Consider the following 288358-nt stretch of genomic DNA (forward strand, 5'->3'; position numbering starts at 1 on the left):
GGTTCGGGGTTGCGCAGGCCTGGCGATGGAGGTGCTGCGCCACCAGCCGCGGGGTGTGGCGCTCCGGGAGCCGCTGCGTTAGCAGCGGGCAGCTTCCCACCGGACGGAAGACGCCCTGCCGCCCAGGTCCGACCGTGCAGCTCCGGGACCAGGCGGGGCCCGAACGCCATGTGAGCCCAGCACAGCCCGGGTGCCGAAGGCAGAGTGGAAGGCCTGAGGCAGCAGCGCGGAGCCTCGCTCGAGGCCAGGCAGGGCGCCCCGCCCGTGAGCGCCCCGGTGCCTCCTCGGAGGGCGCGAGGGGCACAGGCCTGAACATCCCGTGACCCCGGAGAGACAACCATTGCCCAGAGGGGCTGCCCTCCCCTGGGGCTGTGTGTCTTACAACCCGGAGGAAAGGGGTGACCTTAACTGACGGGCTTACTTCCTCACTCCTCGGCAAGCGGGTGCTTGAGCGCCACATTGTATCAATTAGACGGAAAGGAAAGGAGCCACATTTTCACGAAATACGTGAGTGTAGTGTGTACTTCTTCCTAAAATCACGAGGCACAATTTATGTTAACAATATAGAAAAGTCCAGCGGAAAAGTTATAAGAAAGCTTTAGGGGAAGTAAAGCCTCAGTATTTGGTATATTTTCTTAAAAAGAATACATAACTATATCACAGAACAGGAATCATGCTGTGTATACGTTTTCTTTCCCCAACGTTTATACTTCACGGTTTAATTGAGCGTTTTCTCAATCCCTGAAGCAGTTGCTGTAATGTGACTGCACTCTTCGCCTTCCTCCTCCCTTTTCTCAAATGTTTCTCCCGGCCCTTTTACTGCCACAACTGTCTCCTTTATACCTCTCCTGGGTGCGTCAGGCTTCCTCTTTTTCAGTCATGCATGTATTTTGGGAAGCTTTTCAAATAATGCAGCACTTCAAGTACTCAGAAGACTGTTGTCCTGTACCTGTTCTGCTCCATGTATGAATCAATGCCTCATCCATAAATTAAATCGGAATTAGGAAGCAATGGGTATAGGCTGGCCTGTAATTCTACATATTGATATATTTTTGAGAACTAAGTAATGTGAGCAGTCTTAGAGAAACTAGCTGGAACCATCACAAACTGTTCTTCAATCAAGCCAAGTCATAAGGAAATTTCTTGATAGAATGAAGAGGGAGGGTGGTTTAGCTGGGATTAAAACAACATGATTATGGAAAATGCCCACAACTATAGGAACGTGTTCCTGTGAGAATTGCCCTTTTCACACCCACATACAGAAGGCAGTTCTCTTTATAAGTAAAAAGTTTATTTTTGCTATATTTTTGGAAAATTTGAATTTTCATTTTTTCTTTTTAACTTAGACATTGCAGTTTTCCTCTCTTTAGCTTTATTGGTGTGTGTGTGAGTGTAAGTAATTGGTATTTTCTACTCTTGGGATGATTTTTACCAAGGTAACTTTATTTTCTACCTTGACCTCAGTGTACATGAGGAAATGAGTCTGAAATGAATGAATGACTAGCCAGTTTTAGTGGTAATTATTTTAAAAAGGCCCAATTAATTATTTTTATATTTTAAAGGAAAGATGCCATCTTTTAGGTGTGATTTGATTACTTAAATAATTAGTTTATAAGAAGATTTTGAAATTGCTTTTGGAAGAATACAATAGGCACTTAAGACCAGCCTTTCCCCTTCCTCCCAGCTCAAACTACATCCTTCCCACAAGAAACCCGGCAAAATGCAAATTTGTTAATTTCTCCAAAATTAGAGGGAAATAATTTTGGGTTTGAAATGTTGAACAATGATTACTCATTGGGGATATATGAAGCTGGAATGATAACTTTAAAGTAAGTAGAAGCAGAGTTTTATTTTCAAAACATCATTTTGAGTTTAAGCATATTATTACTGCCTTTTTAACTTTTCTGGCAAAATTAGAAATACTATTGTGCTTTCTATTAGGTTCAATTAAAATGTGTAAAATTATCCTCAGATAGGGACCCTTACACATTACAAATTATATTCTAGAGGTCATCTGTTAGAGCCATTATACCAGGCTTAGCTCAAGAGGGAAGAACGTTATTTTATAGCAAATTGTAATTTAGAGCCATGGTACCAAGGGTGAGAATACTGGATTAAAAGAACTGGCAGAGAATTAATTCAGTTTAAGCTGAGAAGATTCTTAGGATAAACAGCCTCTGGTTATGCCAATTGAAGTTTTATACATTAGGGGAAAAGCACATGTATTTTACCTGAATCCACTACTACACGTGATTACTTAAAGAGTAGCTACACTGCCACATCTGTCAAACATGGAATAAAAGTATGCTTGGTTTGGTGGCTCTCCCATACAAAGATACGGCCTTAACTTTATGATGCTAGCTAGGTTATGAGAAGAAATTGGAAAAAAAGAGGCTGTTCTATAAATAATATTGATCAGGATTAAATGGAAAAACATTTTACAATATATTATAAATATAAAGAACCATATGTAGGAAAAAACTCAACAGAAAATTATAGCGGTGTGAGAAGGGGAAGTTAATAGTAACTTTCACCCTGGGGCAACACAATCCCGTTTCTTCTATACCATTGGATTTCTGTGCATGCATTTTGAGAGAGGTATTTGTATCTGGGTTACACAATCCATCGTTCTTTGCTCCAGACGAACATTGTGCTGCATCTTTGGAGATTTCCTGTCAGTTATTCAGTAAAAAAATTGTTCTTAAAACCCCTGCTTCCCTGAGCCAGGCTTCAGCTAGCACAGTTTTCCTTATTAGCCTTGCTAATAGGCAGAGCCTACATTTAAACTTATGTTTAAATGTAAATTGTGAGGAAAATGAAATAATAATGAGGGTTATTCAGTCTTGTGCAAATTTTGCCTAAGGAAAAATGATGCAAATTTTTATTATTATTTAATAATTTTTTAGGCTCACCCTCACTTTCTGAAGGACATTTACCCAACAGCATACTGCAAGTCTGTTCTACAGACTAAGGGCTAGTCAATCTACAACATTTATCTTTAATATTTATACTGTTAAGATTGTAGAATAAATTGAATGAAATGAATCATATTTGTGGGATATAGCACTTGGAGGGCATATGGCTATTAAGGATTAATAGATGAACCATGCAAATAGAAAATACTTAGAAGCTATTGAAATTTCTGTTTGGTAATTAGCATTTGCATTAGTCAATCTCTCTTCTAAACCATTTTTTCTGGCTAACCAGTCATCTTCCGGGGCCATACAGGGAAATGTAAAGTTGGTAAGTGAGAGAGAAGCCATATTGTTTGCAAAGGTTAGCTTTTTACTTCTTTGCAGATTTATGCCCTGTGGCTTCTATGCCCAGCACTTGTCTCGAGGTATCTTTACCACCTGGAGGAATTATGATACTCGGTAAATTCGATATGAGGCACGAATTCTATTTAAGGTTTGTAATTAGGAAGGAAGAAGAAAAGCTATAGATGTAGCATATGAAGGAAACTTGGGAGGATTGATTATTTCTTTGACATATCTTCTTGTAGAGTACCTTAAGTATGTATAGGTTTTAAACTACTAACTAATTTGCACACACATATTAACATAATAGGAATACGGTGACATAAACAAAGCGAATCTATAATTACCAGCCATCTCCAGTGAAGCCAAGAAAACCATTTAGGCACCCTAGGCATTTGTGAAAATTTATCTATGATATGATGGATATTGTCCAACTGTACTTGAACCATCAGACAAATTAAAGCAGCCCATTTCTGGGGTCTGTTCACATCCCATATGTTCTTTTAACCATAGATAGTCTATAGTCATGAGATTTTGGGGTGCTACAACTTGCACCCCTCCCAACTCCTGGTTGAGTTCCAACAGTACAGATCCAGTCAAATTCGTTGTCTCACTGTATGCACATGCCAGCCTAGACATCTCCCTCCTCCTTCTTATGGCAAGTCCAGGAGACGGTGGGCTGGATGCAGCCACAACCGCAGCATCGTCCGGATCCCTGTGGAGGCTTTTTGATGATCATCCCCTGGCACGAGTCCTCCAGAGAGTGCTGATGCCAGAAGCTCCTCCTCATATAATATCTTAGTTCATTTTCTGGGTATCCAAGCTAGGCCTTGATCTTCTGCGTAGAAACAAACAGACCCTTTGCCCACACTTTGACATGCCCTCTATACCACTGTGCAGAACTCATTGGAGGTCAGCACACAGTAACTGCTTTCTTTTTTTTTTTTTTAATTAAGAGAAAGGAATATTATCAGAAAAGAGTACCTCCATAGCTGATCATCTGACACCCTTTAAGTGATTAACATTAAGGATATTTAAAGCATGCGTTGATCTTTGATTTACCAATAGTTTTATCCTGTTAAGGAGTAATCCCCCTTTTCTTTCTTTCTTTTTTTTTTTAAATTTTTAATCTACACTTACCTGAAGAATACTATGTTTACTATGCTCTCCCCTATATCAGGTCCCCCCTAACAACCACATTACGGTTACTGTCCATCAGCTTAGCAAAATGTGGTAGAGTCACTACTTGTCCTCTCTGTGTTGTGCAGCCCACCCTCCCCTTTCTCCCTCCCCCCCATGCATGCTAATCTTAATACCCCCCTTCTTCTTCCCCCCCCTTATCCCTCCCTGCCCACCCATCCTCCCCAGTTCCTTTCCCTTTGGTACCTGTTAGTCCATTTTTGGGTTCTGTAATTCTGCTGCTGTTTTGTTCCTTCAGTTTTTCCTTTGTTCCTATACTCCTCAGATGAGTGAAATCATTTGGTATTTCTCTTTCTCCGCTTGGCTTATTTCACTGAGCATAATACTCTCCAGCTCCATCCATGTTGCTGCAAATGGTTGGATTTTTCCACTTCTTATGGCTGAGTAGTATTCCATTGTGTATATGTACCACATCTTCTTTATCCATTCATCTACAGATGGACATTTAGGTTGCTTCCAATTCTTGGCTATTGTAAATAGTGCTGCGATAAACATAGGAGTGCATCTGTCTTTCTCAAACTTGATTGCTGCGTTCTTAGGGTAAATTCCTAGGAGTGGAATTCCTGGGTCAAATGGTAGGTCTGTTTTGAGCATTTTGATGCACCTCCATACTGCTTTCCACAATGGTTGAACTAATTTACATTCCCACCAGCAGTGTAGGAGGGTTCCCCTTTCTCCACAGCCTCGCCAACATTTGTTGTTGTTTGTCTTTTGGATGGCAGCTATCCTTACTGGTGTGAGGTGATACCTCATTGTAGTTTTAATTTGCATTTCTCTGATAATTAGCGATGTGGAGCATCTTTTCATGTGTCTCTTGGCCATCTGTATTTCTTTTTTGGAGAACTGTCTGTTCAGTTCCTCTGCCCATTTTTTAATTGGGTTATTTGTTTTTTGTTTGTTGAGGCGTGTGAGCTCTTTATATATTCTGGACGTCAAGCCTTTATCAGATCTGTCATTTTCAAATATATTCTCCCATACTGTAGGGTTCCTTTTTGTTCTATTGATGGTGTCTTTCGCTGTACAGAAGCTTTTCAGCTTAATGTAGTCCCACTTGCTCATTTTTGCTGTTGTTTTCCTTGCCCGGGGAGATATGTTCAAGAAGAGATCACTCATGTTTATATCTAAGAGGTTTTTGCCTATGTTTTTTTCCAAGAGTTTAATGGTTTCGTGACTTACATTCAGGTCTTTGATCCATTTTGAGTTTACCTTTGTATATGGGGTTAGACAATGGTCCAGTAATTTGAGAGGGATTCATCAAATTTGTATATTGCTTTCGGCAGGATGGCCATTTTGACGATATTAATTCTTCCTAGCCATGAGCATGGGATGAGTTTCCAACTTCACATTTGAGTAACTGTTCCTTCCACCCAGCAATCAGTACTTCAGTTCTCTGACATCAACTGGATATTCAACAATTCAATTCAAATCTGACACTACCCAGGTTTGGCACACACTCCACAGATTAAGGGTTCAGTTCCAAAAGACTGCTCCCACTTCAGATGCCAGTTACAAGTCCTAGGTTGCCACCTATACTTCTGACCAGCTAGCAGTAGTTGGGGGTTCCCAGGACTCCCTCCTTAGGTTAGATAATTTGCCAGCATGGCTCACAGAAGTCAGGAAATACTTTACTTAACTGTTATTGGTTTATTATCAAGTATACAATTCAGGAACAGCCACATGGAAGAGATGCATAGTGCAACATATGGGGGAGTGGCACATGGAGATCATGTATCTTCTTTGGGCATGTCACTCACTCTGCACCTTGATGTGTTCCCCAACCCAGAAGCTCTCTGAACCCTATTATGAGTTTTTTTTGAGGTTTCATTGATTGTGTAAATCATTGGCCTTGTGAATAACTCTATCTCTAGCCCCTTTACTCTCCAGAGATGATGGGGTGGGGCTGAAGTTTTTAATCCTATAATCATGCGTTGGTCTTTCTGATGACCAGCACTAGTCCTGAAGCCATTTAGGGGCCCACCATGAGTGGCCTCATTAGAACAAAAGATGCTCCTGTTACCCAGGAAATTCCAAGGGACATCAAGCTCTGTGTCAGGAACTGGGGTAAAGACCAAATATTAGAACATGAGATGCTCCTGTCACCATTATTATTCAGGAAATTGAAAAGGTTTTGGGAGCTCTGTTTAAAGCACTGTTGGCAAAGAACAAATATACATATACATACATACATTTAAAAATTATAATCTTTTTTTTCCTAATTTTTAATCATGGGAGAAATATTGCCTCCTTTCTCCTTCACCTGCACATATGTCAATTATATTTAACTAAGTATCTGGCATATATCCTCTCAGAGCTTATTCACTAAGAAATATATTCATGAAAATTCCAACACAGGGATTGGAAAAGAGAGACTTCCTCATATTTTGTAGGTTATGTTGTATTTTTTTCCCTTACTATCTTGGTACATATTATTATATAAAGGGTGTGATAATGTTCACAAAAGTCTTATGATAAATCTTATGAGATAGATATCATAAGTTACAAATAAGTTTCCTTTGCCAAACAATAAATATGGCAAATGGAAAGCATAATCTGTATCTTCAGGATGCTTTTTTTGGTCTAATTTCCTATCTGGTCTTAAAAATGTTGCTATTTCTTGTTCTGCCTTTATTCCTCATACATTTTCCATAGTATATACTTGGAATGAAGTGTCACTTGAATGAAGTCAGTCATACATGGTTTCAAAGAATACCTATACACTAATTACTCCTAGATCTCTAAATGTCTAGGGCTAATACATACAGGCAGAAATCTTCCAGTTTTCCTATAGGTATTTCAAGTATTCATTTATTCATTCATTCAATGCATTATTATAGAGGGCCTATTATGTGGTAGGTACTAAATATGTCCAAAACTAGTCATTTCTATTTTCTCTTCATAAGTTAATTCTTATTTCTAGATAACAAACAGAAACTTGGGAGACTAATGTTCCCCTCTTTCTTTTGATGAAGATGATAAAGTAACTATTCTAACATAGGCATTTAACATATTTCCTTAACTCATTGAATTCTCCTAACTTTGTGAGCTGGGAACTATTATTTTAAAGTCAAGGAGAAGTTTTAATTGAGAATTACATAAATTATTTAAGGTCATATAGCCAGAAGGTGGGAGAGCCAGGTCTGAACTAAGGTCATATGTCATAACAAAGACCAACTGACTTTCCTTTGTTAACATCACTGATCTAACTCTTCTTCTCCCTTCTCACTGTTCCAAGTGTAGCTCAGCTCATCATCACTTGGCATGATTTCCCTTGTCTTGGTTCACGTGTCTCCATTCATCCTCAATATTGCTTCCAGATAAATCTTTATAAGATCTGATCATGTTACTTCTCAGTGAAAATCTATATGCTAACAAGCTGGAAACCTAGAAGAAACGGACAACTTCCTAGAAAAATACAACCTTCCAAGACTGACCAAGGAAGAAACAGAAAATCTAAACAGACCAATTACCAGCAATGAAATTGAATCGGTAATCAAAAAACTACACAAGAACAAAACCCCTGGACCAGATGGATTCACTGCTGAATTTTATCAGCCATATAGAGAAGACATAATACCCATTCTCCTTAAAGTTTGCCAAAAAATAGAAGAGGAGGGAATACTTCCAAACTCATTCTATGAAGCCAGCATCACTCTAATACCAAAACCAGGCAAAGACCCCACAAAAAAAGAAAATTACAGACCAATATCCCTGATGAACATAGATGCAAAAATACTCAATAAAATATTAGCAAACTGAATTAAAAAATACATCATGAAGATCATACACAATGATCAAGTGGGATTCATCTCAGGGATGCAAGGATGGTACAACTTTCGAAAATCCAACAACGTTATCCACCACATCAACAAAAAGAAGGAAAAAAGTACATGATCATCTCTATAGATGCTGAAAAAGCATTTGACAAAATTCAACATACATTCATGATAAAAACTCTCAACAAAATGGGTATAGAGGGCAAGTACCTCAACATAATAAAGCCCATATATGACAAACCCAGAGCCAACATCATACTTAACAGCAAGAAGCTGAAAGTTTTTCACCTAAGATCGGGAACAAGACAAGGAAGCCCACTCTCCCCACTGTTATTCAACACAGTACTGGAGGTTGTAGCCATGGCAATCAGACAAAACAAAGAAATACAAGGAATCCAAATTGGTAAAGAAGTCAAACTGTCACTATTTGCAGATGACATGATATTGTACATAAAAAATTATACGGACTCCATTCCAAAACTACTAGAACTAATATCTGAATTCAGCAAAGTTGCAGGATACAAAATTAATACACAAAAATCTGTTGCTTTCCTATAGACTAATGATGAGCTGGCAGAAAGAGAAATCAGGAAAACAATTCTATTCACAATTGTATCAAAAAGAATAAAATACCTAGGAATTAACCTAACCAAGGAAGTGGAAGACCTATACCCTGAAAACTACAAGACACTCCTAAGAGAAATTAAAGAGGACACTAACAAATGGAAACTCATCCCATGCTCTTGGGTAGGAAGAATTAATATTGTTATAACGGCCATCCTGCCTAAAGTAATCTAGAGATTCATTGCAATCCCTATCAAAATACCAACAGTATTCTTCAATGAACTGGAACAAATAGTTCAAAAATTCATATGGAATCACAAAAGACCTTGAATAGGCAAAGCAATCCTGAGAAGGAAGAATAAAGTGGGAAGGATTATGCTCCCCAACTTCAAGCTCTACTACAAAGCCACAGTAATCAAGGCAATTTGGTGCTGGCACAAGAACAGAGCCACAGACCAGTGTAACAGAATAGAGAGTCCAGATATTAACCCAAACATACATGATCAACTAATATACTATAAAGGAGCCATGGATATACAATGGGGAAATGACAGCCTCTTCAACAGCTTGTGTTGGCAAAACTGGACAGCTATATGTAAGAGAATGAAACTGGATCTTTGTCTAACCCCATACACAAAAGTAAATTCAAAATGGATCAAATACCTGAATATAAGTTGTAAAACCATAAAACTCTTAGAAAAAAACATTGGCAAAAATCTCTTGGACATAAACACGAGCAACTTCTTCATGAACATATCTCCCCTGGCAAGGAAAACAAAAACAAAAATGAACAAGTGGGACTGTATCAAGCTGAAAAGCTTCTGTAAAGCAAAGGAAACCATCAATAGAACAAAAAGGCATCCTACAGTATGGGAGAATATATTCATAAATGACAGATCTGATAAAGGGTTGACATCCAAAATATATAAAGAGCTCACACACCTCAACAAACAAAAAGCAAATAATCCAATTAAAAAATGGGCAGAGGATCTGAACAGACACTTCTCCAGAGAAGAAATTCAGATGGCCAACAGGCACATGTAAAGATGCTCCACATTGCTAATCATCAGAGAAATGCAAATTAAAACCATGTTGAGTTATCACTTCACACTAGTAAGGATGGCCACCATCCAAAAGACAAACAACAACAAATGTTGGTGAGGATATGGAGAAAGGGGAACCCTCCTACACTGCTAGTGGGAATGTAAATTAGTTCAACCATTGTGGAAAGCAGTATGGAGGTTCCTCAAAAAACTAAAAATAGAAATTCCATTTGACTCAGGAATTTCACTCCTAGGCATTTACCCTAAGAATTCAGGGGCCTGGTTTGTAAAAGACATATGCACCCCTATGTTTATCGCAGCAGTATTTGCAATAGCCAAGATATGGAAGCAACCTAAGTGTCCATCAGTAGATGAATGGATAAAGAAGATGTGGTCAGTATACACAATGGAATATTATTCAGCCATAAGAAGAAAACAAATCCTACCATTTGCAACAAGATGCATGGAGCTATAGGGTATTATGCTCAGTGAATAAGCCAGGCGGTAAAAGACAAGTATCAAATGATTTCATTCATCTGTGGAACATAAGAGCAAAGGAAAAACTGAAGGAACAAAACAGCAACAGACTCACAGCACCCGAGAATGGACTAACAGCTACCAAAGGGAAAGGACTGGGGAGGATGGGTGGGAAGGGAGGGACAAGGGGGAAAAAGGGGCATTATGATTAGCAGCCATAATGTAGGGGATGGGGCATGAGGAGGATTGTACAACACAGAGAAGACAAGTAGTGATTCTATAGCATCTTACTATGCTGATGGACAGTGACTGTAATGGGGTATGTGGGGGGGACTTGACGATGAGGGGAGTCTAGTAATCATAATGTTCTTCATGTAATTGTAGAGTAATGATACTAAAATAAAAAAAAAGAAAAAATGTCCTTTAATGGTTTCTCATTAAATACATGGTATATCAGTGTGGCCCTCCATGAGAGGCCCTCCTGTCTCTCTCTTGTATTATCTCTCATAATCTTCCTTGTATTCTATGCTTTAGTCATATCGAATTATTTGAAGATCCAGTAAAGTATAATGTTATATCGTATTTCTTTCTTTTATTTCGTCTCTACTGTGCTTGGAATGCCATTTTCCCCTGGCCCACTTGTTGAATAATTATTCTCCATTTAATACTTATTTCCTCTAAGAAAGTCTTCCTTTGTGTCTGGGTATACTTGATCCTTTTTATACTTCCATTATTCAACTATAAAAATTTAATCACTTAATTGTTTACATGTTGGTCTTCTCCTTTTGAGTCTGAATTCCTTGAGGCAGGAAGCCATCTTCACTCAGTTGTATCTTGTACAGTATATGGTATACTGTGAATGATTGATGAATGAGCCTTATATGTAGTCCAGATAGACTGTACAATTTGCAGTAGTTTGCTCAGAGTCATAAGTTATTTCATAACTATGAGTTATTTTATTTATAATTTCAAGATTAAGGATATGATATGTAAGAAGTTCATGAATGACCTAGAATTAATCTTGATTGACAAGGTAATGGTATTTGAGTAGGTAACTACCCCTGAATATATATTCAGAAAATACAATCTTAATTTTTATACTTGGTTCCCACTAAATCTCTAACCATGCCCTTTCTTTATCTCTGCTCATACATATTACTTAATTCATGATTTCTCTATAAGAATGGCTTTTTACCTCATGTTTTTTTCTTTATTGCATGGATAGAAACATCAGGATTCTGTGACATTGTGGGTCTTAAAAATGCTCCTAAAACAAAAAGTGGATATGATTATTTTGTTTTAGGAGCAAGTTAATACTTAGAACTGCTGAAAAAAGAAAGCAAAACAAAAACACCAAAAAATAGAGTTCGATTTTTCTTGTGGTGTCCTTGAACACTCCATCAGTTCTAAAGACAGTTCTTTAAGGGACTAGTCTCTACCCTTGATATTAATTTAGAAATGCATATTCAATAATATAAAAAAACCCCTTTCTGCATTGCAGTAGATAAATTTCAAACAAGGAGAAATTTAAAAAATTTTAAACATGGATATCAATTCCTCTTAATTGTATGAATGGAACACTACTGTCCTGTTAGATATCCCTTTTCACAGGTTATAAACTATATGTATTAACATTCTTCCATGTTTGATAAACATTAAAAAATATATTTGCATAGAAAAAAATCAATGAAATGCTTATATGATTCATTACTAGGAGTAGTGTTGAGAAGTAACATAATCTATGTTAAATATATATATGTTTTATTATATATTATTTGTGTGATATCAATAATGAGTGATGATAAACAGAAAAACAAGATATACTTTAAAAAGATCCTCTAGCACATGTAAATATAATTTCAATGTGATAGTATCTTTCTGGGAATTCTATTTTAAAGCAGGGCTCAGCACTGCAAAGCCTCCCCAAAATATATCCCTTCCCCAGTGATTAATGCAAAATAGATTTTCTGAAGATTTCATGGGGAGAGGAGAACAATTTACATTACATTCCATATGCAAAACTTAATAAAAATCCCCTTGTTAATTTTCCAGAATTCTTCTGGTATAACCCACATCCCATTTCCTTTCTATCCTCTAACTTCTTCCCAATAGTTTCTCAGCCATAATGCATCTTAGCTTCTCTCTCTTAGACTCTTCTTCTTCTGCTTTAAAAGAGGATTGTAATTATAGCTCTTTTAGATTTTTTGGTTTTTCATTTTCCCATTCAACAGCCTAATCAGCTGACAAAGGAGCTTCTTTATGACTCTCCTCTTCTTAGAAGTCAGTGACATTGTTAATAACTAAGGCATTTTCCCTTTCATATACAGTTGGATTTACCAGATATTTTTATTTATGATTTATTATTTATTTATGGTTTCTTTTATTTATTTATTTTAATTTTTTTATTTTGGTATCATTACCAGATATTTTTAACCTGAATTTTATATACCTCTAACTGAAGCAATTCCTTTAATTAAATTTACTTTGCTAGTAGTAGAGCTTGTAGAAATGATTAGATTTAAATTAGATATGTACAATATAGCGACAGTCTCTCTCCCAGTTATCCAGCAATGCTTTCTTTGGCATTTTTATTTACTCAGAAAAATTGTCAGGGCAAAAACTAAACTAAAAAATAATAGATTAAAAAAACTAACTGAGAAAGATATCAATAGTTTATAACTGTTGAAGCTGGGTGGTAGGTACATGGGAATTCATGACACTGTTGTTTTTATGTTGTATATGTTTGAGATTTTCCATAATGAGAAATAAAAACAAAAATAATTGCAAACACTTGAAGGCTCAGGGGAGGCACTGCAGACACTGTCAATTCTACTCAATATCCACCTCACTTTCTTTACTGCCCCTCCCACCCCCCTTTTTTTGATAAAAGAGTCTCCTCTCTTCTCACTGCCCTGAATGTGGGACTAGGGGAGTGATGGAGGTAGGTGCCATACCCTGGACTTTAACATAATCTAATTCTTCTTCCTCAGAAATAACAAGTTAAACCATCCTGCAATTTCCTAACCTTCATTACTTCATAGCCTTGCATTAGTCCTGTTTCGTAAGTTTTCTTTCTTCTTTCTCCTCCTTCTTTTTCTTCTGTGCTCATGTGGGCCTGCTCTTGTGTCATCTGCATTCTCTCTACTGGTCACTTCCTGTCTTTACTTTCTATCTTACCCATTTTGATTTCTATGGTTCATTATTTCAACCACTCTTAAGCTTCCTTCCATGACTTGGCAATATGTACGTTGTTTCTTTAGTTCTACACAGAGGTTCTTTAAACACTTTTTCATTCTCCTTGGACTCTAGCCACTTAGACCCTTCCCCAAGCACTCCTCTCTTAACAGATAAACATGTATTATAAAGAAAATCTACCTACTCTACTCATTCCCCATTGTTATAATTCAGAAAGTACCCTTTTTTTGTTCAAATGTAATTTTTCTGCTTAAGCTCTGGATCTCATCCCTTACCATCTTATCAGGGAACTTGCTCAATGAATTGTTCTCTTTTTCCTTCTGATTCATTCTAATGGAATTTAAATATAGCGTATGTTTCTCCCATTTTGTAAATAAACCATACTTATATCTCTCACCCCTTTTGGATACTTTTGATCTCTTTCCACTCCTTGCAGTCAGACATCTTTAAAGACTTCCTTATACCTGCCTCTACTCTGACGTTCTATTCCTTCCTTAACCCTGAGATCAGCCATGTACCTCCATCACTCCTCTGGTTCCTTGGCTTGGCTGAAATTCTTCTTCGAAGTCACTGGTGATCTTGCTAAAGGTAATAGACATATCTCAGTCCTTATTTTATTTGGCCTCTTTCTAGTATTTGACACTTTTGATCTAGACACACTCTTTCTCTTACCTCTATGATATCATAGGTAAAAGGTTTCCTTTTATCTTCTGATTGTTCTTTCTTACTCATCTTTGCAGGATTTTTACCCTGTGGAGTTTCTCCTTAGTCTTCTGTTCATTCTATAATTCTTTTACTAGATCATATATTCCCATGACTTAAAATACAAACAGTAATGCTGATGATTTCCAAGTAGTTGATTCCTTCTCAACAATCAGCTTTACACTCCAAAGCAATACATCCAATTGCTTATTAGATGTTTTCACTTGGCTGACTTCTAGGTATTTCTAAACACATTTTACCATCTCTTCCCATAAGCTTGTTTCATGTTTAATTAAATGGCATCACCCAGTTATTCAAAGGAGAAAGTTGAACACCATCTTTGTCTTATCATTCCCCCTTTTCTGTTCTATATCTAAAGATAACCGGATCCTACTTGTTCCATCTTCTCAATGTTTCTCTGACTTGCCAGCTTTTCTGTATCCCTACTGTTATTTTCCTAGTTCAGACTGACATCTAGCTGTTACCTGGATTAGTCCAAGGCCCTTCTATTTCATCTCCATGCCTTAATCTTTCCCTCTTTCAATATATTCAGATGTATGTTGTTATATTACTCATCTGTTTAAAATCCCTCAGTGATTTGTAGTTGCTCTTATAGCCTAGACTTTGAAGCTTGGCTTTAAAGGTCCTGTCCACTTCTTTCCATTCACCACTTAACCTTTTTTTTTATTCTAAGCATTAGACGTACTAAAGTTCTTCCCTTTCTTTTTTCAGTGTTATATTCTCTTGCTTTCATGCCTTTGCACATGCTCTTTTCTTCCAACTTGTCTAATTCTTACCCATTTTCTAGATTTCATCTTAGATATCACTTTCTTTAAGAAGCCTTCTTTTTGTTCCCAACACCCACCTCAAGTCTGGGTCAGCCCTAGGGCACCCTGTATCTGTATCATCATGGTATTTATAACAGTGTATTGTATTTACCTGTTTATTTGTATCATGGATTACACTGTGATCTCTGTCAGGGAGTGATTAGGTCCGTATGGCATCCTACTGTCCAGCACACTATATGGCACTAAGTAGACACTTAACATGTGACTGAATGAGTAAGTGAATTAATGTAGTGACTGAATTGATTAAATACATAGAGTGAGTAAAAGTTACAGACAAAGAAAAAGCTAATACATGAATGTGAGGTCCAAATTGACTTATCACTAGGGAAGGGAATCCGGAAAGTCGAGCCATTTTAAGAAAGAGGTATCTAAAGCATCCATGTGGAGATACCTGGTAAGAGCTGAACATGTGGGACTGGTCTCATGAGGGGGAAATGAACTGGAAACATTGATTGGGAGTTATCAGCCTATGATTATGAGAGATCTCAGGGAGAGGCTGTAAGCTGTTAATTGTGGGAGAAGAGACAAACTAGGCTGATTACTGAGGAACACTGGAGTTTATGAGAGCAGAACAGCAAGCAACCTACAAAGACATCTGAAGGAAAGCTGACAGACAGATAACAGGAGAAAGCACCCCATTTGGTGTCATGTAAGCAAATGGAAGAGAGGTTTCAAGGAGGGATGATTGGCATTGTCAGAATAACTAGATTTTAGTCATTCAACAGTTTGAGTTTCTACAAAGAATAGTGTCAGATGCCATTTGTCTTCCTTGCTTCACTACAAGTTTCTTGAATGCAGAGATATTGTCTAATTTGTACCTTTAATCCCAGAATTTATCCCAGTATTTGGCATATAGTAGAATTCGTCAAACAGGTGTTAAATGAACATAATACATTTGCTTTTGTTAAGTAATTTACTCCAAATGTATGATAACATGGGCACAAATAGCTGATTTTTCTTCATTCTATAAGAACTTTCTTCTAAATTATTTAGATTTCAAAGACACCTGAAAAGTAGAGAATGTGGTTATGTACTCATATAATTTTAAAATGGGCCAACCCTAATTTCAATTTTTAGCATCCTCGATTTTTCTGTACTTTTTACCACAAATTCTCTTTGCCTTTTTTATCTTGTAGACATTGCCCATTCTGTCTGTCTTATTTGGGAAATAAAAAAAGATCTTATAAAAATAGGTAATTCATGGTAATAATATTAACATGAAATATTAAAAACTCCCAGGAATGCTTTCATTTAAAAAATAAGACTTAGTAGTAGAGACCTATATATCATTTGGGTAGAAGTGGTGGTATGAGAAATGGTAGGAATTTTTAGGGAGATAGGGAGGAAGCCCTTCTTTTGTTTTTCTGATTATATGGGAGTGAGGGGGGTAGGGTGAAGGTTGGGGGAACACCACAGAAAAAGACATTACCTTCCATTCTCACATGTAGAACCTGCCCTACAAGGCATAAATGGAGAGAGTGCTGGTTCTCAAATAAGAATAACTGGTTTGAATCCCTACTCCTTACTTTCTAGCTAGATACCTTTGATTATATCCCAACCTTTCTGAGCTTTAATTTCCTCATCTGTAAAAAGGTCATGATAACTACCCTCTTGAGTTATTCATAGGATCAAATGACACTGAGTATGTGCAGCTGGTTCTCACATGAAAGACTGTCATTATCCTTTGTATGTACTACATGGAAGTGTCTGGTATTGTTGCATTTGTGTTTCCAGTCTTATGTTTCTGATGTTTGGTTTGCTCCTTGAATACTTCAGAGTTGCAAAAAAGTTTATGATACAACATAATTGCAGCATTATACAACATAATATAATTACTTAAATTACTTAAATTATATTATGTTGTCCACACAATTATTGAGAGGTAGAAATACTACAGATGTGCATATACTTTAAGCCTCCTCCCCACTTAAAAAACAACAACAATAGCTTAGGACACAAAAACAGTCTTCTCAATTTGTTCTTCCTAGAGACACCCAAGCTCTTCAGAGAGCTGACTGGTATCCATACTTCCCACGCAGCTGTGGTTGAACCTGTGCAGTTACCTCAGGGGGATTGTATTGGCTCCAGTCTGTTGGATAACTGCCTATTTGAACAACTTTGCCTTGGATAATTTCCCTTTGTCTGATCGTGGGACTCATAAATTCATGCACAGGGGGGACAGATTTCAGACAATGATATTTGGCCATAGAGAGTTGAAATTTCAAGACCTTTCAAAGGGTGATAATGACATATTTTTTACTGGACAATGTGAGTTTTCAAACTTCGAAGATATATTCTGGCATCCAGATCATTTATGCATCAGTATAGAACATGCATTGCTTATCCATCAACCTGTTCTAACATGTTAAGGTCATGAATAGGAATGTTCCACAGCCCATAAAATATTTCTCTTGGAGTCTAACTTAAGTAGGAGGGAATATTGTTAAATATGTAGGAGTTCTACTTTGGTATTCAACTGAGATATATAAAATGAGAGAGAAAAAGACCCATTTCCTTCAAAGTATGTTTTTTCTTTTAATATTGTTTCAAAAAAATATGTAGAGAAAGATCTGCTGTCTTTTCTATTCCTTTTCATCTCTGAATTTTGTTATTTTAATTCATAATGGCAATCTGGCTGAATGGCCCAAGTGGTTATCTCATCTGTAAAATCTGTAGGGCATAGTTATGGTTACATTTTTCAGAAAATACTATGTGCTAAATGTGGATCAGATACATTTAGAAAGGAGGATATAGCTGTATACTATTCTTAGTAAAAAAAGAAACAATGTCAAAAGTCATCAGAGAGACTTAGAGATGCTTTCTGCAGGATTTCCAGATTTCAACAAAATTGTTTTACCTTGAATAATGGTAGGTTTAATCTTAGCCAAAATGCAACTGGGCAATCTGTTACTTCCCATATGGAAAGCAACTGTTCAAGTAAATTTTATAATTGTGCATTACAACTTTGCTTCTGTCGTACATTATAAATTCAATTCTATCCCAAACTGAGACCATTGCATGACTAAACCAAGTTTAGTGTTGCTGTAACCAGCCTTTTTTGTCATTGTAGTTACATCCAGGAAAAAAGTGATTTCTCCTCTATATTTTTACCTGACTTCTTGGATATAGGAATTTTTTTGGATTTGTTAAGGGATGTCATTTTTATGCTGATTTGGAGAATCAGTCTAGAAGACTTTCTAGAGTGGCTTGTTGTGAACTGAAAAGCCTAATAGGAAAAGGTAATTAATTATTCCTTTGGATTAATTTTTATTCTTCTAATGAGTTTCTTAGTATTAAAATTCATGGAGAATCTGTAAACCTACAAATTATTACATGGGCCTTTTTATTTTCTCATGAGAGAGCTGAGCTCATGGTCTCATTGGGCTGGTGCTCATGAGACAGTGCAGAATGTTCCCTGTTTTGTCATGTTGGCAAAGGAAATTACAGCAGTGCCATGATTGTCAGAATGATGCAGCACCTCTGAGGAAAGGGATAACTGCCTTATTAAAGATAGGTTGGGGTAAGCTATGCCAAATGTTGAGTGGGATTGATTGAATACCCTACAAGCACAATGCAAGAATTTCATGCATTAGATTGTGAGAAAACAAAATGTTGATAAGAAAAGAACAAAAATGCAAATGGAAAAAGAATCAGCATTTTCTGGGTCCTTTCATAAAACAAAGGGGTGAAGTCTAAAAGGCATGGAAAACTTAAAAAAAATCATACAATTTACTGTCACTGTCAGAAAAATGTTAATTTAAGTAAGGCAGGTAGGTAATACTATTCATGCTTTATAGTAAATAGAATAGCTGAGACATGACACTTCATATCATCTGTCTGGCTTTTTACTATTGGTTTTGTTTCCTTTTACTTATTTTTATTTTTATTTTTTAAATATATTTTTTATTTTTGCTCTCATGAATCTACAATTACATGAAGAACACCATGTTTACCAGGCTCCCTCCCTCACCAAGGCTCCCCCATGCCCCATAATACAGTCACTGTCCATCAGCGTAGCAAGATGCTGTATAATCACCACTTGTCTTCTCTGTGTTTTACAGCCCTCCCTGTACCCGCCCCGCCACACTATACATGCTAATCATAATGTCCCCTTTCTTTTTCCCAGCCCTTATCCCTCCTTTCCCATCCATCATCCCCAGTCCCTTTTCCTTTGGTAACTGCTAGTCCATTCTTGGGTTCTGTGATTCTACTGCTGTTCTGTTCCTTCAGTTTTTCTTTGTTCTTATACTCCACATATGAGTGAAATCATTTCGTACTTGTCTTTCTCTGCCTGGCTTATTTCACTGAGCATAATACCCTATAGCTCCATCCATGTTGTTGAAAATGGTAGGATTTGTTTTCTTCTTATCACTGAATAATATTCCATTTTGTATATATATCACATCTTCTTTATCCATTCATCTACTGATGGACACTTAGGTTGCTCCCATTTCCTGGCTATTGTAAATAGTGCTACGATAAACATAGGGTTGCATCTTTCTTCTTCAAACTGGGCTGCTGCATTCTTAGGGTAAATTCCTAGGAGTGGAATTCCTGGGTCAAATGGTATGTCTATTTTGAGCATTTTGAGGAACCTCCATACTGCTTTCCACAATGGTTGAACTAATTTACATTCCCACCAGCAGTGTAGGAGGGTTCCCCTTTCTCCACAACCTCGCCAACATTTGTTGTTGTTTGTCTTTTGGATGGCAGCCATCCTTACTGGTGTGAGGTGATACCTCATTGTGGTTTTCATTTGCATTTCTCTGATGACTAGCAATGTGGAGCATCTTTTCATGTGTCTGTTGGCCATCTGAATTTCTTCTTTGGAGAACTGTCTATTCAGCACCTTTGTCCATTTTTTGATTGGATTATTTGCTTTTTGTTTGTTGAGGTGTGTGAGCTCTTTATATATTTTGGATGTCCACCCTTTATCAGATCTGTCATTTATGAATATATTCTCCCATACTGTAGGATGCCTTTTTGTTCTATTGAGGGTGTCCTTTGCTGTACAGAAGCTTTTAAGCTTGATATAGTCCCACTTGTTCATTTTTGCTTTTGTTTCCCTTGCCCAGGGAGATACGTTCAAGAAGAGGTCACTCATGTTTATGTCTAAGAGGTTTTTGCCTATGTTTTTTTCTAAGGGTTTTATGGTTTCATGACTTACATTCAAGCCTTTTATCCATTTTTTTTTGAGAGGGCATCTCATATTTATTGATCAAATGGTTGTTAACAACAATAAAATTCTATATAGGGGACTCAATGCACAATCATTAATCAACCCCAAGCCTAGTTCTCAACAGTCTCCAATCTTCTGAAGAATAACGAACAAGTTCTTACATGGTGAACAAATTCTTACATAGTGAATAAGTTCTTACATGGTGAACAGTGCAAGGGCAGTCATCACAGAAACTTTCGGTTTTGATCACACATTATGAACTATAAACAATCAGGTCAAATATGAATATTTGTTTGATTTTTATACTTGATTTATATGTGAATCCCACATTTCTCATGTATTATTATTGTTATTATTATTATTATTATTATTATTTTTAATAAAATGCTGAAGTGGTAGGTAGATGCAAGATAAAGGCAGAAAACATAGTTTAGTGCTGTAAGAGGGCAAATGTAGATGATCAGGTGTGTGCCTATAGAATAAGTGTTAATCCAAGCTAGACAAGGGCAACAAAACATCCACGGATGCAGAAGATTTCTCTCAAAACAGGGGGGGTGGGGTTCTAAGCCTCACCTCTGTTGATCTCCAATTTCTCACCTGATGGCCGCCCTGCGACTGTGCCTGTCTTAGGTTGTTCCTCCCTTGAGGAATCTTACCAATCTCTGGCTAACCAGTCATCTTCCGAGGCCATACAGGGAAATGTAAAGTTGGTAAGTGAGAGAGAAGCAATATTCTTTGAAAAGGTTAGCTTTTTACTTCTTTGCAGATTTATGCCCTGTGGCTTTTGTGTCCAGCATTTGTCTTGAGGTATCTTGTGATACTCGGTATTATGATACTTGGTAATTTCGTTATGAGGCATGAATTCTACTAAGGGTTGTAATTAGGAAGGAAGAAGAAAAGCTATAGAAGTAGCAGAAGGAAGAAAATATGGGAAGATTGATTCTTTGACATATCTTCTTGTAGAGTAACATAAGCATGTACAGGTTTTAAACTACTAATTAAATTGCATACACACATCAACATAATAGGAATACAGCTACATAACCAAAGCAGACCTACAATTACCAGCCCTCTCCAGTGAAACCAAAAAAAACAGTTAGGCACCCTGGGCATTTGTGAAAACTTATCAATGATATGATGGATATTGTCTTACTGAATTTGAATAGTTTGGGAAAAATTAAAACAACACATTTCTGGGAACTGTTCACATCCCATATGTTCTTTTAACAGTAGACAGTCTGTAGTTGTAATATTTTGGAGCGCTACAACTTGCACTTCTCCTAATTCTTGGTTGAGTTCCAACAGTATAGATCCAGTCAGATTTGTTGTTTTACTGTATGCACAGGCCAGCTTAGATATCTCCTTCTTCATTCCAATGGCAAGTCCAGGAACTGGTGGGATGAATGCAGCTACAACTGCAACAGTGCCAGGATCTTTGTTGAAGTTTTTTGATGTTCATCTTCTGGAATGACTCTTCCAGAGAATGTTGATGTTGGGAGTACTTCTTCATATTTATCTTATTTCGTTTTCTGAGTAGCCAAATTAGGCTTTGATACTCTGTATAAACACAAACAAACCCTTTGCCCACACTTTGATAGGCCCTTTATATGATTGTGAAGAACTTATTGGAGATTACCACACAGGAACTGCTTTTTTTTCTTTTAAGAGAAAGGAATATTATCAGAAAAATGCACTTCCATAGCTGATCATCTGACACCCTTTGAAAGATCAAAATTAAGGATATGTAAAGCATGCTTTAATCGTTGATTTACAGTTAGTTTTATTCTATCAGGGAGTAATCCCCCTTTTCTTTTCTTTCCTTTTTTTTCATTAATCTACAATTACATGAAGAATATTATATTTACTAGGCTCTCCCCTATACCAGGTCACCCCCACAAATCCTGTTACAGTCACTGTCCATCCGCCTAGCAAAATGTTGTAGAATCACTACTTGTCTTCTCTGTGTTGTACAGCCCTCCCCTTTCTCCCACACCCCCCATTATGCATGCTAATCATAATACCCCCTTTCTTCTTCCCCCCCTTATCCCTTCCTACCCACCCATCCTCCCCAGTCCCTCTCCCTTTGGTACCTGTTAGTCCATTCTTGGGTTCTGTGATTCTGCTGCTGTTTTGTTCCTTCAGTTTTTCCTTTGTTCTTATACTCCACAGATGATTGAAATCATTTGGTATTTCTCTTTCTCCTTGGCTTATTTCACTGATCATAATACCCTCTAGCTCCATCCATGTTGCTGCAAATGGTAGGATTTGTTTTCTTCTTATGGCTGAGTAATATTCCATTGTGTATATGTACCACATCTTCTTTATCCATTCATCTACTGATGGACACTTAGGTTGCTTCCAATTCTTGGCTACTGTAAATAGTGCTGTGATAAACATAGGGGTGAATCTGTCTTTTTCAAACTTGAGTGCTGCATTCTTAGGGTAAATTCCTAGGAGTGGTATTCCTGGGTCAAATGGTAAGTCTATTTTGAGCATTTTGAGGAACCTCCATACTGCTTTCTACAATGGCTGAACTTATTTACATTCCCACCAGCAGTGTAGGAGGGTTCCCCTTTCTCCACAACCTCGCCAACATTTGTTGTTGTTTGTGTTTTGGATGGCAGCCATCCTTACTGGTGTGAGGTGATACCTCATTGTGGTTTTCATTTGCATTTCTCTTATAATTAGCAATGTGGAGCATCTTTTCATGTGTCTGTTGACCATCTGTATTTCTTTTTTGGAGAACTGTCTGTTCAGTTACTCTGCCCATTTTTTAATTGGATTATTTGTTTTTTATTTGTTGAGGTGTGTGAGCTCTTTATACATTTTGGACGTCAAGCCTTTATCGGATCTGTCATTTACAAATATATTCTCCCATACTGTAGGGTACCTTTTTGTTCTATTTATGGTGTCCTTTGATGTACAGAAGCTTTTCAGCTTGATATAGTCCCACTTGTTCATTTTTGCTTTTGTTTCCCTTGCCCAGGGAGATACGTTCAAGAAGAGGTCACTCATGTTTATGTCTAAGAGGTTTTTGCCTATGTTTTTTTCTAAGAGTTTTATGGTTTCATGACTTACATTCAAGTCTTTGATCCATTTTGAACTTACTTTTGTGTATGGGGTTAGACAATGATCCAGTTTCATTCTCTTACATGTAGCTGTCCGGTTTTGGCAGTACCATCTGTTGAAGAGACTGTCATTTCCCCATTGTATGTCCATGACTCCTTTATCGAATATTAATTGACCATATATGTTTGGATTAATATCTTGGGTCTCTATTCTGTTCCATTGGTCTGTGGTTCTGTTCTTGTGCTAGTACCAAATTGTCGTGATTATTGTGGCTTTGTAGTAGAGCTTGAAGTTGTGGAGTGAGATTCCACCCACTTTATTCTTCCTTCTCAGGATTTCTTTAGCTATTTGGGGTCTTTTGTGTTTCCATATGAATTTTTGAACTGTTTTTTCCAGTTCATTGAAGAATGCTGTTGGTAATTTGATAGGGATTGCATCGAATCTGTATATTGTTTTGGGCAGGATGGCCATTTTGACGATATTAATTCTTCCTAGCCAGGAGTACGGGATGAGTTTCCATTTGTTAGTGTCCCCTTTAATTTCTCTTAAGAGTGTCTTACAGTTTTCAGGGTATAGGTCTTTCACTTCTTTGCTTAGGTTTATTCCTAGGTATTTTATTCTTTTTGATGCAATTGTGAATGAAGTTGTTTTCCTTATTTCTCTTTCTATTGTTCATTGTTAGTGTGTAGGAAAGCCACAGATTTCTATGTGTTAATTTTGCATCTTGCAACTTTGCTAAATTCAGATATTAGTTCTAATAGTTTTGGAGTGGAATCTTTAGGGTTTTTCATGCACAATATCATGTCATCTGCAAATAGTGATAGTTTAACTTCTTCTTTACCAATGTGGTTTCCTTGTGTTTCTTTGTTTTGTCTAATTGCCGTGGCTAGGACCTCTAGTACTATGTTGAATAACAGTGGGGAGAGTGGGCATCCCTGTCTTGTTCTCAGAGGAAAAGCTTTCAGCTTCTCGCTGTTCAGTATGATGTTGACTGTGGGTTTATTATATATGGCCTTTATTATGTTGAGGTACTTGCCCTCTATACCCATTTTGTTGAGAATTTTTATCATGAATGGATGCTGAATTTTGTCAAGTGCTTTTTCAGTGTCTATGGAGATGATCATGTGGTTTTTGTCCTTCTTATTGTTGATGTGGTAGATGATGTTGATGGATTTTCAGATGTTGTACCATCCTTGCATCCCTGGGATGAATCCCACTTGGTCATGGTGTATGATCTTTTTGATGTATTTTTGAATTGGTTTGCTAGTATTTTGTTGAATATTTTTGCATCTATGTTCATCAGGGATATTGGTCTGTAGTTTTCTGTTTTGGTGGGGTCTTTGCCTGGTTTTGGTATTAGGGTGATGTTGGCTTCATAGAATGAGTTTGGGAATATTCCCTCCTCTTCTATTTTTTGGCAAACTTTAAGGAGAATGGGTATTATGTTTTCTCTATATGTCTGATAAAATTTTCGGGGAAATCCATCTGGCCGGGGTTTTGTTCTTTGGTAGTTTTTTGATTACTGCTTCAATTTCTTTGCTGGTAACTGGTTTGTTTAGATTTTCTGTTTCTTTCTGGGTCAGTCTTGGAAGGTTGTATTTTTCTAGGAAGTTGTCCATTTCTCCTAGGTTTTTCAGCTTGTTAGCATATAGGTTTTCATAGTATTCTGTAATAATTCTTTGTATTCTGTGGGGTCCGTCGTGATTTTTCCTTTCTCATTTCTGATTCTGTTAATGTGTGTTTATTCTGCTTTTCTCTTAATAAGTCTGGCTAGAGGCTTATCTATTTTGTTTATTCTCTCAAAGAACCAGCTCTTGGTTTCATTGATTTTTTCTATTGTTTTATTCTTCTCAATTTTATTTATTTCTTCTCTGATCTTAATTGTATCCCTCTGTCTGCTGACCTTAGGCCTCATTTGTTCTTCCATTTCCAATTTCGATAGTTGTGACGTTAGACTATTCATTTGGGATTGTTATTCCTTCTTTAAATATGCCTGGATTGCTATGTACTTTCCTCTTAAGACTGTTCACTGCATCCCACAGTAGTTGGGGCTTTGTGTTGTTGTTGTCATTTGTTTCCATATATTGCTGGATCTCCATTTTAATTTGGTTGTTGATCCATTGATTATTTAGGAGCATGTTGTTAAGCCTCCATGTGTTTGTGAGCCTTTTTGCTTTCTTTGTACAATTTATTTCTAGTTTTATACCTTTGTGGTCTGAAAAGTTGGTTGGTAGGATTTCAATCTTGAATTTACTGAGGCTCTTTTTGTGGCCTAGTATGTGGTCTATTCGGGAGAATATTCCATGTGCACTTCTGAAGAATGTGTATCCTGTTGCTTTTGGATGTAGAGTTCTATAGATGTCTATTAGGTCCATCTGTTCCAGTGTGTTGTTCAGTGCCTCTGTGTCCTTACTTATTTTTTGTTTGGTGGATCTATCCTTTGTGGAGTGAGTGGTGTGTTGAAGTCTCCCAAAAAGAATGCATTCATTCTATTTCCTCCTTTAGGTCTGTTAATATTTGTTTCACATATGCTGATGTTCCTGTGTTGGGTGCATATATATTAATAATGGTTATATCCTCTTGTTCGACTGACCCCTTTATCATTATGTAATGTCCTTCTTTATCTCTTGTTAGTTTGTTTTGAAGTCTATTTTGTCTGATGGTAGTATTGCTGCACCTGCTTTTTTCTCCCTGTTGTTTGCCTGAATATCTTTTTCCATCCTTTGACTTTTAATCTGTGCATGTCTTTTGGTTTGAGGTGAGTCTGTTGTAAGCAGCATATAGATGGGTCTTGTGTTTTTATCCATTCTATTACTCTGTGTGTTTTGATTGGTGCATTCAGTCCTGATACATTTAGGGTGATTATTGAAATATATGTACTTATTGCCATTCCAGGCTTTAAGTTTGTTGTTACCAAAGGTTCAAGGTTACCTTCTTTACTATCTTACTGTCTAACTTAACTCACTTATTGAGCTATTATAAATACTGTCTGATGATTCTTTATTTCTCTCCCTTCTTATTCCTCCTCCTCCATTCTTCATATGTTGGGTGTTTTTTTCTGTGCTCTTTTTAGGAGTGCTCCCATCTATAGCTGTCCCTCTAAGATACCCTGTAGAGGTGGTTTGTGGGAGTCAAATTCTCTCAACTTTTGCTTCTCCGGGAATTATTTAATCCCTCCTTCATATTTAAATGATAATCGTGCTGGTACAGTATTCTTGGTTCAAGGCCCTTCTGTTTCATTGCATTAAATATATCATGCCATTCTCTTCTGGTCTGTAAGGTTTCTGTTGGGAAGTCTGATGATAGCCTGATGGGTTTTCCTTTGTAGGTCACCTTTTTTTTCTCTCTGGCTGCCTTTCATACTGTGTCCTTGTCTTTGTCTTTGTCATTTTAATTATTATGTTTCTTGGTGTTGCCCTCCTTGGGTCCCTTGTCATGGGAGTTCTGTGTGCTTCTGTGGTCTGAGAGGCCATTTCCTATCCCAGTTTGGGGAAGTTTTCAGCATTTATTTCTTCAAAGACATTTTCTATCCCTTTTTCTCTTCTTCTTCTGGCACTCCTATAATGTAAATATTTTTCTGTTTCGATTGGTCACACAGTTCTCTTAATATTCTATCATTACTGGAGATCCTTTTGTCTCTTTCTGTGTCAGCTTCTCTGCGTTCCTGTTCTCTGATTTCTAGTCCATTAATGGTCTCTTGCATCTTGTTCATTCTGCTTTGAAGTCTTTCCAGAGATTGTTTTATTTCTATATTCTCCCTCCTTAGCTCTTGCGTATTTCTCTGCACGTCCATCAGCATGGTTATGACTTTTGTTTTGAATTCTTTTTCAGGAATATTGGTTAAATCTATTTCCCCAGATTCCTTCTCAGGGGAGGATGTGGAGGATGTCTGGGTTAGTCTTGTCTGGATCAAATTTTTCTGCCTTTTCATGTTGATAGATTCAGGGGTTTATTGTTGGCTCATCTGTCAGCTGGGAGAACCAAGACCCTTTCCACTTGCTCCTGGCCTTTTTTTCCTGGGACAATGGTGACCCCTAGCAGCTTGTGTTGGGTAGTTGTGCATAGACTGGGTCTCTGTTTCTTGCCTGGCCACTATGGAGGAAGCTTCCTTGCTGTGGATGTGGCCAGCCTCAGGCTGCTGCTCTGCTATTGTGGGGCCACACCGGAGGTGGAACGGGCTGGGGGGATGTTTATCGCCATAAGGGGTCTCAGAGCTGTGCTGCTGCCCAGGGGGTTAGGACGCCGGGAGTTCCCCAGGATTCTCAGCTTCTGAGCTAAGTGTCCCGGGACGCTTCTGTCCAGCTGTGGGGTCCCTGTCCCTTCAAGACTTTCAAAAAGCACTTGCTTTTCTTTGTTCCAGGGGCACCAACTGCAGGGACTAGCTCGCAGGTTTTACTGTCCATTTTGCTATTTTCTCACACTCCTCACACTGTGTGTCTGAGCTCTGGTGCAGATGGCAAGGGCTGGGTATTTAGCAGTCCTGGGCTCCCTCTCCTTCCTGTCTCCGACTCCTCTCCTCCCACTGGGAGCTGGGGTGAACGGCATTTGGGTCCCACTGGGCCGGGGCTTGTATCTTACCCCCTTCGCGAGGTGCTGGGTTCTCACGGGTGTGGATATAGTCTGGCTCTTGTTCTGTATCTTCTGGTCTCTCTTTTAGGGATAGTTGTATTTGTTGTATTTTCAAAAATATGTATGTTTTTGGGAGGAGATTCCCACTGTCCTACTCACACTGCCATCTTGGCTCCACTTCTGGTTTTGTTTCCTGTGAGTCAATATGTGAGGATGTGTTATGAATGTAAAATTATATTCACCCCTTCTAAAATTCCAATGTTTGAACAATTCTTGGATTTTTCCAGATTAAAATGATACCTTTCAAAAGCTGGGCCATGATATTAAAATATAAACCTTGCAAATTTGTTGTTCTTTGTAAGAGTGGTGTCTAAAGTAGTTTGTCTTATTTTTTTATGTGATTTATTTTTGCAGAATATACAATGACCCTTGTTTGGAATTGTCAGATCATCTGCCTTGTAGCAGATTCACAAAGTAAATTCATTAATGTAGTCTGCCTAGCTTTGAAAGTGGCTCATACAAAAGGAGAAAAATCTTACTGATTCTTTATTGAACAATATGTTGTCTTTGTACAGATGCCAACAATTAGATTATGTAAACAGGTTAATAATTACTTAAGGAATCCTGACAGTGATCACTGTAAGATAAATTCTAGCCGAAATAAGCAGGCAAAGAGAGGCAACAAAGGGCCAGGTAATTTATTTGAATACCCCCGGGCGAGGTTCCATGGCCTTCCTGTCACAGGCCAGGGAAGTCATGTGAAAGTAGACAGGCAGCGAGTTTTTAAAGAAGGTAGGGGGAGGCAGAGCTTAGATTTACAGCGGCATGAGGATTGGCTAGCCCAAGGCACATTTTTCAGGTTGGGAGGGGGCAGCAGCTGGGGACTTTGGCACGTCATCAGTGTCTGACGTGCTCACCCCTCCCCCCAGTGCCTTCAACCTTACAATCACTTTTTGCTATTATTAATCTGTAATTATTTTTCTATATCTGTGTCATTGATATTTAAGATTATAGACTCTTGAATGGAGAAGTAAAGGGAAATAATAAGGGATAAATTTAAAAGCACAAATTGGAGTAGTAAGGGTAACTTAACTTTAAAACTTAAGAATAAAAAATTATGAAAATTTCAAAATGAAGCTACTGTAGAAGTCTCAATTAGGCAAGTATGTACGTCTTTTTATATTTGGTGCCACCACTGACTATAATTCAGTATGATATCATTATAGATAAACATCCAGTGAATAATTGATAATATAAATTACCATTTGATAAATAATGGTTTATAGGTTGGCAGTTTAATGCATTGATTTAGTTCTATTATAAGGTACTACAAAGTGATAGAGAATTGTTTGGTGACTTTTGGAATATTAGTTCCCTAAGGAAATAGGTAGATAAGTGTGCATAATAGTCATATAAGTGCACTCAAATATATTTTGACATATTTTAAATTGGGAACCTGGAACTAAATTTCTTAAATGCTAATCATGAAAACTAAATGTATTCTTTAATCCTTCTTACTTATTTCACCAAACCCAGCATTCTGAAAACTGGCAATATGTCCCTTAGTCAGGCTCTATCTGAAGTCTGAACTTGTGGACTTCCTTCTCCTTCTGTCATTTCTTTGAACTGTCTCTTCCAATTTTCTCTGTTAACCCAAGAAAACACCCTTGAAACCTTTAAAAATTGTTGTTTTTTTCTGTAATTTTGAAAGTTCATAGAAGTATATTCCAGATTTTGTGTTTTAAAGAAGAAGGTAGAGAAATGTGAATTATACATCTTTCTAATAAAAAAAGTCAGTTATAAGTAAGTTAGTAAAAGCCCATTCCTTTTCCTAGGAAGACCAAGAAACTTGTGCAGAGACGAAGTTAAACTTTTATTTTTTTTCTAACCAGTGAGCAAAGCAGAAAACTTCCCCGAGTGTCTTTTACCTCCCTCAGTTTTATATGGAAGTTTGGTAACTCATTTTATATTTGGAAGTATGTACTTTATGATGCAGCCACAGAAGTGTACAAAAATCTACCATCATAGGTAATGGTAATTTTGAGGAGAAAGAATTTTTGCTATTGGATAGTAGGAGGTAAAATGACCTCAAATAATGGTGTTACTCAAGGGGGACACCTTCTTCTTTAATTGAAGGCATTCTCTTAATTTTGAAGACATGAAAAGAGTGAACATAAATAAAATGAGTTAATGTATCTCATTATTTTATGAATTAAAATTATCTGAAAGCATTTCCCCCCTGAAACAATGTAGAGGAGAAAACACATGAGATTATCACAAACATAAGACAATTAAGACCATAAATTAGAATTTCAGAAGCTCTGACTGACTACTGAATGCAGGATTTATTTTGAAGACCTTTTGGTAACCTCAGCTGTTATATTTACTTCCACAGAAGGCTCAGTGAGTCGGGGAGGCATTCACATGGTCTATTCATGTCATAGCTGGCATTTAAAACTGATTTCCAACATGGGGCTCACACTTTTGTTCCAGACCTGAACTTTCTGGCATCAGAGCTCATGTTCTTACGGCCAATTTGGATTTTTAAGCAAAGAAGCTGATTTAAAAAGTCTTTTGGATAACAAATATCTTTAAAAAAATAACATTTTAATGATTTAAAGGGAAGAAAACCAGAAGAAGCTGGATTAAATTTCTCGTAAAGTATACTTGTTTAGTGATTAGGAGGAAAAACTGGCTAAAAAAATGCTGTGTGTTGTTTTCCTTCAAAACCCCAAATAGTTGAACAATCGAGTAGTTCAAAAGACTTGAATTGGGATATCTTTGTGGAAAATATTTCTGGCAGTGAGAAGCACTGCCATAAAAAAATAAGAAGCAATAAACTTCTTTTTAACAGTGAATTTTTAATTTGTATGGTTTCTAAAGATTAGTGTTAGTGTAAAACTATTTTTTGAAGATTCTTTAGAAGAAGGTTGACCTAATTCAGGAATTTTAGAGACAGAAAAAAAATAAACATTTGGGGAAAAATGGTTGTGAACTAAGATTATCCTAGATGGCACTTGCTGTTATTTTGCTTCTGGAAGCTTTTAATACCAAACTGTTCCTAGATGTTTACATTTTCTGAGCACCATAGACTGCATGTAAGTGGGAAAAGGTGAGAACACTAGGCTTTTCAAAAATGTGGGCTCAATTTATATGGCAAAAAGTTTTGTTAAAGAAGGATGTGTGTGAAGGGGAGAGAAATCAAGTAGAAAATTTAAAAAGGCAAAAGTCTAATAGTTTGGGGGAGTTCAGTAAATATTGTCCCTCTTTTTAATGTTTTCTAATGAACTGAGAAATGAAATGGGAGAACAGGGAGATCAAAATGTCACCTTTATGTTTCATAAAGCTGTTATGTTATGTTATGTTAGTGATTGTGGTTTATCTGTAGGAATAATGGTCTTCCTCAAAACAGACTCCTGAGCTAGGCAACTGTCTCCACCCAGTCCCAAATAGCCCAGGAGTAGGCAGGCACTACCCTGCAGGGTCAGAGCTGCCCCATAACCTTAAGCTTAGGCAAATAGCACCGAATGTTTGCTCTCTGCAGTCAGCTTATTTCAAAGAGGAAGGGAAGGGGAAATGAGTTGAACATGCCATTTATTTTAGAAAAATATTTCATAACTCTGCCTCTCTTGGGGAGGGGGAGTAAGGTTTTGGCAAGAGCCCAAGAATGTTACTTTAATGGGGCTCCTTTCACATTTGAAAGAAACATCAAGAGCAGGAAAGAAGTATTTTTTTTCTGAGATTTTTGTTCTTTTAACCTAGTGGTTCTAAACCAGGATTTTTATCTTCCCCTAGGAAATTTTTTTGTTGTAACTATGATTGCAGAGTACTGATGGTATTTAAGTGGGTGGTAGTCAAGGATGCTAAATATTCTTTGTACAGAACAGTCTGTAATAATGAAGAATTGTCCCAATAAAGCCCCCTGGAAACATCCTGAACTGAACCTGTTGGATTATGTTGTTTCGTGGGCTGAGGAAGAGATCCGAGCTCTGTCGAGAGCATCCTGCTACACCTTCTGAGACCACTACAATGCAACTCACAGCTTCTTTGTGGATCTTCTTCGAGCTTTTGCTGGCAACATAGATTTTGTTCCTAGCAGATGCTCTGAAATTGGTCAGAACAGCACATTATATAAATGGACTCCAAATCTGTACATAAGTCAGAATTTCACACCCTTTTCTAAATACCCTCTGAACTGTATATTGTCCAACATAGCTTAGAAATTATAAAATGAAATCAAATTATAAAATAAAATGAAAACTATATTAAGAAGTTCCAAAAATGAAATGTCAAAAAAGATGCCCTAAATTTGAAGATGAACCTTCTCCCATTATAAATTCCTTAGGAAAAAAGTGGATGTTCAAAGATCTACCCCTTTTCAAGTTAAGAATCAGAGGAGTGAAAAATCAAATACCATATTCTTTTGATCTTGTGAATTAAAATTCAAAGAAATTGAAGTTTTATATTAACCTCAAATTCTTATGCTCAGTCTTAGCTAGAAGTTTCTTGATGTCTGAGTATAGTTTTTTTTCCAGCTATTGTAGCCTGTACCATTTGTCACTGAAATTGGTGGTTTCTTTAAGGGCTTGGAGGTTTTATTGATTTTTGAATCATACCTCTGATAAATCTTATTTTAAAAAAAGATTCTAGAGGGCCAAAAGTCCACCTGACCTTATCACAGCACTCAGGTAGATTCTAAGTACTAAAAAGAGCTATCCCAGGCAAAAATTATTTTCTCTAAAACTTTGTTCTTAGTGTTTTTGAAGTTCTATGTCAGAAACTCCGTGGTATGTTTATCAGCCAGAGCCACTGAAGGAAATAGGCAGCATACTTCAACTTGGCTAATTTGAAGGAAAATTAATAAGGCTGTGGGCAGTGAGAAGCCACAGGGAATAGTGTACCTCCCTGTGGTTGCCACTGGGTGGCTGTTACCAACCCTAGACCTGAAGGAGGAAGGGGGAGGTGAGTTGGAATCCTGAAAGGGACAGGGCTATGGGTGAGAGTCTCCTGACGCCGGCAGGGTGAATCTGGGGAGCATATATTCCAACCTCACTCTCCTGTCTTTGGCTGTTGCTTCCTAATGATTGAACCAAGAAGCTAGAGGGCACAAGATTTCATTAATAGGAGTGCAAAGTTGAAGATAACTGGCACAGTAACTGAATGACAGAATGAAGGGAAGAAAGAGAAAACTTGTTTCACTTTCCCCTGGCTGCCAGATACCCAGTATCCATGACCAATGAATTTAAACTTGATTGGGAGAAACCCCTTGCTTTAGGAGGTTAATTTTGGGAACATGGAGTTACTGTATCTGGAGGAAGAAAAATATCCATGCATACTTTCTCACCCTCAGAAAGTGGTGTAGAGACTTTTTCTGTCTTCTTACTAAATTTAAAAATGGCAATGCTGGCTGCCCTAATCACCAAGTCCCACTTGAGGTATTTTGTTTTCCCACCTCATTGAAAACTTGTTAACACACTAACAAAATCTCTTTATTTCCGTATCTTCCTTGAACTCCATGTTCTGACATCCTGTGGTGAATCTTCTGTAGGTCTGTCCAGTGTCATAGATTCCAAGGTGCCTGAAAGGGGGCATTTTCAGTATTGTGCTACAGTCATGTTCTGTGGAATTGTTTAGGGCTGTGAAGCCTGACTTTTAGAGAGGGTCTACTGGTCAGGCCTGTGTTGGTATTGGTTGGCTATCTGGACTAAATATTTGTTTTTATAACAGTTTTTCTAATAATGTAAAGTAGTACTTCACTAGTATTCTGAAATGGAACTCTTGCAGTTGAAAGAAGAAAAGACTGTTTTGCCTCCTAATTTCCAAGAAGTTTTTATCTCACCTCCTCCAACATATTTAAGTTATACCTGTGTAATTCAAGGCAAGCTGGCATCACTTTGTTCTTGGAGTCTCCACTATTGCTCTAAGGCCTGTTTGACTGAAGGCACTCATCTGTAAAGTTCTGACTTGATCAGCAGCCATGCAGGATGGGCAGGGTGTAGTGGGCTGCCGTGGGAATCCGTGCAATAGAATGTGAGACCACAGATACCCTTCTTCTGTAACAACAGTCATAGTAGTTAAAGGCCAGGTGTATAACTAACTGATAAAAACAAAGAAATACAAGTCAGTAGGCAGATATATGCTGCTATATGCTACCAAATTCAGAAATCTGTCACTTACTAAAGAGCCCTGATGCTACCAAAAGCCTATTGAAATATTATTTGTTTTTATTTTCTAAGTAAATAGACTTTGTTTATTTAGAATAGTTTTAAGTTTACAGAAAGGTTAAGCAGAAAGTACAGAGGTCCCTCAATCAGTTTCTCTTAGTATTAACATCTTGCTTTAGTGTGGTTCATTTGTAACAATTGATGAATCACTATTGATAGATAAAGTTCCATAGTTTACATTAGGGTTCAGTCTTTGTGTTGTGCATTCTGTGGGTTTTGACAGATGTCTGATGACATAGATCCACTATTTCAGTATCATACAGAGTGGTTTCACTGCTTTCAGAATCCCCTATGTGCCACCTGTTCATCCTTTTCTCCTTTGCCCTGAACCCTTGGCAACCAGGAATATTTTTATCATCTCCATAGTTTTACCTTCTTCAGAGTGTTACATAGTTGGAACCACATAGTATGCAGCCTTTTCAGGTTGGCTTCTCTGTTACGTTAGTCTGTAATTTTTACCTCCTAGTTGTTTCTCAAGTATAGTCCACTTAAAGAAGATATACTAGTTTGGTGATGTAACACTAATTTTACATTTTAAACATGATTGCAGAATGAATCTACTTTATTGTTAGATAAAAGCTATATATTTAATTTACCCTGTCTCCTCCCTTCTTGTTCACATTACTACTGGGAGGTCATTTATGTAAATCACATGTTGTGGTGGCACTAGAAGTCTTCACTACCTCTGAATAAAGATAATATATTTATGTGGAGACTCTTAAAGTTTTGGACAGATGTAATGGCACCCACCCTTCTCTAAGAACCTCAGCACTATTCCAAGGAACTCAATATTAAATCTTTCATAGATTAGTTGCAAGACTTGGAGGCTATATTAGGGTTCTCTGGAGAAGTAGAGCCAATAGGATATGTATGTGTGTGTGTGTATGAAGAGATTTATTATAAGGAATTGGTTTGCATGACTATGGAGGCAGACAAGTTACAAGTTATGTAGCTGTTAAGCTGGAGACCCAGAAGAGCTACTTTGTACTTCCAGTGTAAGTCCAGAGGCCTGAGAACCCAGAGAACCAATGTATTCTAGTCTGAAAGACAGCAGGCTTGACACCCTCTGAAGAGCAGATGTTTCAGTTTGAGCCTGAAAGCAGGAAAGAAACTGATGTTCCAGCTCAAGCAGTGAGGTTGGAGGAAATTCTATTTTACTTAAACTTTTTGTTCTCTTTAGACCTTTAATGGATTGGAGGAGGCCCATGCACAATAGGGCAGTCTGCTTTATTGAGTCCAGTGTTAATATTATCCAGAGACATCCAAAAAGATACATCCAGAATAATGTTTGACCAAATATCTGGGCACCTTGTGGCTCAGTCAAGTTGACACATAAAATTAACTATGCCAGAGGCTAAAAGGGGCAAACTACCATCAAGAGACAGTGAGTGAGTGAGAGAGCAGTGGGCTCCTTTTTCATTTCCCAATAGACATAAATACTATCTAACATTCACTGGGTTGTGAGCTGCATGAGAGTGGGGTCATCTTAACTGTCTTTCCATTCTCCTGTCACTAAGAATGCTGCAGAGTATGAATATTTTCTTGAATAAATCAACAAATGGATAAATATATATAAGTAGCCCCTGCATTGCAGCATATAAAAGGAGGAGGATCTTTTTTGAAATAATTTACATGATGATTCAGAATTTGGGTTTTTGATTTTGTATTGGTGGTTTGGTTTTGGGAATGTAAAGTCTTAAGAAACTTAATGAATCTGTAAGTTCTATATTTTCAGTGCTCTGAAAATATTAAAAATGACTGTTACTGTATATCTTTATTGTTGGTATATAAAATTAGGGAATTGGTTGAATGTGCTAGAGTGGCAGTGATGGTACATTGGAGGTTAAAGTCATAATAATGGACTTCAAAGCATCCCAGAATAAAAGAGTATGTGATTTGAAGCCAGACAAAGAGTATGCATTAAATTGTTTCCAAATTTAGGTGTCATATAAGCCTTTGCTCCTTCTCTGAAACTTTCCTCATCTGTGAAATGGAATGATAAGGCCTTCTGAACAAGGTTAGGATTAATTGATCCTAATTAATTAATAATGCCTTCTAAATAGGGTTAAGATTAATCTGTAAGGATTAAATGAGATAATTTATTTTTAGTGCCTAAGTGTATATAATACATGGAAACCAAATACATGGGTTTTAACCCAAGTTTAACTGGGCTCAAAGACATGTCTGGTTAGCTGCTTTGAAAGAATTGACAGAAATTTATTTGCAGAGACACCAAGAAGCCTCCTGGTAAACATTTATTTGATCATTTGAGTAAAATGGAAATCCTAATTTTTGAATGGTGTCTTTCACTTGAATTTTTCTTCTGGCCTAATATTTCATATCTGCATATAATGGAGAGTATAGGTGGAGATGGATGAAGCAGATGTTAAATGAGAGAGAGCAGTTTCATAGAAAACTGTATAAAGCATGGATATCCACAGGTCTTAGATCCCTTTTTCTTTTATTTTTTTAACTTTAAATATAACTTTATATAACTACATATGATAGCCACAAAATACAAATTAAAAAATAACTTTCAGCTATCATGTTAATGCAAAACATACATGTAGGGCAAAGTTAATTACAAAAAATAATGGATAAAAATCCATATTTCAAATAGTCTTCTTGAAAATACCCATTTTTTGACTGACATCAGGTCTTATTAGATCATCATCATTTAATTTTTAAATTTTTTAAATTTTGGTATCATTAATGAACAATTACTTAAACAATATTATGGTTATTATACTCCCCCTATTATCAAGTCCCCCCCACATACCCCATTACAGTCACTGTCCATCAGCAGATCATCATCATTTTTATACTGTAATGTAGGTAGGTGATGAAGAGCTTGTACCATAAGTCAGAAATGTGAGGAATTCTGTCCTTTTTTTTTCTTGTGTTTGTAGTTTTAATAAGAGCTTCAGTCCAGTTCTTTGCAGAAATCTTTCTTGTGAGAATTAGTTTTCTCTAAATCTACTTAACCAAGCATGAATAAATTGCAGTAAATCACAAGACAGAGGAAGTGCATAAATGAGGGCTGGATCCCTTTTTATTACAAACTAAGAGAGGATAAATATTTTCTACTTTACCACAGACTATTATGCAGTACTGACACCCTAAAGTGATGCTTTCCAACATTTTTTGTATTATGGCAAACATAAACACTGATATTTTACAGCACCTAGGGGTACTGGAATAAAGTCATTGCCATGGTGCTTGTTAAAAAGTAAGATGTGGGGCGGAGCCAAGATGGTGTGTGAGTAGAGCAGCGGAAATCTCCTCGCAAAAACACATATATCGATGAAAATATAACAAGGGCAACTCTTTCTACAATAGAGACCAGAGGACACAGGACAACATCCTGCCTGCGATGACTCGCAGTCACACCTGCGAGAACCCAGTGCCTGGTGAAGCGGGTAAGATACAAGCCCCAGCTCCACGGGAACCAAGTACCTCTACCCCCAGGTCCCAGCAGGAGGAGAGGAGTGGGAGCGAGGAAGGAGAGGGAGCCCAGGACTGCTGAACACCCAGCCCCAGCCATCCGGACCAGAGCGCAGACACAGTGCATGCGTGGGGTCCTGGATACTAGGGAAACAGGGCAGCAAGACCGGTGAGCGGGTACTGGAGGCTGGCACTAGAGAACAAAGAAAAACAAGCAGCCATTTTTTTTTTTTGCAAGTGCTTCTTGGAAGTCTTAAAGGGACAGGGACCCCAATACTAAGGAAATAGGGCAGCAAGATCGGTGAGCGGGTGCTGGAGGCCGGCGCCTGCACACAAAGAAAAGTGAGATTTTTTTTCTTTTTTTAAAAATTATTTATTAAATTTTTTTGTTGTTGTTGTTTTGGTGAGTGCTTTTTGGAAGTCTTAAAGGGGCAGCGCGGGACACTTAGTCCACACGTAGGGAATCTGGGGATCTCTGGGAACTCTAAAACCCTGGGCAGCAGGGAGCACGGAGGCACCGTAAGGAGATAAATAGACTCCTGGCCGCTCCCCCTCCAACATGGCTCCACCATTTTGGAGCAGCAGCTCAAGCCAGGCCACACCTACAGCAACAGTGGAGATAAACTCCATTGCAGCCGGGCAGGAAACAGAAACCCTGTCTGCGCACAGCTGCCCAGCACAAGCCACTAAAGGTCGCTGTTCTCCCAGGAGGGGAAGGCCACAAACCAACAAGAAGGGAAGTTCTTCCAGCCGTCACTCCTCCCAGCTCTGCAAACTGTTTTTATCACCATGAAAAGGCAAAATTACAGGCAAACCAAGATCACAGAGGCAACACCAAAGAAGGAGACAGACTTAACCAGTCTTCTTGAAAAAGAATTCAAAATAAAAATCATAAACATGCTGACGGAGATGCAGAGAAATATGCAAGAGCAATGGGATGAAGTCCGGAGGGAGATCACAGATGCCAGGAAAGGGATTACAGAAGTGAAACAAACTCTGGAAGGATTTATAAGCAGAATGGATAAAAATGCAAGAGGCCATTGATGGAATAAAAACCAGAGAACAGGAATGCATAGAAGCTGACATAGAGAGAGACAAAAGGATCTCCAGGAATGAAACAATATTAAGAGAACTGGGTGACCAATCCAAAAGGAACAATATCCGTGTTATAGGGGTACCACAAGTAGAAGAGAGAGGAAAAGGGATAGAAAGTGTCTTTGAAGAAATAATTGCAGAAAACTTCCCCAAACTGGGGTAGGAAATAATTGAACTGACCATGGAAATACACAGAACCCCCAACAGAAAGGATCCAAGGAAGACAACACCAAGACACATAATAACTAAAATGGCAAGAATCAAGGACAAGGAAAGAGTTTTAAAGGCAGCTAGAGAGAAAAAGGTCACTTATAAAGGAAAACCCATCAGGCTATCATCAGACTTCTCAACAGAAACCTTACAGGCCAGAAGAGAATGGCATGATATATTTAATGCAATGAAACAGAAGGGCCTTGAACCAAGGATACTGTATCCAGCACGATTATCATTTAAATATGATGGAGGGATTAAACAATTCCCAGACAAGCAAAAGCTGAGGGAATTTGCTTCCCACAAACCACTCCTACATGGCATCTTACAGGGACTGCTCTAGATGGGAGCACCCCTAAAGAGAGCACAGAACAAAACACCCAACATATGAAGAATGGAGGAGGAGGAATAAGAAGCGAGAGAAGAAAAGAATCTCTAGACAGTGTATATATAACAACTCAATAAGTGAGCTAAGTTAGGCAGTAAGATACTAAAGAGGCTAACCTTGAACCTTTGGTAACCACGAATTTAAAGCCTGCAATGCCAATAAGTACATATCTCCCAATAGTCACCGTAAATGTAAATGGAGTTAATGCACCAATCAAAAGACACAGAGAAATAGAATGGATAAAAAAGCAAGACCCATCTATATGCTGCTTACACGAAACTCACCTCAAACCCAAAGACATGCACAGACTAAAAGTCAAGGGATGGAAAAACATATTTCAGGCAAACAACAGCAAGAAGAAAGCAGGGGTTGCAGTACTAATATCAGACAAAATAGACTTCAAAACAAAGAAAGAAACAAGAGATAAAAAAGGACACTACATAATGATAAAGGGCTCAGTCCAACAAGAGGATATAACCATTCTAAATATATATGCACCCAACACAGGAGCACCAGCATATGTGAAACAAATACTAAGAGAACTAAAGGGGGAAATAGACTGCAATGCATTCATTTTAGGAGACTTCAACACACCACTCACCCCAAAGGATAGATCCACCAGGCAGAAAATAAGTAAGGACACGGAGGCACTGAACAACACAGTAGAACAGATGGACCTAATAGACATCTATAGAACTCTATATCCAAAAGCAACAGGATATACATTCTTCTCAAGTGCACATGGAACATTCTCCAGAATAGACCACATACTAGCTCACAAAAAGGGCCTCAGTAAATTCCAAAATAATGAAATTCTACCAACCAATTTTTCAGACCACAAAGGTATAAAACTAGAAATAAATTCTACAAAGAAAACAAAAAGGCTCACAAACACATGGAGGCTTAACAACATGCTCCTAAATAATCAATGGATCAACGAACAAATTAAAATAGAGATCAAGGAATATATGGAAAGAAATGACAACAACAACACAAAGCCCCAACTTCTGTGGGACGCAGTGAAAGCAGTCTTAAGAGGAAAGTATATAGTGATCCAGGCACACTTGAAGAAGGAAGAACAATCCCAAATGAATAGTCTAACATCACAATTATCGAAACTGGAAAAAGAAGAACAAAAGAGGCCTAAAGTCAGCAGAAGGAGGTACATAATAAAGATCATAGAAGAAATAAAAAAAATTGAAAAGAATAAAACAATAGCAAAAATCAATGAAACAAAGAGCTGGTTCTTTGAGAAAATCAACAAAATAGATAAGCCTCTAGCCAAACTTATTAAGAGAAAAAGAGAATCAACACAAATCAACAGAATCAGAAATGAGAATGGAAAAATCACAACAGACTCCACAGAAATACAAAGAATTATTAAAGACTACTATGAAAACCTATATGCTAACAAGCTGCAAAACCTAGGAGAAGTGGACAACTTTCTAGAAAAATACAACCTTTCAAGACTGACCAAGGAAGAAACACAAAAGTTAAACAAACCAATTACGAGCAAAGAAATTGAAACGGTAATCGAAAAACTACCCAAGAACAAAACCTCCTGGCTGGATGGATTTACCTCGGAATTTTATCAGACACACAGAGAAGACATAATACCCATTCTCCTTAAAGTTTTCCAAAAAATAGAAGGGGAGGGAATACCCTCAAACTCATTTTATGAAGCCAACATCACCCTAATACCAAAACCAGGCAAAGACCCCACCAAAAAAGAAAATTACAGACCAATATCCCTGATGAATGTAGATGCAAAAATACTCAATAAAATATTAGCAAACCGAATTCAAAAGTATATCAAAAGGATTATACACCATGACCAAGTGGGATTCATCCCAGGGATGCAAGGATGGTACAACATTCGAAAATCCATCAACATCATCCACCACATCAACAAAAAGAAAGAGAAAAACCACATGATCATCTCCGTAGATTCTGAAAGAGCATTTGACAAAATTCAACATCCATTCATAATAAAAACTCTCAGCAAAATGGGAATAGAAGGCAACTACCACAACATAATAAAGGCCATATATGATAAACCCACAGCCAACATTATACTGAAAAGTGAGAAGCTGAAAGCTTTTCCTCTGAGATCGGGAACAAGACATGGATGCCCACTCTCTGCACTGTTATTTAACATAGTACTGGAGGTCCTAGCCACAACAATCAGACAAAACAAAGAATACAAGGAATCTAGATTGGCAAAGAAGAAGTTACTGTCACTATTTGCAGATGACATGATATTGTACATAAAAAACCCTAAAGACTCCACTCCAAAACTACTAGAACTAATAACGGAATACAGCAAAGTTGCAGGATATAAAATTAACACACAGAAATCTGTAGCTTTCCTATACACTAAAAATGAACCAATAGAAAGAGAAATCAGGAAAGCAATTCCATTCACAATTGCATCAAAAAGAATAAACCTAACCAAAGAAGTGAAAGACCTATACCCTGAAAACTACATCACTCTTGAGAGAAATTAAAGGGGACACTAACAAATGGAAACTCATCCCATGCTTGTGGCTAGGAAGAATTAATATCGTCAAAATGGCCATCCTGCCCAAAGCAATGTACAGATTTGATGCAACCCCTATCAAATTACCAGCAACATTCCTCAATGAACTGGAACAAATAATTCAAAAATTCATATGGAAACACCAAAGACCCCGAACAGCCAAAGCAATCCTGAGAAATAAGAATAAAGTGGGAGAGATCTCACTCCCCAACTTCAAACTCTACTACAAAGCCATAGTAATCAGGACAGTCTGATACTGACTCAAGAACAGAGCCACAGACCAGTGGAACAGATTAGAGACTCCAGACATTAACCCAAACATATATGGTCAATTAATATTTGATAAAGGAGCCATGGACATACAATGGCAAGATGACAGTCTCCTCAACAGATGGTGGTGGCAAAACTGTACAGCTACATGTAAGAGAATGAAACTGGATGATTGTTTAACCCTCTACACAAAAGTAAATTCAAAATGGATCAAAGACCTGAATGTAAGTCATGAAACCATTAAACTCTTGGAAAAAAACATAGGCAAAAACCTTTTAGACATAAACATGAGTGACCTCTTCTTGAACATATCTCTCCGGGCAAGGAAAATAACAGCAAAAATGAGCAAGTGGGACTATATTAAGCTGAAAAGCTTCTGTACAGCAAAAGACACCACCAACAGAACAAAAAGGAATCCTACAATATGGGAGAATATATTTGAAAATGACAGATCTGATAAAGGCTTGACGTCCAAAATATATAAAGAGCTCACACACCTCAACAAACAAAAAACAAACAATCCAATTAAAAAATGGGCAGAGGAACTGAACACACAGTTTTCCAAAAAAGAAATACAGATGGCTAACAGACACATGAAAAGATGCTCCACATCGCTAATTATCAGAGAAATGCAAATTAAAACTACAAGGAAGTATCACCTCACACCATTAAGGATGGCTACCATCCAAAAGACAAAGGACAACAAATGTTGGCGAGGCTGTGGAGAAAAGGGAACCCTCCTACACTGCTGGTGGGAATGTAAATTAGTTCAACCATTGTGGAAAGCAGTATGGAGGTTCCTCATAATGCTCAAAATAGACTTACCGTTTGACCCAGGAATTCCACTCCTATGAATTTACCCTAAGAACTCAGCACTCCAGTTTGAAAAAGACAGATGCACCCCTATGTTTATCACAGAACTATTTACAATAGCCAAGAATTGGAAACAATGTAAGTGTCCATCAGTAAATGATTGGATAAAGAAGATGTGGTACATATACACAATGGAATATTACTCAGCCATAAGAAGAAAACAAATCCTACCATTTGCAACAACATGGATGGAGCTAGAGGGTATTATGCTCAGTGAAATAAGCCAAGTGGAGAAAGAGGAATACCAAATGATTTCACTCATCTTTGGAGTATAAGAACAAAGGAAAAACTGAAGGAACAAAACAGCAGCAGAATCACAGATCCGAAGAATGGACTAACAGGTACCAAAAGGAAAGGGACTGGGGAGGATGGGTAGGTAGGAAGGTGTAAGGTTGGGGAAGATGAAGTGGTGTATTAAGATTAGCATGCATGATGGGGGGGGTGGGAGAAAGGGTAGGGCTGTACAACACAGAGAAGACAAGTAGTCATTCTACAGCATTTTGCTATGCTGATGGACAGTGACTGTAAATGGGTTTATAGGGGGGACCTGGTATAGGGGAGAGCCTAGTAAACATAATATTCTTCATGTAATTGTAGATTAATGATGACTGTAAATCAACAATTAATGCATGCTTTAAATATCCTTAATTTTGGTCATTTAAAGGGTGTCAGATGATCATCTATGGAAGTACATTTTTCTGATAATATTCCTTACTCTTAAAAAAAAAAAAAGCAGTTACTGTGTGGTGACCTCCAATAAGTTTTTCACAATGGTATAAAGGGCATATCAAAGTGTGGGCAATGGGTCTGTTTGTGTTTATACAGAAGATCAAAGCCTAATTTGGTTACCCAGAAAATGAACTAAGATACAATATGAAGAAGTTCCAACATCAACATACTCTGAAAGGTCATTCCAGAAGATGATCATCAAAAAACTTCAACAAAGATCCTGGCGCTGTTGCAGTTGTAGCTGCATTCATCCCACTGGTTCCTGGAATTGCCATTGGAATGAAGAAGGAGATATCCAGGCTGGCCTGTGCATACAGTAAAACAACAAATTTGACTAGATCTGTACTGTTGGAACTCAACCAAGAATTAGGAGAAGTGCAAGTTGCAGCGCTCCAAAATCTTGAGACTTCAGACTATCTACTGTTAAAAGAACATATGGGATGTGAACAATCCCCAGGAATGGGTTGTTTTAATTTGTCTGATTTCTCTCAGACTGTTGAAGTTCAGTTGGACAATATCCACCATATCAAAGATAAGGTTTCACAAATGCTTAGGGTGCCTAACTGGTTTTCTTGGTTTCACTGGAGATGGCTGGTAATTGTAGGTCTGCTTTGGTTATGTAACTGTATTCCTATTATGTTAATGTGTGTGCACAATTTAATTAGTAGTTTAAAACCTATACATGCTGAAGTTATTCTACAAGAAGATATGTCAAAGAAATAATCAATCTTCCCATGTTGTCTTCTGTCTGCTACTTCTATAGCTTTTCTTCTTCTTTCCTAATTACAACCCTTAAATAGAATTTGTGCCTCATATCGAATTTACCGAGTATCATAATTCTTCCAAGTGGTAAAGATACCTCAAGACAAATGATGGGCATAAAAGCCAAGGGGCATAAATCTGCAAAGAAGTAAAAACTAACCTTTTCAAACAATATTGCTTCTCTCTCACTTACCAACTTTACATTTCCCTGTATGGTCCCAGAAGATGACTGGTTAGCCAGAGACGGGTAAGATTCCTCAAGAGAGGAACAATCTAAGACAGGCACAGTCACAGGGGGCCATCAGGTGAGAAATTGGGGATCAACAGAGGTGAGGCTTAGAACCTCACCCCCCCTGTTTTGAGAGAAACCTTCTGCATCCGTGGATGTTTTGTTGCCCTTGTCTAGCTTGGATTAATACTTAGTCTATAGGCACACACCTGGTCATCTACAATTGCTTTGTTACAGCACTAAACTATGTTTTCTACCTTTATCTTGCATCTACCTACCACTTCAGCATTTTATTAAAAAAAAAATAACAATAATAATAAGGGAGAAATGTGGGTTTCACATATAAATTAAGTATGAAAATCAAATGAATATTCATATTTGAGCTGATTGTTTATAGTTCATAATGTGTGGTCAAATCCAAAATTTTCTGTGATGACTGCCCTTGTACTGTTCACCATGTAAGAACTTATTCACTATGTAAGAATTTGTTCACCATGTAAGAACTTGTTCGTTATGCTTCAGAAGATCAGAGACTGATGAGAATTAGGCTTGGGGTGGATTAATGATTGTGCATTGAGTCCCCTATACAGAATTTTATTGTTGTTAACAATCATTTGATCAATAAATATTAGTGATGCCCTCTCAAAAAGAAAAAAATAAAGTACTAATAAATGCTACAACATGAATGAACCACAAAAACATGGTAAGAAGCCAATCACAAAGGACCACATGTTGTATGATTCCACTTATATAAAATACAATCTGTAAATTAGACAAAGTTATAGAAAGAGAAAATATATTAGTGGTTAACTAGTGCTAGGGTTGTTACAGGATGGTGGGAGTCAGGTATGGGATGGGAAGTGACTGCTTATGGGTATAGATTTTCTTTTTGGGGTGATACAATGTTCTAAAATGAGATTGTAGTGATACTTGCATAACTCTGTAAACATATTAATGTCAGTTGATTTGTGTAGTTTAAGTGGTTGAATTTTATTGTACGTAAGTTGTATCTCAATAAAACAGTTTGTAAAAATGAAAAAAAAGTAAGATGTGGTCAGTAGTAAGATTACTACACAAAGCTTATGCTGGGGGTTCTTGTGCTTTTACTAGGGATGGAACCAAATTTTAGCTCTAAGCTGTGAAAAATACGTAACCCAAAGTAGAAAAAGGTTACATGATTCACAATATTCATGACATGACAATAGCTCAGAAGAGTCTTTTTTTTTTCTTTTTGTTAGTAAGATCTGAGTAAAACATCTCCCATGAGACTTCATAGGGAGGACACTATGAGATATGGAAAAAATAAATGTCTTAGTATACATATGATAAATACAGTGAGAAACCTCATAGAGATTTAAATAAAATCCACCAGTACAGGCTACCATTAATTCAAATCACTATTCAAGAAAAAATTCTGTGATGTATGGTAGATAGTAATGCATTTCGATACTTAGTTTTATGATTGTTTGATTTAATCCAAGGGTAACTTTTAGAATAGAGTATTTCTAAATCTTTACTACAAATAATCACTTTACATGCTTTTGAGAAGCATAATGCCTGGGCCCACCCCCATCCAAACTGATTCCTTTGGTCTTGGGTAGGGTCTAGACATAGACAAGAATAATAGATGAATGACATTTCTTCAGATAATCTCTCTGAGTTTGTTATAGGATGACAAAATTTTAAACTTCAGAATATATTCCTGAAAAATGCTTAATTCCTAAGTATTTTATAATTTTAATTAAGGACAGAGCTTTAACAATCAGCTGACTTGCAGATAGGAGGGGCAGTGTAATATCTTCACCAACACTTGCTGTCTGTCTTGATTTTAGTCACCCTAATGCCTGTGAAGTGGTATCTAAAAGTCATTCAAAACACTAGTTTTGATTTCCATTTCCCTGTTGGTTAATCATGGTTATTAATGGCCATTTCTACATGTTCTTTGGAGAAATGTTTATTCAGATTCTTTGCACATTTTAAAATTGAGTTATTTGCCTTTTTATTTTAAGTCATAAATAATTTATAATTCTAGATACAAGTCCCTTATCAGATAAATGATTTGCAGATAAATTTCCCAGTCTGAATTGTCTTTTCACTATCTGGATGGTATCTTTTAAAGCACAGAGTTTTTAATTTTGAGGAAGTTTAATTTATTTATTCTTTTTTTCATTGTTTACTCTTTTGGTTTCATATCTAAGAAGTCATTGCTAAATCCAAGGTCCCTAAATTTACTCATATTTTCTTTTATTAGTTTTACAGTTTTAGCTCTTATAGTTTAGGTCTATGATCTATTTTCAGTTAATTTTTGTGTATTATGTAAACCTGTTCAACTTAATTTTTTTGCATTTGCATATCTAGTTATCCCATCAACATTTGTTGAAAAAGACTGTTCTTTCCTCATATAATTGGCACACTTATTAAAAATCAGTTGACTATAAACATAAGGGTATATTTCTGGACTTTCCATTCTGTTTGTAACTCAGGGAAGGGAAATCCCAGGGCAAAATACCTTTGAAACCAAAATCAGTCAAAGGGAGAAATGAAGTTTAAAACCTGTTTATTGCTTACAAGCAGTCATCCCAGGTCTCTCTTTTTCTCCTGCTGCTGCAGAAGCAAGCAAATACTCCCCACCAACCTCTCTGGTCCTCTTTTTTGACTAAATTTGTCCCTAAGTGTTCTCTTCATTTTGATGCATACCCTGAAACACTGCTGAACTGGTTTATTTGTTTTTTTAGTGGATTATTCCGGATTTCCTATGTATAGAAAGATATCACATGCAGAGAGAAATCGGGTTACTTTCTCCTTTATTTCCTGGATGTCTTTTATTTCATCTTCTGGCCTAATTTCCCCAGATAGATCCTCCAATGAAATTTTAAATAGAAGCAGAGAGAGAGAGAGGATATTCTTGTCTTTTCTTGATCTTAGAAGAAAAGTATTGAATCTTTCACCACTAAGTATGGTATTAGCTGTGGAGTTTCCTCAGATGCCCTTTATCAGGTTGAAGAAGTTCTCTTTAGTTCCTAGTTTTACTGTTTTTATAATGAAGGGATGTTGAATGTTGTCACATCCACTTTCTGCATTTATTGAGATAATTGTGTGGTTTTGTCCTTTTCTGTTCATATAGTTTATTACGTTAATTGGTCATGGTGTGTAATTCTTTTTATATGTTGATGACTTTGGTTTCCTAGTCTTTTGTTGAGAACTTTTGCATTTGTATTCATCAGAGATACTGATCTGTAGTTTTATTCTGATGCCCTTTGTCTGGTTTTGGAATCACAGTAATACTGGCCTCATGGAATGAGTTGGGAGCTGTTCCCTCCTCTTCTATTTTTTTGAAGATTGTGTGAAAAATTTGTATTAAATCTTCTTAAATGTTTGGTAGAATTTATCAGTGAAGTCAACTGGTGCTGGACTTTAATTTGTGAGAAGTTTTAAAATTATTAATTCAATTTGTTATATGGTACGGGTTTATTCTGACTTCTATTTCTTCTTTATTCAGTTTCAGTAGTTTTTGTCTTTCTAGGAATTTGTTCATTTCATCTAAACTATTATTTTGTTGGCATACAGTTGCTCATAGCATTTCGTTATAATTCTTTTTCATTTCTGTAAGGGAGTAGTAATTTCTTCTCAGAAGGCTGATTTAGAAGACAGAAACATCCAAAAAAAAACTTAAATAAGAAGATGTTAAGTAGTGATAAGTGTTACAATGATACTAAAGCAGGATTAAGTGAAGAAAGTGGGTATGTGGCTATTTTAGATTGGGTGTCAGGGAAAGACATTGCTGAGAAGTAACATTTTATTTGAAATCTGCTTGACAATAGTGAGTCAGCCACTCAAATATCCATAATGTTTTAGGCAGAGGAAAACCACTAGGGCAAAAAAGTGTAAGAGGGAACAAGCTAGTATACTTGAAGAATGGAAAGAAGGCTGGTGTGACTGAAGGGTACTGTGTGAGAGGGAGACTAGAAGGAGAGTAGGCTAGAGATACAGGCAGGTCCACATTATATAGAACCTGGTAGGTAGCCATGGTAAGGAAATTGGATTTTATTCTAAATAGAAAGCCTTGGAAGGGTTTAATCTGGGAACTGACATGATCTATTTCATGTTTTAAAATATTACTCTGTCTCGTGTGGAAAACAGATTGTAGGGAGTCAAGAGAGGAAGACCAATTGTGGGAGACTATTCTCACAGCAGCAATCCAGCTGACTGAAGGTAGTATCTGGGATCAGGGGAATAGTAAAAATGGAGAGAAATGCATACAGTCAAGATATGTTTGTTGATTGAGTCAACTCACCAAAGGCCTAGGTGTCAGTGGTGAAAACAGAAGAATCAAGAGGAATCTGGTTTTTGATTTGAACAGCTTGGTGAATGGCATGGTAGTAGTTGATTGACTGAATTATTTCTTTGCAGAGGTGTCTCCATTACCAGGCTAGTAGTTTGTTAATGGTATGGCAAGTATCTTTATTAATTTTTGTGTCTCAGGCACATAGCAAATGCTGGATCAGTGTGGACAAAAAAGAAATCAGTGATTATGCCGTGGGATAAATAAGAGAACATGGAGAGACCTCTAATTCAGCTTAGGGCAATCGGGATGCTTTTAAGAAAGAATATTTGAACTAACTCATGGAGGAAAGGGGTTGAGAAGAGGACAAATTTTTAATTTAACATAAAGTACTCTGTTAGAATGTCTAAGCTAGTCTTATAAACAGAAGTGAATTTCTTCCCTTACCAAATCAAGTCTCTCCTTAATGGCTACTCTCACTTCTTGAAAGAAAGGATACCACTGCCTGAACTTTCTTTCTATATCCTTTGAGGCCAAATGAAGTGGTAGAATGTATATTGAACTTAAAGTTTGGAATGAGCTTTGCCAAATCTGGGTAGCTTTTCCTGTGTGGTTGGAAAAGTAATGGTGATTAGGACATACTTACTTTATTGTTTAGATTTATATAAGTGTTCTTTTTCAATTTAACTGTTCTTTATGTTATCAACAGTGTTGGCCTTAAATTATATGTTTTTAAAATCCAGAATCTATATTAGCTTTTGGCTAGAATACACACTATGTACCATGTATGTTTAGATGCTAAACATATTTATTTTTATGGTGATACTTCCCTATCTGGTTCTGATTTGTCTGTCTGTAGAGATTCTATTTTCTAAATATATTGCATTGTGTATCTTGTTGCCTCTCTCCTCTCCAGTGCTTTGTTTATAAAAATTAAAAACCTACAGAAAAATTGCAATAATAGTACAGTGAATGTCCATATACACTACATCTAGATTTCTGAAGTTTTAATATTTTGAGACATCTGTTTTACTTCTGCATACACAGATGCTTAATAAATATATATGGAAAAGTAAGCTGCAGACATTTCACCCCCAAATACTTCAGCATGAATCTTTAAGGAACAAGGATATTCTCCTATGTAAATCTAAAGTGTTATTAAACTCAAGAAATTTAGCTTTAAGTCAGTAATACTAATTTAATATAGATTCTATATTAAAATTAATTCAATTATCACAAAAATGTTTTTTATAACATTTTGTTTATTTGTATTTTTGGATCTAGGAGCCAGTCAATAATCATACATTGCATCTGGTTGAGAGGTATCTTTTAATATGATAGGCATTGTGTAACTGTTGTATATCTTGTCTGCTCTTATAGAGTTATTTGTAGTCTTTGAGGGTAACATATTTTGACTCTTTCAAGAATAGTGCTTGACATTTATTAACTATATAATAAAATAAGCTGCTTTTCCAGCTGCTGCATAGCCCTGAATGTTAACTATGAAAATGACTTTTCCAGTAACTGAGTGAATGTGAACTGTTGCTTTTAAGACTTGTTTTAGTCCTGTTTTTCCAGTTTTTGAATTTTTCACTAAGCATTAGTCATTTTTAATAAAAATACGTTTTGTTTGTAGGTCTTCATAGCATTTTGTCTTCATAAAAATAGGGAAAACTTCATCAGATTTAATCCCTCTAGCTCTTAAAAAAAAAAGGTAAATTTGAAATGAAATACTAAACTACCTGCCTCGGAGTTAATATATTACATAATTATGAAATTCTCCCTGACTATGGAATTTCCTAGTTTTAAAAACTGATGTCAGAGAGGAAATGTTGAAGTACTATTAAAAACATCAGAGTTGCTGAAAAGTACCTCCTGCCCAATTATGCTACTTTAAATATCATGGTAACATTTATCAAACATTTTCTTGTCCATGTAGTGAGGAGTTATTTATTCTTTTGAGTGGCTTAGTTTCATTCACTCATGCATTTTTTTGTGGATGAAGCAGTATTATCCAATGTTACCTCCTGAAAGGGTACTTTTAATTTCATTATTTGTTGGTCCCCAAATGTGTAGTTCATTGTTTATGGTTACAGTGTGAATGGAGAAGGGAGGATTAGGTCACTGGTAGCTACAAAGTATTTATATCTTGATGGTATTTATTATTTTAAAAAGCTCTTGACATCATTATTTGAGCCAAATTGGATATGGTTATTAGCTCTTTTGTGTCTACTCTCCTGCATATTTTTTTTAAAGGTTTTCCAATGCTCTTTGAAGCCGTATCTTTTTCTTTTTTTACATTTTCCTGACTTTTTTCCCCTAAAATACATTTTTTGTAAGTCATACACTTAGCTTTTACAGGTTTTAATTTTTCATCCCTTTCAGCTCTTCTCCAGGCCACTTTATCGTTTATAGTATTTGTGGGAATCTAACACCCCTCAGGTCTCTTAAGGCATGCCATCCTTCTTTAAGCTTTCATTCTCTTTCAGAACAGTTATCTGTGAAGATACCGTTAAAAATTTATCCCATGCTCTCTTGTGTTGGTTTAAATTGCTCAAATGTTGAAAAATACTTGGCCAATTAAAATGATCTTCTTCCATTCCTCCAGCTTAATTGGCCTGGCTCTCCCTGAGGCCTCAGATTCCTGTTTCCACTTCACCCTTAACCCTGATCTAGTGACTATACTGTAGACCTCACGATTCACCACAAGTATACTTCCACTTCTGAGGTCTCCAAACTTTGTGGAACTGACGTCCTGCTTATTGCTCATTCCCCCAAGCATTGTATTCTCAGTGAAACATTTAATTACTCAATCTCTTTAAATCCTCTCTATTCAGTTTCTATCTGCCTAGCATCCCAAACTAACCCTGTGGAGAGTCTTGCCTGCACTTTTTTTGAAAAATATGTTTCTATCTACCTACAAGCTTACCCATTAGGTTGTCCTGAAAATAACAGAAATGCAGTGTGTCCAAAATAGAACTCATCATTATTGCCTCAAATGAGAATGAGAACTGTGTTTATTTTGTTTACTGCTGTGTTCTCCATGTCTGGTGCATACTGTTCACGAAGTGCATTTTGTTGGATGAATGAACAGATGAATTATTTTTCCCTCGACTAAGCTGCATCCCCTTCCTAACTTCTCTGTCTCCTTCTCAACATTATCCCTTATCAACTGGTAGAGAGAGGATGTCAAAATCTTTTGTTTCAGGTTCAGTGAAGAGGATGAGGCTTGGAATTATGCTTCCAAAAGGGAAACCAGACTTGAGTTGAGATAGGTATAAGTGTTCTAATCCTGAAAGGATATGGGTTATTTTGGGGAATTTCTTTAAGGTCAGGGAAGGAGTTGATATTTTGAGAAGTGTTTTCATGTGACAAATACATATGTCCACTCCTATGCTGAGCTCCAAGGAGGTGAGAGGACCTTTGATGACACAGCAGAAGGGTGTGTGTGTATGTGACTGAACATTAGGAGTCTTGGCCTTTAGCTTTTTTCTCTCCATTATCTTAAAGCTGCAGCAGTTACCACAAATATGGAACAGAAACATATTTTTGATGATGGAATATATGCAATTTCATATTAAAGTTTCATTAGATAACAATTTCCATATTCTTCCAGTTTTTTTGATGAACATTCATGGTAATGATTGAGGGGATGTTCTGTGACTTTCAACAGTTCCTGAGCTATTTCCATTTTTTCCCATTTTAAATAATACTACAATGAATGTCTTAATATATAAGGTTTTTCTTCTCATGGATTATTGTTTAATGCTTACATAACCATATTCTCCTAAAGTTTGTTGTAAATTCGAATAATTCTCTTTTCCCCTGAGGAATTTCTGTTTGTGTAACCATGTCAATACTCAAAAAGCTTAATGTTCCTTCTTACGAGCCTTTTATATTTTGAAATACTTTTTTATCAGTCAATAACTGTGGACTAACTAATTTTAACTTCTTAGATATCTATCTGAATCCATACTTACTGAGGATTTACTAACATTGAATAAAGAGTGTGAGATGTTTAAACGAACTGTAACCCACTGACATCAGCATTATTTTTTGTTTTGGGTAGCTACTTGTTTTTTCTCTGGAGATTCTAATATTTCTTGGACAATTTAATCATTGTAAGATTTAAACAAGTAATTTTCATATTTAGTCTCTAAACTTTTGACTAAATATGAAATTCCCATGTATGAAGTAAATGGCAAACCCCACTGCCTTATGTTTACTATGTGTTTTCTAAATATTTTACTCTTCTAAAAATTTTAATTTAATATGTATTTGTATTTTTTGATAAAGCAATGCATTCAGGTGATGAAAAATTCAAACACTGTGAAAGAGTATATAGTAAAATCCTCTATTCTTCTTCCCTAGAGCAACAGTTGTTATTCAGTTTCTGTGTATCCTTTCGGAGTTCTATAGATAGCCTAGCTTTTCTCTGTTATACTTACTTGAGCTAAAACTGTAGTGTTCCTGAAAAGGTGGAACATCCTGATTAAATTCACATTTTTTTGACATTTCAATAATGTATATAATCATTACTAACAGAGGTTCAATGTAGTTTTCGTTAATCATATTTGGTTTTTGTCTATAAATAAAAATCTGAGTAAAATTGATTGAGATACTCATGAACTTTTTTGGAGAACTAAAATTAGGAAAATAGAAAGGAATTATCAAAAAGGCAGAGTAACTGAATAGACTGGGTGGGGGAGGGGAAAAGTAGGAATCGGGACTTGTGAGTATAGTATTTGAGGAACATATTCAAATCTGTAAATACCATTCTTCCCTTCCTTAGCATATGTATGTGCTGCTGTGATTCATGCTGTTGGATAGAAAATTGTTAAATTCTGTGTATCTGATTTCTAAGCTATGCTCTGGAAATGCCAGTGTCTGACAAGATATTAATAGGTATGTGATAAAATAATTTACACATAAAAATGGGCAAAGTGCTGTGGCATGGATAGTAAACTTTCTTAGTGAAATTTATAATTGCTTTTAAGGTATAAGGTGCTAAATGCATCCATCTGAACTGCTTATAACATTTAGAATGAAAAGGAAATCTGTTACAGAGCTCTATCTTCTTAACTCATATTGATAGATACCATCTTTGTATTTGGCAGAAGTGTTCTTGTTCTTTTTTAGTGTTTGCAGACTGCAATTTTGGCAGTTCCTGGGGGAATAGAATTTCCTGAGGCAGTTTATATTCTTAAAATGTAATAACTGTTATGTCAGAAGCTGCTTTGAAATGCCAGAAGACAATATTTCCTCTTTCTCTGCCTTTCTTCCTTCATAATTGCCATAAACAATGCAAGTTGTATATATAAACTGCACAATTATTTACTTTTAATGTTTGATGGAATGGCTTTTAATAAGTCAGACATACTGCCAAAAAAATGAAGTGTTTATTTATTTATTTTTCTTTGAATCAATGGAACGTGGGAGGGCAGCGCTGATGTGAAGGAGTCTGGTCTAGGGAGGGAAGGAAAGCTACAGCCCTGTGACGGCTTCCACTGCTGCCATCTTTTACTAGAAGAGTCTGACAGCTGAGAAGGGAATTCTGCCTCAAATCACTGTTTGAAATTAGTTGAGTGGGAAGTAAATAAATAAAAAACAAATGAATTAGAACTTTACACTTAAAGGTTCCTCTATACAATTTCTTTTTGAGTTAGATAAACACATATACATTTCTGAAACTGCTGAACAGTTCTTTTTCAAGGATTGAGACTATATGATTTCATGATGGTCATCTGTGTATCTGGGAGTAAATATTATCATGTCTTAGCTTTATTTAAATATTTTTTCCCTCCAGTTTTAGACTTGACTTAGGATTGATTGTATTGATCTATGAAATCTATAAAAAATAGTTATGTTAGTCAGTGTTTAGGAGTGAAACTTTTATTTATAAATCCCCTTACCTTCCTCTTGAAAATGAGAGTTCTTTTTAAACAGTGAGGATATCTCAAGATTGTAACACTCTTGATGTATTTTTTAATTTTTATTAAGGTATCATTGATATACACTTTTATGAAGGTTCACAAGAAAAACAGTGTGGTTATTACATTCACCCTTATTATTGAGTCCCCCCCATACACCATTGCAGTCACTGTCCATCAGTGTAGTAAGACGCCACGGAGTCCCTATTTGTCTTCTCTGAGCTACACTGTCTTCCCCATGACCCCCCACACACCATGTGCACCAATCATGATGCTCCACAATGCCCTTCTCCCTCCCTTCCCACCAGCCTTTCCCCACCCCTCCCCTTTGGTAACCACTAGTCCCTTCTTGGAGTCTGTGAGTCTGCTGCTATTTTTTTTCTTCAGTATTGCTTTGTTGTTAGAATCCACAAATGAGGGAAATCATTTGGTATTTGTCTTTCTCTGCCTGACTTATTTGGCTGAGCATAATACCCTCTAACTCCATCCATGTTTTTGCAAATAGTAGGATTTTTTTCTTTCTTGTGGTTGAATAGTATTCCATTGTGTATATGTACCACATCTTTATCCATTCATCTACTGATGGACACTTAAGTTGCTTCCTATTGGCTATTGTAAATAGTGCTGCAATAAACGTAGGGGTGCATATACGCTTGATGTCTTTATTTGATCTGATAGCAGAGTCAGACTTCATTAGATGTCATTCTGTAGTTGTCATTCTCTCCCCATTCATAACATAAGCAAGCACAAAAAATAAAATAAGGAGTGGAAGAAATTTCACTGTGGACTTGAAGGACTCTTATAAGGTCTCATTCAGGGTGAGGGTATATATATTTATTTTTTAGGAAGCGTTTATATTTATATATAGGTTTTGTGTAAATATTTTATTTGAAATATTTGTGTTACTTTTACCTATATTAAAATGTCTAAAATATTTACATACATAAAATACATAATATATATAGTATAATATATTCATACATAAGTATATAAATATAAATGTATAAATTCATAAAATACTGTATATAATACATTTATGCATAAGTATATAAATATATAAAATTCAATATGTAGCTCTATAGAAATATATATATATCCTTCTAAATATTTGTGGTTATATATTTGTATGCAACATCATATGTTATATAAATGTACTTTGGGGATGTTTCATCTGATAGTCCTTAAAACAAACAAGCAAACAAAAGTGATTCCTTTGGGAAAAAAACCAAAGAAAATACATTTTGGCTCATATGATATTATATGTAAGTGTGTCTGGAGAGTTTAGAAGGTAATAATACTTTACTAATTTTTTTAGGGGTATTTAGGCCAGTTATTAAGTGGAAGGGTGATTTAGTTAACAGATTTCTCCTTTCTTTTGCTGGCCCAACCGTTTTGTTACATTAATATTCTCCACAAGCCAGGGTGTTGTGGGTGAGTGTCACAGTGGTATTCGTTGTTTTGGTGACTAAAGATGGTACAAAGCTGAGGGAGATCCCTTGGCATAAGAGTGGGAAGGAGAGTAGACAGGATCAGAAGCCAGTGATTTGGGCTGTTTATTAACCTGTTCTTTCTATGGAAAAAATCCTTCACCTGTCACTGGGCATGGAACTGGCATCTGGAGTGCTATTTCTGACCCCTGAAAAACAGGCAAATGAAGCTGTTGAAGGATTGGGTCTTCTGTGCTCCAGCTCCCTCACACGCTAAACGAAAGTCTCAGAGAGACTCACACACCAATGAACCTAGTCTGCTGTGAGGAGCTAGGGGCCTTTAACTACTGGTTTGTTCACTGTTTCCAAAGGACTGTAGTGATTAAAAATCACTAAGGACTGTAGTGATGGAAATGATTACTATTTGAAGATTACCAAGGAGACTGCTTGAAAAGGTGTGGAATACTAGTTTTCTTTTAGAGGTATGGCCATTTGCTATAGGGTAAGGTTGAAACCCACTGCTCTCAAACGTTGCTTTCACTCATAGCTCTGTGACTGTGGGCTTATTGGATATTAGCTCTAGCCCCTGGGCACCGTGGCAGGATTTGATGTTCTGTAATACATTTGCAGTGCCTGGTATGGGAGAAACATGAGACAGCAACTTAGGGAATTTGGCTGGATATTCTCTGGTGGTACCAGAGTAAGGCTGGGTGAGTGGTTGCTAAGACATTTCCAGGCATTGCTTCACCTCCTTTCCATTTGGATCGAGGCCTTGGGACAGAGGATAAAGATTTACATCACAATTTACTTGGTGGTAAACAACCCATTTTAGTTGTCTTTCTAAACTGCCTCAGATGACATGGACCTCCAGGGTCTAAAGAAAAGGAAATGCTTTGGAACATCAAAGTGACAGAATGGAACACCCTATTTATCTTTTCCACTTCTAAAGACATAAACTCTTTGGAAGTTAAATGTTTGCATGCTTAACATTTTGCAGGACAATTCTCATCTTCCTCTGACACTTCTAGTTCATTTTGTCAGAGGTCCAATTCCTCAAGAGTTTCTTCTCAGCATCATTTTTGAACATCCATTGAGCGTTTCTCTATCATGGTGCTTTCCTAAAGCTTTTATTGGATTGTCTGAAGCATCTGGTAGTTCACAGTCCTTTTAGGAAATTTTGAGATAATTTAATATTTAAAGAGTAACCCTTTTATGGGAACTTCATACCACTTTTGAGGCCTCCCTTTGTCTGTAAATTCTCATCAGCAGTATTAACTAATTAAGCACTTATGATGTACCTTGGGCAAGACCTGAGGAACTTTAGGGTAGCACATGGATTTCACATACATTAAGCAATTAGAGAAAATTATAACAAAATATAAATTTAAGGACTTACCTGTGTGGTACAAGCTCCTATGTGCAGGATGGATCAGCATAACTGAGTTCAAATCCATCCTGGGGATAAAGCAAAATCTCTCTAATTCTCATGTGTCTCATAGAGATACTCTTAACTATCTTTAGAATTGTTGAAAGGATTAAGTAACATACAAAAGTGCCAAACACATCTTAAGTACTTTGTACATTTTAGTCAGATCCGTGTAGGATGTGGAAAACTTACAAGGAGATAGGAAAATGTGAACTGGAAGATGAAGGATGGGGAAGGCGTGGTTAGCAGACAGGAGTGATGAGTGTATTTTTAAGGAAGTGGGAAGGGACTATGAGTTAAGATGGGCAGCTGAGAATGATTTAGGTGTGAACCTAGGTCCAACTGGGATTGATAGTTGTACAGACAAGTAGTGAGATAAAAAAGAGTGACTCATATGGCCAGGAAAGAACTTTGATTAAATCCAATAAGCAATTGAATATTGTATGAATATGAGTGATATTTTGGAAAAATTTTTGCAGTATGTAAAACTAATGCAGTAGCCATATATGGAAGGTACTATTATTATCCCTAATTCCAGGTGGGCAATAGGGCTTGGAAGAGATTTAAAAAACAACTTTCCATTTGTATTTTCTATGTAAATGTAATAATAATAATATAAGAGAGGCAATCAAGATGAAAGAAAACTTAATTCATGATTCCAACAATCCAAACAAATCAGACGATTTCATTTTATCATATTCTCAATTGGTTTTAGTTTTTCCTCCAAGGGATGGAAAAATTTTTCTGTTAATATACAGACCAATAATTTATAAAGTAGATAAGACAGTCCATGTTAACAGAGTTAAAGGGCATTTTGGCAGATAAATTTTGTTGACCTTCCTATTTTCACTCACAGCTTCATAATGGTTCCACATGCAAGCTAAACCCAAAGAGAAGTCTCAGTCTTTTCCAGAACAGAGTGAGATATGATCAGTGTGCAAGTTATCTGTTATTTAAAGCTAAATAGTGGTGGACTGTCAAAGATTTGTTCTCATTAGCCTGCAAATGGTGGGGGAGAAAGAATAAATAAATATATTACAGAAATTTATGTTCTACTCAATGGTTGGAATATGTTGTTGGCTTAAAATATAGGCCTAATTATACTTTTCCTAGAAAAGAGATGAATTTATTTTTTGATTGTTACATTCTTGGCAGTTTTATAGGATGAATACTCAAGATCTGAATGTGTTCTAAGAGTAACTCAGGCAGTTTGTGTCAAACATCTCCATTCTTAAACTTTCCTGGTAGGTTTAGCAGAACATGTTATTATCAGTTACTCTGTAATAATTTATTTCCAGACTGGTGAAACTGTGAACTCTTCTCTGTCTATTTTTCTAAAGACTTTCAGTTTATGTTTCTAAAATCTTAGCTGTTGATACCACTCAGATTGACTCATTTTTCAAGTGCTGAGGTGTATGTAAGCTGTTAAGTAAGTAAAACTAACTTTTGACATGAAAGAAGGTTTACAGGAAAAAGGGATTTCATTTGTTTTTCATTTTCAAGGCCATGTTTTGTAGCATGAATTTATCAAGAACACGAGTCACATTTTTCACACCCCTCTGTCCTTTGGGACATAAATGTTTAGGGAGATCCTGCACATAGGGTTTCTTTTTTTATGGCTGAATAATATTCCATTGTGTATATGTACCACATCTTCTTTATCCATTCATTCATCTATTGATGAACACTTAGGTTGCTTCCATATCTTGGCTATTGTAAAAAATGTGGTGACAAACCTAGGGGTGCGTACATCTTTTTGAATCAGGATTTTGTTTTCTTCAGATAAATTCGTAGAAATGGAATTCCTGGGTCAAATGGAATTTCTACTTTTAGTTTTTGAGGAACCTCCATACTGCTTTCCACAGTGGCTCCACCAATTGACATTTCCACCAACAGTGAGGAGGGTTCCCATTTCTCCACATTCTTATCAATAGTTTTTATTTCTTGTCTTTTGGATAGTGACCATTCTAACTGGTGAGGGTGATATCTCATTGTGGTTTTGATTTGCGTTTCCCTGATGATTAGCGATGTGGAGCATCTCTTCATATGCCTATTGGCCATCTGTTTGTCTTCGTTAGAGGAATGTCTGTTCAGATCCTCCACCCACTTTTTTAATCAGGTTTTTTTTTTTGGTGTTGATTTGTATGAGTCCTTTGTATGTTTTGGATGTTAACCCCTTATTGGATGAGTCTTTTATGAATATATTATTCTTAATGTAGGATGCCTTTTTGATCAGCTGATGGGGTCTTTTGTTGTACAGAGCTTAGTTTGATGTAGTCCCACTTGTTCAGTTTTAATTTTGTTTCCTTTGCCCAAGGAGATGTGTCCAGGAGAAAATTGCTCATATTTATGTTCAAGAGATTTTTTGCCTATATTTTCTTATTTATGGTTTCATGTCTTACATTCAGATCTTTGATCCATTTCGAGTTTCCTTTTGTGTATGGAGTTAGACGGTAATCCAGTTTCATTCTCTTGCATGTGGCTGTTCAATTATTGAAGAACCTGTCTTTTCTCCATTGTATTTTGATGGCTTCTTTATTGTTATTGATTGAACATATATATATATATATATATATATATATATATATATATGTTCATAGCTGGGCTCTCTACTTTGTTCCATTGATCTATGGGTCTATTCTTGTGTCATATTGTTTTGATTACTGTGGTATAATATATAACTGCTAGCTTTGTGGTATAGTTTGAAGTCAGGGAGTGTAATACTTCCAGCTTTGTTCTTTCTCAGGATTGCTTTGGCTATTTGGAGTCTTGTGTGGTTCTGTATGTATTTTAGAACTAATTGTTCTAGTTGATTGAAAAGTGCCATTGGTATTTTAATAGGGATTGCACTGAATCTGTATATTGCTTTGAGCTGGTTGGCCATTTTGACAATATTAATCCAGTCCACAAGCATGGATAGACTTCCACTTATTTGTGTCTTCTTTAATTTTTCTCTTGAGTGTCTTCTAGTTTTCAGAGTACAGGTCTTTCACTTCCTTGGTTAGGTGTATTCCTAGGTATTTTAATTCTTTTTAATGCAATTGTAAATGTAATTGTTTTACTGATTTCTTTAACCACTAGTTTGTTGTTAGTATATATGTAGCTCCTGGAGGAGGGGGTCCCTGCCTGGTGCAAATTCTCTGTGAATTCACTGAGACCGAATAAAGGCAAGGGCAAAAAGTTGGGGTTAAAAGGGGTTACCATGTTTATTCCCATGGTGGTCACAGACAGCTTGGTACAGGCTGCTGGCTTGAATGCACTCCCCAGGCTGGCTATAGGTTCTGATCTCCAGCATGAGTTTAATCTTCTAGGCAGTAGGTCTCAGTCTTTCCTTGCTCCCTGCCCTCCAAGCTCCCTGCACCTATACTCAGGCTTAATTCTCCAGGAACCAGGTCTCCAGGGCTCTCTCCCTGCTTTCCTGGTGGCATGCCCATCTCCCTGCTCCCACGCTTCGGGAGGAACTCTGTGGGTGGGTCTCTGGTGACCAGAGGATGCCTGACCAATTACGTACCAGGAACTGAGGGGAAGAGAGAGTGGGTGTGTTCTCTTCACCCCTCACCTGGGCTGGTGCTCCTGTGACTGAGCAGTAGCTCTGTCACCAGCAGCATTCCATAAATGTTCAAAGAGGTGCCTATTATATACACAATGGGCACTGTTAAGGTCAGGTGGGAATCCTGGCAGAAAGTTCCACTGTCCCCACACTAGCAGCACAATAGATTTCTGTGTATTGGTTTTGTATCCTGCAACTCTGCTGAATCCAGTTATTCTAATAGTTTTTTGGTGTAGTCTTTAGTGTTGTCTATGTATAATATCATGTCATCTGCAAATAGAGATAGTTATACTTCTTCCTTAGAAATTGGATGCCTTTTATCTCTGTTTTGTCGTATTTTGTGGCTGGGACCTCCAGTACTATGTTTAATAAATGTGGTGATAGTGGACATCCTTGTCTTGTACCTGATCTTAGAGGAAAAGCTTTTAGCTTTTCTCCATTTAGTATGATACTGGTTGTGGGTTAGTCATATATGGCCTTTATTATGTTGAGGTACCTTCTCTCTATACACATTTTATTGAGAGTTTTTATTATGAATGGATGCTGAATTTTGTTAAATGCTTTTTCAGCATCTATTGAGATGATCATGTGTTTTTTATCTTTTTGTTAATGTGGTGTATCACATTGATTGATTTACAAATATTGTACCATCCTTGCATCCCTGGAATAAATCCCACTTGGTCATGATGGATGATTATTTTGATGTTTTTTTTGAATTCAGTTTGCTAATATTTTGCTGAGGATTTTTGCTCTATGCTCATCAGGGATATTGATCTATAATTTTCTTTTTTTGTAGTGTCTTTGCCTATTTTTGGTATTAGAGTGATGCTGGTCTTGTAGAATAAGTTTGGAATTATTCCCTCCTCTTCTCCTTTTTGGAATACTTTAAGAAGAATGAGTATTAGCTCTTCCTTAAATGTTTGGTAGAATTCAGCTGTGAAGCTGTCTGGTTCTGGTTTTATGTTTGTTGGGAGTTTTTTTATTACAGTTTCATAGCTGGTAATTGGTGTGTTCAGATTTTCTTCTTGGGTCAGTCTTGGAAGGTTGCATTTTCCTAGGAAGTTGTCCATTTCTTCTAGGTTGTACATTTATTGGCATACAGTTTTTCATAGAATTCTTTAATAATTCTTTGTATTTCTATGGTATCCCTTGTGACTTTTCCTCTTTGTTTCTGATTTTATTTGTGTACTTTCTATTTTTTTCTTGGTTAAGTCTGGCTAGCTAGGGTTTATCTATTTTGTTTATTTTCTCAGAGTCAGCTCTTGTTTTCATTGATTTTTTTCCTGTTGTTTAGTTCTTCTCTATTTTAGTTATTTCTACTTTGATCTTTATTACATCTTTCTACTAATTTTGCATTTCATTTGTTCTTCTTTTTCTAGTTTCTTTAATTGTGAGTTTAGACTGTTTATTTAGGATTGTTATTGTTTTTGATGTAGGCCTCTATTGCTGTGTACTTCCCTCTTAGAACTGCCTTTGCAGTGTCCCACAGATTTTGGGCTCTGGTATTTTTGTTTTCACTTGTCTCTGTGTATTGCCTGATTTCTGTTTTAATTTGTCCATTGATCCTTTGTTTATTTAGAAACATATTGTTTTGCTTGTATGTGGTTGTAGGCGTTTTTGTTTTCTTTGTGTAATTAATTTCTAGTTTCAGGCTATTGTGGTCTTAGAAGCTTCTTGATATAATTTCAGTGATTTTGAATTTATTGAGGCTTTTTATTTTGGTGTAGTACATGTGATCTACTATGGAACATGTTCCATGTACACTTAAGAAGAATGTGTATCCTGCTGCTTTTGGGTGAAATGTTCTGTATATGTGTGTAAGGTCCATCTGTTCTAGTGTACTGTTCAGTTTCCTTACTTATTTTCTGTCTGGTTGATCTGCCTATTGGTGTGAGTGGTGTGTAAAGTCTTCTAAAATGAATGTGTTGCAGTCTATTTCGCCCCTTAATTCTGTTAGTACTTGTTTTACATATTTAGGTGCTCCTATGTTGGGTGTGTAGATATTTGAAATAGTTATATCCTCTTGTTGGACTGCCCTGTTTATCATTAGGTAATGTCCTTCTTTGTCTCTTGTTACTTCCTTTTTTTTTGTGATCTATTTGTCTGATACAAGTTCTGCTACTTCTGCTTTTTTCTCCCTGTTATTTGCATGAAATATCTTTTTCCATCCCTTTACTTTTCATCTGTATATGTCTTTAGGGTTGAAATGAGTCTCTTTTAGGCAGCATATTGATGCATCTTGTTTCCTTATCCATTCTTCCACTATATGTCTTTTGATTGGTGCTTTCATCCCATTTACATTTAAGGTAATTATTGATAGGCATGTACTTATTGCCATTTTGTTAATTGTTTTCTGTTTTTTTAAATTGCTCCTTTCTTCCTCTCTTATGCTCTATTTGATGGTTTTCTTTAGTTTTGTGATTGGATTTCTTTTTTAATATTTTGTGATCTGTTATAGGCTTTAGGTTGGTGGTTATATAAGGTTCAAGGATAGCTTCCTGAGTTTATAACCATCTATATTAAGTTTATGATTGCTCTATTTCATCATATTCCAAAAGTACTTCTTTTTTCTTCTTCTTTCTCCTCCACAATTTATGTTTTAGGTGTCATAATCTGCACTTTTTGTATATCCCTTGATTGATTTTTTTTTTTTTACTACTTTTGTCCTAATTTCATACTTCTTTGGTAAGTAATTGGTCTACTATCTTTACCATGGGTTTATTTTCACTGGTGAGAACTATTTAGCTCTAGGAACATTTCCTTCTACAGCAGTCCCTTTAACATATCCTGTAATGCTGGCTTAGTGGTTATAAAATCTTTGATCTTTCATTTATCTGGAAATTGTTTAATATCTGCTTCAAATTCAAATGATAATCTGTTGGGTAGAGGATTCTTGGTTTGATGGTCCTTCTGTTTTCTAAAGACCTTCTGTTTTGTAACATTTCTGCTGAGAAGTCTGCTGATAGCTTGATAGGCTTTCCTTTATAAGTAATCTTTTTTCTCTAGATTCTTTCAATACTTTCTCTTATCATTAATTTTTGTCATTTTAATTAAATAATGTTGTGGTGCTGTCTTCCTGGGTTTCCTTTCATTAGGAGCTCTCTGCAGTTCCATGACCTGAGTGTCTATTTCCTTCAGATCGGGGAAGTTTTCAACTATTATTTCCCAAAGAGACTTTCTATTCCTTTGTCTCACTCTTCTCCTTCTCATACCCGTTATGCAGATATTGTTTCATTTGGATTGGTCACACTGTTCTCTTACCATTCTTTCATTCCTAGAGATCCTTTTTTTCTGTTCCTCAGCTTCGTTATTTACCTGTTCTGTAATTTCCATCTTACTAATTGTCTCTTCTACTTGCAGCAATCCATTATTCATTTTCGCTCTTGTATATTGAATTTCAGTTACTGTGTTCTTCAGCTCTGAGTGGCTCTTTTTCAGCTCTTGCATCTCTTTGTTGAAGTCTTCCCTGGGATCTTCAATACTCTTCTGCAGATCAGAGAGCATACTTATGACTTTTACTTTGAAATATTTATCAAGAAGATTAGTAATCTCTATTTCATTTAGCCCTCTTTCTGGTGTCTTATCCTATGGTTTTGTTTAGAACATATTTTTGTCTCCTCATTTGGTCAGGTTTTCTGTGTTTCTTCCTTTGTATTAGATATATCTCCTATGCATCATGGTCTAAAGAGTAATAACTTTATGAAAAAGGCATCCCTGGTGCCCAGAAGCTCAAGAATCTTTACTCTTCAGTGTCTGGTTCTCCTTTGTCACTGAGTCCCAGTTGCTGTTGGTGGGCAATGGGTGGGACCATCTTTCTGTCTGTCTGCTGGCAGTGGTCTCAATCAGCTGAGGCTGGCCTTTTGCCCCAGCTGGCCCTTTGTGATCAGAGTAGTGTCTTCTCTTGGGATTTTTGTGGGCAGGGCTTCCTTGCTCTGCAGTGATGTTGGGGCTATAGTGTTAATGGGATGGGCCAGTCATTGTGAGTAGCTCTGGGGCAGGGTAAGGCATGCAACACTGGGCTTGTCCTGGAAGGTAGAAGGAGCTCTTCTAGCTGGATTTTGCAGGTGCCTTCCCCATTCAACTGAAACTGGGCCAAGAAAGCTGGGAGAGCCTCCCTCTGCCTGCAAGGCAGCAAAATCTGACACTGCTATGCTGAGTGGGCTGGTGCACTGGTGGTGTGCAGGGAAGCACCTCTGGGCTGAACCACCAAAGTGGAGGGATGGAACATTTGTCACTCCCATGACTGCCTGGCCTATTTGACCAAGGGAGGGCTGGTGAAGGGTTATCCACCTGCCCTTTCTCTTGCAGAGAGAGCTCTGTCCAACCCCCACCCCTTTGGCAAACTTCCTGCTGCTGGTGAATATTTTAAACTGCCGCCCTCTGCTTTGTGTCTCAGGGGTACTGCAGAGTGTGCTTGTCCTCTGTAAGTGGCTGAAGTCTCAGCCTCTCACAGTGTACCAAGTGTCCTCGGTGTCCAGTCCCACTACTCATCAGAACCCAGTGCGTCGTGGACTCGCGCTCCCAAAGTAGATCTTCAAGGCCAGCTGTGCAGAGTCCTTGAACACCTATCCCCTCCCCACTCTTGCCTGGGGCTGGGGTGGGGGAGGGGCTTGGGTCCCCCTAGATCATGGCTCTGCCACTTTACCTTTTTGCTATGGTCTTCTCTTCTTCACCAGGTATAAGTAGTCTGTTCTGCAGTCTTCAGGCCATTTTCAGGGTTATTTCTATTTGCTATAGTTTTTTCCTTCCTGTGTGTGTGTGTGGGAAGAGGTTCCCACCTTGCCTTCCTACTACACCATCTTTTTCCTCCCATTTCCTCATTGATTCATTTTTAATAGCATTTTGTAAGATTTCATAAATGGGTAATTTTACTTGCTGCATAAAGAGCTTTAAAGTTCTTCTGGAGAAGTGACTCAAACTAGGAGGATAGGTAAAGGCAAAGCTTTAATTTTGTTGTTGCTCTAAATTCACTAGGGATGTAGAGAAATGATTTCTGAAGCATTACTTATTTGAATGATCTGGCAGTATCATCAGCTTTTATTTCGCTCATAACTTGTTGGGGAAATTATTTTACCAGAGTTATATTCAACACAAGTCCTTTTTGTTGCTTTCTTTCCACTTCCTTTTTTTTCTTTTCCTCTATCCATCCCTCTTCACCTTCTTTCTTCTCTCCCTCCCTCCCTTCCTTCCTTCTTCTATGTGTTTTCCTTTTTCTTTAATCACCTTAATATCCAGAGTAGTAAACAGAGTACAAACTTCGGGTCAGTTTATTTGGAATATTATGATTAGCTACCTGGGAGCAGTTATACTGTCTCACCTCTTTCCATTTCACTGTGTACTACCATTGGCATAATTGATCTTACAGGATTGGCTTGCAGAGCTCCAGTCACTCTCATTATACTCAGAAGTGCAATGAAAATACAGCATTGCTATTTTTTCTGTTGCTGACAAGAGAAAATAAATTTTATGCTTTGTAACTTATAATTGTTTATTCTCTTCGGGTTTAGTCTCTTTTGATGACTTTGTGTCTTGTAGATTAAACTCATGATCTTTCAGATTTCTATCCATGCCCTTCTTTAAGAAGGAATCTGAGAGTGATTTCATGGTGGCAGGGGGAAATTGGAAACCTCTGTTCACATAGTGTCCTCCGGATCCTTGCTGTGGTGTGAAGTTGTAAAATCCATGATAAAGTTATGATATTCATTATAGAGGTATCTGATTGCTAAGCATGAAGTTTGTCCTCTTCTTTTGTCTTGGTTACCATACACTTAAGGGCATAGCCAGAGAAGACTACATAGGTCTTTTCAGTTGATTGCTCTGGTCATTTCTTAGGATAGCCTAGAGATTATTGTGAAATGGCTATGTAGAAGTTTTGTCAAGTCACTCTGAAAGCAAGTATTCATAGTCTATTTTTTAGAAGCTATATTTTCCTTCTTCATTCTACACTTACGTGGCCCAAGTCTCAGTACCTCAAATACAGAAATTTAGCTTGGTGCAAATTATGTCATGAGGAAAATTTTGACAGTGACAAGTGTGTTTTAATTTATAGTAATCCTTTTTCTTTTAAATGGCCTATATCTCCATTTCAGGCAGCCTGAGCTCACTATTGCAGAGGAGTAAGGCATGGCAGAACAACTGAAAACAAACCATTTGATATCAGCTTGAGTTTAAAGCCCCTTGTACAGAGACAGTAGTTGAAAGGAAGGATTAGAAGATTGGTAAGAACTCATGATAATGTAGGAGTTTTTTTTTCCTTCCTAGACTTGATAAAGATTCCTTGGATTGTGGAGAAAGAGTTGGAAAAGAATGGCATCAGACACTGGTGGAGGCCCTTCTGGCAAAGGGCCCTGTGCTTTTTCCTATACATGGCCCAGGGACAGTCTTGTCCCAAAGCTTGGTGAACTTAGTAGAGAGGGGGCATGCATTCTACTTCCTGCCTGCTTGCTTGGGATGCCTCAGTCTTTATTCTTGGAGTAGCAGAGACATTGGAGACTATACAGGGTTGCTAGGAGAAGGGTCTTTTTGGGAATTACCTATGCTCATACATAGTAAAAGGAGTAACCAAATCTCTTCCTATACAACCAGTGGTGTGAATCTGGCTCTTATAGTTACAGAGGGATTAGTTATAAGTCCTTGATTTTTGCAACAAGGGACCACCACTGGAGAGCACCACATATAGGTGGACATCCTCAGCAGATGCCAGCACAGAGATATGATGCCTTCCATGAGTCAGATAGAATGAGGTGCATATCAGCAGAAACCAACATGGACCAAGGAGCAGGTAGGTACCTTTGCCTGATGCCACAACACTAAGCCAACTATAACTTACAAATGGGGAGATCAGGTAGGGGAAAGAAACCTAAATTGAGTTTAATCTGATTTGACTGAGAAAGTGCCAAATTAACTGAGTTTTACCTGAAACAATGAGTTTAAGTTTTCTGTTACCAAGGGAAAAAAGAGTAAGTTAAGTTTCAGAAAAAAGCACACTTCTTATATTGGACCCATTGCATAGAGTTCTTAGCAAATATATTAACAATCAAGGTGAGAAAAAATTAAATAACATGTATATTAAACAGTTTCCCAAATATCCAATTTATCTTTGATAACTTCCATTAAATTGGAGCAGACTGGTTCAGAAAAGGATTGAGATGCCTTATTAATTATTCAGCAAGAATGATTCTTGCGAGCCAAGATGGCAGAAATCTCCTCCCAAAACCACATATATTTATGAAAATATAACAAAGACAACTCTTCCTAGAATAGAGACCAGAGGATACAGGACAACATCCAGACCACATCCACACCTGCGAGAACCCAGCGCCTTGCAAAGGGGATAAGATACAAGCCCCGGCCCGGTGGGACCTGAGCGCCCCTCCCCCCAGCACCCAGCGGGAGGAGAGGAGTCAGAGGGAGAGGGAGAGGGAGCCCAGGACTGCTGAATACCCAGGCCCAGCCATCCAGACCAGAGTGCAGACACAGTGCATGTGTTGAATCCTGGATACTAGGGAAACAGGGCAGCAAGACCCGTGAGCAGGTCCCTGAGGCTGGCGCCTGAGGACAAAGAAAAGCAAGTGGCTTTTTAAAAAAAAATTATTTATTTAATTTTTTTTGTTGTTGGTTTGTTTTGGCAAGTGCTTTTTGGAAGTCTTAAAGGGACAGGGCGGGACACTTAGTCCAGAGGCAGGGAATCTGGGGATCTCTGGGCATGCTAACCCCCTGGGCAGCAGGGAGCACCAAGGCCCCTCACGGAGATAAATAGCCTCCTGGCCACTCCCCTCCAATGCCACTCCACCATTTTGGAGCACAAGCCCTAACCAGGCCCCGCCCACAGCAACAGTGGAGATAAACTTCATAGCAGCCAGGCAGGAATCAGAAGCTCTGTCTGCCCAGCTGCCCAGCACAAGCCACTAGAGGTCGCTGTTCTCCCAGGAGGGGAAGGCCACAAACCAATAAGAAGGGAAGTTCTTCCAGCTGTCACTCCTCCCAGCTCTGCAAACTATTTCTATCACCATGAAAAGGCAAAATTACAGGTAAACCAAGATCACAGAGACAACACCAGAGAAGGAGACAGACCTAACCATTCTTCCTGAAAAGGAATTCAAAATAAAAATCATAAACATGCTGACGGAGATGCAGAGAAATATGCAAGAGCAATGGGATGAAGTCCGGAGGGAGATCACAGATGCCAGGAAGGGGATTACAGAAGTGAAACAAACTCTGGAAGGATTTATAAGCAGAATGGATAAGATGCAAGAGGCCATTGATGGAATAGAAACCGGAGAACAGGAACGCATAGAAGCTGACATAGAGAGAGACAAAAGGATCTCCAGGAATGAAACAATATTAAGAGAACTGGGTGACCAATCCAAAAGGAACAATATCCGTGTTATAGGGGTACCAGAAGAAGAAGAGAGAGGAAAAGGGATAGAAAGTGTCTTTGAAGAAATAATTGCCAAAAACTTCCCCAAACTGGGGTAGGAAATAATTGAACAGACCATGGAAATACACAGAACCCTCAACAGAAAGGATCCAAGGAAGACAACACCAAGACACATAATAACTAAAATGGCAAGGATCAAGGACAAGGAAAGAGTTTTAAAGGCAGCTAGAGAGAAAAAGGTCACCTACAAAGGAAAACCCATCAGGCTATCATCAGACTTCTCAACAGAAACCTTACAGGCCAGAAGAGAATGGCATGATATATTTAATGCAACAAAACAGAAGGGCCTTGAACCAAGGATACTGTATCCAGCACGATTATCATTTAAATATGATGGAGGGATTAAACAATTCCCAGACAAGCAAAAGCTGAGGGAATTTGCTTCCCACAAACCACTCCTACATGGCATCTTACAGGGACTGCTCTAGATGGGAGCACCCCTAAAGAGAGCACAGAACAAAACACCCAACATATGAAGAATGGAGGAGGAGGAATAAGAAGCGAGAGAAGAAAAGAATCTCTAGACAGTGTATATAACAACTCAATAAGTGAGCTAAGTTAGGCAGTAAGATACTAAAGAGGCTAACCTTGAACCTTTGGTAACCACGAATTTAAAGCCTGCAATGCCAATAAGTACATATCTCCCAATAGTCACCGTAAATGTAAATGGAGTTAATGCACCAATCAAAAGACACAGAGAAATAGAATGGATAAAAAAGCAAGACCCATCTATATGCTGCTTACAGGAAACTCACCTCAAACCCAAAGACATGCACAGACTAAAAGTCAAGGGATGGAAAAACATATTTCAGGCAAACAACAGTGAGAAGAAAGCAGGGGTGGCAGTACTAATATCAGACAAAATAGACCTCAAAACAAAGAAAGAAACAAGAGGTAAAGAAGGACACTACATAATGATAAAGGGCTCAGTCCAACAAGAGGATATAACCATTCTAAATATATATGCACCCAACACAGGAGCACCAGCATATGTGAAACAAATACTAAGAGAACTAAAGGGGGAAATAGACTGCAATGCATTCATTTTAGGAGACTTCAACACACCACTCACCCCAAAGGATAGATCCACCAGGCAGAAAATAAGTAAGGACACGGAGGCACTGAACAACACAGTAGAGCAGATGGACCTAATAGACATCTATAGAACTCTATATCCAAAAGCAACAGTATATACATTCTTCTCAAGTGCACATGCAACATTCTCCAGAATAGACCACATACTAGCTCACAAAAAGAGCCTCAGTAAATTCCAAAATATTGAAATTCTACCAACCAATTTTTTAGACCACAAAGGTATAAAACTAGAAATAAATTCTACAAAGAAAACAAAAAGGTTCACAAACACATGGAGGCTTAACAACATGCTCCTAAATAATCAATGGATCAACGAACAAATTAAAATAGAAATCAAGGAATATATGGAAACAAATGATAACAACAACACAAAGCCCCAACTTCTGTGGGACGCAGTGAAAGCAGTCTTAAGTGGAAAGTATATAGCCATCCAGGCACACTTGAAGAAGGAAGAACAATCCCAAATGAGGCCTAGAGTCAGCAGAAGGAGGGACATAATAAAGATCAGGGAAGAAATAAAAAAAATTGAGAAGAATAAAACAATAGAAAAAAATCAATGAAACCAAGAGCTGGTTCTTTGAGAAAATCAAAAAAATAGATAAGCCTCTAGCCAAATTTATTAAGAGAAAAAGAGGATCAACACAAATCAACAGAATCAGAAATGAGAATGGAAAAATCACGACAGACTCCACAGAACTACAAAGAATTATTAAAGACTACTATGAAAACCTATATGCCAACAAGCTGGAAAACCTAGGAGAAATGGACAACTTCCTAGAAAAATACAACCTCCCAAGACTGACCAAGGAAGAAACACAAAAGTTAAACAAACCAATTACGAGCAAAGAAATTGAAACGGTAATCAAAAAACTACCCAAGAACAAAACCCCTGGGCCAGACGGATTTATCTTGGTATTTTATCAGACACACAGAGACGACATAATACCCATTCTCCTTAAAGTGTTCCACAAAATAGGAGAAGAGGGAATATTCCCAAACTCATTCTATGAAGCCAACATCACCCTAATACCAAAACCAGGCAAAGACCCCACCAAAAAAAGAAATTACAGACCAATATCCCTGATGAATGTAGATGCAAAAATACTCAATAAAATATTAGCAAACCGAATTCAAAAGTATATCAAAGGATCATACACCATGAGGAAGTGGGATTCATCCCAGGGATGCAAGGATGGTACAACATTTGAAAATCCATCAACATCATCCACCACATCAACAAAAAGAAAGACAAAAACCACAAGATCATCTCCAGAAATGCTGAAAAAGCATTTGACAAAATTTAACATCCATTCATGATAAAAACTCTCAGCAAAATGGGAATAGAGGGCAAGTACCTCAACATAATAAAGGCCATATATGATAAACCCAAAGCCAACATTATACTGAACAGCGAGAAGCTGAAAGCTTTTCCTCTGAGATTGGGAACAAGACAGGGATGCCCACTCTCTCCACTGTTATTTAACATAGTACTGGAGGTCCTAGCCATGGCAATCAGACAAAACAAAGAAATACATAGAATCCAGATTGGTAAAGAAGAAGTTAAACTGTCACTATTTGCATATGACATGATATTGTACATATAAAACTAAAGACTCCACACCAAAACTACTAGAACAGATATTGGAATACAGCAAAGTTGCAGGATACAAAATTAGCATACAGAAATCTGTGGCTTTCCTATATACTAACAATGTACCCACAGAAAGAGAAATCAGGAAAACAATTCCATTCACAATTGCATCAAAAAGAATAAAATACCTAGGAATAAACCTAACCAAGTAAGTGAAAGACCTATACCATGAAAACTACAAGTCACTCTTAAGAGAAATTAAAGGGGATACTAACAAATGGAAACTCTTACCATGCTTGTGGCTAGGAAGAATTAATATCATCAAAATGGCCATCCTGCCCAAAGCAATATACAGATTTGATGCAATCCCTATCATATTACCAGCAACATTCTTCAATGAACTGGAACAAATAATTCAAAAATTCATATGGAAACATCAAAGACCCCGAATAGCCAAAGCAATGCTGAGAAGGAAGAATAAAGTAGGGGGGATCTCACTCCCCAACGTCAAGCTCTACTACAAAGCCATAGTAATCAAGACAATTTGGTACTGGCACAAGAACAGAGCCACAGACCAGTGGAACAGATTAGAGACTCCAGACATTAACCCAAACATATATGGTCAATTAATATTTGATAAAGGAGCCATGGACATACAATGGTGAAATGACAGTCTCTTCAACAGATGGTGCTGGCAAAACTGGACGTCTACATGTAGAAGAATGAAACTGGACCATTGTCTAACCCCATACACAAAAGTAAATTCAAAATGGATCTAAGACCTCAATGTAAGTCATGAAACCATAAAACTCTTAGAAAAATACATAGGCAAAAACCTCTTAGACATAAACATGAGTGACTTCTTCTTGAACACATCTCCCCGGGCAAGGAAAACAACAGAAAAAATGAACAAGTGGGACTGTATAAAGCTGAAAAGCTTCTGTACAGCAAAGGACAGCATAAATAGAACAAAAAGGTACCCTACAGTATGGGAGAATATTTGTAAATGACAGATCCGATAAAGGCTTGACATCCAAAATATATAAAGAGCTCACTCACCTCCACAAACAAAAGCAAATAATCCAATTAAAAAATGGGCAGAGTAACTGAACAGTTCTCCAAAAAAGAAATACAGATGGCCGACAGACACATGAAAAGATGCTCTTCATCGCTAATTATCAGAGAAATGCAAATTAAAACCACAATGAGGTATCACCTCACACCAGTAAGGATGGCTGCCATCCAAAACACAAACAACAACAAATGTTGGTGAGGTTGTGGAGAAAGGGGAACCCTCCTACACTGCTGGTGGGAATGTAAATTAGTTCAACCATTGTGGAAAGCAGTATGGAGGTTCCTCAAAATGCTCAAAATAGACTTACCATTTGACCCAGGAATACCACTCCTAGGAATTTATCCTAGGAATGCAGCACTCCAGTTTGAAAAAGGCAGATGCACCCCTATGTTTATCGCCTAGAATTGGAAGCAACGTAAGTGTCCATCAGTAGATGATTGGATAAAGAAGATGTGGTACATATACACAATGGAATATTACTCAGTCATAAGAAGAAAACAAATCCTACCATTTGCAGCAACATGGATGGAGCTAGAGGGTATTATGCTCATTGAAATAAGCCAAGTGGAGAAAGAGAAATACCAAATGATTTCACTCATCTGTGGAGTATAAGAACAAAGGAAAAACTGAAGCAACAAAACAGCAGCAGAATCACAGAACCCAGGAATGGACTAACAGGTACCAAAGGGAAAGGTAGTGGGGAGGATGGGTGGATACGGAGGGATAAGTGAGGGGAAGAAGAAAGGGGGTATTATAATTAGCATGCATAATGGGGGGGTTGGGAGAAAGGGGAGGGCTGTACAACACAGAGAAGACAAGAAGTGATTCTACAACATTTTGCTAGGTGGATGGACAGTGACTGTAAAGGGGTTTTTGGGGGAACCTGGTATAGGGGAGAGCCTAGTAAACATAATATTCTTCATGTAATTGTAGTTTAATGATAACAAAAAAAAAAAGGAAAGAAAAGGGGGATTACTCCCTGATAGGATAAAACTAACTGTAAAGCAACGATTAAAGCATGCTTTAAATATCCTTAATTTTGATCATTTAAAGGGTGTCAGATGATCAGCTATGGAAATACATTTTTCTGATAATATTCCTTTCTCTTAAAGGAAAAAAAAAGCAGTTCCTGTGTGGTGATCTCCAATAAGTTCTTCACAATGATATAAAGTGTCTATCAAAGTGTGGGCAAGGGGTTTGTTTGTGTTTATACAGAGTATCAAAGGCTAATTTGGCTACCCAGAAAACGAATTAAGGTAGATATGAAGAAGAACTTCCAACATCAACATTCTCTGGAAGAGTCATTCCAGAAGATGAACCTCAAAAATTTCAACAAAAATCCTGGCGCTGTTGCAGTTGTAGCTGCATTCATCCCACCGGTTCCTGGACTTGTCATTGGAATGAAGAAGGAGATACCTAGGCTGGCCTGTGCATACAGTAAAACAACAAATCTGACTGAATCTATACTGTTGGAACTCAACCAAGAATTAGGAGAAGTGCAAGTTGTAGCGCTCCAAAATCTTGCAACTACAGACTATCTACTGTTAAAAGAACATATGGGATGTGAACAGTTCCCAGAAATGTGTTGTTTTAATTTGTCTGATTTTTCTCAAACTATTCAAATTCAGTAAGACAATATCCATCATATCATTGATAAGTTTTCACAAATGCCCAAGGTGCCTAACTGTTTTTTTTTGGTTTCACTGGAGAGGGCTGGTAATTGTAGGTCTGCTTTGGTTATGTAACTGTACTCCTATTATGTTAATGTGTGTGCACAATTTAATTAGTAGTTTAAAACCTATTCATGCTTATGTTACACTACAAGAAGATATGTCAAAGAAATAATCAATCTTCCCATGTTTTCTTCCATCTGCTACTTCTATAGCTTTTCTTCTTCCTTCCTAATTACAACCCTTAGTAGAATTCGTGCCTCATAATGAAATCACCGAGTATCATAATTCTTCCAAGTGGTAAAGATACCTCAAGACAAATGCTGGACACAAAAGCCACAGGGCATAAATCTGCAAAGAAGTAAAAAGCTAACCTTTTCAAAGAATATTGCTTCTCTCTCACTTACCAACTTTACATTTCCCTGTATGGCCCTGGAAGATGACTGGTCAGCCAGAGATGGGTAAGATTCCTCAAGGGAGGAACAACCTAAGACAGGCACAGTCGCAGGTGGGCCATCAGGTGAGAAATTGGGAATCAACAGAGGTGAGGCTTAGAACCCCACCCCCCTGTTTTGAGAGAAATTTTCTGCATCTGTGGATGTTTTGTTGCCCTTGTCTAGCTTGGATTAATACTTAGTCTATAGGCACAGACCTGATCATCTACATTTGCCCTCTTACAGCACTAAACTATGTTTTCTACCTTTATCTTGCGTCTACCTACCACTTCAGCATTTTATTTAAAAAAAATAATAATAATAACAATAATAATAAGGGAGAAATGTGGGATTCACATATAAATCAAGTATAAAAATCAAATGAATATTCATATTTGACCTGATTGTTTATAGTTCATAATGCGTGATCAAAACCAAAAGTTTCTGTGATGACTGCCCTTGCACTGTTCACCATGTAGGAACTTATTCACTATGTAAGAATATGTTCACCATGTAAGAACTTGTTCATTATGCTTCAGAAGATTGGAGACTGTTGAGAACTAGGCTTGGGGTTGATTAATGATTGTGCATTGTGTCCCCTATACAGAATTTTATTGTTGTTAATAACCATTTGATCAATAAATATGAGAGATGCCCTCTCAAAAAAAAAAAAAAGAAGGATCTATGTACAGGGTAGACAGAATTGGATGTGGTGGTTATGATTCATTGCCCCATGTGCAGCCCCTTCTTCAGAGCTTACCCCTCCCACCATCTCTAGAAAGGAAAAGTCTGCATATTTCATGACTTGGTGTCCATTGCTGATTAAATCAAGGATATGTATTTGACTAGACTAAGGATTGGAAAAATACTCTTTGCCTGCCAAGGATTTTCAGAACCATAGAGCTATTGTTGGTCAATGGTAGTCACTGGTGCTGGAAGATCACGTGCAGTAACTGTGTGAGGCTCTGCCAAGAAGAGCAGGCAGAGGAGCTAGTCTGCAGAGAGAAGTGGCAGAATGGACACATGTGCTGGGAAAAGCAGAAACAGGAGCCAAATGAAAAACAGAATAAAACGTGCTTCCTGAGGGCTGTATTGTCGTCTTCTATCTCACCCGAATCTATTCAGATCTACTGAAACTCCAAAAACACATTCTTGGCCCTATTCTTCCATGTCAGTATTGCTACCTACTCCAGCAAAGGAAGGAAAGAGACAGTGGGGATAGGTAGACAAAAAGGTGAGGCTTTTTCAAGTACTCTGGCATAATCAACATCATCCTGTCCTTCCATATCTGTTCATCACTAGACACAACTCAAGGTTTCTGCTGCTTGTAGTAAAGGAGACACTAGCAAGTCCAGAGGAAGCAGATGTCTCACATAGCAAGGTCTGAGACAAGGATTTACAAATACAGATGGAAGATTGGTCTTGGACAGGTAGAGCAATGGTTCTTCTTAAGGAAAAAAAAATTCCCACAACCTTAAAAAAAAATGTCTGGTTTGATTATTCTGTAGCTATGGTAACAAGTAGCCATGAGCTAAAATGTCCTTTCCTTGGACAAACACCTACTAATTTTTTCAAGAGACTCAGCTCAGAAATTATCTCTGTGACTATACCAGGTAAAATTAAACATTTTCTCCTTTGTGCCCCTGAATTCTCTATTAAATCTTCAGCGTCCTTCACACTTACAGGTATTGTTTATATTTCTGTTGCCCCTGCTAAGAGTGAGCTACTTGAGGGCAGGAACTATGTCTTAATCATCTTTGTGTATCCCTGCCTGCATGGTGTCTGTTGCTTGCCAGATGCCTGAAGTGACTTTTGGATGAATGTATAAATAATCAAGCTGATAAGGGACATGTAAAAGGATTGCCAGGCATTATGGAACCCCCATCTGAAACAGGAAGCTGTGAATTGTAGTACAGATACCAAAGTTTGTATAGAGTATAGCAAGGTGATCCACTGAGGACTTAACTAGCAGTGTCAACTACCAAAGACTTAAAATTCTGGTTTTAGAAGAGTGATCCCAGGAAGAGCTATTGCTCATTTACATGTATAGGGAGGCATCTGCCCCACTTCCTTTCTCTAGAACGTGAACACCTGACATCTGAAATGAAACCTACTCAGTGTATATGACTTGCAGGTAGGGGACGTTAGAGGACAGTAAGGCTAGGGTACTTGGGAGCCACAGCCTGAGAACCTCGGGGGGCACTCTTGAGTCAACCTGGTCCAAAGCAAATGGAGTCAGTTATGTGGCTGTCCTGTTTAAGAGGAGCACACTGCTAGGACTGGAGGTGGGGACAGGCAGGACTTGGCTGCCGTGTGGATGACCAGTGATGCTGAGCAGATGGATGAGGAACAGGTGCTTCAGTGAGGGGACAGCAGCCACTGGCTGGCAGCCACCAGGGCTCATCCCTCCTTGCTTGCTGTTGTATATAGCAGTAGTTCCTTCCTTTCCATTGTTGAATAGCATTCCATTGTGTGACCTTTCTGCAATCCATTGATCTGTTCACTTGTTGGTATGTGACTGAGTTACCCTTTTGAGTTGTTTCCCATTTTAAGCTACTAAAAATTAGCTGCTGTGAGCAAGTCTTTATGTGAACATATACTTTCATTTCCTTTGAGTAAATGACATGTGAAGTGTATGCTTAATTTAAAAAAAAAACTGCAGATTGTTTAACAAAGTGATTATATCATTTTACATTCCCACCAGCAATATATGAAGTTTTGGTACCCTACATCCTTACCAATGCTTGGTATGGTCAGTTTTTTTTCACTTTATTTAAAAAATTTTTTAATTGTAGTTGACAGAATATTATATTAGTTTCAGGTGGACAGTATAGTGATTCAACATTTATATACATTATGAAATAAATGTTCACCACCATAAATGTAAAAAAAAAGAATGATTCTTGCTGCAGAGCACAGAGAGGCATATGGTAAATGATGAGAAATCCAGTAAGTTCTCTTCCAATAACACAATCTAGGATCTTCTGAAGAGTTTCTATCACTTCTACAGCTAGATCATTTGTAAGGGTGATGAGATTTGTCAGTGGGAGCTTAAGGAGGCATCTTCATGTAAAGGAAAGCACATAGGCTTGGGGTCAAACACGTGTAATTTGAGATTCCATATCTGTCCTGCACAAGCTGGTTGCCCTCCATTTACTTTTCTGCAAAAGGGAGTTAGTCATAGGTGTGGTAGACTTCTGTTCTTTTTGATTTGACCTCTCCCCCTTATTCTGGTAATAGCATTACTACCCCCTACTTTTACATACATGCAGTTCAGAAGGTACTGACCACTCTGGCTCCATGTGATGAGGCCTGGCTGATCAGTGCTTTCTGACCCCTGGTAACAGTGATTGGCCCGGGGACAGACACAGGACCTAAGTCATTTGAAGCAGAATAAATTTCAGGACTTCTATTGAACAAATTGGGAAGGAGCAGCTTACTTTTCCTAGTTGCTACTCTTGAGGAGTTACAAGCCTGAAACAAGCAGGTGAAGCCCACTTAAGAGAAAAGACAATGCAGAGAAGAGCAGGTGGAGAATTGGAATTCTTCTGGCATGATCTGAGCTTCTGAATTCAGTAATACCTGAAACCAAGTACTACTGTAGTTTCTGGTGGAACTTTAGGGGATAATGAACAGCTTCCCATTTATTTTTCTTTCCAAGCTTGGAAGCAATTGAATGATAGCAACAGGAGTTAGACTGATAGAGATCAAAATACCAACTGTACTACCAATAAAAGCTGGATTAGTGAACATAGTTTAGAAGTGCAAGTACAATGGACTGAATAGTATTCTCCCCTGAACTGGATTTGGAGGCAAATCCTGCGTGGTAAGCATAGCACATGGTAGAAACTAGGCCTGAATACTCTCCCTATAATAAGATATGGGAGCAAATACCTATTCCCTAAACTAGGGAAGAGAGGACACTGAACCAAGTAGGAACCCCTTAAATATACAATCATCTGATTCCCTCCTCCTTTCACAGGATGAGTGAGTGGATATGGGGAGTGATTAGAATTGTTCAGGCAGAAGAAAGTCCCTGGAAGCCAGAATACCAGAAGTTCCCCTTAGCCATTTTAAGTCCGTGAGCTGATTATCTTTTGCTTTAGTTTTCTATCACTTGCAACTGAAAGAGTGTTGACTAACTCTCAACCATTCACTTCTCCAATTATGGACAGATAATGTGTTTGCTGTGCTGGAGGCACAACAATAAACAAGTCTTTGTCCTAAAGGACTTGACAGGCTAGCTAGGGGTTTGGACAGCATATCAACTATTGCTCTACTGGTAAGCACCAGAATAGGGATAAGGACTGTATGTTATGGGGACAAATGCCTTACCTTGGGCAATAATGGAAGATTTTCCAGAACTTTTCTGTGAGGATTAAATGAGGTAGTGCAGGTAGAGTTCTTTCAATAAACACTAGTTCATTTTCCTTTCTCTTTGATAGGTTCACTCCTTAGGGCTACAAGCTCAGCTCACTTTTTTGAGCCGTTGTGTTCTCAGTACTTAAGAGTACCTGGCATATATTGATGGGTACTAAACAAATGACTTGTAGGATGATTCAGAAACTATTGAATAATTTCTGAGATTTATCTGATAAATAGAAGCACTTTCAGAAGTTATATATCTGAAAATTTTTGATTTTGAAAAATTGAAATCTTGAATATTGCAGTAGAAATTTGAGCCAAGGAAAATCCTTTGTGAATATTTCACTAATCCAGTTTCCAGCTGCTGCCAGATTGTCACCAAAACACAGCTCTTAATCATTACTACCATCATCACCCCAATAACCTACCATGGTTTATAAAAAACCTTGTATTCATTTCCTTACTTCATTTTTAAAAATAAACTTTATTTTTAGAATAGTTTTATAGTTACAGAAAAACTGTGAAGAATACAGTTTCCCATATATTCCACACCCACTTCCACCTGTTACTAGCATCTTCTATTAGTTTGACACATTTGTTACAATTAATGAGCCAATATTGATATATTATTATTAATATTAAAATCATCTTGACTTTATTATTTTTCACCTAATGTCTTTTTCACTATTCCAGGATTCCATCCAGGTCACAACATTACATTTAGTTATCTCATGTCAATTCCTCTTGGCTGTGAGTTTTTCAGACTTTCCTGTTTTTGATGACCTTGACAGTCTTGAGGAGTAGTGGTCAGGAATTTTGTAGACTGTCCCACTTGGGATTTGTCTGATTATGTTTTTCATGATTAGACTGGGATTATGAGTTTTGGGAAGGAAAACCACAGAGATAAAGTGCTGTTTTAAAAAATCAGTATACAATTAACATGTCTCATTACTCTTGATGTTAGCCTTTCTAGCCTGGCTGCAGTAGGGTTTGTCAGGTTTCTCTGCAGTAGTTACTCTTCTCTCTTTCCACACTGTACTGTTTGTCTTGTTTAATTTTCAAATTGTTAGAGGCCCCACATTACTAGTACCCATTCAAAAATGGTGGTGACATGACTAGAGATAAAGCAAGTTGGATAAATTATAGGTTTATTATGAAGATGAAATGGGTAATATTTCTAATATGCTTTGAAATGTGTTAAACATACACATTTAAGCTAATATTTTCACTGATAGTTCAAAGTTATAAATATTTAAGAAATTTGGGATGTTGGTCCATGACAGTAGGAGAGAAAGTCTGGACAAGAGTGTAAGAATAGAAATAGGTTAGCATAAGCATAGCCATCTTAAAGGCCTAGAAGCCATTTTCTGAGTATGTGACTTAGAAAGAAAAACTGGAACTGGGTAAGGCCTTGAAAAACAAGTTAATCATGAGCACCGGGTGGTGGGCAGCTGTGACCCTTGGTCAGCTAACCTTGGTCAGTAAATCTTACATACCAAGCTTATCGTGCAGAACCTCCCTAACCATTGAGGAGTAGTCTTACCCTGCCCTTGCTTAACCCCAGGATATATGTCTTGCAAGAATAATGTATAGTTATAGAAAATTGCTATGAGTTAAGTGCTTTGAAATTGCTATATAAACCCTTGGCTCTGAGTGCTCGGGGTCCTTGTTGAGACCCGCTGCATCGGGCTGACTTGGACCCCAACTAGTTGGCTGAATAAAGACTTTGCTTGAATTTACATCTCTATGCCTGTGTAGTTTGTTCTCTGGGGAAGCCTCGGAAGCCTGCACCCTAACAAGAGAGTGTTCTGATCCATCTTAAAAATTGCATCTTTTTAAGTTAATTGCTAACTTTTTAAGTTAGCATCTTTAAGTTTAAAGCCATAATGATATTCTCTTCTGGTGGATACTTGTCGACTATGATTTCTGATGCAGAAATTTAGGCATACTCTTACTTTCTTATATATTTAGAGGAACAACAGGGGCAAAAATAGTCCACTTTTACTCCCATTCTCTTCTTATTCCCTTTAACTGAGACTAAAAATTTGAGAGAAGAAAAGTATGAAGGAAAAAAAGGGGAGAGGTAAGGAGTAGACCAGAAGATTTAGCCTGGGAATGGCAGCTCCTGAGTGATATATTATGGGCCAGGGAAAGCTTAGTGTTTCTTCTATATTTTTCAGGAAGGATGTGATGAGTTGCAGCAACAATCTGGTGACTATTGCAGACTTGTTTGAATAAGTCTTTCTTTATGCCTGCTTCCTTTTAAACTTGAGCAGTGTACCTACCTCAGGTTAAATGGCTAATCAGTTTTCTTCTGCCTCTGAGAAGAAAGGTCTCTGAGGAGCTTTACACTTTTACTGCTTCAAGAACATCAACATTTCTCCAACTTCAGCTTGTACCAGAGGCAAAGCAATGGCAGTAGTTGCTTTTTGTGAAAATAACTTCTCTCTTTGGGCTTTAAATCATGTCCTTCTCCTTTTCCACCACTGATTTTCTCCTTTGCAATGGAGTGTTTTGTGATTATTTTCCCACTACCCCTCCAGGAATTCCTCCATCTATGGGAATTTAAGGCAAAATCAAAATGATACTTAATTTTCCTTCCCTGTATGGTAAAAGGGTGTACATCTCAAACACTTACTCACCATATTTGTTAACAAGAAATACTTGGTGAAATCTTGAGGTATCAAGTTTGATTTTACTTTGGTCATTTCATATCCTGAGATGCTGCTCTGGGGTGTTACTTGTGGAGAGAGAATTTTTAGGCTTAGGATAGGCAGTGGAACATAACGTTGCAGGCCGTGTGCTTTGGACCCAGATCACCTAGGTTCCAGTCTGGCCTTTACCACTTACTAGCTCTGTGACCTTGGGCAAGTTACTTTATGTCCCTGTGCCTGGGTTTCTTTATCTGTAAATAGGATAATAACAGTCCTAACTCATAAGGTCATGGTGAGGATTAAATTATTTAACATATGTAAAATGCTTAGTCCAGTGTCTGGCATAGTAAATATTTTTATGTTTCCTAGTTATTAATATGTATCATAATAATGAAAATTCATTGACATATATATTAATATTCTGTATTTTTCCTGCTTGTTCCCTTACTTTGTGTCCTGAAAGTTGACTGCTGACTGCGGACTGCATTACCTGGGTCCCCTTTCCAGCTGACTTCCATTTGGCTTCAGCCAGAGCAGGCACTGGGAAGACATGGATAGGTAGAAGGAAAGAGAGGTGTGGATATAATTTCTTTGCTTCCTCCCTGCTTCCATGTAGCGGTTTCTTCTATAGGTATCCCCCTCCATGATTCATCTCCTGTTGAGCAGCCCCTCCTGCAGCTTCAGCTCTTCCAGTTCTCCTTTAATACTGTTTCCTCTTCTTGCCCCTTTAGCCTTAGGAGTGATAACACCTATCCATTGTTAGATCTCTGGATGCCTCATCATCCCGTTTTTGTTAGCTCAATGCTTCCCACACCTCTGTTATTGATTGCTCCATTAGCATATCTTCATTTGAACCATCTGGGGAGAATTCTCTTTTTTGATGGGACCTTGATGCATACTAAATTCTGTAACTTCATGTTTGGATTTTACAATTTTAGAATGTTCCAACTATGAATCTATTCTTGTTAGAATGCTGAGAAAGTTTCACTGAAAATTGTGATTATTACCTGTAAAAAATTTGTCTCTTCATTGTTATATTACATTTCTTGAGGCAAGTGTTGTTTGGGTGTGCATGTGTGTGTGTGTGTGCATGTATGTGTGTAGTCCTTGAAGTTTCTAACACAGTGCCAGATGTCCAAGAGGTGGTAAAACAACCTCTGTAGTATTGAAGGACATTTCTGTTCAGAACAGTGAACATGATGGTTTACTCCAGTGACACATTAAAAGCTTTGCAACTAAAGCAGCTTTAGCTTCAATCCCTCTACAATTACTTGTTAGGCTTTAAAGGATTTATTGGTTGTGAAAGGTGCCAAAGTAATAGCACTGGGGAAGAAAATCCCAGAGTCTCACAACAGACTGTGACGGTCCAAGCTTCCTCTGCCTCCTGCCAAAGAGCCCAATGGAGCTGATTGAAAGATTAGCTCATTTTCAATTGAAGTTTTGATGTTCTGGGAGACTGGGCGATTTACCTCCCCCTCAGGAAATTCTATGAAAGAACTCAATTAAGTATTTTCTCTTTTGGAGAAGTCCCTCATACGGCCCTCCTGCTACATTCTTGAATGGATTCAGCCTTTTTAAGAAGGAGCAGTTAATTAATTTCATGTCTTTGGTGATCTAGCAAATTGTAAACAAGATCCTAGATATAACTTGTTAGTACTAGCATACAGAGTACTTAAATGCAACTATAGACATAAATATTTAATCTTTCTGGGGGCAAAAAAAATGGAAATGGAAGTGTCTCTTTGTTAGTTGCTTGGATAAGTAACTCTTGGAGCCTCATTTTTTTCATAAGTAAAGCAAATGATAACATCAACTATCTTGTAGGTTTATTGTGAGAATTAGAGATGTTTATAAAGCACTTGGAATGTAGTAGATGCTCAGTAAATGATAGCAAGGAATACTAATAAATGTTAGATTGGAATGTTTTTCTATAATTTAAATGGAAAATGAATAGAAATATTTACTATGTTTACTTGGTCAAAAGTGTTTTTGTGTTGTATCCTGCTTATTTGCAATTAGGCCAAAGGGTAGGAAGTCTGAGAAACAAAAGAGAATGTCTCATGGGTTTTACCACGTCAGTGTTTGGGTAGAATTCTTGTTTTTTAAATAGTTTCAGAAATATTTTTAGGCTTTGTTAGAGTTTTGACATTTTATCTTACACATTATTCTTATTTTTCACTTCTGGAGACTGTTTTAGTAAAGTTTGGAAATATTTGTCAATATTCCAGTATTGTTAGCTTGACAGAGGTATTTTTATCAGTTGAGGTAATTGGATGCCACCCACTAATTTATGCACAATGAGATTGTACTCTATTCTTCTCTCTTATGTAGGATGTCATTGTAAGATAAATTCTAACCGAAATGAGCAGGCGATGAAAGGCAACAAAAGGCCAGGCAGTTTATTTCAGCGCAATCCTGGGCGAGGTTCACCAGGCTGCACAGACACAGGTTGGAGAAGTCACGCCCAACCAGACAGGCTGGGAGTTTTATAAGCACAGGGAAGGAAGGGGGAAGTGGGCCATGCCAGGGGTATGTGGGGAATTTTTATTGGCTCAGGGTTAGGTGATGGACAGCCAGAGGTCTCCGCCTTCCGGTTGGAGGGGGTCTGCATCTGGGCTTTGTCCACACCTCACAGGACTGGAATCCAGGAAGAGCTGTCTGTTCCTTCCTTATATGGCACAGAGCTATTTGGTGCTGTCTTTGTTCTGCTTGCACTGTCCTTGCTTTCCTCCCTCTGGTACCTCCAGCCTTACATTCCAGCCTTTTGGTCATAATGGGCGATGACTTGATCTGGCTACTTCCAGCTGACAAGGGGCATTGTGGGAGGGTTTTAAGGCTGGTTGATGGCTGGAGGAGGCTCAGTCAGGAGCGGCGAGTACTTGTGCAGCAACAGTTGATTGACCTTTATGTGTGATATTTCTGCTATGCGCTGTTGAAGGAACCTAAAGCATATGGGCCAATAAGGCGTATAAAACAGATCGCTGCAACAGGGCCCAGGAGAGGCACCAACCAGGCCATAATAGGGGATTGAAACCAGCTGTACTGATTACTATCTGATACGTTGGTTCCCTGGAGTTTCTTTCTAGGTTTTGAACATTTTTCTCCACGAGGAATAGACAGGTCCCTCCCTTCTCTGCAGTAAGGAGGTCTAAAGCCCTGTGGTTTTGGAGAGTTACCTGGGCCAAGGAGGTTACTTGCTTCTGGAGGGATGCCAGAGAGGCCGCAGATGCCTGGACAGCTGCCTCAAGCCGCCGTTCCAGTTTTTCTAGGGCCATAATACTGTAACCCAGGGCACCAGCGCTCACTCCCATGGCCAGAATGGAGGATGTGAGGGAGATCCCTGCCACTAAAGGCAGGAGGACTGTTCTCTTGTGATGGGGATCTAAGGCCCAAGAGTTGGTGAACTTAGCTCCCCCATACAGAGTCAGCCTAGGGACCAGGGTGATGAGCAGGCAAGAAGTGTTTGCAAAGTTCGTTTTGTGTAAGGTCCCATTGCACCACAGGAAGGTGCCTGGTGGGGAGCAGAGAAGGGAAGGCTGCTTATAGTGATGTCTCAAGGTCACATTTGCTTCAGGTGTCTCAAATAATGGTACCTCCCCGATAAGTTTGGGCTTTGAGGGAGGGCCTGGAGGGCAAGGTAGGTTCTCTTTTGGCGGTGCCTGAACTGCTACCACAGGGGATTCTATAAGGGAAGTGCAGAGGAAGCATTGAGTCAAGGAAATATTGGGGAGGGTGTGCCTGAATAAATCCAGCCCTTCCTGTAGGAGACTTAACCAAGAAAAGGGAAGGGTCGTAGTGTTTTGTTATATGTGAGACTATAGGTGGGCTTCCTGGGTTTTAATGGCCTGTTGTACTTCTTTAAGATGTTTGGGGGCGGTTACCTCCAGGTATTGGTGAATCATGATGGTCTGGCAGGCGTATGCTTGAAAATTATTTAAGTAGACACCCCCTGTAATGCCCTCATTCCAGCGATTATGTGAGAGGTCTTTGATGTTTAAATACCTCTTTGCCCGGGGTGCCCAGCATTGAAAAGTAAGCATATGGTGGCTATTGCCCAGGTGGCCTTCTACCATCCAGTTCATGATACAGGAGGCCCAGGGGCACCCAAAATTTTCCTTGACCCACTGTGTTTTGCACTTTCCTGTTTGTTGAAAGGTGAAGCAGAGGGCCATGTGGGTAGGTGTCTCCCCATCAGGGCACCAAACTTGGTTAAGAGGGAGGGCAATTACGGACTGACAATTGTTAACCTCACAGAGGCTGTCCTGATCATCTCTTTTATTTGTCCATTTTTTATGGTGTATCTTTGGGTGGCTTTAAATTGATACTTGATGGGAGGAGGTTAGGCTACTCCACTATGTAGGAAGGAGTAGATGAGGAGCCCATTAGAGTTGGATCCATAGAGGTCCAACTTGTTTCATTTTCCAAACATCATTTGGGGGAGGAACTCTTTTTAGTTTGGTACCACATAGGGTGTCCCGATAGTTTGGCAGCAGTGGGGGTGGTGAGGATTACAGTGTATGGTCTGGTCCAGCAAGGCTGGAGTGATCGAGGCTGGAATTCTCTTTAAAGTACCTTGTCTCCTGGTTTGAAGGATCGCTGCATTTTCTGGGTTGTTGGATGATGTAGGTTGGGGTAGGAGCTGGTCTGCATGTTCCCTGAGAAGATGTCTCAACAATGAAAAGTAAGGAAGGTAGGAGGCCAAAGGAGGAGAGGTAGTGGGCAGGCCTGGGTTCAGTAAGAAGGGCCTGCCATGCATTAGCTCAAATATGCTTAGTCTAGCCAGTCCCCAGGGGGCAGCACACAGTCGAGTGAGAGCGGTGGGGAGAAGATCAGGCCATGAGAGCTTTACCTCTAGAGACAGCTTGGTTAGTTGGTCCTTTAAGAGACCGTTAGCCCTTTCGACTTTACCTGATGATTGGAGGTGATAGGGTATATGGAGGTTCCAGGTGATATTGAGAGCCTTGGTTGTTAGCTGAGTGACCCGGGAGATGAAGGCAGGTCCGTTATTGGATTGGAGTGAAGTGGGGAGCCTGAAACATGGAATGATGTGTTCTACCAGCACCTGCACCACCACTGATGCAGTCTCTTGGTAGGTGGGGAAGGCCTCGATCCACTCCGCCACCCACATCTTGGCCCTGGGCTAGGCGAGGGTGATCAGGGTGTCCAAGTCCAGGCATGTTCAATCTTCAAGGATGCCCAGCAGGTCTGAAGGGTAGTCTTTCAAGGGTGTCCGCCCCCCATGGGGCTCTGCCACTGGAGGAGGACCACCCCCTAGTGGACAGTCTACTTTCCAATGACCTCACTTACCACAGCTGGGGCATGGTTTGGTCGGTCTGCATGGTTGGTTGGGGCACTTCCATGCCCAGTGCCCTTCTTTGCCACACCAAAAGCAAGGGCCCGGAGGTTCGAGTCGATCTTCAGGGACACCCTGATGATCTCCATGAGCTGGTCACAGAGCAGCTGTTATGGCACGAGTCTGTTCTGCCATTCAGACAGCTGACCTCCTCTTGCTCTCATCCTTTCAGGCATGAAAAACTTTAAATGCCATATCTACCAGGTCTCCTAGAGGGGTCTGGGGACTATCCTCAGCCTTTTTAAGCTTGCGCTTGATGTCAGGAGCTGACTGAGTTATAAAATGTATGGCCAGGAGAGAGGAACCTAATGCTGAGGCTGGGTCAATCTTGGTAAAAGCCCCTAGGGTTTCCTTTAGGCACTTAAGGAATTCTGATGGGTTTCATCAGGCTTCTGGGTAATTTCTCTAAGCTTATCATAACTGATGGCCTTTTGGGTGGTTGAGTTCATACCCACCAACAAGTAGAGAACTGTGCAATCCTGGCATGCCTCACCTTCAGGAGAATTATAATCCCACAGGGGTTCCTGTAGAGGAATAGTCTCTCTGTCCATAGGTTCCCATTCATCTGTAGCATGGGCCTCATTGGTACAGTGCTGTGCTGCTGCCGGGACACGATCATATTCCTCCAGAGTTAGAGTGGATTGGAGGGCTACATGTACATCATGCCAGGTGAGCTTGTAAGCTCGAGTGAGATATTTAAACTGTTTAGTGAACATTATGGGCTTGGAGGAGAAGGGCCCCAATCACTATTCCACTTTGGACAAGTCTGCCAGGGAAAAGGGAACATGAACCTCCACCACCGTTTCAGCCCCACCACCTCCCTCAGAGGAGCCATCACATGAGCTTGAGACCACTGTGACTTAGAGTGGGTTACGGGAGGGCTAGACCATTTGGGCCCTAGCTGCAGTGAGTAGGACGGTGGCGGGTTTGAAGGAGGGGATGGAGGAGGCGACACTGGCAGTGGGGGATACAACCTGGGAATTGATGTGGAACTTGAAGGCTGGGGACCAGGATATGGGGGAGTTTTATCCGTTTTTTTCTGAAGTGGAGTCAGCACCTGTGAAGATGGCGGCATGACCAGAAGAGAAGGGGAACAAGATGGTGGAGACACCAGAAGAGAAGGGGAGCAAGATGAACATTGAGGAAGGGAGCTGGCCCCCATGGTGGGCCTGGAGGAGCCGGAAGGTGGGTAGCCGAGATCTTCCACCGAGTCCATCAGAGAAGAGCCTCCCAGTAATCGGAATGGTAGAGATTGGCGGTCTTTGGCAGAGGCCTGGGCTAACAAAACCTGGGAAGGAGTACACTTAACACACAGATCTGGGTGGGCACGCAAAGTCCAAAAAGCTTGCACATATGGGATTTCACCCCACTTTCTGCTCTAGTGGCAATAGTTAGTCAAGTCGGTGAGGAGGCCAAAATTGAAAGTTCCCTCAGGGGGCCAGCGAGATTAGTTGTCCAAGGGATACTGAGGCCATGCCTGAGAGCAAAGGAAGACTAGCTTCTGTTTGCAAACTTCCCGGGACAAATATAGAGTAGCCAGATTAGAAATGAGACACCGCAGTGGGGTCTGAGCCTCTACTTTTGAAGGCTGGTTCCCCATGTCTGTGTCACCTCCCTGACTAATCCTGCTGAGAGGAGTGCCCAGCATCCCAAGCACACCAAGTCAGGGAAGACATCCTGGAAGCCTGGGTGAGGGATGTCTCCCCCACCACAGGGCCAGGGGTGGGCCAGATGCCCCCAGAGGGTGAGCTGGATGCCCAGGGGCCGAATGCCCCAACCTGGATGTAGTTATGATTTTGAACAGACCAGGTGAAAAGGAGTTAGGAAGGGAAACAGACCGAGGGAAACTGAGGGATTCACTGGAAAATAGTCCATGCAGCGGAGAGCAGGCTGAGGTCCCGGGTCAGGCAAGGAGGGGGCAGGGCTGCCAATGGCCGGTTGGGGCCCTGGGCTCACATTCCTTCCTGGGTTTCAGCACCAAATGTAAGATAAATTCTAACCAAAATGAGCAGGCGATGAGAGGCAACAAAAGGTCAGGCAGTTTATTTGAGCATAATCCTGGGCGAGGTTCACCAGTCTGCACAAACACAGGCCAGAGAAGTCGGCCCAACCAGACAGGAAGGGAATTTTATAAGCATGGGGAAAGGAGGGGAGAGTAGGCCATGCCAGAGGTATGTGGGGAATTTTTATTGGCTCAGGGTCAGGTGATGGACAGCCAGAGGTCTCCTCCTTCTGGATGGAGAGGGTCTGCATCTGGGCTTTGTGGGCGTGACACGGGACTGGAATCCAGGAAGAGCTGTCCTTTTCTTCCTTATAAGGCACAGAGCTATTTGGTGCTGTCTTTGTTCTGCTTCTCTTCTACTACTGTCCTCGTTTTCCTCTCTCTGGTACCTCCAGCCTTACAGTCATCACAGAAAACACTGATTGTTCCTAGTCTTATTATTCCTCTTCCTTACACAAATACCTGGCTTTAAATTTTTGTTCATAGGGGAAATCATAGAAAGTGTGAGGGAAAGAAATATTATAAAAAATCCAACCAGAGAGAAGGTTGGAGGAGAGGCAGCATGATACAGTGGCATAAGTACAGAGACAAAGCTAGGATTCTGCCAGTGACTAATTGTGTTGTTATATTAGGGTTTTCCAGAGAAACAGAAGCAATAGGAAATTATCTATCTATTTATCTATCTATCTATCTATCTATCTATCTATCTATCTATCTATCATCTATCTATCTATCTATCTATCTATCTATCTATCTATAATCTATCAATTTATGTATCTATCTACTGTCTATCCATCCATTCATATGTACATAGAGATATTTAGAAATATAGGTATTATTAGGTATTGGTGCATATAATTATGGAGGCTGAAAAGTCCCACAATGTGCTGTCTGCAAGCTGCAGACTCAGGGTATAGTTTCAAGGCCTGAGGTAAAGAGCTGATGCTGCAGATTTTAGTCTGGGTCTGAAAACCTGAGAACCAGGAACACTGAGGACAGAAGAAGATTCATGTCCCAATTCAAGCAGTCAGGCAGAGGGTGAATTCAACCCTCCTCTGCCTTTTTGCTCAATGCAGACCCTCAATGGATTGGATGATGATAACCAATATTGGAGAGGGCCATCTATAGTCCACAAATTCAAATGCCAATCTGTTATAGAAACACCCTCACAGACACATTCAAAAATAATGTTTAACCAACTGTCTGGGTATCCTGTGGTTCAGTCAAGTTGACACATAAAATTAACCATTATAATTACCTTAGAGAAGTCACTTATATTCTCTGAGCCTTGGCTTATTTATCTATAATAAAAGGATATTGCTTCTTGCCAGCTTGAAAGCTTGGTTCCTGATTCATTCTGTGTGGCTAGTATATAAACAAACATTAACATTTATTTGTCTAATTTCAAAGTACTTGCTCAATGCAGAAAATCTGAAAAACCAAGAAAAATACCGCAACTTGCTCCCTTTACTTTCATCTATACCCTTTAGAGGTAATCACTGTCAATATTTTGGTGACAGGTTATATTCTGAGTGTATCTATACTTTTATGTTTAAATGGCTTCTGAATTGACAATTACATTAAAAAATCTGTTAATTTTAGAAAATTGTGGGTATTACAGTTTCCTTCTTAGGTATTAGGTATGGTGGTACAGTCTTTGATGCTTTCTAAAAAGTGAATATTGTTAGTTGAAATTTCTGAACAGATTGAAGGTTTTCCATTGCCATAGGAAGGAATATTTTTGGGAGGGAGGCTCTTCAGAGAAGGCCACTTACCCAACCACAGGTGGTGACTTTCTTGGTAGGGTTAGATTGCAACATGCACTACCAAAGGATAGGCAAGCCCCACTAGGTGGTAGCATTGCCATGTAGGCCAACAAGGCAAGCTGCAAGAAACTGGCTGGAGGTTATGTGACTATTAAAGACAGAAGTTGGACGTGAATACCAAACTTGCTGAGGGCCAAACAGTATGATTTTTGACTTGTCCTATTTGAGAGCCATCTGAGACCTTATCTGGCGGACTGTCACATCTATCACATATATGCCTTAATATTTATTTATAAACACATACATGTGCAAGTGTAGACACACACAACCTAGGGAATTATGCCATGTGGGAACCAAACCAGAAGAGCAAATTTCCCTCAATGAGGTAAAAAATATAACATATAATATGATGATTACATAGCACACACAAGATGTGTTTTGAGCTTTACGGAAATAAACCTTTCAGGCTCAAGTTCTGTTGCCAAATAATAATAGCCAGAAGAGAACTATGTCTTGTGGTTTCCTTATAATCCCTTCCAATTCCTTTCGTACACCAAATTATGCTCAAGAAAGTGGGAACAACACATTCTTTTCAGAGGAAGTTCAGTAAATTGAACTCTTTGGATCAAAACATTAATTAGCACAACATTGAAAAATCACATTATTTAACTTCCCTTTTGGAGTACACACAAACATTAGGAAAGAATGCAGATATCTTCATTTAAAGATTATTTGAAAAGTTCCATGTTTGAAATAACAACTAGAGCTTGAATTTTCCAGGCTTTGTGGATTTCCTTTCAGACAAGTCATCTTTAGGGATGGTTCAAAGCTTTAGTGCCTTCTTTATTCTTTATGTATGAAAGAAATTTTGTTTTCTTTTTCTTTATCATTATTCCTTTCCTCATAATATTTATTTTCTCCATTGTACTGAAAATAGGTGGAAAGGGATGAAACTTTGTATAATTTCATTTAACTATATTTCTCCACGAAATGACAATAACATTGGAATCCATTCATCACATAGCTCAAAAATGGAATTAAAACTTGTAATATATGTCCAACTGACATTGTATGTTGACTTAGAAACTGTGCTTGTAGGCAGTGTTTAGTGTTAGAAGAGAATAAGGACCTTTAATTTTCCTCTACCAACCTTTTTCCTTGGCTTTTCTTGATGGAATATGCCCCTGAGGTGGATTCTTCATGGAATTTGCCCTAACATTTGTGACTCTTCAGATGCATTCAGATTTGAAAGCAGGAGATTTTTTTACTTCGGTGGGCCTTGGCTGACTACTCTGACCCTGGGACATTCCCAGGTCAAAGGGTGCCCTGGAATTCAGCTGGTGGCAGTACTGACTCCAGAATTTTAGAATTACCTTGAGGAAAAAATTGGCAATAATAATTTGTCAAAAAGTATTGTGATCAAGATCAAAGAGTATTGGAAGCAAGCTGCCCAGAGCTTAACTATTACCTCTTCCAGATTAAGGCCAGAGCAGTCATACATTGGCCAGCCATGGCTTCATGTGATCTGTTTTGGATATGGGAATGGAGTTTTCTAAGAGTGAGCTAGTGTCCCAACTCTCAGTAAATTGTATGTATATATGTGAGAGGGGAGCCTTAATCAAGAAGCTGGAATCATTGCAATAATTTGGATTTTAAATGCCATAGCTTTTGAGGTAAGGAAGGAAGAAAGGGAGTAAAAGGCCAATTGCTTGGAATAGACACATAAAAAGATGGTTCTGTTATAGGACACTTGAGAGTCAAATTTGGATCCAGTTGAGATATCCAGGTGAAGTCGCTTCTTGGCCATTTTCCTTCATGAAATGAGAACCTTTGTAAATTATAGTCTGAATCTTGCTTTAGTAGAAGTTTGAAAAAAATTCCCAACTCTCATTAACCTCACCAAGGTGTTTGAAGCCTACCTGAGATATCATACAGTTTTCTGTGCTTATTCCTCTTAAATGTTTGGAACAAAACCAAATATAAATAAGTAAAGGTATAATATATTTCTGGTTATATTTAACTTATTTGATTCTTTGGGTAAGGAAAAAAATTTTAAGACTGACAAATATTGTTTTACTCTGCCATAGGTTAAGAAGAGTAATTATGGTACACCATCCACTTCTTTGTCTGCATTTTTACATTTTTAAGAGACAAGTGCACTGTAATATTTTTTGCAGTCATGGTGGTCTTTTTTTCTTTCAATTCTGAATGCTGCCATAGCTGCCAATGGGTAAAATTTCTCCTGGGAGTAGAGATAGACTTCCATATCGGATTACTTTGCAGTAAAGTCAGAAATCTAAAGCACATGAATAAAATGGTTAAGCAGTGCTTGCAAGCCATAATATCAGAGGAAATAACTGCTATTAAGTGAAAGCTGAACAGCAGTGTACAGGGGAAAAAAATTTCCTAATTTTCACCAGCTAGTAATCAAAACAGTTTGACATTAGCCACAGAGAGCCAAAAAATATGGAAACAATTATTGAGTTAAATTAAATATCACAAAATGATATGTTATTTTGCATTTTGGGTTTTTAAGGTAAAAGCATTTTGTGAACATTCTATTATGTATTGACCAAATTAAAGAAAAAGGTTGGAAGTGGATTTAAAGGCAAAAGTAAGAAATGTGGTATCTTAAGATATCAGTGAAAAAATGTATGGATTATTCTTAACTTCCTCATGTATTGTTCTACTTTAAATCTCACTGCTGACTGCCTTTATTATTGGGTTGGTGTAATCAGTTCTATGATGGAGTAAAAATGGTTTGACTGACAAGAAAAAGGTGCCTTACAACTCTGGTTGGGGGTTTGGTCAAATGCATATGATTACTTTATCTTAAACAAAAAAGTGATGATGATTATCATTAAATCTCAAGTGCTGTCTTTACTTTTGTGAGACTATTAAACACCCTAACTGCATTAACAGTATGATAACAAAATCACATTTTCTGCTATTTCAGGAAATCTAGAATGGTGATGAAAGACATTTCCTACCAGTGATGTCAGTGGTTATTTAATTGCTGTTAAGATGGTAATGAAACTCTTTCTTGCCACTTACCCATGATGAAGTTTACCGGATCAGAACATGTCAAACAAAATGGCTACCATTGTATTAGCTGTTCTTTCTGAAACCTAGGCTTTTGTTACTGGAATAATGTTAGCAGAGCAGCCTGAATTATGTTTGGCATCAGATCTTGAGTTATTGCCTCCAAAAAGTATTTAAAAAAATTAGATTACCCTAGTTTATTTTTTCCTTATAGAAGATAACATATTTTTTTGTGATATTAAGGAAAAAAACTCTTTTCATTTTTGAGATAAAAATAAATTTCCTACCCTGGATCCCAAATTTGTTATGTTTTGCTAATTTCAACTGCTAGTGTCATTTTTTTTTTGTCCCTGAACTATGAGCCTGTACTTAGCTCACATCCATGGGACATAAAGCAAATCAGAAACTTCTGGATGGTTTTTCCTTTTGGCTGGAGATATAAATAAAGGGATACATAATGGCCCTGTCTTTTCTTACATTTAATCTTGATATTTCTCATTACCTGGTTAGTTGTTCTCTTCACTTCCCAAAATGAACCTACATTGTGGAGAAAGTTGAGAGGGAAAGAAAAGAAGACCATAAAGCAAAAATAAAGGTTACAGCATCAATTCAGAAGTGGAGACATTAACACTGGAATAAAAAACATTTATATCTCAAACCTTAAAGAAGACTATTGATATTTAAAGTTGAAGATATTGTGGTTAATTGAAAAAAGTAACAAATATATCAGTGATGGAGTCTGCTTTCTTTACCCAAATCTGGGCTTCATAATGTGACTTAGTTATCAGAACACTGGGAAATTTGATTCAAGCATAGTTTTAAGGAGTGTACATTGGGCCTGTTGGAGCACACGTTGCCTTATTGTTCTTTGAAGCCTTGAAATTGCTGTGTAATGAAATCCATTCTACTGGAGGATGAAATACTACATGCAGCAGAGACAAAAAGCTGTCCTAGCTCTGGTTTTCCTAGAACAACAAGCCTGCCAACCCTCCAACATGTGAGTGAACCATTAGTGCTAACCAGGCTTGTGTAGACCAGAAGATTTGCTCAGCCAACACACAGAATCATAAGAAATGAAAATGTTATTTCAAGTCATTAAGTGTTGAGGGTTCTTTTGTGTGCAAGCAAAAGCTAATTGATAAAATTATAAAAGCTGGAATTTTTGTTTTTAGATGTAAAATACTATCCTAAACATTTTTTGTTGCAATTGCTTTTACATTTATTTTTGAAAAGGTGCTTCATGGAAAGCTTAGTTTTAAGTTTCATGAACTCACTGTAGTTTGGATAGACCACTCTACAAAGACTCAGTGACTTGAGTTATTCTGGTTGAAAATTATACATTTCTCTTGGATTTCTGGATACTTTAGTTAGCTTTATAAGAATTGGTTGCAATAAACTGTCAAAATATCACATTTAGTCTTTTTGTTTCAATTTTGCCATTATTTTTTTTATGCCATTTTTTAAATGTACACTTGAGAACTTTTGGGAATGAAATACAGGAGACACTGCTAACTTAATGTTACATCATAGATGTACCATTAGCACTAACATATTTTTCACATTCCCATTGGAATTTGTACCAAACCCTCAAGACTTTGCTGTATTTACTGTCAGTAGGAATTATATCTCAGGTGTGTATATAGAGTATATCTTCCATCTGTTGGGGAATATACGTATGACAAAAAATCTTTTAGATTTAAATATATGCTCCTTATATTTTATGGTTGATTAACATAGGTTGTTGACTGAATATGAGACTATTGGAAAACTCAAGAAATTGCAGTGCTTAGAAATTGTGAGTATTCATCTTATTCTAGGGCCTTCTTGCCTGTTGTTGGAAATTTTCTTGACATTTTGATCAAGTACATGAACTGGGTGTCTTTTGAATAGGTTGATTTGAAAGCTCAAAATTTCAGGGATGTCCAGATGACTTTTTTTTGGTCCAGGATGTTCAGAATTGCAAACTGTTCCTTTGGACAAAAGTTTTCCCAGATGATCCAGATCTCTGTAACCAGTTGGCTTTATAATACCTTTCATAAAGAATAAATTGTGAAAATGCTGTAAAATTTGGAAGAGTTACCTATTCAGATTAGTAACAACTTTGCATTTTCAAAGACTAAGTATAATTATGCTGAAAGTCATTATTTTGGGGAAACTTATATGGAATGAGAAATATTTCTCAGAAATGAGAAATAAGAAAACATAAAATTTCATATGTCTAAAATGGCTCCAGGTTTTACTGATAGTAATTTCAAATTAAATCTGTTAGTTGTATATTAAGGAGAATGGGAGGGCCAAACAGCCATATTTTAATGAAGCTAATGGACTCAAACATAGGAACTCTGTTGGCATGGAAGGAATATCACAAGGTGATATTTACTCTAGAGTAAGTTTAAACTAATTCTGATGCCTTTTTGCTGAAAAGAAAACTTTTTGTTTTTGGTGGAGGGGGTGAGATTGTGTATTGACATTCTTTTAATAAGAATGGGTAAGAATGAATCATTGAGCAATGAGTACATCATACAGTTCCTCCAGTGCTAATATAACAGACCTCAGAGAATTGTGTTTTGAAAAAAAAGTGAAATTTAAAGCAAAGTAATGTGGACCTAATCTGCTGATTTGTTGGGTAGCCTTCAGCAGATCATTTAATCTCAGTTATAACATGATTTGAAAACCTTAAATTAAAGTCCCTGTGTTTAAAATAGAGTATCAGACTAGATTCTTACTTTATATAATACTCAAGGGAAGTTTTGAGAGCATTACATAGAATGAGAATTTGGCACAATGGTATTATTGTGAATTTGGGAACTAAGTAAGCATGCTTAGTATTTATGGTTAACAATTCAGCGGCTCTGAATGATGGAAAAACATTAATTTTTGTAGAAACTTTTGAGTGCTGGAGAGACCAGTTTCCATGGAAAGAAATGAACAAGGATCCTTAGCAGTCTTGCTAAGTAGTAAAACAGAATCATGTACATGATTTATTAGCTTGTATCCCCAGTGAGGGATGCAGAGATAGTAAAATAAATGAAACTATCATTTAGAGTATCTCCTTTCATGGACATCCTGTTTTGGATGTGTCTGATTCTGGGAGAAGTGCTGTGATGACATGAGATGGCACTGAGATGTCAGACACATCTGGCCTGGATGCCTGGAATTAGATGCAGAGGTGCCTCAGAGTTTTACATAACCCTTTGTAAAGAGGGTCATTTTTGAGAGATGTAAAGTCCATTTTTGCCTATAATACACGTCTCAGATTCTCCAACCAAGAGGTAATGATAGGATAGTATTGTGTCAACGTTAGATTGGATATTCAGGTAGGGCTGTGATCAGAAATGATAATATGAATGTCAATCCTGAACCTCAGGCTTGACACTCTTCTGCTCGTGGAATTAGCCTGGTGGTTGTTCTGGAAGCCTGGGTATAATTTCATTTCAGTCATGTGGAGGAAGCTCAGTGAAGGAGATTGAAAATACTTCCTGGTTCTTTGAGTCATTCTACAAATCTTTACTGCGCACCTGCTGTGCACCTGGTTTTGGGAATATGGTGGTTCTGTAGACAGATGCTTAATAATACTGCTGCTATAGTAGACAGTTGCCCTTCTAAGTGCTGTTACTTTAATAAATGCATTTCATGTGAAATGTAAATATTCTATATATTGTGCTTCATTTTAGAATGTTGTGCTTCAACAAGTATTGCTATCTGAAGTAAGCCTAAAAAAACGTTCTTAGATCAACTTATTTCATTCATTCAGTAAGTGTTCATTCGGTTAACCTTTATTTTGAGCCCATTTTCAAGTGCTAGGCACTTTCCCACTGAGTTCAAACTGAATTTGTCTTTGGCTTGGCATCTGTAACTGCTCTCTGGAAAGGTTATTGCTATAGTGAGGCTTGGACCAGGCTAAATTTGTTTGTTCTTGCTGGTTGTCAACATTTATGTCATCCCTGGCATTTGATAACTGGTTTCATACCATGTATTGTTCATTATTTTCCCATACTTCATCTGGCAGAGTCACCTTGTAGACAACAGATTCATCAGGCATTTATTGTGCACCTGAAATGCTTTGCTCTGGTAGACCCAGTGCCTACCTTCAAAGTGCAAACTAGAGAGGTAAAAATTTACAATAGAGGATGATAAATGATCAAAGATAAAAATGTGGCACATTGCATAAGCACAATGAGAACCACTTAACTTAGACTAGTATCATCAAGATGGGGAAGATAAAATGGGATGGATAAAATTTACTTGTGTTAATTATCTATTACTGTGTAACAAGGTACCATAAAATAAATGGCTTAAAACAATAAAACCCATCTCTTATCCTCTCTTACAGTTTCTCTGGTCAGGAGTTTGGGAGCATTTAGATGGGCAGTTACAGCTCAGGTGACTCTCCTGATGTGGTAGTTGATTCCAGCCCAGACTGCTATAGTTTGAAGACTTGACTAGAGCTGGAGGATCTGTTTTGAAGTTGGTTCACTCATATGGCTTAGAAGTCTGAGCTGTTTGTTGGTGGGAGACCTCAATTTCTTCCTGTGGAGGCCTTACATAGGAGCACTTGAGTGTTAAAATGTCATGGAGACTGAGAAGAGACCAAAGCAGAAACCCTAATGTCTTTTATGACCTGCCTTATGAAGTATTACACCTGCGCTTCTCTAGTATTGTACGGGTGTCATAGGCAAGTCATGATATAGTGTGGGAGAGGACTAGACACAGTGTGAATACCAAGAGGTGAAGATCACTGGGGACTCGCTACTGCACCAATCTTCAGGGATCCTTAGCATCCATGATTTAATGTTGGCACTTGGATCATTAACTCATTTGGGTCTTGGCAACCACCAGCGACAATGTGAATTTCATGTTATATGGTTTCTGTTACTCTTTCTTGACTCATATAATGAGTGACAACAAAATGTTAGCTGAACACTGGATACAAATGCTTCTTAGTTCAATGCCACTGATGAATTACTCCTAGTGGTGTCACTGACAGTTAATAGTTTTCAGACATCACAGAAAAAAATTTCTATTAAACATGGGGAATACAAAACAATCATTTGTTCTAATAGTGTTGCTGTGACATTATCATGGGTCTCCAAGTGTGAATCTTTTCCCCTGGAGGCTTGCCAATTAGCCATTTGCATAGATGGGCCCATATTTATTGAAACTAATGTAAGTTTCAAGCATATGCAGTGGACCATTTAATTCTCAATAATGTAAGCATCTTCCAGATCCCATCTAAGAAGACTGATAAGCCAGTAAGTATTTGGGACTTGAGACCTGAAACCTTTTCTTTTGTTGAATGGGGAAAGTGGATGTTGATGCTCATTATATTTACTAGATAATTGTATTTTGCTAACTTTTTCCAGCTCTGTGGTTGTTTCAAAAGGTGGTTTAGAAAGGGGTTTCAACTTTTCTTAATTCCAGTCCACCCCACATAAACATATCATCTAAGTATAATGTGCTTGCTATGTAAACTCCACTTGAAGATTCTGGATTCTGGGTTCAGTCATCTAAGTCCCTTGTATTTATAAATCTTGGGTCTGCCATTATTCAAGTCTAGTCACTTTCCTATCTCTATTAACATAGTTCCAAACTAACATAGCTTAGACTTTGTAGCTTGTTGGGTTTTGGCATCTGCATATATCCATGTAGGATCTGGCCCCTTTCTTCCAATTGTTATTGTGGGCAAGCACTTTATTGATTGTGATTACAGAGCATTTTCTGCCCATGTGTTGCTTGTAGCACAAATTGGTTATTAGTCTTCTCATTTAGAGCAAGACTTCCTGCTTTAGAGTCTGACATGCTGAGAGTCCATGATTTCAGTACCAAGCTTTGTTAGAGTCTAATGCACTTATTTTCCATAGTTTGTCATTTGATGAAAGCAGAGCTGCATTCAAGCACAAAAGTCTAAACTTCAGAGATTGCTTAGTATATATATTTAATCTTCTTATAACTCATCTCTTCATCTGTGTAGGCACCCCATCACTTACAAACCCTTTGTAGATAGCCATAATGGTCTCTTCTTCATCCTATTTTTAACATAGGTGGGATACATGTTCATCAACTTAAATTTGTTGAGTCATATAGACACATGCTCTTTCATCTCCTCATAGTCCTCCTAATATTTTTCATTCTTTCCTATCAAAGACTTCGGAAGATACTTCTTTTTCTGTTTCATTTCTTGACTGCTATCATATCTGTTAGAGTTCTGTCTTAAGTTGGGCATGAAAGGGAAAACTGAGTTAATTTTTCAAAATTGGATATCTGAAGACCCTGGTGGAGGGGATGGTGGGCACTCTGAAAAAGTAAGAAAAATATATTAAGAAATTCAAAAAGCTTTTAGGAAAATTTGGAACTTTGATAAAGAACTATACCTATAAACTTCACCTCTCTCATACCCTTATGACATGTATTCTCTGTTTTCCAACTCCTCTGAATTGCTAGCACCTCATCCTCCTTTTATCCATTATTCGTTTGTACCTCCCCATGTACACTCTGAGATGCTTCAACCTTGAAGCTGTCTGATTCTATTAAGTGTTTCCCTCAGTCTGTATCAGCCTAGCAATTTAAGTCAGGAGGTCAAACTCTAATAGGTAGGTTACTTAGATCCCCTGGCCATATCCAGGTTCCTTCTGTTAGTGTAAAAGGGGAACCACTAGGAGTATCTCACACAAATTATTCTCTATTCCTCACTGGGCTATTCACTCTCAGGTAACTCTATTCTTTCAGATGCTCCTGAATTACCTAGCCAAATCTCTGATTTACCCACTGAAAGTTGCTCAAATAGTATTTCATGACCAGGTAACCAACGCTTCATTTGCCTAAAGCAGTCGCCTGTCAAGCATTACCTATTTCCAGTAACAACCTCATTTTCAAATTTTATTGAGGTTTCTTATATATGACATTCCACCTTTTTCACCTCCACATCTTTAATTTCTTAATGCTAGAGGAAAATAATCTTGAAACAATAAGATTCAGAATCACTACAAATTCCCTATTTCTCATCTTAGCTACATTTCAAACTGCCATGTCCCTGGTCTGAACTCAGAAAGCTGAAGGTACTATCCCAGCTTTCACAAGTCCCCTAAAGGTCCCATTCTATCACCACTCCAACCCCTGTGAGTAATTTTCTGAAAAAATTGTGGTAATCAGAGGTTTATACCCTCATATTCTCCACTCATCCTTTCTTCTTATAATGACAGTTTCACAAGCATCAGTATGGATGCTTGTCTCCTTTTTTAAGAGAAAGGGACAGTGCGTTGTAGATCATATGTTTTGGTACCATGCAGACAAAATTTGAAACATGGCCTTCAGCTTACTATCTGAGGAACCATGGGTGAACTATTTATATTATAAAAATGTCTTTATGTTCAAACTAAGGATAGTACAATTTGATGTGGATGATTAAGTAATACACTTACTTACCTGAGTGCTTGGAATCCAGCAGAAAATAAACATATGTCAGTTTCATTCCTCATTCCTCATATCTTCCCAGCTGAGACTCCTTTCTCTTCTGGGGTCTTGTTCCATCAGTCCTAGAGCTTAGGGTCCCACCTTCAACAGTACATGCATTTTTTTTTCATATTAGAACTTCTCTCTCTATCCTGGCTTTCTGTTTAGCTATTGCTCTAATTCCCTCTTTTTCATATCCTAGCTTATTGAAGAAGTTATGTAAACTTTATCATTCCCCATTCACTATTACATAGATCAGTGATTGTTTGGCTTTTACCTTCATCTTATCTTTGCACTTGCTAATATCAAGGTTTCTAGTAATTGCTGAATTGCCAAATATAATCGACACTTTTCAGTCCTTATCTTCCTCTATCTTTTAATAGCATATTATAATGTTGATCACTTTTTAAAATTCTGTTTTAGATTCTTCTCCACCTCTCTGAATGCTGCTGTATTCTCCTTATGAACTTTATCCTCCTGTCTACCACTAACATTAGTATGCCCTTCCCTTCTTTTCTTTCTCTCTCCATCTCCCTCTCCATTTCTCTTTCTCTTCAATTCACTTCTCCCTGGATGTTTTCTTTCTACTCAATAACAGAATACCAAGTATATAGCCACCAAAATAGACAAAAAGAGAATAAACTATGATAAAATAAACAGAATGGGTGACTCTCAAAAACATTGTTTTGAACAGATGAAGCTAGACATATGAAAGACTAAATACTGTATGATTCTATTTATGTGAAGTTCATGAACAGGCACAATTAATGTACAGTGTTAAACATCAGAACAGTAATTGCCTATGAGGGCACGGGGATTGACTGGAATGGTTTCTTGGGAACTTTCTGGGGTTGATGGACATGTTCTATATTTTGATTTGAGTGTTGGTTAAATGGATCTGTATATTTTTCAAATTATTTGAATTGTGTACTTCAGACCTGAGCATTTCATTGTATGTAACATTACCTCAGAAAAGAAAAGGTTAGAGAGAGATGGTGATAGAAAGCCAGTGCTATCCTCTGTCCTCATATTCTCCCCCACCTTCCATAGGAGTTTCAAGGTTCTATATTAAGGTGGGTTGGCTTCATCTGAGGCTGCTTTTAACTAAGACATAGATTTTTGTAGTTTAGAAGGTTGACCAGAGTGGAAGAAGAATGAAGGAAAGACAACTCCATATACTCGTCCTAAATCGGGACAGATATGATGTTAGATATTGCATAAAGGGAAACACACTTTCCAGTTTTATATACAGTGCAAACACTGAATTAGTGGAGCTGTGTTCTTGGAGTGCTTGGTTTTTGTATTTCAGATCTTTTCAGCACGCTATGGGTTGAACAGGTCTGGAAAGGGAACTATACAACTGCCAAATTCCATACACAGTTATTTGAGGAAATTCTAGTAAAAATGCATTAAAAGTATGAGTACATTTACTGACATTTATAATTATGATGCCAGTAAGCTCTGATCTAAACCAGGGAAAGTAAATACATCCTTACCCAAGTGGGAAAAATTCATTTGCATCTTAAAGTAATCAAAACATAATTTCCAGAGCTCAAGCTATCTTGAAATGTACACATTGATTCAGTGAACTTAGTTCAAGTCTGAGTAATGAGATAAAACATCTTGACTGGCTGGCTCTGATGGATTCTCTCCCCTGTAAGGATGCAAAGACTCACAGATCTCCAAGTGGCCTGGCATACTGTCCAGATACATTCCTTTTTTTTTTCTTGAGAGAGGAGCCTTTGGTCAATAATACCTTCCTTCATACTCAAAATCAACAAATGGTTACATGTAAGAAATTGTTACATTTTAAAGAGATAAAACTCTACATTATGATTGTGAAAAATTCAGCACATTCAGTTTGTGATAAAAGATATTTCATTTTCTTTGCATTTTATAGAGTAGTTTGATTCATTTATATTTCCTGAAGCCACTCTTGGTTATTTCATTAGCACGAATTGGAACCAGTTTTTTTCTGACAAGGTACAATAAAGATAGTTTCAGGAAAAACAAGAAGAATGAGAAATAGTTTTCTGGTTTAGTCCTTTTTTCCCCTTTATTCTAGTTGTCTTTTTGAAAGATTTGTATCCTGGTTGAACTTTCTTATTTGCTATGCTGTTTTTGTCTCATTATAATATTACCTCATTATGCTCTATTTAAGGCAACATGTTCTATTGCCATGGAAATAAATTCAGTCACAGATTTGGCATACTGGCACCATTGTTTTACCAAGCAGGGAAGGTGTATGAGCTGAGAAGCTAAATCTCTGTTTAAGCATAAATATACAATCTCTAAAACTAGGAGAGGTATAGATATCTCAAATAGACATTTAACTACCTAGTTTATTCCATGATAAACCTTGGTAATATACAGGGTTTCTCTTATCACTAACACCAAGTAAATCAATTAAATAGTACTAGGACTGTTACGTGTTATGAATTAGATTTATAAAGCCATTTTTATTCCAAATAACATCACCTAGCATACTTAGTGGTGACCTCCAAATAAATTCCATATGTCTCTCCTTTTCTCTGATTAGTCATAACTGTTGATGTGTATACATGAAAATTAATGTTTCATATGCAGTTATTGTGATGGGTCTCTTTTTTGTGTTTTCTCTTGTCTCTGTCTCTTTCTGTACACACACACACACACACACACACATTTTTATGTGCTTATATAAATGTGATCTGAAAAAATAGATTATATAACATCCTCAGTATTTTATTGTTTCCTCCCCTCCTTTCTTCCTCTCTCTCTTCCTCTTTCCTCTCCTCCCTGCTTCTCTCTTACATCCATTTTTCTAGAAGAAATTTAGTGAGTAAATATGAGGAATTGATGTGATCATCACCATCATTAGGCTTCATGAGCTTTTGGCTTTGTCCTCTATACTGCTGTTCTGCACTTCTACAAAGCTGGTGCTGTGCATACAGATGGGCACTTGGTTAGCAGAAATGCACTTTATGTGCTTTATTTCACATATCCATGTATACACATAGCACACAGAGACATAGTTCATGATTCCCTGTCACAGGAAATGTCATGCAACATATTAACCATAAACATCCTAAAAATTGGATTTGATTTCTTTTAATATCCTATTTGCTGTTGTAATGGAAATATTTCCTAATAAAAATATTCAAGTCTGCCAAACCAATGTAGTGATCTCCAGTGTAACATACTGCCTTCTGCCTTCCAAATACTCTACAATTTTATGATATTAATGTTATGTTGCCAAACTTGGCCACCAAGCTTGCTCCAACATGTTAACTTTTTGAAAAAATGCTTTTATAATAATTCCCATTCCCTTGCACACTCTCAAATCTATGAAGATGTCCAAATTCATTATTAATTTTTTTATTGCTTCTCATTGAGTACTGTATTGTAGAACTAAACACTTGAAAGCTCCCATCTTTTTACTCTATTTTGTTTTGATTTATTATCTATTGTTTATTCTGTGAAAATTATTTTGAGACAAGGGGGAGGACAAAAATAAGGATTCATATTTACAGTTTTCCTTCTTATCACTGTTTATATTTTCTTAGGGTAGTGAGTCAGTGTTTATGGGGATAACATGTTTTTACTTTGTTCAGCGGATTTTTTGGTCATGCATATGTAAGACATTGATTTGTGGTACAGAAACCCATTATTCTTCTGTTTTTAATACTCTGAATCCTAATTTAAATATAATTTTCTCCAGGTTATTATGAATACGGTTGTAAGTTAAAGCAACTAGAACCACACAAAATCCCTGGAAGCAAAATGGTCATGTATGTAGGGAGAAGATGTGTGAATTTCTAAATGGCTTGGGGACTGAGGTGAGAGAAGATTAAAGAATGGAGGGAAGGTGAAAGCAAGAATTAGATTTTTTATTAGAGTTAAAGTTTTATCATTTTGCTTCACTATTGGAGCTTATGATAAATATGGACAGAGATATATATTAAAATGTGCTATTTGACCGCTCAAAAAGTGGAGGTGTTGCCATCTACTTTTTGAGCAGTCAAATAGCACAATTACAGTTCTACTGCAGAACTGAAAATTCTGGCGATCAGCATTATACCATCTAATCTTAGAAAGACTGTAATCTTGAGAAAGACTAAGAACAGTTCTTTGGGTCTCAAACCACTTTGGAGTTTTGCACTGTCTCCATAAGAATGGATGTTTGCTACGTTTACATGGAATTATTCACTGGACTAGTTCAAGGACAAAAAGTTTGATGAGAAAAGAGATGGTTGGCTGATGCAGGTGGAATGTCTAGAGTTGGGGATTGGCGGAGGCAACGATGACAGTTGGAGTCACCAAAGATGAGGGATATAGAAAATAATGACAGACTGCTTCTGAATTTGGACTCAGGACATTTATTCATTAATTGTTACTCTTTTATATATCTTGTATAGGGTTGGGTCACTATTCTATGTTAGGCAGTGTGGCGCTGAGTTTTTCTGACATTTTTCAAACAGTAGAGATACATTGCGAGCATCTATAAAATTTTAGGTTTTAAAATTGTCATTCATTTATTGATGTAAAACTTCCTATATTTTTGGACTTTACCAACTCCTCTGATGTTTACTACTTACCAAATGAAATTTTCTCATATTTATCCCTAAATTACTTAATTCTGCGCCAAAGGAACACTTCTTGGTTCAACATAGAGGGTCTACATTCAACTTGCTATACTTGTTTGTAATGTTTACAAGTTGATATATTATGCTTATTGATATGTGAGCAACAAAGGAAAATGGAATCCCCCAGTTTAAGAGGCTGCCATTGCAATTAGGGAGACATCTAGGAATGAAATGTATTGTACATTGAGAGTAAATGAGTGCTACAGAAAAGTACTGTAGTGAACTCAGGAAGGGTGAAATCATGGTTAATAGATAGAAAAGAAAGGAATAATAGGAAAGTCAGACCTGGATTTGCCTAAAATGCCTTCCTGACAGTGTCAGAATAAATGCATTTATCTCAGCATATTATAGTATCTCTTCCCTCAAGCTGTTGTTGAGTTACACCCCTTCCTTTAGCCCAGATAACTTTCTTCATCCTGAGAACCCATTTAACTTAAATCTCTTTCCAGATTTTATCTTTTCTGACTGGAATTCAGTTTTCAGGTGTTTCATCAGCCTCTTCATCTCTTCAGTCATTTCAGTTACCTTTAGCTGGACCTTTCTTCCTGTTGCTGTTCCTTGAAGTGCGGTGTCAGCAGAGGTGCACAGTCAGTGTTAACATGGGCTTTTGTGCCAGAGAGCATAGTGTGTTCTGTTTTATTTCAAGTGTTTCTCCGTGATTATATCTTGAATTTAGATGTTCTTTTTCATAAGGAAAAATACTGGGTTTGCTCTCAGATTCTTTCCTGGGACAGGAACTTTTAGTGTGCCATCTTTTAAGTATATTTTAGATTTGGCTGCTTATTTTTTTCAGTTTCAAAGCTCAGTGTCAGCTGAAATCTTTGAGATTCCTTTGTGTACTCTCTTGAGGTTATTATAAAATAAGGTCCATTTCAGGATTTATTCTTGCAGACCTTATTTATTTATTTATTTATTTATTTATTTATTTATTTATTTATTTATTTATTTTCCTATCCCAAGAAGTTTTCATGTGTTTAGCCAAAGCGAGAAAGGTGACCCTTTAATCTTCTTGTTAACTTGTCTCTAAGCCAGTCCCTACCTATGACAAATCAGTTCTCCCTACCACTTTGTAGGCAAAACTGAATTAAAAGTATCTTTTGGTGTGGAGCTTTGTCAAAGCCATTTTGAAAATCAGCATCCCACATAGCACCTTGTTTCTGATAGTTAAGTTATGATTAATATGAATAGTACTTACGCCTGACTAAAGAGAGATCTTTTAGAAGTTCTCCAGCTAAGGAATACTTTTCATTAGGATAAGAGCTTGGAAAATGCCAAATAAGTCAATGTTCTATTCTTATAGTTCATATAAAAGTTGACTGATTAAGGCAACTGTATCCCATACTTGAAATTGGGATAGAAGAAAGGAATGCTGAAAGGAAAGGTAAGAGCCAAGAAAGGTGGAAAGGAGAGGGATTGATGAGTATTACACAGCTAGTATAAGACTAAAGGTACAGTAAAAGAAAAGCAAAATTTGTAAATATGTATTTATCTAGTTTCTTAAAAACTAATATATAGTTATCTTTATTTCTGTTGATTATTTAACCTATTAATTTTGAGGACTGTAACATGGGTCCGTTTTTTAAAGGAATTGGAAAGACAGTTGAAAATTCAAGTCACAAACGAATATATTCTAAATGAATCCATTTGGCATCTGAATCCAATAGCAGTAAGACCATTAAGAAAATGAGGGTTAAGAAGGACTAACCAGTGGCGAGTGGTGTACTGTAGTACGTGTTGAGCAGGCTTGCCTATGATTGTCATCCCGACATGCTTACCGTGGAACTGGTGGCTCTGTCTTCACCACTTTTTAAAAAATGCTCTTGCTATTGTGATCTCTCTGAACCTAACTGGTGTCTCTTCTCATTCCTATCCTACTTGCCCTCTTTCTAACATGTGTCAAACCAGTCCAGTTTGGCCTGAGAGCATGTAGTTTTGGGGTTAAAATAATGTCAAAGAGACAGTCACAAATGAGTATTTCTGCTCACTCTTATGGAAGCCAAGAATATCTAAAATTTCACCAAAACCATTTTGGAAGCAATGCTTCCTATGCATTCTGTTGAATAATTTTTGACTGCTTTTTGTATCTGCCATTTTCCTCCTTTCCTGCTATATCTATATCTCACAAACAGGAGTTATGTCCCAGGTACTGGAGGTGGATGTAATACCTTTGCTGCCTGCCAAACAAGCCACTGCTTCAGCCGGCTGATGTTTCCTGATGTTGAATGCCATTGGCACTGTAGGTACTCAATGCTGGTAACTGTTTTTGCCGAAGAGCTTGTTCTTGTTTTTTGGTCCCTATGGAGGTTTAATTTCCTCCATGAGTGACATTAGTGTTGTTTAATTATTTAGACTTTCAATTATTTATGAAAAGTATTGTGAAACTGGGCATGATCCTTGGGGACTAAATCTGGGAACAATTCTGAATAATTCATTAAAAATAATAGCTTTCTCATGCACCTCAACAAACAAAAAGCAAATAATCCAATTAAAAAATGGGCAGAGGAGATGAACAGACAGTTCTCCAAAGAAGAAATTCAGATGGCCAACAGACACCAAAAGATGCTCCACATCGCTAGTTATCAGAGAAATGCAAATTAAAACCACAATGAGATATAACCTCACACCAGTAAGGATTGCCACCATCCAAAAGACAAACAACAACAAATGTTGGTGAGGTTGTGGAGAAAGGGGAACCCTCCTACATTGCTGGTGGAAATGTAAATTAGTTCAGCCATTGTGGAAAGCAATATGGAGGTTCCTCAAAAAGCTCAAAATAGAAATACCATTTGACCCAGGAATTCCACTTCTAGGAATTTACCTTAAGGATACAGCAGCCCAGTTTGAAAAAGACAGATGCACCCCTATGTTTATTGCAGCAGTATTTACAATAGCCAAGAAATGAAAGCAACCTAAGTGTCCATCAGTAGATGAATGGATAAAGAAGATGTGGTCCATATACACAATGGAATATTATTCAGCCATAAGAAGAAAACAAATCCTACCATTTGCAACAATATGCGTGGAGCTAGAGGGTATTACACTCAGTGAAATAAGCCAGGCAGACTAAGACAAGTACCAAATGATTTCACTCATATGTGGAGTATAAGAACAAAGAAAAAACTGAAGGAACAAAACAGCAGCAGACTCACAGAACCCAAGAATGGACTGACAGTTACCAAAGGGAAAGGGAATGGGGAGGATGGGTGGGAAGGGAGGGATAAGGGGTAGAGAAAAAGAAAGGGGGCATTACAGTTAGCATGTGTAATCTGGGGGAGGCACGGGGAGGGCTGTGCAACACAGCAAAGACAAGTAGTGGCTCTACAGTATCCTACTATGCTGATGGGCAGTGACTGCAATGGGGATTGTTGGGGGGATTTGGTGAAGGGGGGAGCCTAGTAAACATAATGTTTCTCATGTAATTATAGATTAATGATATCAAAATAAAAAAAATAAAAAAATAACAGCTTTATTAAGGAGAGATAGTTCACATACCACATATTTATCCCATTTAAAGTGTGTCATTTGTTATTTTTAGTATATTTGCAGTTGTACAACCACCACCACAATTGATGTTAGATCATTTCAGTATGAAATGAAGTCCTGGACCTGTTACTCACCACATCCCATTTCTTCTGAACCCCTAGTCCTAAGCAACTACTAATTTACTTTTTAAAAATGAATGCATCTCAGTGAAATAAGCCAGGTGGAGAATTTATTAAACTCCTATATTACTGAGGGAACCGGTAAGATGGTACATAATTTTATACAACATTTTTATAATATAGTACTTACATTCCACCTAGACAGGGCCAGTGAAGCAAATTTTCTATGTTGCCAATAAACTGGTTAATGTTTGAAAAGGTAATAAATTTACAAGCTTGGGATATATTTGCTCCTGTAACAAAAATCTACAAATTAACATAATTCCATTCTTATGAAACATGCAAAGAAGGACATCTAAACTGCAGATTGCCCCATCTTCCCCTCCCCATTCCCTCTTCCCTAAAGGTGAATCTCTCTTCCTCTATTAACCCTCTCCTTATGCTCACTTCTCACCTTTTTATTTTCTTTTGAGGTACATAACAATTAAAATGTGCAAATCTTAGTGTACAGCTTGATGAATTTTGACATGTATACACTCATGTAACTGTCACGCATATCAAGATAACAAACATTCTCACTAATATTTTCCCTTCTTCACCTATTCCCCCATTCCCCCATCCACTTTCCTTATAGCAACCACTAGTCTGCTCTCTGTGTTAGTGAGTCTATTTCAGTTTTATTAAATTTTACATATAAAGTAAATCATACATTATTTGTCTTTCTGTGTCTGACTTACTACACTTAGATTAATACCCTCTAGGTCCATCAAGTTTTTGCAAATTGCATGTGGCTGAGTAATATTCCATTGTGTATATACCTCATCTTTTTTACCCATTCATTTATCAGTGGACATTTGTTTCCATATCTTGACTATTGTAAGTAAAGCTGCAGTAAACATAGGAGTGCATTTATCTTTTTGGATTGGTGATTTTGTTTCCTCTGGGTAGGTTCTACAAAGTAGAATTGCTGGCTTATATGGTATTGCTATTTTTAATTTTTTCAAGAAACCTCCATACTATTTTCCATAGTGGCTGTACCAATTTGAAGTTCTACTAGCAGTGTGTGAGGGTTCCCTTTTCTTCACATCCTTGTGAACACTTGTTATTTCTTGTCATGTTGATATTAGGCATTCTGACTTGTGTGAGGTGTTACCTCATTGTGGTTTTGATTTGCATTTCTCTGATGATTAGTGAGTTGAGCATCTTTTCATGTATCTTTTGGCTATCTGTGTTTGTTTGGAAAACTGTTCATCTCCTCTGCCCATTTTTTAATTGGATTATTATTATTTTTTGGTGTTGAGTTGTATGAGCTTTTTATATATGTTGGATATTGAATCCTTGTCATATGTATCATTTGCAAATATGTTCTCCCATACTGTAGGTTGTGGTGTCTCTCTGTTTTGTTGATGGTTTTCTTTACTATATAGAAGCTTTTTAGTTTGATGTAGTTCCACTTGTTTATTTTTGCTTTTGTTTGTCTTGCCTGGGTAACATATCCAGAAAAAAGGTACTCATGCTGATGTTCAGGAGTTTACTATCTATGTTTTCTAGGAGGTTTATGATTTCAGGTCTTATATTTAGGTTATTTAATCCATTTTGAGTTTATTTTTGTGTATTTTTGTAAGACAGTGATCCAGTTTCATTTTTTTACATGTTGCTGTCTAAATTTTCCAACACTGTTTATTGAAGAGATTGTTGTTTTTCCCATCGTATATTGTTGCCTTCTTTGTCAATATTAGTTGACTCTACAGGTGTGAGTTTATTTCTGGTCACTCTGTTCTTTTATATTGGTCTATGTATTTGTTATTTTGCCAGGACCACATTTTTTTGATTGCTCTGGATTTGTAGTTTAGTTTGAAATTAGGGAGTGTGATAACTCCAGCTTTGTTTTTCTTTCTCAGGATTGCTTTGGCTATTCAGGGTCTTTTGAGGTTTCATTCAAATTTTCAGATTATTTGCTCTAGTTCATTGAAAAATACCATTGGTATTTTGATAGAGATTGCACTGAACCTGTAGATTGCCTTGGGCAGTATGTACACTTTAACAATATTAATTCTTATGCATGAACACAGGATAGCTTTCCATTCATTTGTGTCTTCAGTTTCTTTCATCACTGTGTTATGTAGTTTTCAGAGTATAGCTCTTTCATCTCATTGCTTAAATTTATTTTAAAGTATTTTATTCTTTTTGATGCAATTGTAAATAGGCTTGATTTTTTAATTTCTCTTTGTTAATTCATTATTTGCATATAGAAATGCAACAGATTTTTGTATATTGATTTTGTATCCTGTGACTTTACTGAATTTATTTATTCTAGCAGTTTTTTTGTGGTGTCTTTAGGGTTTCCTATATATATATATATATATATATTATCATGCTATCTGGATGAAAGTTTTACTTTGTCCTTACCAATTCTGATGCCTTTACTTCTTTTTCTTGTCTGATTGCTATGGCTAGGACTTCTAAGACTATGTTGAATTAATGTGGAAGAGTGGGCATCCTTGTCTTGTTACTGATTTTAGAGGAAAGCTTTGAGCTTTTCACTACTGAATATGATGTTAGCTCTGGGTTTGTCAATATGTCATATTATGTTGAAGTGTATTCCCTCTATACCAATTTTGTTGAGGGTTTTTATCATGAATGTATGCTGAATTTTGCCCAATGACTTTTCACTATCTATTGAGAGGATCATATGGTTTTTATCCTTCCTTTTGTTAATGGATGTATATCACATTAATCAATTTGCAGATATTGAACCATCCTTGCATGCCTGCAATAAATCCCACTTGGTTATGGTGAATGATCCTTTTACTGTATTTTTAAATTCAATTTGCTAGTATTTTGTGGGGATTTTTGCATCTATGTTTATCAGGGATGTTGGTCTGTCGTTTTCTTTGTTCTGGTGTCATGGTGATACTGTCCTCTTTGAAATAATTTGTAAACTTTTCTTCCTCTTAAATTTTTAGAATAGTTTTAGAAGGATGGCTATTAACTCTTTAAATGTTTGGTTGAATTTTCCTATGAAGCCATTTGTTCTGGACTTTTGTTTGTTGAGAGTTTTTTGATTAGCAATTCAATTTCATTACTAGTAAGTGGTCTTTTCAGATTTTCTATATTTCCTGGTTCGGTATTGGGAGATTGAATGTTTCTAGGAATTTGTCCATTTATTTTAGGTTGTCCAGTTTATTGGCATATAATTTTTCATTGTAATCTTTTATAGTTGTATTTCTGTGGTATCAGTTGTAACTTCTCCTCTTTCATTTCTTACTTTATTTGTGTCTTCTCTTTCTTGATTCTGTGAATTATTCAAAAGAGCCACTTTTCCCAGTTTTGAAGGATTTGCCTTGTGTAGGAAGGTCCCCTGGGTAGATTGCATATGCTTGGTGGATATGGCTGGCTGGAGGCTGAATGGGCATCAGGTGAGTATGTCCCTGTGTTGGCACTCCCAGGGCATGGTCTGGCAGTCTCCTAAGTGGTTGCCATCCAGGGCTGCACTGGCAGGAGAGCTGGTATCAAACCAGTGCAGTCTGGGGAGCTCTTAGGTGGACCCTGGGCTGTGTCCCCAGCAGGAGAAATTGGGGCAAGTCTTGGAGTCTTCTGGGTGGGCACCAGCTGGGGTCATTTTAATGGGGTGGCTTGGGATGGATGGATGCAGTGCAGGGTTTTCCTGGGTTGGGACATGACTGGGGTCATGTAAATGGGGTGGCTTGGGACAAATGAGGGGTGTGGGCAGGGTGAGTTCATCTAAACATTGTGTTTGTACCACGTTGGAAGAACTCCTGGATCTGACAGGTGTGTTTGGGTGTGGGCAGGGGCTGGGAGGTTGCCTCTGTCATGTCTGGAGCTGGCATTTTCACTCTGACCCTGCTCCTGTCTGCACTATCACTTTGCATGGGAAATGTAAACAATGGTGCTCACCCTGTTCCTGTCCACATTAGCAATATGCAGAGATAATGTAAATCATGTAGCTCACCCTGTTCCAGTCTGCACTAACAGTGTATGTGGTGAATGTAAACAATGTTGCTCACCCTGATCTTATCTGTGCTAGCAGTGTCTTGGGGGAATGCAACTAGTGGCACTTACCTGCTTCCCTTTGCATCAGCAATGTTTTTGTAGAGGATCATAAATTATGTTATTTACCCTGCTTCTGTCTATGCTAGCAGTGTGGGGCAGAGGGGAATTCAAACAGTGGTGCTGATCCTGCTCTCACTGGTGCTAGTAATGTCTGGGGGGAGAATGTAAACAATGGCACTTATTCTGCTTCTGTCCATGCTAGTAGTGTCAGGGTGAACACAAACAATGACAATCACCAATACCTGCAGTCTCCAGACAGAGTTCCAGCAGTTCTCTGCCATTTGGCAGTTAGGTTTAGATCCTCAAACTGGTGGCTTTTTTTACTGTGCTCCATGGCAGGCAGGTCTGCACTTGAGGAGCTTAGTGATATCCCACCCTACTGTGTGCCTGAGCTGAGGGTGGGGTTTCCTCCTTGACCGTCTCTCTGTCTTTCCTGCCATTTTCTATGTGGTCTTTTTATCACTTGTTGTGTATAATCTGTTCACTCAGGCCTCTATTCTTCCTTGGGATGAATTACTCTGTGTGTAGGTATAGATTTGGTGTGTAACATGGGGGGAGATGGGCCCAGGCTCTTTTTATGTCATCTTGGATCTGCTCCCACCAATTTACTTCTTGTCTTTTTTTTGCTGTTTTAAGTTTTTGGTTATTATTGTAAATAGTGTTGTAATAACATTTGTGTACAAGTCTGTGTGGACATATATTTTACATTCTCTTTATATATACCTAGGAATGGAATTGTCTGAGTCATGTGGTAGATCTATGTTTTATATTTTGAGGAGCTGCCAGATGATTTAACAAAGTGGCTGCATGATTTTACATTCCCATTAAGCAACATATGAAAGTTTCCCTTTCTCTACATCCTTGTCAGCACTTGATATTGTCTGTCTTTTTTATTATAGCCATCTGAGTTGATATGAAATGGTATCTCATTGTGATTTTGATTTGCATTTCACTGATGGCTAATGATGTTGAGCATCTTTTCATGTGTGTTTTGGCCAGTTCTAGATCTTTTTTGGAAAATATCTATTCAAAACCTTGGTTCAGTTCTCAGTTGGGTTATTTATCTGTTAGTTATTGAGTTGTAAGTGTTCTTTTTATATTCTAAATGCAAGTCTCTTATCAGACAGACGGTTTGCAGATATTTTCTCCTGTCTGTGTCTTGCCTTTTCACTTTCTTGATGGTGTCCTTTGAAGTACAGAAGTGCTCCATTTTTTATGAAGTCCTGCTTCCATATGTCTTCCTTTGTTGTTTGTGCTTTTGGTGTCATATCCAAGAAGACTTTGCCTAATCCAAGGTCACAAAGATTTACTTCTAAGAGTTTTATAGTTCTAGTTTTTACATTTAGATTTATGCTACATTTGGAGTTAATTTTTGTGTAAGGTGTGAGGAAAGAGTTCAATTTCATTCTTTTACATGTATGTATCCAGTTGTTCCAGGACTGTTTTTTGAAAAAACTATTCTCTCCTCATTGAAATGTCTTGGCAGCCTTGTTAAAAATTGCCAACCCATTATTCTTGAACCAAACTTCTTTGCCTCTTGTCTCTTTATTAAGGATTACAAAAGAGTATATTCCTCCCACTTCCTTTCCAGAGGCTTCTCGATCCATCTCTAAATCGATCCTAATCAATCTACCCTATAAGTTCTCCAAATACTCATATTTCCATATTTCCTTGAAGCAAACACATCCAGAAAACTTTTTGGTTAAAAACATTGCTCCTTGGCCCCTAGCACACTGATCACCTTTTTTTCCTGGTTCTCTAGTCTTTCCTTCTCAGTTTACCTTGGCTTCTTTCTCATTTTACACACAATTTAATTTTGCTTCTTGATTTATATGCTGGCTTCCAAATCTGTGATTTCAGTCCAAACATTTATTCTGAGCTCCAGACCTATGTTTCCTGGATGCCCGGGTTTGAAATCAGAGCCAACACAAACAAAACTGAATTCATTGTTATCTCTCCTCCCCAAAACCTGTTCTGTCTCTTGAATTCTCTATTATAACTGATGTCACCACTATTCACGTAGTCCTTAAATTGAAATCTGTAGTTATTGTAGCCTCCTCTCTGTCTCACCCCTAGTCGCCAAGTTCTGTGAATTCTACCATGGAACTCTAATATCTGTTCCCTACTGTCAGTCTTCTGCCTTAGTTATATGTTGATTCTCACCTTCATTTTTCATTGGCCTACCTAACCTTCCAGCTTCTAGTTTTACTCTTTTCCACCTATTCTTCATGTTGAGTGCAGGGTTATTTTTCCTAATATAAATCTTATGATGTTATCCTTCCCCACAAATACTCCATACCTTCATGGCTTCTTAACTGCCCAGAAGATAAAGTTCAAATTTCTTTGCAAAGTGTACAAAGCCCTAAGCAGGCAGGCTTCTTCTTACCTTTCTAGCCCCTTTCCTGCCACTACCCTCTCTAATCCATAGGCTGTAGCCACACTGAGCCATTACTATTTGCAGAATAGATCATTCTTGTTTGTGCTTCCATCTTGTTTTGTTTTTTTTTTTTGCCCATGCTAGTCCTGCTTTCCGAACTGCTTTGAATTCTTCAGGATAAACTATCATTCTCTCTAATGCTTTTTCCAACTTTCCCAGGCAGTTTTTGTTTTTATTTTTTATTTTTGTGCATTTGCCCTGAGTACTTACTGATTTTATACCACATACTCCATAATAATTGTTTGGTGTTATGAATAATAATTGTTTAATCATTCCTAAAGGACAGTGCATAAATCAGTTTTAAATCAATATTTCTTGCTTTAAGTATGTGATTAATAATGATTTATATAATGAATGAATAATGAATGCTTTGTCAGATTTTCCTACTTTTTAGTTTATGAGAAGAGTGTTACTTTTAATTAAATGTTTTATGGAAACTTAGTGAAAATACAAATAAAAGGGAATGAATTTAACAGACAGATTTCTACCCAAAGAAACAGTTTTCTAGTGGGATTTTCTTTCCCTTAACAATGTGGGGTTTGGGCTTTTTCTTTCTTTTTTCTCAATGTGATAAAATCTACAGAGTTTAAAATAAGACACAAGCTGACCAAAGAAAATTCTTTTACTTAAGTTTTCAGAAGCTTAAAATGAGCTGAAATTCTACCTCAGACATTATATATGGATTGTTTCATGACTTTTCCCTTTGTGCTGTTTAAAAGCATCATATAAAGTGGTTCTTTACTTTTTTTCTTGATTTAGCACTGACCATGATTTGTAAATGAGTCCCCCATGGTCTGATATGCCTGAAGCTAAATGAGGCTTGTGGGCCTATGGAAATCTTGAGTCTTCCTCACACTTGGCATTGAAATGAAACTAGATTATAAAGATGGGGCATGGTACTCACAGTAATAACTGTAGCTTAACTCTTCATGGCAAGTCAAGATGAAAATAACTGAATTTGTAGTAAGTATACCTAGAATTAGTTCTAAGATGCTGATTTCCACACTTTGATTAAGTCCAGTTTATACTTTTTCTTGTGTTTGCATTCAGAGATTTTATGCCTAATGGAGAAAGAATGCAACTGATAATTTTCTTGCTTGTGTCATGGATTTTTTAGCAAATGCTGGGCTCATAATGAGTAGTAAATTTCCCTTGAGGAAGGAGACACTTATTTAGCATCTGATTGTTTTGAGGGTCGTTTTATTTATCTTGCATTTTGCATAAAATTTGGGTATCAGTTCTGAGCATAGAAGAGAATATGACAAACTTGATCCTTAATTTGACATGTATTAATCATAAATTTTACTGTGTCCGATCTGTGCCAGGCATTGTGGTAGGAATAAGAAAGAGTACATGACCTTAAACGATTCATTTACCAGAGAGTAAGAAGAAAGCATTAAGCAAATGAATTATAACATAAAATGGCAAATGCTATAAAAGTATTGTAAAGAAGTACTTCTAGATTGATTGATAGGATCTGGGGTTAAAGAAGCCATTACAGAGAAGGTAACTTTGAGTTGACTCTTGAAGGATGAATAGGATTTTTTTCAGGGCAAAAGAAAAAACCATTTCATGCAGAGCTAACAGTATGCTCGTTAAGCTTGGAGAGATTGTGATGGAAGAGGCGGCAGAATTTTAAATTGCTGCAGTGGCTCCTTGTTTATTAGAGGAAATCTAAATACTTCAACTAGGCAATCAACAATCTTCTGCTTAATAGCCCCAGCAAATGGATATCCACCATTATTTCTGCCTATTTCCTACTGTAGTTCCTTAGTTTTAATGACATTGTACCCTTAACATATTCCACATGTGCTTGAATACTTTCTTGACAAATCTAACACTATTCTGACTCTTTCCTTACTTTGACCCACCCAGCCCTTTATCCCCTGTGCATTGTAGTTCTCTAATTGCTTAAAATACATGTACTTTACAGTATGAACTTCTGTGGAGCATAGACCGTGTACCTTCTAGTCCTATCATTTATAATGCTCAACAAAGAGCAGTTAACCATAGGAAATGTATAAATATGTAAATGTATAATATAAATGTAAAAATTGTGGCTCTAAATAAGTTTGTATACATTTTACCTTTATATTCATTTTGTTTAGTTTGATTTTTCAAGGGCATTTGTGTTTTGTGAAAACAGAGAAGAATCATGATGCCTGCATTTGAGACTTAAATCTGTGCTGTTCATTTATTGTATGATGTATACAATTAAGTGTCATAGCATGGACAAAGACATATATAAAATCCCTCCTCAATTGAAAATATTCTTCTGGAATAGGGGAGGGAGAACTCTGGATGATTTTGACATGGGGACATATTTATATTTATATTCCCTGTCTCCAGGCATGATGATTTCTATATTCACTTTTGTAACTGATTTTTCCAATATCTCTAATGATTTCAAAGAGTACTGTAAAATTCTCAATTAATTTATTTAGATGTTTTAAAAAATATACCCTATATTACATCCTATATATGTAAAATCCAGGAAGAGACATCTGGTAGACAAAGTTATAAGAAGAGTCGGAAAATCAGTATTCTAGGTGTTAGAAACAAAATATGCTTAAAGAGGAAAGAAAACTGCAAAGTGAGATGCATGTGGCCAGTTTTGGTTTTGATTCTGGTTATCCGTTGTTGCATAACAATCCACCCACAAACTTAGGTACTTGAAAAAGAACAACTATTTTTTATTTAATCTTGAAAATTTCAGGCGTCAGTGGGAAGGGCCCATGCACTCGACAGTCAGCTGCGGTGGCTTGACCAGAGGCTGGAAGATCATTTCCAAGATGACTCATTTACATGGCTTTGACTCGAGTTGGAGGGAAGCTCAGCTGGGGCCAAGGGCCAAGCACCTTGTTTCCTTTCCATGTTGGCCTCTTGGTTGGGTACATGAACTTCCTCACAGAATGGTGGCTGAGTTCCAAGTGAGAGTGTCCCAAGAGTCAGGAAGTGGAAGCTGCCAATTTTCTTAAAGCCTGGGTGTGGAAACAGGCCCTGCAAGTCTTCTGAAGTATTCATTGGTCCATCAGTTACAGAGCCCAGATCTGAGGAGAGGAGAATTGACCCCACCTCTGGATGGAAGAGTATTTCAAATAATTTTAAGTAATGTTTTAAAACTGCCATGTGTATCTTCAGTGAACACAGTTTCATTGTTTTTATTCTGATATTTATTTTCATTATTAAAAAGGGCCAAACAATACAGAGCATTTCAAGGGGTCATTTGATGTAAAATTTAGAAAAGACTCTGCTTTAGTAACACTATCCTGTGTCTAGTCATCTGTTGAGTCATGTCTACCTTAATGTAACCTTGATTTAGCTAACCACACATTTGTGTTTTATAAACAAAATATTTACTTTTGAAATTTAGTATGTTAATTCTTTATGCTTCTGTTAGGGCTTTCTTTAGTTTCAGTTTTAAGTTTGGAAGTGACTTTGTGTACATGTATGTGTGTGTGTGATCGAGCATTTGCACTTTTTCATTTTTCAATTTTTCATGAACTTTCATTGTCTTTAAGTCAAATCCTCTTTTCTACCAGGTTTGCAATAGATACTCTAAAACAGTGGGAATCTCCTGTTAGGGAGATGAAACCACTGAAAGTATATGGTATTTCTGTTTTAAAATTCAGAATCTTAATATTGGACAGGTACTTTGAAACTCATACAGTTCAGGTATTCATCACTCAACTCCTTGAATTCCCTCTTTAATAATTTCTGCTAAGTAATTCTCCATGCTACACCAGAATAACTCCAACCAAAGGTCTACCAGTCTCATATATTTGCCAGTTTCATCTTCAAATACTTCTGCATTTTAAAATCTGTTCCTCTTAATGAACTAAATTTGCATCCCTGTAACTTCTTAACATACCAAAAATTATAAACTCTCTTATCCATGAAAAGCCTTTAGAATTGAAAATATTATAGCTCTTTCTTCCTCTGCTGGAAACTTAACATTCTTATTTTCTTTTACTCCAAACTTAACAGTCTTATTTCCTTCAGCTATTCCTCTTGGCATAATTCCAAGTGAGTTTCTACCTAACCACTCACCTTTCAGTATAATCTGGTTTGTTGATGTTCTTAAATATTGTTTAGTATTTAATAAGAATATAGCACTATTGTTAAAAAACTAAACAGTATTTAAGAACTGAACACAACACTCCAGAAGCAGTCTGAGAGGGAACCCATCCATGATATTCTTAGCTACTTATTTGCAATTTAGAACAGGTTGCAAGAAGCCTGTTTGGAGTTCCAGTAGTTTCAGCAAGGTCTGCTCAATCGCTCTCTAACATTCTTGTCTCCTTCAAGACTGGGCTGTGGATTTTAAATCTGGAAGAGGAAAATAAGTCTGTGTCATTTATTTCTAATGCAATAGATGCCTATCTTTTTCTTCTATTGAGAATTTATTAATCTTAAAAGGTAGTGAATCATTTAGTAGGCTAAATGACTTTCCAGCTTCATCATACTTTTCTTTGCCAAGTTGGTTGAAACTAATTGTTTTAAGGTATATGCACAACACAGTAGACATATTTTAAAAACATAAATATAAATTAATAAAAGATTTCTTAGTAAACATATATTTTATATATTTTCAGCTGACCAGGTAACAAATAAAAATACTGCATGAAGACAAAGGCTAGAAATGATACTGCATATTGGTTTCTATGTTTAATTGTGTAAATAGTTGTTAAATGACTTGTTGGTCCCATGCTGGAATTTTGAGTATTAAATTTGAAATTCCTTGATGTAAGACAGGATGCCTAAAGTTATTCATTCAGGCTTCCTTCAATTCCCCACGTCAATTAATTTCTAATTGTTTAAGCTAATGAGTTAAATTCCCTAAGTCAGTTAGGGATACGACCCTTCATGGAGACATATGGAGGCAAATTGCATATTTGTAGTAAAATCATTCCAATTTGTTTCTTCGTAAAGCTTGACAAATCAATGCATATGATAAAAAAGTATTTATTTGTAGGTACAATGCTGAAGCTTGTTTCTTTTTTTTATTATTAAGGTATCATTGATATACAATCTTACTTCACATGAGCAACATTGTGGTTGCTACATTCACCCATATTATTAAGTCCCACCCACACACCTATTGCAGTCACTGTCCATCAGCATAGAAAGATTCTGTACAGTCACTACTTGTCTTCTTTGCACTATACTGCCTTCCCCATGAACCCCCTACATTATGTGTGCCAATCATAATACCCCTTAATCCCCTTCTCCCTCCCTCCCCACCCATCCTCCCCTTCTCACCTCCCTTTGGTAACCAGCAGTCCCTTCTTGGAGTCTGTGAGTCTGCTGCTGTTTTGTTCCTTCAATTTTTCTTTGTTGTTGTACTCCATATATGAGTGAAATAATTTCGTACTTGTCTTTCTCTGCCTGGCTAATTTCACTGAGCATAATACCCTCAAGCTCCATCCATGTTGTTGCAAATGGTAGGATTTGTTTTCTTCTTATGGCTGAATAATATTCCATTGTGTATATGTACCACATCTTTATCCATTCATCTACTGATGGACACTTAAGATGCTGAAGCTTCTTTCTTAATGATTGGTTGATTTTGAGGGCTGTTTTTAGTTATGAAAATGTTCAAATTGGTAAGAAGAGGCAAGGAAACAGAATGGTTAGTTTAGGACTGACATATTCAGTATGGCTGCTTTCAGTTGCCAATTCATTTCTCCTTTGCTATGGTAATATACTCTACAGGATTATCACCACTGTGGCATTTGTAGTATAGATGGAAGAATATTACTACACTGTAACATGTTAAGCTGTTGTCATAAAACAATTTTTTACTGTGCCTGTACTGCCCATGAAAGAGACTTATATTTATTACTTCATCAAACACTGATCTGGAAGCCTCTTCTTAGAAAACCTGCACAAAGCATGTGCCTACCACCCTTCTTAAATACTACAAATGCAGAACTAAAATCTTACATAAAGCTAATGATGGTACAAAAATTTGGTTCAGATTAATATGAAACTTTAGCCAATAAACTGTTCCTATTTCTTTGATATGAGGCCATCTTGGATTTGCCAACCCAAAGTATAAATTAGTACATCTGCTACTGGTTTGTCTTAGATGGTTTCTTCCTGTTTGAAAATGGTGACTTATTTTGTATATCAAATATAAAAAGATAATTATATTTAACATACAAGGCATGAATCCAAGGAGTAAAATTCTAGAAATTAAATAAAAATGTGAACTATACAACATTTGGGAGTCACTTTCAGGAGTCCCATTGTTTCTTTTTTTTTTTTACTATTTTTTAAAAATTTTGGTATCATTAATCTACAATCATTGTTTCTTTTTATACATGATTACCCTCTGCATGAAAAATACTTTAGTTGTAATAGATATTAGGTAGCCCTATTCTGTGAATATGAAGCAAAGCAACTGAAATTTTAGTTTGGGGTAGATAGAAATATAGACTCTGAGAGCTGAATTCTCTAGCTTTCCATACAAATGTCATTTGTGCCTTTTCTTTTTATTTATTTTCTTTTTCTTTTTCTTTTGCTATCATTAATGTACAATTACATGAACAACATTATGGTTACTAGACTCCCCCTATTATCAAGTCCCCACCACAACCCCATTACAGTCACTGTCCATCAGGGTAGTAAGATGCTATAGAATCACTACTTGTCTTCTCTGTGTTACACTGCCTTCCCCATGTCCCCCCCTCCCACATTATATGTGCTAATCATAATGCCCCCTTTTCCCCCTTATCCCTCCCTTCCCATCCATCCTCCCCAATTCCTTTCCCTTTGGTAACTGTTAGTCCATTCTTGGGTTCTGTGAGTCTGCTGCTGTTTTGTTCCTTTAGTTTTTGCTTTGTTCTTATGCTCCACATATGAGTGAAATCATTTGGTACTTGTCTTTCTCTGCCTGGCTTATTTCACTGAGCATAATACCCTCTAGCTCCATCCATGTTGTTACAAATGGTAGGATTTGTTTTCTTCTTATGGCTGAATAATATTCCATTGGTATATGGACCGCATCTTATTTATCCATTCATCTTCTGATAGACACTTAGGTTGCTTCCATTTCTTGGCTATTGTAAATAGTGCTGCGATAAACATGAGGGTGCATATGTCTTTTTTTCAAACTGGGCTACTGCATTCTTTGGGTAAATTCCTACGTGTGGAATTCCTGGGTCAAATGGTGTTTCTATTTTGAGTTTTTTGAGGAACCTCCATACTGCTTTCCACAGTGGTTGAACTATTTTACAATCCCACATGCCTTTTCTTAAACATTTCCAGAGAAGAACTTCTGTTTAACACTGTGGCTAGTTCCCTGTTCAGGAAATTGTGGTTGAAAGGCATTTCTCATATTGAACTAAATATGTCCTCTATAACATTTACTTTTACTCTAAGTTTTAAACTTTCTACATGATGGTTGTTTATGTATATTGGAAGATAACCATCACACATTCATAAATTTATTTTTTCTTAAAATAAATTTCCTTCATCTCTTTTCTAATGACAGTTTTGATTTCTGTTTTACCTCTTTTAGTCACTGTCCTTCTTAAAGTATGTATTAGTATATTGCTGTTGGACCTTTGGGATAGTATCATGAAGAGTCAGTGATTACCCTAACTCTCATTGCAATTAAAATGGAAAAAAAAATCTAATTAATTTTGTGTAGTTCAGTGTCTGTGTTGTTAAAGTCAGAGATTGGAAATAAATGAACACCAAGGAGAATTCAGGCTATGTATAAAGGAGAATTTTAGCTGGAAATGAAATACAAGATCCCTGGTAGTTTTTTCTCCAAAATATGAAGTAGAAATCAGCCTGCTACAAAGATGGCACAGGCAGTTGTCCACACAGAGTGATTTTAGGCAGTACATAATGGCTATTGTGCATCCAAATTTCCTCCTTCTATAAGTTTAAATGCTTCAGTTGCCATAGAAAGAGTCTCTGGCAAACAGTAAGAATTAAATTTATTGGATGATTGTGGTTTTAGAATTGGACACTGAAGCATAGCAGCAACCAGAGAAGCCCTGGAGATATAGGGCAAGAAGGAAAGCACGTCCATTTTAGGGTGCTTCTCCTAGCCTTAGGATGGAAACCAAAAATTGTCATCCTTTGAGACACTCTGCTGAGGACTTAAGAACTAGGGGAGCCGAGGTGGTTGTGTTGGATGCTCCACCTACCTTTGTTCAAAGGGCAAAGGCAGCATCCCGCTGCAAAATCTGAGTACTGCTCAGGGAAAAACAAAATATGACCATTATACTTCCCTAGCTTACTTCAAGGTACTCTTAATTTTCCTAATAGGCACAAAGCTTTTAATCTTGTACAGCTGTGTTGTATTTGAAAAGAAATTTCACATAAGAAAGGTAAGAGCAACACATTTAGTCTAAGTTTTAAATACGTTGAAAGATCCTCTCTGATGAATTTCATTATTAAGAGGGAGGAGAAACAAGTGCATTGATTGCTTTGCATGAGGTTCTGTGGCCTTTCTGGAAGGGCAGCACAGGGGAGGTTTGGATGCTGCAGAAAAAAGCCCAATTGTTCTAAAGTTTTGCCATTGCCAGCCCTCCAACCCTTCCCACAGCAAGTCTTTACTGTGCTCATGTTGAAGTCAGCTCTATATTCTACTTCTGTTGGGACCTTTTGCCTCTTTTGGGCTTGTGACCATGAGGTGGCCACATGCTGGAGGTTTCCACCCTCTCACTACTTCCGCATTCATGGCCCAACTGAGTTCCCGCTCGTGTGCGCTCTTAGCCCTAACTCCACCTCCCCACTTAACCTGAAACCTGCCTAAGACCCTAGTGACAGATGAGATAATCAATTCCCATTGGTTTCTGTTACTTCCTTATCTTCCCCTATATAATTAAGCCTCTGATGCAATAAAGCCGAGTTTTGCTGCGCCTCCAAGGCTGACACATCTCCCGGCTTGGTGTGGTTTTGTTTTCCCCGGATCTCTGGGGAGGGTGACCGAGCCGTTGACACTTGCCCTCTCGCTCAGCCCCCGGGGATAACAGGCTGGTCCTGCTTGTCCCCTGACCGCCTTCTTGTTGCTGAGGAGCAACATACTTCTGCTTGCCAATTTGTGTTACTCAGAAGTCTGGGTTCACTTTACTCTGCAATGAGAATTGTGGTTGATTTGGAACAGAGAGATCATGGACCTCTTGATGTGCCTTGGACTTCTTCCTGGGTAATAACCATAGGAAGTAGATTTAAGAGACTATGTAGATCACGAGGAAGGGCTGGGAGAATATTTCCAATGAATATTGGTTAAAATAATTACCAGATATTGATGTCATGGTATAAAGAAGCTAGTGGGCAGAAAGATAGGAGTTTATTTTAGTTTGAAAAGGGCCACTGTCTCTAAGACAAGAAGCAAAGCTATGGATAAAGAATAATGCAGTATTTCAAGTAGATTGAAGGTAAAAAGTAATTTTATTTTAGCAACTAGTTTTGAAAATAAGGTTAAGCAAGAATTATGAAAATAATGATGAATAAATCATAAAAAGTAATCATTATATACTTTTTGAATCTAGTTTAAATTTTTACAGAACATGAAATTCTACTATGGGAGTTTAAGGAACTGCAAATTAGCCACACACAGGAAGCTTATAGGTAGACCTGGTAAAGACACAAAGGTAGATTTTCTTTTAATGGTGATAAGAAACTGGACAAGTGTAGTGATTTTGTACTTGCCTAATAGCATATGATTGACATGGGAACAAATGGTTGTGTTCTGTGTTACATTTGTTACACTGATTTGGACCCCAGTGGGTCATTTTACTTAAGATATCTTCATTTGCAGGAAGGAATTGGCTTCATTTTGAGGGAATATTTGCGTATTGTCTCTCACTGTGTTCTCTTGAAATAAAAAAGAAAAACTTATTCATGAAAATTTCTGACAAAAAAACAAAACAAAACCAAGAACCCCCTTCCCTAAAAAAAACAAAATGAAAGAAAATTTCTGAGAACCAGTATTCAATCACAAGTCACTGTTAAATGTCACTCCTATGCTTTGCCAGGACTTTGATACATGATGTTCATAGTGTTGATCAGAGCCAATATATCCCCAAATGTCTTCATAATAATCAAGAATGATTGAATTGTGTGCCTCATAGTATTATAGTTAAATCTAATTAAATAGCTATTATGTTCTAATTCCTTGATTATTGCTATGTCATGTGAAAGACAGATTATAACTGTACATTAAACAGATCAACTAATAGAAATTTCCAAATTCCTCACCTATTTTTGGTAACAGAGCTTACTGGAAGTACAAGAAACCTAAGTGAGTATGTAACTCAAGTCTTAGGAGCTGGACTTATCTGAGGTTGTCATGAATTGTATCTAATATGCATTTACATGTACTCTCCCATGATATTAACTAGCACATGATCTTATAGGGTGTCCACTTTTGGAAGAATGGATGCTTTATATATGTTTATAAGGAGAGTTATAATTCCAATCAGTATCACCTCTTGTGTGAAGTTTCACTGCCTGATCCACCTTGGCTTAAATAGTAAGATGAGTATTTTGCTTAATGGTATTTATACCCCATTGGTTCCTTTTCCTCTTTGAACTGATGTCCAGAGCTTTACCTTGTCATATGGGCCTGGCCTCATTCTCTATACGAAATAGAAATTTACCCCCAAAAGATGGCCACGTGAGATGTAAGACAGAGGCTTCCTTCTAAAACCACATATAATATGAAAATATAATTAATACAACTAATTCTGAAAGAGCAACAGGAAAGAGGGCTGCACCAGACTGCATAAACCTGGAGAAAATAATAAATCTCACGGAACAGAGTAACGTAGCAGGGTCATGACCTGGTGGGACCTGAGTTCTTCTCCCACCCCTGCTCATCTGCAGGAGGAAGAGAAATGGAGTGGTGAGGGAGTGGAGGCCTGGGACTGCTGAACACCTAATTCTGGAGATCTGCTCTGGGACCACAAACCTACATTTCATGGTGCTCTCATGATTAGGGGTATTGGGAAGCTAAGATGGGCAGAATACCTGGAGAGACTGAGATTCCAGCTGCTTGTGGAAAACAGGGATCCATATCTGGCTGCCTCTGGGACAAAAGAAAGGCAGACAGACTGAGAGACTTCCTAATACTGAGAGGGTGGCTAAAGGGGAAAAGATTGCACAGAGCTTACTGTTCAGGAGAAAGGACAGGTAGACAAAATTGTCCAGGTGCACTCTGCCTAGCAGGTTAGAAACTTTCACAATCTTCAGGTGCTCCAGCCCCCTGACTGGCTATGCAGCGCTAAGGCTCAGCTCCATGATATGCAGCTGGCTGTGCCTTCCTCCTAGACAGCTGTACCTGGCTCACAAACTGGCAAATGCTGCCCTTGTGTTAGGCCAGCCAGAGGGAAACCCCGCCTACAGCAGCCACAAATGCAGAGCATAGGGGCTTATACCTTTGTGCTTGGCCCACTGGTTCAGGAAGTGGAGGCAGGCATAGCAGCTGGAAAGCAGGAAACAGCTCTTTCCTCCCACTGGGCACCAATGCCACTCCCCTGCAACCCCTGACACTGCTCCAGGGCCTAAGCAGCTCCAGAGAGCAGACCTTCTGGGTAGTAGAAGGCACCACAGACAAATATGAAATGTCAAAGGAACATGGTTCAGAGCAAAATTATGAACACACCAGAGAAAGATTCAAATTAAATTGACCTCATGAATCTTCCTGAAAGAGATTTCAAAATAAAATCCTTAACATGCTCATGGAGGTACAGAAAAATATTCAAGAACTCAGGAATGAATTCTGGTTGGAGATCTAATCATTATGGAACACAGTATCAGAAATGAAACATACCATGGAAGGTTTTAAAGGCCGATTAGATGCAGTGGAGAGGATAAATGAAATAAAAATTAGAGAAGAGGAATACAAAGAAGCTGAGGCACAGAGAGAAAAAGGGATCTCTAAGAATGAAAGAATATTGAGAGAGTTGTGTGACCAATCCAAATGGAACAATATTCACATTATAGGGGTACCAGAAGAAGAAGAGAGAGAAAAAGGGATAGAAAGTGTCTTTGAGGAGGTAATTGATGAAAACTTTCCTAATCTGTGGATCAAGGATAAGGACAGACTATTAAAAGCAACCAGAGAAAGAAAGAAGATCACATGCAGAGGAAAGCCCATCAGGCTATAATCAGACTTCTAGGCAGAAACCTTACAGGCCAGAGGGAGTGGCATGATGTATTTAATGCAATAAAGCAGAAGGGCCTTGAAACAAGAATACTTTATCTAGCAAGATTATCATTTAAATTTAAAGGAGGGATTAAACAATTTCCAGATAAACAAAAGCTGAGAGAATTTAGCTCCCACAAATGGTCTCTACAGTGTCTTTTTGAGGGACTGCTATAGATGGAAGTGTTCCTAAGGTTTAATTGCTGTCACCAGAGGTAATAAAACCACAGTAAAGAAAGTAGAACAGTTAATTACTAAGCAAATGCAAAATTAAATCAACTAGCCACAAATTCAATCAAGGGACAGACAAAGAGTACAGAATATGATACCTAATATATTAAGAATGGAGGAAGAAGAAAAAGGAGGAGAAAAAAAGAACATTTAGATTGTGTTTGTAATAGCATACTAATTGAGTTAAGCTAGACTCTTAGATAGTAAGGAAGTTAACCTTGAACCTTTGGTAACCACGAATCTAAAGCCCGCAATGGCAATAAGTATATACCTATCGATAATCACCCTAAATGTAAATGGTCTGAATGCACCAATCAAAAGATGTAGAGTCACTGAATGGATAAAAAAACAAGACCCATCTACATGCTGCCTACAAGAGACTCACTTCAAACCCAAAGATATACACAGACTAAAAGTGAAGGGATGGAAAAATATATTTCATGCAACTAATAGGCAGAAAAAAGCAGGAGTTGCAGTACTTGTAACAGACAAAATAGACTTCAAAACAAAGAAAGTCACAAGAGATAAAGAGGGACATTACATAATGATAAAGGGGTCAATGCAACAATAGGATATAACCATTATGAATATCTATGCACCCAACACAGGAGCACCTACATAAGTGAAACAAATACTAACAGAATTGAAGGGGGAAATAGAATGCAATACATTCAGTTTAGGAGACTTCTACACAGCACTTACTCCAAAGGACAGATCAATCACACAGAAAAGAAGTAAGGAGACAGAGGCACTGAAGAACACATTAGAACAGATGGACCTAACAGACATCTACAGAACTGTACACCCAAAAGCAGCAGGATACACATTCTTCTCAAGTGCACATGGGATATTTTAAAGAATAGATCATATACTAGGCCACAAAAAGAGCCTTGGTAAATTCAAAAAGACTGAAATTTTATCAACCAGTTTCTCAGACCACAAAGTTATGAAACTAGCAATAAATTATGCAATGAAAATGAAAAATCCCACAAACACATGGAGGCTTCACAACATGCTCCTAAATAACCAGTGGATCAAGGACCAAATAAAAACAGAGATCAAGCAATATATGGAGATAAAAATGACAATAATTCAACACCACAAGAATCTGTGGGACACAGTGAAAGCAGTGCTAAAGAAGAAAGCATATTGCAATACAGGCCTACCTGAAGAAAGAAGAACAATTCCATATGAACAGTCTAAACTCACAATTAAGAAAACTAAAAAAAGAAGAACAAATAAGGCCCAAAGTCAGTAGAAGGAGGGACATAATAAAGCTCTGAAAGCTTTTTCTTTAAGATCAGGAACAAGACAAGGATGCCCACTCTCCCCACTTCTATTCAACATAGTTCTGTAGGATGCCCACTCTCCCCACTTCTATTCAACATAGTTCTGTAGGTCCTAATCATGACAATCAGACAACACAAAGAAATAAAAGGCATCCAGATTGGCAAAGAAGAAGTTAAACTGTCCCTGTTTGCATCTGACATGATATTGTACATAAAAAACCCCAAAGAATCCACTCCAAATCTACTAGATCTAATGCCTGAATTCAGCAAAGTTGCAGTATACAAAATTAATACACAGAAATCTAATGCATTCCTATACACTAATGGTAAACTAGCAGAAAGAGAAATCATGAAAACAATTCCATTCACAGTTGCATCAAAAAGAATAAAATACCTAGGAATAAACCTAACCAGTAAGTGAAAGACCTATACACTGAAAACTATAAGACACCCATGAGAGAAATTAATGAAAATACCAATAAATGGAAACACATTCCGTGCTCATGGATAGGAAGAATTAATATTGTCAAAATGACCATCCTGCATAAAGCAATCTACAGATTCAGTGCAATTCCTATCAAAATACCAACAGCATTCTTCAATGAACTAGAGAAAATTGTTCTAAAATTCATATAGAACCACAAAAGACCCCAAATAGCCAAAGCAATCTTGAGAAGGAAGAATAAAACTGGGGGAATTATGCTCCCTAACTTCAAGCTCTACTACAAAACCACAGTAATCAAGACAATTTGGTACTGGCAGAAGAACAGAACCATCGAACAATGGAACAGAATAGAGAGCCCCAACATATTTGGTCAATTAATATATGATAAAGGAGCCTTGGGGATGCAATAGGGAAATGACAGCCTCTTCAACAGCTGGTGTGCACAAAACTGGACACGTACAGGCAAGAGAATTGAACTGTATTATTGTTTAACCCCATACACAAAAGTAAACCTAAAATGGATCAAAGACCTGAATGTATGCCATGAAACCTTAAAATTCTTGGAAGACGACATAGGCAAAAATCTCCTGAATATAAAGATGAGCAATTCTTCCTGAATGCATGTCCTCAAGCAAGGAAAACAAAAACAAAAATGAACACATGGGACTACATCAAAGTAAAAGCCTCTGTATGGCAAAGGACACCATCAGTAGAACAAAAAGGCATCCTACAGTATGGAGGAATGTTTTTGTAAATGACATATCTGACAATGAGTTAACATCCAAAATATATAAAGAACTCACACACCTCAACAACCAAAAAGCAAATAACCCAATTAAAAAATGGGCAGAGGATGTGAAGAGACAGTTCTCCAAAGAAGAAATTCAGATGGCCAACAGGCACAAGAAAAGATGCTCCACATCACTAATCATCAGTGAAATGGTAATTAAAACCACCATGAGATATCATCTCATGGCAGTAAGGATGGCCAGCATCGAAAAAACTAAGAACAACAAGTGCTGGTGAGGATGTGGAGGAAGGGAAACCCTCCTACACTGCTGGTGGGAATGTAAGCTAGTTCTACCTTTGTGGTAAGCAATATGGAGGTTCCTCAAAAAACTAAAAATAGAAATACCATTTGACCCAGGAGTCCCACTCCTTGGAATTTACCCAAAGAATACTACTTCTCAGATTCAAAAAGACATATGCACCCCTATGTTTATTGCAGCACTATTTACAATAGCCAAGAAATGGAAGCAACCTAAGTGTCCATCAGGAAATGAATGGATAAAGAAGAGGTGGTACATATACACAATGGAATACTATTTAGCCATAAGGAAGAAACAAATCCTACCATTTGCAACAACATGGTTGGAGCTGGAGGATATTATGCTCAGTGACATAAACCAGGTGGAGAAAGACAAATGCCAAATGATTTCCCTCACTTGTGGAGTATAACAATGAAGCAAAACTGAAGGAACAAAACAGCAGCAGACTCACAGACTCCAAGAAGGGACTAGCAGTTACCAAAGGGGAGGGGTGTGGGAGAGCGGGTCGGGAGGCAGGGAGATGGGTATTGAGGGATATTATGTTTAGTACACATGGTGTGAGGGATCACGGGGAAAATAGTGTAGCACAGAGAAGGCAAATAGTGAATCTATGGCATCTTACTACAGTGATGGACAGTGACTGCAATGCTATATGGGCAGGAACTTTATAATATGGGTAAATGTAGTAACCACATTGTTTTTTCATGTGAAACCTTTATAAGTGTATATTAATAATTCCTTAAAAAAAAAAAAAAGAAAGGTACCCCCAAAGGCTAGCCTTAGCATTTTCTTGCATCTCCAACAAGTTAATCAAAACAAATCAAATCCAACAAGCAACATTTTCTTCAAGCCCCACCACAAAGCCAACTGTGAAAATATTGTGTCATGGCATTTACTGAAATTCTGAGAAGACAGAAAAGCATTTCAATGGCATACCACCATGCAAAACCTAAAATACTCTAATAATCTTTGTTTTGTCTTCCTTGTTTCTCTTGCTATCTGTCTCACCCCTTTCTTTCTCCTCAGGCTATGGCCTTAATGTCCCTCAGGTGGGGGTCCCTCTATTCCCTGGGCATTGTAACTCTTCCCCCTGGAGTAATTCATCAGTCAAACATGAACCAGCCACATAAAACTTTTCTAGCATGTTCCTTGGGAACCTTGGTATGTCTTACTCTGAGAAAGACCCAAATAAAACCATAGAGATGCCTGAGATATAGAGGTCGATGACTTTTGTAAAAGTGTATATTATTCAGTCTTTATAGTGCATATCTACATGTTTTGGTATGAATGCATATGTATGTATGTTTTACATAATCGAGATCATACCACATACACTATTTTATAACCTACATTTTTACTTAACTAAAAGTCACAGAAATTTTCTCCTTGCTCAGTAGTCTTCTGTTACATGGTTTCCAGAATTGCACTGTATAGATATTGCATAATTTAATTAATATTTCATCTTCTTGGTTGGTTTAGTCTGTATACAGTGTTTTCTTTTATAAATTATTTGCAGTGAATCTTTATTATTTCCTTAAGATAAACTAATATAAGTAGAGTTTCTAGGTGGAAGCATGTGAGCATGTAGAGTTTGATCCATAATGTAAAATTGACTCCCAGAATGATTATTCCAAGGAGTGCTCTCACTTACTGTATGTGAGGGTGTCCATCCTCTGCACCTTCATTCACACTTATTTCTTTTTTCATCACTGCGTTACTTGGGGAAGAAAGTATATAATTATTGTTTATATGTTCATTAATTCAATTACTGCTGAGTCAAATATATCTCAGGGTGTGTCGAGCACTCTGGTCACATGGAGCTCTCCCATGGGTGCCTTTGCTCCTTTGCCAGGGTTCAGCCATCACTGGAACTTTCTTCTTGCTCTTGCTTCTTTTCTTCTTTTAGGTCTTATTGGTGACTTCGGATCTGATTCTATACCAATCTGCTTTTGCTTTCCTGTTTCATAGGCCTTTTTCCACACTCAGCTTATTTCTCTTTCCAGCTTCACTTAAAGCTGAAAGACCATCCCAAAGATAATGTGAGAAATAAGGAGTTGTTTCTGTTCTCAGTCTAAACTCACACCAAAACCATCCTTTTAGGGTTAAGAGTCAATGGGTAGACTGAGGAAAAATGGGCTTTACTGGAAAGCTAGAGCAGAGATATTGATCAAGGACCCCTGTTCACTGACTCTGCTTTCTTCTCTAGATGTGAATGTGGCTGTTTAATGCAAGAGATAAAAGATCCTATTATTATTATTATTTTTGGAAACTGATGGGAGTAAAGAGATGGTTAATATAAGCCCTTTTGGAGTGGTAAAACGGTGATGGCATTGCATGCACTCAGTTTCCCAGAATCGATGCACATACTATTGCTGACAGCTACTGCAGCTGTTCCTGAGCCCACCACAGGAATGTGAACTTTGAACTCTGTTATGCAGAGTAGGTCCTACTCTCTGTGGCCATCTTGCTTCCAGTAAGATCTTATATGCTTGGTTTATTAGTCAGGAATGTAATAGAACCTCATGTGATAATGTATGCTGCTTTTTCTACCAATCCATGGCTTATCAGGGGTCACCATTGCATAGCAGGAAATTAATTTTAATAAAAATTTGAGTAACTGAGAAAATGGTAACATTTGGGTAACATTTAATATAAAATGTGCTTATTTCTTTGCTTTCCATTTTATAGATGGATTCGTATTTGTTTCACATAAAAGGCTATATTTTCTTTTACATTTTAATTTCAATTAATAATTTACTTACCCACATTGTTTGTCTTTCCCTCCAAATAAGTCAGATAAAGAATAAACAAAGGATGCATAAGTGGCATGGTTTAACACAATATTTATTTTTCATGCTGCGTGTTCAGAATAGTTCTCTTTTTAAAGAAATGAAGTATTTATACATACAAAGTGTTGCTCTTCAGCAACAAGAAGGCGGGGGAACAAGCAGGACCAGCCTGTTATCCCCGGGGCTGAGTGAGAGGGCAGGTGTCAGCAGCTTGGACACCCTCCCCTGAGATCCGGGGAAAAACAAAACCACACCAAGCTGGGAGATGTGTCAGCCTCAAGGGTGCAGCAAAACTCAGCTTTATTCCATCAGAGGCTTAGCTATATAGGGGAAGATAAGGAAGTAACAGAAACCAATGGGAATTGATTATCTCATCTGTCACTAGGGTCTTTAGGCAGGTTTGGGGTTAGGTGGGGAGGCGGAGTTAGGACCAAGAGCACGTGTGCGGGAAGCTAGTTAGGGCACGAACACAGAAGTAACGAGGGAGGATGGAAACCTCCAGTCTGCAGCCATCACAGGCCTAAAAGAGGCAACAGGTCCCAAAAATTCCCCCTTTTTGTTTTATAAATGCTCTGGGATGTCCTGGCAGGCAGACCTGTCTTAGGTTGTCCCCCTCTGGGGATCTTACCTGTCACTGGGTACCTTGCAGCTCTTCAGTTGTCCCAAGCTTACTCATCCTCCGTGGCCTGTCTTAGGTTGTCTCCACCTTGGAGATCTTACCCATCATGGGCGCGCGGGGAGATAGTTAGGGGGAATTAACGGACATGGCCTCATCATAAGGTTCACAGTGATCGTAGGGGTCACTGGCTTTCATAGCAACTCTCTGGTAATGTACCTGCATGCACATCAACTTAACTGATTCAATTATTTTTTGGACAAACTAGATAATCTTGTTAATAATGCAGGGCCCAAAAGTGAAAAGTAGGAGCAAAAGAAGGATGGGACCAAGGAAGGGCAGAGTATAGGGCAACCACCCATGTAACTCCAAAGAAAATTGGCTTGTAATTCTTTTCGGCGTCTCTCGAGGTCTTCTTGAAGTTGCTTGACGTTATTTTGGACTCTGCTGGAGCGGTTTGCATAAAAGCAACACTCTTCCTGTAAAAAGAGACATAAGCCTCCCTTTCAGCTGTGAGGAGGTCAAGCCCCCTATGGTTCTGTAGGACTACTGTCGCGAGGGAATCCAATTGTGCTTGGAGGTCAAGAATTGTGCTGGCTACAGCTTGTATATCATTGATCATCTGTTGAGAAAGGGCTTTATAATAATGCAGAGAGGTCCCCAATCCTGCTGCCCCAGTGGCAGCTCCAGTGGCCACCTCAAGGCCTATAAGCAGGGGGATAACTTGGATGGCCCTTTTTGATCTACTTCCAATGCGGTCTAAAGCAGGAATAGGGAGGCTCTGATTATTAGGGACCACTCCAATGTCAGGGAAAATTACAGCTGGAGCACAAAGCCCCGTCCAGTCTGTTGGGAGAAAGCCAAATGCGTCTTCCCCACAAATGAAGACTATTCCATTATGGGGACAGAGAAAGGTATTGTTCGCAGTAATATTTTGTTGGCAAAAAGAATAGTGGATTCAGCCTACATCTATCCTACTATTGTTATCAGTATGGGGGTCAGCTTTGAAGCATGGGACTTTAGGGGAAAGAGGGTCTAGATAGACTCTAGAACTTGGGGGTAACAGCTGGCACTGGAGCTCAGTCTGTGACAGGTTAACAAGAAGAGCATTGGCTTGTAATGGTCCCGGCCTCAAGCACTGCCAGCAACCCTTAGCTAAATTGGGACTGGTTCTATTGAGTAAGGTAAAAGCAGCCTGTATGATTCATTGTGTCTCAGGATCAAGAAGCAATTCTCCCCTGATCTCCAGGAGGCTAAGAGGGTAGTAAATTGGGGGATTTTGGTCTTCAATCAGCCAGTCTACCAGTTTTTTAATTTTGTGCTGTCCAGCCTGATCTTGGATTCCACCCCCATCAGAGATGCCTATAGGGGCATATGTATTCCAACAGACTTGCTGTCCCCTATTCTTTCAACAGTCAGCATATTCAGCCTTACCTTTTGTCAGAATCACATACTAGTATGTTTTGTTCTGGTGAGTGCAGGGGCTAACCTCCTGATAGCATGTATCATGAATGGAGGCTTGAAAAGTAGTGCAAGGACAATTAGAGGGGGATTTCCCTGGGGTGGGTGAGGATACTTTGGGGCCTTGCCAACATTTGTAATCGAGAACCCTTCCAGGGCATCCATTTCCTCTCCCTTTTGTAAGAGTAGCTGCCCATTGCCCATTAGGGCAGGTTTTGGTAGAAGTATAACAGGTTATGGAGGGAGGGGTCTTGGTGAAAGCACAGGCCATGCAGGGGTCTCTGATGGTTCTTTCGTAGTATGGCCCTGCTTGACTGGGATCTCCAAATCCTGTCTTAGGTAATGGGAGATTCATTGCTATTAACAGGAAGACCAGCATCATTGGGTTCATTGTGGACTCTGAAAGAGAGAGAGAAGAGAGATATCCTCAGGAGGTGGGGGGCCTTCTGGGTCATCATTGACATCAGTGAACTCCCCCTCCTTAGGGGGGTAATACTTGAGATCCCTTGAGGGGACCCAGATTGGCCTTTTTTCATTGGTCAGAAAGACACAGCTGAATCCCCTTCCAGCTGTAATGAGGTGGTCTGGGCCCCTCCATTCTCCAGTAAGGGGGTCCTTCCATCAGGCTCTAATCATCTGATAAGTAACGGTTGTTGTCCAGTGCTTTTGGAAGGGCGAGAAGTGTTTGCCTTTGGCAAAATTTAAAATATTTAGAGTAAATAATGCCATCTTTAGTTGATCATGGAGGGGGAGTGTTCCCCCTTTTTGTTTTATTATTTGACATTTGAGGGTAAGATTGTGTTTTTCCATGATTGCTTGTCCTGTAGGGTTATGAGGAATTCCAGTGGTTTGGGAAATTTGCCATTTACTCAAGAATTCAGTGAAAGATTTACTAATAAAGCAGGGACCATTATCAGTTTTGATTTGATTTGGCAGGCCAAGAACGGTGAAGCACTGGAGAAAATGACTTATGGCATGTTTAGATTTTTCTCCCATATGGGCTATAGCCCAACAAGCATGGGAGAAGGTATCAACTGGTAGAAATATGTGTTTAAGCTTTCCAAAAGGGGCAAAATGTGTGACATCAGTCTGCCAAAGGTTATTGGGCCTCAGCCTTCGAGGGTTCACTCCACCCTTTTGAAGCGGAGGAACTTGTAGAAAGGCTGGCATGACTTACATGTACTAATGATCTTTTTAAAGTCTCTGATGGGGACCTGAGGGAACCGATGGTGTAGTCTCCTCCAATTAGCATGTGTAAGTTGATGAAAGTAGGTGGCCTCCTGTACTGTGTAGGCTGAAGCTAGTCAGTCGGCAAGAGCATTGCCTGTCGACAAAAAGCTTGGCAAATCTTGATGTCCCCTTAGATGTTGTACAAAAAGGGGAACTAGTCTCTGTTTTAACAAATTGCGGGCTTGAATCATCAAAGGAGTGATGGGATTATCGTCAAGTCTAATGTGCACACCCAGAAGGTTGGGCAGTAGATTGACAATGTAAAGCCTATCTGAAAACAGATTAAGAGGGCCTTGGATCTCAGATAGAGCTAATACAACAGCATAAACCTCTTTAAACTGGGCGGAGCCCTGTACCTCATGAAAGAGGATTATGGCCAGAGGGTACTCACTTGGGCTTGGGAGGAACATTACTATAGAGGCTCCCCGTTTACCTCCATCAGTAAAAACAGAGGGGAAAGAGGGGTCTGCCTCAGTTAGGAACATTTTAGGTGGCTGCCATGCCAACTGGCGAAAGAACTCATCCACTTATAGAGACCATAGTGACAGTCCACTATCCCCGGAAAGCTTTCCATGGCCATTGCCAATATGGAATTATTTCTCTGTAACCATGAGAAATCATTGACTTGAAAAGGGACAATCAAAGAGTGGGGTTCATGCCCAAAAAGGTAGACAGAAAGATCTCGTCCTTTGACAATGCAGTCAGCCATTTGATCTATGATAGAGTACACTCGGGGTGCCCCTCCCACAGATAGATGTATCCAATGTACAGGATCCCCCTTCTGAGCCAAAAGGGCAGTGAGGAGGGTCTCTCCCGCTATAATATAGAGAGCCAGCGGCAAGTTTGGATCATATCTTATTTTTTCTTTCGAGAGGGCATCTCTCATATTTATTGATCAAATGGTTGTTAACAACAGTAAAATTCTGTATAGGGGGGTCAATGCTCAATGCACAATCATTAATCCATCTCAAGCCTAATTCTCATCAGTCTCCAATCCTCTGAAGCATAATGAACAAGTTCTTACATGGTGAACGAATTCTTTCATAGTGAATAAGTTCTGACATGGTGAACAGTACAAGGGCAGTCATCACAGAAACTTTCGGTTTTGATCACCCATTATGAACTATAAACAATCAGGTCAAATATGGATATTCATTTGATTTTTATACTTGATTTATATGTGGATCCCACATTTCTCCCTTTATTATTATTATTATTTTTATTTTTAATAAAATGCTGAAGTGGTAGGTAGATGCAAGATAAAGGTAGAAAACATAGTTTAGTGCTGTAAGAGAGCAATTGTAGATGATCACGGATGCAGAGGCTTTCTCTCAAAACAGGGGAGGGGGGGTGAGGTTCTAAGCTTCATCACTGTTGTTCCCCGATTTCTCACCTGATGGCCCCCCTGCGACTGTGCCTGTCTTAGGTTGTTCCTCCCTTGAGGAATCTTACCCATCTCTGGCTAACCAGTCATCTTCCAGGGCCATACAGGGAAATGTAAAGTTGGTAAGTGAGAGAGAAGCCATATTGTTTGAAAAGGTTAGCTTTTTACTTTGCAGATTTATGCCCTGTGGCTTCTATGCCCAGCACTTGTCTCGAGGAATCATGATGCTTGGAAATTCGATATGAGGCATGAATTCTATTTAAGGGTTGTAATTAGGAAGGAAGAAGAAAAGCTATAGAGGTAGCATATGGAAGAAAACATGGGAGGATTGATTATTTCTTTGACATATCTTCCCATAGAGCAACTTAAGCATGTATAGGTTCCAAACTACTCAACAACTTGCACACACACATTAACATAATAGGAATACAGTGACATAAACTAAGCAAATCTACAATTACCAGCCATCTCCAGAGAGGCCAAGAAAACCAGTCAGGCACCATAGGCATTTGTAAAAATTTGTCTATGATATGATGGATATTGTCCAACTGTACTTGAACAGTCTGAGAGAAATCAGAAAAATTAAAGCAACCCATTTCTGGGATCTGTTCACATCCCATATGTTCTTTTAAGCGTAGATAGTCTATAGTCATAAGACTTTGGAGCGCTACAACTTGCACCCCTCCCAACTCCTGGTTGAGTTCCAACAGTACAGATCCAGTGAAATTTGTTGTCTCACTGTATGCACATGCCAGCCTAGACATCTCCCTCCTCATTCCAGTGGCAAGTCCAGGAAACGGTGGGATGGACGCAGCCACAACCGCAGCATCACCCGGATCCCTGTGGAGGCCTTTTGATGATCATCCCCCGGCACAAGTCCTCCAGAGAGTGCTGATGCCGGAAGCTCCTCCTCATATCGTATCTTAGCTCATTTTCTGGGTAGCCAAGCTAGGCCTTGATCTTCTGCATAAAAACAAACAGACCCTTTGCCCACACTTTGACATGCCCTCTATACCACTGTGTAGAACTCATTGGATGTCAGCACACAGGAAATGCTATTTTTTAAATTTTTAAAAATATTTTATTTTTATTAAGAGAAAGGAATATTATCAGAAAAGAGTACCTCCATAGCTGATCATGACACCCTTAAGTGATCAAAATTAAGGATATTTAAAGCATGCATTAATCTTTGATTTACTAATAGTTTTATCCTATCAAGGAGTAATCCCTCTTTTCTTTCTTTCTTTCATTCTTTTTTTTAATCTTTAATCTACACTTACATGAAGAGTACTATGTTTACTATGCTCTCCCCTATATCAGGTCCCCCCTAACAACCACATTACGGTTACTGTCCATCAGCTTAGCAAAATGTTGTAGAATCCCTACTTGACCTCTCTGTGTTGTGCAGCCAACCCTCCCCTTTCTCCCTCCCTCCATGCATGCTAATCTTAATAGCCCCCTTCTTCTTCCCCCACCTTATCCCTCCCTGCCCACCCATCCTCCCCAGTTCCTTTCCCTTTGGTACCTGTTAGTCCATTTTTGGGTTCTGTAATTCTGCTGCTGTTTTGTTCCTTCAGTTTTTCCTTTGTTCCTATACTCCTCAGATGAGTGAAATCATTTGGTATTTCTCTTTCTCCGCTTGGCTTATTTCACTGAGCATAATACTCTCCAGCTCCATCCATGTTGCTGCAAATGGTTGGATTTTTCCACTTCTTATGGCTGAGTAGTATTCCATTGTGTATATGTACCACATCTTCTTTATCCATTCATCTACCGATGGACATTTAGGTTGCTTCCAATTCTTGGCTATTGTAAATAGTGCTGCGATAAACATAGGGGTGCATCTGTCTTTCTCAAACTTGATTGCTGCGTTCTTAGGGTAAATTCCTAGGAGTGGAATTCCTGGGTCAAATGGTAGGTCTCTTTTGAGCATTTTGATGAACCTCCATACTGCTTTCTACAATGGTTGAACTAATTTACATTCCCACCAGCAGTGTAGGAGGCTTCCCCTTTCTCCACAGCCTCGCCAACATTTGTTGTTGTTTATCTTTTGGATGGCAGCCATCCTCACTGGTGTGAGGTGATACCTCATTGTAGTTTTAATTTGCATTTCTCTGATAATTAGCGATGTGGAGCATCTTTTCATGTGTCTGCTGGCCATCTGTATTTCTTTTACAGAGAACTGTCTGCTCAGTTCCTCTGCCCATTTTTTAATTGGTTTATTTGTTTTTTGTTTGTTGAGGCGAGTGAGCTCTTTATATATTCTGGATGTGAAGCCTTTATCAGATCTGTCATTTTCAAATATATTCTCCTATACTGTAGGGTTCCTTTTTGTTCTATTGATGGTGTCTTTCACTGTACAGAAGCTTTTCAGCTTAATATAGTCCCACTTGCTCATTTTTGCTGTTGTTTTCCTTGCCCGGGGAGATATGTTCAAGAAGAGGTCACTCATGTTTATGTCTAAGAGGTTTTTGCCTATGTTTTCTTCCAAGAGTTTAATGGTTTCGTGACTTACATTCAGGTCTTTGATCCATTTTGAGTTTACCTTTGTATATGGGGTTAGACAATGGTCCAGTTTCATTCTCCTACATGTAGCTGTCCAGTTTTGCCAGCACCATCTGTTGAGGAGACTGTCATTCTACCATTGTATGTCCATGGCTCCTTTATAAAATATTAATTGACCATATATGTTTGAATTAATTTCTGGAGTCTCTAATCTGTTCCACTGGTCTGTGGCTCTGTTCTTGTGCCAGTACCAAATTGTCTTGATTACTATGGCTTTGTAGTAGAGCTTGAAGTTCAGGATTGCTTTGGCTATTCGGGGTCTTTGGTGTTTCCATATGAATTTTTGAATTATTTGTTCCAATTCATTGAAGAATGTTGCTGGTAATTTTTATATTGCTTTTGGCAGGATGACCATTTTGACGATATTAATTCTTCCTAGCCATGAGCATGGGATGAGTTTCCATTTATTAGTGTCCCCTTTAATTTCTCTTAAGAGTGACTTGTAGTTTTCAGAGTATAAGTCTTTCTCTTCTTTGGTTAGGTTTATTCCTAGGTATTTTATTCTTTTTGATGCAATTGTAAATGGAATTGTTTTCCTGATTTCTCTTTCTATTGGTTCATTGTTAGTAGAAAGGAAAGCTACAGATTTCTGTGTGTTAATTTTGTATCCTGCAACTTTGCTGTATTCCGATATCAGTTCTAGTAGTTTTGGAGTGGAGTCTTTAGGGTTTTTTATGTACAGTATCATATCATCTGCTAATCGTGACAGTTTAACTTCTTCTTTACCAATCTGGATTCCTTGTATTTCTTTGTTTTGTCTGATTGCCATGGCTAGGACCTCCAGTACTATGTTAAATAACAGTGGGGAGAGTGGGCATCCCTGTCTGGTTCCCGATCTCAGAGGAAATGCTTTCAGCTTCTTGCTGTTCAGTATAATGCTGGCTGTGAGTTTATCATATATGGCCTTTATTATGTTGAGGTACTTGCCCTCTATTCCCATTTTGCTGAGAGTTTTTATCATGAATGGATGTTGAATTTTGTCGAATTCTTTTTCAGCATCTATGGAGATGATCATGTGGTTTTTGTCTTTCTTTTTGTTGATGTGGTGGATGATGTTGATGGATTTTCGAATGTTGTACCATCCTTGCATCCCTGGGATGAATCCCACTTGGTCATGGTGTATGATCCTTTTGATATACTGTTGAATTCTGTTTGCTAATATTTTATTGAGTATTTTTGCACCTACATTCATCAGGGATATTGGTCTGTAATTTTCTTTTTTGGTGGGGTGTTTGCCTGGTTTTGGTATTAGGGTGATGTTGGCTTCATAGAATGAATTTGGGAGTATTCCCTCCTCTTCTATTTTTTGGAACACTTTAAGGAGAATGGGTATTATGTCTTCTCTGTGTGTCTGATAAAATTTAGAGGTAAATCCGTCCGGCCCTGGAGTTTTGTTCTTGGGTAGTTTTTTGATTACCGTTTCAATTTCTTTGCTCGTAATTGGTTTGTTTAACATTTGTGTTTCTTCCTTGGTCTGTCTTGAGAGGTTGTATTTTTCTAGGAAGTTGTCCATTTCTTCTAGGTTTTCCAGCTCTTTGGCATATAGGTTTTCATAGTAGTCTCTAATAATTCTTTGTATTTCTGTGGAGTCTGTCGTGATTTTTCCATTCTCATTTCTGATTATGTTGATTTGTGTTGGTTCTCTTTTTGTCTTAATAAGGTTGGCCAGAGGCTTATCTATTTTGTTTATTTTCTCAAAGAACCAGCTCTTGGTTTCGTTGATTTTTGCTATTGTTTTATTCTTCTCAATTTTGTTTATTTCTTCTCTGATCTTTATTATGTACCTCCTTCTGCTGACTTTAGGCCTCATTTGTTCTTCTTTTTCCAGTTTCTATAATTGTGATGTTAAACTATTCATTTGGGATTGTTTTTCCTTCTTCAAGTGTGCCTGGATCGCTATATACTTTCCTCTTAAGACTGCTTTCACTGTATCCCACAGAGGTTGGGGCTTTGTGTTGTTGTCATTTGTTTCTATATATTCCTTGATCTCTATTTTGATTTGTTCATTGATCCATTGATTATTTAGAAGCACGTTGTTAAGCCTCCATGTGTTTGTGAGCCTTTTTGTTTTCTTTGTAGAATTTATTTCTAGTTTTATACCTTTGTGGTCTGAAAAATTGGTTGGTAGAATTTCATTATTTTGGAATTTACTGAGGCCCTTTTTGTGAGCTAGTATGTGGTCTATTCTGGAGAATGTTCCATGTGCACTTGAGAAGAGTGTATATCCTGTTGCTTTTGGATGTAGAGTTCTATAGATGTCTATTAGGTCCATCTGTTCTAGTGTGTTGTTCAGTGCCTGTGTGTCCTTACTTATTTTCTGCCCGGTGGATCTATCCTTTTGGGTGAGTGGTGTGTTGAAGTCTCCTAAAATGAATGCATTGCAGTCTATTTCCCTCTTTAGTTCTGTTAGTATTTGTTTCACATATGCTGGTGCTCCTGTATTGGGTGCATATATATTTAGAATGGTTATATCCTCTTGTTGGACTGAGCCCTTTATCATTATGTAGTGTCCTTCTTTATCTCTTGTTACTTTCTTTGTTTTGAAGTCTATTTTGTCTGATATTAGTACTGCAACCCCTGGTTTCTTCTCACTTTTGTTTGCCTGAAATATGTTTTTCCATCCCTTGCCTTTTAGTCTGTGCCTGTCTTTGGGCTTGAGGTGAGTTTCTTCTAAGTAGCATATAGATGGGTCTTGCTTTTTTATCCATTCTATTACTCTGTGTCTTTTGATTGGTGCATTAAGTCCATTTACATTTAGGGTGACTATTGAGAGATATGTACTTATTGCCATTGCAGGCTTTAGATTCATGGTTACCAAAGGTTCAAGGTTAGCTTCTTTAGTATCTTACTGCCTAACTTAGCTCGCTTATTGAGCTGTTATATACACTGTCTGGAGATTCTTTTCTCCTCTCCCTTCTTATTCCTCCTCCTCCATTCTTCATATGTTGTGTGTTTTGTTCTGTGCTCTTTTTAGGAGTGCTCCCATATAGAGCAGTCCCTGTAGGATGCACTGTAGAGGTGGTTTGTGGGAAGCAAATTCCCTCAGCTTTTGCTTGTCTGGGAACTGTTTAATCCTGCCATCATATTTAAATAATAGTCATGCTGGATACAGTATCCTTGGTTCAAGGCCCTTCTGTTTCATTGCATTAAATATATCATGCCATTCTCTTCTGGCCTGTAGGGTTTCTGTCGAGAAGTCTGATGTTAGCCTGATGGGTTTTCCTTTATAAGTTGACCTTTTTCTGTCTAGCTGCCTTTAAAACTCTTTCCTTGTCCTTGATCCTTGCCATTTTAATTATTATGTGTTTTGGTGTTGTCCTCCTTGTATCCTTTCTGTTGGGAGTTCTGTGTATTTACGTGGTCTGTTCGATTATTTCCTCCCCCAGTTTGGGGAAGTTTTCAGCAATTATTTCTTCCAAGAGACTTTCTATCCCTTTTCCTCTTTATTCTTCTTCTGGTACCCCTATAATACAAATATTATTCCTTTTGATTGGTCACATAGTTCTCTTAGTGTTGTTTTGTTCCTGGAGATCCTTTTATCTCTATGTCAGCCTCTATACGTTCCTGTTCTCTGGTTTCTATTCCTTCAATGGCCTCTTGCATGTTATCCATTCTGCTTATAAATCCTTCCAGGGATTGTTTCACTTCTGTGATCTCCTTCTTGACATCTGTGATCTCCCTCCGGACTTCATCCCATTGATATTGCATTTTTCTCTGCATCTCTGTCAGCATGTTCATGATTTTTATTTTGAATTCTTTTTCAGGAAGATTGGTTAGGTCTGTGTCCTTCTCAGGTGTTGTCTCTATGATTTTTGTCTGCCTGTAGTTTTGCCTTTTCATGGTGATAGAGATAGTTTACAGAGCTGGTACAAGTGATAGCTGGGAGAGCTTTCCTTCTTGTTGGTTTGTGGCCTTTCTCTCCTGGGAGAATAGCGACCTCTAGTGGCTTATGCTTGACAGCTGTGTGCAGAGAGGGCTTCAGCTACCTGCCTGGTTGGTTTTGAGTTTATCTCTGCTGGTGCTGTGGGCGTGGCCTGGCTGGAACTGCTCCTCCAAAATGGTGGAGCCCCATTGGAGGGGGAACTGCCAGGAGGCTATTTATCTCCATAAGGGGCCTCTGTGCTCCCTGTTGCCCATCGGGTTAGAGTGCCCAGAGATCCCCAGATTCCCTGCCTCTCGGCTAAGTGTCCTGTCCTGCCTCTTTATGACTTCCAAAAAGCACTCCTCTTCGCGAGGCACTGGGTTCTCGCAGGTGTGGATGTGGTCTGGATGTTGTCCTGTGTCCTCGGTTTCTATTTTAGGAAGAGTTGTCTTTGTTATATTTTCATAGATATATGTGGTTTTGGGAGGAGATTTCCGCTGCTCTACTCACGCCGCCATCCTGGTTCCTGGATCATATCTTTTTAAGGCAGCATTATCAATGGCATGTTGAACTTTTGTTAATGTAACTCTATGTATAGGGTTTAACATCACTGTTGAAGCTAGATCAAGGCCTTTTAATAGGTCGAAAAGAGGGATAAGATCAGCTGTGGTTATAGGAATCCAGGGCCTCATCCAATTGATTTCTCCCAGCAATTTCTGGAGCTGTGGTAGCATATATATGTCCTGAATACATAACGGTGGCTTAACAGGGGAGACAACATCTAATGTTAAAGTAGTCCCCAAAATTTTAAAAGGAGCTCCCTGTTGAACTTTATCTGGGGCAATTTGAAAGTTATAGTTTTTGAGCAGGGAAAGGCACCTTTTAAAGAGGTGGTCTAATTTGTGGGAACAAGTGGCCCCCAAGATAATACTATCCATATATATGTAAAAGAGTATGTCAGATTCCTCTCAGCTTGTTGCTGGCATTCTTCTTTATACAAAGTACACCACTTAATATAAAGGGCGCCAGGGAGAACCACCTGGGCAAGAGCCCTCCAATCTGTGGTGGTGCACAGATGGTGAGCAAGTCCCTGGATGACGGTCTCAGTCTAAGGAGCATTGGGGCCATCCTCAAGAATGGCCTTCTTTAATTCTTTAAGGTCACCTGGCTCCCAAGGGTACCAGGGGGCAGGGCAGTTACCTCCTGGATTAACATTGACTGGAAATAGCTGACATGGCCCTGGGTTAGGTTGTGGGTGGAACAGTGGATTATCTTGGGGTTGGCGGTCAATGGGAGAGCATGAGACTTTATATGGGAGAGGAGCTGAAACCCCTGCTTGTTTGTATTGAGGAGGGGGGGCTGATGATGATTTGAAAGGTTTAGAAGAGGAACTAGTACCAGGAAGTGGTGGGTACAAAGGAGCCGTGGATTTGGGAGGCCACGGAGTGGCATCAAAATGGTTGAGGGCACCATTGCCACGATTCTCATCCGGCTCTTTATGGCTTTCTTGTCCTGCCGGCGTGGACTCAGCCTGAGGAAGGGGATCAGAATCTCCCCAGGAAGGGGCTCCTGACCCAGTGGTTTCCCTGTCTATTAAGTTCTTTGCAGCTGGCTTCGGTGGCCAAGAAGGGAAGCAACTCTTAAGGGCTGCTAAAGTGGGGAAGGTCCCCAGAGGGGGGATATCACCATGATTAACTTGGGCTTTGCGTACGCGTTGCTCCACCCTGTCCCAAGTTTCCCAGTCAAACACATTACTTGCAGGCAGCCATGGGGCAACCTTAACTAAGGTCTCCCAGGTTTTGATAACTTGGCTGTCAGTGAGCTCTAGGCCTCTACTTCGGAGGAGGACCCTAAGGGATTCAAGAGAGGGATCAGGCTTGGAGGAAGAATGTCCCATATTTTATGGGATTACACTTACCTGTAGTCCGATTAGCTCATCAGCGAAGTTCCTTGTTCCTCACATGGGGCACCAGTTGTTGCTCTTCAGCAACAAGAAGGCAGGGGGACAAGCAGGACCAGCCTGTTATCCCCGGGGCTGAGTGAGAGGGCAAGTGTCAGCAGCTTGGACACCCTCCCCTGAGATCCGGGGAAAAACAAAACCACACCAAGCAGGGAGATGTGTCAACCTCAAGGGTGCAGCAAAACTCAGCTTTATTCCATCAGAGGCTTAGTTATATAGGGAAGATAAGGAAGTAACAGAAACCAATGGGAATTGATTATCTCATCTGTCACTAGGGTCTTTAGGCAGGTTTGGGGTTAGGTGGGGAGGTGGAGTTAGGGCCAAGAGCACACATGCGGGAAGCTAGTTAGGGCATGAACGCAGAAGTAACGAGGGAGGATGGAAACCTCCAGTCTGTGGCCATCACAGGCCTAGAAGAGTCAAAAGGTCCCAACACAAAGATACATTTTTCTACGTTTTTCTCCTCCGTCCATCTCTAGAGGTTGTCAGATGTTATTAAATTTGGTAAAATTTATGATAATGTTTGAATTTCTACCAAAAATTAGGATTTTGATAGGAATTCTGTTGAATGATATGTTAATTAGGGAATAATTGTTCCCTTTACAGTATTATTTCCATTCCTGAATTTCTCTCTCCACATATTTAAGTCTTCTTTTATGTCCAAATAAATTCTGATTTTCTACATTGAATTCTTGCATATCTTTTATGAAGTTTTATTCCTTGTTACCCTGTATATTTTTTATGGAGTTTTAAGAAGAGTTTGTTGCAGATTTTGTACACTGGCTAATCTAGTAGCAATTCTTAACCTCCTCTGTAGCTTGAGGTGGCCATATGACCTAGTTCAGGCCACAGACACCTAAGAAGTCTTATGGGGTGATTATTAGGAAGATTTTATTTTTCTGGAAAAAGACAGGTATGTTACTGGTGATGTCCTTTTCCTGCTCTTCCTGCTTGTGGTACAGGTGTGAAGTGTGGTGCTTAGAGCTGCTTCAGCTATTCTGTGAATAAGAGATGACAAAATATGACTACAGAAAACACGGCAGTCAGATGGATAGAAAAAGCACTCAGTTAGTTACACTCTGACATTCTCATAGAGTAACTGAATCAAATGATTGCTTATCTCCACGTTTCTTGCCATGTGAGAAAAAGAAAGCTTTATTTGTTTAAGACACTATAATTTTGTTTTGTGTTACTTTTAGACCAAACCAATTGTGAGATAGTAGCTATATTGGTACCAAATGTTTTAATTGTTTGCTGCTCTTAGGAATAAAATTAATTATTGTTTTCTGATCTTGTACTCAACAGTCTTCTTAAACCTCATTGTTATTTCTAATAGGAAGTACTGTCAGTTTTCTTAAATTTTTAATGTACCCAACCATGTATTAGGAAGCATGGTGGTGTATCTAGGAATAGCCAGGACAGGAAAAATAGGAAGTAGGAACTAAAAACTTTATTTTATTGTATTTCTTTCAATTGGCCACATTAAGGCTGTCTTATTTTTGTTGACATGTAATCAATTTCATGCAAGATTATAAAGTTTTTGAGATTTGTCATTATTCCCATGTAAATACACAACAGATTCCAGTGGTGAAGACAGTTCTATAATATAAAAATTTGTGACATTCATTAGAAATTTATTACTAAAAATATCTGCATTTAAATAGAAAAATCAGGACACCAGTTAACTCAGTTGTGCATGAGTTTTAAAAGGAACATTGTGCATGAGTTTTAAAAGGAACAAACTTTTGAACAAATGATTTGGGGATACATTTTTCATATTCTTAAAATCCAGATATGTTTGGAATATGGGTTTGCCAATAATAGTAAATGGAAGATAGATGAAGAAGAATGTATGAGGTGTGGAATTGTGGATCCTAGTTACCAAAGAGCTTACTTTATTTCCGATTACTCAACATGCTTGATTTAATAGACCATAAAGAGGTCTGAACACTGTTATAGAAGTAGATTTATTTGAGATACATTTACAAATGGTTAAAGGACAAGCGTGAATTCTATTTTTGGAGACTTTATTATTTTGATTTTAAGATTTAGAGACCATCTACAATTCTGTTTTAATTGTAACTTCACTTTGTTTATGTAAACTTGGTGGAGACCCACACTATGATTAGGGTCAGAGGTTTATTATACTCAGTAATAGTATTTTAAGGGTAGAATTGATTTGTGGAAATGTGAATGTTAAAGCACTCTGATTTAAAGCATGTCTTTTATGGTACTTCACTGTAACCCGTTTTCCTAATCTAGATACTCTACTGGTATTCAAAGATCTGCATACTTGAAGCTCTCTGTATCTGGTTAGAAATTGTTAGTCTTTCACAGTTAGTTGTCATAGTATGGTGGAGCACGTCAGAGACCCCCAAGTAAATTTCTTCCAGCCTGACCTTTTTGATGATTAAATATTTCTACACTTAATTTGAATCTATCTACCTTTAGTATCATGAAGATGTCATTTTTCTCATTCTTATTTTTTCTTTAAATTTCTGTAGAAGTTTATAATATTAAAACAGCATATCCCCTCCCTTAATCACTCTACCACTGGCTTTTATGATGGTAAACTATTCTGTATTCCTTTTTATCTCTTGAACTATCCCTTCCTTTTTCTTGCTTTTTATGCTTTCTCTACCTATGGTTATTTATGAAGATCTCATCCCTTGGCCTACTGTGTTTTTCTCAATATAGAATTTCTTGCATAGAGAACTGATATCTTTTCTTTTGTTAACTATGCTAATTGTGGCTAAATATAACTATCTATGGGGTTGACTTTTCCCAAGCCTCAGTTGTTTATATCCAGTTTCTTCCAGGATACTTACACTTGCATAGATTCCTATAATTAGTCTAAAATCAATTCTAATCACTACTCTTACCTAAGCTGTATGTCTCCTAAGTGATACCATCATTTTTCTGGTTGCTAAGATTTGAAACAATTTCATCTTGAACTACTCCTCTTCTTGGTATCTTTATACACTGTATTCGATTTTATAAATTTCCTTTTGAACTATCTATTTCACATATCTCTTCTTTTAATTCCCTATTCCAGAGTCCCAATCTAGCCTTTGATTTCTTTTGCATCTAGATTTCTGTATTGATCTTGAGTCTTTCTTGAATCATTCTTTGATAAAAAATGCTATATTTATGTTCAGTTTATGTTAATCATTTACAGAAATGTTTTCTCTGAGTTGTCTACTCAACAACTTTTTTTCCAAAATAAAATTCAATTATTCAATCATCTGACCTTGAGAATAAAATCAGTAACTTTGAATACATGACATTAGAAATGACCTGAAATAAAGGGCAGAGGAATATAATGCACAGAGCTTCAGTGAGCTCTGGACAATTCCGATTAGTTTTACATATAACTGGAGTCCCAGAGGAAGAGAACAGAGGGGAACCACAAAAAACATTTGAAGTAAAACAGCCTGCAGTTTTTCAATTTGGTGAAAATATAAACTCACAGATCCAATAGTTACGAATTACAAGTAGAAGAAACAAAGAAAACCATATCAAACCACTTCATAATGAAATTGATAAAAACCAGTCATAAGGAGAAAAATCTTAAAAGCATCCCGAGAAAAAGACATATATACAGAGGGACAAAGTTAAAAATGATGGGTACACTTCAGCAAAACTGAGAAAAATACCTTTAAAGTAGTAAATACTACATAGTTCTTGCACAGTATATCTTCTCCCCATCCGTTTCTGAAAATATATATGTATGTTTAAAATGAGTGTCTAGTGGAGAACATGTAGTTGAGATTTACTTTTTTGTTTTTTTTGTTTTTTTGAGAGGGCATCTCTCATATTTATTGATCATATGGTTGTTAACAACAATAAAATTCTGTATAGGGGACTCAATGCACAATCATTAATCAACCCCAAGCCTAATTCTCAACAGTCTCCAATCTTCTGAAGCATAACGAACAAGTTTTTACATGGTGAACAAGTTCTTACATAGTGAATAAGTTCTTACATGGTGAACAGTGCAAGGGCAGTCATATCACAGAAACTTTCAGTTTTGATCATGCATCATGAACTATAAACAATCAGGTCAATTATGATTATTCGTTTGATTTTTTTTTTGAGAGGGCATCTCTCATATTTATTGATCAAATGGTTGTTAACAACAATAAAATTCAGTATAGGGGGGTCAATGCTCAATGTACAATCATTAATCCATCTCAAGCCTAATTCTCGTCAGTCTCCAATCTTCTGAAGCATAACGAACAAGTTCTTACATGGTGAAAGAATTCTTACATAGTGAATAAATTCTTACATGGTGAACAGTACAAGGGCATTCATCACAGAAACTTTCGGTTTTGATCATGCATTATGAACTATAAACAATCAGGTCAAATATGAATATTCGTTTGATTTTTATACTTGATTTATATGCTGATCCCACATTTCTCCCTTTATTATTATTATTATTATTATTTTTAATAAAATGCTGAAGTGGTAGGTAGATGCAAGATAAAGGTAGAAAACATAGTTTAGTGCTGTAAGAGGCCAAATGTAGATGATCAGGTGTGTGCCTATGGACTAAGTATTAATCAAAGCTAGACAAGGGCAGCAAAACATCCACGGATGCAGAAGATTTCTCTCAAAGCAGGGGGGATGAGGTTCTGAGCCTCACCTCTGTTGATCCCCAATTTCTCACCTGATGGCCCCCCTGCGACTGTGCCTGTCTTAGGTTGTTCCTCCCTTGAGGAATCTTACCCATCTCTGGCTGACCAGTCATCTTCCAGGGCCATACAGGGAAATGTAAAGTTGGTAAGTGAGAGAGAAGCAATATTCTTTGAAAAGGTTAGCTTTTTACTTCCTTGCAGATTTATGCCCTGTGGCTTTTGTGTCCAGCATTTGTCTTGAGGTATCTTTACCACTTGAAAGAATTATGATACTCGGTGATTTCATTATGAGGCATGAATTCTACTAAGGGTTGTAATTAGGAAGGAAGAAGAAAAGCTATAGAAGTAGCAGATGGAAGAAAACATGGGAAGATTGATTATTTCTTTGACATATCTTCTTGTAGAGTAACATAAGCATGAATAGGTTTTAAACTACTAATTAAATTGCATACACACATTAACATAATAGGAATACAGCTACATAACCAAAGCAGACCTACAATTACCAGCCCTCTCCAGTGAAACCAAAAAAAACAGTTAGGCACCTTGGGCATCTGTAAAAACTTATCAGTGATATGATGGATATTGTCCTACTGTCCTTGAACAGTCTGAGAAAAATCAGAGAAATTAAAGCAGCCCATTTCTGGGATCTGTTCACATCCCATATGTTCTTTTAACTGTAGTTAGTCTATAGTCATAAGATTTTGGAGTGCTACAACTTGCACCCCTCCCAACTCCTGGTTGAGTTCCAACAATACAGATTCAGTCAAATTCGTTGTCTCACTGTATGCACATGCCAGCCTAGAGATCTCCCTCCTCATTCCAATGGCAAGTCCAGGAAATGGTGGGATGGACGCAGCCACAACTGCAGCATCGCCCGGATCCCTGTGGAGGCCTTTTGATGATCATCCCCTGGCACGAGTCCTCCAGAGAGTGCTGATGCGGGAAGCTCCTCCTCATATCGTATCTTAGTTCATTTTCTGGGTATCCAAACTAGGCCTTGATCTTCTGCATAGAAACAAACAGACCCTTTGCCCACACTTTGACATGCCCTCTATACCACTGTGCAGAACTCACTGGAGATCAGCACACAGGGACTGCTTTTTTTTTTTTTTTTTATTAAGAGAAAGGAATATTATCAGAAAAGAGTACCTCCATAGCTGATCATCTGACACCCTTTAAGTGATCAACATTAAGGATATTTAAATCATATGTTGATCTTTGATTTACCAATAGTTTTATCCTATCAAGGAGTAATGCCCCTTTTCTTTTTTCTTTCTTTCTTTTTTTTTTTAATCTTTAATCTACACTTACATGAAGAGTACTATGTTTACTATGCTCTCCCCTATATCAGGTCTCCCCTAACAACCACATTACGGTTACTGTCCATCAGCTTAGCAAAATGTTGTAGAATCCCTACTTGTCCTCTCTGTGTTGTGCAGCCAACACTCCCCTTTCTCCCTCCCCCCCATGCATGCTAATCTTAATACCACCCTTCGTCTTCCCCCACCTTATCCCTCCCTACCCACCCATCCTCCCCACTTCCTTTCCCTTTGGTACCTATTAGTCCATTTTGGGTTCTGTAGTTCCGCTGCTGTTTTGTTCCTTCAGTTTTTCCTTTGTTCTTATACACCTCAGATGAGTGAAATCATTTGGTATTTCTCTTTCTCTGCTTGGCTTATTTCACTGAGCATAATACTCTCCAGCTCCATCCATGTTGCTGCAAATGGTTGGATTTTTCCACTTCTTATGGCTGAGTAGTATTCCATTGTGTATATGTACCACATCTTCTTTATCCATTCATCTACTGATGGACATTTAGGTTGCTTCCAATTCTTGGCTATTGTAAATAGTGCTGCGATAAACATAGGGGTGCATCTGTCTTTCTCAAACTTGATTGCTGCGTTCTTAGGGTAAATTCCTAGGAGTGGAATTCCTGGTGAAATGGTAGGTCTCTTTTGAGCATTTTGATGCACCTCCATACTGCTTTCCACAATGGTTGAACTAATTTACATTCCCACCAGCAGTGTAGGAGGCTTCCCCTTTCTCCACAGCCTCGCCAACATTTGTTGTTTGTCTTTTGGATGGCAGCCATCCTCACTGGTGTGAGGCGATACTTCATTGTAGTTTTAATTTGCATTTCTCTGATAATTAGCGATGTGGAGCATCTTTTCATGTGTCTGTTGGCCATCTGTATTTCTTTTATAGAGAACTGTCTGTTCAGTTCCTCTGCCCATTTTTTAATTGGTTTATTTGTTTTTTGTTTGTTGAGGTGTGTGAGCTCTTTATATATTCTGGATGTGAAGCCTTTATCAGATCTGTCATTTTCAAATATATTCTCCCATACTGTAGGGTTCCTTTTTGTTCTATTGATGGTGTCTTTCGCTGTACTGAAGCTTTTCAGCTTAATATAGTCCCACTTGCTCATTTTTGCTGTTGTTTTCCTTGCCCGGAGAGATATGTTCAAGAAGAGGTCACTCATGTTTATGTCTAAGAGGTTTTTGCCTATGTTTTTCTTCCAAGAGTTCAATGGTTTCATGACTTACATTCAGGTCTTTGATCCATTTTGAGTTTACCTTTGTATATGGGGTTAGACAATGGTCCAGTTTCATTCTCCTACATGTAGCTGTCCAGTTTTGCCAGCACCATCTGTTGAAGAGACTGTCATTTTGCCATTGTATGTCCATGGCTCCTTTATCAAATATTAATTGACCATATATGTTTGGGTTAATTTCTGGAGTCTCTAATCTGTTCCACTGGTCTGTGGCTCTGTTCTTGTGCCAGTACCAAATTGTCTTGATTACTATGGCTTTGTAGTAGAGCTTGAAGTTCAGGATTGCTTTGGCTATTCGGAGTCTTTGGTGTTTCCATATGAATTTTTGAATTATTTGTTCCAATTCATTGAAGAATGTTGCTGGTAATTTTTATATTGCTTTTGGCAGGATGACCATTTTGACGATATTAATTCTTCCTAGCCATGAGCATGGGATGAGTTTCCATTTATTAGTGTCCCCTTTAATTTCTCTTAAGAGTGACTTGTAGTTTTCAGAGTATAAGTCTTTCTCTTCTTTGGTTAGGTTTATTCCTAGGTATTTTATTCTTTTTGATGCAATTGTAAATGGAATTGTTTTCCTGATTTCTCTTTCTATTGGTTCATTGTTAGTAGAAAGGAAAGCTACAGATTTCTGTGTGTTAATTTTGTATCCTGCAACTTTGCTGTATTCCGATATCAGTTCTAGTAGTTTTGGAGTGGAGTCTTTAGGGTTTTTTATGTACAGTATCATATCATCTGCTAATCGTGACAGTTTAACTTCTTCTTTACCAATCTGGATTCCTTGTATTTCTTTGTTTTGTCTGATTGCCATGGCTAGGACCTCCAGTACTATGTTAAATAACAGTGGGGAGAGTGGGCATCCCTGTCTGGTTCCCGATCTCAGAGGAAATGCTTTCAGCTTCTTGCTGTTCAGTATAATGCTGGCTGTGAGTTTATCATATATGGCCTTTATTATGTTGAGGTACTTGCCCTCTATTCCCATTTTGCTGAGAGTTTTTATCATGAATGGATGTTGAATTTTGTCGAATTCTTTTTCAGCATCTATGGAGATGATCATGTGGTTTTTGTCTTTCTTTTTGTTGATGTGGTGGATGATGTTGATGGATTTTCAAATGTTGTACCATCCTTGCATCCCTGGGATGAATCCCACTTGGTCATGGTGTATGATCCTTTTGATATACTGTTGAATTCTGTTTGCTAATATTTTATTGAGTATTTTTGCACCTACATTCATCAGGGATATTGGTCTGTAATTTTCTTTTTTGGTGGGGTCTTTGCCTGGTTTTGGTATTAGGGTGATGTTGGCTTCATAGAATGAATTTGGGAGTATTCCCTCCTCTTCTATTTTTTGGAACACTTTAAGGAGAATGGGTATTATGTCTTCTCTGTGTGTCTGATAAAATTTAGAGGTAAATCCGTCCGGCCCTGGAGTTTTGTTCTTGGGTAGTTTTTTGATTACCGTTTCAATTTCTTTGCTCGTAATTGGTTTGTTTAACATTTGTGTTTCTTCCTTGGTCTGTCTTGAGAGGTTGTATTTTTCTAGGAAGTTGTCCATTTCTTCTAGGTTTTCCAGCTCTTTGGCATATAGGTTTTCATAGTAGTCTCTAATAATTCTTTGTATTTCTGTGGAGTCTGTCGTGATTTTTCCATTCTCATTTCTGATTATGTTGATTTGTGTTGGTTCTCTTTTTGTCTTAATAAGGTTGGCCAGAGGCTTATCTATTTTGTTTATTTTCTCAAAGAACCAGCTCTTGGTTTCGTTGATTTTTGCTATTGTTTTATTCTTCTCAATTTTGTTTATTTCTTCTCTGATCTTTATTATGTACCTCCTTCTGCTGACTTTAGGCCTCATTTGTTCTTCTTTTTCCAGTTTCTATAATTGTGATGTTAAACTATTCATTTGGGATTGTTTTTCCTTCTTCAAGTGTGCCTGGATCGCTATATACTTTCCTCTTAAGACTGCTTTCACTGTATCCCACAGAGGTTGGGGCTTTGTGTTGTTGTCATTTGTTTCTATATATTCCTTGATCTCTATTTTGATTTGTTCATTGATCCATTGATTATTTAGAAGCACGTTGTTAAGCCTCCATGTGTTTGTGAGCCTTTTTGTTTTCTTTGTAGAATTTATTTCTAGTTTTATACCTTTGTGGTCTGAAAAATTGGTTGGTAGAATTTCATTATTTTGGAATTTACTGAGGCCCTTTTTGTGAGCTAGTATGTGGTCTATTCTGGAGAATGTTCCATGTGCACTTGAGAAGAGTGTATATCCTGTTGCTTTTGGATGTAGAGTTCTATAGATGTCTATTAGGTCCATCTGTTCTAGTGTGTTGTTCAGTGCCTGTGTGTCCTTACTTATTTTCTGCCCGGTGGATCTATCCTTTTGGGTGAGTGGTGTGTTGAAGTCTCCTAAAATGAATGCATTGCAGTCTATTTCCCTCTTTAGTTCTGTTAGTATTTGTTTCACATATGCTGGTGCTCCTGTATTGGGTGCATATATATTTAGAATGGTTATATCCTCTTGTTGGACTGAGCCCTTTATCATTATGTAGTGTCCTTCTTTATCTCTTGTTACTTTCTTTGTTTTGAAGTCTATTTTGTCTGATATTAGTACTGCAACCCCTGGTTTCTTCTCACTTTTGTTTGCCTGAAATATGTTTTTCCATCCCTTGCCTTTTAGTCTGTGCCTGTCTTTGGGCTTGAGGTGAGTTTCTTCTAAGTAGCATATAGATGGGTCTTGCTTTTTTATCCATTCTATTACTCTGTGTCTTTTGATTGGTGCATTAAGTCCATTTACATTTAGGGTGACTATTGAGAGATATGTACTTATTGCCATTGCAGGCTTTAGATTCATGGTTACCAAAGGTTCAAGGTTAGCTTCTTTAGTATCTTACTGCCTAACTTAGCTCGCTTATTGAGCTGTTATATACACTGTCTGGAGATTCTTTTCTCCTCTCCCTTCTTATTCCTCCTCCTCCATTCTTCATATGTTGTGTGTTTTGTTCTGTGCTCTTTTTAGGAGTGCTCCCATGTAGAGCAGTCCCTGTAGGATGCGCTGTAGAGGTGGTTTGTGGGAAGCAAATTCCCTCAGCTTTTGCTTGTCTGGGAACTGTTTAATCCTGCCATCATATTTAAATGATAGTCATGCTGGATACAGTATCCTTGGTTCAAGGCCCTTCTGTTTCATTGCATTAAATATATCATGCCATTCTCTTCTGGCCTGTAGGGTTTCTGTCGAGAAGTCTGTTGTTAGCCTGATGGGTTTTCCTTTATAAGTTGACCTTTTTCTGTCTAGCTGCCTTTAAAACTCTTTCCTTGTCCTTGATCCTTGCTATTTTAATTATTATGTGTTTTGGTGTTGTCCTCCTTGTATCCTTTCTGTTGGGAGTTCTGTGTATTTACGTGGTCTGTTCGATTATTTCCTCCCCCAGTTTGGGGAAGTTTTCAGCAATTATTTCTTCCAAGAGACTTTCTATCCCTTTTCCTCTTTATTCTTCTTCTGGTACCCCTATAATACAAATATTATTCCTTTTGATTGGTCACATAGTTCTCTTAGTGTTGTTTTGTTCCTGGAGATCCTTTTATCTCTCTCTATGTCAGCTTCTATACGTTCCTGTTCTCTGGCTTCTATTCCTTCAATGGCCTCTTGCATGTTATCCATTCTGCTTATAAATCCTTCCAGGGATTGTTTCACTTCTGTGATCTCCTTCTTGACATCTGTGATCTCCCTTCGGACTTCATCCCATTGCTCTTGCATTTTTCTCTGCATCTCTTCCCATTGATATTGCATTTTTCTCTGCATCTCTGTCAGCATGTTCATGATTTTTATTTTGAATTCTTTTTCAGGAGGACTGATTAGGTCTGTGTCCTTCTCAGGTGTTGTCTCTGTGATCTTTGTCTGCCTGTAGTTTTGCCTTTTCATGGTGATAGAGATAGTTTGCAGACCTGGTACGAGTGACTGCTGTAAGAGCTTCTCTTCTTGTTGGTTTGTGGCCTTCCTCTCCTGGGAGAATAGCGACCTCTAGTGGCTTATGCTTGTCAACTGTGCGCAGGCAGGGCTTCTGCTACCTGTCCGTTTACTATGGAGTTTATCTCTACTGTTGCTGTGGGCATGGCCTAGCTGGGGCTGCTCTTCCAACGTGTTGGAGCCCCGTTGAATGGGGAGTGGCTGGGAGGCTATTTATCTCCGTAAGGGCCCTCTGTGCTCCCTGTTGCCCAGGTGGTTAGAGTGCCCAGAGATCCCCAGATTCCCTGCCTCTTGTCTAAGTGTCCTGTCCTGCCCCTTTATGACTTCCAAAAAGCACTCTCCAAACCAAAACAACAACAACAACAATGAGAGAGGGAACAGAAAAAAAAAAAAAAAAAGAAAAAAACACGTGATTTTTGTTTTTTTTCCCCTCAGTCGCTGGTCCCAGTCAACCGCTCACTGGTCCTGCTGCCCTGCCTTCCTAGCACCGGGGTCCCTGTTCCTTCACGGCTTCCAAAAATCACCCGTCCACTGGTCCCGCAGGGAAAAATGGGCAATATTCTTTGTTCTCAGGCGCCGGTCCCAGGCACCCTCTCACTGGTCCTGCTGCTCCGCCTCCCTAGCACCAGGGTCCCCGTCCATTTAAGGTTTCTAAAAAGCACTCGCCAAAAAGAGAAAAAAAAAGCAGAAAAATGCGCGATTTCCTCCGTCCTCAGGTGCCGGTCTCAGGCACCTGCCGTCCGGTCTTGCAGGGAAAAACATGGTATATTCTTTGTCCTCAGGCACCAGTCCCAGGCACCCGCTCACCGGTCCCGCCGCCCTGCCTCCCTAGCACCGGGATCCCTGTCCTTTTAAGGCTTCCAAATATCACTTGCCAAAAAGAGGAAAAAAAAAAAAGGGGAAAAACGCGCGATTTCCTCTGTCCTCAGGAGCCGGTCTCAGGCACCTGCTCACCGGTCCCACAGGGAAAAACGCGCGATATTCTTTGTCCTCAGGCACCAGTCCCAGGCACCCGCTCACCGGTCCTGCTGCTCTGCCTCCCTAGCACCGGGGTCCCTGTCCCTTTAATGCTTCCAAAAAGCACTTTCCAAAAAGAGAAAAAAAGGTAAAAACGCGTGATTTCCTCCGTCCTCAGGCGTCGGTCTCAGGCACCGGCCCACCAGTCCCATAGGGAAATACGCGCGATAATCTTTGTCCTCAAGCGCCGGTCCCAGGCACCCGCTCACTGGTCCCGCCGCCCTGCCTCCCTAGCAACGGGGTCCCTGTCCCTTTAAGGCTTCTAAAAAGCACTAGCCAAAAAAAAAAACCGCTCCGGTTTCTTTCCACCCTCCAGTAGCCGGGGGGAGGGCCGCTTGGGTCCCGCCGGGCCGGGGCTTTTATCTTACCTCCTTCACAAGGCGCTGGGTTCTTGCAGGTGTGGATGTGGTCTGGATGTTGTCCTGTTTCCTCTGGTCTCTATTTTAGGAAGAGTTTTCTTTGTTATATTTTCATAGCTCTATGTGTTTTTGGGAGGAGATTTCCACTGCTCTACTCACGCCGCCATCCTGGCTCTGCCCCCAAGATTTACTTTTTAATTTGCCCTTTAATTTTAGTGTTTAGACCATTTACAGTTAATGCAATTATCAGTGAAATTAGGTTGAAATCGGCCATCTTGTTATTTGTTTTCTATGGTTAGCCCACGTTATTTATTTATTTATTTATTTATTTTTCTGTTTTATTTTGTATAAAATGATTTTTTTGAAGGTTCCATTTTATCTTCATTCTTGGCTAATTAGTTAAATAAAATTCTTTGGTTTGTTTTTCTTACCTGATCAAAAGTAGCAACTGGGTCTACTAAAAGAAAAAGTAATCAACCTAAAATTGTATACCAAGTTAAAAATGTCTTTCAAATATGAAAGTGAAATATACTTTATAGAGAAATAAAAGCTGAGAGAAATTTTTCAGCAGACCTACACTACAGAACTGTTAAAACAAATTTTTCCAGCAGACAGTAGGGTGCATCAGATGGAAACTTTGGTCTATGTAAAGGAACGGAGAGCACCAAAATTGATAGAAAGTAAGTGTATACAAATGTTTTATTTTTAAATCTCCTTAAAAGATAATTGATTATTTAAAACAATGGTTATAACAATACATTATAGAGTTTATAACTTTTTTAGAAATAAAGTATATGACAATAACAAAAAGAAAAGAGGAAGAATGGAAGTATACTATTTTTAGTTTTTATACTTAAGTGGAATTCTTTATTTAAATAATTCAATAATATTTAAAGATGGACTGTGATAAGAAAAGTATATCTTAAACTCTAGAGGAACAACTGAAAACAATAACAAATCAAAGAGATATAGCTGATTAGCCATGAGTAAAGCTAAAATGAATTTCATGTACCTATTTTATCCATGATAAAGCAGGAAGAGAAGAAAAACACATAGGACACTAGAAAATGAATAGCAAGATGATAGATTTTAATCTAGAGTCTCACATACTAAAAAATAAAAGGATGGAAAAAGATACATCATGGAAACAGTGCAATGGCCATATTAATATTAAACTAGACTCAGAGCAAGAAATATAACCAGGGATAATGTAGAACTTTCCATAATCACAAAAGGATCAACTCATTAAGGGGACAATACAGTTAAAAATAAATGTATATGCAAATAATAGAACTTGAATAACCATGAAGGAAAAAAGATAAATAAACAATTAAAAAAGGAAATAGGCAAATCCACAATTATAGTCAAATATGTTGACAATTCTGTCTCATTAATGTATATAACAGGTAGAAAATTGGTAAGGGTTTAGAAATCTTCAAAAATATGAATAACCAACTTGAGTAATTATTATTATAAAATATCCCACCTAATGACAACAGAATACATATTCTTTACAATATACACAGAACATTTATTAATGTTAAGAGTATTAGTAAATTTTAAGCATGTTCTCTTACTGTAACAGAATTATACTAGATATGAGCACTGGAAAGATATCTGGACTATTTCCAAATATTTATCAATCAAATAACACAGAGCTAAATAACTCATGATCCCAGAAAGAAAGGACATGTTAGAAAAAGTTTTGAATTGAATTAAAATTGCAATTTACCAAAATTTGTGGGAAGCACTTATGGCATTGCTTACAGGGAAATTTATACTTTTAAATACTTGTAGGAAAAAGGTGTTTAAATCAGTTACCTGAACTTAACATTGTAAACAAACTAGAACTAGAAAAACAAGAACAAAATTAAACACAGAGTAAGAAGTGAAATAATTATGAAAAGAGTAAAACTCAATGAAATATTAAACAAACTCTAGGGACTGTTAATAAAACCAAATGCTATTTTTTTGGGAAATGTCAATAAAATTGATATTCCTCTAGCCAGATTGATTAATTAAAAAAGAAGACACATATTACCAATGTCAGGAAGGTACAAGGATGCATCCTTACCAATATTACAGGCATTTAGTTGATAATAAGGTAAAACTGTGAATAACCAACTTTACATCATGCATTCTACAATTTAGAGATGAAATAGTCAAATTTCTTGAAAGATATAAAATACCAAATTTACTCAAGAAAAAAAGATGATATGAATATCCCTTCCCCCCTCTGTAATTTAAAAATTTGTAGTTAAAGCCTGCCTTCAGAGAAAATACTAGACTCAGATGGCTTCTCTGGTGAATTCTCCAAAGCTTTTATGGGAAAATAAAACCTAATTTACACAAATACAAGTCAATGGACTTCCCAACTTATTTTTTGAAGCCAGCATTACTGTTATAGCAACACCAGACAAAGATAACTTAAGAAAAAGAAATAATAGACCAATATGCTTTATGAAGATAGATGTAAAAGCCCATAAAACTTTTTAGCAAATAGAATCTAGAAAATATAAAAAATACAATATATCATGACTAAGAGGATTTTATCCCAAGAAAGTAATTTTAGTTTATCATGGTGAATCAATAAATATAATTCACCATATTAATGGAGTAAGAAATAGGATCTTAGCTGCTGAAAAAGGATTTGGCAAAATTCAACACCCATTCATAATAAAAACTCTAAATAGGGTAAGAATAGAAGGAACCTTAATCAACTTGATAATGGTTATCTTCTAAAAAGTTATAGCTAGTTTCATACATGATTTTGAAAGACCAAATGCTTTCCTTTAAGATTAAGAATAAGGCAACTATGTCTTCCCCATTGTTACTGGCAATCTACATTTTTACTGGAAATAAATGATGAATGGATTGCAAAGAGGAACTACAACTGTCTTTCTTTGGAGGCAATTTGGTTGTCTATGGAAAAAACATGGGTTTTATAAACACTTCTAGAATGAATACACATGTCCAAAAAGAACACAAATTAAAATTCCAATATATAAAATCAATTGTATTTCTATATTAACAATGAAAACTTAGAAATAGAAATTAAAGACCAGTACCCTTTACAATAGTATAAAAACATTAAATAATTAGGGGTAAAAATAAGAAAATATGTAGAACATTTGTAGACCAAAAATTGTAAAATATTTCTGAGGCCAATATATTACCACCTAAATAATATATACTCTGCTCATGTATTGGAAGACAATGTAAAGTGTCATCTCTTCTCAAATTGAACTAATATTCAGTGCAATCCCAATAACAATTCTGGAGGTTTTTTTTTTTTTAAATATAGACCCTGGTAATCTGATACTAAAATATATATGAAAATACAAAAGTTCTTGAGTAGCCAAAATAATATGGAAAAGAAGATTAAAGTTAGAGGATTTATGCTACCTAGTTTAAAGACTTACCATAAAGCTGTGGTAATTAAAACAGTGTGTTACTGGTGTAAGGGTAGATCTATGGATAAATAGAACAGAATATCAGAAATAGATTCATATATATATATATGGCCAATTGGTTTCAACACAATTGCCAAGGTAATTTAATGGGGGAAAGGATATTCTATCCAATAAATGATTCCAAAATAAGTGGAAATGCATTTGCAAAGAAACAGTTTTATATGACTTTTACATGAGCCTTAACTCAAACTATATAAAAATGTTTACTCAAGCTGAATCACAGATCTAAGTATAGGATTAAAAGTTTAAACTTCATAGAAGAAAATGTAGGAGAAAGTCTTTGTGACCTAGTGTTAGGCAAAGATTTTTTTTCAGAGGGCATAAAATGCAAAAATCATAAAAGAAAATTTTTGCAAATTGGACTCCATTAAAATAAAAAAAACCCTGCTTCTTCCAAAGACACTATTGAGAAAATGAAAACGCAAGTGTGGAATTGGGAGAAAATATTTACAGTACATAAATCTAAGAAAGGGTTTGAAACATAATAGGAAATCTCTTAAAATTCAAGAAGACAAAAAACTTTGATAAATAAATGAGCAAATACCTGGACAGACACTTTACCAGAAAGCTGTCTAGTGGCAATTAAGCAGTGGAAATACACTCAACCTTTCTTAGAGAAATGAGACCATAATAAGTGCCATTATCCACTCACCAGGATGACTAAATTTAAAATAAATATAGGTATATATTACATGCTAATTCTTTTCCAGATATTTAGCGCAAGAGAAATGAAAATACATGTCAATACAGAAACTCTATTATGAACATTTGTAGCTGCTTTATTTATAATGGCTCCAAACTGGAAATAATCCAGATGTCTATCAACTAGTGAATGGATATAGAAATTGTAGAATTTATTTCAACAATAAAATGAAAAAAATCCAGTGATACACACACAACAACATAATGTCAAAAACATTCTGCTGTGTGAAAGATGTTAAGTATAAAAGACTAAGTAATATGCTATTTTATTTATGTGACATTTAAGCAAAACTAAAGTGACATAAGGAAGATTTGGGAGTTGCTAGGTAATGAGCCTGTGGGAAGGAAATCTGACTGCAAAAGTCATTAGGGACATTTTTGGGATGATGAAACGTTCCATATCTTGATTTTGTTGGCTATTACATTATGTATAATTTGTCAAAGCATCAAATTATACCCTCAAGTTGGGTTACTTTTATTGTGTATAAATTATGGTTCAGTAGAGTTGATTAAAAATACTGAGTAGCAGGTATTCCATAATAAGTTTCTTTGAGACACTATTTTTGAAAAAATTAAAGAGTATTAAAGTGTGTATTTGTGTAAAATTTGGAATCTTACTATCCTGACCCAGGAAGCATATTTGATTGTATTAAGTCAGTAATATAGTTTCCATATGACTATATGACACTCTAATTAGATTGTTTTATTTAGGCACTACAAAGGGATAGGCTAGAGAAAACTTGAAGAAAATAGTACTAAAATGAAGATATTTTATGAATCTGCTCAAATGAGAGGCAATAGGTCACTATCTAAATATGACTATTAGAAAAAAATTCCTTGTATCAACAATTAGAAACATGTTTTTGAAATATTGGTGTCAGGACTCATCAAAATGATAGGAGAGACAAGCATGACAAAGGTCATTGAGCATCTTAAAACATGAAATCCCAATATGGGTAGGTCATCTAGGAGGGTAGTCCTAGGAGGAAATTCTTGAGATGGATTGACAAAGAATTCTGACACCAAGCTTATCTTGGTGAGGAAGCTGGAAAACAGGCTGTCACTACAAAGAGAGCTGTCATCTTTCTTTATTTCACACCACCTATCTTATCCAAGTTTCCAGCCACACTGTCTTGGGCTAAAACAATTGCTGGCAACTCCATTTTTCTTTGCTGATGGATAATCCCTTAAAATTATTTGTGTGGATATATTCCTCCCTTTCTGTTGCCATTTTTTCATTTTAGATTATTAGATTCTAATCCCCAATGTGAACTGCTTAGTGGTTCATTGGTGCATTAGGGACAGCTGCAGCCACTGTCTCTGGAAGATGCCAGAGTGGCGTGTGTGAACTATGGTGAAGTTTCAGCTGAGGGCAGATGGCAGGTCGGCTTTGGCCTGGAGGCCTTGAGGGATCATGGTTAAAAGTTGTTCAGGGAGACATATTGCTCTTTTTAGGTTGCCAATTTTGTGGCTTTCCTGTGGAGTTAGATTAGTTTTCCTCAACAGCTGTGGTTAATTTTTCAGGAGACAGGAGTAGCTATTTTAGAGGTGAATGTTTCCCTGTCTTTGAATAATGAAGTTTTTGACTCTTTGGTTGCTGTGGTGTGTGTTTTTTCTGTTTCCTAATTGAGAATTGATTAGATAAGTGATTGACTAGGATTTCATGTAAACTGAGCAGAGGCCTAAGGGTTATTTGCTGACACTTCATGTAACCAATGAGGATTCTTACATTAATTGTTGGAAAGATGCTATTTGGGTGAGCTACAGAGACAAGAATTGATAATAATTGGTTGATTTAGTATTTGTCTATAGCTGTCATTTACCATAACTCTGGATATGAGTTTTAGAGTATACATGCACAATTCCATATATATGAGGAGTAAAGATTAGATTTTTTTAACTTGTTAGGTGTAGTTAACATGCAGTAAAATCCACCCTTTTTAGTGACTGCACAATTCTATGAGTTTTGACAATCACATACAGTCAGAGAAGAACTGCCATAATCAAGATAGAACACCATACTATGACCCCCCAAAATTCTTCTGTCTCCTTTTGTAGTTAATTCTTCCTCTGATTTTTTTTGTTATTTGTCCCTATAGTTGTTTGCTTTTCCTATAATGTCAAAAATTCAATCACATAGTATATAGATTTCTGAGTTGCCTTTTTCATCTAGCTTAATGCATTTGAGATTCCTTCATGTTGCATATGTTAGCATTTAATCCATTTATATTTGTGAATGGTATTCCATCATATAGATGTACCACAGTTTATTTACTACTTGAACGATATTTGGATTGTTTATAGATTTGAAGATTAGGAATAACGTTACTGTGAATACCCATGTGGTAACTAATTTTAGTGTCAACTTGTCTGGGCCATGGAGTGCCCAAATAATTGGTCAAACATTCTAGGGTGTTTCTGTGAGGGTGATTTTAGATGAGATTAACGTTTCTTTTTTATTTGATATTATTGATAAACAATCTTATGGTCAGGTTTCACATGAGCAACATTGTGATTACTACATTTCCCCCTATTATCAAGTGCCCACCATATAACCCATTACAGTCACTGTCCATCAGCATAGTAAGATGATATAGAATCACTAGTTGTCTTCTCTGTGCTATACTTCCTTCCCTGTGACCCCCTATATTATGTGCGCTAATCATAATACCCCTTATCCTCTTTTTTAAAATTTTGCTATTATTAATACACAATCACATGAGCAACATTGTAGTTACTAGATTCCCCCCATTATCAGGTCCCCACCACATGCTCCCATTACAGTCACTGCCCATCAGCATAGTAAGATGCTATAGAGTCATTACTTGTCTTCTCTGTGTATACTGCCTTCCCCATGCCGCCCCTATGTTATGTGTATTAATCGTAATGCTCCTTATTCCCCCTTTCCGTCCCTTCCCATCCACCCTCCCCAGTCCTTTTTCCTTTGGCAACTGTTAGTACATTCTTGGGTTCTGTGAGTCTGCTGCTGTTTTGTTCCTTCAGTTTTTGCTTTGTTCTTATACTCTACAGATGAGTGAAATCATTTGGTATTTGTCTATTTCCACCTGGCTTATTTCACTAAGCATAATACCCTCTAGCTCCATCTATGCTGTTGCAAATGGTAGGATTTGTTTTCTTCTTATGGCTGAATAATATTCCATTGTGTATATGTACCACATCTTCTTTATCCATTCATCTAGTGATGGACACTTAGGTTGCTTCCATTTCTTGGCTATTGTAAATAGTGCTGCAATAAACATAGGGATACATATGTCTTTTTCAAACTGGGTTCCTACATCCTTAGGGTAAATTCCTAGAAGTGGAATTTTTGGGTCAAATGGTATTTCTATTTTGAGTTTTTTGAGGAGCTTCCATACTGCTTTCCACAATGGTTGAACTAGTTTACATTCCCACAAGTAGTGTAGGAGGGCTCCCCTTTCTCCACATCCATGCCAACATTTGTTGTTGTTTGTCTTTTGGATGGTGGCAATCCTTACTGGTGTGAGGTGATATCTCATTGTGGTTTTAATTTGCATTTCTCTGATGACTAATGATGTGGAGCATGTTTTTCATGTGCCTGTTGGCCATCTGAATTTCTTCTTTGGAGAAGTGTCTGTTAAGATCCTCTGCCCTTTATTTATTTATTTATTTTTATTTTGGTATCATTAATCTACATTATGTTTACTAAGCTCCCCTTTTCACCAAGTTCCCCCCAACATACCCCTTCACAGTCACTGTCTGCGTAGTAAGATGCTGTAAAATCACTACTTGTCTTCTCTGTGTTGCACAGCCTTCCCTGTCTGCCCATTTTTTAATTGGCTTATTTGCTTTTTGTTTGTTGAGGTGCATGAGCTCTTTATATATTTTGGATGTCAACCCTTTATCAGATCTGTCATTTATGAGTATATTCTCCCATACTGTAGGGTAACTTTTTGTTCTATTGATGGTGTTCTTTGCTGTAGAGAAGCTTTTCAGCTTGTTATAGTCCCACTTGTTCAATTTTGCTTTTGTTTCCCTTGACCAGGGAGATATGTTTATGGAGAAGTCGCTCATGTTTATGTCCAAGAGATTTTTGCCTATGTTTTTTTCTGAGAGTTTTATGGTTTCATGACTTACATTCAGTTCTTTGATCCATTTTGAATTTACTTTTCTGTATGGGGTTAGACAATGATCCAGTTTCATTCTCTTATACATAGCTCTCCAGTTTTGCCAACACCAGCTGTTGAAGAGGCTGCCATTTCCCCATTATATGTCCATGGCTCCTTTATTATATATTAATTGACCATATATGTTTGGGTCAATAACTGGACTCTCTGTCCTGTTCCACTGGTCTGTGAGTCTGTCCTTGTGCCAGTACCAAATTGTTGTAGTAATTTTTCAGTGTTGTTTAGAGTAAGGGTATGTTGAACTTGATGCTGGTCTGGGAGAGCTCTATGTTTATTTGCTGGTTTATCTTGGTGTCAGGTACAGACCCTTGGTCAAGATATGGATGAAATCACTAAATCATTTATAAGTGTTAGTTTTAAACCTAATACACCCCTGGAAATGGTTTTAAAATATGTTCACAAATTGTTTGCTATGCCTCCCTTCAAGAGATGAAGCTTAATTCCTTCCCCCCACCTCCCTCACCAAATAGAGTAGGTTGACTGGCCTTAGTGATTCACTTATAATGAACAGCATATACTTCAGTTGATGGTGTGTTACTTTTAGGGCTAAAAGACATGTGGTTTCCTCCTTGCTTCTCTTTCTCTGAGGTTACTCGAGGAAAGCCAGTCAGCTGCCGTGTTGTAAAGACACTCAAGAAGCTGTATGGGGAGGCTGTTTGAGAGAGGAACTAAGGCTTATTTCTGAGAACCGTAAGGAACTGAAGCCTCTTTCTAAGAGTCATGCCAGTGAGCCTCCTTGGAAGTGGGTCTAGCCTCAGCCAAGCCTTCAGATTACTGAATTGCCAGTTAACATCTTGGGGTTTGCAACCTCATCAGAGATCCTCAGCCAGATCTATCCACTAAGCTGCTCCTGAATAACTTATCCATAGAGACCATGAGATAATAAATGTTTGTTGTTTAAGCTACTGTGTAATGGGGTAATTTGTTACACACCAGTAGATAACTAATGCAGATTTTGGTACTGGATTTGTGGTGCTATTATATCAAATACCTAAAAATATCGGTATGGCTTTGGAATCAGATTGTGAGTGAGCAGAAGTTGGGGGGATTATTTTGTTCATTATTCTGGCAGAGTCTGGGATACTCCCCTAAATAATTGCTCTTGTGTTTTAAGCTTTAGTGTAAATATTAGACTCTATCTGATTTTAGTTTCTTTTAAGTAGATTTTACAATGCCTGACTCAAGTACAGAGGACCGTTTGTTTTAAGACTTTAAAAACATCATACAGTTACCAAGTCAAATCGTAAATCATGAAACACCCTTATTCAATTTCTTAAATATCTCTTTTTAGTGATTACTGTAACAGTAGGAAGTCCTTGTCTCAATTTTTATTTTAAATTTTAATCTCAATATGAGGTTTTAAAGTAAAACATTTGGATGGAAATAACTTATTATTGGTTCCAAAGGACATTTCCAAAGGGATCTCTTGGGCATAATCCATGCACCCAAAATCTCACAAAGTAGGATATTTACCACTTAAGGAGTTTAGTATCACTGGTGGATATTTTATGTGTACATTCTTTAAGTTTCAAATTTAATTTCTTTGGCAATGCAAACTATTCTTTGTACAGAGGAAGCCAGATTCTCCTCCAATCTGGAAGCCCTAAGCTATACTAATATATCATACCTGCCTTCCATCAATTCCATAGTGTTACATAAATTGTTGAGTTCTGCATTTTGCCTTTTTCCTGGCAAGGTGTGAAGAGGCCCAAGAGAGATAGGAAAGTAAATCAGAATATGTTTACTGTCTTTTCCTCTCAATAACCATGTCTGACTTAATTCTTGGCAGAGCTGAAGCACCCTCTTTCCCATGGTTAAGTCTTATATCTTTCTGTTATGGGGGTTCTGATGCATTATTTAAACTTATTGAATCATTAATATCCAGAATTGACAGGAAAAGGGAGAAAAGTACTGTGGAGCAGCTAGCATACACCGTTTGTGTCATACAATAGCTTAAATATATATCAGATTAGCTGGCACATTTGGCCAAATTTGCTGTGCTAAGTACTGATCAGTATCTCAGTCAGTCCAGCTTCAACTACCAGCATTTGTCAACTCAACTTGGAAGAAATTGTTAAAGTCCATTCACATGGAATATGTGAAACTAATCCTTTGTTCTTGGATAGATAATCTGGCTTGTTTCCTGCAAATCTTTGGCAGGAGATGGTACACAGTATTCAGTACAGTTTGAATTTTAGCTCTGTACTCCTGGCAGTCAGTTGAGGTAGGCATCCAAGGCATATTTGCTAGATCTGAACCCTGCTTTTGTGGAAGGCTCGTTACATTGTTCCTCTATTGTCATGAACTCAGTGTTACTTAATACCCTTTCCCAGTGGTTCAGTAAGTGGTGAGAATACTTGGCACAGATTAAGCTAACATGTGCATGTGTAGAATATTCTGTGTTTTTAATGCCATTATATAGTGTGCCAGTTTGGTTTTCTAGGAAGTATACTTCAAGATGGAGTTAAGAGTGCAAAAAGTTATTTGGGTCCTATTTCCTGTGAAAGGAAAAGGAAGGAAGCAGAATTAGGTAAGGTGAGTCATCAGATTGCGATATGGAGCTGTTCAAGTTTCTGCCAGCCCACTGGGGAGCTCTATCACAAAAGTCATCATCTGCTGTAGTTCTACCCTAGGCTGCAATGTCTAGGTCCTTGTCCACAGCCTCCATTAGTCATTAGCTGGAGGCCACCTTCAGAAGACTGTGACCCTTGTTCAGAAACTGGGGCAAAGCCTGAAGAGCTAACCGCTAAGGCTATCAGCCAACAACATATTTTGCTCCTAAGCACTGAATCCATTCTTGAAGTGGCATCTGAACAACACATCTCCATGTCTGGTACATTTGGCTAAAGGCAAATCATGTTTCCTCCGTTTACTGTGCCATCCTTACATGAGATAAGTTCCAGAGATACAAATATACATATACACTTAGATGCATAGAAATAGAGATATAGTAAAGCCTTCTTTTCTGAACTAGTTATTAATAGAAATAATAGTGAGGTGGAAAATGATGAAATGTTAAAAATAATGCATATTATTTTACACATTTCATTTTAACTTAATATTATTTTACCTGCCAATCTTTTATGTAGGGACAAACCTTTTTTTTGAATGTGAGCCTTCTGATTAGAGTTCCATTTTATCTTTCATGCATAGGGAATGCAATAACACATGATGTAGGAATTTTAATTTCATTTTCTTAAGGCAGAACTACCTATACCCTGTGAAACAATCTGAGTACAGGATTCCCTAGATTTTCAAGATTGTTTCATCAATATTCGATAGTTGTATTTATAACAGTTTAATTCAATAGGGTTTTAAGCTGATTCACCTTTATTTAGATTTTTCAAGTCATTCAGTCTAATGTTTATTGAAAATTTCCTCTCCTTTTGTACTAATGTTTATTCAGTTTAGATTATATTAAAAAATTCACTGTACAAGGTATAACTAGGTTAGAAAATGAAGAGATTACACTTTGGTGTGTATATGCCTTAATAGGTGAGAACAGAAGTATTTAGGCTTCCTAGAAGGGTATAGCAGTCTAAGCCTTTAGTAAGTGGTGAACGTTGGTCAGTATCTTTTGTAGAGGGGAAGGAAAGTATCAGTTAATAGGGCAAATAAAAAGAGAGCTTTTACAGATAGAAGTATATCTCCAAGTAAATCTGTAATTATAGATGTATTTGTTAAAGGACACTCCAGAATTCAATAAACATTCCATTACTAAAGAGGGACATGGTGCCTTACCTTGATGAAGTGGACTGGGATGCAAAAACCTCAAGATGCCTTTTGATCTGCTAGTATAAAGCCTAGACTAGGGTAGCAGTTATCAGACTCTTAGTTTCTTTCCCCCCCCAGGCCCTATTCTGTTTCTGGTTGGCCATGCAATGGCCTCTCTCTTGGTGGGAGTTTTCTTTAGGCTTGTTTCCCAATACCAACTGCCTGAGATACTGTTTCTGGTTGGCCATGCAAGGGCCTCTCTCTAGGTGGGAGTTTTCCTTAGGCTTGTTTCCCAATACCAACTGCCTGAGATAAAGTGAGCCAAGAGAGAACTGAGAAAAGAGGTAAGAGTTCAAAGAGAGGAAAGCCTTTCTCCCAGATCAGTTCTGTTTACAATCAGTTTACTCTCCTTCATAAAAGTTCCATCCTGAACTTCATATCCTTGAAGGATTCCATTTTTCCTTGACTTTTGGAATTGAAAATAGGTGGTCTTGAGAACCCCTGAAGGTTAGCATGTATGGTGAACATCATCTTGGGACATATTTTTAAGGTTAATGGAAATATACCTTTCTTCCATTAATTTCTGTGGGTGGGTTGAATCTGGGCTCTTTGAATAATGTTTTCAAACATCTGACTGGAACATCCTACCAACCTAGAATAACATCTTAGTTTTCATATTTAAGGGAAAGAACTATAGAGAGCAGGCATCTAATTATAAGATTCAAGCTATCTGAATGATGGTTCATTAAGTTTTAAACCCTAGTAAGAGTCTATAAAGCCCTGCTTCAATTGAAGATGAAACAGACATAAAAGTTACCATAGCTTGATGTCCCTTATCTGCCCCACAAGTGACTTCTGGGAGATTTTTATAGCCTTCACTGTTTCTCCTCACTTTATGGGCATTGTAATTTACATTTTCCCTTTTACTTGCAAATATGTGAGTATACCTTTGGGTGGCTATTGGTATCAAACAGAAACTTGTGGCAGGAAAGGGAAAGTAGTAGATGTCTTTAAAAATAAAAAGGAAATTGTTCTTATTAACATCTTCATTCTTAACCTTTGAACTGATATTTAAGTAAAACATGGTGATTGTTATGTTTAGGTGGAAAGATTTTAGGTTAATATTACATTGAGCAAAATGATCACTTGATGTGCAAAGGTCCTGTACTTATGTTTAACCATGAGAATTTCCGGACATTTAAATAAGAATGGAGTTATAGTCACAGCAATTTCTAGGGTCTGTGTGTGTGTGTCCCTAATGGACCAATAGCAGCTGTTCTTTGGGTAGGGAAGAGAAGAATGGAGAGTCTATCAAGGTTACCGTAATGATCATCGTCGTTGTTATAGTTTCTTTGGAAAGAGGTTTAGGAAACCAATCAGTGGTTTAAACCAATTCAGAGTTTGGGGCTTTGAATAAATTCACTCTTTAAAGAGAGGCATTTTTTCCCCCTACGCATTAAAAGGTAAGTGTTCCGCAGTTAATCAGTAGACAGTTTTATTTTGTTAGATACATAGGACTTGCTAATAAGAAGGCAGAAACTTATATTTGGAGGAAAGGGCCTGGAGCCATGGCCTGTTACTATGGTCTTCTATATCCAGGTGACAGCTGGACTCTGCTCTTCACCAGAGCCACAGTCTTTTTGGATGTTAGATTCTCATCTAATATCGTTGGAAAGTCTTAGTCTTTACTTTGGTCTAAAGGCAAGGCAGTACTTTCAGTGGACTTCTTTCTTCTTCCTATATAATATTTAAAATTTCTGCTTCATTTTATTTTTAGTAAGTATCTCCTTTTTACTTTGGGTTGCAGCATTAATTACTTACATGTACCTACCTTGGGGAAGGTACATAACTAAGGTTTAGAGGCAAGTGTAGTTGAAATGAAGTAATCTTTACGTCTTATGAAAATACACAAGTGAGTCATTCTTTATTGGAACTGGAGGCTCAAGTTAAAAATTTTCTCCCATAATCTTTTAAACATGTGTTTAGCAGAGAGAAAAAAATCTGTTTAGGCTGGAATCTTCTACTAAGTTAGTAAAATGTTATGAGTTCAGGCATTTCTAGAGTTTTGCAGTCATGGTGGCTAACACTCTAGATGAGACAGCACTAACAGCAGAGTGAGGAGTATGCAAGAAGGGTAGACACTCAGAGATGCCTTTTCACCTCTGCTATTACCACTTTTTCACATTGGGTTGGAATAGGCAGTTCCAGTCTCCTCTCCAGAATGTCTGCTTTACTCATTACATAAAAGTAGGGTAAACAAGCCGGTGTGTGGTATGGGGAAATAGTGTGTGTGAATGAAAGGATCTTACAGACTTTTGAGTAAGAGCAAGTTGAATGTATATTTTCTAAGGGTGTACAAGAATACAGTAATGCCCCCAGAGATAAGATCCTCTAACTTTTAGAAGAAGTCATAAGATTTGGAATTTATAAGAAACATGCTAACATGTCATTTCTTATGTTTCCTTTCTTTGGTGGATACCAATGTTTTTTTTAAATGGAAGGCCTTTTTTTTTTATGCTGGTGGTGAACCTTTTTTTCTCTTTTTGAATGAGAAAGTTTTTGGCACTTACTGATAGATGAGAACATCCATCTTTCCTCCAAAATAGACAGGACTGACATGTTTTAGGTCCCAGGTACATATATACGCCAAATCTGCACAATAGTTTTTGGGGCCACTCTGTCATCAGAGCACCTACTTTCAAAAGACATAGATGAGATAATGTCTATAAGGAATTTTGGGAATGCTGAGCACCAAAAATGAACTATTTTAGAAGTTGTTACTTTAGACAGGTAAGACCTCAATCTGTTATGTAAAGCCTAGTGAGAAGAACAAAGTATTATCATGCCAGTCAAACATAGCACTGTGATAATGGATGGGTGGTGGGACCTGAGAAATAAAAGGATTGTATGTAAGGCACAGAAAGAAATCGAGCAAAGGAGAATTAAGGATTGGATTAAATGACCAAAAAGAGACCAAAAAGCATAGGAAAGTAGAAGAATGCAGAGGATAACATAGGAAGTAGGGACTGAGCTTTTCATTATATCACTTTCTTTAATCAAGTTATTCTTCATTAAAAAAAGTGTCTTCTCTCTTTTCCTTTCCCTTTTGTTTTTCTCATATTCTCCACTTAAATATCTTGCTTATATTTATTTATATCCTGAATAGAGGAGTAATCCTCAAACATTATTTTTATCACATTACTTTTCCGATCAATGGTGTTCAGTGAACGTCTTTGTCTATTATAGTAGTCTTCCAGCATTTAAAAAGATATCTTTCAAATCAAAGAATACTTTGAAGAGCACTTCTAAAACAGTTGAAATCAGTTATTAAAGTTGGACTGGAAGAAAGGGACCTATACTGTGGCCTGCTCAGATTCTCCCACTCTGGGGATCTAGGAGACTTCTGTAACTCCCTGATGGTTGGATAAAATCTAAACTCCTCATTTAAAGTCCGTGATATATAATACTTGCTTACCCTCCCCCTTCATTATTTTTAAACTGCTGCTTATCCACTGACGCTCTTGCCACATTGTCCTTACGTTTGTCTTTATATTTTATGTGCTCTTCTTGCCCAGAATATCCTTTAGTTAAACTACGTACAACTCCTTGGGACTTGGTTAAACCCATAAAGGCTCAGCTCTCTTGACTGATTCTGCTTTTCATTTTATTCCATGCTCTTTCATGTCACCTACATCTTTATTATTCCTGCTCAACCATAATATCTGAAGACTTGCAGCTTAAAAGCCAAACAATACTCAATGCCTGAAACAATCTGGATCATAATACAGAAGCTGCATTATGAAATCTTTCATTCTGATAGGTAGAACCTACAATTATTCCTGCTTCCCAAAGCCTGGTGTTTTATCTGACTAGGATGAGTTCTTAGGCACCATAGATATGTGGTCTGTATGATGGGCTACGGGCCATATTTGTCCTTCAGTTGAGGACAGATTCTAGTATTTGAATCTATCTAAGTTTGATGTTTCCCCCTCTGGATATTTGGATCTTGTCTCCACAAGTGAAGATTCCAGTCGGAAGCATGCCTTATCAGGGTCAATGATGTAATTTTCCCCTGGACAATGAGTTTCTCTGAATCAGCTTCAGGAGTCTTCTTGATGTATTTTCTTCTCATAAACTAGTTTGCTGTTGCAAATGGCATCATTTTATTCTTTTTTATGTTTGGGTAATAAACCATTGTATATATACCACATCTTTTTAATTCATTCATCTATTGATGGACATTTAAGCTGTTTCCATATTTTGGCTATTATAAATAATGATGTAGTAAACATAAGAGTGCATGTTATCTTTTCAGATTAGTGATTTTTTTCCCTTCAGGTAGATTCCCAGAAGTGGAATTGCTGGGTCTTATGGTATTTCAATTTTTTTTTTTTTTAGAAATCTCCATATTGCTTTCCGTATTGGCTGCACCAATTTGCAATCCCATCACCAGTGTGTAAGAGTTCCCTTTTCTCCACAACCTTGACAACACTTGTTATGGCTTGTCTTGTTGGTAGTAGCCATTATGAGTGGTGTGAGGTGATATCTTATTGTGGTTTTGATTTGCATTTCCCTGATGATTAGTGGTATTGAGCATCTTTTCATATGTCTGTTGGTCATCTGTGTCGTCTTTGGAAAAATGGTTATTCAGGTTATCTGCCCATTTTTTAATTGGATTTTCTTTTTGGTGTTGAATTGTTTTATGAGTTCTTCATACATTTTGGATATTAGCCCCTTATCAGATATATATCATTTGCAAACATAGTCTCCCATACAGTATGTGGCAATTGCCTTTTCATTTCATTGATGGTTCCATTTGCTTTACAGAAGCTTTTTAGTTTGGTGTAGTCCCTCTTGTTTATTTTTTTCTTTTGTTTTCCTTGACTGGGTAACGTACCCAGAAAAAAATCACTAATGCTGATGATATTCAGGAGTTTACTGCCTATGTTTTCTTCTAGGAGTTTTATGGTTTCAGGTCTTACATTTAGGCCTTTATTAAATTTTGAGTTTATTTTGTGTATTTGTGTAAGAGAGTGATCCAGTTTCATTCTTCTACATGTAGCTTTTCGGTTTTCCCAGCACCATTTATGGAAGAGCTTGTCTTTCTCCGTTGTATATTGTTGCCTCCTTTATCACATATTAATTGACCATGTAGGTGTGAGTTTATTTCTGTGCACTTTATTCTGTTTCATTGTTCTCTGTGTTTGTACTTGTGCCAGTATCATGTTTTTTGATTGTTGTAGCTTTGTAGTGTAGGTTGAAATCACAAAGCATGATAACACCAGCTTTGTTCTTCTTTTTTAAGATTGCCTTGGCCATTTGGTTTTTTTTTTTAGGTTCCATACAAATTGTAGGATTATTTGCTCTGGTCCATTGAAAAATGCCATTGGTATTTTGATAGGGCTGGCATCAAATCTGTAGATTGCTTTGGGCAGTATGGCCATTTTAACAATATCAATACTTTCCCTGTAGAAGACCTCCAGATCCCACCCCAGGACTGGAGGCAAGTGGAGGTGATACCTGAGGCAGTAGGGGTGGCCATTGGTATAGTAAGTAGGTCTTTTGAGAGACAGAGTGCCCATGAGGCAGTGGGGGCTGTGAGTTGGCTGCCTCTCACTGTATTCAAAATGTCTACAGAAGAGAAGGAAATGCTCCTGGAAAATACCCAAGAAATGGTAGCATGAGAACATGAGCTGCAAACTGCTGTGGACTCACTGAAGAAGGAAATGGCATTGATAAGAGAGGAGGCAGCACAAACATGCCGGCAGCAAGGTGCCATTGATGAGGTAAAATATTCCTTACAGAATGAGACAGCAGTGTTGTCAGGTGCTCTGAAGGAGGAAAAGGCCATAAAGGGAAAAGACAAACTCCTGATGGAAGCACAGGCAGAGGTGACATGAGAACTCCAGTTGCGAAGCATTGAGGTGAAGGTAAGAGAGTTGCTGAAGACTGAGCTAGCATTGCTGCAAGACACTGTAGGAAAGGTAAAGGATGCAGAGGAGGAACTTGGGGGAGTGGAAAGAAAGGTGCCATCAGCCCTGGAAATGGAGGAGCTGGGGAAGAATGAAGGGGTGGTGCTGAAGACACTACCCCTCCTGTATTGAAAGCACACCCAGTGGTTGTCAAGAAAATAAAGACCCAGCAGCCGAGGGTTCCCCAAGGAGAGGAGCAGCCCCCTCCTCAGGTCATGGAGCACTGTATGCACTGCCCCTATACTCAAGCTAAGCTGGAGGATTAGGGCTCCTGGTTTAGGCAGAAGCCCTGAAGTCAATGTCAGCTTGGCTCCTATGTCTGTGGGACTTACAGGTGGATGGAATTGTTCTGTCTGGATCAGAGATGGGAAAGCTGGCTTCCCTGACAGTTCTGCCTGCCTTGAGGCAGCAATTAAAAATTGCACATCAGACCCCAGGAAATCACTCCTTCCTCGATTGGCTTATGTCTGCACTTTGTGCTGTGTGGCCCAATCAGGGTGATCTGCCATCCTCTCCTGCTAGATAGCAGATGTATGCTGAGCTCCAACAGGTCTTATGGGAGCTAGGCATAAGAAATGCCATCTATGGTCCAGAGAATCATGGCTGAAATGAATAGCCTTTCACTACAGGTATGAGAAATATTGTGCTTTAAATGGTTCCCACATCCCTCTTTGGGTCTTGAGTGGCCATTCTTGCCCTTACTTATGGCAGCCCATAAGTAAGGTTACACATACAGTAGCAGACTTAGGAGAGGCTGAAGCAATGAGAACATAGAAAGAAATAAGGTCTGCTACTCACATGAAGGTTACAACAACCCAGATGTGTGTTGATTTAATATGGGCAGGAGCAGACAGAAGGCAATTAGATGGGAAATCAAATAGGATCTTACTGGAGCTATGGCAACAACTGAAATCAGAGCAGCAGTTCCTGCCATTAAGACCAAAGAGACAGAGCCACAGGTCTGGTGTGTGTGTTTGCAAGACTTCCTGCTGGAGAGTGAGCCAACCTCAGTCAAGCTCACACAGGAAGATGATGGGGGAACACGGTTTGACTGAGGGAAAGGTTGAGGTATCTGCTCTGAGTACCAGGGGTGGACCAGAGGCCACACATTGAAATAGCTATCCATTGGTCCCCAGTGAATATACAGTGTGTCCTGGCTGTGGTGGACATAGGGGCCGAATGTTCACTGATTCAGGGTAACCCTGAGTGGTTCCCCAGGACCCCCACTATCATAGATGGATATGCGGTTAAGGCTATCAGAGTGAAACAAGCCCAAATCCCTTTGGGAATAGGGCATCTACCCCCTAAGGAGTATACTGTGAATATATGTCCCATCCCTGAGTATATTTTGGGGATTGACATCCTACAAGGTCTATGGTTGCAGATTACTGCAGGTGAGTTCAGACTGAGAGTATGTGTGGTGAAGGCAGTTCTGAGGGGATATGCTAGGCACCCACCCATAGCTTTGCCTGTGCCTTGTTGAGGGCTAATACCAAACAATACACACTGGTGGAAGGCATAAAGAGAGTGAGGAAACCCTCCAGGAACTAGAAAAGGTGGGCATTATAAAGACCACCCATAGTCCTTTCAATTCCCCAGTGTGGCCAGTATAAAAGCCAGATGGCCCCTGGCATATGACTGTGGATTACAGAGAACTGAATAAAGTCATATCCCCTATGCATGCTGCTGTCCCCTCTATTGCAGGCCTGATGGATACCCTCAGCCATGAACTAGGAACATACCATTATGCGGTAGATCTTGCTAATGCCTTCTTTTCCATTGACATTGAGCAGGAAAGTTAGGAACACTTTGCCTTCACATGGAAAGGATGGTAAAGGACTTTCAATGTCCTTCCACAGGGATACCTCCACAGCCCCACAGTCTGTCATGGACTTGTAGCCCAGGACTTGGCTATATGGGAGAAAATGCCAACCATGCGGCTGTACCATTGTATTGATGATGTCATGCTCATGTCTGATTCTCTTTCAGATCTAGTAGGTACAGCACCAGACTGCTTCAACAGTTACAGGAGAAAGGATGGGCTGTGAACAGCACCAAGGTTCAGGGACTTGGCTTGTCAGTCAAATTCTTAGGGGTTGCTGGTCAGGTAAGACCAAAGTTATACCAGAAGCAGTCATAGATAAACTCCAGGCCTTTCTTACCCCTACAACTGTAGCATTGTTATAGGAGTTTTGGGGTCTTCTAGGCTACTAGAGAGTGTTTATCCCACACTTGGCACAAATTCTGAAGCCCTTATAGCAGTTGGTATGAAAGGGCATCAGGTGTGACTTGGATAAGACATGTGCATCTGCCTTTACTACACCAAGGTTCAGGGACCTGGCTTGTCAGTCAAATTCTTAGGGGTTGTCTGGTCAGGTAAGACCAAAGTTATACCAGAAGCAGTCATAGATAAACTCCAGGCCTTTCCTACCCCTACAACTGTAGCATTGTTATAGGAGTTTTGGGGTCTTCTAGGCTACTAGAGAGTGTTTATCCCACACCTGGCACAAATTCTGAAGCCCTTATACCGGTTGGTATGAAAGGGCATCAGGTGTGACTTGGTTAAGACATGTGCATCTGCCTTTACTACAGCAAAATGGGCAGTCGAGGCCATGCAGGCCTTGAGTGTGATAGACCCATCAAGGCCTTGTGAGCTGGATGTTCATGTGACTGCAGATGGTTATGGCTGGGGTCTCTGGCAGCAGCTTGAACGAACTCATCAACCTATTGGATTCTGGTCACAAGTCTGGAAAGGAGCAGAGGTACAATAAACTTTGATAGAAAAATAACTGACTGCCATGTATCACACCTTGCTGGCTACAGAACCCATCACTGGAATGACCCTGATACACCTATCCCACCTTGAGGTGGGTACGAGATGTGACCCAAAGGCCAAGGAGTGGTGTGGCACACACACCTACACTGGCCAAGTGGGTGCTTACCTACAGCAACATAATGCTCTCTCTAGTAGCTCCTTGAGTGAAGAACTCCAATGGTTATTGTGGCTGTTGACATGTGCTAGTGAAAAGCAGGAAGAAATTGCTTTTGAAACATTAGCAGCAGAGAGTCCTTATTGATCAAAAGAGCCTCTATATCCAAACATGCATGGTACACAGATGGCTCCAGCTATGGGCAACCCCCAAAATGGAGGGCCATAGCTTTCCATCCTAAGACTGAGACAATATGGATGGAAGATAGTGAGGGGAAGAACAGCCAATGGGCAGAGTTGTGGGCTGTGTGGCTTGTGATCACCCAGGAGCCCTCCCCTATAGTTGTTTGCACTGACAGCTGGGCTGTCTATTGGGGCTTGACCCTGTGGCTACCAACCTGGTACCATGTCAACTGGCTGGTTGTTCACTGACCCCTTTGGGGGCAAGAATTATGGCAAGACTTATGGGCCTGTGGTATAAAACAATTACAGTATACCATGTGACAGGTCATTTGCCACCGGCATCCCTAGGAAATGATGAAGCTGATAAATTGGCCCAGATACATTGGTTAGAAGAAAGCCTGCCTCTGATGTAGCCCAATGGTTACATCAGCGTTTGTTGCAAGTGGGGCAAAAGACTATGTGGGCTGTAGCCCATCAGTGGGGCTTGCCATTGACCTTTGAAGAAATTAGTAGAGCCCGGCAGGAGTGTGTCATATGCTTTAAAAAGGTCTTATACCGAGTTCCACAGTCACATGGGACAATAGCTAAGGGGCCGATACCCCATGGCAGATAGACTATATTGGGCCTCTACCTATGTCAGAAGGATATCAGTATGCCATTACTTGTGTGGACACAGCTTCTGGACTTCTGGTTCCTTTTCCTACACTGTTTCTTTGGTATTTGGAATTTCGATTTTGAAGCTAACTGAATTATTTCATTAATTCCCTAATATGATGTATTTTGTATATATATAAAAAAATCCAGAGTTTTGACATCTGTATTTAAAATGATAAATGCATATTACTGTAATCTAATGTACCTCAACTCTCAAAATGTCAGATGAAGTAATGTCACCAATTAAAGAAGAAAATGGCCCTTTTTCCTGTCTTGACAGGGTTTCTCGGTATTGTATGATTTTTGGGATACTTAGAAGAGATCATATTTGAGAAGCATTTATATGTGTTTGTGTGCATACATATGTTTAGATACTAATGTAAAAATACAAGTAAAATGAAATAAGTCACTGTGAATACTTTATTGTTTATTGAGGAGTTATATACACCTTTTGCAACAGTATTTGGCAAAGGACAGAATCTAGTCCATGGTGTCATCTTTATTTAATAACAGAACGTATGTTATAGGGTAGCTAACATGTTTTCTAGTTTATCTCAGCAGCGGCCTCATTCGCTGTTACCCCAGCAGCAGATGTATCAAATGAAACCTAGTACAGAGGAAGAGAAAGAGGGAAAGAGTTGGAGAGGGTGGAGCTTAAGGTGGAAGTAGCAGTAAAAAGAGAGAGAAACCATAGTAGTAAAGAAAACTGATTTAGGTTGGTATTTTGCTGAATTTTTATTATATTTATGTTTGGATATATTTTATTTCCTGATAACATTCAGTCACATGAGTAGACTCAAAAGTAAAGCAGTGAGCTTCAGTCTACTTGTTATTACAATAATGTGAAAACCATTTCCATTGCAGGTATTTCAAAGACCCATAAGGGTTACGTGACTTAAACATTAAGTTATTATTCTAACCACATGAAGCTGCTGTCCTTTTACCGATAAGCTTTTGACTTAAATAATTTCCAGTTTTTCCCTTGGCCAAAATATGTTTCACCTTCAGTTTTCTCACTGGTGCACTTTCTTTAATATAAAGTGCTGTTATAATAAATAAATTATATCCAGATGGAAGCCTGTCATCTGATTCCTCAGCCTAGCACAGTGCCTGCAATTGCCAAAGCAAGCATCTCCCAACAACATGCTGCCTGTATCAGGGACAGAGACCTGGGAATCTGGCTGAGGTGGTAGTGAATAAAAGAAGAATGAAATGGAGATTAAGGGAAGATTACTTTGGGCAAGAGTCATAGAGGTCAATACTTGTTTTTTCATTCTCCCATAAAGTGAGGGAAGGCTCTGGGATGAGGAAAAAAAAGAGTTCATCACAGATTGAAAAATTTTTTGTGAAATGTGGAAAAAAGCCTACCAAAGTGGTCTTCATCATTAAGCATACTATATTACACAAAAGAATGAATGCATAGTTTCGAGAGTTGCCTGGGAGTGATTGGTAGTCATCTTATTTAGCTGCCTGTACACTAGATGGCTGTAGTCAGGTTTTCTAGTTTGTTAGTCATAGAATTAGTGATATCTTAAATTCTTATTCTGAGGTAGTTCATCTGCAAGCACAGTGCATATCTGATAAGTTGCTAATTACTCAGTTTCAGCAATCTTGGAATCAGTGATTTCTAAGCAAGAAGGGTAACATCTATTTGAAGATTATGTAATACCCTGAATGAGTATTCTGTTCATATCTAATAGTTATTATGTGTTTTCCTCTTTTCTAATGAGACAAGTGGATTCTTCTCTTTGCTCTCATTCCTCCCTCCCTGCCTCTCTTCTTCCTTCTTGCCTTTCTTCCTTAGTTCATTACTCCCTTCATTTCTCCCTGCCACTCTTTTTTCTCCCTCTCCTTTTTTTTATGTCAGATAGTTAACATGGGAGCAAGAGAAGAAGAAAAGGACCATCCGTGATTAGTAAAGGGAGTTACAGAGGGAAATACAGATAGTCCTTTGGTGGTGATGTCATTTGAGTGCACTAGGCTTTCTGCAAACACACACACAGGCACACACACCGCTGTGATACTGCTGTAGGAATATGCATTGTTGGGGGTGAAGGGGGAGAGGAAGAATAAGCATTCGCATTTACTGAAGATCTTCTGTGTACCAGTCTCTATTAGATTGCTTCATTTAATCTGTAAAACAACACTAGGAATTTCTGATGAGAAAGTGAGACTCAGAAAAAATATCTCTGATATCTGGTATTGGTATCTGTTAGGTATTGCATTAGGATAGCTGTCTAAAAAATACAATTATATTCACTATATCAAACTTCTCCTCAGCATATATATTAAAAATTATGTACTAATGCAAATACAGTGATACCAGGAATTCCCTGTTCAGTAACTCATTTATTAAGAAAATATTCATGTATTGTCTACATTGTCCAGACAGTGTTTTAGGCATTAAAACAGGAACTTATTCAAATAATATGGCAAAATAAAATATTAAAAATAAATAAGAAATATGAAGTAATGGAAAAACAAGGTGAAGAAAGACTCTATTTCTGGGAGTGAGGTGGGACACAAATGACAGGCCAGAAATCTATGTACTTTCCACCAGGGGCATGAGAAACATGGTAAGATTTAGGGCCCACAAGGTAAATATGAAGTAGTTGTTGAGGAAAAACAATTTCTGATACTGAGACTGAGATAAAGTTCTTTTGTAGGCTCTTGTGAATGAGCCTAAAGAACAATATACTTAATGGAAACGTAGCCCATATTTCATTACAGACTGATGGTCCATATATTTAATTCAAGAGTGATTCAATAAACATGGTTCTATCAGGACAGAGGGAGGGGTTGAGTCCAGGGGTAGGGGGGAGTTGAAAGGGTAGACCATGTAATACTGTCCAGTCATGAAGTTTTTTGATTTTTCTGGCTTAATCCAAGGAAAGATTACATCAGATGAATGTGTAGTCTGCATACTCTCATGCAGTCCTTCATAAAAATTGTTACCTTTCAGCCAAACATTTAAAAGGCATTGATCCACAGTGAGTTCAGGATGAATTCCAGTGTCAAATATTTGGAATGCAGATATTCTGGATTAGCTCAGCCTTATGCTTTAACAATCAGTCATACTGGGGATAGAATTGACATTCTACATGAGGGCATTATTTATCAATTCCAAAATGTCCTCATTATAATGTCTTAATTCCCGTGACAACATGTCTATCAAGTTGCTTATGTACTTCCGCATCTGCATTTGTGAGTGTGTCATGTGAGCCCCTCACCTGTTTAAAGTGACCTATGCTTTAATGATTCTAGTCATGAATCTCGAACAAGACATTTCTTTTTTCATCAAACTTATCAATATATATTTTATATATTAATGAGTCAGTGTGTCTTAAATTTAGAAGACAAGGAGTAATTCCCTCACTGTTGTGCAAAGTTAGCATTTAGATAATGATCTTCCTATATTTTTCTAGGAATTAAGTTTAAAAAATAAGTCTTATGTATTATTGTGTATCTTCTGGTTTTTCACTTTACCCAGTCTTTTCCCCTGGTACAGCATGGTGTTTTCAGCAGTCTTTTAAGGTTGTATAATATTCTATCCAGGTGATGTACTATAATTTACTTAACCACTTTTATGGATTGTGTTATTAGGAGAGGAGAGACAGAAAAGAAAGGGAGTAGAAAAAGGGCTAAAATGACCTATTGCAGAGTTAGGCCAACAATGCCTGGAGACTTCTATACCTTTTAAGACGTCAGAACACCAGAGTATCACAAAGAACTTTGCATGGTAATAAAATTAAGTACAAAATGTGAAAAAGTTTTTTCCTTAGTCTCCTGCCTCTCTCATGTCTTCTGCTTTACCAGTAGAAATGATAGAGATACTTTAAATAAAAAATGGAAAGTGAGCACGAGAGAGGTGACAAAGTTGTGCCAGTGTAATGTAATGGTCTGATGTAATCTGCAGTAAATCCTAAACTCTGGATCTAATATAATCCAACTCAGTAAGGTCTGGATTTTAACATTTTTATGTTAACATTTCAAAAATATAGGATTCCAGCTTTTAACATAGCTGGAAATTTCTGCAAAATTTCTAGATGTAGCTTTATTTAATTTTATTAGTATTTGTAGAGAGCCAGAGTCTTGCAGGATATGTGTTAGATATTATTATCATTAATGATAAATTAATAATAGGACTAAATTTACAAGGGACTTGAAGAAATTTGAATGTTCTGAAATGTGAGCATGTGAGTCAATAGTCTTGGAGAGGGGCTGCCTGGCCAGCCATATTTCTTTTGTGACCTCATTAGCCTAATGGATTTATACCAGGGCAAAATAACTATTAGATCTGAAATGTTCTTTAATTTCAGAATTCAGTTTCCTTTAGTCTGCAGTGGACCCTTGAAGGTCCAGGGTGAAATGACATGTTCTAGACTGAACAGAAAGCTCAGCAAGGAAACCATAAAGGGCATTTCTTGGAAAGCAAAGCCTGGGTTTGTACCTATTACTCACCCACCAAGTGCTTCCTCTGAAGTGTCACCCTGTGAGCTTAGGGAGCAATTTTATTGCCAACAGCTCATTTTATACATCTAAGCATTGTTTTCAGTAACTGGATTTATTTCTATCATTAAAGAATGACATTGATTTGCATTTGGTTTCTTAGAGTATGCTACGATGGGGTGGAAAATTCTTTAATGTTTTTGAATATATGACTACAGACAGATCTTCATCCAGGTTCTGTCTGTAAAGTTTATTTAAGAACAGAGTTTGTTTTCTTTCAAGTTGTCTATCACCTTTTTTTTTTTCCAAGTGTTGCAATTTATAGTCCAAGATTTCTTTGGTGATCTGGTTTAGATCCTTCTGAGCAAGTAAAACTTTTCTTGGGAGTATAATCTTTTTTTTTTCGTTACACACCATGCTGGATATTTTGTGAATGACAAATGGTGTTTTTTTCCCTTTATAGTATGAAATTTATATAGGCTTCTGTTCCACTATATAGCAAGTGTTTTGGAGGTGAGAAAGAGTGCCTACTGCAATATGATCTAGTGGAAAGAACACTTGGCTGGGAGTTAGGACTTACCGTAATTTTGACTGCTTACTAAATAATTGTGTGTTCCTTTATCTCTTATTTAGTCTATTGGAGTGCATCCAATTATAACTATTATCATTCATTACATTTTATAAAAACTTTATAAAACTTATTTTAAAACATATACAAAAGAAAATGAAATTATAAAAAATCATCTGCTGTATACTTCTCCGTTTCCACAATCAAGCACATTGTCATTCCTATCCCATCTGTGTCTATACTTGCTAGCATCCCTGTCCTACCTCAGAAACATTTTAAAGCAAATCCCAGATAGCATATAATTTATCTGTAAATATTTCATTAAGTATTTCAAAAAGGTAAAGATTCTTCATAAAAAACACAGTCACTGTTATTATTCCTAAAAAATAACACACAAAAAAATCCTTAATACCATCAAATGCCTAGTCTTTATTCATACTGTCTTCATTATTGTACATATTTTTAAAGATTTATTTATTTGAATGGGGATCCATGTGAGGTCATACATTGTAATTGCTTAATCATGTTTCTGAGTTCTCTGTAAGTCTGTAAGTTCACCTCCACTTTTCCTTTTTTTTTTGCATCCCAGTGGGACTATGTAACACAACTTCTCTCCTTTGTATTGACAGTAGATTGATAATCAGATCTAGAGAACTGATTAGATTCAGGTTTGATTTTTTTATGTCTTATATGGTCTTATGCACTTTACAGGAGGTATTTAATATCTTTGTTTTTCATTCTGTGACTTTCCAACCATTGATGTTCTTTGTCTAGGTCCATCCCTTCATTATTGGTTGCAAAATGTTGATATTCTATGATTTCTTTTATTCATTATTAGCTCTAGAATTTCTATAAAGAGCTTTCCTTCATTTACTATCATTCCCCTGAGGTAGAGGCCACAGAAAAAAGATGCCAAATAAAGTTTGATTCTTTCCATTTAAATACCAATTTTTGAAATAATGGTGGTTACCTAAAATCTTGCAAAAATGACCATTTTTTGGTGGAGGGAGGTCTGCAATGGCATCATTTTGAACACATGAGTTGAAATACATTTTATCCATTTCAAAATATGGTCTTAAGTTTGTATAGTTGGAACTTATGCAGGTTTGTTCCTGAGACACTTGGCTTGATCCCAGTGCTGGTAGCTTCTTAGTTGCTGGAATGACAAGATGTTCCAGGCTCATCCTGTGCATCTCTTCTGTCAGATGTGGGATCAGTCATTTCTTCAAAGAGCTGCAAACAGCATATGTGTGCGTGCGTGTGTGTAGACATACACATTATATTACTTATAGTACATATATACGTACATAGTATATGTGGTGGTGTAATTAGTATAATTAATTGGCATTTCTCTTATAAAGGCTGAAATTGGGCACATTTTTAAATGGTTAAAAGCTGTTTGCACTTCTTTTACTATAAACCGTCTCTGTATTTCCAGTTTGTTTTGGTTGCTGGTGCCTTTCTTCTCTATTTAAGTAGCTCTTTATATATCAGGAATATTGATTCATTGTCTTTAATATATTAATTGCAAATATTTTTCCTTGATTATTATTTATTATTTATTTATTATTCTACTTTTTTATATGCAATTAAAAACATGGAATCTAATTTATTAGTCCTATATTTTATTTCCTGTGGATTTAGATCATAGGAAAATTTTCTTATTCCCAAGTTAGAAACATTTACCCTTGATTCCTTATAGTACTTGTATGTTTTCATTTTTTCACATTCAAACCCTTGATCTCTTTGGTATTTACTTGATGGTATGGTATAAGAATAGCAACCCATTTTATCCCAACACTGTTGTTTATAGGAAGTCTGTGTTCCCCCCATTGTGACAGTTTATTGCTGCTAAACTCCCCATCCACCCTTCACTGGCTACTCTGAAATAACTGAGATGAGCACTGTACATTTTTCTCCATAACCAGCTGGTGCATTAAGTTTTGTCAGAGTGCTGGAAAGACACTGGAGGGGAAAGAGGTTTCCTTAGGCTTGGCTTCTGTAGAACAGGCAGCTCTCCAGCACCCATTGGCCAGTGCTCAGCAGTGCTCTCTGGTTAGAAGCTTCTTTTGGAGCTCCCTTGTGGTTTTGCAGCAGGTTGTGCAGCATGGAACCTTTCTGAGGATGATGTCAGCACGCCAGAAGATGGGTTTCGGGGAGCGCTGCTGGTTTATCAGCACAGCAGTTTCTCTGTTATCCAGTGTTCCATGGCTGTGCCCTCTCCACCAAGATCTGGGTCCACCCTCGCGCGCGTGCGTGTGTGCGTGCGTGTGTGTGTGTGTGTGTGTGTTTGTGTGTGGTCCCTTTCTTGGGTGCTTTTATCTTATCACTAGAGGTAGTGGCTACTTTTTATGTCTGCTGCTCCTATATTCTGTAGCGTTCTCTTTACCTCTTACTAGCCAATCTCTGTACTCCACTTCCTTGTTACAGTTAATAATTCTTCATAATAGTTATTCAGATAACTGTGTGGTTGGTCACCTGACTGGACCTTGACTGATGCAGTAGGTGATAAGAAATGTTTTTCTTCATTATGAACTAAATGCCCATATGTAATTCGATCTATTTCTGAAATTTTTTTCTACTAGTTTGTCTAATTTTGGGCCAATACCAAATTTTTTAAAATTATAGAATTAATAATATTAATAGTATTTTTAAAAAGGCTGTTAGTGCTTGCTTCTCCTCTCTGATTAGATGAGAGAAGGATAAGGAAGAATAAAAAAATAGTTCTCATATAAATCTGATTCTTATTCCAACATTTGGGGGGTTTCCCACACCATCAATCCATCCTACACCAGCTTGGTTTCCTAAAGCTCAACACAATTCCGACGCAATTGGGAGATAGCATCAGATTCCGCAGGTTGAGGACTCAGTTCTCTAAGACCGCCCTCCCTGCTCCCACTCGAGATGCCAGTTGTGTGAGTCTAGGCTGTCCCCTGTGCTTGCTGTAGCCCATCACACTGATGGGCTGTTGATGGGAGGTTCCCACAGTCCTATCCTTGGGTTTCATTAATTTTTCTAGAGGACTCACAGAACTCAGAGAAACATTTTACTTAGTAGGGTACTAGTTTATTATAAAAGGATATAATAAGGGATAGGCATGTGGAAAAAATGTATAGGGTAAGATATTGAGAGGAGGGCATGAAGCTTCTGTGACCTATCCCAGCATACCGTTCTCCCCAAAGCTCCACATGTCCACTAACCCAGAGGCTCTCCAGACAATGGTCTTTTGGGTTTTGATGGAGGCTTCATTACATAGGCATGATTGATTAAATCATTGGGCACTGGAGATAGATTCAACCTCTAGCCCCTCTACCTTTCCCAGAGGCCAGGGAATCACATGGTTGGTTTTCCTGTCAACCAGACCCCATCTTTAGGTGTGGTCCAAAACTCACATCAATAACATAACATAGTAACATGTTTCTTAGACTACTTAGAAAGTTCTAAGGGTTTTAGGAACTCTATGCCAGGAACAATAGACAAAGACCAAAGTATACATCTTATTATAAATCACAATATTACATCTTAAGACTCTGGATTTGGGGTCTGTTATACAAACTGGGGAATTCAGGAAGAGAAGCACGTTTGAGGGTCAAGCGATGGTGAGAAACAGTAAATTTAGTTTTGAGCATGTTGAGTTTGAAATGCCTGTGGAACATCTAAGTGGGAACATCCAGCTGGAGACCTCATTCTGGAGCCGAGGAGATAGGTGTGAACTGGATGTGTGGTTTTGGATGGAATAGCTGCAGCTATGCATGCACATGAGACTTTTCAAGTCTGTCTCTGGTGAGAAGCAGGCCATGGTTGGAAACACGGTTCCCAGCCTAACTGCTAATGTTTGTGGAAAATGTGACTCCTGTTAGGATCATAGGCCCTGGGAAAACAAAGACAAATGCTATCATCTCTGCATCTTTTGAGAGAGGGTGATCTGTTCAGTGTCCAAGGCAGAGGAGCTTACTTGAATGCACTAATTAATTTAGGAAATGTAAATAAGATTTAATTAGTGGAGCCTCAGAGAAAGCTCTGTCCTAAATAAATCTTGATTTCTAGATGAATTGGCTTGGTGGAATAAAAAGGGAAGAGTAAGTAGGATTTTGGTTCAGGTTCCTCTGGGTTAGTTCTGCTGGGATGTAATACTCAAATGCTTAAGTTGAGGGAGTGTACCGCTAAGAGAGCGCATGATTTGGGGCTTGAGAACATGTGGGAGGGGTGAGCAGTGGTGGTGAATGAACAGTTACTGTGTTCTTTGTTGATTGGAGCTTTTATTGGACACATTTTGATTCAGGGTTAGATTCCTAAAGAGGTCCTTGCCAGTCAGTGACCGGATTTGGTCTGCACTGCCGCCTCTGACACCACAATGCTCATGGGGTGGGAGCACAGCCTCCCCTTGCGGCTGCAATGTGGCTCTTGTGCCTTGGAGGGAGGGAGGATTGGGAGGCATACTTTTTACTATGGCACAAAATAGAGATGTCTGTAAGTATAAATGCTGGTTGTTGAGGTCAGCGTTCTTATGTTTTCTCCTTCCTCAGCATTTTTATCCTGATGCTCTGTTTCTTTCATCTGGTAGCCACAAGAAACTAATTTTCTCAAACTTTGGTCTTTTTGCTTTGATCCATGATTTTACAAACACATTTATATGCTAATTCCTTTCTTTATTTAATTTCATCTTTGGATTCACCCCATGAACAGGAATTATTAGTCACATTTAAAATTTGAGGAAGCCAAGTCATAGAAAGTTTTAATGAGCTGAATTAGCTATTACAGCTTGGGAATTACAGAGCTGTAATCTGCATCCAGATCTTATTGGTAGCACTCTCTACTTGACTGTATCTACCTTTATACTTCTAATGCAAGTAAAGGTGAAGAGTAGCAAGATAGTGGAAGGGAAACAGATGATTCCAAAGGAGTTCCAAGAATCAGAAAATGATTCCTGAACTTCCAGGAAAGACCTTGGTTTTTTTCAAATCTGGAACAAAAAATTTCATATGATTCCTAGGGCCTTGTTATTTAGGGAAATCACATGACAATGTTCCATTGCAGCATAAATATCCTTAATAGCTGAAAATGAGGGGATGCTTTTAAGGTAGCATTGATGAATTCCTTTTAACTTTTTATGTCCCCTTTAAGGGACTATAAGCTAAAAGGGTGGAGGTGGAGGAACCATAAATCATGGATGTTGAAATACTGAAAGTTGTGAACATAAATGTTTTGATAAATACCAAGTGGCATCAAATTCTACTGTGAAATTCCAAAGTGTAATATAATCCTTTAGTGTTGAGAAAAGAAGTCTCCAAATGAACAACAGTAAAAGGGGGTTAGCTTGGCTTCTGTGTTGTGAAGAGGGAGCAGAGCCTGAAGAGTGCCATGTACCTGTCAATCCAGAAAGAGCAAAGGAATGGGTATTTCATGCCAGTGGGTAGTTTGTTCTTTTTTTCACCTCATGTATTTCTTTTGGTTCAGTATAGATACATTATATACCTATTACACATACAGAGGCCTTTTTTGACATCAAAGATTCTGGTTCTGCAGCTTGGGTAATCTATAAGAATATACCGACCATAACATAGAGGCACATGCCAGACACTTGACCCCTGAAAGGGAGTCACAGGCCATGGCATATTTAAACATAGTGAGAAGTGAAGTTAACAACCAACATGCTCTTGAACAAATGTGCATTGTTGTCACAATTGAAACCACATGCTTGGTAATATAACATAAGTGCAACCTAACTGAGACTGTGTGGACAGTTGGAACCATGAATGGATTATTATTTTTTTATTTATATTATGTCTGTGAGTCTTGGGGCCTCTCACTCTGTTTTCTTAGTGCAAGTCAGCTACACAGGCCCAGTTGCATTGATAGAGCTGGGTGCTGGAGGATCAGGCTCTCCTCAGCTGCTGGGATCATGGAAAGATTTTAGCTGCTGCAGCAGGAGCCTAAGGACCTGATCTTTCTAAACCATGTCAAACTTGAATTTGCTTAGGGGCTAAATTGTAGCCTGCTGAGCCAGACATCTCTGAATACAGAACTATTTCAGTGGCTGTTTTTACTTTATGAAAAATTCAGCCATAGACATTTTTATGAAGAGATATTCACCAAGCCAAATGTTTCAAGTTTCATTTAGTTTGAAATAACACATGCTGCTTCTTCTGAGTTCCACAATTTTTTAGCTTTAGCGCATCCTTTTATTTGTTTGTTTGTTTATTGGCAACCTAAATTAAGACAGGTTAGATATGTTGAATTTTCTCAGGCAGATGAGAATGACAGAATAATGACTTATTTGTGTTACCTTTGTGCAGTAACAACTGGAGTGGTCTGGAAATCCCATTGCTAATTTTTTTTTCTTGCTTCTGTTCTGTATCTTTACTGGTAACTGGTGATAGAAAACTTGAGGAGAAAGTGGAAGAGAGAACATAGAGAGTGTCTTCTATTCATTGGCTGCATTCCTCTCCACTTGGAAAAATCATGGTGTCTGTGGGAAGAGTAAATTCCTGCATAGGAAGGAACCAAAGGAACCACTTGCTCCCATTCAGTATACTTTCTTTTCCCATATTTCTAGGATTGCTACTTTGTTAAGTAAAAGAAAAGCTGAAGGTAAATATCCAAATATCCAGTCTTCTTGATAATAAAGTGCTCTGACTTGATTTCATACACACAGCCTATTTCACCACAGATACTATTTGCAGTTCATTTTAAATCTTTTACCAGGGCCTTCGCCGCTTTATAAAGTGTTCATTTGCTTATTTATTCAACACCTATTTAAGGACCTAATTTGTATATAGTAAGTGTCATTTTTTTTTGGTGGAGATAAGGAATTACGCTTTTATTATGTATCTTTAAACTTAGAGATGAAAGCCCCACACATACTCATAAGAATAAATTGCACACCAGGAAATGAGTTCTTAAGAAGCATTAGATGAATGAAATAGAAAATAGATTATATGAGTTCAGAGACAAAAGGAAGTCAGAATTTCACTGTGGACAGGAATGATTCTTGGAGAAACAGAGGCCTTCTGCTGTGTCTTGGTGACTCTGTAAGGGTTGAATGGAAGAGGAAGCTTGAGGATCTTTCCTAGGATGCAGGGCGCTAGGAGCCAGAGTGCAGAGGCAGAACGAGCGTGGCACAGTCAGGGAACCATGGCGTCTGGTAGGGCTTGCCTGGAGATTTCACCATGGGAATATCTACTTACTCTTTGATTTCAAAAAGTATTTCTTGAGTTCTTAGTACTCTGCCGAGGTGCTTTGGATACAAAGATGAAAAAGACAGACATGGTTTCAACCATCAAAAAAAGCAGTTACACTCTGGTGGGTGATGTGGACAATAAACGTGGGAACCAACAAATTTATGAAATAATGTTAAATTAGAAAAGAAATAACACAAGGCTCTTTGAGTGAAAACAGGGAGAAAGCAGCTAGGAAATAAAAGAACTCTGTGTGCATTGTATCCTACAGGAGGCAACATAATGTGTGCACAGTCAAGGGGCCTGGGTTCAAATCCCAGCTCTGCCAGTTTTTGGCTATGAGTTGGTAAGTTATCAAACCTGTCTGAGCTTCGGTCTCCATGTTTGTTAAATGGGAATAATACCATCTACATCATAGGATTGCCGTAAGAAGTGCATGAAGTAATGTATACAAAACAGCATGCACAGATTTTGGCACACAGTGGATACTTAGTAAGTATTAAAATCTGTCCTTCATTCATGCCAAATACCAGATAAATAAATATTATTTTTTCTTTTAGAAAAAACTCTAGAATCTATATAATGAATATAAATTAACATGGATAGTTAGAGAGTCACAGGCCAGGTCTCATCATCACTAATTCTACCTGTTGGGATAGTGGTGGCTTGCTTATAGAGAAGTCTTAGTCAGCAGCCTTAGAATCTGAACACTTCTATTGTATAGGCCACACACATGCTTATGGATTTGTCTTCTTTACTATATTGGGTCATGAGAAGTATATGCTTTTTTTCATGGATGAATATAAGACATTTCAATTTAATGACTAGAGGGTGGCTGCTGATTTAGTTGTTGAAGTTTTCTCCTTGGTCAAAATAATAACACATACAAACCCCCTATCCTACCCACAGAAGTCCTTTCTCTGCCTCAGGACCCTGAAGGGTCCTTTCTTTTCTCATTAAAGTAGGAGCCCTGAAAATTGGGTGGGAAAAACATCACCCTCTTGTCCAACCTGGCCTGTTGTGTTCCACTAGTATACTGATGGGAGACTTGTGATGCTAGCAAGATGTTTGGGTGGTTGATAATACGTATTAGGAACAGGATGTGGTTTTGATGTGCTTGAAGCAATAATTTTACCCATGAAAGCAAAATTCATATTTCCCCATGTAAACATGGTGTCATGTTTTCCTCGGTGGTACCAACAGGAGGTTGCTGAGTCTTGGCAATATGGTTTCTGTTGTTGCCAGAGGCACCAGGAAATTGGAGAGGCAATTTCATGAAACACTGGGGAATTTGAAGAGTGATTTACCTTCAAGAATTCCTGAATTCATGGATCTGAGAGAAGGTATTGTGGTTTCCAACCATTCTGGACTACAGTTCTCAAACTGGATGTCAAAACCGAAAACACTAAATCAACAAAATACCAAGTCAGAGCTATTTTATTGTCAAAAGAAGCCTTCATTTGTCCTTTGCACAGTAAGATTTCAGTCTTTGCTTATGAGTGCTATTCTGTTTTGATTTAGTTCGTATGTGGGCATGACATCTCCTCATTCCAGAAAAGATTTAAGGTAGATGGTGAACATAGATTTTCAAGGCTATTTCCCAGGAAAAGACAACTCAGAACTTCTTTGTGTAAATAATTTGTGACACTGGATATTAAGCATTAGTCATATTCTTTCTTTTATTCCTCATGCCTGTATTTCTATAGCTTTCTTCAAGGTTTCCAGATGTTTCTTGTCCATTTGGCGGCTTCTCTTGCCTTTTCCATTCCATGCAGTCACTAACCACTATCCCTGATCTTAGCAATGTCTTTGCTCTGAGGAAATAAGAAGTGCTCTGAAGTGGACATTGACACCAGACTGAAATGGAAATGAGCAGGCTGCTGTTCTTGCTTAAACCAAGAGAAGTAAAACCAAAAAAAATAGTGGTAGAAAATAAATGTGGATGATATATTCCACTTCTAAAAGTTTTTACTTAACATGACCATTAATATTCATAATAATTAGACTACTGAAATCTAAGCCCAAGAACAAAATACACATAAAGTAATTTAAGCTAACTATACCTGCTGAGAAATAGTCATCATTTTTCTAGCAATGAATGAATGTGCTTTACTAAGGCTCAGTCCTGAATTAGGCACATGTTAATAATGTTTATTGACCACCTGCTATGAAGTGCATCAGTTCAAAATGGCAGATAAAGTCCTTTCATTTGAACACATCTCCCTCCCATGCAAATGTTAAAGTGAGAATTAGGTAAGATAATGAAATAAACACATAATGAGAAGAATGAGAAGGGGTTTCTTAAACAAACAAAATATTTTAACAGGTGTCTGGAAGGTAAAAAGCAGATGGAGGAGTGATGATTAGGGGAACAGAATGGAGGAAACTTAAGCCTAGAAGACAAGCAGAGGGTCTACAATTTATCTGTGGATTCCTAAGCAGTTCATACGTGGCATCTGCAAGTCTTCCTTTATCCTTCTTTATCTCCCCACAAACAAAAAACAATCCATGCTTACTGATTTCAGCTACTAAATACCAAACAGGATCTATCCTCAAATATCTGAACTTCTCTCTATTGCCCCACCTTAGTTCAAGCTTTCATTGTCTCCAGTTTTGACAGCTGCAGCAGCTTCTGCTCCTTCCCCATAACTCCAGGCTTGGATTATACGAATGTTTCAAAAGAAAAGCCCTCTTTATTAAGCTATCCTTCCAATTAGACCCTTTGTAAATGCTTCCTGTGGCTGTCAGGAGAAGCACCTTCCAGAGCATGCAGTCATCATAGTCTTCATCTTTACTCCAGTGTCATTCTCTCCAATGCATTTCGCCTCTCCCTGTCACTCTGCGTGCTGTTTACACTCCAGAGGTGCTGAACTTGCCCTTCCTTAAGGCACTGTGCAGCTTCACATCTCAGGGCTTTTGTTGATGCTACTTAGTTTGACTGGAATATCCCCTCCTGGGCCTCTCTACCATCACTGTGACTTCTTTTAATGCTAAATCACAGTTTATCTGTAAAAGTGCTGCTTAGAAGTTACCTTGTCTGTGAAATCTTACCTGCTTCCACATAGTTTTGTGATTGCAGGTATCAAATTTCATTGTGCCTGTTTGTTCTAATGTGTGTGTTTCTCTTATGAGACTGTGAGCTCCTGAGCAAAGACTGTATTTGCAACTCTAAGGCCCAAGTTTTTTCCCTCAAATCTAGAAAGATTTCAGTCACTGTTTCTTTAAATATTTTTTTCTGTCTCCTCCCTTTACAGAGACTCTAGCTTATACTTATATTAGGTCATGTGAAGTTATCTCACAGCTCACTGATGATGTTTTATTTACTTGATTTTTTTGTTTTTCTAAGTTTTATTCTGCATAGTTCCTATTACTGTGTCTTCAAGTTCACTATTTTTTTTTCAAAATCGAATATTTAATGAGCCCTATTCAGTGTATTTAAAAAAGTTTTTTTTTATTTTTGAGAGGGCACCTCTCATATTTATTGATCAAATGGTTGTTTACAACAATAAAATTCTGTATAGGGGATTCACTGCACAATCCTTAATCAACCCCAAGCCTAACTCTCAACAGTCTCCAATCTTCTGAAGCATAACGAACAAGTTCTTACATGGTGAATAAGTTCTTACATAGTGGATAAGTTCTTACATGGTGAACAGTGCAAGGGCAGTCATATCACAGAAACTTTTGGTTTTGATCACGCATCATGAACTATAAACAATCAAGTCAGATATGATTATTCATTTGACTTTTATACTTGATTTATATGTGAATCCCACATTTCTCCCTTATTATTATTATTTTTTTAATAAAATGCTGAAGTGGTAGGTAGATGCAAGATAAAGGCAGAAAACATAGTTTAGTGCTGTAAGAGGGCAAATGTAGATGATCAGGTGTGTGCCTATAGACTAAGTATAAATCCAAGCTAGACAAGGACAAGAAAACATCCATGGGTTCAGAAGATTTCTCTCAAAACTGGGGGGGGGGTTCTAAGCCTCACCTCTGTTGATCCCCAATTTCTCACCTGATGGTCCCCCTTCGACTGTGCCTGTCTTAGGTTGTTCCTCCCTTGAGGAATCTTACGTGTCTCTGGCTAACCAGCTGTCTTCTGGGGGTCATACAGGGAAATATAAAGTTGGTAAGTGAGAGAAAAGCAATATTCTTTGAAAAGGTTGGCTTTTTACTTCTTTGCAGATTTATGCCCTGTGGCTTCTATGCCAAGCACTTGTCTTGAGGTATGTTTACTGCTTGGAAGAATTATGATACTCGGTAATTTTAAATATGAGGCACGAATTCTACTAAAGGGCTGTAATTAGGAAGGAAGAAAAAAAGCTATAGATGTAGCAGACAGAAGAAAACATGAGAAGATTGATTATTTCTTTGACATCACTTCTTATAGAGTAATATAAGCATGTATAGGTTTTAACAAACTACTGATTAGATTGCGTACACACATTAACAGAATAAGAATACAGATACATAACAAAAGCAAGCCTACAATTACTGGCCATATCCAGTGAAACCAAGAAAACCAGTTAGGTAACCCAGGCATTTGTGAAAACTTATCAATAATATGATGGATATTGTCTAACTGATTTTGAATAGTTTGAGAAAAATCAGACAAATTAAAGCAACACATTCCTGGAAACTGTCCACATCCCATATGTTCTTTTAACAATAGATAGGCTATAGTAGAACGATTTTGAAGCACTGCAACTGGCACTTCTCCTAATTCTTGGTTGAGTTCTGACAATATAGAACTAGTCAAATTTGTTCTTTTACTGTATGCTCAGGCCAGCTGAGATATATCTTTCTGCATTCCAACAGCAAGTCCAGGAACTGGCGGGATGAATGCAGCTACAGCTGCAACAGTGCCAGGAACTTTGTTGAAGTTTTTTGATGGTCATCTTCTGGAATGACTCTTCCAGAGGATGTTGATGTTGGAAGTTCTTCTTTGTATCGTATCTTAATTCGCTTTCTGGGTAGCCAGATTAGGCTTTGATCCTCTATAAAAACACAAACAAACCCTTTGCCCACACTTTGATATGACCTTTATACCATTGTGAAGAACCTATTGGAGACCACCACACAGGAACTGCTTTTTTTTTTAGAGAAAGAAATATAATCAGAAAAATACACTTCCATAGCTGATCATCCAACACCCTTTAAAAGATTAAAATTAAGGATATGTAAAGCATGTATTAATTGTTGATTTGCAGTTAATTTTATCCTATCATGGTGTAATCCCCCCCTTTTTCTGTTTTCATTAATCTACAATTACATGAAGAACATTATGTTTACTAGGCTCTCCCCTATAACAAGTCCCCCCCAACAAACCCCATTACAGTCACTGTCCATCAGCATAGTAAGATGTTGTAGAATCACTACTTGTCTTCACTGGGTTGCACAGCCCTCCCTTTTCCCCCACCCCCCACATTGTACATGCTAATCATAATACCCCTTTTCTTCTTCCCCGCCCTTATCCCTCCCTTCCCACCCATCCTTCCCAGTCCCTTTCCCTTTGGTACCTGTTAGTCCATTCTTGGGTTCTGTGATTCTGCTGTACTTTTGTTCCTTCAGTTTTTCCTTGTTCTTATACTCCACAGATTAGTGAAATCACTTGGTATTTGTCTTTCTCTGCCTGGCTTATTTGACTGAGCATAATACCCTCTAGCTCCATCCATGTTGTTGCAAATTGTAGGATTTGTTTTCTTCTTATGGCTGAATAATATTCCATTGTGTATATGTACCACATCTTCTTTATCCATTCACCTACTGATGGACACTTAGGTTGCTTCCATTTCTTGACTATTGTAAATAGTGCTGCAATAAACATAGGGGTGCATCTGTCTTTTTCAAACTGGAGTGCTGCATTCTTACAGTAAATTCCTAGAAGTGGAATTCCTGGGTCAAGTGGTAAGTCTATTTTGAGCATTCTGAGGAACCTCCATACTGCTTTACACAATGGTTGAACTAATTTGTATTCCCACCAGCAGTGTAGGAGGGTTCCCCTTTCTTCACAACCTCACCAACATTTGTTGTTGTTTGTCTTTTGGATGATAGCCATCCTTACTGGTGTGAGGTGATACCTCATTGTAGTTTTAATTTTCATTTCTCTGATAACTAGAGATGTGGAGCATGTTTTCATGTGTCTGTTGACCATCTGAATTTCTTCTTTCGAGAACTATCAGTTCAGCTCCTCTGCCCATTTTTTAATTGGATTATTTGCTTTTCATTTGTTGAGGTACATGAGCTTTTTATATATTTTGGATGTCAAGCCTTTATTGGATCTGTCATTTATGAATATATTCTCCCATACTGTAGGGTACCTTTTTGTTCTATTGATGGTGTCCTTTTCAGCTTGATATAGTCCCACTTGCTCATTTTTGCTTTTGTTTTCCTTGCCCAGGGAGATATGTTCGTGATGAAGTTGCTAATGTTAAGTCCAAGAGATTTTTGCCTATGTTTTTTTTTCTGAGAGTTTTATGATTTCATGACTTACATTCAGGTCTTTGATCCATTTCAAATTTACTTTTGTGTATGGAGTTAGACAGTGATCCAGTTTCATTCTCTTACATGTAGCTGTCCAGTTTTGCCAACACCATCTGTTGAAGAGACTGTTATTTCGCCATTGTATGTCCATGGCTCCTTTATTGAATATTAATTGACCATATATGTTTGGGTTAATGTCTGGAGTCTCTAATCTGTTCCACTGGTCTGTGGTCTGTTTTTGTGCCAGTACCAAATTTTCTTGATTACTATGGCTTTGTAGTAGAACTTGAAGTTGGAGAGTGAGATTCCCCTCACTTTATTCTTCTTTCTCAGGATTGCTTTGGCTATTCGGGGTCTTTGGTGTTTCCACATGAATTTTTGAACTATTTGTTCCAGTTCTTTGAAGAATGTTGTTGGTAATTTGATAGGGATTGCATCAAATCTGTATATTGCTTTGGGCAGGATGGCCATTTCGACTATATTAATTCTTCCTAGCCAAGTACATGAGATGAGTTTCCATTTGTTAGTGTCTTCTTTAATTTCTCTTAAGAGTGTCTTATAGTTTTCAGGGTATAGGTCTTTCACTTCTTCAGTTAAGCTTATTCCTAGGTATTTTACTATTTTTGATGCAATTGTGAATGGAATTGTTTTCCTGATTTTTCTTTCTATTGGTTCATTGTTAGTGTATGGGAAAGCCACAGATATCTGTGGGTTAATTTTATATCCTGCAAGTTTGCTGTATTCTGATATCAGTTCTAGTAGTTTTGGAGTGAAGTCTTTAGGGTTTTTTTATGTACAATATCATGTCATCTGCAAATAGTGACAGTTTAACTTCTTCTTTACCAATCTGGATTCCTTGTATATTCAGTGTATTTTTATCTCAGACATTGTGTGTGGCCTCTCTAGAACTTCAAATCACATTGTTTTAAAAATAACTTCTATGTTTCTAGTGAACTTTTTAAATACTTTTTTAGTGTTAATATCTGCTAAATTTCAGTATCTTTGTCAGTATTATTTGGTTTCGGTTGATTTTTTCTCTTCAATGAGTTATATTGTCCTGCTCTCTTTGCCTGCCCACTAATTTTTTATTGGATATCAACCATTGTGGATTTTTCCTTTGTTGAATGCTAGATGTATATCTTTTATTTCTTAAAAAAAAATCAACACAGCTTTATTGAGGTGTAATTGATACATATTTAATATGTAAAATTTGATGAATTTGGACATATGTATACACCCATAATGCCATCACCACAATTAAGGAGATAAACATATTTATTGCTTTAAAAAGTTTCCTTGTGTCCCTGCCCTACTTTCTTTGTGGTAAGAATGTTGAACATATAAACACCCTGTTAACAAATTTTTAAATGCACAGCACCATAGTGTCAAATATAGGCACTATGTTATCACTAGAACTTATTTATCTTGCGTATCTATAACCTTATACCCATCAAACAATAACTCCCTAATTGCCCTTCTAATCATTTCTAGAAAAGCATTTTGTCATCTATTTTCTGCTTGTACAAGTTTGACTATTTTACCTACCTCATATAAGTGGAATCATTGCAGTATTTGTCATTTTGTGACTAATTTTACTGAGCATAATGTCTTCCAGGTTTACCCATGTTGTTAATTTACCCATGGTGAATTTCTTTTCTTTTTTTAAGGATGAAAATATGCCATTGTATGTATATATCAGATTTTGCTTATCTGTTTGTTGGCAGTAGACATTTCATTTTTTTCCAACTCTTGGGTATCGTGAATAATTCTGCAGTGAACATGGGAATGCAGATACCTCTTCAAAATCCTGATATCAACATTTATTTTTCTGTATCATTTTTTTTTTTGAGAGGGCATCTCTCATATTTATTGATCAAATGGTTGTTAACAACAATAAAATTCAGTATAGGGGTGTCAATGCTCAATGTACAATCATTAATCCATCTCAAGCCTAATTCTCGTCAGTCTCCAATCTTCTGAAGCATAATGAACAAGTTCTTACATGGTGAACGAATTATTACATAGTGAATAAATTCTTACATGGTGAACAGTACAAGGGCATTCATCACAGAAACTTTTGGTTTTGATCACGCATTATGACCTATAAACAATCAGGTCAAATATGAAAATTCATTTGATTTTTGTACTTGATTTATATGTTGATCCCACATTTCTCCGTCTATTATTATTATTATTTTTATTTTTAATAAAATGCTGAAGTGGTAGGTAGATGCAAGATAAAGGTAGAAAACATAGTTTAGTGCTGTAAGAGGGCAAATGTAGATGATCAGATGATCAGGTGTGTGCCTATGGACTAAGTATTAATCCAGGCTAGACAAGGGCAGCAAAACATCCACGGATGCAGAAGATTTCTCTCAAAGCAGGGGGGGTGAGGTTCTGAGCCTCACCTCTGTTGATCCCCAATTTCTCACCTGATGGCCCCCCTGCGACTGTGCCTGTCTTAGGTTGTTCCTCCCTTGAGGAAACTTACCCGTCTCTGGCTAACCAGTCACCTTCCGGGGCCGTACAGGGAAATGTAAAGTTGGTAAGTGAGAGAGAAGCCATATTGTTTGAAAAGGTTAGCTTTTTACTTCTTTGCAGATTTATGCCCTGTGGCTTCTATGCCCAGCACTTGTCTCGAGGTATCTTTACCACCTGGAGGAATTATGATACTCGGTAAATTCGATATGAGGCACGAATTCTATTTAAGGGTTGTAATTAGGAAGGAAGAAGAAAAGCTATAGATGTAGCATATGGAAGGAAACATGGGAGGATTGATTATTTCCTTGACATATCTTCTTGTAGAGTACCTTAAGTATGTATAGGATTTAAACTACTAACTAATTTGCACACACATATTAACATAATAGGAATACGGTGACATAAACAAAGCAAATCTATAATTACCATCCATCTCCAGTGAAGCCAAGAAAACCATTTAGGCACCCTAGGCATTTGTGAAAATTTGTCTATGATATGATGGATATTGTCCAACTGTACTTGAACAATCAGACAAATTAAAGCAGCCAATTTCTGGGATCTGTTCACATCCCACATGTTCTTTTAACCGTAGATAGTCTATAGTCATGAGATTTTGGAGTGCTTAAACTTGCACCCCTCCCAACTCCTGGTTGAGTTCCAACAGTACAGATCCGGTCAAATTCGTTGTCTCACTGTATGCACATGCCAGCCTAGACATCTCCCTCCTCATTCCTATGGCAAGTCCAGGAGATGGTGGGCTGGATGCAGCCACAACCGCAGCATCGTCCGGATCCCTGTGGAGGCTTTTTGATGATCATCCCCCGGCACAAGCACTCCAGAGAGTGCTGATGCCGGAAGCTCCTCCTCATATCGTATCTTAGTTCATTTTCTGGGTATCCAAGCTAGGCCTTGATCTTCTGCATAGAAACAAACAGACCCTTTGCCCACACTTTGACATGCCCTCTATACCACTGTGCAGAACTCATTGGAGGTCAGCACACAGTAACTGCTTTTTTTTTTTATTAAGAGAAAGGAATATTATCAGAAAAGACTACCTCCATAGCTGATCATCTGACACCCTTTAAGTGATCAACATTAAGGATATTTAAAGCATGCGTTGATCTTTGATTTACCAATAGTTTTATCCTATCAAGGAGTAATCCCCCTTTTCTTTCTTTCTTTCTTTTTTTTTTTTTAGATTTTTAATCTACACTTACATGAAGAATACTATGTTTACTATGCTCTCCCATATATCAGGTCCCCCCTAACAACCACATTACGGTTACTGCTCATCAGCTTAGCAAAATGTTGTAGAGTCACTACTTGTCCTCTCTGTGTTGTGCAGCCCACCCTCCCCTTTCTCCCTCCCCCCCATGCATGCTAATCTTAATACCCCCCTTCGTCTTCCCCCCCTTATCCTTCCCTGCCCACCCATCCTCCCCAGTTCCTTTCCCTTTGGTACCTGTTAGTCCATTTTTGGGTTCTGTAATTCCACTGCTGTTTTGTTCCTTGAGTTTTACCTTTGTTCCTATACTCCTCAGATGAGTGAAATCATTTGGTATTTCTTTCTCGGCTTGGCTTATTTCACTGAGCATAATACTCTCCAGCTTCATCCATGTTGCTGCAAATGGTTGGATTTTTCCACTTCTTATGGCTGAGTAGTATTCCATTGTGTATATGTACCACATCTTCTTTATCCATTCATCTACTGATGGACATTTAGGTTGCTTCCAATTCTTGGCTATTATAAATAGTGCTGCGATAAACATAGGAGTGCATCTGTCTTTCTCAAACTTGATTGCTGCGTTCTTAGGGTAAATTTCTAGGAGTGGAATTCCTGGGTCAAATGGTAGGTCTGTTTTGAGCATTTTGATGCACCTCCATACTGCTTTCCACAATGGTTGAACTAATTTACATTCCCACCAGCAGTGTAGGAGGCTTCCCCTTTCTCCACAGCCTCGCCAACATTTGTTGTTGTTTGTCTTTTGGATGGCAGCTATCCTTACTTGTGTGAGGTGATACCTCATTGTAGTTTTAATTTGCATTTCTCTGATAATTAGCGATGTGGAGCATCTTTTCATGTGTCTCTTGGCCATCTGTATTTCTTTTTTGGAGAACTGTCTGTTCAGTTCCTCTGCCCATTTTTTAATTGGGTTATTTGTTTTTTGTTTGTTGAGGGGTGTGAGCTCTTTACATATTCTGGACATCAAGCCTTTATCGGATCTGTCATTTTCAAATATATTCTCCCATACTGTAGGGTTCCTTTTTGTTCTATTGATGGTGTCTTTCGCTGTACAGAAGCTTTTCAGCTTAATGTAGTCCCACTTGCTCATTTTTGCTGTTGTTTTCCTTGCCCAGGGAGATATGTTCAAGAAGAGATCACTCATGTTTATGTCTAAGAGGTTTTTGCCTATGTTTTTTTCCAAGAGTTTAATGGTTTCATGACTTAAATTCAGGTCTTTGATCCATTTTGAGTTTACCTTTGTATATGGGGTTAGACAATGGTCCAGTTTCATTCTCCTACATGTAGCTGTCCAGTTTTGCCAGCACCATCTGTTGAAGAGACTGTCATTTTGCCATTGTATGTCCATGGCTCCTTTATCAAATATTAATTGACCATATATGTTTGGGTTAATTTCTGGGGTAACTAATCTGTTCCACTGTTCTGTGGCTCTGTTCTTGTGCCAGTACCAAATTGTCTTTATTACTATGGCTTTGTAGTAGAGCTTGAAGTTGGGGAGTGAGATCCCCCCGACTTTATTCTTCTTTTTCAGGATAGCTTTGGCTATTCGGTGTCTTTGGTGTTTCCATATGAATTTTTGAATTATATGTTCCAATTCTTTGAAGAATGTTGCTGGTAATTTGAGAGGGATTGCATCAAATCTGTATATTGCTTTGGGCAGGATGGCCATTTTAACGATATTAATTCTTCCTAGCCATGAGCATGGGATGAGTTTCCTTTTATTAGTGTCCCCTTTAATTTCTCTTAAGAGTGACTTGTAGTTTTCAGAGTATAAGTCTTTCACTTCTTTGGTTAGGTTTATTCCTAGGTATTTTATTCTTTTTGATGCAATGGTGAATGGAATTGTTTTCCTGATTTCTCTTTCTATTGATTCGTTGTTAGTGTATAGGAAAGCTACAGATTTCTGTGTGTTAATTTTGTATCCTGCAACTTTGCTGTATTCCGATATCAGTTCTAGTAGTTTTGGAGTGGAGTCTTTAGGGTTTTTTATGTACAGTATCATATCATCTGCAAATAGTGACAGTTTAACTTCTTCTTTACCAATCTGGATTCCTTGTATTTCTTTGTTTTGTCTGATTGCTGTGGCTAGGACCTCCAGTACTATGTTGAATAACAGTGGGGAGAGTGGGCATCCCTGTCTGGTTCCCGATCTCAGAGGAAATGCTTTCAGCTTCTCGCTGTTCAGTATAATGCTGGCTGTGGGTTTATCATATATGGCCTTTATTATGTTGAGGTACTTGCCCTCTATTCCCATTTTGCTGAGAGTTTTTATCATGAATGGATGTTGAATTTTGTCAAATGCTTTTTCAGCATCTATGGAGATTATCATGTGGTTTTTGTCTTTCTTTTTGTTGATGTGGTGGATGATGTTGATGGATTTTCGAATGTTGTACCATCCTTGCATCCCTGGGATGAACCCCACTTGGTCATGGTGTATGATCCTTTTGATATACTGTTGAATTCTGTTTGCTAACATTTTATTGAGTATTTTTGCATCTACATTCATCAGGGATATTGGTCTGTAATTTTCTTTTTTGGTGGGGTCTTTGCATGGTTTTGGTATTAGGGTGATGTTGGCCTCATAGAATGAGTTTGGGAGTATTCCCTCTTCTCCTATTTTGTGGAACACTTTAAGGAGAAAGGGTATTATGTCTTCTCTGTGTGTCTGATAAAATTCCGAGGTAAATCCGTCTGGCCCTGGGGTTTTGTTCTTGGGTAGTTTTTTGATAACTGTTTCAATTTCTTTGCTTGTAATTGGTTTGTTTAACTTTTGTGTTTCTTCCTTGGTCAGTCTTGGGAGGTTGTATTTTTCTAGGAAGTTGTCCATTTCTTCTAGGTTTTCCAGCTTGTTGGCATATAGGTTTTCATAGTAGTCTTTAATAATTCTTTGTATTTCTGTGGAGTATGTCGTGATTTTTCCATTCTCATTTCTGATTATGTTGATTTGTGTTGACTCTCTTTTTGTCTTAATAAGTTGGGCTAGAGTCTTATCTATTTTGTTTATTTTCTCAAAGAACTAGCTCTTGGTTTCGTTGATTTTTGCTATTGTTTTATTCTTCTCAATTTTGTTTATTTCTTCTCTGATCTTTATTATGTCCCTCCTTCTGCTGACTTTAGGCCTCATTTGTTCTTCTTTTTCCAGTTTTAATAATTGTGATGTTAGACTATTCATTTGGGATTGTTCTTCCTTCTTCAAGTGTGTCTGGATTGCTATATACTTTCCTCTTAAGACTGCTTTCGCTGCATCCCACAGAAGTTGGGGCTTAGTGTTGTTGTTGTAATTTGTTTCTATATATTCCTTGATCTCTATTTTGATTTGTTCATTGATCCATTGATTATTTAGTAGCATGTTGTTAAGCCTCCATGTGTTCTGTGAGCCTGTTTGTTTTCTTTGTAGAATTTATTTCTTCTTTCATACCTTTGTGGTCTGAAAAATTGGTTGGTAGAATTTCAATATTTTGGAATTTACTGAGGCTTTTTTTGTGAGCTAGTATGTGGTCTATTCTGGAGAATGTTCCATGTGCACTTGAGAAGAATGTATATCCTGTTGCTTTTGGATGTAGAGTTCTATAGATGTCTATTAGGTCCATCTGTTCTAGTGTGTTGTTCAGTGCCTGTGTGTCTTTACTTATTTTCTGCCTGGTGGATCTATCCTTTGGGGTGAGTGGTGTGTTGAAGTCTCCTACAATGAATGTATTGCAGTCTATTTCCATCTTTAGTTCTGTTAGTATTTGCTTCACATATGCTGGTGCTCCTGTATTGGGTGCATATATATTTAGAATGGTTATATCCTCTTGTTGGACTGAGCCCTTTATCATTATGTAGTATCCTTCTTTATCTCCTGTTACTTTCTTTGTTTTGAAGTCTATTTTTTTTTTTTTTTTTGAGAGGGCATCTCTCATATTTATTGATCAAATGGTTGTTAACAACAATAAAATTCAGTATAGGGGGGTCAATGCTCAATGTACAATCATTAATCCATCTCAAGCCTAATTCTCGTCAGTCTCCAATCTTCTGAAGCATAACGAACAAGTTCTTACATGGTGAACGAATTCTTACAGAGTGAATAAATTCTTACATGGTGAACAGTACAAGGGCAGTCATCACAGAAACTTTCGGTTTTGATCATGCAATATGACCTATAAACCATCAGGTCAAATATGAATATTCATTTGATTTTTGTACTTGATTTATATGTTGATCCCACATTTCTCCTATTATTATTATTATTTTTATTTTTAATAAAATGCTGAAGTGGTAGGTAGATGCAAGATAAAGGTAGAAAACATAGTTTAGTGCTGTAAGAAGGCAAATGTAGATGATCAGATGATCAGGTGTGTGCCTATGGACTAAGTATTAATCCAGGCTAGACAAGGGCAGCAAGACATCCACGGATGCAGAAGATTTATCTCAAAGCAGGGGGGGTGAGGTTCTGAGCCTCACCTCTGTTGACCCCCAAATTCTCACCTGATGGCCCCCCTGCGACTGTGCCTGTCTTAGGTTGTTCCTCCCTTGAGGAATCTTACCCGTCTCTGGCTAACCAGTCATCTTCCGGGGCCATACAGGGAAATGTAAAGTTGGTAAGTGAGAGAGAAGCCATATTGTTTGCAAAGGTTAGCTTTTTACTTCTTTGCAGATTTATGCCCTGTGGCTTCTATGCCCAGCACTTGTCTCGAGGTATCTTTACCACCTGGAGGAATTATGATACTCGGTAAATTCGATATGAGGCACGAATTCTATTTAAAGTTTGTAATTAGGAAGGAAGAAGAAAAGCTATAGATGTAGCATATGAAGGAAACTTGGGAGGATTGATTATTTCTTTGACATATCTTCTTGTATAGTACCTTAAGTATGTATAGGTTTTAAACTACTAACTAATTTGCACACACATATTGACATAATAGGAATACGGTGACATAAACAAAGCAAATCTATAATTACCAGCCATCTCCAGTGAAGCCAAGAAAACCATTTAGGCACCCTAGGCATTTGTGAAAATTTATCTATGATATGATGGATATTTTCCAACTGTACTTGAACCATCAGACAAATTAAAGCAGCCCATTTCTGGGATCTGTTCACATCCCATATGTTCTTTTAACCATAGATAGTCTATAGTCATGAGATTTTGGGGTGCTACAACTTGCACCCCTCCCAACTCCTGGTTGAGTTCCAACAGTACAGATCCAGTCAAATTCGTTGTCTCACTGTATGCACATGCCAGCCTAGACATCTCCCTCCTCCTTCTTATGGCAAGTCCAGGAGACGGTGGGCTGGATGCAGCCACAACCGCAGCATCGTCCGGATCCCTGTGGAGGCTTTTTGATGATCATCCCCCGGCACGAGTCCTCCAGAGAGTGCTGATGCTGGAAGCTCCTCCTCATATCGTATCTTAGTTCATTTTCTGGTTATCCAAGCTAGGCCTTGATCTTATGCGTAGAGACAAACAGACCCTTTGCCCACACTTTGACATGCCCTCTATACCACTGTGCAGAACTCATTGGAGGTCAGCACACAGTAACTGTTTTTTTTTTTTTTTTTAATTAAGAGAAAGGAATATTATCAGAAAAGAGTACCTCCATAGCTGATCATCTGACACCCTTTAAGTGATCAACATTAAGGATATTTAAAGCATGCGTTGATCTTTGATTTACCAATAGTTTTATCCTGTTAAGGAGTAATCCCCCTTTTCTTTCTTTCTTTCTTTTTTTTTTTTTTTTTTTTAAATTTTTAATCTACACTTACCTGAAGAATACTATGTTTACTATGCTCTCCCCTATATCAGGTCCCCCCTAACAACCACATTACGGTTACTGTCCATCAGCTTAGCAAAATGTTGTAGAGTCACTACTTGTCCTCTCTGTGTTGTGCAGCCCACCCTCCCCTTTCTCCCTCCCCCCCATGCATGCTAATCTTAATACCCCCCTTCTTCTTCCCCCCCCTTATCCCTCCCTGCCCACCCATCCTCCCCAGTTCCTTTCCCTTTGGTACCTGTTAGTCCATTTTTGGGTTCTGTAATTCTGCTGCTGTTTTGTTCCTTCAGTTTTTCCTTTGTTCCTATACTCCTCAGATGAGTGAAATCATTTGGTATTTCTCTTTCTCCGCTTGGCTTATTTCACTGAGCATAATACTCTCCAGCTCCATCCATGTTGCTGCAAATGGTTGGATTTTTCCACTTCTTATGGCTGAGTAGTATTCCATTGTGTATATGTACCACATCTTCTTTATCCATTCATCTACAGATGGACATTTAGGTTGCTTCCAATTCTTGGCTATTGTAAATAGTGCTGCGATAAACATAGGAGTGCATCTGTCTTTCTCAAACTTGATTGCTGCGTTCTTAGGGTAAATTCCTAGGAGTGGAATTCCTGGGTCAAATGGTAGGTCTGTTTTGAGCATTTTGATGCACCTCCATACTGCTTTCCACAATGGTTGAACTAATTTACATTCCCACCAGCAGTGTAGGAGGGTTCCCCTTTCTCCACAGCCTCGCCAACATTTGTTGTTGTTTGTCTTTTGGATGGCAGCTATCCTTACTGGTGTGAGGTGATACCTCATTGTAGTTTTAATTTGCATTTCTCTGATAATTAGCGATGTGGAGCATCTTTTCATGTGTCTCTTGGCCATCTGTATTTCTTTTTTGGAGAACTTTCTGTTCAGTTCCTCTGCCCATTTTTTAATTGGGTTATTTGTTTTTTGTTTGTTGAGGCGTGTGAGCTCTTTATATATTCTGGACGTCAAGCCTTTATCAGATCTGTCATTTTCAAATATATTCTCCCATACTGTAGGGTTCCTTTTTGTTCTATTGATGGTGTCTTTCGCTGTACAGAAGCTTTTCAGCTTAATGTAGTCCCACTTGCTCATTTTTGCTGTTGTTTTCCTTGCCCGGGGAGATATGTTCAAGAAGAGGTCACTCATGTTTATGTCTAAGAGGTTTTTGCCTATGTTTTTTTCCAAGAGTTTAATGGTTTCATGACTTACATTCAGGTCTTTGAACCATTTTGAGTTTACCTTTGTATATGGGGTTAGACAATGGTCCAGTTTCATTCTCCTACATGTAGCTGTCCAGTTTTGCCAGCACCATCTGTTGAAGAGACTGTCATTTTGCCATTGTATGTCCATGGCTCCTTTATCAAATATTAATTGACCATATATGTTTGGGTTAATTTCTGGGGTAACTAATCTGTTCCACTGTTCTGTGGCTCTGTTCTTGTGCCAGTACCAAATTGTCTTTATTACTATGGCTTTGTAGTAGAGCTTGAAGTTGGGGAGTGAGATCCCCCCGACTTTATTCTTCTTTTTCAGGATAGCTTTGGCTATTCGGTGTCTTTGGTGTTTCCATATGAATTTTTGAATTATATGTTCCAATTCTTTGAAGAATGTTGCTGGTAATTTGAGAGGGATTGCATCAAATCTGTATATTGCTTTGGGCAGGATGGCCATTTTAACGATATTAATTCTTCCTAGCCATGAGCATGGGATGAGTTTCCTTTTATTAGTGTCCCCTTTAATTTCTCTTAAGAGTGACTTGTAGTTTTCAGAGTATAAGTCTTTCACTTCTTTGGTTAGGTTTATTCCTAGGTATTTTATTCTTTTTGATGCAATGGTGAATGGAATTGTTTTCCTGATTTCTCTTTCTATTGATTCGTTGTTAGTGTATAGGAAAGCTACAGATTTCTGTGTGTTAATTTTGTATCCTGCAACTTTGCTGTATTCCGATATCAGTTCTAGTAGTTTTGGAGTGGAGTCTTTAGGGTTTTTTATGTACAGTATCATATCATCTGCAAATAGTGACAGTTTAACTTCTTCTTTACCAATCTGGATTCCTTGTATTTCTTTGTTTTGTCTGATTGCTGTGGCTAGGACCTCCAGTACTATGTTGAATAACAGTGGGGAGAGTGGGCATCCCTGTCTGGTTCCCGATCTCAGAGGAAATGCTTTCAGCTTCTCGCTGTTCAGTATAATGCTGGCTGTGGGTTTATCATATATGGCCTTTATTATGTTGAGGTACTTGCCCTCTATTCCCATTTTGCTGAGAGTTTTTATCATGAATGGATGTTGAATTTTGTCAAATGCTTTTTCAGCATCTATGGAGATTATCATGTGGTTTTTGTCTTTCTTTTTGTTGATGTGGTGGATGATGTTGATGGATTTTCGAATGTTGTACCATCCTTGCATCCCTGGGATGAACCCCACTTGGTCATGGTGTATGATCCTTTTGATATACTGTTGAATTCTGTTTGCTAACATTTTATTGAGTATTTTTGCATCTACATTCATCAGGGATATTGGTCTGTAATTTTCTTTTTTGGTGGGGTCTTTGCATGGTTTTGGTATTAGGGTGATGTTGGCCTCATAGAATGAGTTTGGGAGTATTCCCTCTTCTCCTATTTTGTGGAACACTTTAAGGAGAAAGGGTATTATGTCTTCTCTGTGTGTCTGATAAAATTCCGAGGTAAATCCGTCCGGCCCTGGGGTTTTGTTCTTTGGTAGTTTTTTGATAACTGTTTCAATTTCTTTGCTTGTAATTGGTTTGTTTAACTTTTGTGTTTCTTCCTTGGTCAGTCTTGGGAGGTTGTATTTTTCTAGGAAGTTGTCCATTTCTTCTAGGTTTTCCAGCTTGTTGGCATATAGGTTTTCATAGTAGTCTTTAATAATTCTTTGTATTTCTGTGGAGTATGTCGTGATTTTTCCATTCTCATTTCTGATTATGTTGATTTGTGTTGACTCTCTTTTTGTCTTAATAAGTTGGGCTAGAGTCTTATCTATTTTGTTTATTTTCTCAAAGAACTAGCTCTTGGTTTCGTTGATTTTTGCTATTGTTTTATTCTTCTCAATTTTGTTTATTTCTTCTCTGATCTTTATTATGTCCCTCCTTCTGCTGACTTTAGGCCTCATTTGTTCTTCTTTTTCCAGTTTTAATAATTGTGATGTTAGACTATTCATTTGGGATTGTTCTTCCTTCTTCAAGTGTGTCTGGATTGCTATATACTTTCCTCTTAAGACTGCTTTCGCTGCATCCCACAGAAGTTGGGGCTTAGTGTTGTTGTTGTAATTTGTTTCTATATATTCCTTGATCTCTATTTTGATTTGTTCATTGATCCATTGATTATTTAGTAGCATGTTGTTAAGCCTCCATGTGTTCTGTGAGCCTGTTTGTTTTCTTTGTAGAATTTATTTCTTCTTTCATACCTTTGTGGTCTGAAAAATTGGTTGGTAGAATTTCAATATTTTGGAATTTACTGAGGCTTTTTTTGTGAGCTAGTATGTGGTCTATTCTGGAGAATGTTCCATGTGCACTTGAGAAGAATGTATATCCTGTTGCTTTTGGATGTAGAGTTCTATAGATGTCTATTAGGTCCATCTGTTCTAGTGTGTTGTTCAGTGCCTGTGTGTCTTTACTTATTTTCTGCCTGGTGGATCTATCCTTTGGGGTGAGTGGTGTGTTGAAGTCTCCTACAATGAATGTATTGCAGTCTATTTCCATCTTTAGTTCTGTTAGTATTTGCTCCACATATGCTGGTGCTCCTGTATTGGGTGCATATATATTTAGAATGGTTATATCCTCTTGTTGGACTGAGCCCTTTATCATTATGTAGTATCCTTCTTTATCTCCTGTTACTTTCTTTGTTTTGAAGTCTATTTTGTCTGATATTAGTACTGCAACCCCTGCTTTCTTGTCACTATTGTTTGCCTGAAATATGTTTTTACATCCCTTAACTTTTAGTCTGTGCTTATCTTTGTGTTTAAGGTGAGTTTCTTGTAAGCAGCATATAGATGGGTCTTGCTTTTTTATCCATTCTATTACTCTATGTCTTTTGATTGGTGCATTAAGTCCATTTACATTTAGGGTGACTATTGAGAGATATGTACTTATTGCCATTGCAGGCTTTAGGTTTGTGGTTACCAAAGGTTCAAGGTTAGCTTCTTTAGTATCTTACTGCCTAACTTAGCTCGCTTATTGAGCTGTTATATACTCTGTCTGAAGATTCTTTTCTTCTCTCCCTTCTTATTCCTCCTCCTCCATTCTTCATATGTTGTGTGTTTTGTTCTGTGCTTTTTTAGGGGTGCTCCCATCTAGAGCAGTCCCTGTAGGATGCCCTGTAGAGGTGGTTTGTGGGAAGCAAATTCCCTCAGCTTTTGCTTGTCTGGGAATTGTTTAATCCCGCCATCATATTTAAATGATAGTCTTCCTGGATACAGTATCCTTGGTTCAAGGCCCTTCTGTTTCATTGCATTAAGTATATCATGCCATTCTCTTCTGGCCTGTAGGGTTTCTGTCGAGAAGTCTGATGTTAGCCTGATGGGTTTTCCTTTATAGGTGGCCTTTTTCTCTCTAGCTGCCTTTAAAACTCTTTCCTTGTCCTTGATCCTTGCCATTTTAATTACTATGTGTCTTGGTGTTGTCCTCCTTGGATCCTTTCTGTTGAGAGTTCTGTGTAATTCCATGATCTTTTCGATTATTTCCTCCTCCAGTTTGGGGAAGTTTTCAGCAATTATTTCTTCCAAGAGACTTTCTATCCCTTTTCCTCTTTCTTCTTCTTCTGGTATCCCTATAATACGAATATTATTCCTTTTGTATTGGTCACATATTTCTCTTAGTGTTGTTTCATTCCTGGAGATCCTTTTATCTCTCTCTATGTCAGCTTCTATACGTTCCTGTTCTCTGGCTTCTATTCCTTCAATGGCCCCTTGCATCTTATCCATTCTGCTTATAAATCCTTCCAGGGATTGTTTCACTTCTGTGATTTCCTTCCTGACCTCTGTGATCTCCTTCCAGACTTCATCCCACTGCTCTTGCAGTTTTCTCTGCATCTCATCCCACTGCTCTTCCATTTTTCTCTGCATCTCATCCCATTGCTCTTGCATTTTTCTCTGCATCTCTGTCAGCATGTTCATGATTTGTATTTTGAATTCTTTTTCAGGAGGACTAGTTAGGTCTGTCTCCCTCTCAAGTGTTGTCTCTGTGATCTTTGTCTGCCTGTAGTTTTGCCTTTTCATGGTGATAGAGGTAGTTTGCAGAGCTAGTACAAGTGACCGCTTGAAGAGCTTCCCTTCTTGTTGGTTTGTGGCCTTTTCCTGGGAGAATAGCGACCTCTAGTGGCTTGTGCTGGACAGCTGTGTGCAGACAGGGCTTCTGCTTCCTGCCCAGTTGCTTTGGGGTTTATCTCCGCTCTTGCTGTGGGCTTGTCCTGGCTGGGGCTGTTCCTCCAAAATGGTGGAGCCCCGTTGGAGGGGGAGCAGCCAGGGGGCTATTTATCTCCGTAAGGGGCCTCTGTGCTCCCTGCTGCCCAGCGGGTTAGAGTGCTCAGAGATCCCCAGATTCCCTGCCTCTGGTCTAAGTGACCTGTCCTGCCCCTTTAAGACTTCCAAGAAGCACTCTCCAAACCAAAACAACAACAGCAACAATGAGAGAGGGAACAGAAAGAGAAAAAAAGGAAAAAACATGCGATTTTTTTTTTTTTGTCCTCAGGTGCTGGTCCCAGGCACCCGCTTACTGGTCCTGCTGCCCTGTCTCCCTAGCATCAGGGTCCCTGTCCTTTCAAGGCTTCCAAAAAGCACCCACCCACTGGTCCCGCAGGGAAGGAATGCTCGATATTCTTTGTCTTCAGGCGCTGGTCCCAGGCACCCGCTCACCAGTCCCGCTGCCCTGCCTCCCTAGCACCGGGGTCCGTGTCCCTTTAAGACTTCCAAAAAGCACTCGCCAAAAAGAGAGAAAAAAAGGGGAAAAATGCACGATTTCCTCTGTCCTTAGGTGCCTGTCTCAGGTACCAGCCCACCGGTTCCACAGGGAAAAACGCGCAATATTCTTTGTCCTCAGGCGTCGGTCCCAGGCACCCGCTCACCAGTCCCGCCGCCCTGCCTCCCTAGCACTGGGGTCCCTGTCCCTTTTAGGCTTCCAAAAAGCACTCGCAAAAAAGAGAAAAAAAAAAAGGGGAAAAACGCGCGATTTCCTCTGTCCTCAAGTGCTGGTCTCAGGCACCCGCCCCCCTGTCCCGCAGGGAAAAACGTGGGATATTCTTTGTCCTCAGGCACCCGTCCCAGGCACCTGCTCACCAGTCCCGCCACCCTGCCTCCCTAGCACCGGGGTCCCTGTCCCTTTAAGGCTTCCAAAAAGCGCTCGCCAAAAAGAGAAAAAAAAAGGGGATAAACTCGCTATTTCCTCTGTCCTTAGGTGCCGGTCTCAGGCACCCGCCCGCCGGTCCCGCAGGGAGAAACTCGGGATATTCTTTGTTCTCAGGCGCCGGTCCCAGGCACCTGCTCACCGGTCCCCCCACCCTGCCTCCCTAGCAATGGGGCCCGTCCCTTTAAGGCTTCCAAAAAGCACTCGCCAAAAAAAAACCGCTCCGGTTTCTTTCCACCCTCCGGGAGCCGGGGGGAGGGGCGCTCGGGTCCCGCCAGGCCTTGGCTTGTATCTTACCCCCTTCACAAGGCGCTGGGTTCTTGCAGGTGTGGATGTGGTTTGGATGTTGTCCTGTGTCCTGTGGTCTCTATTTTAGGAAGATTTTTCTTTGTTATATTTTCAAAGCTCTATGTGTTTTTGGGAGGAGATTTCCACTGTTTTCTTAATGTCCTTTTTGGGTAAGTCGTTAGTGTTTTGAAGTTCAACTGATTTTTGTATGTTGATTTTGTATCCTGCTACTTTACTGAATTCATTCATTAGTTTTAACGGTTTTTTTTTTGTGGAATCTTTAGGGTTTTCTACATATAAAATCATGCTGAATGTTTGCAAACAGAGATAATTTTACTTTTTCTTTTCTTATTTGGATGCTCCATATTTCTTTATCTTTTATCTTTTTTGTCTAATTACTCTGGCTAGGACTACCAGTACCATCTTGAATAGAAGTGGTAAGTGTGGACACCTTTGCCTCTTTCAATGGGAAAGTTTTCAGTGTTTCTGCTCTTATCTGTAGGATTTTCATATATGGCACTTATTATGTTGAGGTAAATTTGTTTTATATCTTGTTTGTTGCCAGTTTTTATCTAGAATGGATGTTGAATTTTGTCAGATGATTTTTCTGTATCTATGGACATAATCACCTGAATTTTAATCCTACCTTCTCTTATGTGATTTATCATATTAATTGATTTTCATATGCTGAACCATCGTTACATCCAAGGAATAAATCCCACTTGGTCATGGTGCACAGTTCTTTTAATGTGATGTTGAGTTTGGTGCTAATATCTTTTTGAGGGTGTTTGCAAGTGTAATCAGAGATATTGACCTGAAGTTATTTTTCTTGTAGTGTCCTTATTTGGCTTTAGTACCAGGATAATGCTGGCCTCCTAAAATGAGTTTGGAAGTGTTTCTTCTTCTTCAAGTATTTTTGGAGGAGTTTAAGGATTGGTGTTATTTTTTCAATGTTAGAATTCAAGTGAAACCAGTTGGTCCTGGGCTTCTCTTTGTTGGGAGATTTTTGATTACTTAATCCCTTCATTGGTCTGTCAAGTTTTTTATTTCTTTATGATTCAGTCTTGATAGGTTGTATCTTTCTATGATCATATAATTATATAAATTCTTTTAAATTCAGATAATTATATGATTTATTGGCATGTAATTTTTCATAATCTATTATCTTTTTTATTACTGTGGCATTGGTATTGTCTTATTTTTAATTTCTTTTTTATGTAGGTATATTGAACTCTTTAAAATTGAAATATAGTTATGTACAATATTATATTGCATTCTGATGAAAACTTGGTGATTCATCAATTATATATTATAAAATGCTCATCATGATAAGTGTGGTTACTGTCTGTCACCAAAGATATAATATTACTATATTCCACATTATACTTCCATCCCTGTGACCAAATTTTTTATAATTTGAAATTTGTGCTTCTTTTTCCTCTTCATCTATTTCACTTGTCCCCTCCTGTCACCTGTGCTAAGCATCTGTCCATTGTCTGTGTTTATGAGTCTATGTTGTTTCTTCATTTGTTTTGTTTTCCAGAGTACTCATATTAGTGAAACCATATGGTATTCATCTTTCTCCATATGACTTATTTCACTTAGCATAATACCACCAAGTTCATCCATGTTGTCAGTAGTGGCAAGATTTTCTTCTTTTTTTTATGGCTGCATCATATGTATACAGGTACCCATAACTTCTTTATCCATATATCTATCGATGGATAGTTTGGTTGGTTCCATATCTTGGCTATTGTTTATAATGTTATAGTAAACATAAAATTGCATATATCTTTTAAGATTAATGATTTTTTTTTCTTTGGGCAAACTCTCAGAAGTGGAATTGCTAGGTCATATGATGTTTCTATTTTAGTTTTTTGAGAAACCCCCATACTGCTCTGGATAGTGGGTGCATTCACCTATTTGCAGTCCCACCAGCAGCATACAATGGTGGCCTTTCTCCATATTCTTGCCAACACTTGTTATTTCTTGTCTTGTTGATATTAGCCATTCTAACTGGTGTGAGGTGATATCTCATTGTGGTTTTGATTTCATTTTCCTGATAATTAGTATGCTGAGCATCTTTTCATGTATCTTCTAGCTATTTGTATGTATTCTTTGGAAAAATGTCTATTCAGGTGCTTGTTCATTTTTTAATAGGATCATTTGTGTTTTATTGGTGTTGAGTCATATGAGTTCTTTATATATGTTGGATATTAGCTCCTTATCAGATACATCATTTGCACATGTATTCCCCCTTACAGTAGGTTGCAGTTCCCTTTTTGTTTTGTTGATGGTTTCCTTTGCCGTGCAGAAGATTTTTAGCTTGATGTAGTCCCATGTGTTTATTTTTCTTTTGTTTCCCTTTCCTGGAGAGACAAATCCAGAAAAACATTTGTTATGAGTTTACTGGCTATGTTTTATTCTAGGAGTTTTATGTTTTCAGTTCTTACATTTAGATATTTAATCCATTGTGAGTTCACTTTTGTGTATGGTATAAGACAGTGATCCAGTTTCATTCTTTTGTATGTGGTTGTTCAGTTTTCCCAACACCATCTATTGAAGAGACTGTATTTTCCCACTGTATGTTCTTGCCTCTTTTGTCTTATATTAATTGACCATATATGCATGGGTTTATCTCTCAGCTCTCTATTCTGTTCCATCGCTTTATGTATCTGTTCTTGTGCCAGTACCATACTGTATGGATCACTATAGTTTTATAGTACTGCTTGAAATCAGGGAGTGTGAACTACTAGCTTTGTTCATCTTTCTCAAGATTGCTCTGGCTATTCAGGGTCTTTTGCTCTAGCTCATCGAAAAACACCATTGATATTTTGATAGAAATTGCACTGAACTTGTAGATTACTTTGGGCAGTATGGCCATTTTGACAATATTATTTTTTATACATGAACATGGGTTAGCTTTCCATTTATTTGTTCTTCTTCAGTTTCTTTCATCAATGTGTTACCATTTTCAGAGTACAGGTCTTTCACTTCCTTGGTTAAATTTATACCAAGGTATTTTATTCTTTTTGATGCAATTGTAAATGGGATTAATTTCTTAATTTTTCTTTCTGTTAGTTCATTATTTGTATATAGAAATGCAAAAGATTTCTGTGCATTGATTTTTGTATCCTGCAACTTCATCTGAGTTCATTTATTAATTCTAATAGTTTTTTGGTAGAGTCTTTAGGGTCTTCTGTGTATAGTATCATGGTATTTGTAAACAGTGACAGTTTTACTTCTCTCCTTTGCATTTGTATGCTTTTTATCTCTCTCTCTTGTCTGGTTGTTGTGGCTATGACTTCTAAGACTGTGTTGAATAAATGTTGTAAGAGTGGGCATCCTTGTCTTGTTCCTGATCTTAGAGGAAGAGCTTTCAGATTTTTACCACTGAGTTTGTTAGCTGTGAGTTTGTCATCTATGGTCTTTGTTATGTTGAACAATGTGCCCTCTCTATCCCCTTTTTTGTGAATTTTTATAATGACTGGATGTGGAATTTTGACAAACCTTTAGATAGACTTACCAGGAAAAGGGAAGAGGACTCACATAAATAAAATCAGACATGAAAGATGTTATATTTCAACTGATACCACAGAAATATAAAGAGAATATTATGAATAATTATACAGCAAGAACTCAGAAAACCTGGAAGAAATGGATAAATTATTAGAAACATATAGCCTTCCAATACTGAATCATGATGAAAGACAAAATTTGAACAAAAGAATTACTATTAAGGAGAATTGAATTAGTAGCAAAAGTCTCCTAGTAAACAAAGGTCCAGAGCCATTCACTTGTGAATTCTACCAAACATTTAATAAGAATTCCTATAATCCTTCTTAAACTCTTCCAAGCAATGCAAGAGGAGGGAATGCTTCCAAACTCATTTTTTGTTGAGGCCAGCATTACCCTAATACCAAGCCAGACAAAGTTGTCATGAAAAAAATAAATAATAGGGCAATATCCCTGGTGAATGTCAATGCAAAAATCCTGAAGAAAATAGTAGCAAATAGATTTTAATTCCCATGATCAAGTTGGAATTATTCCTGGGATGTAAGGATGGCTCAACATCTACAAGTCAATCATTGTGATGTACCACCTTAACAAAATGAAGATAAAAATCATATGATCATCTCAATAGGTGTAAGAAAACAGTTGATAAAATTCAAGATCCAGTTATGATAAAAACTCAACAAAGCAGGTAAAGAGGTAATGTATCTGAATATAATAAAAGCCATATATGACCAGCCCACAGCTTACATAATGTTCAACAGTGAACAGCTGAAAGCTTTTCTTCTAAAATCAGGAATGGACAAAGATGCCAACACTTTTATTCAGCACAGTAATAGTTATTAATAGCAGAGAAATTATTCAAGAAAAATAAATAAATGGTATCTAAACTGGAAAGGAAGAGGTAAAACTCTCTATTTTCAGATGACATGATATTACATATATAAATCTCTAAAGATTTCATCAAAATTGTTAAAACTAATCAATGAATTCAATAAAGTTGCAGGATACAAAATCAGTATTCAAAAATTGATTGTATTTCTATATACCAATAATGAAGTATCAGAGAAATTAAAAAGTCAATCCCAATTACAGTTGTATCAGAAAGTATAATAAGCCTAGCAATAAATTTAACCAAGGAGGTGAAGGTGAAATACCTGTATATTGAAAACTATAAGACATTAATGAAAAATTGGAGGCACAAATGGAAGCTATTGCATGCTCATGGATTGGAAGAATTAATATTAAAGCATTCTTAGTACCTAAAGCAATATCAGTGTGATTTCTATCAGAATTTAAATGGTATTTTCCACAGAATTAGAAAAAAATAATCCTAAAGTTTTTATGGAACCACAGAAGACCCTGAACAGCCAAATCAATACTAAAGAAAAAGAACAAAGCTAGAGGCTTCATACTTCTTAATTTAAAGCTATATTACAAAGCTATAGTATTTAAAACAGTACAGTACTGTCATAAAAATAGACATATTGTTGAAGAAAAAATAGAGAGCCCAGAAATAAAGCCACACATATATGGTCAATTAATTTATGATAAAGGAGCTAAGAATATCCAATGGGAAAAAGACTGTCTCTTCAATAAAGGTTGTTGGGAAAATTGGTCAGCCAAATTGCATTTCACTCAATGTAAAAGAATTAAACTTGGCCACTATCTTATACCATGAATACAAAAATTAATTTAAAATGGGTTAAGACTTGAACATAGGACCTGAGACTCTAAAAGTCCTGGAAAAAAACATAGGTCTGTAAGCTTCTTGACACAGGTTTTGGTAATAATTTTTTGAGTGTGATACCGAAAGCAAAACCAAAAAAAGCAAAAATTAATGAGTGAGACTACATCAAACTCCACAGTTTCTGCAAAGCCAAGGAAATTGTCAACAAAATGAAAGGCAACCTACTGAATCAGAGAAAATGTTTGCAATTCATATATCTGATAAAGGGCTAATATCCAAAATAAATAAGGAACTCATATAATAGTAAAAATAAAAAAATCTTGTAAAAATAATGAGTAGAATCTTTGAATGGACATTTTTTCAAAGAAGACATATAGATGGCCAGCTGGTACATGGGAAGATGCTAATCACTAATCATTAGGGAAATGCGGATCTAAACCACACTAAGGTATCATCTCATACCTGTTAAAAACACAAGAAATGAGAACTTTATTAGAGTAAAGGAAATTATATGGAGTAAAGGGAACTCTTGTGCACTGCTTGTAGGAATGTAAATTGGTGAAGCCACTATGGCATCAGTATGTCAGATCCTCAAAAAATTAGAAATAGGATTATCATATGTTCTAGTAATTCCATTCTACGTATTGAACCAAAGAAAACTAACACACTAATTTGAAAAGATACCTGCTCCCCCATGTTCACTGCAGCATTATAATGGATAAAGATGTGGTGTACACATGCACAGTCTCTCTCTCTCTCTCTCTCTCTCTCTCACACACACACACACACACACACACACACACAAACACAAACATGATATTGTATTTAGCTATAGGAAAGAATGAAAGAGTCTTGCCATTTGCAACAATGTGGATGAATTAGAGGGTATTATGCTGAGTGAAATAAGTCAGACAAAGAAAGACAAATACTGTATAATCTCTCTTATATGTGTAATTTAAAAACAAAAACATAAAAGACCAAGCTCATAAATACAAGGAACTGATTGACAGGTGTCAGAGGTTGTGTGGGGGTGAGTGGAAGAAATGGGTGAACTTTGAATTTTTTTAGTTTAAATAAATTAAATTAAAAAACCCCATAAGGTTAACTTAAGTACAATGATCTATCTTTGATTTGCAATTGTTCATCATCAAATTAATAAATATATTAGTAGGATGTGTTCAGGTGCTGTTGATCCTATTCTATTTTGATGGTGTTCTATACTAAGATAGTCTCTTGTTTGAGCTTTCATTAATAGTGACTTAAGAAGATTTAAAGGCACTTTAAAAATAATGCCTTGATTTTATTCTAGTGCTTTGATACATTGTACTTGTACCAGAATCTTTGCAATTGTTCAGGGTTAATATGAAGTAAGCAATGTTTGTTAAAGAGCAATGTATTACATGCTCATTGTATCCTCTGCAATGTCACCATTAATCATTTAATCACTACAACTTAATGTTTTCACTTTATATCTATGGACAGTTAATGTTATTTTCAGAAATCAGTGACTATGTTCTGGGACATTATGAAGTAATTATCTTTAAAAAATTCAGTGGCAGTAATGGTAAAATTTTATAACACTGATTCCTTATTTTTCAGTAATTTCAATGTTATATATATATTCAACTGATATTCAAAGGCCTGGAGTTAGCAGATTTCCTTATTTAAATATCAGTGGTCTTGCCAGTGGGTTTCATCCCTGCACAAGTTCACTATGGATTCAATGTGACCAAAGAAATGACAGTAGAACATTCCTGGGGTGAAAGGGTTTATTACTCGGCTTGTGTCTTGGTGATAGGTGGAGAGCTAGCGTCTTTGTCTCTGCTCAGAGCACTGGGCCAAACTCTCTATATAGTGCAATAAAAGCTTATTGCCTATGGGTGTGGAAGCAGTAGCCTAGCAACAGACCAGTTACATCATAAGTGGTTTAAGTTCAGTGAGGATCCTGGCCATAGGAGCGCCAACTTCCCCACGCCAGTTCAGAAAGTACTTAGGCATAAGGCTTAGTACCTGAACACCTGTGTACAAATAGCTTGGCATAAAGCTGATTAAACTACTTATACAAATCGATGAATCTGAGAAAACAAATTTGGATTATATGGCAAATGAATGTAGTAAATGACTGACACCAGTGACTTCTATAAACTGGTGAGACAGGACAATTTATTTTGTATTATCTGGCACTTGAGAAGGAAAAATAGGGAAGTCATACTGATGTATTATTAGGAAATATGGAAGATGACTTGCTTTTAGGTTTGGCAAGCTGTTTGCTGCTCTCTTAAGCAGTGGTTCTCAAACTTTATTGTGCCTAAAAATCAACTGTAACCTTTAAAATGCTCATTTTCAGGCCCTAGTCATGAGGTTCTTTTGCATTATATCTCAGTTACCAGTTAAGTTCATTATTTGTTTTTGGTGAATGCCTCAAGTGATTCTCATGAAGGTTCTTGTGCACTTCACTTTCTGAAACACCATCTAAAACCTTTCTTTGGGCTCTATGTCTTTCTCTTTTGTCTAGATATGTATAAATATTTTGTCATTTGGTCAGAACCTCTATTTGTATCTTTTCATTAATAATTTGTTATAGTGAAGATGAAATTTGAAAACATGTATGGTGTCATACTGGCTCAGGCACAGGTGGGAGAGAGACTAAATGAAAGCTTACAATTTGACATATTTTTCCCAGGATTTCATGTAATTTAATATTAATTCTTAAAAATTAGTACTTAACAAATTTATTTTATTTTATTTTATTTTATTTTATTTTATTTTATTTTATTTTTTGATTAAGGTATAATTGACATACAATCTTATGAAGGTTTCACATGGGCAACATTGTGGTTTCAACATTCACCCATATTATCAAGTCCCCCCCAACACCCCTTTGCAGTCATTGTCCATCAGCATAGTAAGATGCTAAGTTATTTTCATTTTTTTTTTTGAGAGGGCATCTCTCATATTTATTGATCAAGTGGTCTGTAACAACAATAAAATTCTGTATAGGGGACTCAATGCACAATCATTAATCAACCCCAAACCTAATTCTCAACAGTCTCCAATCTTCTGAAGCATAATGAACAAGTTCTTACATAGTGAATAAGTTCTTACATGGTGAACAGTGCAAGGGCAGTCATATCACATAAATTTTCCGTTTTGATCATGCATCATGAACTGTAAACTTAACAAATTTTTAACTCTCTTTTCTCATGAGCCAGTGCTCAACATAGCTATCAACCAGCAGAGAAGTATAACTGAACTTACACATTAAGACAGTTATTATAGTAATGTATTTATTTTATTAATTTAGAAAGTAGAGTTTTTGATTCTGTAATAGGCTTTTTTCATTTCACAGTATCCTTTTACAAGTCTGATCTATTTATCTATTTTCATTATACATAAGATATTTTGGGATTTTCAGGAACATTGGTGACAGTGTGGATGCCTGTGATTGGAGTCCTAGGGAGGGAACATTTTGGTATGGAAGCAAACTAGAGGGAAGACTGAAAGGAAATGTGGAGATAAGGAAGATAGTAAGAAATCAGAGATGAAGAAAGTAGAGAGAGGTAAAAAAAGAAATAGCTTGCTTTGGTTGATGCAAATTTTAGAAAAATTCACTTTTGTCAAGTTGATTTGATGGCTAAATTGTGTATAATCACCAAAGGGTATAGGAGGGTGAACTATATGGCAGTTTTCCTTTGTAATAACACAGCCATGTAATCTGAAAGGTGGCCCTGTTAAGGCCCGTTTTCCATTTGCTATAGAAACACCTCAGTGACTTGAGAGGTAAAATGTTAGATGTTCCCATGAAAGAGTTCTCATTTATTCATTTTTTGTCACTTGTGGTGGTACTGGTGGTATGTGGGACTGGAGGGCATAAGGAAAAGGTAGGATGAGAGAATTGGTTGTTTCAGTGCTATAGTAACTTGGTTTATCACTTCAGACTTCCAGTCTCAGATCTCAAGACCAGTGTCAACTGATGTTTTGATGTTTGCTAATTGTAAATAAACTGTAAATTTATTTTGGAATACATCATTTCCCAGTGACTTGAAATAGGAAGAGTCTTTGAATGTGAAGATAACCATTTTTTGCCTTATGCATTGAAAAGTATTAAATATTTTTCTTTAGGTTATTGGAACAATGAGAACATCTTGTTTTCTTGTTCAAAATTAAATGTAACTATTGCTCAATAAACTTCTGGTTGTATAGGTTATGCACAGCATTTACTTATTATACTCAGAATAAAAATGTTATTTTTGTTCATTAGGTTAAATTCAGTCCTTTTAAAACTTGAAACCTCCACCAGCAGCTATTTTGGTAGGTTTTAATCATGAAGAGTATACATTAATAAATGGCTTTTTGGCCTTAGTCTGACAGTATTTTTTTTGGTATCATTAATCTACAATTACATGAGGAACATTATGTTTACTCCCCCCTTCACCAAGTCCCCCCCACATATCCCATTAGTCACTGTCCATCAGCGTAGTAAGATGCTGTAGAGTCACTACTTATCTTCTCTGTGTTGTACAGCTCTCCATGTGCCCCCACCCCCACATTATACATGCTAATTGTAAGGCCCTCTTTCTTCTTTCCCCACTTCTCCCTCCCTTCCCATCCATCCTCCCCAGTCCCTTTCCCTTTGGTAACTGTTAGTCCTTTCTTGGGTTCTGTGATTTTGCTGCTGTTTTGTTCCTTCAGGTTTTCCTTTGTTCTTATATTCCACATACGAGTGAAATCATTTGGTACTTGTCTTTCTTCACCTGGCTTATTTGACCGAGCATAATACCCTCTAGCTCCATCCATGTTGTTGCAAATGGTAGGATTTGTTTTCTTCTTATGGCTGAGTAATATTCCATTGTGTATATGTACCACATCTTCTTTATCCATTCATCTACTGATGGACACTTAGGTTGCTTGGCTATTGAAAATAGTGCTGCGATAAACATAGGGATGCATCTGTCTTTTTCAAACGGGAGTGCTGTATTCTTAGGGAAATTCCTAGAAGTGAAATTCCTGGGTCAAATGGTATTTCTATTTTGAGCTTTTTGAGAACCCTCCATACTGCTTTTCACAATGGTTGAACTAATTTACATTCCCACCAGCAGAATAGAGGGTTCCCCTTTCTCCACAACCTCACCAACATTTGTTGTTGTTTGTCTTTCGGATGGCGGCAATCCTTACTGGTTTGAAGTGATATCTCATTGTGATTTAATTTGCATTTCTCTGATGACTAGCGATGTGGAGCATCTTTTCATGTGTCTGTTGGCCATCTGAATTTCTTCTTTGGAGAACTGTCTATTCAGCACCTCTGTCCATTTTTTAATTGGATTATTTGCTTTTTGTTTGTTGAGGTGTATGAGCTCTTTATATATTTTGGATGTCAACCCTTTATCGGATCTATCATTTATGAGTATATTCTTCCATACTGTAGGATACCTTTTTGTTCTATTGATGATGTCCTTTGCTTTACAGAAGCTTTTCAGCTTGATATAGCCCCACTTGTTCATTTTTGCTTTTGTTTTCCTTGCCTGGGGAGATATGTTCATGAAGAAGTCGTTCATGTTTATGTCTAAGAGATTTTTGCCTATGTTTTTTTCTAGGAGTTTTATGGTTTCATGGCTTACATTCAGGTCTTTGATCCATTTTGAATTTACTTTTGTGTATGGGGTTAGACAATGACCCAGTTTTATTCTCTAACATGTAGCTAGCTGTCCAGTTTTGCCAACAGTAGCTGTTGAAGAGGTGCCTGACAGTATTTTTTTTTGGTCACAGTGTTTACATTTAGTGTATTAGTCACAGAATTAGTAATAACCTCATGTTCCCTTTCATGGAGAAATCAGAGTGATTCCCTATAGAGCTAATAAAATATCTTTAGGAATTAAACTTGAGTGTTAAGAAGCTCAAACTAATATCCTTCCCCTCTTCTTTGGTTAGCTATTCTTACACCTGAAGCCTGAGCATCTGTGTCTTTATTACTAATAAATGCTAAGGATGGCTGTTCTGACATTTTGGCTCAGAGTTTCAGAGTCTCAGAATTTAACTCTAAGATGAAATTCGTGTGCGCAGTTTTGGATGTATTTAGTCAGGTGAAGAAATCTTTAAATTTCTATCTTTTTCTAAACAACCTAAGGTGGGACTATATTAATGAGTAATAACAGGAATGGAAAGGGAGAATTGAAATGCTGGTTAGAATAAGTATTGACCAAAATTGAGATAGGGCTCTTGGGAGATTGAGGCATATGATACTGAATGGAAATGAGAATAAATTTGTACTTTGTAAATGGTGTTTTCAGGTTCCCTTATAACAAAAAAAAAATTGTTTTTCTATTAATAAGAATAGCCTGTGCTCACTGTAAACAGTGAGAAATACAGAGATGTATAACAATGAAAAGAAGTATCATTTATAAAAGTCTTATGCAGAGATAACCACTGCTAATGTTGTCATATGTTTTATTTTCTATTTATCTTTTTTATAAACATATATGATGACTAAATTGCACCACACTGTGTAATTACTTGATAGCTGACTTTTATTATAGTATTGTGAGCCTAAATTTCCCTTTCATTAAAATCATTCTAAACTATATTTAGTTTTGGATAATATTCTATTCAATTACTTATGACTCTTCCATTGTGTTTTGGGCCATTTCTTTTTTGATGTTCATTTAGATGGGTCCTAATATATACATGTGTGTATTTTTGGTGTTATACATATGATGAACATTTTTGTAGATGATTATTGGTCAGTTTCTTTGATTATTTCATTAAGGAAAAAACTTGAAGCCAATTTTCACATCAAAATTTATGGATTTAAAAATGGACTTTGATATATATTTTTAAGAGGCATTTCAAGAAAGTGTTTTTCTGATTTAGACTCTTCCAAGTAGGGAAAGACCTCATCTTACTCTTGTCAGAACTTTTGAAAAATTTGCCATTTATTTGAGTATCTTTGTGAATATTTTTGTTAGTAATTTTTAGTTGTGTGATTTTGAAAATACATTTGAAAATCACTATTAATCAAATGAACTGTGTGGCTTGTTTTCCCTAATAAATATTTTAATGCAGATATATGATATCTTTAAGAGTTTCAGGTAAGATTCTGGCTTATCTCTTGATCCAGTAACTAGTTCTAAGTAATATCCTCATTTTGTAAGTTTAACTAGCTTTTTATCATTAAGTAAGTTACCTACTTCTTAGGTTTTCCTTTCTCATCTGTATAGTGAAGAATGTGACTAGAACATTAAATATATATTTTATTTCTATAATTCTATGATAGCAAGATTTTTAAAAGATGACTTCAAAGTAGTAATGCTTTAATTCCTGTTGGCTGTTGTCATGCCACATGAGTTACAAAACTCATTTAAATTGTATTGCTGAAATAAGTTTATAATGTCCCAAGATGAATACTAAATGAGATCTTCAAAGGAGACAAAAATGTTTATTTGAATTTGTGTTGATGTGTTTGTAAAAGTTTAATTTTACTTAAATACTGAGGACCTCTGACATCCAAGGGTAGGCAAATTCAAGTCCATACAATGAATAGTTGCTCAGTGAACAACTAGTTTTTAAAATATAATCTTTGGTGGATGTTTTGAAGAGAAATTCCACATTTTAAAATGTAATTGTTGCTAAAGAGCCTACTTGAAGTTTTCTGTTCTCCATTTGCAGTAGTATAGTAGTAGGAATATTTTTCACTTTTTATGTAGATAATTTATTAGTTCTTTTTGTTATTATCAAATGTTCATTAGGTTGGACTAAACTGTAACCTGTAACTGTATCATGCTTAGTGCTTAGAGTTTATAATAACTTCAGTATATATAAATAAGAATTTTATGTGTTTTTCTTTTGGCTAAAGTAATATGGCATAAACAATAATGTAACAGGTAACATGCATGTCAGGATTTAAACAGTAACAGGTACACTGTCCCCAGTCCATACCCAGTGTGTTGCCTCTGTGTAACAGCTTACTGGGGAGACGGATATGGGATCCCTTTTGCTGTTTTTGTCGCTGCTGTTAGAAAGGTATGTTAATATACTACTACTGTGTGACACTTCTAAGGGATTGTATATTTTTCTTTCCAGTTAATTCTGGTATGAAGATAGTTATTTGAGTTATGATAAACTGTGGCATAGGATAGTATTTTTGGGCCCACCTCAGAACTTCTGAATGGGGATATCTGAAGGTAAGATCCAGGATTCTGCATTTAAAAATGTCTCCCTAAGTTATTCTATTTTCAGTCATGTTATGAAGCCACAGGTCTGGTACATGGCAAAAGATAGTTATTGAAGAGCTCCTATGGCCACAAATTCAGAACCTGGGCCATTTCTGGAGCCTACTCTGAGTTTCAGTCCTCACCCAGTTAGACCCATAGTTCATTTCTGTACGGATTCTTCTTGGAAAGTCTGATTTGACATTAGGGTAATGAATTCTCATGTTGCTTATTTTGGCAAGAAGCTTTTAGATGTCTTATCTGTGTCTGTAGGGTGGGAAGATACATGCTTCACAGGGGTCCAAGTTCCTTGAAATGGCTCTACCTGACATCAGAACAGATTATATTCAATGTTGTGAGCTGGTCTGGTTGCTGTGTATGCCAAAGCTACTTACTGCTTCGAGGAATGGCTAGATTCCTGGATAAAACAGATTGCCTGTACACTGAGATGTGACAGAATAGAGAACAGAGAAAACTGGGTCTCTGGGGTAAATTTACATGAAATACATAAACAACTTTGTATCTCATGGGTATGGTTTAGAATAAAGAATAAAGTCAAGAAAACATACAATGTTGATAGTCTGCTTTAAGGTAGGAATAAAAAATCAAATGTGGAAATAAAAACATTAAAACTGCTATCAGTAGGTCTTAAATCCTAAACTGATGAAAAAAAATCATAAAAATTTAAAAATTACCTGTTTTGTGCATTAGGTAGGAATTACCACATTACTCTAGTTAAATAAGTCCATCTTTTTAAAAAGATCATTGAAGATTGACATAAACCTCAGGCATTGTCTTACAGAAATGTCAAACTGAGAATCACATTTGGGGAAATGATAAGTAAGAGTTTAGGAAATTCGATATCAGCTGTAATGAAGCCAGAAATATGTCCATTAAGTTTTTTTTTTTTCCTGAAGTCTTGAGTCATACTAGGTTTGTTTTATTCACCCAGGTTAGGCAGAATCCCATAAGAAAGGTTATTTTAGGTAAATAATTAAAGATTTTAATTTATCATTTCCATTTGTTTACATATGAAATGTAGGCAATGTAGCTCAACTAATTTACCAAAGCTTGGAAAAAGCCATATATGTGTGTACAGAGAGCTTGTTCAACTTACTAAAATTTAATTTTAATCTTTTTGCTACTTGCTAAAAATAAGCCCATCTCTATAACAACAAAATAACCGTTTTTCATCAGCTAAAAAGTTATATGAAATAACAAGATATCTTCAAATTGGAAATGGAGGAACAAAGATGAGGTGGGCCAAGAAAAGGGGTATAAGGAGAATTTAGAAACACTCAGGAGTGAGGAGAAGGTACAACAAAGATGAAGTCATTTGCCAGTGACCAAGAATCACACAGTAAGAAGTAGACTGGGAGTTCAGTATAACTGAGGAAAAACTAAGGAGTGGACCTTGGAGCACCAAGCAAATAGGGTGTGTAATATGGGATGACTGAAGCTTGTTCTCAAGCTTGTTACCTTGTTGACTTGAGTTGGTTGAGAGCAGAGACGGAGAAGTCCATGTAAAAAACACATTGATTGTGGTGGAGAGTACTGGATGTTTATAATTTACATTAAATAAAAAGTGCCACATAACATCCATAAAATTTCTGAACATATAAGCCAATAGTAATAAGCAAAAGTATAAATCTATGGATTAACATAAAAGTTAAAATGACAATATAATGTTAAGACAAAAGGGTGTATTTAAATGCAAATATGGACCCCATATGACTCTAGTACTTTCATATAAAAAAAATAGAGTGCTTTTATGAGTACTTTTGTCTCTACAATATACGACAGGAAGAGAAGAGACTTAAGATTTTGATTCTAGACCAGAACTCAGTGGAATAGTTAACAAGACTTTCAAATCTGAAAAATCTGTAAGTTTTTTCAAGCAGTCATTGTTTCTGGTTCATTGGCTAGAGAGAAGTTTTATTCAGACAACTGAAAATTTCTTTTATTTGTTCAGACCCATCTGCGGAATCACTTTTCTTGTGAAAGGTAAAAAGACTTTCCAGGATAGTGTGTAGAAAAGAGTTCTTTTCAGTGGAGTACAGAATTGACTGTTCTACATGTGCTTTCATGTCAATTAACAAAAATGAGAAATCAAAAGAATGTATGCTTTGTGTTTAATAGGTGTTTAAAAGGGAGCTTTTATTAATTTCTTGCTGATTTTCCAAGGTAAATAACAGAGCTATAGATAATAAAGTGGTAGACTCTAGAGGAGCTGGTTATCTTAAACATGGTAAAGAGCAAGTACTCTTAGCTTTGTTAACTTAAGAACTCCACCTCTATGGGGGTTACAGATCTGCCAGAATTTGCCTAGTGTTATAATTTCATAATGCTTTCGTAACTTCAACATTTTTTTTGCTGTAAACATAAAATGTAACTCATTTTAAATATTGTAGATATAAATTGTATTCAATTTTAGTTGAAGTCCCAGAAATTTATGAATGAGATGACATGTATCAAGCTCTCCTGGTTTAGATCTCTCTGGTTTCCAGGGAGCATTTGGGGAGCAATTTAGAAGCAGGTGCTCATAGCCCTTGTTTTCAGAATGACAGAGTGCACACAAAATCTATTTAAATCCCCTCTGTTATATGAAGTCCAAAAATCTTAAATTCAGTAAGTTGAAAAAAAAACTATTTTCTACTTTGAACCCAGTAATTCTGGTAAATTGGCTGAGCCTTGTTTTCCAGGGAAATGTTACATTTATCTATGATCCAAAAGAAAATCTGTTCCTTTCATTTTTTAATGTGTAGTACAAATGTGTTTAGAGTATGCATTATGTATTTATTTTTTGGAATACTTATTACTGTGCCAAAGGGTATGTCTTATATCAAAGTTGGGTGTTTCAGCAGCAGATGTTTAAATTATACTTCTGCTCTGTAGCAAGTAAAATCATTTTTGAGTGTCAAAATAAATAAATGCAACAGTTTGATATTTTCCAACTAGAATCTAACCTGAAGAATTTTAACATAAGACAAAAAGAAACTTCACATCTTTTTTTGGCAAATATTATTGGAAGGAATTGCCTAATACACATGAAGGATGACCCTATTCAGCTACAAAGAGTAGGATGAATACATGTAATCTGAAGGGCATCTGGTGAGTGATAATCTGAAATTGGGAGGAAATATGTAGAACAAGGTGAGAGTAGCACACTAAAGGTTTTTTAAAAGTGTTGGAATCATTTTTATGGAATGGTCTCTGTTCTTGTACCTTACATGTGGGTTTTATATACAAGGATTATTAAACTAGAGAAATAAATTGTCTCTGTTATCAGTGCAATTAGCTCTGCATTGTTCATTTGTGGATTATCCACAAAGGTATTATTTGTAACCATTCTTCACTTCTGTATGTAATTGATCCCAGTGTTTAGTATGGCCTCCAGGCAACTCAGGTGCTCAGAATATGTGATAAGCTATATTGGATCAACTATTTTCTACCAGTACTTTATTCTGTGTTCTCTTTCAGACTATGCAAGTTGAAGACTATGCAGTATAAAGGCTTTTTACTGGGATCAGCAATATTTACATTTAGAACTGTGAGATAATTGACTTCTTTAACAAATTATTTCAATTTAATTCATTTATAGTTGTCATGGCTAAAATAGGTTTGGGTTCAGTTATTAAAAGAAAAAGCCAGGGAACCTAACTGAGCTCTGCTTCCATCCTGGCATTCCCAGCAGGGAACTGGAACATGACACAATTAGGATAGAAAGAGAGAGAGAGTGTGTATGTAGGTGCTAAACTTCAGGGCTTAATTCTTCTCCAGCAAAAAAGTCCTATTTCTCTTTGATCACCAGTCATTGCCAAAGCTTTTTATAAGACAATCATATGATGATTACAAATTTATAGGAAGAAAGTATTACTTTTGGAAGAGAATGTGAAATGATGTGGGGATTCTTTTTTTTACTGAAATTAGAGGCATGCAAATAAAGGAATTGTTCTAAAAGAATTTTTAAATGATAACCCACGATGGTAATAGAGTACAATTCAGGGTATGTGCTGATGACAGTGATTATCATGAACTCTAATTGTGTAAGTATATGTGCATATTTATTTCTGAATTCATTTAATGGAATGGAAATCAAGAGAATATATTCTAGAAGACATTGGAAAGAGATTATATTTTTTAAATTGTTACATCTGAACTCAGGAGATTTGATAATCTTGAATAATTTAAGCCTAAAATTCTGGGTAAATGATCTTCTACTATATAGTATTTGAACCTAGAATTTCAAGATGACAGCACCTAGCTGGTGTTAGTTAATCTGTATTCTGTCCTCAGATCCAGATCCCCTCTATGAGTAACGTCACATTTCCTTTGGTGGGCAGCGTATGAATAGTTTCTTAGGTATTTCTCAGTTTCTGCATGTTTTGTCTTTCAGGGAGTTTGTCCTGTGTACATGGTTCTTGGTCACTCGTCCCAAGCCTTTGCCTCTTTGAATTATGGAGTTAATCAACTTTCTTAATACCGCCTCACTGTGAAATTGTGCCAAAAAGAAGGACTTGGTCCACTTGATATTTGGAAAAATGTTTTGAGTTTAAGTAAATGTAGAGGGAGTGAAATATATGCTGTTCTTTTAATGATCATAATTTTAATTTGGGAAGATTTTGTCTTGTGAATGTAATCCATTCTGTATCAGTGATTACTAGCTATGTGCTGCTGGCTGACTGCTGCTTGGTAGGATATACAGTTAAACTTTGTCCCATGGAAAAAGATCATACCCCTGCATTCATCTAGCCATATCTAGTGTACATATGCTAATAATGAGAGAGCATGAAAGTGCAGAGACCTCTCAAGTGCAAACTATAATTACAACTATAAGAACAACAATGTAATGCAGTAGAAAGAAGATTGGACAGAGACAGTCTGGAGACCTTTGATTTCTAGTTTTGCTTTCAACTAGTTTAGGACAGGGTAAGTGACTTAACCTGTATAACTTTTTTTTCCTCACATGTGCAACAAAGGAGTTGAATTTAGATAATCTGTAAAATTCCTTTTAGTTCCACTAATGTGTCATTCTGTATTATTAAATACCAAATTGTTACTTAATCAGCTTCATGCCATCCTGCCAATTATTTAAATAACCAAGGTTGTTATGCAAGGAATTTAATAACCCACAATACTGGCTAAGAAGTCAACTATGGAACTTTTCAGGATTCTGTTCTGAGAGTTTTTATAATCGAACTTCTCCAGAGAAACAGATCAACAGGAGATACTTATACCTAAACCTATATCTACACCCTTACTCTGCATATATCCATGCCCACATATATCCCTTTCTCTATAGAGAGCCAACTATTTTATATATATATATATGTATGTGTGTGTGTGTGTGTGTGTGTGTGTGTGTGTGTGTGTATGTATTTTAAAGAGTTGGTTCACATGATTATGGAGGCTGAGTAGTCCAGATCCAGATCTAGGAGGGCTGATGATAACAGCTCGAGTTGAGTATGAAGGCCTGAGAAGCAGGAGAGCTGATGGTGTAAGTTCTAGTGAGAGCCTAAGTTTGAAGGCAAGAGAAAACTAATTATCTTAGCTCAGAAACAATCAGGTGAGAGAACTCTTTCTTATTCAACTTTTTTATACTCTTCAGGCCTTCAGTGGATTGGATGAGGCCCACCCACATTGAGGAGGGGAGTTTGCTTTTTCTCACTCTACCAATTCAAATGTTAATCTCATCCAAAAAAACCTTCACAGACATACCTGGAAATAATGTTTAACCAAGTAACTGGGTACCCTGTGATCCAGTTGACTCATAAAATTAACCATCACAAGACTGGAAGTTTTAATTAATTAGAAGGAAAAGTTAGGAAAAGTTCCTTTAAAATTACTACTTCATGAGATGGCTACAACTAGTGTTTTCTTTTCCCTGAGTTATTGGAAATCATAGTACTGTAAAATATACTGAAATAAACATTGGGATGCCCCCAGATAACAGCAGCACCTTGGCTCAGGAAGAAAGCGGCAGCTGATAATATGAATATTTATGGAAGTAAGATGATTAAATAAAAATTAGAGACTGATATAGGTGAGATGTAAATTTTCATTAAAAATAAATATCAAGTAGAAAACATTATGTAAAGATTAAAATTGCTGTTCTTAAGCAAAGGCTTTTAGAAAATTATGAACCTGAAAGGTGGAGCTAGGAAGAGTTGAGGAGTGATACTCTGACTTCTTCATTTATGCTTATTCAACTTCCTGGATTCAGGGAGAGAAATGTATATTCATCTATTGCTGCTGCTTGATGTTGGGAAAGAGTTCAATGAAGGAAATGAAAACACCCCTGGTGTTTCCATTAAAAAATTTTATTCTGTTCAAAAATTCCTTTAATCTCTTTGTACCTCAAGTCTTCATTTATAAAATGACAATAAATTAATAATTGCCCACCTGACAAGCCATACAAACATGAAGTATTAGTAAGCTCTTTATTTTCTTTATTGTAGACTTTTTTTGTTGGTTTACCTTAAACTTTTTATAATGGGAACGAGAATTAGTGGAGTGATGCTTATTTGCTCCTTACTGCAATTATTCTATAGTGGTATGATTATTTAATTAGAAATCGAATGGAATTTAAAATAAGTTAATTCTGCTTCCTTTAAAGATGAATAAAAGGAAAGGAAATATGGCTATTTTCATATATTTTCCTGTGGAAATATCTAATTATGAAAAAAGTGGCTATTTTTGAGTAACCTTCATTATTAGCACCCATCTGAAGAATCTCTTTATAATTTATCTTTTAGAAATCTAAACGTTAATGTCCAAAGTTCTTTCAGTTCTACTTTAGGAAGAAATAATGTGGTGATAAGATGTTTAAGACCAAGAAGAGAGAGAGAAGAAGGAGTAAGTAGTTGAATATAGTTGAAATAGAGTGAAAGAGCTGAAACAGAAATGAGGGTGCTGGTCCATCTTTCTCACTCTTTGGAGCCGGCTTGGTCATGTGACTTGCCTTGTCCAATAAAATTCAGTAGAATGACTACATGCCACTTAAAAACCTAGGCTTTCAAGATGCCTCATATGTTTCTGTTTTTTCTTGACATCTCTGCCATCACCGTGAATAGGACATGCTTAGACCAACCCTGGGATCACTGTGGACCTGAGCAAATTCACCCCAGAAGTGCAGCTTTAATCTGCAGATCTTCAGCTGAGCTCAGCTGCAGGAGTATGAGTTATTTTTCCTCAAAGCCACTGAATTTTAAGGAGATTCCTTTTCCAATAAGAGCCCACTGATAGGAATGTGTAAGTTCCTTTAAAACAGGGAGCATGTCTTACTCATGTTTAGGTTGATAGGTATCCAGGTGCTCAAGTACCATATTTTGTGAAAAATTTAATAAATACAGAAAGCTGTCAGAATAATATAAATTTAACAGCATCTAGAATTAAGGAACATTAATCATTTTCATTTTTTCTTCCAATTTTATTATTAAAATAAAACTTTTTTTTCTCCCCAGAGCCAGCTACTATCATGAATTTAGAATGTATCCTTTGATTCATGTTTTTAAACCTCTATGTTTTTACTCACCTGAAAATAGCAAAATTGTGCCTTTGTACATATTAGAAATATTTGTGTGGATGTGAAAATGCTTCACACACTATTCCACAATTTGCCTTTTATTCAATATTGCTTTTGTGATCTATGTATGTGGATATACTTAGATTTGTTTATTTTATTGGTTATAGAGTATTCATTTGTATAGCTTATTTATTCTGTATTGATGAATATTTAGGATAGTTCTAGAATTTTGTAAAAACAAATGAGGCTGCAGGAAACATACTTTGCATACCTAGAAAAGACTGTTATCTGAGACATACGTGTAGAAGTTTCTTTCTCTAGGGTTGCATCTGGTTAGAATTCCTGGGCCATACGATATTTCCATTGTCAAGTCTACTAGAAATTGCAAGACTGCTCTCTAATGTGATTTACTCTACTACTTGAATATGAGACACATTATGGCCCCACATGATTGCCAAGTAGTGATAGGCTTTTTAGTTTTTGCTCATATAATGGGTGTGAAATAATATATTTTATTTCACATTATTTCTGATTATTGCTAAGGTAAAGCAAGTTTCCAAATAAATATTTGCCAGATACATTTGGTCTCTTCAAGAGTTGATTTGCTTATTTTTCATTTGGGTTGTTTGCCTTTTTCTTTTTACTTTCTTGGAATTATTTATGTGTTCTGGATACTGTTTGTTTGTTTGTATTGCATTTGTATTGCAAATATTTTGTTCTTGTCAGTGACTTCCTTTTAAAATTTTTAATGGTGTCTTTAACAGTCAGTCTCTGGATGATTCCTATCTCCTGGTATTTATGACCTGGTGTAATCTCTTTCCTTTGAGTGTGGGCTGGACTTGGTTCACTTCTAACAAACAGACCATGGAAAAAGTGATGGGATGTTACTTCACAGAGTAGATTATAAAATAACTGTGACTTCTTTTGGGTTCTCTCACTCTGCTTGTGTATGTATGTTTTACTTGTTCTGGTAGAAATCATGTCATGAGTAACCCTATACAGGGACTCATATGGTGAGGAACTGAAGCCTATGCCGAACATCCATGTGAAAGAACTTGGTAGCAGATCCTCCTACTCCAGTTGAGTCTTCAGAGACTACAACCTGTCTAATACTTTGACTGCAAACTTGTGAGAAATCCTGAACCAGTGTCATAGAGCTTAAGACATTCCAGATTCCTGATCCTTAGAAACTGTGTGAGATAGTAGATGTCTGTGGTTTAACCTGCAAAATTTTGGGGATAATTTATTAAGTTTAAGTAACAATAGATAACTAGTACAGTATCTTTTGTCATGGAATTTAAAATTTTGGTGTGATGAAATAAGCCAATATTTAGTTCATGAGTTTTTTTGTCAGATAAATTCTAGCCTTAAATTTATGAAAAAATTTGTTTATGTTTTCTTTGAAAATTTTTTCTTATGGATTCCTCTGGAATGTTGCACTTTCAAACTGATTAAGGTAAAACAACGTTTTATATTTTTTGTTAGATAATCTTGTTAAATTGTCAGGAATAATGTTGGCATTATTATTTATTTTAATACCTTCCTGATAGATTCTCTTGGGGTTTCCATGTAAACAAACATGTGACCAGCACATAATGACCATTTCAGACCTGCCATTCTGATATATTTAAAAAGAAAAATCCAGTTTTACTGGGATATGATTTACCTTGTAAATTCATCAGTTTTAAAGTTTTGCCATATGTATACAATATGTAATCATCACGATAGCCACGATACCGGACATTTCCCAGGACACAAATGTCTTTCAACCCTCTTTGCAGTTAATTGCCTCCCCAAGCCCTTAGCTCCTGACAACCACTGATCTGCTTTTTAAGACTACAGTTTAATTATTTAAAAATTTCGTGTAAGTAGATGTACAACAATATGTGATCTTTTGTGTTGACTTATTTCCTTAGTATAATGTTTTGAGGTTCTCATGTTATCGAGGCTATCAGTAGATGGCTCCTTTTTATTACTGATTAGTATTCCATTATATTACATACTACAATTCTGTTTGTCCACAGATTGACATATGAATTGTTTCTAATTGGTGGTTACTATGAATAAATCATCTATGATGATTTAAATTCAAGTCTTTATATTTCCTGTTCTCTTGAGTAAATACCTAGGAGTAGAATTGTTGGGTCAAATGATAAGTGTATGTTTAACTTCATAAAATACTGCCAAACTGTTTTCCAAAATGGTTGTACATTTTGCATCTCAACCAGCAGTTTGAGTTCCACATGTTCCATATCCTTGCCAAAATTTGGTTTGTCAGATTGTTTGAGTTTTATCTACTCAAAAGATATGTAGTGGTATTTCATTGTGGTTTTATTTACATTTCCTAATGACTAATGATGTTGTGTGTCTTTTCATGGTTTATTTGCCATGTGTATTTTCTTTGGTACATTGTCTGCTTAAATCTGTTGTCCATTAAAAAAATGGTGTTCTTTGCAAAACAGCATCAGACTAACAGGCTCCAAGAAGGGACTGGCAGTTATTAAAGGGGAGGATTGGAGAAGGGTAGGAGAGAGGGAGAAGGGGATTGAGGGGTATTATGATTAGTACACATGGTGTGGGGGAGGTCACTGGGAAGACCATGTAGCACAGAGAAGGCAAGTAGTGACTCTGTGTCATCTTACTATGCTGATGGACAGTGACTTCAATGGAGTATGGATGGGGGGGCGGGATTCGATAATATGGGTGAATGTAGTAACCACAGTGTTTTTCATGTGAAACCTTCATAAGAGTGTGTATCAGTGATACCTTAATAAAAAAAATTAAATAAAAAAATGGTGTTCTTTGTATTCATACTATTGAGTTGTTTTTAAATTTACAAATCTTGTCATGTGCATGTTTTGCAGATATTTTCTCCCAGACTGTGGCTTGCTTTTTCATTTTCTTAATAGTCTTAAAATTGTCTGTAAAAAGAGTAAGGTGTTTGATTTGATATAGTCTGATTTATCAATCTTACATGATCTGTGCTTTTTGTGTCCTATGTAACAAATCTTTGACTAACCAAAAGTCACTGCAATTTCCTATATCTTCTAAGAGTTTTATAATTTTATTTACACTTAGGCGGTTTCCAATTCAAGTTACTTTTTGTAAATAGTATGTGCTATAGATCAAGGTGCATTTTTTGCATATAGATACTTGTACCAGTACCGTTTGTTATAAACACTCATTTGTCCTTTAACTTCCTTGGCATTTGTCAAAATAAATTGACAGTAGATAGAGGTGCAGGTCCATTTCTGGACTCTCTACTCTGCTCCATTATGAGATATGAGATAAATATATATTTCTAAACTGTCAAAGTGTAAGAAGAAAATTAGAGAGGTCCCTTTACTCTCATAGTTAAAAAAATTCTATTTAATTTTTCTGGAAATGATAGTTGTCTATAATGTGATATGAGACCATAACAGTTTACTTTTTCTAAATATATATACAGTTGCCACTTGCCATGTATTGACTACTTTTACTTCTAATTTAAAATATTACCCTAAGCAAACATTTATATCTATATCTACCTATATCTAAATCTATCTGTATGTATCACACATCATATGCATGCACATTAAGTATGTGGATTTCTGTATCTAGGCTATAAATTTTGTTCTGTTCTAATTTTCTGTTTTTGTACCAATATCATGTTATTTTCATGTACATTACTATAGTTCTGATTTATGACAGAGCAAATCTTCCTTAAATATTCCTCTTTTGAAACATTTCTTGGCAATCACTTCACATTGACTCTTCCAACTGATCTTTCTACATCTTGAAAAAATATATTGCTCCATGATTTTGTTCCTCAGTAGAGAACTGCTAACACTTTTCCTTTTGAGAAAGAGTATGATTGATTTTTTTTCAACTTATGCACATTGAGAGAAAGCAACTCCACAGGCTATAAAGGAATCAGGCAGAAGAGGTTTGGTCATGCCTTCACAGGGTAAACAAATCTGTCTGTGGTTCTGAAATAATGCATTTAATAATAATATGCTATAATTAATGTGGTGTCCTGTGGCCCCTTGGTATCCAAGGAACTATAAGTCAAATGTTTTTCCAAAGCAAAGAGTAGAAGGGTTTAATAAAGACCAGGACTGTAGAACAGCTTGATTTCATACATCTCCTACCATATGATTCAGAGATATTGTATAAAGTATGTGAAACTAGAAGATGTCTCATACATAATCAGAAATTCCTGATCATCTTTTGAATGTAGGAGCTTCAGCTTCAATAGCTGTGAATTTGTTTTCATTAGTTTCTTTTCATCATTCTCCAGTCATAGCTTTTAAGACCAATAGGAATTTGGATTGGTGGACTGACTAAATTTTCTGGCTTCAGTATCATTAGCTGTAATTTTTTGGGACATATTTTCCCATCAATGCTGTGCTACCTCTAATAAGAGTAGTTTTTTCCAGCTTGAGATAACAGGATGTTAAATATGGATGTACATCTTTTGTCAGGATAGATGTCCACCCTGATCCACTGATGATCGCCATGATCCCTATGCTGACGTCCACCTTTACAGGAGACTGCTGCGCTGCTCTACCTCTGTTAGGCGGTAGTGCTCTTGGGGCCTACTGCAGTAAGAGTGGGAGTTTGTACAGGAATGAGAATGAGTAGGGCTCCCAAGGTCATGGATTCAGAGGTAGTAACAGTGTAATTCACAAACTCAAAATAGAGACTGGGTCCAGGAGGAAAATTTTTTCCACTTAATATTTCACTAATATTTTTTTTTCACTCCATAGCATTATCTGCACAAATATTTTAGATATCAGAATAATATTCTATTTTGTATACATACAGTAATATATTTAATAAATGTACACCATTCTCCCATTTTTTTTCCAAATGAAACAGATTTTATTTTATTTTATTTATTTTTTTGCACTTCCAAACATTATAATCAGTCAGCATTTTTTTTTTGAGAGGGCAGCTCTCATATTTATTGATCAAATGGTTAACAACAATAAAATTCTGTATAGGGGAGTCAATGCTCAATGCACAATCATTAATCCATCCCAAGCCTAATTTTTGTCAGTCCCCAATCTTCTGAAGCATAACGAACAAGTTCTTACATGGTGAACAAATTCTTACATAGTGAATAAGTTCTTACATGGTGAACAGTACAAGGGCAGTCATCACAGAAACTTTCGGTTTTGATCACGCATTATGAACTATAAACAATCAGTTCAAATATGAATATTCATTTGATTTTTATACTTGATTTATATGTGGATACCACATTTCTCCCTTTATTATTATTATTATAATTATTTTTTAAAAAATTCTGAAGTGGTAGGTAGATGCAAGATGAAGGTAGAAAACATAGTTTAGTGTTATAAGAGAGCAAATGTAGATGATCAGGTGTGTGCCTGTAGACTATGTGTTAATCCAAGCTAGACAAGGGCAATAAAACATCCACGGATGCAGAAGATTTCTCTCAGAACGGGGAGGGGTTCTAACCCTCACCTCTGTTGATCCCCAATTTCTCACCTGATGGCCCCCCTGCGACTGTGCCTGTCTTAGGTCGTTCCTCCCTTGAGGAATCTTACCCATCTCTGGCTAACCAGTCATCTTCCGGGGCCATACAGGGAAATGTAAAGTTGGTAAGTGAGAGAGAAGCCATATTATTTGAAAAGGTTAGCTTTTTACTTCTTTGCAGATTTATGCCCTGTGGCTTCTATGCCCAGCATTTGTCTTGAGGTATCTTTACCACTTGGAGGAATTATGATACTCGGTAAATTCGATATGAGGCACGAATTCTATTTAAGGGTTGTAATTAGGAAGGAAGAAGAAAAGCTATAGAAGTAGCAGGCGGAAGAAAACATGGGAAGATGGATTATTTCTTTGACATATCTTCTTGTAGAGTAACTTCAGCATGTATAGGTTTTAAACTACTAATTAAATTGCACACACACATTAACATAATAGGAATACAGTTACATAACCAAAGCAGATCTATAATTACCAGCCATCTCCAGCAAAACCAAGAAAACCAGTTAGGCATCCTAGGCATTTGTGAAAATTTATCTATGATATGATTATTGTCCAACTGTACTTGAACAGTCTGAGAGAAATCAGACAAATTAAAACAACCCATTCCTGGGAACTGTTCACATCCCATATATTCTTTTAACAGTAGATAGTCTGTAGTTGTAAGACTTTGGAGTGCTACAACTTGCACTTCTCCTAATTCTTGGTTGAGTTCCAACAGTATAGATCCAGTCAAATTTGTTGTTTTACTGAATGCACAGGCCAGCTTAGATATCTCCTTCTTCATTCCCATGGCAAGTCCAGGAACTGGTGGGATGAATGCAGCTACAGCTGTAGCAGCGCCTGTATCTTCGTTGAGGTTTTTTGATGATCATCTTCTGGTATGAGTCTTCCAGAGAGTGCTGATGTTGGAAGTTCTTCTTCATATCGTATCTTAGTTCATTTTCTGGGTAGCCAAATTAGGCTTTGATCCTCTGTATAAACACAAACAGACCCTTTCCCTACACTTTGATATGCCCTTTATACCATTGTGTAGAACTCCCTGGAGGTCACTACACAGGAAATGCTTTTTTTTTAAGAGAAAGGAATATTATCAGAAAAATGTACCTCCATAGCCGATTATCTGACACCCTTTAAGTGATCAAAATTAAGGATATTTAAAGCATGCATTAATCATTGCTACAGTTAGTTTTATCCTGTCAAGGAGTAATCCCCCTTTTCTTTCTCTTTTTTTTAGTTATCATTAATCTACACTTACATGAAGAATATTATGTTTACTAGGTTCTTGCCTATACCAGGTCCCCCCTATAAACCCCTTTACAGTCACTGTCCATCAGCATAGCAAAATGTTGTAGAATCACTACTTGTCTTCTCTGTGTTGTACAGCCCTCCCCTTTCTCCCCCCCCATTATGCATGCTAATCTTAATACCCCCGTTCTTCTCCCCCCGACCCTTATCCCTCCCTACCTACCCATCCTCCCCAGTCCCTTTCCCTTTGGTACCTGTTAGTCCATTTTTGGGTTCTGTAATTCCGCTGCTGTTTTGTTCCTTCAGTTTTTCCTTTGTTCTTATACTCCACAGATGAGTGAAATCATTTGGTATTTCTCTTTCTCCACTTGGCTTATTTCACTGAGCATAATACCCTCCAGGTCCATCCATGTTGCTGCAAATGGGAGGATTTTCCCTCTTCTTATGGCTGAGTAGTATTCCATTGTGTATATGTACCACATCTTCTTTATCCATTCATCTACCGATGGACATTTAGGTTGCTTCCAATTCTTGGCTATTGTAAATAGTGCTGTGATAAACATAGGGGTGCATCTGTCTTTCTCAAACTTGATTGCTGCGTTCTTAGGGTAAATTCCTAGGAGTGGAATTCCTGGGTCAAATGGTAAGTCTGTTTTGAGCATTTTGATGAACCTCCATACTGCTTTCCACAATGGTTGAATTAATATACATTCCCACCAGCAGTGTAGGAGGGATCCCCTTTCTCCACAGCCTCGCCAACATTTGTTGTTGTTTATCTTTTGGATGTCAGCCATCCTCACTGGTGTGAGGTGATACCTCATTGTAGTTTTAATTTGCATTTCTCTGATAATTAGCGATGCGGAGCATCTTTTCATGTGTCTGTTGGCCATCTGTATTTCTTTTTTACAGAGCTGTCTGTTCAGTTCCTCTGCCCATTTTTTAATTGGATTGTTTGTTTTTTGTTTGTTGAGGCTTGTGAGCTCTTGATATATTCTGGACATCAAGCCTTTATCGGATCTGTCATTTACAAATATATTCTCCCATACTGTAGGATTCCTTTTTGTTATATTGATGGTGTCTTTTGCTGTACAGATGCTTTTCAGCTTAATATAGTCCCACTTGTTCATTTTTGCTGTTGTTTTCCTTGCCCAGGGAGATATGTTCAAGAAGAGGTCACTCATGTTTATGTCTAAGAGGTTTTTGCCTATGTTTTTTTCTAAGAGTTTTATGGTTTCATGACTTACATTCAGGTCTTTGATCCATTTTGAGTTTACTTTTGTATATGGGGTTAGACAATGGTCCAGTTTCATTCTCCTACATGTAGATGTCCAGTTTTTCCAGCACCATCTGTTGAAGAGACTGTCATTTTGCCATTGTATGTCCATGGCTCCTTTATCAAATATTAATTGACCATATATGTTTGGGTTAATGTCTGTATTCTCTAGTCTCTTTGCACTGGTCTGTGGCTCTGTTCTTGTGCCCATACCAAATTGTCGTGATTACTATGGCTTTATAGTAGAGCTTGAAGTTGAGGAGTGAGATCCCCCCTACTTTATTCTTCTTTTTCAGGATTGCTTTGGCTATTCGGGGTCTTTGGTGTTTCCATATGAATTTTTGAATTATTTGTTCCAGTTCATTGAAGAATGTTGCTGGTAGTTTGATAGGGATTGCATCAAATTTGTATATTGCTTTGGGCAGGATGACCATTTTGACGATATTAATTCTTCCTAGCCACGAGCATTGGATGAGTTTCCATCTGTTAGTGTCCCCTTTAATTTCTCTTAAGAGTGAGTTGTAGTTTTCAGAGTATAAGTCTTTCACTTCCTTGGTTACATTTATTCCTAGGTATTTTATTCTTTTAGATACAATTGTGAATGGAGTTGTTTTCCTGATTTCTCTTTCTGTTGGTTCATTGTTATTGTACAGGAAAACCACAGATATCTGTGTGTTAATTTTGTATCCTGCAACTTTGCTGTATTCTGATATCAGTTCTGGTAGTTGTGGGATGGAGTCTTTAGGGTTTTTATGTACAGTATCATATCATCTGCAAATAGTGACAGTTTAACTTCTTCTTTACCAATCTGGATTCCTTGTATTTCTTTGTTTTGTCTGATTGCCATGGCCAGGACCTCCAGTATAATGTTAAGTAACAGTGGGGAGAGTGGGCATCCCTGTCTAGTTCCTGATCTCAGAGGAAAAGCTTTCAGCTTCCCGTTGTTCAGTATAATGTTGGCTGTGTGTTTATCATAAATGGCCATTATTATGTTGAGGTACTTGCCCTCTATTCCCATTTTGCTGAGAGTTTTTATCATGAATGGATGTTGAATTTTGTCAGATACTTTTTCAGCATCTATGGAGATGATCATGTGGTTTTTGTCTTTCTTTTTGTTGATGTGGTGGATAACGTTGATGGATTTTCGAAAGTTGTACCATCCTTGCATTCCTGAGATGAATCCCACTTGATCATTTTGTATGATCTTCATGATGTACTTTTGAATTCGGTTGGCTAATATTTTATTGAGTATTTTTGCATCTATGTTCATCAGGAATATTGGTCTGTAGTTTTCTTTTTTGGTGGGGTCTTTGCCTGGTTTTGGTATTAGGGTGATGTTGGCTTCATAGAATGAGTTTGGGAGTATCCCCTCCTCTTCTATTTTTTGGAGAACTCTAAGAAGAATGGGTATTATGTCTTCCCTGTATGTCTGATAAAATTCCGAGGTGAATCCATCTGGCCCGGGGGTTTTGTTCTTTGGTAGTTTTTTGATTACCACTTCAATTTTGTTGCTGGTAATTGCTCTGTTTAGATTTTCTGTTTCTTTCTGGGTCAGTCTTGGAAGGTTGTATTTTTCTAGGAAGTTGTCCATTTCTCCTAGGTTTCCCAGCTTGTTTTCAGAGTACTCTCTAATAATTCTTTGTATTTCTGTGGGGTCCGTTGTGATTTTTCCTTTCTCGTGTCTGATTCTGTTGATTTGTGTTGACTCTCTTTTCCTCTTAATAAGTCTGGCTGGAGGCTTATCTATTTTGTTTATTTTCTCAATGAACCAGCTCTTGGTTTCATTGATTTTTGCTATTGTTTTATTCTTCTCAATTTTATTTATTTCTTCTCTGATCTTTATTATGTCCCTCCTTCTGCTGACCTTAGGCCTCATTTGTTCTTCTTTTTCCAATTTCAATAATTGTGACATTATACCATTCATTTGGGATTGTTCTTCCTTCTTTAAATATGCCTGGATTTCTATATACTTTCCTCTTAAGACTGCTTTTGCTGTATCCCACAGTAGTTGGGGCTTTGTGTTGTTGTCATTTGTTTCCATATATTTCTGCATCTCCATTTTGATTTGGTCATTAATCCATTGATTATTTAGGAGCATGTTGGTAAGCCTCCATGTGACCCTTTTTGCCTTCTTTGTACAGTTTATTTCTAGTTTTATGCCTTTGTGGTTTGAAAAGGTGGTTGGTAGGATTTCAATCTTTTGGAATTTACTGAGGCTCTTTTTGTGGCCTAGTCTGGAGAATGTTCTATTCTGGAGAATGTTCTATGGTCTATTCTGGAGAATGTTCAATATACACTTGAGAAGAATGTGTACCCTGTTGCTTTTGGATGTAGAGCTCTGTAGATGTCTATTAGGTCCATCTGTTCTAGTGTGTTGTTCAGTGCCTCTGTGTCCTTACTTATTTTCTGTCTGGTGGATCTGTCCTTTGGAGTGAGTGGTGTGTAGAAGTCTCCCAGAATGAATGCATTACATTCTATTTCTTCCTTTAATTCTGTTAGTATTTGTTTCACATATGTTGGTACTCCTGTATTGGGTGCATATATATTTATAATTGTTATATCATCTTGTTGGACTGAGTCCTTTATCATTATGTAATGTCCTTCTTTATCTTTTGTTACTTTCTTTATTTTAAAGTCAGTTTTGTCTGATACTAGAATTGCAACACCTGCTTTCTTCTCTCTGTTGTTTGCATGAAATATCTTTTTACATCCCTTGACTTTAAGTCTGTGCATGTCTTTGGGTTTGAGGTGAGTCTCTTGTAAGCAGCATATGGATGGATCTGCTTTTTTATCCATTCTATTACTCTGTGTCTTTTGATTGGTGCATTCAGTCCATTTACATTTAGGGTGATTATTGAAAGGTATATACTTATTGCCATTGCAGGCTTTAAGTTTGTGTTTACCAAAGGTTCAGGGTTAGCTTGTTTACTATCTTACTGTCTAACTTAACTCGTTTGTTGAGCTATTATAAACATGGTCTGATGATTCTTTATTTCTCTCCCTTCTTATTCCTCCTCCTCCATTCTTCATATGTTGGGTGTTTTGTTCTGTGCTCTTTTTAGGAGTCCTCCCATCTAGAGCAGTCCCTGTAAGATGCCTTGTAGAGGGTTTGTGGGAGGCAAATTCCCTCAACTTTTGCTTGTCTGGGAATTGTTTAATCCCTCCTTCATATTTAAATGATAATCGTGCTGGATACAGTAGTCTTGGTTCGAGAACCTTCTGTTTCATTGCATTAAGTATATCATGCCATTCTCTTCTGGTCTGTAGCGCTTCTGTTGAGAAGTCTGATGATAGCCTGATGGGTTTTCCTTTGTAGGTAACCTTTTTTTCTTTCTGGCTGCCTTTAATACTTTGTCCTTGTCTTTGATCTTTGCCATTTTAATTATTATGTGTCTTTGTGTTGCCCTCCTTGGATCCTTTGTCATGGGAGTTCTGTGTACTTCTGTGGTCTGAGAGGCCATTTCCTCCCCTAGTTTGGGGAAGTTTTCAGCAGTTATTTCTTCAAAGTCACTTTCTATCCCTTTTTCTCTCTCTTCTTCTTCTGGTACCCCTATAATGCAGATATTGTTCCATTTTGATTGGTCACTCAGCTCTCAGAATTCTTTCATTCCTGGAGATCCTTTTATCTCTCTCTGCATCAGCTTCTCTGCGTTCTTGTTCTCTGTTTCTAGTCCATTAATGGTCTCTTGCATCTCATCCATTCTGTTTTGAAGTCCTTCCAGAGCTTGTTTTATTTCTGTATTCTCCTTCCTTAGTTCTTGCATATTTCTCTGTAAGTCCATCAGGATGGTTATGACTTTCGTTTTGAATTCTTTTTCAGGAACACTGGTTAAATCTATCTCCCCAGATTCCTTCTCAGGGGAAGATGTAGCAGATGCCGAAGCTGTCTGTGTTAGTCTTGTCTGGATCAAATTTTTTTGCCTTTTAATGTTGACAGGTGCTATTGACTGTCAGCTGGGAGGGCCAAACTTTTCACTTGCTACTGGTCTTTCTCTATTGGGACAACTGCGACCCCTAGTGGCTTGTGTTGGGTAATTGTGTGTAGACTGGGTGTTTGTGTCTTGCCTGGTTGGTATGGAGGAAGCTCCCTTTCTGAGGACGTGGCCAGCCTTAGGCTGCTTCTCTGCTTTCGCCGTGCCCGGAGGGGTAATGGACAGGGCGCTGTTTGGCTGTTTACCTCCATGAGGGGTCTCAGAACTGTTGCCCAGGGCGTTAGTGCCCTCAGTTTTCCCTGTAATTTCCAGCTGCTGGGATGTGACCTGTGTTGTTTCTGTATAGCTGTTGCGTCCCTGTCCCTTTAAGACTTTCAAAAAGCACTCACTTTTCTTTGTCACAGGGGCATCAGCTTTAGTACCTGCTCAGAGGTCTTGCTGCCCTGTTTCCCTAGTTTCCAGCCCTCCACGCATGCACTGTGTCTGCGCTCTGGTGCAGATGGCTGGGGCTGGGTGTTTAGCAGTCCTGGGCTTCCTCTCCCTCCCTGCTCTGACTCCTCTCCTCCTGCTGGGAGCTGGGGGGAGGCGTGCTCAGGTCCCACCGGGCCGGGGCTTGTATCTTACCCCTTTCACCAGGCGTTGGGCTCTCCGCATGTGTGGATGTAGTCTGGTTGTTTTCCTGTGTCTTCTGGTCTCTCTTTTAGGATTAGTTGTATTTGTTGTATTTTCAAAAATATATATGCTTTTGGGAGGTGATTCCCACTGTCCTACTCATGCCACCATGTTGGCTCCCCATTCTCCCATTTTTAACTTTCTAATATTTTTCTTTTAAAAAATCCTATGTGTGTATTCAAATATATAAATAATTGCTTTGCAGAGTGTTTTACAATTTTCATTCCCACTATTTAATAATATATGAGACTATCAGTTTTAATATAATGCTGTGCATAAGATTTGAATTATTTTAATTTAGTGAATGAAAATTATTCATTTTCATTTTAATCTACATTTTTATTAATAGGAAGTACATTTGTTTATTTCCAGAGCTTTGAAAATACTGTTCATTTACTTTTTAAGTGCATTTTTTATTGAAGTGTAATTGTTATTCAATATTATATTAGTTTCATGTATACAACAAAATGATTCAACAGTTACATTATTAAATCCACACCCCACCTAGTGCAGTTAATGTCTGTCAACAGAAAGGTGTTGCAAAATCATGGATTGTGTTATCTATGTTGCACTTCTGTCCCTTTGACCATATATATTATGATTGATATTTTTGTGCCTTCCCATTGCTGGACTTTTACAAGCCACTTCTCAGTGTGTCTGTCTATTTTGTTTTGTTTTTAAATTCCACATATGAGTGAAATCATATGGTAATTTGTCTTTCTCCACCTGGCTTATTCACTTAGCATTAATACTCTCTAGGACCATCCATGTTGTGCAAATGGCAAGATGTTTTCATTTTTTATGGCTGATTAATATTCCATTCTGTATATGACAATATAACACTTCTATTCAGTCGTCTATTGATGGACACATTGGTTGCTTCCATATTCTGCCTATTGTAATTAATGCAGCAATAAACATAGGGGTGCACATGTCTTTTTGAGTCAGATATTTTGTTTTCTTTGTGTAAACTCCTTGAAATGGAGCTACTGGGTTGTAAGGTATTTCTATATTTAGTTTTTTGAGGAACTTCCATACTGCATTCCACAGTGGCTGCACCAACTTATATTTCCACTAACAGTGTAGGAGGGTTCCATTTTCTCCACTTCCTTACCAACACTTGTTCTTTCTTGTCTTTTAGATAAATGATACACTGTCTCATTGTGGTTTTGATTTGCATTTCCCTGATGATTAGTGATGTGGAACATCTTTTCATGTGCTTGTTGAACATCTGTATGTCTTCTTTGGAAAAAATGTCTTGTCAGGTCCTCTGCTCATTTTTTAATCAGGTTTTTTTTTTTGGTGTTGATTCTTATGAGTTCTTTATGTATTTTGGATGTTAACACCTTATTGGATAAATCATTTGCAAATATATTCTCCCAAACTGTAGGATGTCTTTTTGTTCTGTTGATGGTGTCCTTTGCTGTACAGAAGCTTTTCAGTTTGATGTAGTCCCACATTTGTTCATTTTTCCTTATGTTTCCTTACCCAAGGAGATGTGTCCAGGAAAAAATTGCTCATGCTTATGTTCAAGAGATTTTGCCTACATTTTCTTCTAAGAGTTTCATGGTTTTATGTCTTACATTTAGATTGTTAATCCATTTTGAGTTTACTTTTGTGTGTGGAGTTAGACAGTACTCCAGTTTCATTCTCTTACATGTAGTTGTCCAGTTTTCTTAATGCTATTTATTGAAGAGACTGTCTTTTCCTCATTGTATATTCATGTCATCTTTATCATATATTAATAGGCCATATATTTATGGGTTTATTTCTGAAATCTCTTCTGTTTCATTGATCTATGGGTCTGTTCTTGTGCCAGTACTATACTATTTTGATTACTGTAGCTTTGTAGTATAACTTAAAGTCAGGGAGCGTAATACCCCCAAGCTTTGTTGTTCTTTCTAAGGATTGCTTTGGATATTTGGGATCTTTTGTGGTCTATATGAATTTTATAACTCTTTGTTCTAGTTCATTGAAATAATGGGGATTGTCTTGAATTTGTAAATTGCTTTTGGCAGGATGGTCTTTTTGATAATATTGATTCTCCCTATCTATGAGCATGGGACAGATTTCCATTTATTTGTGTCTTCTTCAATTTCTCTCATGACTGTCTTCAAGTTTTCAGAGTACAGGTCTTTCACCTCCTTGGTTAGGTTTATTCCTAAGTATTTTATTCTTTTTGATACAGTTGTGAATGAAATTGTTTTCCTGATTTCTCTTTCTGCTAGTTTGTTGTTAGTATATAGGAATGCAACAGTATTAATTTTTTATCTTGCTACTTTGATGAATCCAGTTATTCTAATAGTTTTTAGGTGGAGTCTTTAGAGTATTTTATATATAGTATCATGCCATCTGCAAATAGTGAGTTTTACTTCTTTCTTACTTGTTTGGATGCCATTTATCTCTTTATCTTGTCTGATTGTCATGGCCAAGACCTCCAGTACTATGCTGAATAAAAATCGTGAGAGTGGGCATCTTTGTCTTGTTCCTGATCTTAGAGAAAAATCTTTTAGCTTTTTGCCATTGAGTATGACATTAGCTACAGGTTTGTCTTATATGGTCTTTATTATGTTGCAGTACCTTCTCTTTATACTCATTTGTTGAGAGTTTTTATCATGAATGGATGTTGAATTTTGTTAAATGCTCTTCTAGAATTTACTGAGATGACACTATCATTTTTATCCTTTTTGTTAGTGTGGTTTATGACATTGATTGATTTATGAATATTGTACTAGCCTTGCATCCCTGAAATAAATCCCACTTGGTCATGATGGATTATCATTTTGATTTTTGAGTTCAGTTTGCTAGAATTTTGTTGAGGATTTTTGTATCTACATTTATCAGGGATATTTGTCTATAATTTTTTCTTTTATAGTGTCTTTTTTTAGTTTTGGTGAGTGATGCTCATCTCACAGAATGAGTTTGGAAGTATTCCCTTCTCTTCTGCTTTTGGAATACTTTAAGATGGATGGGTATTAGCTCTTCTTAAATGTTTGGTAGAATTCAGCTCTGAAGCCATCTGTGGACTTTGTTGGAAATTTTTTGAATACCAAATCAATTTTATTACTGGTAACCAATCTGTTTAGATTTTCTGTTTCTTCCTGGATCAGTCTTGGAAGGCTCTGTTTTTCTAGTATTTTGTCCATTTCTTCTAGGTTGTCCAATTTATTGGCATACAGTTCTCTAATCATTGGCATTTTTCATAGAATTCTCTGATAATTATTTCTATTTCTGTGGTATCAGTGGTAATTTCTCCTTTTTTATGTTGATTTTGTTTATTTTTGTCCTCTATTTTTCATAAGTCTGACTAGGGGTTTGTCTAGTTTGTTTATCTTCTCAAAGAACCAGCTCAAAGAATCAGTTTCACTGATTTTTTTTCTGTTTAATTTTTTTAATTTTATTTATTTTTTCTCTGATTTTTCTAATGTCTCTCCTACTAACTTTGAGTTTCATTTCTTTTTCTTTTACTAGTTTCCTTGGTTGTGAATTTAGACTATTTATTTAGAATTGTTTTTGTTTCTTGATTTAGGCCTGTATTGCTATGTACTTCCCTCTTAGAAATGCCTATGCAGCATCCCACATATTTTGAACTGTTATATTTATGTTTTCTTTTGTCTCTATGTATTGTTTCATTTTCTCTCTGCTTTGTTCATTTATCCATTGATTGTTTAGAAGCATGTTGTTTAAGCTCCATGTGTTATAGGTTTTCTGTTTTCTTCATGTAATTAATGCCACTGTGATCTGAAAGGATACTTGATACAACATCAATCTTTTTGAATTTTTGGAGCTTCTTTTTCTGTCCTAATATGTGATCTATTCTGGAGAACATTCCATGTGCACTTGTGAAAAATGTGTATTCTGCTTCTCTTGGGTGGAACATTCTGTATATATCTGTTAATTTCATTTGGTCTAATTTGTCATTCAGAATCTGTGTTACCTTATTTATTTTATGTCTGGATAATCTGTCCATTGATGTCAGTGGCATCTTAAAGTTGCCTAATATGATTGTGTTGCTCTCTCTTTCCCCCTTTAGGTCTGTAGGTTTTATATATATATTATACAATTGTTTTATATATTTAGGTGTACTATTTGGGTGCATAGGTATATACAGTTATATAATTTTGTTGGACTGATCCCTTTATCATCATGTAATGTCCTTTTTTGTCTCTTGTTATTTTCTTTGTTTTGAAATCTATTTGATCTAAGTACAGTACTACTGCTTTTTTTCTCTCTTATTTGCATGAAATATCTTTCTCAAGTCCTTCACTTTCAGTCTATGTATGTCTTTAGGTCTGAAATGAATCTCTTGTAGGCAGCATATAGATGGGTCTCGTTTCTTTAGTCATTCTACCACTCTATGTCTTTTGATTGGTACATTCAGTCTATTTGCATTTAAGGTTATTATTGATAGGTATGTACTTATTGCCATTTTATTAATTGTTTTCTGGCTGATTTTATATGTCCTCTCTTATCCTTTCTTCCTCTCTTATACTCATTTTGTGTTATTTGATGGTTTTCTTTAGTGCTATGCTTGGATTTCATTTTTTTTTTGTATGTGTATATTTATTACAGGCTTTAGGTTTCTGGTTACCATAAGCTTCATGGGTAGGTTTCTAAATCTGTAAAAATCTTTATTAAAGTTGGCAGTTTGTCCATTTCCAACACAATCTAAAAGTACTACTTTTTACTTCTTTCTCCTCCACACTTTATGTATAAGATGTCATAATCTAATTCTTTTGTGTGTCCTGTGAGTATAGTTGATTTTACTCCTTTTGCTTTTCTAACTTCATACTTGTGTAATAAGTAATTGGTCTACTATGTTTTTCTTAAAAAATTTGTATTAAGGTATTATTGATATACACTCTTATGAAAGTTTCACATAAAAAAACAATGTAGTTACCACATTTACCCATATTATCAGTCCCCACCACATATCCCATTAAAGTCACTGTCCATCAGTGTAGTAAGATGCTACAGAGTCACTTTGCCTTCTCTGTGCTACACTGTTTTCCCTGTGACACATCACACCATGTGTACTAAACACAATACTCCTCAATCTCCATCTCCCTCCCTCCCAACCTGCCCTCCAAACCCCTCCCCTTTGGTAACCACTAGACCCTTCTTGGAGTCTGTGAGTCTGCAGCTGTTTTGTTCCTTCAATTTTGCTTTGTTGTAATACTCCAAAAATGAGGGAAATCATTTGGCATTTGTCTTTCTCCACCTGGCTTATTTCACTGAGCATAATATCGTCCAGGCACATTTCGTCCAGGTACATTCATGTTGCTCCAAATAGTAGGATTTGTTTCTTTCTTATGGCTGAATAGTATTACATTGTGTATATGTACCACATCTTCTTTATCCATTCATCTACTGATGGACATTTAGTTTGCTTCCATATCTTGGCTATTGTGAATAGTGTCGTGATGAACATAGGGGCGCATATGTGTTTTTGAATCTGAGAAGTTGTATTCTTTGGGTATATTCCAAAGAATGGGATTCCTGGGTCAAATAGTACTTCTATTTTTAGTTTGTTGAGGAACATCCATATTGCTTTCCACAATGGTTGAAATAGCTTCAATTCCCACCATCAGTGTAAGAGGGTTCCCCTTTCTCCATGTCCTCGCCAGCATTTGTTGTTATTAGTCTTTCAATGTTGGCCATCCTTATGGGTATGAAGTGATATGTCATTGTAGTTTAATTTACATTTCCCTGATGATTAGTGATGTGGATTATCTTTACATGTGTCTGTTCACCATCTGAAAGTATTCTTTGTAGAATTGTCCCCATATCCTCTGCCCATTTTTTAATCAGGTTGTTTGCTTTTTGGGTTTTGAGGCATGTGAGTTCTTTGTATATTTTGGATGTTAACCCCTTGTTGGATATGTTGTTTACAAATATATTCTCCCATAATGTAGGATGCCTTTTTGTTCTGTTGATGGTGTCCTTTGCCATACAGATGCTTTTTAGTTTGATGCAGTCTCATGTGTTCATTTTTGCTTTTGTTTCCCTTGCCTGAGGAGATGCATTTAGGAAAAATTTGCTCATGTTTATATTCAGGAGGTTTTTGCCTATGCTTTCTTCTAAGAATTTTATGGATTCATGACTTACATTCAGGTATTTGATCTATTTCAGGTTTACTTTTGTGTATGGAGTTAGACAATAATCCAATTTCATTCTCTTACATGTAGTTGTCCAGTTTTGTCACCACCAGTTGTTAAAAAGGCTGACTTTTCAAATTGTATATCCATGGCACCTTTATCATATGTTAATTTGCCATATATGGTTGGGTTTATATCTGGGCTCTCTATTTTGTTCCATTGATCTATGTGTCTGTTCTTATGCCAGTACCAAGTTGTCCTGATCACTGTGGCTTTGTAGTAGAGCTTGAAGTCTTTGAGCATAATTTCCCCAGCTTCATTGTTCCTTATCAGGATTGCTTTGGCTATTCAGGATCCTTTTTGGTTCCATATGAATTTTATGACTGTTCTGGTTCGCTGAAGAATGCTTTTGGTATTTTGACAGGGATTGCATTGAATCTGTAAATTCCTTTAGGCAGGATGGCCATTTTGACAATATTAATTATTCCTAACTATGAGCACGGGTGTATTTCCATTTTTTGGTGTTTTCTTTAATTTTTCTCATGAGTGTCTTGTAGTTTTTAGGGCATAGGCCTTTAACCTCCTTGGTTAAATTTTTTCCTAGGTATTGTATTATTTTTGATGCAATTGTGAATGGAATGTTTTCCTGGTTTTTCTTTCTGCTAGTCATCATTAGTATATATGAATGCAACATATTTCTGTGTATTAATTTTGTACCCTGTAACTTCACTGAATTCAGTTATTCTAGTAATTTTTTGGTAGATTGTTTAGAGTTTTTTATGTACAATATCATGTCATCTGCAAACTGTGATAGTTCAACTTCTTCCCTACCAATCTGGATGCCTTTTATTTCTTTTTGTTTTATTGCCATGGCTATGACCTCCAGTACTATGTTGAATAAAAGTAGGGAGAGTGGGCATGTTTGTCGTGTTCCCAATCTTAAAGGAAAAGCTTTCAGCTTTTTGCTTTTAAGTATGATGTTTGTTGTAGGTTTGTTATATATAGCCTTTATTATGTTGAGGTACTTTACCTCTACATCCATTTTGTGGAGAGTTTTTATCATGAATGGATTTTGGATTTTGTCACATAATTTTTCACCATCTATTGAGATGATCATGTCATTTTTTTCCTTCTTCTTGTTGATGTGGTATATGATGTTGATGGATTGTCAAATATTGTACCATCCTTGCATCCCTGGAATAAATCCCACTTAGTCATTATGGATGATCTTTTGATGTCTTTTCAATTTAGTTTGCTATTATTTTCTTGAGTATTTTGCATCTATGTTCATTAGGGGTATTGGTGTGTATTGCAATATACTTCTCTCTTGAATGGCCTTCACTTCATTCCACAGATTTTGTGGTGTTGAGTTGTTTTCATTTGTCTCCATATATTGCTTTTTCTCTGTTTATCTTTGGTCATTGATCCATTGATTATTTGGGAGCATATTGTTAAGCCTCCTGTGTTTGTGGGCTTTTTTGTTTTCTTTGCATATGTATTTCTAGTTTCATACCTTTGTGGTCTGAGAATCTGGTTGGTACAATGTCAGTCCTTCTGAATTTACTGAGGCTCTTTTTGTGCTCTAGTATGTGATCTGTTCTTGAAAATGTTTCACGTGCACTTGAGAAGAATGTGTATCCTGCTGCTTTTGGGTGGAGGATTTTGTAGATGTCTGTTATGTCCATCTGTTCTAATATGTTATTCAATGCCTCTGTTTCCTTATTTATTTTCTGTCTGGTTGATCTGTCCTTTGGAGTGAGTGGTGTGTTGAAGTCTCTTAAAATAGTGCATTGCATTCTATTTCCCCTTTAATTCTTTTAGTATTTGTTTCACATATGTCAGTGCTCCTGTGTTGGGTGCATAGATATTTATAATGGTTATATCCTCTTGTTGGAGTGACCCCTTTATCATTATGCAATCCCCTTCTTTGTCTCTTGTTGCTTTCTTCATTTTGAGTATTTTTTCTTTGATTCAAGTACTATAACCCCTGCTTCTTTCTCCTTATTATGTGCACGAAATATGTTTTTCCACCCCTTTTAGTCTGTGGGTTGCAGTGAGTCTCTTGTAGGGAGCTTATAGATGGATGTTGCTTTTTTATCCATTCTGTAACTCTGTGTCTTTTTATTGGTGCTTTCAGTCCATTTACATTTAGGGTAATTATCTATAGATATGAGCTTATTGTCATTGCAGGCTTTATATTTGTGGTTACCAAAGATTCAAGGGTAGCTTCTTTACTATCCAATAGTCTAACTTAACTTGCTTAGTACACTATTAAAAACACAATATAAAGGTTCTTTTTGTTTCTCCTTTCTTTTTCTTTCTCCTTCACTCTTTGTATATTAGATGGTATTTTCTGTACTCTTTGTGTATCCCTTGACTGACTCTCTGGGAAGTTGATTTAATTTTTTATTTGATTTGAAATTAATTGGTCTACTTCCTTTACTGTGTTTTTTTCTGTGGTAACAGCTATTTAGCGTTTGGAGCACTTCTGTCTATAGCAGTCCCTCCAAAATACAGCTTAGTGATGGTTTGTGGGAGGTAAATTTCCTCAAATTTTGCTTAGGTGGAAATTGTTTAATCCCTCCTTAAAATTTAAATGATAATTTTTCTGGCTAGCATATTCTTGGTTTGAGGCCCTTCTGTTTCATTGCATTAAATACATCATGACACTCCCTTCTGGCCTGTAAGGTTTCTGCTGAGAAGTATGATGATAGCCTGATAGATTTTCCTTTGTGTGTGATCTTTTCTTCTTTCTCTGGCTGCTTTTAATATTCTGTCCTTGTCCTTGATCTTTGCCAGTTTAATTGTTATATGTCATGGTGTCATCTTCCTTGGGACCCTTATGTTGGGAGATCTGTGTACTTCCATGGCCTGAGATGCTATTTCCTTCCCAGACTGGGGAAGTTTTCATCAATTATCTCTTCAAAGACACTTTCTACCCCTTTTTCTCTCTCTTCTTCTTCTAGTGCCCCTATAATGCAAATATTATTCTGTTTTAATTGACTGCACAGTTCTATTAGTATTTTTTCATGCCTAGAGATCTTTTTTTTCTCTCTGTGCCTCAGCTTCTTTGTTTTTCTGTTCTCTAATTGCTATTCCATTTACTGTCTCCTCTATCTCATTTAATCTTTTAAATCCCTTCATTGTATGTTTCATTTCAGATACCATATTTTTCAAAGTTTCTCTCTGTCTTGAAGTCTTCTTTAAGGTCCTGAATATTTTTCTGTAGCTTCATAAGCATGTTTATGATTTTTATTTTGAAATCTTTCTTAAGAAAAGTGGTGATTTCGGTTACACTTAGCCCTCTTTCTGGTGTTTGAGGGATTTTGGTTTGTACCAGATTCTTCTCCCAGTTCATATTTCTAATGATTATTATGGAATAATAACTTTATGTAGGCAGTGCTCTCTAGTGTCAATTGGCTCTACTATCTTCAGCTGCCCAGCCCCTGGAGTGATGGCAGTGGTTGCAGGTGAGTGTTGCTGTTGCCTTCTGGGAGGAAGAGCCCTTTCCTGCTTTCTGGCTGCAGTGCCTGCTTTCACTGCCAGAGCCAGTGGGCTCAGTGCACTGGGAGGAGCCTTCTGCATTATGTCCCTGTAGCTGCCATAGGTCTGGCCACCCTCCTGCTGGCCTGGTGCATTAGCAGGGACAACAGGTTTGTGAACTGGTGCCTGACAGCAGGAATGAGTGGCAGGCTGTGTATCACATTTGGGGCCCTTGGCACTGCATAGCCAGCCTGTGGGTTGGAGATTCTGAAGCTCCTGAATTTTCCCAACGTCTGGCCAGTATATGCTGGAACAATTTTGTCCACCTGTCCTTTCACCTAAACAGTAAGCTCTGTGTAATTCTTACTCCTTAGTGCCCCTCTTGCTATTGGGAAGTCTTTCAAAAAGTGCCCACCTTTCTTTTGTCCCAGAGCTGCTGGTTTTTGGTACCTGTTCTCCACAAGTGGCTGGAATCTCAGTCTCTCTGAGTATTCTGCCTTTCTTTGGTTTCCTACCCCACTAATGTCCAGAGCACCGTGCAATGTGGGTTTATGCTCCCAGAGCAGATCTCCTGGGGTGGGTGTTTCACAGTCCTGGGCTTCTGTTCCATCTCCACTCTGTTTTTCTTCCTCCTGCCAGTGAGCTTTGATCAGGGGAAGGCTTGGTTCTCACTGGATCATGGCTTTGCTATTTTATCCTTTTCCATTAAGTCTCTCTTCCCCAGAGTAGGCAGTCTGTCAAAGTCTTCTTTCTGGTTACTTTTTCAGGATTAGTTGTATTTGCTGTATTTTTGTGTTATATGTGGTTTTGGGAGGAGGTTTATGCTTCACTTCTCATGCCACCATCTTTTCTTCTCTAAGATGTTTCTAAGTAGAATACATGCTGACAAAATCTGTGTAACTTAAACAATTACTATAATGTAGTTTTTAAACTTCACCCAAAATGTCAGACATTCTGTAGAACAAGGTTTAAAATTTACTCACTAGCAAAGTAGATCCTATCATTAAGAATGATTATCATCTCAATCAATTAATTATTTAACTGACTCATTTTTGTTCAGCAATTACATACCGTGTACTGACCATTTCATCAGTACTGTGGTAGCTGCTAAAATATAGTGTTAAACAAAACATGTTTCCTGTCCTTACTAGACTTCAAAGAGTTTAGGATAAAAATGTTCTCTCTCCTTTATTATCCCAAGTTTTCATATCTACTGTTCTAGTTTGTTTCACATAGCAGTTTGGATGGCACTGGGAAATAGTTATGAAGAGAAATGACTTTGGAGTCAGCATATCTGGTTTTGAAGACTAGCTGTATCATTTACTCTTTCTGATGTCAGCAAAACACTTAATCTCTCTGAGTCTCTATGTCAGTGCCCTATAGCAGCCTCAGAATTTCTAAATAGGAAGAGACCAGGGATCAAAATTTAGTTGGAATAGGGGCCTGTGGGGCTTGTCTTGGGGCTTCATTAGCAGAGCAAGAATATTTATTTTTACTTAGGTTTTATGTTTGTTTGGCATGGGCTGATGGTAATTATAGGGATACCTAAGTTTTCCTAAATGACCCCTGGAACAGTCACTATCAGGATGTAGCCCAGCCTACAGAACTCTGTTTAACTCAGAAACAGTGGTATGTCTAGGATCACATGAGATGTGCATGTGAAAGGGGTTAAATAACTTTTTTAGAGATCATAGTCTAGAAAGGGCAACTTAGGTGAGAGCTTGGGAGTGCATTTTCTTCCTAATCCTAAACACAATACATTTTTAGTTAATCAGGTTTGTGGACTTAAAAGCTTCAATTAGTTTCTTCTCAAATGGACAGCAGTTGTGTGACTCTCAGAGAACTGCTCTGGGCACATCATGCCTGGTTCTTGCCAATGTGTCTCGAGTGGGAGAGTTTTGTGAAGGACTTTACATGGATAATTATTTGAGTCATTCAGGAAATCACTTTTTCAGATTTGGTCTTTCATTTTTTTGTTGAATCTTTTCTTTCTGTATCAGTCTACTATGTTTCCTTCTCTGTGTCCAAAAGAGAGAATGTAATAGTTTAGTTAGTCATTACATGGTATAGAAGATTAAAGATGTATAAGCTATGACTCAGATGTGCAGAGATATAGTTTTATTTTTCTGTAGCTGAGCCCACAGTGGCTTTTATGATGGAGGTAGAAAATCCTTAATCTTGGACACCTCCTCTTAGGTATCATAGAGTGTAGAGCAATTCAAAACAATCACATAGTCTGTTGTTTCACTAAGCTTTTAAAGGGCAGTGAATATTCATTTGTCTGTAATTCCAGCACCTTGGAGATTACCTGAGAAAAGGAATATTTTTCAGTAAATGTTCATTAGTAACATTCAGAAGTATTCTTTAATTATAAGTTTTTGTGGTAATCAGTGTGATACCCTAATTCACTACTAGACAAATTTTCTGGAGACAAGAGACATTAAAACTCAGACTGCCTGAGTTTTAAATGTTAGTGACCCTCAGGATTGGGTTTCTGAGCCCTCTTCACATCTCATTATATCTTGTCCTAACTGATCTTCTCTGTTCATCTACTTCCATTACCTTTCATATGCCACCAGTGCTCAAATGAACTTCTCTATGTCAGATCTTTCATTTTAGTTGGTTGCAGATTCATATCTTCAGTGCCTATAATTATTTCCTGAATGAAGGATGCATATCAAACTCCCATGTCCAAGACTGAATTCATGATACTAACCTCTAAATCTTCTTCTCCAATGTTTCCTAGGTTAATACAAGTATAGCAATTCAATCCATTTGCACACCTATTTATTCAACAAATATCTATTGTGTGTCTTTAGTGTGTCAGAAACTGTGCTAGATGTAACAAATATAGTGTGAAAAGTAAGTTCATGGTTGCTACCTTCATTGATCTTTCTAATATTTTCCTTCTTCTTCACCCCTCACATACAATCTACTACCAAGAACCATCATTCTACTAGAAAACAGAATTCAAATCATCCCACTTTCACCATCCCCACTACCACAACTCAAGTCCAAATACCAGTATCTGTCAACTGAACTTCCACAGCATCCCCACTAAGTGGTTTCTGTAGTACCCACATTTCTTTTCTTTTCCCTTCTGCAATCATGGTAAAATTCTTTAAATCTATCTCTTTATAAGGACTTTGTAGGTCCTTTATAAGAACGTCATCCTCTGGGGTAACATGATCCCGGGGCTTCTCTTTAAGAAGATAGTATAAAATATTTACAAGATCCATAAGACCACGAATAATTTACTTACTGGTTACCTCCACAGTTGCATCTTCATCCCTCTCTATAATAGACCCATATGACATTCTTTCAGTTCCTTGGAGGCTTACAATCATCAAGTACCTTCCCATTGCTGGGCTTTAACCTGTTATTTTCTATTTGGGAAACTAACTGCCCACTTCCCCTTGCTTACAGCAGAGTAACTCACTTATCCTCAGGGGAAAATCCAAAGGATATTGTGTCTGTCCTGTGACATACTATAACCTCCGTGCCAGCAGTGTTCTCTCTCTTTTTTTTGGTATCATTAATCTACAATTACATGAGCAACATTATGATTACTAGACTCCCCCATCATCAAGTCTTCACCACATACCCCATTACAGTCATTGTCCATCAGCATAATAAGATGCTATAGAATGACTACTTGTCTTCTCTGTTTGTACAGCCCTCCACGGAACCCTTACATTATGTCTGCTAATTGTAATGCCCCTTTTTACCCCTTCTCCTTTCCTTTCCACCAATCCTCACCAGTCCCTTTCCCTTTGGTAACTGTTAGTCCATTCTTGGGTTCTGTGAGTCTGCTGCTGTTTTGTTCCTTCAGTTTTTTTCCTTTGTTCTTATATTCCACATATGAGTGAAACTATTTGATACTTGTCTTTCTCCATCTGGCTAATTTCACTGGGCATAATACCCTCTAGCTCAATCCATGTTGTTGCAAATGGTAAGATTTGTTTTCTTCTTATGGCTGAATAATATTCCATTGTGTATATGTACCACATCTTCTTTATCCATTCATCTACTGATGGGCACTTAGATTGCTTCCATTTCTTGGCTATTGTAAATAGTGCTGTGATAAACAAAGGGGTGCATATGTCTTTTTCAAACAGGGCTCCTGCATTCTTAGGGTAAATTCCTAGGAGTGGAATTCCTGGGTCAAATGGTATTTCTATTTTGAGTTTTGAGGAACATCCATACTGCTTTCCACAATGGTTGAACTAGTTTACATTCCTAGCAGCAGTGTAGGAGGGTTCCCTTTACTCCACATCCTCACCAACATTTGTTGTTGTTTTTTGGAGGGTGGCCATCCTTACTGGTGTGAGATGATATCCCATTGTAGTTTTAATTTGCATTTCTCTGATGATTAGTGATGTGCAGCATCTTTTCATGTGCCTGTTGACCATCTGAACTGTCTGTTCAGCTCCTCTGCCCATATTTTAATTGGCTTATTTGCTTTTTTGTTTGTTGAGGTGTGTGAGCTCTTTATATATTTTGGATGCCAACCCTTTATCAGATATGTCATTTATGAATATATTCTCTGATACTGTAGGATGTCTTTTTGTTCTATTGATGTTGTCCTTTGCTTTGCAGAAGGTTTTCAGCTTGATGTAGTCCAACTTGTTTATTTTTGCTTTTGTTTCCCTTGCCCAGGGAGATATGTACATGAAGAAGTTGCTCATGTTTATGTCCAAGAGATTTTTGCCTAAGTTTTTTTCTAAGAGTTTTATGGTTTCATGACTTATATTTAAGTGTTTGATCCATTCCAAATTTACTTTTGTGTATGGAGTTATACAATGATCTGCTTTTATTCTCTTACATGTAGCTGTCCTGTTTTGACAACACCAGCTTTTGAAGAGGCTGTCATTTCCCCATTGTATATTGATGGATCCTTTATTGTATATTAATTGGCTGTGTATGTTTGGGTTAATATCTGGATTCTCTATTCTGTTCCACTGGTCTGTGGATATGTTCTTGTGCCAGTATTAAATTGTCTCAATTACTGTGGCTTTGTAGTAGAGCTTGAAGTTGGGAAGCAAGATCCCCCCTGCTTTCTTGTTCCTTAGCAGGATTGCTTTGGCTATTTGGGGTCTTTTGTCATTCCATATGAATTTTAGAACTATTTGTTCTAGTTCTTTGAAGAATGCTGTTATATTTTGATAGGGATTGTATTGAATCTGTAGATTGCTTTAGGCAGGATGGCCATTTTGACGATATTAATTCTTCCTAGCCAAGAGCATGGGATGAGTTTCCATTTCTTAGGGTCCTCTTTAATTTCTCTTAAGAGTGTCTTGTAGTTTTCAGGGTATAGGTCTTTCACTTCTTTGGTTAGGTTTATGCCTAGGTATTTTATTCTTTTTGATGGGATTGTTTTCCTGATTTCTCTTTCTGCTAGCTCATCATTAGTGTATGGGAAAACAACAGATTTCTGTGTATTAATTTTGTATCCTACAACTTTGCTGAATTCAGATATTTGTTCTAATAGTTTTGGAGTGAATTCCTTAGGATTTTTTGTATACAATATCATGTCATCTGCAAATAGTGACAGTTTGACTTTCTCTTTACCAATCTGGATGCCTTGTATTTCTTTGTTTTGTCTGATTGCCATGGCTAGGACCTCCAGTACTATGTTGAATAACAGTTGGGAGAGTGGACATCCCTGTCTTGTTCCCAATCTTAGGTGAAAAGGTTTCAGCTTCTCGCTGTTAAGAATGATGCTGGCTCTGGGTTTGTCATATATGGTCTTTATTATGTTGAGGTACTTGCCCTCTCTACTCATTTCCTTTAGAGTTTTTATCATGAATGGACATTGAATTTTGTTGAATGCTTTTTCAGCATCTATGGAGATGGTCATGTGGTTTTTGTCCTTCTTTTTGTTGATGTTGTGGATGATGTTGATGGATTTTTGAATGTTGTATCATCCTTGCATACCTGAGATGAGTCCCACTTGATCATGGAGTATGATCTTCTTGATGTATTTTTGAATTCAGTTTGCTAATATTTTGTTGAGTATTTTTGCATCTATATTCATCAGGGATATTGGTCTGTAAGTTTCTTTTTTGTGGGGTCTTTGCCTGGTTTTTGTATTAATGTGATGCTGTCCTCATAGAATAAGTTTGAAAGTATTCCCTCCTCTTCTACTTTTGGAAAACTTTAAGAAGAATGGGTATTATATGTTCTCTATATGTCTGATAAAATTCAGCAGTAATTCCATCTGGCCTGGGGGTTTTGTTCTTGGGTAGTTTTTTGATTACCAATTCAATTTCATTGCTGGTAATTGGTCTGTTTAGATTTTCTGTTTCTTCCTTGGTCAGTCTTGGAAGGTTGTATTTTTCTAGGAAGTTGTCCATTTCTTATAGGTGTTCCAGCTTGTTAGCATATAGGTTTTCATGGTATTCTCTAATAATTCTTTGTATTTCTGTGGGGTCCGTCATGATTTTTCTTTTCTCATTTCTGATTCTGTTGATGTGTGTTGATTCTCTTTTCCTCTTAATAAGTCTGGCTAGAGGCTCATCTATTTTGTTTATTTTCTCAAAGAACCAGCTCTTGATTTCACTGATTTTTCTATTGTTTTATTCTTCTCAATTTTATTTATTTCTTCTCTGATCTTTATTATGTCTCTCCTTCTGCTGACTTAGGGCCTCATTTGTTCTTCTTTTTCCAATTTATATAAATGTGACTTTAGACTATTCGTTTGGGATTGTTCTTCCTTCTTTAAATAGGCCTGGATTGCTGTATACTTTCCTTTTAAAAGTGCCTTTGCTGTATCCCACAGAAGTTGGGGCTTTGTGCTCTTGTCATTTGTCTCCATATATTGCTTGACCTCTGTTTTAATTTGGTCATTGATCCATTGATTATTTAGGAGCATGTTGTTAAGCCTCCATGTGTTTTTGAGCCTTTTGGTTTTCTTTGTACAATTCATTTCTAGTTTTATATCTTTGTGATCTGAGAAGTTGGTTGGTAGAATTTCAATCTTTTTTGAATTGACTGAGGTTCTTTTTGTGGCCTAGTAAGTTCTCTATTCTGGAAAATGTTCCATGTGCATTTGAGAAGAATATGTATCCCTCTGCTTTTGGGTGTAGCATTCTGTAGACATCTGTTAGGTACATTTATTCCAGTGTGTTGTTCTGTCCCTCTGTCTGGTGGATCTTTCCTTTGGAGTGAGTGGTGTGTTGAAGTCTCCTAAAATGAATGCATTGCATTCTGTTTCCTCCTTTTATTCTGTTAGTATTTTTTTCACATGTGTTGGTTCTCCTGTATTGGGTGCATATATATTTATAATGGTTATGTCCTCTTGTTGGATTGACCCCTTTATCATTATATAATGTCCTTCTCTATCTCTTGTTACTTTCTTTGTTTTGAAGTCTATTTTGTCTGATACAAGTACTGCAACACCTGCTTTTTTCTCCCTATTGTTTGCATGAAATATCTTTTCCATCTCTTCACTTTTAGTCTGTGTATTTCTTTGGGTTTGAGATCAATCTCCTGTAAGCAGCATATAGATGGGTCTTGCTTTTTTATCCATTCTATTACTCTGTGTCTTTGGATTGGTGCATTCAGTCCACTTACATTTAGGGAGATTATCAATGGATATGTACTTATTGCCATTGCAGGCTTTGAATTTGTGGTTACCAGAGGTTCAAGGGTAACTTATTTCCTATCTAACTATCTAAGTTTACTCTCTTATTAAGCTATAATTAACATAGTCTGATTATTCTTTATTTCTGTCCCTTCTTATTCTTTGTCCTCCAATCTTTATATGTTATGTGTTTTATTCTGTAGTCATTTGCATTTCGTTTGACTGCTTTTGTGGATAGTTGATTTTATTTTTTGCCTCTAGTTAGTATTTGGTCAGTCTGGTTTCTTTGCTGTGATTTTATTTTCTCTGGTGAGATCTATTTAGCTTTAGGAGTGCTTCCATCTAGGGTAGTCCATTTAAAATACTCTGTAGAAGTTTTTTGTGGGAGGCAAATTCCCTTAACTTTGCTTGTCTGGAAATTCTTTAATCCCTCCTTCAGATGTAAATGATAATCATGCTGGATACATGCTTGATTCAAGGCCCTTCTGTTTCATTGAATTAAATATATCATGCCATTCTCTTCTGGCCTGTAAGGTTTCTTTTGAGAGTCTGATGATAGCCTGGTGGGTTTTCCTCTGTTGGTGATCTTTTTTCTCTATCTAGCTCCCTTTAATAATCTGTCCTTGTCTTTGATCTTTGCCATTTTCATTCTTATATGTCTTGGTGTTGTCCTCCTTGGGTCCCTTTTGTTGGGAGATTTGTGGTCTCCATGGTGTGAGAGACTATTTCCTTCCCCAGCTTGGGGAAGTTTTCAGCAATCACTTCTTCAAAGACACTTTCTATCTCTTTTTCTATCTCTTCTTCTGGCACCCTTATAATGTGAATATTGTTCCATTTGGAGTGGTCACACAATTCTCTTAAAATTCTTTCATTCCTAGAGATCCTTTTGTCTCTCTCTGACTCAGCTTCTCTGTATTCCTGTTCTCTGATTTCTATTTCATTAACAGCCTCTTGCACCTCATCCAGTCTGCTCTTAAGACCTTGTATCGATTGTTTCATTTATTTTATCTCTCTCTGGACTTCATTCCTTAGGTCTTGCATATTTCTCAGCAGGTCCATCAGCATCGTTATGACTTTTATTTTGAATTCTTCTTCAGGAAGATTGGTTATATTTATCTTACCAGGCCCTATCTCTGGGGTTGTCTGAGTGATTTTTGACTGGACCAGATTCTTCTGCCTTTTCATGGTGATAGAAGTGGTCACAGGAGGTGATGCATGTATAATTTGGGAGAACAAAGTCCCTTCCTGCTTATTGGTCACCTTGCCCTTCTCCCCTGTCTGCGCCATCTACCCTCACAACAGAAGCAGTCTCTGGGATAATCCCCTGAGCTGCTGTGGGCAGGGCTGCCTTAGGGAATGCCTAGTGTACTGTGGGAGGTGGCAGATGCACCAGCTGTGTTCTGCGAGAATGGCACCGCTTCATGCCTTCTGGACCTTGCTCTGGCTTCCTCTGTCTGTCCTGATTAGTTGCACTCTTGGAGGTGACTCTGTGTGGTTGCTGTGGGCAGTACTGTTCTCCTGCTGCTCTGCAGCTGTGGCAGGTCAGCCAGTTTGCTTGCAGTGCTGGCCAGGTGGAATGAATGGCAGGCTGCTTATCACCATGAGGGGCTTTGGGGCTGCTTTATCCCCCAGGGGTTAGAGGGCCTGAGGTTCCTCCAGATTCCCAGCCTGCTGTGCTGAGTGTGCTGGGATGATTTTGTGCAGCTGTTGAGCCCTTGTCCATTTAAGGCTTTTAAAAAGTGCCCACTTTTCTTTTGTCCCAGGAAAGCTGGATGTGTAGACCCCCTCACTGTGTCCATCTCAAATTTTACTTTTTGGTTTCTCTAATATCCAGTACACCATGCAATGTGTGTCTGTGCTCCCAGTGCAGATTACTAGGGCTGGTTATTTAGTAGTCCTGTGATTCCACTGCCTCCCCATCCTGATTCTTTTCCTCCCACCAGTGAGCTGGGGTGGGAGGAGTGCTCCCATCCTGCCGGGTCACGGCTTTGTATGTTACCCAGTAAAATGCTGAGTTCTTGCAGATGTAGATGTAGCCTGGCTGTTGTACTGTATCTTCTGGTCACTCTTTTAGGAATAGTTGGATTTGTTGTATTTTCAAAAATATATACAGTTTTGGGAGGAGATTTATGCTGCCCTACTCACACCAGCATCTTGAGCTCCTCCTCAGCAGTGTTCTTAACTATTTTGCTTATCACCATATCTTCAGCATTCACACAACTCCTGTCACAGAGCAACCATGTTATGCATATCTGTTGAATGGGTAAACAAGTTAATATTAAATATTCAGATTCCTAATTCTTAACAGATGATTCTTGTTCAAAGCCCAGCATTCACTAAATCCTCTATTCAGTGGTAATGCATCAAGAAAAAGACTTCTTATAATTCTAATATTTTTCAATCAACTCTAGAAAGGGAAGATGGTGGGAGATGCTAGACTCACATTTATAGCAGCTCATTCTAATTTTCAGAATTTTCATTTTTATGTTAGCTAGAGCATATGAAGTGGTTTTGTGTAATATCTCTGGCCAACAGTAGCCTCCTCCACTGGCTAAGTTGATGATGTGAGGTATGTCTCACTTCTGGTATTTCTTGCTGCTTTTACCTATTGAGACTAAGACATTCAGTGCTTTGGAGGAAAGAAACACCCCAACAAGGACAAAGGAGTCAATTTTCAGCTTTTGGCAACTGAAATAGGTTTTTGAGACCAATTCCTGAGGGAAAAAAAAACAGAAACTCAAATATTTCATTTGAAAAGCCCAAAATGTATTGAGAGAAAACAAGCCGCAGCTGGAGAACTAAGATTGGAGTACTATAAAACTGATGGTAAGGAAGATACAGGCCATGATAGATGGGCAGTTTTCTGTTACCAGAATAAAGAAAGTCCTTTCTGAACCAGAGAAAAGATTTCTGGAGAGGTGAAGAGAGCAAGAGTTACAGGGCCTGATCCCTGACCCACACCTTACCCTGACAGTCCACCACCCCTCTCTTGTATTACAGCCTAAGCAGCTGGATAGGGATCAGCAAATATATATTTGAATCCCAAAGCAGAGGGACTTGTTGCCACTTCTTGCATGGAACTCTGGGAGGAGGAAGTCTCTAGAGGGCCTTGGATCAACATGGAGAACCCATAGTAGAGCAAGAAGGGCAGTACAATGGCTTGGGCAGATGGAGAATTGAGATACATCCAACTTTTCATGGTCAAAAATGGCAAATGTGAGATCGTGAAGTTCACACATGTCCTTGTGGAAGTCAAAGAAGGCTGAGATCTGATGGACTGCAAGACACTTGGGGTTGAGTTTGGTGGGCACAGAATGTGGTAGATGTCATAAATGGAGGCCATGGTAAGGACTACAATATTATCAGATACTTGCACTTATCCTAAAGAAATGGGTAACTTGATTCTATCAGGAAGAAAACAGAGGAATCAAAAACTAACACCCAAAAGTCAAGCAGGGTCAGGTGATATAGTTGAGACCAAAACAGGTACAGAAAATGATAATGCATTCCTTTACTGCCAGGATGCTATGTAGTATTCTTTGTACCTAGGTATACCATCTCAAGGAAGAGTAGGAGTGGAGAGAACCGGCAGAAGGGAATCATAGTCTTTGAACTGGCTGAGTTTACATCCTGAATAGCTGGCACACCAAAACAAAGGTGAAAGGACTGCCTGTGTAGTATAATGATGCGGTTCTTGGATTTGTAGCCAACCTGACTGGGCTCAAGTCCCAGATATGCTCTTTACTAATGATGTTACTGTACAAGACTATTTATTTCTCTGTGCCTCAATTTTCTCACTTTTGTGAGGATTAAATATGTTAATATTGTAAAATGCTCCACTGTAAGCACCTATTTTCATGACAGAGCAAAAAGATGAAGCTTCTTCATTGAGTTTTCAATAATCAACGTTTCTTTTTAATAGTAAACAAGTGAAAAGGTTTAATTTTCAATTTCTTAAATCTTTTTCAGCCACTTACATTGAGAATTTTTAGGGTGATTTTCATAAGGAAAAATTATTTAAAAAATCTGTTTTGGTGACTTTGAGGCCCCAAATGAGAGGAGAAAAATAATCAACTTCTTCATTTTTGTTTTGTCAGGAACCAGTGAGCTCTGTTAATAAGACATGAATAAATCTATTTGTTAAAGAACACATTTATGTGATGTTGTGTCCCTGTCTTGCACAGCAGTGATGTCTGAATGGATCAAAGCTACAAGTTATTTAAATGTAAATTGGTTAAAGATCTGCCCTTCAGTTTAACTGTTAATGTAGGAGTTAGGAATACATTAAATATCTTGCTCACAGCTTTTTATTATTTATGTATTGCATAATGTACCATTGCATATCTATAAAATGAGGAAGTCTAAAAGATCCTTGAAGATTTATGTTTAAGATGCTAGAATTCCATGATTCTTTATGCTTTGAAGAACTAAGAGAAATAAGGTGTGGATAAAATGAGAGTTCCTGTGGCCAGGATTCTCACCTGGCCATGTTTGAGTAGTTCACTGCACACCTGTGGGCAATACATGGCTGTTGACTCTATAAAAAGAGCTCTGCCCAGTACTTTGGGCATGACACAGTGGCAGGGCTGCAAGGCTGCAGGAGAGCAGAGCAGAGGCTGAAGTGGTGGTAGTGCTGAGGACAGAGGCCCAGAGAATGGCTGTGCGGGATGACTGTGCAGAGAGGCCCAGAGGACAGCTGTGTGGGATGGCTGTGCAGGCAGAGAGGCCCAGAGGATGGCTGTGCAGACAGAGGGGCCCAGAGTCAGAGACCAGCTTGCTGCATGCAGACTTGCTCTGAGTGAACGGGATTTTAGTGACTGACCTGCCACCTGGAAATAAAGTTGGGTATAACCCTTTCACCCCAAGAATATTTTGCTGTCAATTTCTTTGGTCACATTGAATCCATAGCGAACTTGTCCAGGGCTGAAACCCATTGGCAAGACATAAGGCAACAGTGATACAAATTACACTATTATCACTTTATAGTTGTAGAATGTTTAGCTTGAAGTGATTTTTATATCTGGTATCTCTTTTTTGGAGATTGTTATTATCTAAACAACCTTGCACTCATGGGTTATACTTTATTGCATAACACTGCATATCAGTGGAGGCTTCACAACTATTCCTAGAAATACACCCTAGCGCCTCATAAATTTAAGGTAAGGAAGTCTTCCTTATGGGCAAGGTTAATTGCCTTTGAACTATTGCTGTTATGTATACTTTTTGGGAGCCTTTAGAAAAAGTTTAGAAAATCTTTGTTTTTTTGTTATTTTTGTATGTGTCCTGTTAAGATACACAGTTCATTTCTTCATAGCATTAAAATATATTGTTAAGCTTCTGAATACTAACATTATTTTTTTTAATTTTTTAATTTTGCTATCACTAATGTACAATTACTTGAACATTATGGTTTCTAGACTCCCCCTATTATCAAGTCCCCATCACATACCCCATTACAGTCACTGTCTATCAGTGTAGTAAGATGCTATAGAATCATTACTTGTCTTCTATGCATATACTGCCTTTCCTGTGTCCCCCTCCCCCACTACATTATGTGTGCTAATCACAATGCTCCCTTTCCCCCCTTATCCCTCCCTTCCCACCAATCCTCACCAGTCCCTTTCCCTTTGGTTACTTTTAGTCCATTCTTGGGTTCTGTGAGTCTGCTGTTGTTTTATTCCTTCAGTTTTTTCTTTGTTCTTATACTCCACATGAGTGAAATCATTTGATACTTGTCTTTCTCTGCCTGGCTTATTTCACTGAGCATAATATCCTCTAGCTCCATCCATGTTGTTGCAATTGGTAGGATTTGTTTTCTTCTTATGGTTGAATAATATTCCATGGTGTATATGTACCACATCATCTTTATCCATTCTTCTATCATTTCTTGGCTATTGTAAATAGTGCTGTGATAAACATAGGGGTGCATATTTCTTTTTCAAACTGGGCTCCTACATTCATAGGGTAAATTATGAGGAGTGGAATTCCTGGGTCAAATGGTATTTCTATTTTGAGTTTTTTGAGGAACCTCCATACTGCTTTCCACAATGGTTGAACTAGTTTATATTCCCACCAGCAGTGTAGGAAGGTTCCCCTTTCTCCACATCCTCTCCAATATTTGTTGTTGTTTGTCTTTTGGATGTTGGCCATCCTAACTGGTGTGAAGTGATATCTCATTGCGGTTTTAATTTGCATTTTTCTGATGATTAGTGATGTGCAGCATCTTTTCACGTGTCTGTTGGCCATCTGAATTTCTTCTTTGGAGAAGTGTCTGTTCATATCCTCTGCCCATTTTTTAATTGGCTTATTTGCTTTTTGTTTGTTGAGGTGCATGAGTTCTTTATACAATTTGGGTGTCAACCCCTTATCGGATATGTCATTTATGAATATATTCTCCTATACTGTAGGATGTATTTTTGTTCTACTGATGGTGTCCTTTGATGAACAGAACATTTTTAGTTTGATACAAGTCCCACTTGTTCATTTTTACTTTTGTTTCCCTTGCCTGGGGAGATATGTTCATGAAGAAGTTACTCATGTTTATGTCTAAGAGATTTTTGCCTATATTTTTTAACATTTTATATGAATTTACTGAGTGTCTAGAAGCTGCATTTACCTTCTATTTTGTTTTTCAAAATTTTAGTTTTCTTTTTTGATTTCTTTTTGTACTCCTATGTCTGTGACTAAATGTCAACTTAGCTGCCGGTTTAGAACCAGGACAGCTTTTGGGAACAGATAGATTAGTAAAGATAATGAAATAAATTTATTAGCACTTATAATTGAAGGCTTGTGGGTTTCTTCTCTTGGTTTGTGAGTCAGTTTTACATTGGCAAGAATTATAAGTAATGATTTTACATATGAAATTAAGGACAATATATTTTTGATGGGCTCGTTAAGTGACACCTTAAAAAGCTGCAAACATGCACCAAGCTACAACAGGTAGCTTTTACTGTGAAATGCCCATTTCCATGATATTTCCCATTATTTCTTTCCCTTTTCTTGCTGGACCATCAGGTTTTCATACCATTTCTTACTCTCTTTCTGGTATAATGAATAACATCTGGCAAATCACAGCCTCCCTCAGGTTTCAGTGTTTTGGTGCAGCCGAGGTGACTAGTCAGATTTTCTTCTTTGTTTTCCTTAAAGTCACTTTTGCGCTCTTCTTCCTGCTTCACAAGTAGAAAAGACAAACCAATGGACACCAGTATTGGTGTGCACAGATCAGGTGTGGGGCTGATGACCCCCGTGGTGAGCTCTTTCCCTTCCTTCTGTTGTGATTCAGTGCAGGCAAGGGAATTTGAGCAAGAGCCAGGACATGTGGCAGCCCTTAAGTTTCTTCCAAATTTTATGAGCTCAGAATCTAATGTGGAGTCCGCCCTTCCATCACTGGCCTTGACATCATAGAATTTATACTACCACTCTGCCCTTGAAACTTGGAAATTGCCTATTATCCTGGTCATTGGAGGAGTGTACTTACTGATTCTGAAGCAGCTATTTGGTAACAATCCTGTGTTGTGTGCTGTCTCCTACACAGCAGGGTATAATTTTGCTTATGGTACATTCAAGCATCTTTTCCCAGCGTGCCCTTATCTAAGCATGCTTTTCCTTGTGCCAGACACTATTATGATCTATCAATTTAACACTCACAACCTTTAAATTATGTGGCTATGCCAAGTATGCCTTACTTTTCAGTTTATTTAAAAAATAGTTTTGTTATTATAAATAGATGGCACATTTGGAGATAGAAATACACTGTTCATTAGGTATACCAGTACAAACCATTGGCCTCTGGCCATGCTTCTCTAATGGTGTAATTTCCATACCACCAGGGATATGGTTATGCATTCTCTCTTTATTTTGAAGGTTCTAATTGTAAACATATGTCTTTGACTGGCTACCCTATATCAATAGCCTTCATCTAGTCTGCCAGAAGACGGTGCACACTGCAATGCAACATCAAAGGAAACACAATGAAATGTGGTCTATTATTTGAAATATATTCGGGCTGGGCTCATACTAGTTTATTGCAAGACTTGAAAATCAAACCTCAGGTTAAAGCTGAGAGGTTTTAGGGCAGCAACGTTAGTATCTAGTAGATGAAATAAAAAATTACAGAGTAAAAAGATTGCATTGTAGTCATCTGCATGGCAAAACCACAAATGTAATATGTGCAAGCCAGAGTCTATTATCAGTCACATGCATTTAGTTTATTTACATTATTATTTCCCAGATCTGTCTGAACTAATCTGAATTTTCAGTGAAAAAGTTCCTCTGGTTTCTCTGTTTACTTTTGTTTAGAATGTATGACTTGTGAACCTGTGACTCAGTGTTATGTTCAGTAAAAGGTAGTTACATGTAAACAAACAACTACCAAATTCTCTAGTGGTCTTTTAGCTTGCAGTATGAATTTGAAAAGTTTATTGATGATTTATCCCTTTGGATATTGTTACAGTCTTCTGTACATGTACGACGAATGTACTCTGAAACAACACCCTACTACATTATTTTCTTAAGAGAATAAACAAAACTCTATTAATAGTGAGTAGTAAAGTCTGAAATAATGTTTTGCCTTTATGTAAAAATCAGTAATTTTGCTTTCTCTATATTGTATTATAAATTCTTATGTTAGTTAATGAGGCTGTGCCAAAACAATTAAAAAATTCAAAGATTTTTTTCCTGAACTTTGTAGTTCTCATCATAAAAACCAAAAACTTTTGTTTTTGGAGTTCTGTTTATTTCTATGGATTATTTTTGTAGAATTCCATTGAATCTTCTATCCCCTATGGAAGTCCTATCTTTAGTACTAGTGCTTCATGCTATAGAGAGGTGCTGTGGGAACCTTTCTGACAGTAATGTAGAAGTTAAAATTTAATGACATGCTGAAAAGCATGTGGAAGAAGGTAGGTATGGTGCCTTCATGATTGGTGCCAGAATAGCAGATGTAATGAGCCTTTGTTCATAGGACAAATTTGTGTCAGCTGGCCATATTACTTTATGCAAAAGAGGCTGAGTCACTACCTCCCACCCTAGGGCCAGCACATGATGTAAGAAAGGCCTCTTTTAACCAAGAGGAAGGCTTTTTATTTTTAAATTTGGAAAATGACTTCAGAACGATTCACATTCACCAAGTAAAATACTATATTTTCCCAAATGGTTAATAATGCACTTTTGCTAATATGAAATCAGGCTGAGTCACAAAATCTTCTGTAAGGATTTAATAACATTGTGGCTAAAAAAGTTTGTACACATGACTTAGTTACAGTAGAGAATACATATTTTAAAAATCTAAGTGTTTCTTTGGGAAATTTAGGGGGATTCACAAGATGATTAAGTTTGAAGCACTAATGCACCCCCAAGACTTACAAGTCCTTGCATCAATGTTTTCTTACATTTTCATATTTTAGTACTTACATAAATGATAATATCTCTGTTCCACACTAGAGTAAACAGACAGAACTAATAGGATCAAAGATTGGGGTGGATTTCTGCCTGCTTGCCCTAAGAGTTGAAAGTACTGATATCTGTGTGTTTCTATTAGCTTATACATTTTTTTCCTTTTGTCTTTCCTTTTCTTATTGTAATTTATTTTGGAAGATCACTAGTAAAAGAAGATGTACTTGTTATTGCTGAATTTCCCACTGATTTCAAAGAACATAAATTCAGGCAAATTATTCAGTTTCAGACCTTCTGTTTTAATTAACAGGCATTCTATTCATTTAAAAACAAACAAACAATTTATTTCTTTAAAACCATCTCTAACTATGCTCTGGTGAGCCCACAATGCCTAGCAGAATACGATTGGCCTGATTAGTATTCACACTGATGTTGAAAACAGCACAAATAAACCAAAAATTGGAAATGAAAATAATGTGCTGAAAAGTTTGCAGTAAATTTCAGCTTCACTTCCACCATTTTAACTGATGCTTCTTTTTTGAATCATAAGCAATTTCTCCTTGGTTAAGGCTCAAAGCTAGATGATTTTGAACCTTGCATTTTATTACTTAATTCCAATGTATTGCTTCTTACAGATATTTGAAAATAAACTCCTTTCATTTTTCTTTTCTTTTTTTCATATCTTTTCTTTTTCTTCTGCACTCCCTTCTGACTCCTTCATTCCCTCACTTTCCTTTTTTTCTTTCTTTTTCACAGAACGAATTTATGAATTTTCAAACCAGTTCCTAAAGGCAAGAGCAAGACCTAGCATTTGAGATGTGGTATGTGCAGGAGAATCATTATAAATATGGTGGTTTTGTGTTTCTTTTCATTTTTTTCCTTTTATTTCCAAAAGTTAAAAAATATTGAGCTCATTAAGGATGACTTTCTTGTGGTTACCTTCTGTTGTAATAAAGAAATTCAGAAGATGAAAAGCTATCCAGAAATGGAGTTTGATTTAGATTATGAATCAGGTTAATGTTTCCAGTGTATGTTTTAATTAGCAAGAGTAACCCTTAGCCACAGTTTGCATTCATTTGGTTTCTGTTCTTCAAATGTTTCACATTTAGCAACCTCTAGAAGTTATTATTCATTTATTTGATTTATAAAATGTACCCATCACCCTGGCCCCTGGACATATTTACAACAATGATGCAAATTTAATTACTACAACATTGCTGGTTCTCCCCAGCAAATGGATTTCCTCTCATCCCTCTGTAGCCACCATGAATCAGGAGAAGAGCCAGTTGAAACAAATGGACCATGCACTGGGGTTTTAAAAGAGAAATATACATTGTTGTTATACTGAGAGAGGAAATGAGTGTGCAGAATATCTTTCTCTTGCTGGTCAGGTGGATGGAATCTCCAGCAAACATGTGCTGGTTGACCTACACAGCTAAGGTTATGCATCCCTCAAGACCCCGAAAAGGAGCCAGGACAGCAAAAAATAAATTTTAGAATATTTAATTTACATATTAGGCAGCCAAGAAACACTGGAATGCAAATAGAGTGAGTCCTACATAGTCAGTTTCAGTGTTACTTCCTCCCCCAACCCCCACCCCAGACTTCAAGTTAAAGTGAATGCAGGATAATATAATGGTTAAATGTGCACAACAGGACTCATCTTACTTTGGCTTAAATCTGGATCTTTCTAAGGTTTTTTTCATCTGTAAAGTGAGGATATAATAGCACCTCATTCAGTTGATTGTTGTGTGAATGCAATGAGATAATGTGTACACAGTGTCTCTAATAGGATGACACATAGAAAGAACTCAATAGATGTGAGTAGTAGTTTTTCATAGTTTATAATACAGTTGTCTGCCCTAAGGTGACCAGTTTTTGAACCCTATAACTCACATTAAAATAGAAGTAATATGCTTCCATAATTGAATTGTTTTCCCTGACTGATGAACACTGATGGGAGTTTCTGGAGTACTCATTGTGGTACTACTAACATATAGTTTATTGATTGTCATGAGGATTTTAACACAGTGTTGACAAAACATGAACATAAAATCTCTGGGCCACACAGTATAGGTGAGTCATGCTGATTACCTTCATAAGTTCTTTGCATCATTCCTATCTACCCAATAAGAGAGAGACATATAAGTGAAAGTATTCCATTAATTGCTTATAATAGGAGTTAGTTTCACAAAGTAATAATTTTGGGGCTATGGGGACTATAGTAGTAAATAAGAAACTTAAAAGGATATTTATTTTGTCCTATGAAACATTCATTTTATTCTGAGGCAGAAGCCATTGATGAGGACCTAGGATCCATTTTCTCTTCTTTTCTCAATACGCATCTGATTTAGAAGAGCCCTCTCAGCTCTAGATGAATTCCTGAAAACTGAGCAAGTCCTCAGACCAGTCTATAGTTTGTAATTGAAGTGGTGTATCTGTGGGAAGATTGGGTGTGGGAGGTGTTCACTATAGCATTTATGCTTTTATTACTTATCTTTTGGTGTGTTTAGAGCCCAGGTATAAGATTTTGTTTTAGCATTGCATATCAAGAAAGAAAAATTAATTGAATAATTCTGGCTTTGTTTACTTAATTCTGAAATAATTTACTTAAAAAGAGAGAGAATTGATCTTATCTGGTTATTCACTATATAAATATTTATAAATATAGGAATACTAAATAAATTTCCACTTTTTAACCTACATATTTTTATTTATTTAGCAGTGGTTCTATTTTTTCTTGCTTCCATATCAAATATACAGTATACCCATATCAATAACATTAGTTATTCAAACTCCATGATATTCCTATCAGTTGGTGCTAAGTTTTTATTTGTTGCATTCCTATACACTAACAATAAACTAACATAAATAGAAATCAGGAAAACAATTCCATTCACAGTTGCATCAAAAAGAATAAAACACCTAGGAATAAACCTAACCAAGAAAATGAAAGAACTATATTGAAAACTACAAGACACTCATGAGAGAAATTAAACAAGATACCAATAAACAGAAACACATCCCATGCTCATGGATAGGAAGAATTAATACTATCAAAATGGCCACCCTGCCTGAAACAATCTACAGATACAATGCAATCCCTATCAAAATAACAACAGCATTCTTCAATGACGTAGAGCAAATAGTTCTAAAATTCATACTGAGTCACAAAAGACCCCGAATAGCCAAAGCAATCCTGAGAAGGAAGAATAAAGTGAGGGGGATTACACTCCCTGACTTGAAGCTCTACTACAAAGCCACAGCAATCAAGACAATTTGGTACTGGCACAAGAACAGACCCATAGACCAATGGAACAGACTAAAGAACCCAGATATAAACCCAACCATATATGGTCAATTAATATATGATAAAGGAGCTATAGATATATAATGGGAAAATGACAGCCTCTTCAACAGCTGATGTTGACAAAACTGGACAGCTACATGCAAGACAATGAAACTGGATTATCTAACCCATACACAAAAGAAAACTCAAAATGGATCAAAGACCTGAATGTAAGTCATGAAACCACAAAACTCTTAGAAGAAAACAGAGGCAAAAATATCTTGAATACAAACATGAGCAACTGTTTTTTGAAGACATCTCCTTGGGTAATGTAAACAAACTAAAAAATGAACAAATGGGACTACATTTGTTCTGTACAGTTACAAAGTTTCTGCACAGCACAGAACACCATCAGCAGAACAAAAAGTCACCCTACATTATGGGAGAATGTATTTGTAAATGACATATCTGACAAAGGGTTAACATCCAAAATATATAAAGAACTCACACACCTCAATATCCAAAAAAGCAAATAACCTTATTAAAAAAAGGGTGGAGGATATGAACAGACAACTCTCCAAAGAAGATATTCATATGGCCTACAGACACACAAAAAGATGATTCACATCTCTAATCATCAGAGAAATGCAAATTAAAACCACAATAAGATATCATCTCACACCAGTTAGGATGGCCAACATAGAAAAGACAACAATAAATGTTGGCAAGGATGTGGAGAAAGGGGTACCCTTGTACACTGCTGATGGGAATGTAAACTAGTTCAACCATTGTGGAAAGCAGTATGGAGGTTCCTCAAAACACTAAAAGTAGAAATACCATTTGACCCATAAATTCCACTTCTAGGAATTTACCCTAAGAATGCAGGCACCTAGTTTCAAAAAGACATATGCACCCCTATACTTATCGCAGCAATAATTACAATAGTTAAGAAATGGAAGCAACCTAAGTGTCCATCAGTAGAGGAATGGATAAAGAAGATGGAGTGCACAGACACAATGGAATATTATTCAGTCATAATAAGAAAACAAATCCCACCATTTGCAGCAGCATGGATTGAGCTAGAGGATATTATGCTCAGTGAAATAATCCAGGTGAAGAAAGACAAGGACCAAATTATTTCATTCAGCTGTGGAGTATATGAACAAAGCAAAAATTGAAGGAACAAAACAGCAGCAGGCTCACAGAACTCAAGAATGGACTAACAGTTACCAAAGGGAAAGGGACTGGGGAGGGTGGGTGGAAAGGGAGGGATAAAGGGAATAAGGGCCATTATAATTAGCACACATAACATGGGGGGGTGGCACAGGGAAGGCAGTATAGCACAGAGAAGACAAGTAGTGACTCTATACCATCTTACTATGCTGAAGGACAGTGACTGTAATGGAATATGTGTTGGGGACTTTATAATGATGGAATCTAGTAACCATAATGTTCCTCATGTGCTTGTATATTAATGATACCAAAATAAAAATAAAAGCAGGAAAAAAACAGAAAAATAAAAATTATTTTTTTAATTTAAAGAAGTTTCTACCTCTCCTATTTGCTAGTTGTTGTGACCTTGGACATGATTCTTAGCTCCTCTAAGCCTCAGTTATTTCAACTGTAAAACTGAGATGCTAATAGTGCCTACTTAATAAGGATAATTAAGAGAATTGAGATTATCCATCCCTGATATATGTAAGAAACTTTCAGTGAATACTAATTATTATTGTTAGCAGAGAGGCAGAAGACACACAATCTGGCATAAAGAGAACTTAATGTGAATATTTGTTGAATGACTAAACAAATTAATCAATGTAGAAATGGTCAACATTTATCTCAATAATTTTACTTCCCTTCAAAAGTTTAAAATATTACTATGTACTTAGGGAAAATCTTTTCTAAGACTTATACAAGGAGGAGGTCAAGTAGAGACACTGGGCGCCCTATCTTCACTTTGAGATTTTGTTATATGTTAAGCTTCCATGTATTTTTCATTTGAAAAACTGCTTCCACTACTAAAGAATAAAAATTATACCATGTTTTTCATAGCTCTGCCTTCACCTGCAGACCACAAGAGATTGACACAACATGCAATGTCTGGTTATATGTGTGCTAATGGGTATAAATATCTAAACAAAAATAAAAATTAAATGAAAAGCAGCTCCATTCATCTACTGCCTGAGTATCTAAGAAAGGAATTGGTTATAAACAAATGTGACAGTGACCAGTCTGAATTAGCATAGCACTACAATAATGCAAACAAATTAACAGGAATAATAGGCTTAGTTCCAGCACACATGGTGGGAAACCTCTTGCTGACAGAAAGATACAGGATAGGATTCATCTCAGCATTGTACTGCACATTTAAAGTAAAACCACACCTCAACTGTACCCCAAAGAATCTGAGTATTTGGAAGACATCTGATTACCAGTATTTAGTTAAGTATCTAGTATCTGATATTAAGAATCCAGACAGAACCTTAAGGGTCACATTCACTCCCAACAAGTGTTTGTTAAAGAAATGCATTTTTGGTAGTATGAGGGTTTTCCTTTACCTCATCTTTAGTTGTTACACATGGGATAAACTCAAACATATTTTGTTTGATAAATTTATATAATCTTTGTTCTGCCTTCTATTGGATTTGGGAATGTCCCAAAACTTTTAATTCCAGGAGGGAAATTTTCCACAATTTATTTCACATGCAATTTAATGCTCTTCTGTCTGAGAATTAGCACAAGGCAGATACTCTAGACACCCCTCAAGACAGGCTTATGCACATTCTGATGGCTACATACTGCAGACATTTCCATTTTTATAAAAATCCTTCCCCCTGGTTTTTTTTCTGTGGGTTCAAATACTCAGTGTTCCTTTTTTTAAAAACTATCGTTAATATGTAATCTTGAGATGGTTTCAAATGTAAATCACAGTTCAACAGTCCCCATAATCAACTTACATTGTGATTGCACATTACTATGCTCTTTTATCCCCTCCACCTACCCCCCTGCACCTGTCCCAACCCTTTTCCCCTGGTAACCACTACTCACTTCTAGGTGTCTATGAGTCTACTGCTGTTTTGTTCTTTCTGTTTTGCTTTGTTTTTATACACCACAAATGAGTGATGTCATATGGTAATTGTCTTTCTCCACCTGGCTTATATCACTGAGCATAATACACTCTAGACCCACCATGTTGTTGAAAATAGCAGGATTTTTCTTTTCATGACTGAATAATACTCCATTGTATATATATACCACATCTTCTTTATCCATTTATCTATTGATAGACACTAAGGTTGCTTCTATATCTTGGCTATTGCAAACAGTGCAACAATAAGCAAGGGGTACATGTATCTTTTTGAATCAGGGATTTTTATTTCTTCTGGTAAATTCCTAGGAGTGAAATTTCAGGGTGGAATGATATTTCTATTTTTAGTTTTTTGAGGAACCTCCATATTGCTTTTCCACAGTGGTCAGACCAATTTGCAGCCACACTAACAGTGTAGGAGGGTTCCTATTTCTCTGTATGCTTACCAGCATTTGCTGTTTCTTGTCTTTTGGATAGTGGTCATCCTAACTGGTGTGAAGTGATACCTGAATGTAGTTTCAATTTTCATTTCCCTGATGATTAGTGATATGGAGCACCTTTTCCTGTGGCTGTTGGCCATTAGTGTTTCTTCTTTGGAGAAGTTCCTGATCAGGTTCCTTGCCCATTTTTTGATAAGGTATTTGTTTTTTGGATGTTGAGTATGACTTCTTTACATATTTTTGATGCTAACCCCTTATCAGATGAGTCATGTAAAATACATTTTCCCATACTATAGGATGCCTTTTTTTTTCTGCTGTCAGCCAGTGTCTTTGCTGTACAGAAGCTTTTTAATTTGATGTAGTCCAACTTGTTCATATTTTATTTTATTTCCCTTGCCAGTGGAGATCTGTACAGGAAAAAGTTGCTCATGTTTATATTCAAGAGATCTTGCCTATGTTTTCTTCTAAGAGTTTTATGGTTTCATGAATTACATTTAGGTCTTTGATCCTGATTCATTTCAGTTTACTCTCGTGTATGGAGTTAGACAATAATCCAGTTTCATTCTCTTACATGTAGCTGTCCAGTTTTGTCTACATCAGTTGTTGAAGAATAATAAAAATACGTCTTTTCCCCACTGTACATTCATGGCTCCTTTATCATATATTAATTTACCATAGATGCATGGGTTTATATCTGGGCTCTCTATTCTGTTCCATTGATCTATGGATCTGTTCTTGTGCCAGTGCCAAGTTGTTTTATTACTGCAGCTTTGTAGTGTAGCTTAAAGTCTTGGTGGTGTCTTCCTTGGGTCCCATATTTTTGGAGATCTGTGCACTTCCATGGTCTGAGAGATTATTTCCTTCCCCAGATTTGGAGACATTTCCAGCAATTATTTCCTCAAAGACACTTTCTATCCCTTTTTCTCACTCTTCTTCTTCTAGTGCCCCTGTAATGCAAATATTGTTCTGTTTGGATTGGTCACACAGTTTTCTCAATATTCTTTCATTCCTGGAGATCCTTTTTTCTCTCTGTGCCTCAGCTTCTTTGTATTCCTTTTTCATGATTTCTATTCCGTTTACTGTATTTTCTACCAAATCTAATCTGCTTTAAAATCCCTCCATTATATGTTTCATTTCAGATATTTAGTTTCTTAATGATTGAATCTCCATCCTAAATTTGTCCCTGAGTTCTTGAATACTTTTCTTTATTTTCATGAGCTTCATTTGATTTTTATTTTGAACTCTCTTTCAGGAAGATTGGTGAGTTCAGTTTCTTTTGGCCCCTTTTTTCGTATTTTTGAGGTTTTTGTTTGAACCAGGTTCCTGACATTTCATATTTGTATATGATGCCTGTAGTGCCCAGAAGCTCTAGTCTCTGGAGCTGCTTAGTCCCTGGAGTGATGTCTGGGGTCGCAGGGGAGCAGCCATGATGCCTGGGGGGAGGAAAGAGCTGTTTCCTACTTCCAGGCTCTAGTGCCTGTCTCCACTGTCATGACCACTGGGCCGAGCACACAGGTGTAAGCCTCTATGCTTTTTGTCTGTAGCTGCCATAGGCAGAGCCTCCCACTGACTGGCCTGATGCCATGGCAGGGACTGCTGGTTTGTGACCCGGTATTGCCAGGCTGGAGGAAGTCACAGCAGGCTGCGTTATCACAGTGGGGTCCTCAGAGCTGTGTAGCCAGCCAGAGGGATGGAGCTCTTGAAGCTCCTGAAAGTTCCCAAACTGCTGAAATAACCTTGTCCTCCTATCCCTTCTTCCACGCAGCAAGCTCCATGCAAACCCCATCCCTTCAGTGGCCCTCTCACTGCTAGGAAGCCTCTCAGAACTCCCGCCTTTCCTTTGTCCCAGAGCAGCCAGATGTTGTTCCCTTTCATGAGCTTTCCTGTCCTCCGCAAATAGCTTGAATCTCATTCTCACCAAGTATTCTGCCTATCTTAGGTTTTCAACCCCACTAATCACCAGAACACTATGCAATGTAGATTTGTGCTCCCAAAGCAGATCTCCAGATCTGGGTGTTCAGCAGTCTTAGGCTTCCATCCCCTCCCTGCTCCATTTCTTTTCCTCCCACCAGTGAGGTGGGGTGGCGGAAGGGCTTGGGTCCCGCCAGATCAAGGTTTTGGTACATTACCCCATTCTGTGAGGTCTGCTCTGTTCTCCAGATGTAGTTTGATTCTCATATCAAACTTATAGACATCATGCTCGCTCCTTATAGTAATATCAGACACTGATTATGTTTTCTTATTGTGTTCCAGGCTAAAAACACTTCTACACATATTCTCTTTTAATTTTCTCAGCCTTCCTATTTACAGATATTGTTATTATTAATGTTATCCCTTATTTTATGCTTAAGGAAACTAAAGCAAAAAAAAAAATCAGGTGGTGGCAGAATTAAGATACGCACCCCGAAAGTATATGTATATACTTAAATAGCATTTTCTTGTAGGGACAGTTCATTTTCTCAGGAAGTTTACAGTGATTACAGTTTAGGTATAGATATGCAAATTTCAAAAATCCAATATAAAAAGACAGTTGCCTCAATGAAGGTATTGGAAGTATTTTGGAAAATGTTGATTTTACCCTATTGTACTAATGCCTTCCACCCTCTCTCTAACCTACAAAAAAAACCTTTTTCTACATACCCTTTTATTATCTATGAGATTCCTCCATTCTCTACTTCCCACCCTTTACTTAAAGCCTTTGCTACTTTCTGGCTTGGTTTTTCTGATCTCCCTCCTTTTGGCTTGTACTCCAAATTTTCCTCTTTGTCTCAGAAATACACACGTTTTAACAAAATGCCTGCTCTTATGTACCTTTTGCAACTTTTCCCATTCCACTCTGGCCTCTCTCCTGGATGCATGCTCTATAGCCTGCCCCTGTGCCACAGCCCTCTCCTTGGGTGGAACACTCCATCCTGGGCCAGTAATTTGAGTAGGCTTTTTGAATGGCGTCTTGCTACTCAAAATTTGCTTGTTACAGCAACATAGGCATCTTCTGGGAGCTTGTAAAAATGCAGACTCTTTGTCTCCACCACAGACCTACTGAAATAGTCTGGATGTTAAGATCCTAGGTAATGTATCCTTGAGTAGTAGGTAAAATCTGACTGGATCATGGATGGAGTTCAAATTCACTTTTTGCTGTCAGGGAAGCTGATACAGTGGAAATAGTGTTTTGCTGATACTAGAGGAATGAGTTGGGGTTTTCCAGGGAGGAGAAGGAGAATATCTATATTAGGATTCTGCAGTGTGACAGAATCAATTGGAGACATTTATGAAGAGATTTGTTATATTAGTTCACAGGATTTTAGGGGTTGAGAAGTCCCATGATCTTCCATTTGCAGACTGGATACCCAGAAAAGCCAGTGGTGTAGTTAGAAGACCTCAGAGTTCCAGTCTAGGTCTGCAAACCTGAGAACTGGGAGTACCAATGTTAGGAGAAGATTGGTGTCTCAGCTCAAGTAGTCAGACAGAGTTAATTCAACCTTCCTCTACCTTTTTGTTCTATTCAGGCCCTAATTTGAGATACCCACCATATTGGGGTGGGCCATCTGCTTTATTTAGTCCACCACTTCGAATGTTAATATCTTCAAGAAGCATCCTCACAGAGACATGCTGAAATATGTTTAATAGATATTTGGGCATCATGTGGCCTGGTCAAGCTGACATATAAAATTAACTCTGAAATTATGTCTTGCTGGGAAAATAGCATGTGTAATGGCACATTTGGAGGGCTACGAGTTCAGTTTCCTTGGAGCATAGTGTGCGAAAGACATGAGTATGATGATTTTAAAACATGGCTGCAAATTCTTTGATACTCCTCATTATGTACCCCTTGAATCTGGGTGGGCTTATGACTGATTTTTATAATAGAAGCTAGAGGTGATACTCTCTGACTTCCAAGAGCTGGTCATAAAAGGCCATGCAGCTTTTACATGATTATAAAGCTCTGAGTTGCCATGTAAGATATTTATGTAACCTGAGGCCATCACACTCATAACCATTAGGATTAATTGAAGGATTTAATATAGGAGAGTATGGTAATCTCAAAGCATTGGCAACATAACTTAGTTTAAAAGATATTGCAGTATATTTGAAGAAAAATGATAAAGTTTTGGGCTGGGCAAGTGTTATGTGGGATGGAGCAAATAAGTGTGAAAACTACTTAGGAAGTAAAATTTGCAGACTTGTTTGATTAGATTTAGGGTAAAGCAAAATATTACCTCATTTGGATATCTGGGTTACTGGTATTAATATTTATAAAAACACAAATGTAGAAAGAAGGAAATGCTCTGTCAGAGAATGAA

The sequence above is a fragment of the Manis javanica genome, chromosome 5 (assembly GCF_040802235.1).
Source record: "Manis javanica isolate MJ-LG chromosome 5, MJ_LKY, whole genome shotgun sequence".
In the NCBI taxonomy this organism is placed as follows: domain Eukaryota; kingdom Metazoa; phylum Chordata; class Mammalia; order Pholidota; family Manidae; genus Manis; species Manis javanica.